This window comes from Platalea leucorodia (genome assembly GCF_965183815.1).
Source record: "Platalea leucorodia genome assembly, chromosome: 16".
Classification (NCBI taxonomy): domain Eukaryota; kingdom Metazoa; phylum Chordata; class Aves; order Pelecaniformes; family Threskiornithidae; genus Platalea; species Platalea leucorodia.
This window is the reverse complement of record NC_138838.1, coordinates 11010789-11297685: the sequence shown is the minus strand read 5'-3', so window position 1 is coordinate 11297685 and position 286897 is coordinate 11010789. Positions and strand designations below refer to the sequence as shown.

Below are 286897 nucleotides of genomic sequence, written 5' to 3'. Positions count from 1 at the left end.
ATGGTCGTGCGGCTTTCAGCTGCGGCTGCACCACTTTCATAGCTTGGAAGGTTCAGTGAAGACTTCTGAGGCTTTGTGTAAGCAGGCAGACAACGTTACCACAAGACAATTACACACCATGCTATATCTTTTGATTACTTGGTTCCAGGATTCCCAAGCCAAATCTTTCAAAACGCAGGACAACTTTGCTACTGTTAATGCTGAAAAGAGTAGGGAGGGAGAGGAGAAGGGAGGGGGAAAGAGTTATTTATTTTTAATTTTTCTTACAAAGCTACAGTCCTATAAAAGGAACTAAAATGGGTTAGATTCTGATCTCGTACAACTTCAGATCACCCAGAAAAGAGGCTTAAGTAATTAAGCAGCAAACACATGAACTTATTCATGCTAACCTCATCAGTGGAAACATACAGCACAAATCTGATCTGCCTCATACTGGAGAAACGGGAGGTTTTCCGAAGTACCTAAGGTGGGTGGAAGCCCTACGCTTGGTTTCAACGGGCGCTTGGTTTCCTTGGAGAGACCGGCCAGGAGCCCGCAGCTCGCGCCACAGCGGCCAACGAGACCCGGGCAGGGCCAGGAGCAGGGGCGGCCGAGCCCCCCCAGGCATGAAAGCCCCCCCTGGGCAGCGCTAGCAGCCAGGAGCACCACCAACGGGGCCTGAAGCTCTGCCAGCTCGACCAGGGAGCCACGGTCTCCACCCGGCAGAAAGCCATGGCCTCTCTACGCTCTGCACCCACCACGATGGATGCAGAGCTCCGGCGGGAACACGCTGCCACCCCGGTGTCGGCTGCGGGGTGTGCCCTGCTCCTACGCCAGTCACCGGCTCAAAGACGAGCCGGCGGGGGAGAAGAGCAGCCTGGCTGAATGGAGAGCTTGGGCTGGAACTCGGGGAAAAAGGAGAGTTTATGGCCTTTGGGAGAAGGGGCCGGCAACTCAGGAGGGCTGCAAGGATGTTGTGAGGTTACGCAGGGAGAAAATTAGAAGGGCCAAAGCCCAATTAAAACTTCATCTGGCTACAGTCATAAAAGACAATAAAAAATGTTTCTACAAATAGATTAGCAACCAAAGGAGAGCTAAGGAGAATCTGCATCCTTTATTGGATGTGGGGGAAAACACAGTGACAAAGGATGAGGAAAAGGCTGAGGTACTTAATGCCTTCTTTGCCTCAGTCTTTAAGAGTCAGAGCAGTTGTTCTGGGGGCACCCAGCCCCCTGAGCTGGAAGGCAGGGACGGGGAGCAGAATGAAGCCCCCATAATCCAAGGGGAAATGGTCAGCGACCTGCTGCACCACCCAGACACACACAAGTCTATGGGGCTGGATGGGATCCACCCAAGGACAGGCCTACTCTTCGCTGGGTAAAACACTGGCTGGATGGCTGGGCCCGAAGAGTGGTGGTGAATGGAGTTAAATCCATCTGGCGGCCGGTCACCAGTGGTGTTCCCCAGGGCTTGGTACTGGGGCCAGTTCTGTTTAATGTCTTTATCAGGGATCTGGACGAGGGGATCGAGGGCACCCTCAGTCAGTTTGCAGGTGACACCAAGCTGGGCGGGAGCGTTGATCTGCTGGAGGGCCCTGGCCAGGCCGGGGCGATGGGCCCAGACCAACAGCATTAGAAGGGAAGGAAAAAATGACTTACAGAAGTTTCTTTTTAAGAGGAAGGGGCGTTGTGACAAGGTACGTCAATTGGTTAAAAAACCCAACAGAACAAACCCAAACCCATTTGCTCCTCTTTATAGGCTGTAGCAAGTACATAAAGATGCCTTTTCCTTCACCCTTAAACTGTTAGCATCGCTAAAACATTTTCACTTCAAAATGCCTTCCTACACACACACACAGGCTCAGGGGACGGCAAGGCAGACAGCCTCCGTATGTGAACTCTTGCAGGAGACCTTCTGAGAGAATGAATATGTGGGTGTGCTCGTCCTCAGTGAAGACAGTAAAAACGTCTCTGGTTCTTGGTGCATATTATCCTCTGTCCCTACCCTCTCCCCTCTGAAACAAGATATTTTTTTCAAAGTCATGAATCAGTAGAGAATGAAAAAAGACCTTTTCTAGAAAGGCACATATTTGCTGTGTTACCTACAATTCTGCAAAGCCCCTAACGTTAAGTCAGACATTTTGCTGAACAGGGGACGTAAACAGAAGCAAATCATAAAATTCAAAGCACTGGATTCGCAAGGGGAGGAGAAGGAAGAACCGAAGGGTGCTCTTGCTTTCCTCCTCTTTACACAGCATTGCAGCTGATCCCAGCTGACCCACGTGGGCCAGTTCTGGACACCACTTGTGGCCTGGTCCCCGGTAGGCTAAGGGACCGCAATCTGCTCCAAGCAGAGCAAGGACCATCCTTCTTTCCACTCAAGAATTGCACCGGCTTCATCCAGCCCCTGACAAAACTGACCCTGCCTTCAATGCTGGCTCTGGTCCCGAGGGAGAACCGGCACAATCTGGCCCTTAACCCTTGTTGGTTCGCAGTGCAAGCGGAGCGTTCAGTCATCAGCTGTGCCTGTGAGAATGTACCTGTTACCTTCAGTCACAAAGCCACAGTCCCGCACTACGGATGACAGGCATAACCTCAGACTGCAGCTAGGAAACTGCACCCCTCTGCCTCCTGAGACTTGTGGCAAGTCCCACCAGTTTGAGGAAAACGCCCAGCCTGCGGGGCAGGACGGGCAGCAGGCGCTGTTGCTTGCACCCGATTAGTTAGAGAGCAGATCACGAGACCCTTTCCAGGAGGAAGTTACAGCCTGCTGAAACGCTTCAGAAGTGAAAGATGGTCACGTTGTTAGACAGTAACTTCTTGCAGACAGGAGTTGTTATTCAAGCTAACAGCCCACACCAAGCGGAAAAAGGCAGAAAAGGAGAATTCGGATAAAGTGTTGATTATGTCCATGGGTTAATTTCGTGGTTTGTTTTTGCTTTTTTTAAATGGAAGGTGATTGTCCAAGTTGCCGGTTAGGATACAACACATGGAAGCATGCAAGGTGGAGCCCATTATTGCACCAGTAGCTATAACCTACAAAGAAATATGGGAGGGAAGGGAAAAAGACACCATGAGAGTTAGTTTTCAGTTATTTAAAGCAAGCCCTTGAGAACTACATATTATAAAGCTTACACCAGAATAAAGCACGGGGTTAGTGCAACGTTTCTCAAAGGATTTGTCAGAGGGGACGTGAACGTGTCTGTAGAGGGTTTTGAATCTGAGCAGGTCTCTGGCTGGCGTGGCTGCAGGGAGCCTCCCAAGTGTGATGTGAATATAACACAGTTTGCAGGGGATGAACAACACCCGAGCTGCCAGCGCTTTCATTTCAACGCGCGCTAATTCAGCTGTCAATGCTGACAATGAATACTGACACTTAAAGTACTTCTCCCCTATTAAATGCTTTGAGCAGAGAAAAAGTAGTAATGTATGCAAACTGACAGGACCCACTTGTGGGGGCGGAGGGGGGTGCCGGTCCGTCTACCCAGGGAAAAATAATTAGGGTAGCTATGGCATAAGACATCATTCTGCAGTTCCGCATGCTGTTCAAGAATAATTCCCTATGGAAACGCTAATCCAAAATAATCACTTGGCAAATTGCTCTGGAGTAGAGCATTCTCATGAACTGACTGCCCAAATGGGAAGCATTACTTCAAATGCATTTCCAATGTGACGTTAGAGGACAGTGCGAGAGTGTGATTGTCTGCAGGGGAGCGAGTAGGCAGCCTGGGCAGGTAGGTGAGATGTCAAATCAGTCATCAGAGTTAATGATCCAACACAAGTAGATCTTATTGTATGGAGAAATGAGGGCATGAAAGTGTTGACGCACAGAACCACAGTGTTGGAGTACAGTGTGTTTCTGTAGAAAGGAAAAAACATTACCAAAGGACACTGCTGTATCATGCAAATCTCCTGGCAAGAGAACTGCTGTCTTTGTAACATAACACGACTTAAATACAATGATCTTTCTTTGAGGCAAGGGAGGATTAGTTTAAAAAAATGGGAAGAAATGTCCCAAGTGACGCTGGATGACTTGAAGGAACGGATAATGGAAAAGCACGTACTCAAGGTAGCTGGGTGTAGATCTGGCCAACGCAAGCTGTGCCTGGAAACACGGTTTGCTATGCTTTAGGCCAGAAGAGGAAAAAAGATTGTTTCTCTTAAATTGTGTCTGAAGGACAGATAAGAAGCAGCAGCTACATGCAGGTCCATTTTTTAGCTCAGATTTTGTTGGTTTCTATTTAAATTTGCATTTTAAAAAAAACTCTAGGCAATTGAAATCACAGGGACTGAAGCGTCGCTGTGCCAGCTCTGCTGGAGTAGCGAGTGCTCGGGGTGCAGGAGGACACCCTGCCTCCCAGCTACGTTCCACAGCACACAGAGGCAGAAACTGATGATGCAAAGAACAGCTGCCAAATGTAAGGCGCTCTCAACCCCTTGCTGTACCTTTTCAAAATGCGTGCTCTGGTATGTATATGTACCTGTCTAGTCTATGGGAAAAATACCAGGCAGTTCTACTTATCCATGAGTGCGTAGTAAGCATTCAATCTTTGCTGATAATAGTGTCCTTTTGCATAAAGATGAGGCCACAGTCTTGGAGCAGTATACCAAATTTTAAAGTTGTTAGACATTGTAATGTATCAGGGATCCAGTACAAATGTTAGGGAAATTGCGTAAGAGACAAATGGCGAAATTTTCAACCAAAACCCCAAACAAGCCGCACCCACCAAAGCACAAAATGCCGTGACAGTCACCAGATAAGCAAACAGAAGCATTTAGGTAGTTATGATAAGGTATTGCAGGAAGATCATGAAGGGTTATGGGAAATAAAGGGGTAGATTAAATATCAAAAAAAGGAGAAAAAGGAGAAAATAAATATTAGGGGGTCAGTAGTTGAAAATAAACGGTGAGCAAAGTATGTGGTAAATGGGCTGCGCGGGGTAACAGCGGTCAGCAGCGGAGATTAGACAACTGACATAAAACTGGTCTGGGGTGGGGGTTTCAGTCTCTTGGCTCCAGAAATTGTATCTGCTTCGCTTCCACTTGGTTTTGGTAGAAGTGGAACTGGGAACCATCCTTCTCTGAGAGGGACAGGTCCCTCAGGAGAAGGGAGGCTGAAAGTTTTAGGCCTTGTGGCTTTATGCTCATCCATTTTATATTCTGGTCTGGTCTGTCATAACAGATGTCGTGGGATGTACAATCAGGTGTTTTGAGGGACCTCTTCCAGTTCTGACAGTTTATGGATGCTTGATTGTATGAGACTTTCTTCCCCAATTGCAACACAGAAAGCGACTTGCCAAGTATCACGATCTGACAAGGATTTATGCTGACTTCTCATGATTTGTCTTTCCTTGGTCCAGATCTTGACATAATTCCAACTTAGAGATTCAGTGCAAACATTGCAATTCGTTCCTAGCTGTCATTTTACTGCATATTCAGGATTTTTAAATCACTCGACACATGATTACCACCTACTTTGTCTTTTTCCCCAGAAGTCAATTATTCTGAGTCAGGACTTATGCTGCATTTCTTTATCTGCCTGTGCAAAGTGGGCGCTCTTCCATAAAGAGGAGGAGGGGGTTGGATTTTTTTCCTCCATGCTCCTTGAGGAAGGCTATGAGCTTAGGACTCTTCCAAAATTGGACAGTTCAGTTTCAAAGGGAAACGGGGGCACAGTCTTTGGTCCTTCCCCTCCCCAGTCAGAACCAGCCACTATAGGGGAAATTCTGACCACTTTGGGGTCAGTGTGGGCCCTTTCCATGCTGGTAGATACTCTCTGAAGCCAAACATAAAGCTGGATAAGTAATCTACCGAAGGAAGGAGGTGAATATGTTAAAGTAGGAAATTCACTGTCTGAAGCACGCAAGCTCAATTGCATAATTTCCTAGTAACTAGAAAAGCAGAACAGCATGGTGTTACTCTCCCAAAGAGGGTTTGACAGCCCTCAGGAAGGCAAAATAAAGCACAGAAATGATCAGTTAGCAAATTCTGAGCGGCATAAATGTTCTTAACAGCAGCAAATACTCACTCAGCAGACTTCCAGAAATGCCCTGGGTGGGAGAGCCGACGATTCAATTTTGGCAGTTTTTCAAGCATATCCATGAGGACAGTGAAGCTAGGTCTCTCACTGAGATCAAATGACCAGCACGCTGAGAGAATTTCCTGCAAAGGATATTTGTGGCTCATTATCTCCACGTAGTTCACAGGTCAATGGTGCAGACCCAGCAACTGACTGAACATTGTGATTTGTGCGAGCCCAGCCAGAGACACTGTTTAACAGAGGTCTTGGACATTCTTAAAATCAAACAGTATCCTGTGTACCGGTGGATGTCCATTCCTATATGACAGTTATGGGCAGAGGCTTAGTAGCTAACCTGGGGTCCCAGGCTAATCTGTTCTCTCTCCTGCTGTTTATCTTTAGAGTTATAATAAGAGTAAAATAAATCTCCTCTTTAAGCAGCTCCCTCTTTTCCTCATAAATAGCTATATGGAAGGATTCCTGCAACTGAGGTACTTACGTTGACTTCTTTCCCCAAACTAACAGTTGCAAGGACTTGCTTCACTCCTTCACCACTTCCAATCTGCCAGATGAGCGCCTCTGCAGGCTGGTTCTTGAAAGGCCATTCTCTTGCTTGCAGCTCATACCACACAGTCCTGCAACATCAACAAATCAAGCCTTTGCCTTCTCTTAGGGGAAAGATACAAAACCCCGACACTGTTCCATTTTCTTCAGATAAGCTCTGGAAGGTGTATCAGGCTGTGCAGCAAATCCCTCCCGCCCAGGACTTTTGTAGTAGGTGAGAAAAATGCGAGTCTGTGAGAAGAGGACCACTGACTCACAAGGCTGAGGCCTGTAACAAATCTCATTAATGAGCTCCCATGGTACTCTTAGGTGTTCCTCTCTTACCCAAAGGCATAGATATCTGCAGCTTTGGAGAAAGGCAGCTTGTCTTCATCTTTCCCAGGGGCCATCTCGCGAACAATCTCAGGGGCCAGGTAGCATAACCAGTCATGTGGCAGCTTCAATTCATTCTCCCTCCTGAGTTCAACAGAAAGAAGTAGTACTGAAACACTACTGCTTCGGTCAAGAAGCAGCGTATGGACCAGACCTGTGCTTCACCTAATGCCTTGATATTATTTACTCCAATGTTTTCACTGACATTTCCTTTCTAATTTTCTTGCCATATTAAAAAATACGTATGTGTCAGCCTGACCCTCCCGCTCATTCTTGGGCTTAAAGTTTTCTTTGTTCTGTGTTCTGAGTCTTACTCCATACATAACTTCCTAGCTCTGTCCTATGGGAATTGTAGAAAGAACTCTGCTAGGAAAAAAAAAAAATAATAAAAAAAAAGAAAACAAAGTGTGTATTCCAAAAAACACGTGTAGGTACTAAAGCAAGTCAACACTCCTCACTCGTACTGTGTAACGCATCAAAATGTTTCCCCATTTGATCATTATTTATCACTCTAGAACTGGACGAAGCACTTACCTTCCTTCCTGAACCACACCCGAAATTCCAAATAATCCGAAGTCAGTGATCACAACCTTCCCATTGTCATAGAACACATTCTTGGATTTCAGATCCTTATGTACAATCCCCTTTGCATGAAGATAGCCCATGCCCTGGGAAATACATGCAGAGACGTAAACTTCTTTTTATTCTTGACAAGCCTCTAACTCTGGGCATGCTTTGCTTTCTAAGACACATTGACTCTCATTTCTCCAGCATAAATGATTAATTGTAAGTGGGGAGCCAGCAGCTGTCTGACTTACGCAGGAAGGGTGCAAGGGAAGTCTGCAAGGGAGCAGACCTTAGTTTAGTGCGCAACCTCTGAATTGTTTTTCATCCTTTGCATAGGAGGGCTGCTGGAAGGGCACTCTTAGTTGAAGCATTAAGTGGCTATGCACTTCACAATTCTGAAGAAGTCTGTATGTCTAAGAACAATGAACAACTGACACAAGTTTGCTCACTCAATTCACAGGATATTTCTGCCAGAAAAACACCCAGCAACTTTAGAAATGCTTCTTTAGTTGAGAAATATTGAAAACAAGCACAGAAAGCACTGTGCAAATCTGGGAGAAAATACCACCTACTTCAGAAGGCATTAACTTAGCTGCAGTTACTAATAAAGAAAAGAGACGGGGAAGGAAACCTCTCCGGCATACCTTTCTTCATTGTTCCCTTTATCTAAATTCTCCCTCCCCAGCCCTTTACTGACAAGCAAAAAGCTCTGTTTCCCTCCTTACAGGCCCTTAGCTTACTGCCCACTAAATCAGCACTTTTTTTTCAGCCAACTTTGAGTATCTCCTGCTGCAACACCCTGTCGGGCTACTGAGACTTACAGAGGCACTGCCCAGAAAGTGGATGTCTCTGTTAGCATAATGTACCCTTACCTTAATGATCTCCTGGGCTATCTGCCTGGTTTTGTTAATATCCAGGGATATCTTGGGGTCCCTTACAAACGAGTGAAGCGTTCTTCCTTTGCAGAAGCTACAGGAAAGAGGAACAACAATCCTGAAAAAGGTCTTTAAATACTGGAGAGAAATAAGAACGTAACGCTGGATGTTCAGTTGGTTTTCGTATCATGTTGACAGAATCCCAGCCCTCTTCCACTGCTGAGAGAAGCCATTTTGAAGGACTTTAAGGACCCAATTGTACAGGAGACCTATTGTTAAAGCATGCTCAAGGATATGCAACAAATGCTTAGGTATTTCTTCAGAGGCCCAGTTGTTGTTATATTGCTCTTATATCTGAAGTCCCATTTTCAAAATCCGAGCACCAGCTTCTGCTGCTGCTGCTACCGGTCACTTAAGCAGGAAACTGCTTTTGGAACTGGCAATTAGAAATGGCTGAGTACCTCCTTGCCAGACTGAGAATGGCATGCCCTTGGCCTTACTTAAATTCAGCCTGCATGTGAACATCCCTAAAAGCTGTTATTTAGGCGCTAACTGATCCTCATCTCAACTAAATACTGAAAACAGAAGAGAGGAGAAAATTAGTAACATTTTTGCCTAATCAGCAAGTGTCCCTAAGAGGAACAGAAAGGAACAGATAACTTGCATTCTCAGCCTCACACATTGGTTTATTGTCGCTTTGCTGAATTGGAACCATCTGGAAGCAGATGACAGGGGCAGATTACGTTCCAGATTTTTTTCTCTCCTGCTTTTTGAATTTTATTATTTAAGAATTCAAAAATAAAAAGAAAATTGCCAAAAAATATTGTATGTTCCCTAAAAGGAGACAACCCTAGTATCTAAAACTTTGAGCAACAGAGACTGCATTCATGTCTGCCACCTCCTGACTGCAGTGAGAGGTTTATTTTTATATATAAAAAATAAATGTTATCTATCGATATAATATATATATTAAAAATAATACTAAGATGCTATATCCTTACCTGGTAATGATTGCTAAATGAGGAGGGTTCATGCATGCTCCCATGAAAAGCACCACGTTCTCATGCCGGGTCTGTCTGTAGTTCATCACCTCCTTTTTAAAGAGCTTGAGATGATCCTGATTGTTCCCGTCTATCTCCAACAGCCTGATGGCCACCTCCCCATGCCATTTTCCCTTGTAAACCTTCCCCCATCGTCCTTGGCCAATAGGATCCCCCAGTTCAATCTGTTCAAAGGGAATGTCCCATTCTTGCAGGTAGACGCTGGTCTGGCTAGGTTTGCGATAAATCATCCCTTGCAAGCGTGGCCGTCTGTTTGGCAAATCTTCCACCTCATCTTCATCATCTTCAGGTTCTGATTTATTAGTCTCTGGTTCTTCCACCTGTTTTCAAAAAGAGAAGGGAAATATATGCTGAGAGTCCCATCTGAGGGGCAGAAGCAGCCCACCAGCCAGCAGCAAAGGCTGCTTTGAGAGACCTTCAGGGGGCTGGATGTACGCATTTGACTACAGTTCTAGAAATACACCTCGCGAGACAGTCATCTCAGAAGGCTACATAAAGACATACATCTTCTGTATGTCAGTGCACACAGGTGAAGACAAGAAAGGCTTTATCCCATATGGAGTTAAATTTGTAGAACCAGCACTAACATCTAGGGACCCAGCATCTCTCGGGATTTGGCCTTCAGTGCGGGGAAAATACTACAAGGCCACTCTAAAAGAAAGGGTCAAGAACCTCTTTGTTCTTCAAATAAATGTGGGTGGGGTTTAGTGGTTTTTTTCCCCCCGACTACTAAAATTCTCTTTTAGGGAGAAATGCTTCAAAAATCAGCAAGCTTGATCCAAATTCCAGTAATTTCTGCTGAAATCATCGATTCTATTTCTACAGGTTTACTCATCCCTACAGAAACCCATCTCAGTGTTCATACTACAAGCTGAACATGTGCTTAGGCACTACCAAAATCAGAGTCTAGTGAATAGATATGGAAAGGCTTTTCTGTGCAAAACATTAGCTCATGGTAGATCCTGCAAAGCAAAGCCTGTAAGCATGGGCTTATGTGACCACAGGTAGCACCTACACGTGCGTTACTTGCAGATTTGAGGTCTGCAAAGCATTTAGACCTCATAACTCCAGCAGCTCTTGTAATGTAAAAACAGCTGTGAGAAACTGAGCGAGCCACAAGTTTGAAAAATATCATCTTAGCTTGATTGGAAAAAGTTAAGTGTTGTTACAAGTACTTAAATGTTTCAGCCTAGCTACAGAAACCATGAATTTTCAGCTGAGATCTTTGCAGTACAAACAGTTCAGTGGAACTGAGGTAAGGCACAGCTAGTCTCCACTTGTAATTCCAGGGCCACAACTTTTTTATTGCACTTTCAACATGGCATTTCTGATTGTACAAAAGGGCAAACCAGAAAACCTACCTCTGCTTCACATTCAACTCCATCTGTGTCTGGCTGTTCATGAGCACTAACGAGAGAAGACAGGTTTACAGTGAAAATAATGTTTGTATATGCACCTGAGTTAGAAAAGTGGGCTGCTACATACACCATTAGTGGAGTGGAAAGAAGCAAATAGAGAACAGATCTTGATAGCATTATAGTAGGTCAGAGAAAAATACAATTACTGCTCCACTTATCAGATAAGGACTTTCTAAGCTTACTTTAGCAAATGAGGGACAAAGACTTTGAAGTGATTTTCAATGATTAAGTGGCAGGAATTGATTTGGCAGTGGCATGGCAGCATTATTACAATGTGTTCCAGTAATGGATACTCCTGTTCCTACTACTGAAACACCTATAGTGGAGAAGCAATTTTGAGTGCTGCCAATGCTGGCTAAAATCTTTTCCATGCCCTACAACTCAGATCCTTAAAAATATGTTTGCTTGCAGCTAAGTGTGTCATGCTCTTTTAATCGTAAAACTCTGTAACTTATATTTCATCGGACCTTTCTGATCTCGGGAATGCATACATAACCATAACTAGATATTAAAGGTGTGGACTTCTTACTCTCCGATTTAAAGTAAATATCGTGTTCAGGTTTATAAAACTGGGAATACCCTTATCACCCTTGCCGATTAAAATTATCCTGTGAGTTCTCAGATGATAAGTTCAGTTTTGGTCATAACATAGCGCTTTCAGACTGATCTGAAGATCATCAGGGGAACACTATGCAAATAAAAGAATTTAAAACTATACTTACTTAGTGTCTGCAGCTGTTTCTGGAGGCTGTGCTATTTGTGCAGGACTGGGAATTTCTGGGAAAGTAGAAACATTTATAATACATCTTTTACACTTTATTCTCTTATAGATTGGAAGTTTTAACATTGCAATAGCAATAATTTGCTTCTTATTCAGGACTTATAAAGTCAACTCAGCCACAGACAAAATGATTTTATACTTCTATTCTTTTAAACCTATGCTCATCTTTCCTCGTACTTACATGCCTGTATATTGACCAAGCCCAGTCTTCTTCCCATTCATCTACTTATCTGTAATGTCTTTCAAGGCCAGCCCTTGTCTGTGAACTGCTCACACAAGTTCAAGTTGCCTTGGACAACCAGAAATATCTAAATCCTCGCAGAACTAGGACATTTGAATTCATCTATACTGCAGGTCATGTGTTCCAACTGCACTTAGTCTGTCCAGTGTCACCAGTGCACAGGAAATTCAGCTTGGGTCGCAAATCCTTCAAAAATTCAGAATAAATACTCTGTACCTGGCATCCTACATCATCAGTTCTCACTTTGGAAACAAGCAAGCTGTTTCTAAGGGTTCACGAACAGCTGACTGAGAAAAGTTTGTATATGCAAATCCACATATGAATATCATTCTTAAATTCCACAGGCAAAAGCCGCAGTTCACAAAGGTGAGCTCAGCGTTCCTGAACTGACAGTATCCATTCCTACTAGCTAATTATACAACCGCAAAAGTGAGCCTTTTTAAAGAAAGAACATGGCTGTGTATAGAATCCCACAGCAGAAAGCTACTGTTTTACAACTGACTATTCAAAGTTTCACCTTAGTACATAAATCACATCACTACCTCATGTTAGGAGAGAGAGGCCTGAATCATATACTGAGATAAGAGAAAGTTTGAATTGTTTTAGATCCTTTTTTTTTTTTTTTAAAGCAGTATTATTGTTCTTGGGCAGCATGCAGAAGTTTACAAACAAGTTACTTTTTGGCAGCAGAAGCTGGTTAGTAGAATGAAAACAATCAACTCACCTGGGAAGATAAATTGTTGTCTATGCTGAATGTAGTAGGCAGCTTTTTTTTTTTAATTTTTGTTTTTTAAAAAAAGGACAGCAAAAAAAAATTACAAGGAGAAAAAGAAAAACACAAACAAGTTAGAGGATCATCAGTAAGTGCCCCATATGCATTCAATGAATTAGTCCCAACTCACTGTTGGGAAACAGATTAGTAGATTATCAGCCTGCTTGAGGGGGTGAATTTCAGCACATGCATTTTTGGAAGACTATGACAGATGGTACTTATCAAATGAAAGCTATGTTACCAATAAGCAAACAGTCTGGGGGGAAAACAGCACATTCAGACTTCAAGTGGCCAAAGCAAATTTAGAGAACCCAGGAATGCTAAAAGGCAGGCCCAGGTAAAAGCTGGTGCTTCAGTGCTCTCTCACATCTTCAGCTTTTCAGAGATGCACCCAGAGAAGCTGAAGCTCCTGAGCCATCTGCAAGCATTTTTTTTCTTTCAGTGAATTTGAGCAGTATGTCCTAATACAAAGTAGTTGCAGTACAATCCTTGTACTAAGCTGGCTCTGCTTTTGCTCCTTTGAGTAGGCTGAAATAACAACTTTCGCTCACAGATCAAAAGCTTGACGCAAAATATAGCAATGTGGAAAGCTACATGTAGCAGCTAGTGAGCAGCATGTGACTTCATTTCCAGATCAAAGGAATTAAATTTATTCTCACTACATAAATCTTTGCTCTTGTCAGAGATCCCTGCCTCTATCAACTTTGGTAAAGACTGCACATTTGGGTCCTTAATCTGTAAAGTATGTAGGGTAAATTCTTCTCCACCGTACGTGTATGTCAGTGGTTTAAAAATGAGTGTTGATTGTTAGTTATCTTTTGGAAGGGACTGGTACAATAGTTCATCCCAGTTCTCATTTTCACATTTTGCTCTAGCAATCAACTCACTCATGATTTAAAGCCAGTGGTGACCAAACACAGCAGGCAGCATGCATTTTACAATACAACGAGAAAAGGGAGGAGAAAGAATACTTTTTTTTTCAGTCCTTTTCAAAAAAGGAGAAAATAGAAAGATCAAATTATTTAAGAAAGGTGCCAGCAGTCCTTAATAATCTGTCTCCTGCAAAGGTATTTTGTTGATACCACTTAAAAACTGTTAAGAACAGACCATTTTCTTTCATCAGGTAACCAGATACACCTTCACACCTCACTTAAGACACAACCATGTATTCAGAAACCTGCAACTACCTATGAAGTCTTGGTCAGCCTCTGCTTGCACAGAGGCCTTTCTGATCTTGGCAGAGGTCTCCTGAAAAAGATAAGTTTACCTGGGAAGTTAAATCGCCCATCCCTCTGGCCCATAGGAGATGGGTTTGGGGGAGGTGTTGCACTGGGAGGGTTGGAAGACTGGAAAGGTGCTGGAGAAGATGGTGTGGATGAGGTTGTAGAAGAAGGATTACTGCTAGAGTCCAGATGATTTATTGCTGGTGGATGCTCCTGCAAAGCAAGGGAAGTAACTCGTGAGGAAACAATAAAAAAAGAATTCCCCTCAGTGTTTACTGAACAACAGAAGAAGGAAAGCTGTCCCTAGCCTCGATCATCGCATAGGTTTTCTAAGTGAATAAGCAGCTGGAGCTGTGCACAACCTATGTTTTACAAGGAGAAAATGTCACATAGCAAAGTCTCCTTGCAAAGCGAAAGCTCAAGGTGCCGTTCTTGCTCCAACCAGCAAGGTACCGCTGCCACCTCTCCTTACCGTAGCTCCTCAGTGACTTACAGACACAAGACTCGCTTCAGTCACCGCGTACCTTTTTAGTTAGTGCTTTGGGAAGAGTTCCAAACTGTGGTTCTGTTGGTCTGTCTACTGGATTATTGATATCGGAAGGGACAGACTCTGTTCTTCTTATTTTTGTTACTGAAAACAGGTTGGAGAAGGGAGGAAAAAAGTTTAATCAGACTTTTTATTCTTGTGATACCATCAATTACATTGAAATGCTAAGAACTTGTAGAAAATTACTTACTGGGAAGGAAGGGTATTCTACAAGCAGGTGCCTCTTTAGTACATTTGTTGTGACATTTTAATCTGAAAGAGAAACATTACATGTTAAATAGCAACTTGTTCTTTCCCAAAAAGAGGAAGCCTACGCTTAATTTGTAATTCTTATGCTAATCTCAGAGGGAGTTCTGGAATGCTCCAGGCCCCAAAGCAGCATGCATTCATATGAAGAATCCTATTATGTGTGTCATTAGGCTAATGAAAGCCATATACATATCTTAGCATCTGATTTATTTTTAAAATACTTACTTTCACCGACACTCATCCTGCGACAGTGAAGCACTAAAATCTCAGCGCTCTGGACTAACAACCCAGACAGACAAGCAAAAACTAAAATCCTCACTCTTATTTAGGTATCCAGCTCCCACTATAAGATTTGCCCATGATCAGGTAGGAAGCCTGTGGCAGGGAAATAAATTTGGTTCATCTATGTTTCAGGCTGCCAACCTAAGTATAAGTTGTGCCAAAGCATCACTTTGCCAGTTCAGAAGCTGACTAAAGAAGTGATCCCACTGTTAAGAGTGCATCATGTCAAGAGATACTTGTCACTGGCAAACTTTAATGAATTGAATGCAAAGTTCTTCTGAAAAAGATCATTACTGTGTGCTCACCTGCAGTACTTACACTTCACCCCAAACATCATGCTCTTCTGACAGACTTGGCAAATCTGAGATAACCAAGACTTTGTAGAGAACCTAAGTGGAGACAAGAAGGGGAAAATTATGTTAACCGGTGTCTAAAGGAAAATGAACATTTGTAGGCAGTTAGGCTGTAATCCTTTAGCCCTTTCTGAAAAGGGCAAGTGGTGTTGTGGAAAAGACCTCTCACTTTTCTGATCAAAAGCAACTGAAAGAAGGCTGGCACCAACTCTGCTGGCCTCTTGCTAGATCTAGTTCTCCACTCTTGGAACAGGGCTGAGAGGTACTCAGAAGAGTCTCTGACAAGCAGACAGGGTGGGCAGGTACACACATCTCTAGAAGGTCCTCAAAGCTGCAGCTCAGCAATTACAGATCTGAAGCCTCATGCAATCAAAGATATCCAAGTGATAGAACATCACTTCTTTTCATAAAAAAAAAAAAAACAAAACAACTCAGACTGGAATTGAGCTTCACCTCATGAACCAAGCAAGTACTCCGAGAGGGAGCAGCCAGCACACACTCCAAGTGCAGATCCAGCCCATGAGCACGTGCTGCCTCTCAGTTGCTGGTGTCCCTCCTCATGTCACATGCTGCTGGGTATGGTCACCTGAACATCTCTGCAGAACTGGGACCCAATTTGTGGTGGGTGGGTGGGTGGTGGTGGTGGGAGTGTTATCCCTTTTACCAGAACATGAAACAGATAGGGTTTTTTGGCATTAGAACTGGCTGGCCCCGTTTTGGTTTGGGTTTGGGAAGGGGGGATGCAGGAAGCTACAAGGGAGGAAAAGGGAAATATATGCTCTTTCCACATAAGGAGGAAGGAGCAGCTTCCCTTTCGTTTGTAGCAGTGGAAGTGTTTTAGAAAAGGCATTGTTACACATTTGGCATGCTTGGTCCTATCAACCCATACACAACATTGCTACTGCTGGTACGCTAGTCATTATGGAATCACGAGTCAATTGGCTTTGTAAAAAGGATTTCAAGTGCATATATTAAAAAGAAATTAAGCTGAAACACATAGTTAAGGCTGCACTTGGCAAATGAGGCACCCGACCCAACTTCAAACCTATCTTAGAGTCGTGACTGCTACAAACGCACTAAAGAGGGTGCTGTCCTGGTCTGACCCCTCAGTTTGTTTCCTCTGTGGCTCCCACGGCATGTGTTGCTTACCTGTGTGTTACAGCCAAGCCAAAGTCTCTTCGTACCGTTTGAGGGGATCCTTGGGAGTGTTCTGATGGAGAACAAAAGGATGTTTTAGGGAAGCATTACTCAGAAGCATGCTTACCAGTCTAGACAGAAACAAAGCGATCACTGTCATAGATAAGGACTAGTAGCCATGGCACTGTTAGGTAGCACAGCTGAGATTGGTTTGCCTTCTGCTGTAATGCCACTACCAGATACTACTCTTTTATTTGCTTTCATATGCAGGCAATGTAAGATTTGGTGGTGGAATCGTAATTCTTCCTTCTTTTTGTTAAATCGTTATGTTTTACGATTAGGGATTACAGAAGTCTCTCCGATTAGGTCTAGGCCATTCTTAAAACAAAGTGGAAAGTCAGACTTTATCTCCAATTGGTTTACCACAAATACCATCACCCAGTTTTCATGCAGTGTCAGTAGACTTCAGAATATTCTTTTACACTGAAAATTCTTATCTCCATTTTATAGACAGGGCCAGTGTGACCCAGAAGAATAAAAAGACTTATGTGAGATCACTTCGCTAGCTGATAAGTGCAGAAAGGGAGACCTAGACTTCACAGTGCCAGTCCAGCACTCCAGTGGTTATACCACATAACTTCCTGAAAACTCTCAAATACTACGATTCTGGCATAATTCCTGAATTAAATCTATAGCCGTATTGCAAGTCTGGAGAAAACTCAAATCTGCAAGTATCAACACAGCTTCAAGGCTGGACACTGTCAATGCTTACGAAAAGCCAGTCTCTTTATTTGACCCTAGATGGCACCAGATTCTTTTTTATCATTATCCCAGTGAACTTTTAAAGGCATTTCTGGTCTTCAGCATCTTAGAATAGGCTGGAAAGACTAGCTGCTTTTCCACAGAATATTGCTGACCTAGTGTGGCCATCCAAATGCACAGTCATCTGAATCAATCATAATACAACAGTTAAGATGGCTGTTAACATCAGTTAAGATGGCTGTTAACATCAGTTAAGATGGCTGTTAACATCAGTTAAGATGGCTAAAGCCTCACTGAAGAGTCCTAATGAATATAAAAATGTTTGGAATTGAATGGGACTTAAAAGAGCCTACAGTATAGATTTTAAAACAGATAATATGACTATATGCATAGAAGCACCAAAATTCTTATTTTCTGTTTGAATTTATTCTAATGCCGTTTTTATTTATTGCAGACATTCTATCACTCTCCACAGAGAAATGCTCCGATTTCTGCTTGCATTTTCATTTTACAATTTTCTTTCCATGGTTTTTCATTTCTGAAAGTAATTCCTGGGATTTTTGTTTTAAAGGGCATTAGATCTACGTGGTGCTATAATGTCCTTATTTGGACTTTTATACTTTACAAAAAGGCGAGACACCTTCCAAGATGCTCATATCCCTCTCCATTAGCTTCCAAGGTTACAGGTTGTGTGAGACAGACACACATAGTCACATCAGGATAGCTAGAACACTAAGTGGCATTGATAAGTTACTGGATGAAAACACAAGTCCTAGTCCTGTGAGCCATGAAACACATGAATAGACTCATCAACATCAGAGGAAGCATTCCACCTTTAAGCACATGCTGAAGCGTTTCTCAGAAGCTTGGACGCAACTGTCTAATTTCATTACAGAGATACTTGGCAATGAATATCCAAAGGTACTAAATGGTTAGATATGAAGTTATTTCTAGTACCAAGAGGCATCAGTAACAGCTGTCTGAAGTCACAGACAAGCAATTACACCCAACCCCCTTGCTTTAACCCTTTGAACATCAGCATTCTTTTCCTTGCATTTGTCATCTGAAGAAATACCAGGTACAAAAAAGCCCATGTAAACATCCTGCAGTTCTCCAGTAGGCCAAGCTCCTGTTAACAGAAACTCTGGGATAGAAGGCCCTATTGAGGGCCTCCAGAGGTTGCACAGGGATGATCAACAGAGAGTTGACAAGGACAGGTTCTTCTCTCAGCAATGAAACGAAGACAGCCCTGTAAAAATCTCTTACCAAACCTACAGAGAGAAAAAAAAAAAAAAAATATTTTTTTTTTAGACACTCGTATTCATGTGACAGGATACACACTTTGCTAGAGCAGAAACTCTTTCCTGCAGCATCTGAGGTCATGTTTACAAACATCTCTGGTTTTGCACAGGCTCCTGAAGTTGCTGCATAGCCAGTATTTTCCTGCCTACAAATGGCAGTCTTTGCTGGGTAAAGCTCCAGCTCCAGCCCGTGAGGAGTGAAGTGTACAAGAGTGCACCTGAATTTTGGCTTGCAGACGAGAAGTGTTAATGGGGCTGCACAACTCAGTCAGCTGGCAGGCTCCATGGAAGTGCCCCAGTCACTGAAGTGCTACATTTTGCAATTCCTATCAGACTTAATCAACAGGACCTAGATCACCGCAGAACCAAGGTCTTACCACTGAATTTCAAAACAAAGCTGTGCCTTGGCCATAGATGCTTACTTGCTGCATTTAGACATTTAGTAATTTGCAGGTTTTAGTGTACACTTCATATGCACTCACAGTGTGGAAGAATACTATGCTGCTTACACGGCTACGCATTTATAATGAACTGTTTCATGTCAATCAGCAGGCAATACAGTACTGCAGCCTCAAAGCACAGCCCTTTGCTGTTAACGCTCACACCCAAAATCTCAATTCCATTCTGAGCTGGGCTAGTTCCCCTTATATAAAAATGTAATTTTGGCAAAAAGGTCCTGAGTAGAACAGGCTCTTTGAACTCTTCCAGGTAGTCAAAGAGTTAGGGTAAGTTGTAATGATCCAGTGCCTGCTACAGAATTTGGATGCTGACCTAAGTCTCTGCGATGTTTAGGGACAGCCAGAGTCTTTCGAAGGCACATTTCTTTCCCAGTTTCAACTATTAGTTAAATGTTAGATTAGCACCTTCCATCCTACCTACACAAAAAAAGCATATCTCAAAGCCTGTTTCAGTCTAAAAAAAGGTGTAGCCTAAGACCAGTTGTCTTGTTATGGAGCTATAGTTGTCTATACTGTAATAAATGTTTTATAGCTCACACTAGCAGCTAAACTACATCTTAAGATAAAAACATAAATGGATACCAGCCACCTGAACCGTAAGGAACATTTAACAAAAGAAGAGAATTCTAGTACGTGGAACTGGCTACTAGATGCTTGAGAAGAACTGGTTGGGGCCCTTTAATAGCAGCAGCCATCCCAACCTCCCCAGCAGGTGCAATTTCAAGTAAATCCAAATAAATTTCAAGTAAAGTGCACTATTAACAAGCAGGTGTTGTGGTTATCTTAGAATATCCCACTGATCCAGATTCTCAGATTACAGTGAAACCATGACGAGGCAACTGGACACCAGCTCTTTGACAGTCAGAACTGGAGCACTGAATGCCCTTTGGTATGAACAGAGCCCACCAGTGCCCCTGGGGAAGGAGTAAGTGTCAGGCTTACTTTACTGGAGAAACTTCATCTATCCTGTTTCCCAACTGTGATTCATGGGACTTGCTCCTTGTGAGGGTTGGAAAGTTAGGTAGCAGCTGAAAAACCTTCCGGCAAGGGGGAGGAGGAGTCCGTGGTGGCTTCAACTTATGCCGTCTCTTGGCTTGAGGAGTGGTTGGTGGAGTGATGGTGATGCTGTGAGGAGTCCTTGGCGTTAACCTTCCGCTGTGTGCGGGGAATGCAAAAGGGTCCAGGAGGTTTTCTGCATAGATAGAAGGTCCGTGACTCGAGGCAAGAGAATCTGAAGATGGGATTGTAGATACTGACACAGAACGTGCCTGCTGGCTGTTGCCCTTGGGAAGATGCAGTGCAGAGGGAGTCCATGTGGGCGCAGAGGAGCAGGGAGATTCGGTCGAGTTTGTAGAGCTGTTCTCTCGGCGTGCCTCAGAAAGATTCATCAGCACATCATCTTTTAACTCCCCACCTGTTCACCAACCGTAGCAATGTTCGTGATTGATTAAAAAGAAAAACCAATGTATATACACATACCCCATCACACTGCTTTAGGCTATAAGGTGGGTTTTTTTTCCCCCCGCTTTGTGCCTAGCCAAAGTGCAAGCCTAGTGTCTCCTCCTCTGACACCCATCTAAGGCATCAGCTAAAGTAACCTTTAAAACACGAATGGCAGTAACTAACCTTCTTTCCTATCTGTAGTTATGTATCTCAAAAGGTAAAATCAGGTCCTATATTCTAAGATCGGCTGAGTTTTAACAGATTGGGGCCCTATTGAAGAGGGTGGGATATACAAAGCTACATAAAACAGGCACCCACATCCCACTGCAAGCCTATGTGGATTTGGTGCCAATCCGTTTAGACAAATCTGTACATCCAACCTGGCACCCTGTCTGCTTTTAGACTGGTCTTTGGTAAAAAGAGGAAACTATTTTCTATTAGCCAACAGAACTGCTAAATACCACTTACATTGAGATTAGATTGGAAATAAGGGGTATCTAGGAGCTCCTGATACTCATTTGGCTACTTTTCTCTCTCTCTGTCATGTAACCAGTGCCTAGAACTCACCTGACACCTGGAGTACTGGGGCACTGCTGTTCAATTACAGGCAGCAGCACTCAGCAGAGTTGCTGTTTGTTCAGACTGTATTAGCTAGAGCTGCACCAGGGACAGACAGCTGGACAAAAAGGAACCACCACATCCTACTGGACTGCTGATGAAGCCCAGCGCTGCCTTCTACAATGCACAGCACTGTAGTTCAGAATGATCCAGTACAGCTTGTAGACCAATTCTGGGCATAAACGGGGAAAAAAATGTGCAAAGGCCTGCAGGCAGCAAAGCAGGAAGGCACAGGTTATTGGGATAATTTCAGAGGCTTAATTCATCAGGATGACTCCCTGTCTTAATTTTAAGTATGTCCTTAATGACTTAAATCAAGGTGAAAAGTCAAAGCTTCAGGCCCTGATGTCCTATTGACCAGTCAGTGGTTGAAAAGAGATGATATACCTGGATTTTAAAAAATGTTATTTCTTTATAATAAGTGAATGCCATGACTTCTGAACAATGGCTGGTTTTGCCACAGTATGGATGGGAAATATTTGACAGCCCAGGACAAGAAAGATTATAAAAAAGGAAATATGAAACTGAGCTGTTTGCTGACTTTTCCATTAACTAATCTTTATGATTTGCCAAAGGTATGAACTGTCATAATACCAACAGGAAACATCACCTTTCAGTGACAGATTGATAATTGCTACAAAGAAAGACCCGATGCACATTAGTACCAGTATGCTGTGAGAAACACTCTTGTACAACAGATTTTTCAATGCCTTTGAAAGTAGCCTGGGGAAGGTGACAGGGGAAGATCGTGAAACAGTGCTCTGGGAGTCTTTGAGTTTGATCTTAAACAGCCTGGTCAGATCCATTTGCATGCTGAACACATGCATTTCTAGTTACACAGTAGCTTTCTTTCCATAATTTCAAGGTAAATCAGGGTTTTTTCTAGCTCTTGAATCTGCTATTGGAATTTGGCTAATGATTCTATCAGTTTTAGCAAAGAAAGACAGCAGGAGGCAAGCGGTTTTAGAGAAGTGAATCAACTGGCACACTACAAGCTAGGGGTGATAAAGGGTTGTCAGAGCAATGTTCTTCTCTTCCAAAGCATCGAGCTGAACAATACTCAGGCTTCTGAGCGCAGTAATGCCAGACAGAATTACACCTTCTCTCTGAGCTTGCCATATTTGGGGAGGGGATTACCTACAAGAAATCTGGTTGTATTCGTTAGGTCAAAGATATGTGTACTGAATGATGGAGGATTAATTGGAGCATTAGACACAACTCTGAACAGAGAGGGAATAAGGATATAGTCTATTGAGTAGAAGAGAATATTTCTACATACATTTATTTCCATTTATTTATTTATTTGACATGCTGTCCAAACCAAATCCAATCCACAGCTCTAGATGCGTTTGATCATTGCAGCTTCATGTACATCCAAGAGCCATACCCTGATACTGCTTACAGAATATACCCAAGGACATTCTCTAGAGGTTTTTGCAGATTGTCTCATATGAAAGGAAGCAGGATGGGGCCCGGATCGCTGAGAAACTAATTCCACAGAACAAGGCAGTCTGTACCTGATTCAGTCACCTTCCGTAAGCAGCTCAGTGCCCCATTGAGTCTGGAGCACTCCTCATCTCTGGCACCACATCTCTTCATTGTTTCTTTCACCTTTGACTCATTCATTTCTAGTAAGGCATCTAAGGTTAGCTCCTCTGGTATTCTCTGCAGAAAAACAAGATGATACATATTTTTCTAAAGATACATACATAAATAAGACTCTCAGCTGTTATTCTGATGTATTTTAAATAGCGCCACTGTCTCACTGCCTGGTCTGACTCAGGATTTACTCATTTTGGTAGTGCATCTCTCAAGGATCACTGGGTCCGTAACGACCGTGCGGCAGATCTCAGCAGTGCTCAACAGCTGCTCCCTCTCCTCCCTGCATCACGAGAGGCCAGGCGTGTGCTCGAGTGTGCTCTGTATCGTTAGGATGTTATGGTCGCCCTCTGGTATTTAAGTTAGGATTAGAGGTGATTGAAATATTCTTCTCCCCTTGTGGCAAGTTTTCACTCAGTATTTTTGAAAAACTACTAATGAAAGCTTAACTTTTTCATCAAAAATAGCTGTCAGAAACAAAACAGGCCTAAAACCTGAGAAAGTGTCAGATAAAGATGTTTGGCTTCTCAGTAGGGAAGTGAAAAGTAAAAACAGTGAGGAAAACTACTTCTTTTGTTAAACAAAAATAAGTGTTTTGACAAAGACATAGCAACCTCCTCCTCAAGCAATTTTGCCTTCATTAGAGAACCAGCCTTACCCGTATCTTGCTCAGAAAGATATTTCTGCAGAACTCCTTGTACGTCTTAATACACCAAAGCCCCCACAGTGATACGGCTTAGATCAGGTAGACACAAAAGATACAAGAGACTGGAAAGCATGCAATGATCTGGTATTTCCTGACACAGAATTGAGCTGTGCCGCCTCTCTCCACCCCCGTTCAAATGTTTCCAGTGTAAGTCTGCAGCAATTGTGGTTAATAAACAAAACCAGGATATTTAGCCCAGATACCCAGGAATTTCCCTGAAAGTTTTGCCTAAACAAACCTCACTGCTGCCTACTCTCACAATGAGATCACAAATTTCACAATATTTGGCTTCTTTCCTAAAGTTTCAACTCCTGGAGTCCAGCTATATAAAAGGGTTTCAACTTTTATTTGAAGGGGAAATTCAAAAGTGTGTCTCACTGTTTGGAGAAACAAAAAGCTTGAAATCCTCTACGTTCTTAAACCCCACTTCCGACTATAAATCAAATTTGAATGTTATTGAATGTCCTTTAACAACCACATCTTTCTTAATCCAGACTCATGCCTTTGAGATCCGACATGTGACTTTTGATTTTAACTGTGACAGTGCTAGAAACACCCCCAACCTTTGGAGCTTTGTAGGTGGTAACACAAAGAGTAATCACATAGTTTCCATTTTTAGTAACTGTTGCATGGAGCAAGGAAAAAGAATAAATTAAGAAAAGGCAGAAGTGTAAGAAATGCATCCTGCATCTTCTGTCACATGCCCTGAACCGGATGAAACAGAAAACACAGCTGACTCAAGGAGAGGCCAAGAATTTAAATGAGCAATAAGCACAAAGCAGGTCCATAGCAGAACCAGAGTTCAATGAAGTTTGGGTAAATTTTCTTGTTCTTCTATAATTAATATTAGCAGAATAACAAAAGCACAGATATCCCACCTGATGCTGGGTATTATTATTCATTTTTCTGCATACCTGCACCACCAAGATGCAGGAGTATAGGCTGCCCCAAAAAGCTCATTCCTCATTGACTTCCACTGGGGTAAAATGCAGTAAGCAAAGACTCCAGTGAAAATGCAGTGCAAAATCTGCTCTGCTGGGATTCCTAACTCGATATTACACTCCAAAGGACAAAAAACCCCAGGGGTTCAGATCATCTGAGTTGAAACTGGAATGGGTTTCCACAACTCAAATATTCCAGCATGAAGCCAGCACAGGTTTGCTCACACAGATCCCCGGCTGAACTGGGCTGATAACAACAGAATTAAACCAAGCCTCTCCCATAGTTAGCTGTTTCCCCAGCACCCCCTGAATTCCTCTCCCCTGCATGCAGACAGGCAGCTCACAGAAGCATCTTTGTTCAGCGGTATCACAAGGGCGGTTCTGCGATGGACGTCAGCCTCGCAGCGACACAAGCAGCTCTACAAGGGACAGTGACTGGGGGCAAACGTGGAGACAGTTTTAGCATAATAAAGTTTTCTACACCGCCACGGGTGCCCCTGTGCTCTGGAGCAGGGAAGCTAACGTTTCCCCATTAAGCATAAGGGAAAGCCAATGCCTCTCACAAAAACATTTATCCCGTGTCATGCTTTTACACGGTCTTATAGTAAGCGGGATTACAGCATTGTCATTCTTGAATTATCTTGAAACATTTCCTCACCCCCACCACACCCCACTAAGAAAACAGCCCAGATTACGTAGCCGCTGTTTTAAGCGGCGGCGTCATTCCAGATCCCGGTGTAAGCTACCAAGTCACGTTACCCGGTATCACCTCGCTTCCCTATCCTTTGCACGACACAAATGTAACCGGTAACTTATTAGAGCTATTAGTAAGTCAATCAGTAAAGTGGAAGAGACTAAGATTTCTGCGGGAAAGCAAAGCTTTTCCACCACGGCCAGTTCCATAGCCCAGGCTTTAAATGGCCAGCACAAGCAGCTGAAATGCAGGCCCAGCTGGGACGGGACTGGTTGCAGCACAGTTAGGGATCTGGTTTCTCCAGTGCCTGCTCTGTGGCAGGACCCAGAGCGGACAAGCACCGCTGAGCTGCAGTGGTAACACTCAGGGTAGCGACGGGCACAGGGGGGTACCACGGCTTGGCAGCAAACAACAACCGGGCTGGCAGAAACACTAGTGAGCCGCAATGCTTCATAAAGCAAGTGTGGCATCAGGTACCGAAAAAGGTTCTCCCTGCCCAGTTTGGAGATCACAGGAAAGTCAGTAAAGGAAATCCCAATAAAATAATAAAAAAAAAAACCCAAACCACAGAGGCTAGAGAAAAAAAGAGGAAATCAGCCTGGTTGGCAAGCCTGTGTCCGCCCCGGTAGCCAGGATGCAGGCAGGTTCCCTTCGGTCTGTGCTCCTTTCAAAAGGAGGGAAAGTACAGCAGTTACCTAGGGCAGATGACACCGCACCTTTGACAAGAGCCTTGTACCCGTACAGTTAGTCCTCAGTGGAGTAAGAAATGGGCTATTAGGCCTTTGGACTGAAAAAAATGAGTATATACACTGAGTGTGTACTTCAATTTGTATCAATAAGGTGGAATTGACTATTTTAACTTACCCCAAATTAGCTTTCCTGGTTGTGCTAGTACAGACAAGGCTTAACTGGGGAATTCCCATTCCCTACTGTAAGAGGTACGTGGAATGGCATCCAGGCTCAGCTCCCGGTTGTAATGGCACACTCACTCACTGCTCCCAAGGCACAACTCACAAGCACAAAGTTGTTGAGCTCACAGCCAGTGCACATGCCCAAGGGTGGCAGGGATGGCGTGCTGCAATATTCATGGAGCGGGCCTGGGTCCTGCACAGTGCTGTTCAGAGCCTCACAGGTCCTTCTCTCATTCCCAGGGGGGAGCACAAGCAAATGTTTACTGGCACAGAGAAATTAGCTGTCATCTTTGTCCCATGGCAGCTTGATGGTTAAACTCCAGGATTGCCTGTTCTTGCAAGTCTGATGGTGTTCAGTGCTTTCCTTTTTTAAAGACCAAACCCCTGCAACCAGGAATCCCCAGCTTTCACTTTTCATTTTTAAGCCTTCCTGGTTGCAGAGAAAAACCTTGAAAACTATTTTTAAAAAATTACAAAACATTCCAAACTATTGAGCTTTTTAAAAGTGTTAGGGCATTTTTTCCTTTGTCTCATTCATTTGCAGGACACAATCACTACGGAGGGCTTGATCACCCCTAAGCTGACTGGTTTCACTTCCTTAAGCAGGTCTGTGCTCTACAACTCGATGTGTGGCCTGCCATGAAAAGCTATAATGGTTCACACAAGGCACAACTGAGCAGCAAAGGGCAGCCCCAGCTCTTCACCGTGAACTTTGCATCCCTAGCACGATCTCACGCAGATGCACACACCCTGACAAAGGGTCCAGCCTGCTGCTAGCTTGCCCCCTTCCTGGGCCCGCATTTAAAGTCCAATCTACTCTTTTGCTCAATAGTTTAATTTTAGAAAGACACAATAGCAAGTTGTAGGAAAGCATAAGTACAGAAAAGGAGATTATATTTAAACAATCCCAGTGACCTTGAGCTGGGAGAGCTCAGACTTTCTGAACCTGCTGCCAGCCCCCGTGACACGCGACAAAAGAAATAAGCCTTAAAAAGGGGGGAGGGAGGGGAAGTAAGAGGCTTTCTTTAAACAGCCACTCATGTGCTGCACATATGTGGTGGCTTAATATAAAATTGGTCAACCTGATCCCTGTAAGACTGGCCTGACATGATTTAGCTCTGTATTAGCCCCCCAGCCAATGTGATAGTGATGAGGGTCACTAGTTCAAGATGGGTCTTAAAACAGGTTCCGTTGCTGCTGATGCTCTGGCTCAGCTGTTGAGCTGGGGGGAAGAATGTCCCCTGTGAAGCACCCTGACAGAGTCCATCCCACAGGAACGCGTGGTAGGCTCCAACCCCCTCAGTGAAAGCGCAATTCTGGGCCCTTGCAAAGGACTTACTCCCAATCTCCAGCACTGAGGGTGAGAAATGTGGGTCCAACAGACCTCTCTACCTGCTGCTTCGTGGGTGCTGTGGCTTTAAAAAAATACAGCTTTAAAAAAATGCAGCTTAAAGGCTTGCATTAGGGCCAAGCTAAGTACCATCTCCCTGGGCACACCTTGCCTTGACTACAGAATGACAGGGGAAGCTGCAAGATATTCAGATACTACTCTAATAATAAGGTCAGATTAAAAAAAAAAAAAAAAAAGAGCAGGAGGAGACAGAGCCTGCTTTCAATCTCTCAGCACTTCAAAACTGCCAGCAAAATCTAAAGCCTTACTCACCACACATTGCTCAGCAGAAGCGATGCTAAAAAGCCCAAACCAGGAAATTATTCCTCTCTACAACAGGCACGGGGACTTTTCTGCAAAGCCCTCCTGCTTATCAGGCATACAGACTGTGCATTTCATAGTACACATGTTTAAAAGAAAGAAAAGTAAACCCCAGTGTATCCAAGAAGCCATCCAAAGGTTAGCCTCAATTAGTCAGGGTGAAGAGTTCACAATAGTGTAAGAAGGTCTTTAATCTTGTCTGGTGTCCAACTTAAATCCCTGAAACATGGCAAAAATGCTGGTACCTACACAGTGGATGGGTTATTTTTGGTAAAGATTCCTCCCTGCAGATAAGCCTACAGAGCTAATGCTGCTGCTAGCACTCTGCAAAATCAGTCTGACCTGCTCCTCGACCTAGTAGACGTGGCTCTTCCTATAAAGCCGGACAGTTGTCAAGGCCCCAGATGCCTACTCTTAAATCAATACATTCCCTCACCAATCACCTTCCCGTAAAGCAGCAGATGCTAGAAGAGAAAGCCCATTACATAAGGTGCTTTAATTCCCACTGATAGCTCTAAGCAAAGCATGTAAGGATGCTCTTAACATCTTGTGCCTGCTAGTTGTTATTTTGCTCTGGTTTTCTGGTGTCCAGGGAAGAAGGTACTGAAAAATTGTTGTATTATTAAGTTTCTGGAGATTTTATGGGCATTCTGGAAAGCCTCTCACATGAAATTTCTAGCTTGCATTAGTGCGTATACACAGGCTATGGTTTCACATAACATCTCCCTCTTCACTGTTTCACCTCTCACACAACAGGTGGGGTGGAGAGGAGCTGACAGTCTCGGGGCATTCCCGTTCAGTTCGCTCTTTGTGGACAGGATAGCTGCTGTCACCTACTACTTTTTTGTGGGCAGACCAATGTAGCAGTTGCAGTGTTTCTCTGCAGATCCTGAGGGGTAGCGTGAGCCTCGTGCTGACCTCAAGCCACGAACGATTCACAGTGAACGAGGCTGTGCAAGGGGCACCTGGGCCCTTTGGCAGGGGAAGGGAACCCTGGCAGTAGTAGAGAATATTTTCCAAGAGCTGTTTACACTGGGGAGGGGCCTTTGGCTGGAACATGGTGATGGAGTTTTAGGTCCAGGAAGCCTGCAGGAGACAGTTAATTTGCATACACACAGTTAGCACATTCAGGATCTCTACTATCTAGCAGTCTAGTCAGCTTCTGCTGCCAGACCCATGGAAATCCCCAGCGAATGGCCAAAGTCCTCATAGTCTGTTCATGTAGATATGCTGACAGAAAAAGATGAGAGGATACAGCTGTGGAAACCCGATAGGCTTGGGCAGATCTGCTTCTTCTGTTCCCTCAACCAAAGTAGGGATGCACACACATAAACCCCCCACTTTTCCTCCAACAACTGATCAGCACGACCTGCTACAAGCTAGATCACAGTCCAAGCAAGCACAACCATCTGCCATGGTCTCCTAGTATCAACCCTATGCCAATGCCTCGTCCTCTACAGATTTTCGCAGGGGCAGCAGGAGATTCCTAACAGACAACTCCTACTCAAGGCACAAGCCTTTCCTGCTCTGCTCCCCAGTGTGCCAAGCACTGCCCCGGCTTGCTCAGGAACAACTCTCGACTACTTAAAAGAAAGTAGGTCTTTGGCATAAATGCTACATGGGGAACGAGACAAGTTTCATAAGCAAAAAGGAGGTATTACAAAAAAATATATACACTGGGAGTCAAATACATTCCCCAAATGCAACAGCCGTAAACCGGACCCAACCACAGTACTGTTTCATCTGCTCCCACATAGTCTCCCTGGTGGCAAAGTTCTGCTCATGGCCAGCAATCACTAGGGCAGGATTTGCCCCTCCCTGTGCCTGACAGTTATCTACTCTAAAAACAGCTTTCCAAACTTGATTGACTGGAACCCCTGCTACATGGTGAGCAGGGCTGGTTCAGACACGTTTCAGAAGATGATAAAGAGATGACTATGTTCTTAAGTTACTTTTGAAGATGGTGACAAGTTATATGTGGGAACAAATATAATAGTGACGTTTCTGGGAAGAACGGTAAAGACAGAGAGGATTTTTTTCTGTGCTGAGGAAAATAAGCCAATAGAGACTTTTTTAAACTCTTCTTCTTTTGATAGACATGCCCCAAGCCCAGAACCTCATAAGAAGCTCTGCAAGAGACTTCTTCCATCAGCCTAAGAGTGGGGACAGCGCTCTGTTTGCATCCTCCTTCCCTCCCACTCCCCCCTCAATTCTCGACTCCAGCTCTCGAGGGGAGCAGGACGATCCAGATCAGTGTATTTTTCTAGGTCCATTTTCAGAGCAACTTTTACTCACTGGACACCACTACATAGCTTAAATCTATCTTCCGTCTGTATGGTTCCTTGTCCTGCCTTTCCTAGTTCTCAGTTCTTTTCCGAGCTTCAGTCCACCATATTTAACCATTTATGCATCATTTATGGTATTAAACTACATGTACACAGTGCTAATCAATCTCTAGGACTCCTAGCCAAAAACAAGGACTCCAGCATTTCCTAGAAAAAATACTTAAAAAGTTACAGAACAGTACTAGCCCAGCTCCAAGGCAGAGCCTGCTGCACACTAGCCACCGTTTTCTATGATAAAAATCTGTCTGGCAACTGATTAGAGGAACGATAACAAAGAAACAGAAATAGCACCAGCTGGGGTAGGGGTTCAAAGTTTCCTTACACCTCAGAATTGTGTATTCACAGCGAGCAAACAGGATCACAAAGTCGAAGCTTGTATTCACCACCTACCTCCAAGTCTGCTAGGTCCACACAGAACAGCCCTTTCACTCTACGCGGCATGACCGGCTGACTGTTATCCATGTTCACAGGAGTTTTAGCTGTTGCCCAATGCCATAAACAGTGCATTGTTATTACTATAATCTCTTTCAGAACTAAAGGATTTTACAAGCAGTCATTATTCTTGTTTTAAATATAGGTTTTCAAAGAAAGAAAGGAGCCCGACAACAAGACAGCAATTATAACAGCAAGAGCTTTCAAGCTTCACATTGTCTAGAGCAAGTCACTGAGCAAAAATAGTCTTCACTCTGGACTAGAGGAGTCAGCAGATATTCTAAATTAGAGCCGGTGCTCTATTTCTGACAAGAGAGCCTGGGAGCTTCTGTGCTTCCCTGCATGGCAGCTTTATTTGGGAGAGGACTGGGCGGGGAGAGAGGGGAGGGGAAGAAAGAGAAAAAGAGCATTGTTTCTCTAACCTCTGAGCTAAAAAACTGCTTGCAATTAGGCTGTTTTTCAAAGGTGTTATGTCACAGATTAGCACAGTCTTGAAATACTCCCTCCAGCCACACTAGAAATGCAAAGGAAATCAGACCCGTTTAAAAAAGCAAAAAACCATGAACAAGCAGTGGGCCACAGGAGAGCCCTTCACCTGCACGCACCTCCTGCGTGGTACCTGCTGTTTCTATTTAGACCTCAGGGGTGGACAGGGAAGGGCTGTGTTGTAGCTGTTCTCCGAGACCCTACAGGTACTTGGCAACTTCTCCAACTGGTTTCAAAGCCTGAAAGTCTCAAGAAGAGAGGGCTATGTGCCGAGCATGAATACACTATCACAGCGTTTGTGGGGTTTTCTTTCTGCAGCACTTTTTGGAAGCATTGAGAAGGAAACCCAGTATGACTATTTCAGTTTTACAGTGAGCTAACAGTATCTTAGAGATGGGAACTCATTCCCGAGCGTATCTTGTACACCAGCAACAGAACCAGGTATGGGACTCAAGCGTCCCCGTTTTCATTGTCTGACCTACTCAGGCATCTCTCTAAAGGTTCCCTAACCACCTCTCCCCAGTCATGTCACAGGCAGTGGGCATAAAGCTAAGGGAAACCATTATATCTTTCTTAATAACTAACCTATTAAAGCTCCTTCTGTCAGTGATTTCCATTTTGAAAGTATTCAGCTGAATTGTGGTTCACATGCTGTATAAAATCTAAGCAACAGCAGGAATGATCCCATGATACCTGTAACGTTTCTGAAAGACAACTCATCACGGAGAAACATCTCCCCTGCACTGCCTGCTGATGTCCATGCCACAAACACCAACAGTGGCTGCATTGCTATTTTCTAAGCAGTGAATTAACAGGGGCGGGGGGGAAATCACTGCAAGAACAGAGCAGTTGGTTTACTAGCCCAGCTATTTCCATTTTACCCAGATTACAGCCTGTTCCAGCATGCCTACTCAAAAATCATTTTAATGACCCAATGGGTGTTGCAGTTCTCCTGTCCAGCTAATACAAATGCTACAGAAGCTGTCTGCAGCTGCATGAAATGGATGCAGAACTTTTAAAAAATAACCATACATTTGCAATCACAGAGGAATTTAAATGCTTTGTACACCTCTTGTATTTCTGTCCCAGGGAACAGAAGGAACAGAGTTCGTTACACTGGTCACTGCTTGGGAGAGGGTACCAAGAGAGCACGAATAAAACTAATAAGCAGTTGGAATATGTTCTCTTCCTGCCTTAGACCGAACCCGAATTTGTTCACCCTTTTTAGTGACCACACAAACGGAAGGGCAGTCTCAACACTGTCTGCTCCCTGAATTAGCAGGATGTGGCAGATTTGAACTGTCCACCTCCCTCCCCCTTCCTCCACCCCTCCTCTTCACCTCTTCCCTTCCCCCAGTTCTGCAGGCATCACAAAGGATTTAAAAAAGAGCTACAAAGACATTCTTCTAGGCTCAGGCAATTCCAGTAACCTTAGAAACCAACAATGGTTGTGAGCCTGGCAGTTTGGCCACAGCAACAGGCTGCTTTTCTGTTCTCTCATTGTCACTGCTGCACCTTCAGCGGCGCTACCCAAACCTCGCTGGGCTGGAAGGCAATATGCAGCATCACATTCAAAATAAATAGCAGTAAATAAAAAGAACAACTCGGTCCTGAACTCACCCTATTTTACCAGAGTCTGCTTAGTTACATTAGGACCAAGCTGGAATAACTTCCATGAAAATTTGCTGAATTTTTCACTCAGGCAGATCCCTGCTGCAGTCAAAGAAAATTTTTGCTTGTGTAAGGATCAAAGGCAACTGAATGAGAACACTGTGATCTGGCCTGCAGAGCCAAAAATGGGAAAAAGAATGGAAAAAGCCTTTTCTCCTTTGTTTAGCCATCAGTGGACTGAGCTCTACTTATATTGCCATTAACGTTACACTGAACTGAACTGTCCCCAGCACAGAACAGCATGGGGAAGCCACGCACAGTGCAGACCCAAGGGAACAATCCGATGGCAGTGCCCTGCAGTCCTGGAGTTCCCAGTAACCACCATAATGCGGCCGGGATTTCAGGCTCCTCTTCCAAAGGGCGGGGGGGGGGGGGAGGTGTCAGAGACAGGAGCTAGGGGCCTTGGCTTATCTGGTCATTTCTGATTCCCGCAGAAGTGTGAGATTATTCTGTGCAGTAAAGAGGCTTCCAGTGATTTGCATGTGAAGAATGAAACTGTATGGTCTGTGAGCATGAACAGCTGATGCCGGCCACCACACAGACCACCACAGGAGAGTTATTCATTCCATTCTTTTACACTGATGCAATGCTCTTTGGTATCAGTTTGAACTGGAAACTTTACTCATGGGGGTGTAGGGGTGTGTATAAAATGAAAAAACCTCTCTGGTTTCTGAGCAAAGACTCCCACCCAGTCAAAATCCAGATGAAAATCCATCTGCCCATTACTGGGTTGCAGTCCACTTGATTTTGTAGTCTGAGTTATCTACACAGTTTCACAACCATCAGTGTGGGACAAACTTGTAAACTCTGACCCCTTTTGCTAGTCTAAGTTTAGAGGGACACAGTGTTACTGGCTATTTTTGGATCTTCACTAATTTATAATTGTGGCATGTATGCTTTTAGAAATAAGAAAACTCTAGGCTGTCACAACTCAACATTTTTGCCCATTTGTTGGTTATGTCAGCGCACAAAATTTTAACTCTTGGTTCTTTTTTGGCTAGTACTGCACACAGAATATAGTATGGTACGGTATTATTATTATCTAGAAAGTTAGTGATTAAGTTATGGCATCATTCTCAGCCCTAGCAGGCAGAAGGAGAGGAGGTCCTGGTAATGCAGGACCTTTGTCTCATACCGAGCAAGGTGTGATGCGTTGCTTCAAATGCTATGATGAGAAGGGAGGAGAACGAAGGGAAGGGAGTATTTCAGCACTCCCGTTGGGTGACCACTGCTTCTGGGAGAGAGCAAGCACGCTTTCCACCAAAGGTCCCTCTGTGTACCCCCATACTCCCACCTTGCCTGAAAGTAAGTTCAGGAAACTAACTAAAACCTAGCAGGCAGCTGGGAACGTCTTGAAAGGGCGGGAAGGTTCTGTGCTGAGGGTTGTCTCCCCCTTACCTGTACAACTTCTTTCCTCACATTGACGATGTCTAACCAGTCATTGAATCTTGGGTAGCTGTTGAGCTCTGCTGTCCTGTCATTCAGGGGCACACTCAGCTTACACTGCCGTTGTCTGTGGATGTAGTCAATCAGTTTCACCTGTTGGGATCCAGAAAATAAAGTTAAGTTCCTTGGGATACATTGTCATCTTCCTGCACAATGTTTGTATAGTACCTAGCCAAAGGGGATGCTGGTTTGTGAGTGGGGCTCTTTCATGATATAAAAATGATGTATTCTTACAAGCACTCAGGGAAATTCATTCAGGGAAGCACTTCCCTCACACCGAGCATCTTTATTCTTCAACATTTCAGCAGAAGGCAGGACCTTGCAGGGCTCACCCCTGCAGGACTCTTCTCTAAACTCGTATCAACAAAAGTTCTGTGCAGAGGCTGGGTGTCATGTCAAAATAGGAAAGGGCATCCAACCCATTTGAAACAATTAATTACATTCAGTTTAAAGGCATTGCACATGTACATGCACCTTCATTCTGGATGCTGTGGATATTGCTGGTCTAACCTACAGGACTATCTGCCCTCTCTTCCACTGCTCCCATGTGTTTATTATATCCTCTTACATCGGGACTCATTTGGGCTAGAAAGTCAGTGAGGCAGGAATAGCCAAAGTACCCAAAAACTCTGAGGCCTGTTATCTGATGGGCATTTCTGTTACAAAATCAACATTAAAAACAATTATCTTAAAAGAACAAAAATTCAGGCAGCTGGACTAGATGATCGTTGTACATCTTGTATTCTATCCTAAAGTTTTATTCCAAAGCTTTTATTACCTGACCATCTCATGCCAAATGCACTACACAGAAACTTTCACTTCAGACACAGAAAAATAAAACAGCAAGGAGGAGGAGTATTTGTGCTTTATGTTTGCTTATCAAAAAGAAAATATTCTCAAAAGATTTCTCACTATGTCACACGTTCCCATGGGGCAGACTTAAGCTTCAAAACCTTCCTAACAAAACAATGCCTCAAAGCAAGTTAGCTGATCCGTGATTTATAAACTAAAACATGTTCTTAGTCAACAAATTTTAGCATTTGGGACAAGATCAGACTACAAATGAACAGGAAAAAACAAACATGGATTCTTTCACCACTATAATATCTCTCCTCTTAAGTTTCTACTCAAAATATTTTTGGCCTATGTATCTGAATGATGCTGTACATGACTTGGATGCACAATCTCAGTTATACATGGGAAAGAGAATTAGATCATCTCCTCCTTCCCCAGATAAAGGATATGTCAGATATTACAGGGAAAATAGATACTGCATTTGATCTCAACTGAACGACCCCCATACGGAGCATAATGCTTTTGGGCTACTCATCAGTTTGGGAGAGCTACTACTTCGTAGTAACTGTCCTAGAACAAATGCAAATTCTTCCTTGGCAATATATGAGAATCACTTGTTTTATTGAAAGGGGGAAATTCTTTCTCCTTCTCATCTTGTTTACTGTGATCCAGTCCTGCAAATGTATAATCGTGAGGCTGATCCATGTGCTCTTACACACAACCCTGTTAAATAAGCAAGGCTCTGCAGGGGATAATAACAGAACATGCACAGAAACACAGTTAACCATGAACAAGCACTGAGCAGGAGGACCTGTACTTGCGCAGAGGAACTACACTCTGCTAAGTTATTACATTGCAAATACTATTTTTTTAAAACGGCTGACGAGACCATGCTTCTAGCTACAGTCACAAGTTCTTGGGACTCAAGCCATTGTGGGCCTCACTTTTTGCATATGGCTAAAGATGGGTAGTCCAGAGTAGGAAAAGCCTGGAAGGCCATCCTTGGGATGGCAAAAGATTGCAGCAACATTTGACTGAAGTGACCCCATCTCAGTGTTGGAGACCAGCATATCCAGCTGGATGTTCGTGGCTGCAACTTCAAAACTAAGCTATTTCCATGTGAATGGAAGAAGCATGCAGATCACTTGCACCGTAGCTGCAGCTGAAGCCAGTGGAAGCCAAGTGGCAGCAGCAGCCCCCAACCAGGACAGTTCACTGGGTGTTTCTTGGAGGTTGGTTGCATTCTAGCAGCAGAACCACCAGTTCTGTGTAATGAAGAAAGCCAGCAGTCGTCGATAAGGCATTTCTAGCTTGTGCTTTCCCGTAAACTTAGCTGAGGGTTTTGTTTTATGAGCAGTCTGAGTCCTCACAACTATCAGGTGTAACACAAAGTTTGTCTCTGCCCACATACATCTGAATTCAGACAGCAGTGTCATGAAGTCTGAATTTTATCAAAAAGTGGGCTTATGCAAACAAAAGTGATTCAAACTCTTCATGCAATGAATACAGAACTGCAAAGCAGTGCCACTCTTAGGAGAGGCAGCTGTGCAATAAAAGGACTGCCATGTCCTAGAAGACTCAGCCATCCCTTTGCATTTACACTCCGACCACCCAGCTGAAACCAGAGGAACCTTTGAACCTTAACTTCCTAACATGGCTTTGGAGCATAAGACCTAAAAGAAATTACCTTGGAAATCCCACTCAATCGTTCTCAGTCTCAGTACCTCTTTTTATAAAAAGGGGATGATAGCACTTCCTTTTTTCCACCCTTTGCTTTCTCTAGTCAGACCCAATGCTGCAGGGCAGGGCAGGGCAGGGCAGCCCCTGCAGGCAGCCACGGTCCTGCCAAAGCCAGCTGGGCTCCAAAGGGGCTGGCGATGGGCTCAGCAGAGGCCTGGGCACCACCGGCAGCCACGTTCCTGTGCCTGTACTCTGCGCCGATTAGAGACAAGTCAGCTTGCTCCCTCAGCACAGTGCCATATGCTAGTGTGACTATGTGACTTTTAAACACTGCTGCAGCTTGTTCTGCCTGTACCCATACTCTTAAACTTGCTGCCAGCTGTACTCTCCTACACAGTTGCACCTTCAGTTGTACCCACCCCTAAATTAAGATGTCTCAGGAGCATGCGTGCTCTGTTCTTCAGAGTTAACTCAGCGCAGGCAAGGGGCACCTGCCAGGTCATTGGCTTAGTCATGACCTTCTGCTGTCTCGCTCTCATACGTGTGTTCCCATAAGAGCCTATCCAGCAAGCTCTCCCGTTCACAGTCAGGTCAGAAATGAGCTTGGAGATGCCGTTCCAAGTATTTTCCTGCTAAGTGCTTGGTTTAAATTTTTTCTGCTTCTCCTTGTACTTTTTCCCCACCTCAGGGCTTGGCTCTGTACCGTATGCATCCTGACACAGTACAGCCAGCTGGCCGACATGAGATGCAGTGCGACTCTGCAGATCTGCCTCGCAGTTACAAATAAGTCTGTGCACAGCTCAGGGGTAACTCCCATGTTAGGGGAAGGAGCTGGAAATACTGTCTCCTACGGTTAAAGCAATTGTTCCACAGTTTAGATTGAATGTTATCATGGCTCTTGACTTTTGCCTATCTGTCCTAAGCCTCCTTTTTTAACAGGAAAGACCTACATTCTCATCATTAGGGCTTCATTCCACTCAAGACACTTGGTTCTGTTTGTATGGCCTCCAAATATATCTCGTTTGCATCCTGGCTCCTGCCCTCAAAAGACACTAGGGAGGAAAATACTAGAATGAGAACGAGCTGACTTTGCTGCAGGTAAAGACAGGAACAGGATAGTCAAAGCCCTGGCAGGAAAAATGAGGGGAGCACATTTTGCCCTTCTCGAAGAAGAGGGGATCTGGGCAACCCATGGGCTAGAAGTGAGGTTAACTAAGAGCATGGAGTGGGAATGGAGGAGATAGGAGCAATGAAGACCTGGTATGAATAGAGGGGGAAGGTCCCCTAACAAGAGGCAGAAAGAGGAGGTTGCAGGAAGTTTGAGGACTACTCAATAGGCCCAATACGCCAAAAATCAGCCTACATAAATCAAAAGTAGTGCAGCTTCCTGGCTGTGCAATAGATATGCTATGGAAAGGGGAAGGAAGACAGAAATCACCCAAGCCTTCTCTTTTTCTGGAGGCCATTCCAAGCAAGGTTCAATGATATGCACTTTGATACACAAACTGCAACCACAAAATCCAACCAAAGGCAAACAAGTCAGCTGCGCATTTGTAAGCTGCGCTATGCAGACTTCCCAGGGCACTGTGGTATGTTACTGCTTCTTCCCCCAGGTCACCTCACCCCTTCCCCATTCCTGGGCATACCTCAAGGCTGCTGAGCACCTAGGGAAAGAAGCAAGATTGTTTGCAAAGTGATTTTGAAACTGGTACAGCCAGCCGTGACAAGCCTATGCGTAAAAGTAGCAGCTCAGCTCCTCAGTCTGATTGTAACCTGTTATTTTAGTGTAGGACATCAGGCAAGATTTGCTTTCCTGGAAGAAGGATGAGATATCAGCATACTCTCTAAAGCTAGAGCTCCACGCTTAGTTATATGTAACACTAATTATATGCAAATGCCTTAAAAGGAGCACATGACCCAGTATAAAGCAGGGAACTGCAAGCACTGATAGTGGCAAGAAAAGGTGTGGGAATCTGTTCCAAAAACCACGGTGGAAGGCAAGAAGGACTTAGCATCTATTTATAAATGAAAAATCACAAATTAAGTAAAAGAAATTATACAAAAAATGTATGGCCCCACATGATCCTGTATCACGAGGACAGCTTGCTGCTTTGAGGAAGGATATTCTTGAGGTACAGGCACTATTCTTGCATTCCCCACAGTTCTCCTCACCAATTCCAATGTCACGCCAGAAGCACCATATTTAATGAGTAAGAGAACGGACCTCAGCTCCAGGGAGCTGGACTCCACTCCTAGCTCTGCTCACTGACTGTGAGCAAATTAAATAATCTGTCTCCTCTTCCACCCTGCATGTGGCTCTGCCTGCTTGTATCACATAAACTCCCTGGAGCAGGCACTGTCTTCAACTATTTTCGTACTGCTTAAAAAAAAATACGGGTTCAAATATTCTCACTTGACAAGTCTCAACCATAGCATAAACTCCTAAAAGGATACTGCTGGACAGTACTCTATGCAGCACAGATTTCAATATCAAACTTTCCTTCTTCATTGGGATATAACAAAAATATAATTCTCAAAAATGGAAAAGTAGTCCGACAGCACAGATCTGAGGATCTTAGATTGCCAAGTCTGGTTTTCCCATGATAACTCCTTCGCATTTACTCTTCAAGTCCAAATTTGTTTTTCCCTAGTCCTATAAATAGTGTATTTGCATTCTCTTCCCACCCTACATGCACCACACTTCTCCCCTAGGATGAATTTTATTTTGTTATTTCCTGCCCAGACTTTTAACTAAACTACATGGTTTGGCTTTAATAGCTGAGCTGTTGCAAAACCCTTTTCTGAGAATATAATAAAACTTCTGGGTTCAGTGACGCACATAAAAACCCACAAACAACATGCAGGTCTCCAACCACAAACTAGACAGAGAGATAAAGCCAATAGTAAGCTATTCACTGCCTGCTTGCCAAACGGCACATCCTACTCATCACAAATGGCAAACCCCACAACTGAAGCAGCGATACTCCAACTGCCTTAAACCCACAGAGATGGGAAAGAACAAGAACAGAGACAGGATATGGAGCAGCTGGAGTAAATCGCTGTTTACAGGGTGTGCTCCATGAGAGCCCTCCTTCTCTGTCTGGTGCAGCTGATGGCCAGGACACCCAGTTCTCATTTGCTCCAAGAACTGCACATGCTGCAAGGTGCAGTCCTGGCCGCACATTTATCTCCTCCTTAGAGCACCTTTTCAATTCATAGCCCTTTACAGCACATGTGAGAATCAGGCCCAAGATGTTTAGGAAAAAACTGCCAAGCTTGTACCTTTTCTTTTTTTTATTTATACAAAATAAACAGCAGATCTCTTGAGATACAAGTTTACCCATATCCATGCCCTCAAGCCAACGTTTGGGAGTTTAAATGACTGTGAACAAAAAAACAAATATCCACAAGTTCTTCAGTTGCACTTCTGCAGACATGGCACAAAAAAGCAATGGCATCTGTAACGCTAGTTCACTGACATCAGGGTGCAAAATTCAGGAGTCCTTGGCAAGCAAGGAGATATCGCAAGGATGAGTTGGAAGAATTCAGTATTCAAACTGCAGCCCAAATATTTCTGACCTCTGGTTACTTGATCAGAAATCACATTCTAACTTAATTTGTCAGAGAATGTTAATAGTTATGGTCCATAACCAGAGAAATTAAGTTTCATGCATTTGGGGTCAACTGTCTCTCAGCTTCTTGTCAATTATGTTTCATTCAGCTTTAGAAAAGTGGCATCTTACTCCAGAAGTCATTAACAGGCAAGCACATTAAACCTATTGCAGCTGTTACACTTGGCCAAAAACCAGTCAGTCTGAATTCAACGCAATTGCTCCAAATAAACAGGGAGAAAGAAGCAGAGGATAGAAGAGTTTGCATTTTTCTTAAGTCTTCCCTAGCTTATTCTCAGGCTTTTAATCCACAGATCTTGGAATACCCTATAAATGCAGCAAGAATAATCATTTTCAACTCACAAAAAAGGGAAACTAAGGCACAGAATGGAAATTAAACAACCTGGGGACAGCCAGAGGAACTCTGATAGGAACTTTGCTTTACCAAAGTGCCAGCTGCAATTCCTGCAGCATATCAACAGTTTGAGACCAAGTTTGATTCAGTGATACATTTCACAAGCAAATGCCATGTTTTCACCTTTTCACAAACCTTTTAATGTTCTGCTCACTGATGCCTACAACTTTCCTTGATGACTTGAAACATATGCAATGTTTAGAAGAGGGGTTTTTGCAATACGCAAAACAAACAATTGTCATTATTTAATCAACAAATCAAGCACATGTTCAAAAGCAGATCTTATTTCTCCTGTCCCAGGAGATGAAATCTCACGGAGTCTGGCAGCACTTGAAACGACGATAAATATGAGCTTACACCAATACTTCCAAGCCTACAAGCACTTACTGCCTTGCAATTTAACAAGCTGGTGGCTGAAGTTTTGAAGGGATTAGATCGATGTATGACCCAGCTCTTACATGTGGCTAAGAGAAACGCAGATCATCTATCTTCCTTCAGACAGGAATTAATCAGGAAGGAACTCCTCTATTAACCTCCTGCCAAGAACAGGACCCAGAGGGCAAGGGTGCGCTCTCCGAAGCATCAGACAATAGCTGCTGCTCTAGCAGGACACTGCGCTAGCTGGACCAGTATCTCATACAGCGAGGGAGGTTCTGCATTTCTGCCTCCTGAAACAGAAGACAAAACTTCTGATCTCAGGGTTTATCTGCATGGGACACTGGGGAAAGTCAGATGAGTCATTTTAAGGCATCCAGTGAAAGTGGATTCACTTCGCACCTTTACTGACTCTTCTCTATTTTCCCCAGTGCCATTACATAGACAAGCCCCAAGTCAGACCAAAAAAAATCTTGAGCAACCTCAGCACTGAAGAGAACATAAAAAGGTCAGAATCTGACTTGCCAAATTTGTCTCTGAAGTCATGCTCGGCAACCATGTGAGAAGCTGATAAAGATCTCAACAACCATTCAGAGACCAGCAGCAATGTGAGTGTACTTCAGGACTTTTTTCAAAGTCAGAGTTAAAAAAGAGAAAAAGGAGCAACTGAGTTGATCCATGCAAAGGAAAGAACTAGTATTTTGTTTTTATAGAGCAAGCTATTCTGTATGCAAGGCTGCTTGCTTTGAGGTACGAAAGCTGAGAGCCAGGGAAAAACCTGTGATCTGAACAAGGGCTCAGAAGGCCCCTGTGCAGATGGCTGGCACAAGGAAACACCACCTTCCTGACCGCGCCGGTGCAAGGCACGCACAGGGGCTCGCTCCTAAGTACAGCCCAGCAATGAGGGTCACTCTTCGGCACTTCTGAGATACGGTTGTCGCTATCCGCTCTGCCTCAGGTTCCCATCTTTGAAACGGCCATAAGAACAGACCTTCTTTCGTGGGTTTTGGAAAGACGATCACAACAGAACTAGTAAGTCACCTGGATACCACAGTAACAGGGAGGGAATACTAATACCAAAGTGGTACAAATGCTGGTTGGTTTCTCCAGTTAGGACTGAAACGCAGCAATGCCAAGTGTGTCCAGAGCAGAACCCTCCCTGGTATGCAGTAATCAAGGCAATCACAGTTTGTGATCAGAGTGCTGTTGAGCCTGAACGCTTATCTGGGGCCAGAGAAGACCCAAAGAAATACACCAGGACGAAGCGCCCAACCAGAGAAGACAAGAGTAAGGCCAAAGAATCATTACGCAGAAATAGTGCTGAGGTTTTCCTCGTCTGTCCTGCAGACTGTGCACAGAGCCAGGAGCAGATGGATGGATGGAGGATCACAAGCCATAGCTTCTAGTCTCAGCTCTACCAGGGACCTGCAGACACAGGGCAAGCCACTTCAGGGCAAGCCACTGTGAGGCCCGCTGTTCAGTCAACCATCCAAAACAGTTCTGATTCAAAGTAACGGTCTGCAATACCCTTCAACTAACAACAAATCAACTGTCTTCGCAAATCCTGTACGCCACACAACCCAACGCTGAGCTGTTCCTTCTGTGAACTGAAGCTTTAAGCAGCTAGCTCATCTGAATGCCCCCCGGCTATCTGAACTGTTATCACCATCTAATCATAGCATCACCAAGCAGCAACCGAAGTCTCGGAAATTCTCATTTCCCCTCTGTGTTCAGAGGAGTAGCTTGTTGCGTGTATAGGTATAAAAATACCTTATAACAATGCGGACTCTTCCCTTGCCAGTATAGGGAGAACTAAGCCAATGCCTGTTTTTGACTGGTTTAAAACCCAATCTGCCTGGTGAAATGGAGAGAGTGGGTCTGTACCCTTTTAACATGACATATGCTCATTTTGCAGTGAAAACTCATCCAAACCTGTTCATAGAACATTTCGTTCAACCACTCAGGAAACCATCCTTCCCATCTGTGCTTTCATTAGGAACACTCGGATGACGCAGGATTTAGCTGGAGAGTCTTACAATCTCACAAACTTCAAGGCTACCTTGAATCCAGCGTGGAATTCAAACAGCTTTTTTCAAGGCAAGCATAAGAGCTGCACAGGAGCAAAATGCACAACCCAAAAAAAGAAGAAAAGATGCAAAAAAACATTTCAAGGAATGATATGTATCCTAAAAAATGAGGTCACTCAATTTCTCACCCACATGGCTTTGCCCTCAAAAACAACTTAACTGAATCCACTAAAGGATGACATTTTGACATGTATCTTCACCAGCCATATATGAGTAAGGCCAAGGTAGCAGATAAAACATTACAAAGGAATATCTGGTAGCAGATTCATTTGTTTATTTGGGATGGTATCTGAGAAAAGGAGCTCGCATACATGCCAGACACTGACCTGCAGTCTGTGGAATTCACATTCACTTACTTGAACCCAGCTGACTCATTCAGCAAGGAAGCGTTGCAGAGTGAGCAGCACTCCTGTCTGAGAGGTGAGGCCTGGCTTCTAGTTCTGGCTCTGCTAAAACAGCAGCCAGAGCACTCTCTTCCTTGGGTCTGTTTCCTATCCACCTCTGCGCTGATGGTACAAGTGCAATCAAAGGCACCAGGTATGCAGGTTACCACTATGCTGGACCACAGGCACAGACCCCTTTGGAAAAGACAGCTTGCAGAACAGTGCCACTACTCTGAATGCCAAAAAACAACTTACGAACATTAACATACTCACAAGACCCCATGTGGTAGCAGCTAATTAAAAATAAAAAAGAGGAAGAAGGTTTAAAAATAATTTGCTCAAAGTCAAGGAGCAGTTCTAAAAACAGGTCACGAAAGACCTAACTTTCAGTCCTCTGATCTAACCACTAGATCATGGCAGCACTGACTGCGATGGAGCTTCTAAAAAGCAAAGGAAATCAGAACGATGACAAGGATGGGAACAAGCACTCTGAGGGACAGCTGCATCGGGGTACCACTGCAGGCTGCAGCATGCCACAGTGAGGGAGCTGAGCTAGCTCACATCGGCTGAGGATCTGTGCGTGGAGTTTCGGTGCCAGCCTTACTTGCAGTGGCTTCTGCACAGCCTGCTACTTCTGCAGAACCTGGGCGTCTGGGCTGACTTAAGGACTTTTGGATTTACTTATAAAAAAAAAAAAAGGAAATAGTTTCTCAATGCATTGCTAAACAAACCCTGCAAAACAAAACCCAGCACAAGTCAGCAGAAAAGTGTACAGACAAGGTATGCTCTGGGGGAGGAGGGGGGGGGGAAAAAGCCTTAAGAGAAATCGGTAAATAACAGGAGAGAGAGGTAGAGGGACAGGGAGAGATGGAACACCAGATGGATGGATTTTCCTTTGAACCTTCAGTCATGCCTGAGGCTGACACAATAGCCACTGCCCAAACACTACAGTATGTTATTTCTGCTTTGTCAGATGATGCAGACAGCATCATTTATGGGTCACTTGGAGGCCACATACCACCCCTTTTCTCTCCCCTCCTTTCTTTTTCACAATCCCAGCAACTGAGAGCTGTAAACACTCAGTTGAGGCCTCCCCAGCTAAGAGTGTGAGTGGAAGGATGAAACTGCGCGATCAAGTGGTTCCCTGTGCCTGATAATATGATTCTCTTCAAGGATTTCATCCCAGGGAGGCATCCGAGCCTAATGCAGTTGCAGGAACAGTCCTCTGCTTAAATATCAAAGATTTCACACCCACTGCACACTAAAAATGAAAGCCCCCCCCCCCCCCCCTTTTTAACCTGAGGACATGCAACTGCAACAGAACGATTGAGAGCGCTCTGCACGACTAAGAGCTGTACTTACCATTTGCTGCGCACAACCCTGCTGCCGCCACATCAGATCCCCAGCTCAACCTTCTCTCAGCTCAGACTTCTCTCCAGCACCCATCTAGCTTCTTTAGCTCAGCCATGCTTCATTAGGCTTAACTGTATTTCCACATGGAGCACAGGAAGACTAATACTTCCTCCTGCACAAAGCGGATACTGAAGGATGTAATTACTCCAAACTGGCCTACAGACCTGTTAAGGTTTCCCATCCACTCATGAAATTAGTGCACGTGCCATTTAGCAGGCTTATGGATTTACCCTGTTATGAAGAATACTTCTATCCAAGCAAGCGCACCTCCTGTTCTCATTCGATTCCTTCCACAGGGTCCCCAGATCCTGTATCTCTTCACATGCAGCCAAATCTCAACCAGCTCAAACCAGGTGACCATCTGGAAGAGTATCACCATCAGTCCAGAGCCTGGTCCTCAACAGCTAAGGCTTCACAAAGCCTAGTTCAACGGAGTCTTGGCCCTCAACCAAGGTCTTTAACAATAAGTTTACAAGCATCTGTCAGAAATGGACTAGGCAGAGCTACTCATGCCTTTGGCAAGACAGCAAAAAGGATCTCCTGAGATCCCTTCCAAGGATTCTACACTGGCCGAGACACTGACTCGCATCATAACAGCACCGAAAGAAATCTGGAGAGCCTCAAGAAATCAAAGGCTTCCACCTCCCTGCCCCAGGCAAAGATCACCCCTGAATAAATCTTTCTTGATAGTTGGGGAAACCTAGGCTCAGATCCTTCTTCTCCTTCCTATTTCTTGCACACTCCTAAGCAAACCACTGCAGGCCAGATCCCCTGCAGCCTGCAATAGCAAGTTAGGAGCTTACATACTTTGATGGTTCCGCATCTTATAGTCTTCAAGGCTCAGTTCCTGGTTTGTTAGAGCGTACCCAGTGCTACCCTGCTTCACCGAGCTGGGGAACAGGGAGGGGTTTATGAGGTGCTCAGATCCTAATACGACACAGGCTTCTCAAAATATTGCAGATAAACAATTACTTGTAAAGTTATACAGAGGTGAATGCAGCCCAAAGATAACACTAATACTATGCTTCTCTCTATAACTATAATTGTTCAGTGTCTTGGCAAATCCATTGTATCTCTCCTCCCACAAAGAAAACAACTACCCCAAATCCCCTGCCAGTTTTACAATGACTGCAGCCAGAAAGCAGCAAGTGACGGGGAGAAAGATTACAAAAGGTTCATAATCTGAAGAGGAAACACCAGGTCATGTTTTTGGGATACGGGTTGTGTTACGACCCAGGGATCTCTCTGTAAAATTCAAAACTTAAAGCGCCTTTAAAGACAATGTCTTCCATCATTTTTATGATTGCACTGATCATTCTCGCATATCTGTAAAAGAACCCTCAAGTATATTTGACTGTATGGTGGGGAGGCAGGAATAAAGAAACCAACAACCTGTGCATGTGTAAACTTGCAGCACAAATAAAGTAGAGTTTACAGCAAAACATATAAAGCCAGACATTTCCTTCAGCAAGGTCAGGAAGGGAATGACTAATTCTAGGTCCTCGTCATATTCTTGCACTTCCCTTTCCTCTTTGTTGCAAGCCTCATTCTGCAAGGTACTGAGCACCCACAGCTCTCATCAGAGACTGCAAGGGACCAGGGGGCAACACCTTGCACGTCTAGCCTGAAAGCTCCCAGTCCTGTCTGAAGGAACTGAGAGGTCTCAAAGAACGGAGCTCCTTTAATGAAGCAGTTTACTGTCCAGGATGCTGTCCCTAATCCTAAAGGGTTTTTTTCACATTTCTCTTCCCCTTGCCTTCCCAACCATCTCCCTTTCATCTTACCCATTTCTATTTCTGAAGCCTCAATCTCTTCCATTCCCTCAGGACCTGGCTGGGGAATGAGACAGATCAGCAGCTTGTTCTCTGCAGCACTTGGACTTATTAGCAGACCAAGGGAAGGAAACAAAACACAACAAAATCAAATCCTCTGCTCGTTTGACTCAATTATTTGAGCACTTCAAGAGTCCCACCTTCCCCTCCTCCCTCTGACACACACACTTCCCCAAACTGCTGCTGGGCTGGACTTTGGGGAAGAGGTTTATACAGAAAAAGTTTAAGTCTATGTAGGAGCAGGTTGCAGGTCTTAGAGCTGAAGACATTATGTCTCTGCACCCTGGGAAATCTTAGCTAAGAAACCTTATTCTGTGAAATGCTCCAAATTATTAGCTTTCTTCTAGAAAGAATGGAGCTATTTTGGAAAGGACTGGGGTCACGTTTCTCTTTTCACAGACACTATGCGAGAAAGCTGCCATGGCTCACTGCTCACATTTTGTTTTCCCAAAAATCTGTTTTCCTGGTTAACGTTTGCCTAGAGCAACCACACGGGGTTTTAAGTACAAATATAGTATTTAGAGAGGAGACACCTGAATCCAGATTCCCACCCCACAAAAGAACATTTTTTCTTTGTGACTGACACTTTCATCTAAACCATGTTGTGGCCACTTAGAAAGTGGAGGAAAATATAGTTGCTGACCTAGTAATAGTTGTATGAGGAAAAATACACAGGAGACTGATAAGCAACAGTTGGCCATACAACCGACAGTACTGAAGCAGCTATTTGGCATCACACAACAGCCTGGAAAGATTTTAATCAACCCTTGAAAAGTGATCACACACACTTGCAAAGACAACAAGCTCCAAGTTTAGCATCTTTAAGCCAGATACAATATCCATTACTTTTGTGAATTTCCACAGAAACTCCGGACAGCACATTTCTCTCTGTGCCTAGTCAGAAAAGGAGGTGGGGTTTTTTGGTTGTTGTTTGTTTGGTTTTGTTCATTTAAGAGAAGCATATTGTAACAAACAGCTTGTTAAACCCAAGCCTTTTCCACGAAAGTGATTTAGGTAAGTTTCTCATTTTCAAAGCGGTCTATGGAAACAAATCAAAGTTCTCAAAATGTATTTTTCTAATAAAAAACTGCATTTAAAAAGACTTCACTTCTGCATTAAATGTATAATGAAAGGAAATGTGCCAGTTCAGGATCAGCATTTAAGCATTTTGCATGTGCATCCAAAAATTATTTTATACAAAATTTGTGAAAAATTTGAGCCTGACTTTTCACTCCAGCTGGGGACTGGAAAAAGGCCTCTGGAGCAGGAAAGTTCTGACATTTGCCATCACTTCCACTCAGAACTCCTGATCACTGCAAGATTCAGAAAAAAATCCCAGAGTATCAGCCTGTAGCAACATTTCTACAAACTGTATTTACACACTTGTTCTCCTTCAATCCCCTCATCTGCTGAGCTTTGCAATTTTTTTTACATCTTGCACTTTTCATGCTATACAGTCTCTGTGGGAAACATTATTCAAAATACTTCTTCATCACCCCTTTTGCGTTACATGGGCTTAGTTATATCCCTTTTGTCTCAAAGTGTCTCCTCTGATTACCCACCGGAGAATAAGTTCAGCAGCCTCTAAGATTCAGGATTTTTGCTCAATCTCTTGCTCAGATGACTGCATCAGAGGACGGACTCTGCTGAGCAACAGCGACCAGAAATGAGAAAAAAAACATGCCTGCTTATGAGAAAATAAAAAGCCATTGTAACAAGCCTCTATGCTATTTTGTAATGGAAATACTCCCCTCCTAAAGAGCAGGGGAAAGACAAAGGGATTCTATGTTGTATTCTTCTGGCTGCGAACTGACAGTTCTGAGTGCTGGATACAAATTCATTCCTTAAGCTTTAAGATTTTTCGCTGCAGCTAGCGAACTCTTCGTAGTTATACAAAGATCACTCATGTTTTTTTCAGACTCTTTTCATTTACAGTATTTCATCTTGATCTTTCCAAAAGGAACATGAATAAGTTGGGCATTACTGAAAAGACTAACTTCCCTAAGATGCTTTTGAAAACTGAAACGCCACACCTGCACAACGGAAGACTCTAAATGCCTACCCTACTACACCTCCTGCTATGTGTGATATAAAACACTGCTGGGAGTAATTCTTCCTACAGCACTCTTCCAGAGTAACAAGGCCAGAAACACAGTGAAGGCCTACAGATGTTTGAAGGATCCAGCAGTGCTGCAGATAGCTTCTTACCCGTCTCACAGGCACAAAGTCAGTGCCCACATATAGCTTTCCTAATATTTGGTTCAGACAGTAGTTGGAAAATAGAGCAAATCAGCTCTCCTTCCAAAGCTCAGCTGTTCTGAGGATCTCCACAGATACAAAACTTAACATCTGCTCAGCCATCACGTGATGAGTGAACAAAATAGCAGGATTCTCTAAGTATCAGCAGTATTTCTTTAGTATCCAGCTTCTGAATCCAAAATGTCTTAAACCAAAAAACTTTCTACCTCCATCCTTTCTTCATAGTCTGTCTTCTCCTTCGTGTATTAGCAAAGGGAATTTATAAATTCAACTAGATTGTTTACAGTATAATCTTGAAAGTGCAAATAATGAGCAGTAGACTATTACTGGCTTTCCAGCTGTGACCTGATTCAAAGAATACTGAAGTTATCTGAAACTGATTTCCCAGATTCACTCATTTGCCAGAATGCTGGATTAGGTCCTGTTCGTGTTGCCTGTTACCCTGACAGTACAGTTGACATAAGAGCCTTGTGCTTGGTTAGGTTAGAAACAGGCATTTCGTAGCTTGATACAAGCAGTTCCGCTGCCCAAGCTGGTCCTCAGCCCGGTGTTCGACGTTCTGGAGTCCATTTCCATAGCCTGCCTGCAAAAAACCCTGTATGTTGAATCTTGTCTCTACAACATTGCCACTGCCAATCATTTTCTTCAATTGATAAGAGAGAGGACTGAGCGCAGTCACGCAAAAATAGGAAGCTACAGCATTACTCACTACCTTGAGGACTTGCCTGCCTGCCTGCCTGCCCTTCTTCCCTTTCAATTACTCAGCAGATGTTCTTAAATCAGTTACTCAGTTTTTAAATGTACCTGCCAAAACCTGATTTCACAGGACACGCATCCACCCACTGAACTCAGCAAGGCAGTTACTGCTCCCCCCTTGCTTCAGTGAGAAAGAGCACAGCATTTTAAGTGAGCCTCACTACTTTAAACTGTACCACTGCATCAGACAGAGCAGTGCTGCTTTATGTGGTTGAACAGCTACCCGTTCATTGCGCTGTCACAAGCTGAAATCTGGACGGGCAGGATTCCCAAAAATTCCATTACTGAGTTGCTTTTGAGGTCTGCTGCAGTAAAAAAAAAGGCAAATCTACCCCCATAAAGGAAAATACTATTTCTAAAAAAGCCACAGTTCTTAAAAATTCAAGTTTGCCATGTATGCTACAGTCACTAGTGCCAAGGCTCCATATTCTGTTGTCATGGTGAGATAAGCAGAGTTTGCTCCAAACTACTGCTACCAGCACTATTCCTGCTGAAACTTCTCAGCAAAAAGCAATGGGTTCTTTGAATACATCTGAATATCCTTGGAGGAGAACAGGTGAGGAGCCATATAAAAGAGGGAAAAAGACAAAAAACCATTCACATAAAAGCTTTTATTTCTTTCTGTCACGATGTTTGTGCTGCCAACAGTTATAAGTCTAAGAATAATTTAGCGTCACGCAGCTGGACAGGCTTCAGCTCCTAGGAGTAGATTCTCTACTGCTGTATGCCTCTTTCATCCATATGCACTTTTTTGTACTAGCATGTAATATGCCAGCAACGTTTCTCCAGAGCAACTAAGAGGTATGCAGCTATAAAAACTTTGAGCTCTGCACTATAACTGGATTCTAAATATGTAACCTATTCAGAAACAAAAAAAGTGTTAAAAGAAAGTATTTTTTATTTCCACCATACTTGATATCAAATATTCCCCACCACTCCGTATTAACATTTGTTTCCAAGAGATCAGATGTTTACAATCAGAAGATCTTTATACTACACAATGAATCAAAACACACAGCATGCCACTGATAGACATTCGCCTTCCATGGTTCCCCAAAGAATACTCACCTCAAATGTAGAAGTATTAATACAGGGGTGGGGGCTTCTGTGTTGTAGGGTTTGGTTTGTTTGGGTTTTTTTGTTTGTTTTTTTGGGTTTTTGTTTGTTTGTTTGGGGTTTTTGTTGTTGTTTTTGGTTTTGTTTTTTTTTTTTTTTTCCTCCTTGCAGTGAAAATGGAGGAGGGAGATGGCTGAGAAAACCACGCATTTTTTAAAAAAATAAAATATGTCAACTATAGGAAATTGCTTAACTGGAATGTGGCAACTTGCCACATTCTCTGAAAGTGCCTTTTAAAATAGCAAAACAGCTTTATTTTAACAACCTGCTATGAGATTGCATTTTGGGATTGTCAGAAAGAACAAAATACATTAAAACCCGCTCTGTTCAAAATGCTCTGAACCTGTAAAGCAAGCTTCCTTATTTCAGATTTTAAGAGGAAAAAAGAAAAACTTTGGTGTGTTCTGCCATACAGTGGGAATCAGAGATCTCCAGTTTGCTCATCAATTTGAGAGAATGCTTCTGGAGCGCCATGTACAATGCACTGAGGCACAAAATACAGGAATGAAAAAAGCTGTGCAAGCGTAGCTGAGATTCAGCTGCCAAGTAGAAAGTGGCTCACCCACAGCTCAGCTCTAGAAAAGACTCCTAAAACAATTCAAAAATAAAACGGAGTCAATGGATTGCATGCGTTTTCTATATCTTTCCTCTAGGGCTGGGTACGTCAGTAGTAAGTGGGAATCATACTGAGCGTGCGTCCCTGGTCAACTCTCTATCCTTCTCAGAAAACAAACACGTAAACCCACACAGCTTATCTTTCCAATTCCCTCTCTTTCTGCAGTCCCGTGTGTCATCAGGTTAGCCTTTCTGCTGTCTCAAAATCAGGAACATTACAGTCTCAGGCAAACTTCTGTGCAGTGTAGTTGACTTACAAGTGGGGAGACAATGTAAGGGAACAGAGAGCCTAGCCCATGAGGTCTCAGACATAGAATCATAGAATGGTTTAGGTTGGAAGGGACCTTAAAGATCATCTGGTTCCAACCCAGGGGGGAAGAGATACCTTCCAGTGGACCAGGTTGCTCAAAGCCCCATGCCTCCCATCAGGCAAGTATCCCCAAACCAACCCTCATGCAACATGGTGAGTAAGCACATCTGACAATTAGGCTAGAGTACAATGAACACAGGAATTCCAATTATGCCTGAGGTATCCTCAGCTGAAGAATCACTTCTCCAAAACACTCCTGATTTCCTAGTGTAGAAGTACTCACACTCCTAGTGCATTCACTTAACTCTGTTGTTTGCAGAAAGCTAAAAATTCATGAAATCTAACACAGTTGGAGAAATTTACTTCTATGCAATTAGGAACAAGGGAGAACAGCATTCTGGACAGCCAATCACCCAAAACCACAGGAGGGACTTCCCTGCAGTGGATTACAGGCAGAAAATCCTCTCTGAATCCCCAGGACCATCTCCCTGAAGGAGTCAGTGTTATTGTAATGAGAATGAAGGACTAGTTGAAGAAGTTTGGGTTTAGCATGAGATGTGGGGAAATGATATAAAGCAGAACGGTGTTGCAGAAAGGCTTTATTTATTGCCTTTTTCCTGATTTTGTTTTGAAGTTACTGAGGTGAGCTATGTGCATAAGCTCTACTCTTTTATTCTGCTATAAAATTGCTGTTCAGTTGCGGGGTTTCTTTGACTGTGTGTTGAATGAGGTTTTGTACTGGACTCGCTCTCCTTCCTTCCTACTCCCCCTGCTATTCTGCAGGGACATGAACAGAAAGAGTGAGGCAACAGGAAGAGTAGGAGTCGCCTCTACAGAGACAAAGCAGGATGTGACCTCTGTTCCCTAAACAGGGCACAAATGGTCGGATCATGATATCCAAGCTGGTGTCTCCCTAAAGGAAAGACTATAGCAAGGACCAAAGTGAAGCTGTTAATCTTGGGTTAGAAACTGTGAATTTAATGACATCAGTGGTGCTTTGTAGGAGGAACTTAATTACTCGCAAAGAACTTAAATTAGTGACTATTCTGACGGACTCTTGCTAAACAAAGCTTAAACAGTCTAGTACTTGATGGAGCCTCAACTCTGCTAAACTTTGATCTTACAAAGTATTGGTGCTGCTCCTACCCGAGAGCATCCAGCTCCTGCAGCTTTGGTGCTCTGCTCGCATAGGACGGAGTGTCTGGAAACCTGTGTGACCTGTTTGTCCAGCTCAGAGGCAACCCTTCCCCACTCGGGCTGTGCTGCCCTATTAAACTTTGCCTTTGAATTTAACAGCCTATGACACTGGTTTGTTTCCACGAGCTGCCTGACCCCCGGTTTCCCGGGGCAGCATACAGATTACTAGCTGGAACAAGGCAATGAGCGTGAGTTACCATAAGGTAGTCTCATCTCCAAGAACAGATACTGAGCTGTACAAAGTGTCTTTTCAGCCTCAAATCTAAAAAACTGCTGTATTACCATGCAGCAAAGTACAGCTGAGGGAGGCTTTACTGCTAGTAGCCAAGCACCTTTAGTAACTCAGTGCTCCCGTGCTGGCTATAGTTACAATTGGATTACTGTTGTTGGGACTGTACAAACACCAAAGATGGTACCCCAATGCTAGAAGTTCATACTTTGAGGGTAGTGATTCACCTAGTTCAGCCTCTTTAATCTCCAGTCTAGCAGACCACGCCAACAACTTCTGAACATGCCTGCCTTCAAAGCCAGGGCCTTGGGTGATCTTGTCTATGAAGGATTTCTAGTAGTATCCTAGATAATAATAATAAAAAAAAAGCACTGCAGTTGGCTAGCTCAGTTAGTGGTAGCTAGGATGACTAAACTCCAGAGTAGCTACCCCCACATGCCATAACAGGGTTGTGACGGCAGGTGTAATTGCTCAGGCCATTAAAGTCAGAATAGCCACATCTCCTAGGGCCACTGAAGCCTCACTCCCAAGCTAGCAAGGTAATTCTGCACATGATTTATTCAGCTATGCCTTAGCTCAGGAGTTCAAACACATACTGAGGCAAAGCTAAGAACTGTACTCAATACATCTCTAGAGACTAAAAAGGGAAGCTTCCACTGCTGTTTTAGAGCTTAGTGCTCCTTGTATATCTCTTCTACTGGAAGGGACCTTACTTAATTTAGTGTGCATGACTGTTGAACCAGCTTCTTGCAGTGCTTCAACTCTAGCTTGCTTTTCCTGTTTAGCTGAAACACTTGTGCATGAAGCTAAGTAAAACTGACCTAGAGCTTGTTTATGCTTTCAAAGGGTATATGTTCTGTGCTGGAAATGAGTACCTCTAACCAGACTGACTCTGTACTACAATAATAACTGGAAATGAACTCTGGACCATCGGCTCCCAGCCACTCTGGGTTAGATCATGTTGCATAAATAATAGCCAAGTCTGGGGGAGGGGAGCACTCTTTCAGTGACACAGAACAACCTGTCTTCTGCTGCAAAGGCAAATACTCTTCTAGCAGCTGCACAAAGCTTCAGAGCAGTGATGATATATATGAAACCAACAAACACAGCAATGGGAGAAAGAGAGAGGAAAAAACTTTTGGGTTGCATAGCAGCTGAAAGGAAGGGACCAGGCTATAAAGCCAACTACTATATAGTTTCACTTGAGCTTGAACCTTGAGACTAGCAGATAACCTGTCAGGAGTTTGCTTCAGATATCTGATCCAGATAAGCAATGCTAAGGCTCCATTTGTCTCAAACATGCCATCTGTAGTAGCCATTCCAATGTGAGAATTACAACTGCACTTTTATTGCACTAAGTCCTGTCTTACCCCAACGTCCACATTGTCCCGTCTCCCAAATGCTCAGTAACATCAGGACTAGGAGCACTTTCTCTGCAATGTGTCTGCCCTGCCTACATGCCAAGAGAGGTTAGAAAAACGGTGACTAGTAGCAATGCTCTCATGAATAACTGGACTGCTTTCAGTTCCTTTCAACTGAGACTGTAACGTGCTCAGCTTTCACTTACAAACATTAAAAACACTCCCTTCTTGTTTTTGGTCATTCTGGAGAATGAGGAAGGATAAAAGAGCATGGGGTGAGTGTAGGCAGTCCTCCCTCTTATTGCAGGGGGGAATGGTAGAGTACACAACTTCTCACCCCAATTGTTCGTTCTGAGGAGCCTTTCAAAACATGCTGACACATCCACTATATCTATACAATAAGACTGTAAATTAGTCTTTTCCTTCACAAAGGGCTCATGACAAATGATGATCTCCAACGAGATACAATGACCTGCTAAATTGTCTATTGGTCTCTTGGGGGGTTTCCAGGACCTCCCTGAACATCATTTCCTAAAGTCCTAAAGTCAAACATCTGCACTTATCCGGTGAAAGAATGCATGGCTTGGGTAATGGTAGAATCACTTTCCTACATGCTATTCTTGATTCCTAACTATACTAATAGTTCATTATCGGCCTCAGAAAAAGTTTCAAGCTCTGAAAAATGCACAGAAAGACCTTAAGAGTAACTGGACTTTAAAGCATTCCTGTAATCATTTCAGCAGCAGAGATTTTAAAGCTAGGTGTGAACAAATGAAATCTTTATACAAACAGTGAATATTATTTAGGTCATGGCTAGCAGTAGTCGCACGTTATGGGGGCACAGATGAGAGAATCATGCAAGAAATTTCTTGCCACATATATGGCTCAAAAGGAAGAAACACTTAAATAAGAGATGGTTCTAGATGCTATGAGGGGACTGAAAGAGCTGGAGCAGCAAAGCTGATATACAAAGAGAGGAACAAGGAAGAAGGTGATAGAGGAGGGTCAAGAGCAAGACACAGGCTTTGAAAGGTGAAACAGCTCTGATGGTATGCTATCACTGTCAAGGTATTATGCCAATTTACTGTGGTATTGGCCCCATATGTGATGCGAGAAAAGTAAGTTAGAAGCTCTTGTCACATGGTCTTGTAATCTTCCTAACAGTTCTTCGTCCTTCTGCAGCGGTGTGGAGAAGTATTAAGTTGTAACTTTTGATCTGGAAGCATCAGCCTTTTGAGTGCAGGACACTTTTTGTATAAATGATTAAAGTTTTTTATAGGTTGGAGACCAGCAATGGCAGAATAGCTGGAAACAGGACTCTGACAATCATTACATACCTCTTTAAGTCCAGTTTTAAATATTGTGCAAGATAACTATATCAAATTTTGTACTTGGTTGTGTAACTGTAAGTCTGGACAATTTCTGCATCAACTTTTATAGATCAGCTGCACAGGGTAAGTCAACTCAGGATTTGTTTCTTTATCATGCGTACGGGAGAGAAAAAATCAGGGTAAAGTCATTGGCCTGATGTCAGGTACAGCCTTCCATCGTGTATCAAATATTATTTCTCCATACACTCAGCTGAGATTTGTGCTTCAAAATGAAGACATATTACTGTCCTCTGTTCTGGATCAGATCACAAAGCTTCAACTGAACTGTATTTCTCTACCTCAGCACTATGAATGCATCAAGTGAAACAAGACACCACCAAGAACTATTCCTTTAAATCCTACACTGGAAGGAATTTGACAGAAGACAGACAGACAAACTCATCTTCAAAAGTACTTAGTAATTTTCCAATCATGAATGGAACTTGAGTTGCATCTACAGCCTGCACACTGAGCGCTAAAAACACACCCAAGCTTATGCTCATTCTGAACACCAAATAAGCGTAATAAATACCTGGAATAAGGTTTCCACAGGTGACAGTTCTGTAATACTGATTATATATCTTCAAACTGCATTTCACTTTAGAGGCTATGTAAACAATGAATGGAAGATGGTTATTGCTGTAAATTTACAAGTACACTTGGGTGGAGGCAGGCTGGTATCCTCCCATGCTGCGGCTTTCTCACGAAAAGAGTGAGCTGAGTGGGAAAAAAAGTACTGTTGCTGAAACAAGCATCCAGTAAGATGAAATAAAAAGGGATATCTTATAGTTGTTGAATTTTCACCACCTTAAGGGTGAAATAAGGCAGAGAAAGAATCCTTCTGTATTCTAAAAATATCCACTTTCTCAGTTTATTGTCCTTTGCTATTTGAGTGTTGTTTTTTAGTACCTTGCTCATTCAAAAAACACTCACTTTACATCAGACCAAGTCTGAAGACAGTACAACAGCACTTTTGTTTAAATAGCTGGAGCTTCAAGTGAGGGTCAAGGCCACACTTTTTTTTTGTTTAAGGTATTCAACCTTGAAAGGCACTTATGAAAGAACTGAGCCAGCAGAGACTAGAGCTAAATTCAGCTCTTACCCTAGTTTTAAACTGCTTCAACTCCTTTGTTTTCAGCACAGTCACATTCAGTTTCTACTACTGAAAAGGAAAGTGGGCTCACATAACCCGACATTCGTCTGATGTCAACTGGATAACCCTAAGGAACACAAGCAGGGTCCTAAGTTAAAGCCAGCTGTACCCTTTGCTACAGATACGTCACTTATGTGATACTTTTAGCAGACCAAGTGTTCCATCAAGTGATAGGGCTGTAAATAATTTATCAGCAACCCCATAACACTTGATTAAAACCTACTGAAAGATCTAATTAAATTATCTCTGAAAGAACAGATAATGATATGACGACTATGTAAAGGGCAGATGGCAAGTAGAAGCTCATCAGAACATGACAAAATAATTTAGAAAAAGGTACCTTTATTGAGCTGTGGTGATCTCCACCTGTCTGAGGCTGGCTGTTCTGGATGTCATTCCTTCATTCTGCCTTTGGGCATCTGAAGTGACAGCAAGAGTACTGGCTGTCCTCATGAGTGGCATTTGGGCACCTGTAGAGCAAGTACCTAATCTCTTAGGCAACCAGGTTAGAAAGCGTTTACTGCATCTTTTAGTGACGAGCAGCAGACAGCAGGTAAAGTTAGGAACTGCCTGAGTCATAGCGCTGGCAGTCTTTTTTTTAAAGGCTGTATAGAGGACTGTTGGTAGCAATCAAGCCACTAATGAGTACGGTACTTGGTGGCCAATACTATAAAACTTTGCAAGGCCATTAGTTTTAAAGCTGTGTATCTGCTGTACTGTGAAATACGTGTCTTATGGATGAAAGAATAGTTGGAAAATACATTATAGGAATATAATAACTACCTTGCTGCAAATCATATGTGCTTTAAGATAAAGGAACGCAGCTCACAGAAGATGTTCTCCATGCCTTTCAGCTTTTGAGGAAGAAAAGAGTTCTATTTCTTACCTCGCGACTAACAACAGACGTATACATAAACCTAACATCAGGGAGTTAAGTATAAATGTACAGTAGCCCCAAAGTTCAAATGCGTATCACCCAGTTCAAGGTTTTGCTTGGAAACCAAGAACTTACTGAAGAAAACAGACTTTTGTACTCTGTAGAATGAAGTACAATTCAAAAGAAGGGCATGAACCACGTGCATGCTGCTTTAACACTATGTTTCCAGTAAGGTAGAGCCAGAAAATAACGCATTTCGTTTCCATCAGCTGAAGGGCAGTCTGGGGTAGAATCAAGGTTCATCTCTTAAAGATGTGCCTCTCCTTCTCATATCTGAATAAGTTTCACTGCTTAGGTCTCTCAGCTGCCATTAAAGAGGACTGATATTATAATCTTAATAAATACAGACTATAGCATGTTACAGACTATTGCAGACTGCACTACTAGTATGTCACAACGCAGGCCCTAAATCCTGTCCCACAAATAGGTCAAACCTGGACAGCCAGGCAGCAGCAGACATGCTGTGGAGTTTCAGAAAAGACAAATACCCTGGCCTAGACGTTGTGCTTATTTCTGGCTGGGATAAATTGATACACACCTCCAGGCTGGGTCCCTGTCACTGGGCACAGTAAAACTGAGCTGATTTTTTGGGAGGCAGAACAAAGTTATGGTAAACATAGGGACTGAGCTGAGTGCAGAAAGTTGAGTGGAAACTGCTCCAATGTAATCCTCAATTCTTTTTAAAAAGTTAGCAATGCAGACACCCAGAAGAATAGCTCCTGCCCATATAAGCCCACATTAGAGGATGCAATACCCAAAATAAATCATCCCTTCCTCATACAGAGTTCATGCCAGCCCTCAGCCACAAATACATATTTATAGCCCAATTTGCCAGCACCTGGAAACAGGTTTCTTTTGAGGATATATTGCTAACTACCTTCCCCATTCCCCAACAGCAAAGGCATAAACAAAAAATGGAAATGAAAGCAACATTAAACGATATTAAAATCAAAATTTGGCAGGTACCCAACCACACCATTTCTAGACAGATTTGGAAGACAGCCCTTCAAATGGACAATAGTCATTAAGGAAATAGATTTTTCCAGTCAGTCACTTGGGAGTTAGCTGCTGCACACGCAACTGCAATGGCAGGGGCACTGTGATCCCCAGATTATCAGAGACCAAACATGAAATGCTTCCTGCTTTGGGGTCAGGCCCTTAGCTAAAGCAAATAGGTCCTACTTCACATGAATCTACGCGAAATCCTCACATGAAAAGGATCTGAACCCTCCTGAGTGAAAGCGTGTGTTGTGTCACCAGTATGATGGGTGAAGGAGGGGTGCTCTCATAGTATTAAGTGCCATTGTTCTCATTTTACAAAAAGTCTTCCCGTACCCCAGCAGTTGCTCAAGTCACTCGGAAAGCTCATGAACCATCCCTCCTGAACGGGAACACTAGCCACTGGATCAACCTGCCTCTTTCTGCCCATCTCCCACTCAGCCTCAGATTTTAAACTGCGAAAGGTCTCCCCATTGTTTTGCAACTTCAGAAGATGACAGACAACAGTAACTCTTCCACTAGTTGCAGAAATGGAGGTTCAGCTTAGTCTCTGATCTTGGCTATCCCAGTTGGGGTAAAAGAATCTATTACTCAGAGACAGGTTCTCAACGTAATTAAACGTGATTCTGGTGCAGCTACATGAGATCAAAGCAAAGCTATGCCATGTTATCCACACTGATCTCACAGAAGCTGCAATCTATTTGCAGTCGATTACATCAGGATTCGGTGCATGCTGGTTTTTGTTAAGGGGGAAATTGTTAGGCTATCTCACACTTCGAAAATAAACACTGCAAAGCTCAACCCTCTCCTTGGTGGTTCTCAAAACTGCTGCTGTGCAGGTTAACTTGTGAAGTACCTTTCTCAGAACTCCTATCATTTAAGGACAGGAAGGTCATGCACTTTAGAAGTCTTATCCTTAGACAACTTGGCAACCATCTGCACAGCAGCATAGAAACCATACCACACTCTCCCGTGAACAGAAGGTGCTTTGGACTACTTAATACGCCAATACTGTAAAAAGAGGTGGTACAAGGACTTCTTAGAGGAAAAACTCTCAAAATAATTTTTCCCAAAGAAATTAGCCTTTCTTACCGATAAATTGCAAAATCCCTCACCCATCAAGGTGGCTCTCCAATTTTCCCCACATCCTCTGCCCCAAAGTTTGAGGCCAGATAAATCTCAGAGCCACAGCGACTTGCATTAAGGGGCTGAAGGCTCAGCATTTAGAACAACTCTAAAGAATTCTAGCAATGCGGAGACTTGCAGTGCTTGCCAATAGTGTTCCAACACCACTGAGGCTTTGTCAGGAAAGCTGACAAAGACCATGCTGCTAACCCACCCTGCAAAATACAGTCTGCATGTGGAGACTTTATTCTTTGCAGTATACAGGGGCCATGCCTGGTATGGATGAGACCTCACACCAGGCTCCTCTTGTCAGGAAGACAGAAAGGGCTGAGCCAGCCTATTTATGTAGAGGATCCATGAGGAGTGAAGGGGAAGGGCAGGGATCAGACCATGCGTTTCCTCATGTGTTTCCCCTTCCCCCCTGCTCCTTGGTTTTACAGCTGCAGGAAAGATCAAGCCAGAACGGTGCAAAATTGCTGAGTCAGGCTATCGCTGTGGGGCCTCAGAGAGGCTGTCCGCAAAGCTTAAGCCAGAGGACAAAGCCTTGTGATAAGGCAGAAAGCTGAGCAGCTGGAAAGACACTGCAGGGTAGAGACAGTCAAGGAGTATGATGCACCCGCTGCAAGCACAAGCAGGATTCCCTAGGCTGAAGGTACACAGTGGAGCCCTGCCAGGGAAAGATAAGAACCAGAAGCATTCTGCATTACAAGAACTGGAAAGAGGATTCAAGTTAACCCTAGTAGAAGATCTAGCTAGTCCTGGCTAAGTTAGCACAACAAAGGCGGCCAAAAATGACCACAGGTGCTTCTGTAAGCTCCCCAGCAGCCTGCTCAAAGCCCTCCTGACCTACAGCAGTAGTCTCTGTCAATGAGAACGATGCCCCAAAGCGCACCTCAGGCAATTAGTAGGACTCTGTTGCCACAGAGCTCAGGCTGCCGCATTGCACACGCTTCCAGCCTATCTGGAAAGGGGCCTGACTTTACCTCTGCAAGGAAGAGCCAGCATTCTGGTCAGAACTTCAGCTGCCTTAATCAGATGTTAAAGTCAGTGAGGTGAGGGGTTAAAAAACCTGGCCTCTGGAGCCAGACAGGTAACAGGCATTTTACATCCCTTCTCCTCCCAAAGAGCTGTACATCAGCAGTGTGTTAACCCTGAACTCTCTGGGCAAGAGCACCCGCAACAGTGGGTGGTCAGCATGTTTTAGAGCCCTTACTGCTCAATTCCTGCAGGACCAGGCATGCCATCAGACACCTCAGCCACCAGCACTGGTTGATGCTTCCTCTTCTCAGTCTTCCTCACCCCCTGTTCCAAACAGCTCCTAGGTGCTCCACTGCATCACAAAGTTGACTACCTCAGCAACGATCAAAGTAATTTCTGTATGCGGCTTTAAGAAGGAATATCTTGTAGTTGTCAGCTCTGCCTTCTCTTCCCTGTGCTGCCACGAAAACCTTGGTGCCTCAAAGCCAGATGTTAAGTGTCTCTCAACTCAGCCTTCTTGGCACAGCAGTTCGAAAGGACACTGAAAAATCTGTTAGTAAAATGCTACAGGCAGGATCTGCCCCTTCACTAAGGAACACGGCAGAAGCCGTTCGGCTCGACTACAGAGAGGAGCTGCAAGGAGCACTGTAACACTACCGTGGACTTCAGCTAAGAGCAGTGCTGCATCACCACTGCATTGCTGCTGCCAAAGTACTCATTTCTCACTCCAGTGAAGGGATAGATGCTACTACCTTCAATTTGAAATCTTACGTTGCGAGGTGTCCATTAACTTCAAAGCTCTTCACCTCAGACCACAAACTAGTTATCCTTGGCAACTGAGGCCATTTGAATAACACAGTAGGAAAAAAATAAGGAAAGAACACATCAGTGGAACTGCAGCATGCCTTGGCAGCAGAACAGTGTTGTAGGTTTAGTTTCCATAAGAATCAAAACCTAAATATTAGTGTCACCCTAGTAAAAGTATTCAGCTAGCTCTTGCTAAGTTAGCTATGCTGCCAGTTATAGATTGGCGGATGACAACTGATAAGGCCCATTTACTTAGATGCAAATAGGTAATTACTGCTACAGAGGTGTGTTCAACATCATTATAAGAAACATCTACAAATGTGCTCTCAGCACAAATCCAGCCAGTGTTTCAGTGCAGTAGCTAATGACCTGGGCTTACAGCAGCTCTCCTTTCTCCCTCCAAACCTTAGTTTCCACAGATTCCACTCAAGTTACTGCCCATGACTGCAAACAGCCCAGGAATTTAGGGTGCACTGAGAGGTGTCCCACAAACTCGGCGTCATTACACCCATACAAAATGCCACCAATACCACAGTGCTTAAATCAGGCCTGTAGCAGTCAGCCAGTGGTTCTACAAATACTACACTTGACCCACAAAGCAAGACGAAACCAGTTGTAACACACATAATATCCTGGCTTAATACAAATGGGGTTGACAAGCCCTTTGATATCTACTCTGGGGTTTCTCTCACCTCAGTTGTGTGAGCAAATAATAAAAGTCTTTGGTGTTTGTGCTCACCTTGGCTTATTTCAACACTATGACCTCCTTCCTCTTCCAGAGCGCTTATAGACACCCTTGTGTTTCAATGGAAAAGGGAAAACAAAAACAACCAACCAAACAAACAAAAAAGAAACCTTTATTTTTCCAAAGGGAGCAGGTTGAAGGCCTATGCAGATCTCCCCAAACGGAGCCGTCTCCTGGTAACAATACCTGTGTATTTTAGTTGTTTCCTTAAAACAAAGGAGAATAGGCAAGGACATAGCTTCCAAAATTTGCTAAGATGAGGGGAAAAAGCACTGCATATGATCTGAACCTGCACTACAAGAGTCTGATACTACTAGCTGGTGCTGTTCTGGGGCACTCAGAACTGTCTCTATAGAAATCATGGGAGAGTTAAAGTTAAAAGTCTTCATAAGAAATGTTTTACTTTGTGGAAAATTTCAGTTTTGGTCAGAAAGACAAAAGGCCCGAAAACTGAAATGTTTTGGTTGGCAGATGAAGAACGCTTTTTAAGAGGGAGATGTCTAAAAAAGTCAGGAAGCTTTAAGCAACAAAAACTTACTACTTCTACTTACTCCAGTGGAGCTATGCAACTGTATCCTAAACCAGGATTTAGTCCTCTAGTTTACTCTAAAGGTAAAAAGAAGAAAAAACTGCTCCAGAAGATGAAAATTGTTGCTAGAAAATCCTCCATGCTTTAAGGATGAGTAGAGAAACAGGTGTGGAGAGGTCCTCCTAGGGCACTATAAGGCAGCCTAAGGGGCACTGATGCACATCTTCCAGTAACTGTACTTACTGTCAGATCCATTTACTTCCCCTATCTAATATCTTTTAGCGGTGATGCCTAGTTGAAGTTCTCAATCTGTAAAACATATTATTTCTTCTTTCCAGTTTATTCATCATCATTAATAACTAAAAATAAAACCTCACACTGGAATCTGCAAGCCTCAACAATAGCCCACACACACAGCAGCAATGAGAAGCTCAAGACTTCCTTTCTAAATTTAGATTGCTTCAAACAGAAGTGAAAGTTCTTTGATAAATCAACAAACCCATGTTTTAGAAGCACATAAGGAAAGTAGAGCTGGGCAGGAAAGTGCTTGCCTGTGCTGTTAAACTTACTTGCCAAAGGCTTCTGAAGATCTTCAGGGACCCAGAGCCGAGGCTCCTGGCTGCATTCTGAAAACTGTGGTCAATCACCTGTTTCGGCAGCGTCAGGTCAGACCAGATCAGAGCCCGGATCTGCTGCATCGCAGCAAGATTCCTCGCTGTCGTGTTAACCACTGCTCTGAAGTGGATCTCACAGCTTCTGCTATTAGAGCTCTTCCGTTTGGGATAACTAATAATCGTCATATCAGAGGCAGTCTGTAGCCCCTGATCAAAGCATGATTCCTTATTCTACTGATCACGTGTCCTGTGATTCTTCTCTGCTTCCCAAGATGCACACAGTACAAATTAGATTTTCTTTCTAGGCAGAAAAGGAATGACAGAGACCTGGCCTCTGTTCACTTTAGAATACATTCCTGAGAGAAAAGACAGCTATCTTTTAACTTTAAATGCAAATTTAAGAGTACCAAAAGCAAGATGGAGGCAGCGGGTCCAATTCTGCCTGCAGAACCCTGAAAGCAGACAGGAATGGCCAACAGGCACGAAGCAGCTTCATTGCAACTGTTCTCTGAGTTATACCAGGGAGGTTCTGCAGAGGATATTTGTAATTCCATTTATACTGACATTAAAAGAATAACTATCGTTCAACTACCTTCTGGACAGTCACTGACCTAACTTAGGGCAAGCTAGCGTTTCCCTGTAGACACATACAAACACGGCGTAGTCCCAGTGGTGAGTCTCAGCAGACTTGGAATTAGTCCTTTAAAACGTAGAGCATCAAGAAAGATTCTCCCTACTGAAATTTAAAACTAGGACATCCTGGTCAGTGGCTTGTTTTGCACTGTGATGGGCCACGGCAGCCTTTATCTCTGTCTAAGGGGAGGGTTCAGAAGACGACATGCTCACAGAAAAAAAAATTCAAGGCAATGACAAGGAGTCACCAAGGATGCCATGGGCCTGCAACAGGGTTCAGCCCCAGCCCTCAACACTGTCCCTCCAACCACCTCCCCAAGGATAACCAGAAGAAACACATGAAACTCCTTGTTTTCTCCTTTTAGGAAAAGCACTGCAAAAAAAAAAAAAAAAAAAGCCCAACACAACAGGAAGCTGTCTCTTTTTTTCCTCTCATTCATTAAAGCATGGAAAGTGTATTTGAGTCACAGCCATCTAAGTACTCATTCTGTATGCACCATCTGTTACACCCCCTTCCCCGATCACTTTTGGCTGACCAAAAGTGTTGATAGCCAAGCTACAAAAGTCATCAGCCCATATTTAGGTGGGGAGAGTTCTATTGAAAAGCTGGCTGCTTTTACCTGCCATTGTGGCTTTATTTTGTAGGAAACAAGTAATTTTAGGTATTTTGAACGATATCCTGACTAACACCTGAAAAGGCTCAAACAGAGCCAAAGCAAGTAAATATTCTGGCTTTGAGTTCTGTTTTAGTCTTTTCCACACTAACACTAATATCCTTCTGCCATCATGTGCTTTGCCCACTATGCTGAACATCACAATCCCTAAACTCGTACACTTCTGCAGCCAGCTGCAAGCTATTTCCATCTAGTGTCTCTCCCTCTGCACTCCCCCTTTTAAAAAACAACAAAAACCCCCAAAACACTCACTTTTTGGAAGCAAAAATACTAGCCAGCTCCTCATCTCCTGTGCACTTGCATAACTACATTGATTTCAACAGCAATTTAAAGCATCACTGTATAGGTCATGTTGCTAGTTGAACAGTCTTGAACTCAGGTGCGCAAATCCAATGAGATTTGCATCTTCCATCTACCTACAGCCCCGATAGCTCAGTCTTCAGATACATGCGCTGCGCTTAGAGAAAGATGAACAAAAGACATCTATTATCTAGGCTGTGATACACACATGCCCAGAGAGATTAGGTCCTAAGCTAAGGTTTGAGTTTTCAGCTCAGGAACACTCCAGGGTTCAGTTTAAATAGCTTGTGCAAAAAGGAGGTTTACAACGTAGACAGTGAACTCAGCCACAGAACCGGTGACTGTGTCAACTAGCACAGGTTCAAGTGAACACTACAGCTGCACCGATGATTACTTCATGTTCCTTGGAGTGTGTACAGTGGGAGTACAGCTGGGCTGGGACATGCCTCTGGGATCTGTAGGTGGCACAGGAGCTCTGTGCAGCTCCAGCTTAAGGCAAAAGACGTATCTGACCACCTATATACTTTGGTGGTTCACAGTTGTCCTCCCACCTTATCAGCATTATAGAGTTTCTCTAGTTTAAACTTGGGACTGATCCTGTCCTAGATTCTGGGGGCAGGGACTACAACCCACCACCCACCCTCACCCGAGCTATGCCAATAACGAATAGCTGCAGTCAAAGCCAAGCCAGATTGCCAAACTGTTTCTTAATTGCATTGAGCTAGTCTTTGACTAGGTTCAGACTCCCGCCAAGAAGGAGGAGTGCTCACGACACTTCTATGCACAACTGCTCACAAGTTATGTCTTGGAAGAACTACCCATTTCTTTTGGAACAGGTGTGTTTCCAGGCTCAAAGAGCCTCTGTTCCCCCGATTTGCTAGCCACGGCAACACTGAGCTGCTGGTAGCATCGACTGTGTGGGATTACTCCACGGGAGCGAGAAATGAGCAGGGAGGGAAGCCTCTAGGAGATGTCTGAGTCAGTATCTCTGGGTGGTGTCATCTATAGATCATTCTGTGCCTTTCACCACAGCAGTAATCTAGCCAATACATTCTCCAACCCCCAAAACAGTGAAGAAATAGCCAGGCTTGCTTTCATTACAATTTTCCTTTTAGAAAAAAAAAAAAAAAAAAAAAAAAAAATCCCCTACAGGCTGAAAATAAGGATAAGAAATTTTAGCCTTAAAGGAAAGGTGAGGGTTTATCCCTCAAGAATCTGAAAGATTACGTAGTCTATGCTGGAAATATAATTTTAAACATAACTATTCCCTAAATAATTTGGTGTGTCACATGACTTCTTTTGTTAAGTGTTCCTATTTATGAACAAGAGCAGGTGATAAATTTGTGTACCACCATGCTGACTCATAGCTGTAAATTTGTCACTAGTTTGCAGCTGTAACACTAATCAGGGTTTTCCTTGTGTAAAATGCAGTTAATAGCTAGCATTTGAACTTGAGTAGCCGACCAAGTTCTGCTCGGGTGGTATCTGTGCAAGCTTGGTTACATCCATGAGTTTAGCTAGATACAGCTGAGATTCAAGTCAGGCTACTTCACTGATTAGATCAATTCTGAACATGCAATAAACATTAGAAATTGTATGTGGAGACTGAGGCTTGTCTGGTACGACAGACCGTGGGTTCCTGTTAGTGTGCGTAGGCACGTACGTACAGAGGTCTCAACTCCAGGCTCTGCTGAAATTCTTTATTGGAATCCAGTTGCTGGAAAGGGTCTCCAAGCTGCCTCTGCATGAAGATAAGCAGGAATAATTCTGTTTTAATGTAATCCAGTGACCACACAAGCGGTTTTAGAGAGACAAAGGCAGCACAAAGCCTTACTCTGATACCTCTTTTCTTGCTTCTCAGTGCATCGTAGAATCCAACCCAAGGCGAGAAGTACATATAGACCTCAACAAAAAAGTGAAGAGAGGCCCCCTTGTCGTATCTTCATCTTGATGATAACCTACTCATCAGAGCTCGTCCTGGAAATTCCAGGTAAGTTAAAACACTGCTGCTCACTTCTTGTGTCAACATTTATACAAAATCAATGGTAGGAGATGAGCTAAATTCCATTATGATGTGCAAATTCTGATCACATACAAAGACACATTGTCACAAAGAAGAGATGATGTCTACAGACTTGATAATAATATATGGTTCTCCCTCTTTCCAAGTCAAAGAGAATCTCTGTTGAAGCCTATATTATACAAACAAGTGCACAAATTTAGGGAAAAAAAGAGTCCCACAAAAAAGAAGACACCTTTAAGAAAAACAAGTGCATTGCATATATGCAAAAAGTAAGATGAAGTAAGAGACTCCTCTTATGTAAGACCTGCTGGAAAAGGAAGTCTTTTCAGCTGAACACAGCTCATAAACGTGTGGCTACAGGTTGCAGTTTGGCCTGAAACATTCACTACTCCCACTACTTCCAATTTACAAACGTGCAGTCCTCCTTTTCTTATGCGTACCACATGCCCAACTTCCAGTCTGCAAGTTTGGACGATTACAATTCCTCTTCCTCTCATGCCTCCCCCCATCTTCAAAGCATTGGTTTCTGCTTAAGAGATTGCTTGGTAAGAGATAAGCCTTTTCGAGCCAAATTGCCAAATGAATTGAGATAATGCCAAAGCAAGTTCAAACATATTTAATCCACAGGTATCATTCATCCAATATGAAAGACTGATTTGTGGAGTCGTAGACTTACTTACTTGTGACACAGCACAGCTGGAGTCAAGCTTTCTGATCTGGTGTTATATTTTCTGGAGGTGCTGCAGAGAAGACAGTCCTGAGAAAGAAGTCAAAGTGATCTCTGCACATGGGGCCAAGAGTGTCTCTATCACAGACGTGGTCCAGCCAAAGGGCAATGAGGACAGTTTTTCTTAAAGAGCAGGCAGATCTTAGCAATGCGTGCTACCGCCCCACCCTGACACTCCCACCATAACCAGTTTGGAGTCAGCTTCCATGCCAGAAACACTGCAGTTAGCTCTTGCGATGTAAGAGCCAAGGTAGAAAGAAAACACATCTGCAATCTAAATACACTCTAGGTCTCAGTTCAGCCTGGTCCTGCCTCATCTTTGCCACAGTCAGAAGTGGGGGGGAGTATCCCACTTAGGCTGGTAATTCCCAAAGTTTATCAAACCAGCTATGCTGTTTCCAGCAGAAGAGATTGAGAAACCATAGGAACCTTCCCTGCAGCCAGCACACAGGACTGTATTCTCCTCCTCACCTCCAACAGCTTGAGCTGCAGTGTTAGAAGTTCCATGTGCTTCACTACAGATGCCAAGTCTAGTCCCACTATCAGCTTCCTAACCAGATAAATGAATCAAGATAGATAATGCTTTTACAAAGGAATACGGCTAACAATAATACGCTTGTAACTTTGCAAAACCAATTTAAGAGTCATGCACGGGATTAGCGCAGGGACAGAGCTAAAGACTGACAGAATCGTTTCTTTGCAAGGATGCTTGGAGCAACTTTGGATGCTCACCACATGGCAAGACATTTTTTGCTCTGTTACGTATGGGTTAAAATTACCATTATTTTCCATTTCAGTCTTGTAGTCGACTTGAGAAGTGAGTAAACCTGTCAGGACAGAACTGAAAGCAAGCCATATACCAAAGCGTTGGGTAAAAAGAAAAACACTCAAGCACTTATTTGGCAGAACACATAAAACTTTTTAAAAAAATACAAGACCTTGTCACATCAGAGAACCTACTCTGCTAATAACCAAACTAACACAATCTACTTTCCACTACAGGGAAACTCCCTGCCCTTCTAAGAAACGGCCTTCCTACATGTGAAACAGGGTCAGCTCACATAACACATCTACACTCAACACATTTGCAAGCAATTCCCATAGCCCTTTCTTCACCCCGCCTTCTTTTGGTATTACAGAAGGTTGTCCCTGTGCTCATTTGAGCTACCGTGAGTGCTTATCTTTACCTGTCAAGGTCCCAGTTTGAAATCCTTATCTACCATGTGCTTTATTTTGAGAAGACTTCATACACAAGAGGAATGAGGAAGGACTTAGAGCATTTCAATAAATTGGGAGGGCAATAAGCAGGCACTCAAATACCTTTAGTTAGGTTGACGTTCTTGACTTTGAAACACACACACACACACACATTATGAAACGTGGTTTACAGGACAGCTATCTAAGCTGTGAACAGGCACAGAGGGAAGTGGTGCCAAAAGGACCAAGCCAGTACATCGAGTGTAAAAAAATAAAATAACACAAGCATTTAGATGAATTTAACTGGTGTTTTAGGCTATTGATTCCATTCACATTACAACTACTTTCAGAACTGTACTTCAGGGCTGTGCTAACCTTGGGATTAGAAATGGCAATGGGCATGCACTGCTGTCTGACCTGCACTGGGATAGAGTTTAGACAGCCACGTCCACCTGACAGCATTCACCCCCATGCATGGATGGTCCGAATGCCTGCGGTTCACGGATATAGAAGATTGTGTTTAATGAGATATCCCTTTACCTGTTAAGTTCACGGTTTTGAGACCAAAACCAGACATTAGAGAACTTTCAGAGATGTATGAGCTATATATAAATCGTATTACGGAAGCTTCCCTGCCTTTTCGTCCCTTTGAATAAAAACAAAAGTGAAATCAATAAACTGATTTTTGACTTAGTATATTGGACTGTCTTCAAATCACACATGTTCAGCCTCGCATTTGGCCTCAAGAGCTACTTCTTTGACTTCCAGAGTCAAGTCCCCTCCCTTCCCAAACCAGTACTTCCTGCTTCCAGTTTGCTGCTTTTATCTATCTCATGTTTTATCATTTCCTTGTGGCTTTGCTACACAGTTTACCAGTTATACTGATGCAGCTAAGTTTTCATAACTCCTTCTCCATGAAAAAGTTTCCGCACAAGAACAGAAGACACGTGTAGATTCAAATCCAAAGTACAGATGAGGCTTGCAGGCCCAGCAACCGTGCCACTAGCAGCCACTAATCATGACCCACAGAGCCATTCGGCGACGCATCAAGGCCACCCAGAGAACCACAGCAGGCACGGGAGATCTCCAAGCTCCTAGCTTCTGGTTAAGCTACTGACTCTTGAGGAGTTGCCTACAGTCTGCACAGAGCCGTGCACCAGTCAAACCATCAGTAACACTGGCTCCCCGTAATATCGGAGCACCTGCCTCTACTGATGCGATCTGATAGGCAAATGCGTATGACCACACATGCATTTCTGACACACTAACCAAGGCACAGTCATGACACCGCGTGATGCCACAGGCAGGCCACCTGGTACTTGAGACAGCACCGCAGCCCACCACCCTCTGGGGCACCATGGGGAAATTACAGCTTAGGGCAGTAAACACAGACCCTCATCTCCTCCAGTCTGGTTCTCTGCTCTGCATCTGCAGACAAACCCACTGCAGACCGGCGCAGAGCTAAGCACAAGACTGGGGCTATGCTTGACAACATGGATTTTGGTACAGGCAACTGAACAGAGCAAAGGGCATGCAGTCTATATCCATGCCCGTAGCTTCACGTGTTGGCAGAGATCCAGTACTTGGTTGAATTCCCAGAGAAATCATATACTGGACCGTGCATCAAAGAGAATTTTTTCAGCTAAGATTTTTTCTGATTGTAAATTTTATGATCATCAGTTAATGCAGCACCCATTTCTTTAAGCAGATAAATGTTTAAGAGGAATGCATGCACACACTCGACAACTATCACTAGAAACGGCTTTTGTTGCTCTAAGAAGAGCCTGAAGGTGATAGCAGGCCTTTATCCTTTGTGAATAAAGGTTTCCTTTTAGAACAGGTCCACCAGCAAAATACTGATGATCATTTTCCAAAATGATGCTGATTGACATTGTTTGAGCATGAAGGCCGTCAGTAGGGTCGCCAAAAGCCTACACAAACATTGTTTTATAAAGAATAGCCTTTTGAATGCTATTTGGAGGTGGCAGGAGGAAAAAGAGCGCTACAAATTTGGAAAGACAAAACAAAACACCCTACAAAACAAATAACCCACAAAAAAGGCAGAGGAAGAGAGAAGGAAGAACGATAGATTTCCAAGAGGTTGTGCCAAAAGCTACCTACCACCTATTGTTTCACAATTTTTTTCCCAACCCTCATTTCTCATGTAATGGATGCAGCATGTATGTTTGTTACAGTCGCACTGTTGCAATGATCTTTCTTCCTAAAGGCCCCTAAAGGCCCCCTAGCCCCACAGCTTCCAGCATCAGGCTAGAGAAAAGGACCATTAGCCTTTACATGAAACTTCTATCAAAGAAGGGAGCAGGGAGGGGGATTGTTTACTCTGCTTAGAGCAACACTACCTGCACACAAGGTAAAAGGAAATGTTATTTAAGTATCTAAAGGTCAAACAACCTAAGCAAAAATAAATCCACATTCCCTTTCTAGATACTTAAGCAGACTCGTGTACAGATTCAGCCCTTCTTTGAAAGCATCACAACAGCACGTTTTGTGCTTAAAGAGTTTCATATAATCTTTCTAAACAGCAAAACATCTCTCCGAGCCGGACCGTGATGCTGTTTGTCAGCCACACCAACGGAGTGAAAAGGAGGATCTGATGAGATCAGTGAAACCGAGCCAGGAATAGAGGGACAGGCCTGGAGTAGAGGGCAGGAGCCATCAGAAGCGAACACCAAAGTCCTGAGGAAAAACGTGAGTCTGTCTCTTCCCGGACAGGCATGTGGCGACCCACCTTCTGCTCGGGAGCCTCAAGTCACCTCTGGTCCCCACCTCAGATCGCATCTACCTTCACAGCGACACCAGGAGCCCAGCTCCAGGCCCCAGGGCCCTGCCCAGCCGTTCCCCCGCACCTGTCCTCCCCCGGCCGCGCCCTCGCCTCTCCTTTAGCACCACGCTCCGCCGGACGCCTTCCTAGCGGCGGGGGGCCCCGCCACGGCCAGCCTGGCCCCACAGGCCAGGGGAGCGGGCCGACCCCCTACTGACAGGGCTGCAGCGGGGTCCTTCCCTCCCGCCTACACCCCCACATCCCCCTGAAGGGAGGCCCCCGGTGCTGAGGGGAAAGGGTGCCGAGGGAGGGGGCAGGCCTCGGCCCCCCGCCGTCAGGAACGGACACCCCGGGGCGGAGGCGATAGCGGGGCTCCCCTCCGGCCCCACCGCGGCTGCCGAGCCCCGTACCTCCAGGGTGCGGATCTCCTGCTGGGTGAGGTCGTTGGACGCGGCGCACTTGGTGCGGAGCCCCCGCAGGTTGGAGAGCGAGATGTCGATGAGGTCCTGCAGCAGCCCGCACTGCTGCAGCGTGCTCCGCACGGCCGGCAAGCCCCGCGCTGCCGCGCCCGCCCGGGGCCCCGCGCCGCCGCCGGCTGCCGCCTCGCCACCGCTCCGCTCCTTCCTCTCCAGCATGCCGGCGGCTCGCAGGGCAGCCGCTCTATCCATTCCTCGGCATCAGGGAGGCCGGGGATGAGAGGAGGAGGCGGCGGCGGGGGGAGCAGCAGGGAGGGAGGGCGGGCAGCCGGCGGTTCGCTCCGCTCCGCCCCGCCTCTCCTCTCCGGGCAATTACCGCGTATTAACATGCACGCCGGCGGGGCACCGCGGCCGCGGCCGGCCCGCGCAGGCGGCGGCTGCTCCGCCCCTCGCCTCAGCCCCTCAGCGCCCGCCTCAGCGCCTCTCTCCGCCCCCCTCCGCCCCCCTCGGCGCCCGCCTCAGCGCCTCTCTCCGCCCCCCTCGGCGCCCGCCTCAGCCTCCCGCCGCCCGCCTCAGCCCCTCAGCGCCTCCCTCCGCTCTCCTCAGCCGGGCAGCGCCCGCCTCAGCGTCCCTGCTGCCGCCTCAGCGCCTCCCTCCGCCCGCCTCAGCCTCTCACCGCCCTCTCAGCCTGCCTCGGCCTCCCCGCAGGTATGTCGGGACTTGTAGCTCGCCGTAGAGGAGCCCCCGGTGCCGGTCCACTGAAGGAAAAAGGGTCGGGGGCAGTCCTGGGCCTGGCCAACCCACCCGGAGGCGTGAGGGCCCAGCTGGCGGGTGCAGCCTGGAATGAGCACTGTGCGCAACACGATGAGGCGAGCCCGTCTGTGTGTCTGCAGACATTAAATGCCATGAGGACCTGAAGGTCTGGAGGTTAAAAACAGCATCAAAATGGCGTTGTGTGTAGTCAGCGCCCTGCCACAGAAGCTCCTTCTGCGTTTCTGGATGGGGTGGTCTGCTGTGGCCATGGCACTGTGGAGCTGTTGGGGCTGGAGTCCATGGTGTGGTGTGAGCCGTTACGGAGTTCGCCGTCACTGGTGACGGCTGTGCCATTACACCAGCACAAACCAAGTACTAGCTATAAACAAGTCACTAGGGCCATAGAGAGTTTTCCTAAAATAGCCTTTCCCAAATGTTCTATAAATCAATCAGTCAGGTGCACAGGTAACTAAACATTTACTTCATAAAGAATAAATGCCGGTCTAGTACATGAAGTGAGCATTATTATAAACATCTTTTAGTGAATATGAACACGAGTGCAATAGTTGTGTGGGTTCATTCATATCATGAGTAGGAGGGAACTTTATTATGGCCTCATGGAACCACTGTGGTTTCAGCTTTCACAGTGGAAAAGCTAGAAAAACGGTACAGGGAACTGCATTACAGGTGCATTTGGTTGCATATCCTAACTGTCTGATGGACTCGCACAGGACTGAGGTGTCTGTGCAGGAACCACGCATCTCACAATTATTAGAAGAATTAGGACTGCTCATCTGACGTGAGGGATCCAGAAAGGCAATTTGGTTGCACCTTGCTGACAGAAGAAGCTGGCCTCCTTAATTTGGACTAGATTGACACCAGGTTTTGAAAGCTAAAATGACGTTTGAGCCACATGTGGCAATACAGAAGAGAGTTTTATGCAAAAAAAAAAAAGGGGGAAACAATATGAATACAGGACATGAGACAGTGGAGCAGGGCAAATCAGCTGACACTGAGCTGTTTTTCTCAGGATTAGATGGATACTGGTATCCACATTAGTTTGTGTGCGTTTGCATCAAGTAGTGTGGCATATGCTGTTTAGTAATTTTCTTAAGAATGTGGGTCAGGTTAAGTATTTGATTTCATTGTCTTTATTCACATGCTGTAAATTTCATACGCACTAAGGGTTTTGCTGGATTAGGGTTTAATTAGTTTGCCATCTGATGAGTCCTGTGGTTTTGGGAAAGTAACTTATTTTGCTTATTACTGCCATATTTCTGACCTTGTGAAAAAGTCTTTATCTACCCACTCTCCTCTTAGGAGCACTGGAAGTTTAGCCCTGGAAATTTTAGTTTGTAGAACTGACAGACTGAAATCCTCAAATACAGGTGACCGTGGAACTGGAAAATACTATTAACAGGGATATTATTGTTGTAGACATTCTCTATATACTCACCTGAGAGCATCCATTTGCTAATGGGCAAGAAACCGAGTGTATTGCATAAGAAAGCAAACTAGGAAGATTGCAGGCTGTGCATCACAAGATACTTGGCATTCTCTGCAAGTGTTTGTGTACAGCGTTGGGAGTGGCGGCCTCATTAACTGGCTACCCTAAGTGGGCAGCATTCCAGTCCCAGCATACAAGACTGCCCTCCGGGCCTGCATGGAAAAATGTGCTGACTAAACACTCCATACGCGCCATGCATTCACGTCCCTGCTCGGCATTGCTCGCTGGCTCGCGTGTTCGTGAGGCTGTCGCATTCACAGGAGAAATGGGGAATCTCCGAGTGCTCTTCTGTGGAAGCAGATTACACGCAAGTGAGCTGCTCTCGTTCTAGCTAGCTGCTTTGGCTCCAGTAGCAAGGCTGAAAGAAGAGGCAGAGCTGAACCACAGGGGAACCATTGTCTTATGCCGAGATGAACCCAGAGCTGTGTTAGCACAGGACTGCAACCTTGGGTGTCCCACAGAGTTGCAGTCTGCGTCATCCAGGGTGACCACTGAACAGATGTGATGCTCAAGTACCAGGAGCAGACATTTGTGAACATGGGGGTGGGGAGGGAGTGTAATTTTTGTGATTTCATGGATCAGGCCAGCAGGATTTCACAGGGAGTGTATCCCTTTTTCCAGATCCACAAAACCAGTCGTGACAGAGCATCCCCGTATACTGTTCTTATGATGGAACACAGATTCTATTAAACTGTCACACACATCTATTTTAGGGTCTTTATTTAATTTCTTAAACACACTGTGTTTCATATGAGGTCTGTATTGAGAATGTATATTGGAGAATGCAGCTCAAAATGGGGGGGGGGGAAATAATTCCAGCTTCATTAGCATTTGTGCCTAGTGAGCAGTATTTCCCAGCATCTTGCATCTTGTACAGACAATTTAAAATTCTACCATGTTGATCCTATTGTGATTTTTTTCACAGTCTGCCTTGAAAACAAAGATACAGAAAGAAATACAGCATGTCAATTGGCAACTAAATTCAGGTTGCTGTTTCACCACAAACTTTGTGTATAATCTTGATAATTTAAGTTGTCTGGAATCACAGCTCTCTGTCTATAAGAAAAGGGGGATAAAAACACTGCTTTATTAGAGGTTTTGAAAAGAGAGATACAGTGCCTGGGCAATGCTAGAAGGGCCATGTGAGCACACTGAATGAGCTGTTTTGCCCAGAGATTCAGGGAAGTAACATTTTTCATGCTGTACATTATACATTTATTGATGCAGTTGTTAGGAGTTTTTCTTGAATGTATAGTGTATGTGTGGTAGACATGAGAACTGCCTTCTATAGAGGAAAACAACCACTTTTTTCTGAATCAGGGGAACCACAGACACATTGTGTACTTCATTCCTGTATGCAGTGTACAGTGGCCTTTTTTGCATATCAAAAAGCAACAGTGGTTTTGAAAACAAAAATAAAATCTGGAATGCCTAAACTGGATCAGAGAAAACTGTTAAGTCCTTGGTTAAGCCACTGACCTAAGAACTGGAAGGATTTCTCTTCCCCGCTGCCCCCCATATCTCTTGCCCACACAGACCAAGTTCTTTGGGATAAGAATTTTCCTTTGCTAACTACCACAAGAAAGCCCTAACCTTGCTAATTGCCTCTAGGAAGTCCTGCCCTATAGACCATATCAAGGGTCTTCAGCTCAGTAACATAAGCTCACTGGAGAAAATCAAAGACCTTTTTCTTTTTTTTTTTTCCTGAAGAAAGAAAAGCACTGGTGCATTTCACATGCTGCTTTTATGAAAAGCTTTTGTTACCTTTTTAGCTAGCTTGCCCCAATTTCATTCAGCTATCACAACACTGAATTTAGATGATGAGACTGAATTACTCTATTTGATGTGTTTAACACATAATAGAAACCTGTTTTAAGAAAATGCAGTGTTGGGATTTGAAGAGCTGAAATGTTAGGTGTTTCAGATAAAAGAAGCCTTTATTATCGATGATTCTTCTCTCAAAGGCTTCCTCCTACACAGACAGTAAGAGTATTCCTTCTCGTTGCAGTGCAGCACAATAGTACACAGTAGTTCTGGCATGCTTGTCTGCTGTGAAGTTGAGAAACTTAAGTCCTATTTTTAGATATGCTGCTGGATATTCTTTTTAGGATACACAGAGAAAGTGAAGATGGTGAGATGGTGGCCATGGGACAAATCCTCACCATTTTCCCCAGTTTAAATGTCTCCATTGCCTGCAACTGAGCCAAACCAGTTCATACCAGTTTAAGATTTGGCCTGCACCTTTAAGAAAATTTTTAGCATGGATCCACTTCTTCTACAGACTTTTTCCTGCTCAGCTGCCCATTTGGTGAGCCTCGTGCACAAATTACAGTAGAAGCCACCTTGGGCAGGCAAAACACCCACTCCTTTCTGTCTGCTTATTTTTTCCTTCTTTTGTATCACCTGTCATCAGAGAACCCAGGAATTTAATAGGAGTCTTCTGGCAGTTAAAATGGCAAGGTCAAAAGCAAGGGATGGAACAGCAAATCCACAGGTTTGACAGTAGTATATACCAGTGAGACATGGATAGATACAGGAAACTGAACTGTATGCTGAGAATAATGGAGGAAGAGATGTGAAAATTAAACATTACCGTTGTTCTTAAAAATCATTTTCATGGGTGGGGAAAAACCATTGTGTTTGGGCAGTCTAAGAGAAACAATTCTTGCTCCGCAAATGGAGGGCACAAGAAGCTAGCTGTGTAGCTACACTCAGTGTTTTCTGTAGGCAGGTCAACAGAAAGGAACTTCGAAATGGGACAGAAAGGAGGATCATTGGAGTGATGTGTGCATCTTGTAAGACCTCACTTCCTGGAGTCACGTGAGTAAGCAAAAATTGCAGCTGTTACAGCAACCAATATGTGAATTTTAATAGCCTATAAAACAAATTAAAAACTTAAAATCTATTTTTAGAAAAATCTCATGGGCTTTGCAGTCTTGCTTTAGCATTAGCTGTGTTGCAATAATGCTGCCTTTTTTCTGCTGTTTATCATCAGTCTCTTCTGTTTAGACGATAAACTGTTTGGGACAGGAAGTGTCTTTTACTCTCTGCTTGCACGGCAATGCCTGAATCTCAGCTAGAAGCCTCTAAGCTCTGCTGTAATGTAAATACTAAATAATGATAGTCACAGAGGACTTAGCCCCCACCCCACTTGGAGGCCTGCCAGTCTGCGGGGTTTGTTCTAGCAGCAGACATGCCAACAGTGAAAAGTGACAAATTTTGTTAGCGAAAGATATTCATAGGTCTAATAAGGATAAGAAACACCCGCCTCTAGAAACAGAGGCTTATGTCTCTCCAAGGATAAACACACCCAGGATTGACTCATGCTGGCATAATCCCCTTGTGCAATTTGTATATTGGCATTAGATGTGTGTGAGGCAAAAAGACAAATATTTGGTTAATAAAACAACACAGGGATAATAAAAAATAATTAGGCAGCTTTACCTCTCAAAACACTGCAGCAGGTGAGCTGCTGCTCTTCCCCTCAGACAGGCATACCCATCCCTGCAAGCAGAGCTTCCTTATGTTTGTTTTATCTGCAGCAAAATAACCAGTTTATTTGGTTAAACGTTAGAAGAGTAAAAATAATAAATAAATAAATAAAGCCCAGTAGCCCACAATCTGGCAAGGGAGGGGGTATATACTGTGGTGGAAAAAGCAGGCTCATATTCCACATGAGAGCTTTGTCGAGTGTATTGCATAAGGAGATTACAGCCCTGAATCTGAAACACTTGAAGGTTTTAGTTGTTTTTGCCGCTGCCTCTGTCATTAGCACACTACTGAACTGCATCACAACAGCCCCTCTTTCATCTGGGTGAAAAAAGTCTCAAGGTCCATCATTACATTTTTCAGAGCTGTTACCCCACATGGCTATTAGCTTCATTCCCCCAAGCCCTTTCTTGTTGTTGTTTTAAATAAAGGGAAAGGAGTTGGACGGGTTAATCAACTGTTCACATTATAACCTGTGCTCTTGGATTCGTTTGATGTGACAGACCTATAGAAAGGACATGCGTCCAGATTCTGCTGTGCACACCCTGTGTAAGGCTTGTCCTGCACTCGGGATTTTGGCAATGTAGTTATGTTGATTAGCAAAATGAGAAAAAACTCCTCGCACCCCTGTGTGCTGTACTTCTGTCAGCAAAACTCTGACTCAATGCCAGTTTTGCTGGCAAAAGGAAAAAAAAACCAGACTTTTCCTGATGCAGCCTCTTCTGTGTGGAGATTTTACCACCAGTTCTCATGCTGTTCTGTGGGAGGCCTCATTTCCAGTTCTGCAACCCTTCTTCCACATCTGTATGTGCAACGCCTCAGAAGCGGGGTGGCCACATACATTTCTCAAGCAATTCATTGTGTCTCTCATCACATACCTAGCCAGAAGGCTGTCCTAGGATCAGCAGGGCCTGCTGGATATTCCACATCCCTTTCCATGGGAGGAGCAGGACCACAGAGACCGCTAGATCCAACATCCGCATTCTTCCCAAGATTCATCTGCACACCTGACGTAGCTGTGTCCCTCCATTGTGCATGGTGGGACCAGGGAAGAGCTATTGCCATCTTCCACTTGTGAAACACTCGTGAAGTCTCTTTCCCTTAAGCATTCTGGTGCACATGTGTTGTAGCTCTCAGTTATGTAGTCGTCTCTGGGGAGAGCCTGGATAGACTAACATCTCTGTTTTAGAAGACCTGCAAGAATCCCATGGTAGATAGAAATAGAAGGAGCTGGCCTTCACAACTTTCTAAAAGTTGAGACACTGTGCAACAGACTGGGCCAAATTATGTTAGTAGAGGATCAGCCCAAATGCATCTGATTGGCATTGCCTGTTGAGCTCCTTCATAGGAGGTGGAATTCTGCAAGCAACTGCCTGTGCGTTCTGGTGTTCCTCCTGGCCTCCCAGCCTGCTTCTGCTCTACTGAGGCAGGCTTTTGGAGACCAGGTCTATGAAAAGCCTGCACATAGTCTAAAGAGAGCTTGCAACATTATTATAAGTATTTAAAATTTCAAACCTGTCCCCTGCAAAAAAATGGCTTAGCTGTAAGTCATTACAGTGATGATAATAGAAAGGACATTTTATTCACCTATCAATCATGCTAGCTCTTGATGAGTTGAGAATTAATCTGCAGAAGGAAAAGCAAACACAGATCTTTTGTTCCTTCCGATTCAAAGTCCTTTGAAATCACTGTCTTCCCAGTCAGTAAGTTTTGGATTAGGCCCTCATTCCGCCTTCCTTTCCCCTGTCCCTACAGTACCATGAAAATTCAGGCTGTTTCTCTTTACTTCCTTCCTCTTCATAAAATGTCTAATAATCAGCCATCTGGTGTCCAAGATGCCTTGAGTATTAGGGCATTTCCTTTATCCAGGGAGGCTTGTGAGAAGAAAGATAAATGTGTTCATGACCCATCCCTGCTGTGTGCTGATTAGGGTCTGGCATTTTTTCTTTGTTCACAATGATTACTGTAGCGCCAAGTTGTTTGGTAGAGAAACATACTTAAAGGGAGAATCTTAGTTTCTGGTCTAGCAGATTTCATGATGTTACTTAACTATTCTTAATTAGAATTCTGTATAACAATATAATACTTGTAATAGATGTTAAAGACAGTGGGATTTTGAAGGGAAGAGGCAAGAAGATCTCTTTTTTAAGGGAGATATATAGAAAATACTTCTATCCTAAAGAACTGCGGTCTGGATTCATTCTCATTTTAATACTGGATCACAGTGGCACCCTCCTTTTCAGAACTAGCTAAAAAACTTAACCCTTTCCTTTCCATCTGTATGGCAGACTAGTAGCCAGAGACCCACAGCTGCAATGTAAACTGTGTGCAGGGCTCTGTTCAGGTCAGTGAAGGTCCCTGGGGAACAAGGGTTCTGCGTACCATGCTGTATAAAATTGGGTCAGGTCTCAAGGTAGCCAATGGATTGAGATTCAAGTTTAAGAAGAAAATATTGAAGGGCACAGAGAAACTGTGACAGAGCATCCACTGGACCATTGCATTTTTTTAAAATAAAGCCTGGAGGGAGAGGGCAAGTCAGACTAAAATGAAAACAAAAGCAGCAGGAAGGATCTGCCATCTTAGCTCTTAAGTAAAAGGCAAAGAAAAGAACTACCCCTTTTATTCTATGATGACTTGTAGGCCAAATTCTTGACATAAAGGAGGTTTGTGTCTTGATTTGTGAGCCCTTGGGAGTTGCAAATTTTTTGTTGCCTTGGCCGTGGTAGCATGAAGAGATGCCAATAAGGTACTGTTCACATTCACAGAATGATACTCCCTTCCCATTAGGGTGTGGACAGCCATTAGACGTTTGTACCAGGAGTCTTCACTTGATGGTATGTTTATAAATAGTAAACGATTTTGGTCAAATGGGAGTTTGTTAGGTGAAAGAAAAGTAAGAAGAAATGTCCTTAAAATACCTTTAGGCTGCTTCTGTACACCTTAGTCTCAGCAAACAAATATTTATAACTTTTTTCTTTTTTCTTCTTTTGAAAGTCACCTTTCAGGGCATGTACTATCCAAATCCCTGCTTGAACTCTGCATACAGTTCAGACTGTGGATTATGGTAGTCATACCATATTTAAGCTATTTAGTGCATCCATGAATTAACCAGCTAATAGCATACATTAGCATGAGTGCAAGAAGTAATAAGACAGGCTAAACTTTCTGTGCAAGACTATGCAAAACTTCCTTTAAATGGCAACATTTGTCTCAGTCAGTGCAAAGAGCCAGGGCTTCATGCATATACTTAACCTCTCACACAGCACATAGTCGCTGCCCAAACTACTCACCAAGCACAAATGTACATGCAGATAAATCTTTTTCTGATGATGCTACAGAAAATAGTGAACCACATATTCTGCAGTCTACTCAAACACAGTAAAAGTCTTTATAAAATCCAATGGGCATAATTTTTACATTAACATTTGACTTAAGTTTCTTATTTTGAAAGCACACCATGGTAGACATGCTCTCCATTTTGGTTCTGTGGTTATAATGTATGATATTCCTAAACATGTAATCATGATAGTCAGAATAACGTCTCATAGAATAGACCACTTCAGACAAATAGAGGCAATTTAAAACCATACACCAAGAAGGCTGATTTTTGACCCCTTTGGTGTCAAAAAGCCTTTGAGCTGTTTGTGCTGGCACTTTTACTGAACTTTTCCTGCAACAGGCACTAGCAGACACTATTAGTCAGTTATATTTATGGTTGATCATTTTAAGTGCTTCATGGTCCTGCTTCAGTGCTATGGAATGTTCTGGGGAGGCAGGATGGATAAGGTCTAGACAATCTGAAATCCTGGGCTGTAAAACTGAGATGCACGGTGTCACATTATAGCTCCTGATACTGGCCCTGACTCAGCCAGGATTTTTAAACACAAGGTGTCGTGCTAAAGTCAGGCTTGGAGATACGTGTCTTGCTGAATCAGGGCACATACATAACAAGGTGATTTAGAAATCCGGCTCTGAACTGATTCTCGTTTTGCAGTGGTCAAGCTTCTATTCCTGAGCTGCATTCTACAGCTTTGGTCTGGTGTGGGCATGCTGCAGTCCCACTGCAATCTCAGTACTGCAGTCCTGCTCTTCTGCCTGCTTCCCAGCAGAGGAGAGCATAGCCTGCTGATGATGGGTGGCATTGCTCTGATTTTAGAAAAATCTCCTTAGACAGAAAGTGCTAGAAAGCACAGCCTGTCTCACTACCCTATTTCTGTCAGTAGCTGCTAGTGTGGTAGGGCTCAGCCGCCCCAGTTCTGCACAAATGCACACTCTAATCTTGCTGATAATGTCTGGAGAGAGAATGGTCATGGCCAGTTCTTGTCAGCATTTGAATTCAGTCTCTTGGTTTTCTGCTAGCTCTTCTTCCTCAGTTTCCATCACAATCATTGACTTTCTCAATAACACCATCTCTGGAAATGGTTTGCACCGGAAGCAAGATAAGCAGAACATGAATGCTAGCAGGAGCTGAGCCAAAGTTTTGAAAATTCTGGCTCTCGCCCCACAGCACCAAATAGGAAGCCCTTTGCATTCATGGCAGACAAATGTACAGGAAAGGACAAAGTAAACTCTTACCACTTTCCCTCATATTTGTGCTTAGTTTTACCTGATCCAGTGCTCACACGTTTCTTTACCTCTGCTCTCACTGCGAAATCGAAGAATTCAGCCAGCTTAGAAATAGTCAGCTGGCCCTGCCTACTGCCTGCTCCTGCAGTTCGCAGGGTAAAAGTCCCCATTGTTTTCTGATGGGGAATATCGCCTGACAAGACCTGAGCACTCGATCACAATAAGGACAGAGGTCTGAAGGCAGGAAAGTGTTTTTATTCAGGACGTTGCATGAGCATAGAGTTAATTTTAAGTCCATACTTAAGTGCTACAGCAGTCAATATGACAGAAACATTGACACTGAAGTCAAGTTAGTATCTGATTTTAATTGCTACTGCACAGGCTTTGCCTAAGTACGCTTTCAGGTGCTGCCTCGGAAAGGAACACAAACCAGCACAAGCGTCAGTATTTGCTAAATGAGAGCTTGTTGTAGTACATTTTCTCATGCTGGACTGTCTCACTCCATGCATGGAAGAAAGGTGGAAGAAACCCAGCTTTTGCCATTGGAATGATCCCTGTGCACCCCAAACTGTAAGTTATTTTCATTAGAAGAAAAGAATGAGTTATAAAAGGTAATACAGAAGACTTCATACTTCCACAAGGCACTGATCTTTTCAGTGTGTTTGTAAGTAGCTGTGTAGGTCCAATTCAAACCAGGGGAGGAACTCCCCTTGACTTCAGTTAGCTCATGGTCAGGTTCTGGGCAGAAGCCACAAGGCTAAATGACCTGCTTATCACAAAATAGCAGATGATTCACGGCTTCTGACTGAGAAGTCAGGAATTCTAACTGCAGGTCCTGAAATTGGTGCCAGTCTATTTTCTGTGCATACCAACAGGGGAGAGGCAAATCTCTCTGAAGGCAAAAATTTGTAAAAAAAACATAGAAAAGTATTATCTTAAGAAAATAAAGCTTTTCCATGTCTCCCACGTGGTATGTCCTATGGGAGCTTGGACACTCATCTGAAGGAAAAGAGAAGGAGAACTTTTAGTCTTAGCTTGATCGTCATGAAGAGGCAGTTGGAAGGTTGGATCTGTCTGTACTTGGGGATGACAACCAGTTTACACAGACCTTTGCGTCTCTGGAATGCTGTCTCTCGTCACACGCACTGATAACAAACCCCCAGTGTCAGGAAATAATACTAACACATCCTCTTTGCAAAGCTATCTAAAAAAACAGGGAGGAATTTGTTTCTGACTGAAGTAGAGTGACACCAGTCCTACAACAGCCATCTGCATGCCTCTCCTGCTTCCTTCCTTGTTTTTATTCTCAACTCTTTTTCTAGCCAATATATTTCCAAATGTGCCACACGAGACTCTTGAGTTGCCAGCTTTTGCAGTTTCTGGTCACTTGCATTAGACTAACGTGACATATTTGCAGCAGGCTTCCTGTATAACTTACCAATACGACTGGAGTGAGCCAAAGCATTACGCTAAGCCATGAGAGGAAAGTGGCAGGCTACAAGGAATCGAATAGGTCAGCTACCTGGACTAAAGAACCAGTGGACTGGCATGGTGTCTCTCACATCTCAGGTGCTCACGTTTCCACCATTTGCTGCAGTTTTCTGTTTGTTCCTTGCTCAAATCAATTCCCCTCTTCCCTATGAATAAAATCGTAGTTATAGGGAAAGGAGATGTTGGCCCAAAGCAGCATGTTGTGTTTCTTTCCCATGGGAAAATCCTGTTCAATAAAAATTAAAAACGGCTTTGAAAAACAACAGATTCATCTTGGTAAATCTGTCTCATCTTCAAGCCAGAATACATTTTTATGCCCTGAAGAACTAAGGGAAATATTCTGAAACTTTTTTTAGGCGGTGCAAGGAAAGAGCCCGTAGCTGTAGCTTGCGGTTTATTGGGAGTACGTATTTCCACTACTTTGGCTTCCAGTCAGTATAATCATGATTTCGGAAACCATTTCAAGGAAGGGAATGATGACCCTGTGGTTGAGACGTTGAGACTGGACCAGTCTGGTTCAGTTCCTGGCTCTTTCAGAAAGTATAGCCATGGGCAAATCATCTAATCTGCCTGCCTTCCCCATGAAGTAGAGATGATAACGTTTCCTCTGTCTGACGTGTCCATTTAAACCATATAGAGCACTTAGGATTTAAAATTACAAGGATGAAAAGGGTAGATGTGATCCACATCTGTGCTTCCCAGAATCCTTTTCAAAAGGTCAGATTTTGCTCATAAAAATAATTCCATTGGTTTACTTGAGTTACTCCACATATTCATTGAGCTAAATGAAGTCAGAACTTACAATACTAGATCTAAGTGCTTCATGTTGTTTTTTCTTTGACAGGGTTGTGTTCATAGCTATTTGAAACTCAATATCTCCAGCTCCCATCCATCCATGAACCTCTTTTCAGTTTCAACCTGTTGGCTCTGTAGTTCTGCACCATCTCTGAGATTTGCGAACTCCTCCAAATTCAAAAGCATGGTTCAGTCATATTGCCTTTTACCAAAAAATGAAACAAAAAAGCTCCCCTGCAACTTAAACACCGTAATTTACTCTAAACTATTCACATTTATAATAGGAAATCTGAAATGTCAAAACCACAGGCATTCACGTGTTTCCATGAAGGATAATCAGGATGTTGGACTTGCTAATAATTTTATGTAGGTGTTCAAGCTGTGAAAGAACCCATATGGTCCTTTTCAGTTCTGTATTTCTGTTAAAAAGTGATAGGTCTGTACAATTTCAGCAGTTGTTGGCTGTCCTAGATGTCTTCAAAATAGCATGTGCTGCTCACCTATGCTGTGAGTCTAGGCATTTTAGCCCAGCCAATGCTCCCTGTACTTTCTGTACATCCTGACCCCTCCATACCCTTCCAACTAGGAGAGTTTCACAGTCAGAAAGGTTGGTTGTTACAGAAATTTGCCCGGCTCCGCTTATCAGCCTTGGCCCATCTGGAAAACAGCAGAACTGGAGCTGCAAATGTCTTTCTGCTCACATCTTTCCCCCTCTCACATGCCCCAGAGCTACACAATGGGAGAGCTGTTCAGAATACCATAGGGGAGTTTTGCCTACAGCTCTATGCTGAGCAGAGACAGCCATCTGCAAAGAATTCACATTTCAAGACATGCTGGTTCCAATGTATCTGAAAATCACAACTAGTCAGCAGGAATGGATGCAGTCTGCGTTGCTAAACGCTTGGGTGCACTCATATAATTGCATAATTCAATGTTGTGAACTCTCTCTTCTCAGACAATGTGTTTTAGATATTGACTGCACAGAAGGTCAGCTTGTGCTAGAAAAACAAACAGGCTGCTTTGCTTAGTACAGCAGTATAGGGAAGGCTGGGAATAGGCTATGACAGGAGACATTTAGCCTTGTTAATTGTTGTTACTGCGATGTGGTCAAAGCATTTCAACCTAGCTTTTAGCAGTCCAGACTTAATGTGCTTTTTTTTTTTTTCATAGTGATGTGTAGAGGGACTAATACAGATGGGCTTCTGATTACATTAGTCATTACACAGACAGTTCTCCGTCCAAACCACTGACTGTCTCAGTGCATGAGACATACGGGTAAGAGGTGGACTGTGCACCAGAACATGGGGCAGGGGCGCACGAACTTCTGTTCCACATGGTATGCTGCCTCTCCTTATGAAAATACCGGGTAGATCAAGGCAGCTTGTGTGACTCCCTAATAAAGTATATTGATTTCAAGCAAATTTCATAGAAGGGTGGAGATATTAGAGATAATTAAATCCCTGCCTGTTCAGGGAAGATAATCTTAATGATGAAAATGCCAAGCTGTAGCATTAACTCATTACTGATTAGACACCAAATAAAAGTTCTCATCAATGTCCTACCCATAAGAAACGCTTTGTTTGGAGCATGCAGTTAACCACAAAATCCAAATTGCTTTTTGCTCACAGAATTACTTGAGACATCTGAAAGCTTACGCACAGGCAGCCCAGCTGATCATATGAGGCCACACAATCATTCAAAGGTCAACTGGAAATGCATGGCTGTCCCCTCTTCTGCTTGTCCCTTGAACCAAGTTGTCCAGGCTCTTGCAGTCAGCACAAGCCGACATCCCCATACAGAGTAGCTTTGCTCCAGAGAAGTGGTTGGGAATTACACAGGGGAAGAAAAAGTAGTTATAGATTAGCAGCTGAGCTGAGGAGAGAACACAGGGTTTTGTCTGCACCTTGAGCAAGTGAAAAATAACCATGTGGATTGCAGTGTATTGGGTAGCTGCATAGATGTTAGGGCCTTGTCTGCCTTATAGAATATTTCCAAGGGTCTAGGGTTCTAAGTATACGTGTTTTTTTTTTCTAAATGGATGCAGTTAGAATGACACAGCCTTCCCTCACTGGGAACACAAGAAGAGCAGGAAAAAAGTGCTTAATTAAGGCATAATTTATTTTTCTCTTCTGCAGGAGCTATCGCTATTCTGTGAGACAGATAAAGCAACACATTAGAAAGGCACATAAACTGTGCTGCCAGGGAAACCCGACTTTTGTTCTTGTTTTGTTGCTTCCTTTAATCCTACATACGGCATTCCTGCTGAGAGCAGACTGGTAGAAGCTTGTGAATAATGGAGAGGCATAACACTTAGCAAAGTCATCGCAATGTGCATCTGCTGCACAGAGTATTTTTATTTAACGCTTTCTTTTTAATAGGTGCTTCGAAGGTACATACATTGAGGCAATTACATGCAGAGAAATAAAAAAGATACCACAACAAGAAGTAATAATACCAGGAGGTGCAGAAATACTGAATACCTGCTAGACTGTTTTTTTTTCCCCAGGGTATCTATTTTCTAGGATGCAGCCACAGTTATAAACATGTTAAGACAACCTTTTTTTTTCCTTTGGAGAGATGAGAAATGTTATTTAACTTGTGTGACGTAGGGAGAACACTGCCTGAGCAGTCCATCACCTCAACCTCCTGTAACACCACCCTTCTAGAAGATACATTTTCTTTACAGGCTTATCAGGAAACACAAATGCCCTGATGAATTAACTTAAAATATTGCAGGCAACAAAAGATGATACACAAATATATTAGGTGTTTCCTTGATGGCAGGTGGGGTGGTGGGGATGAAGAATGGAAAGCAGTATGGAAAAACAGACTGAAAAATAACAGGGCGTGGAGCCCTGTGCACGTGCATCTGTGGAGGAAAGAAAAAAAGCTCAGCAAATGATGAGAATTATCAATTCAGATGCTTACAAACCAGCTGTAATTGATTATTTTCAATGCTCAATTAAAGTGCCTGAATCAGAGGAGATGCAGGGAGAGTTTGTAGTTGGAGGTCAGTCTGATTTGTCATGGTGCTCACTGTAAGCCCTACCGAGGTGCAAGGCAGGTTTAGCAAGTGTTGCAGTTATATGTAGAAGAGGATGGACCCCCCATAGTCAAGTGCAGTTCAAGTACTAGGACTGCCTCTTCCAGCGTGTTTTAAAGAAGCAAAATCGATAATGGAGAAGGGTGAAGAAAAGAGAGAACTCTCTCAAGAGCATGAGGCCCTGATGATAAAGGCTGGTTTTGGATGCAATGCACTCTCTGGAGATTACAGCATGGCATTAGCAGAGGAATGCAGTCCTGGCTTGCCTTCTGGTTTATGTGATATGTAGCTTTGGGCATATCTCACAGGTAATCTTGTGATCTCCTTGTAAACTGGGGCTGATAAAACTTACCTAACTATCTCTTTCACAAGGTTTTTGAAAAGGTTGATTATTTAATTAGGAGTAATTTATCATGATGACTCCTATTTAGAGGAGCTTTTCAGAGATCCTAATGGGCTAGGCCCTGAACTGACTTCAGAGACAAGTGCTGTTCAAAGCCTTGCAGGACCCAGGAAGGAAGGGAAGGAAAGCTAGTTGTCTGTCTTCAGCCGTGGGTTACTGGCAGAGCTGAAAGTGGACTGCAACTGTTTCATCTGGTAGCCTGGGAAGTCCTCTGTAAGCCTGAAGGAACATAAGGAATTGTTGACCCTGAAAATGAGGAAATAGACTGGCCTGGCTCATCCCCCACGTGACTGTGGGCACTCCCTTCTGATTATCACCTGGGACCACGATAGCAGGAACAGGGACGCTCTCAGGGTGTCACGGGAGATTTGTGCTGGATGGTCAGAACACCTCCCTTCTGTTCCTAAGAGCTGTGGAAACTTTGATGAAAAGCAGTGTACAGTGTAGCATGCTACGACTCCGACACAAGCTTTATATGCACATAGAAACAATTGTTTGTAGGTCAGCTCTTTATACCAGTTTTGTGATTTTAACTTATTTGGCAAAGGGGGAAAAAAATGAGTGATTGGACACACATCAAATCCACCTGACCTGGGCTGTGGTATATATGATTCAGTTGAAAAGTTCTAAGCTCTAGAAATAATGGCCATTGGCACTCTGCTAGTGTTCACCGAGTCAGCTGATCCATGTTGGGGCAGGTAAATAAATATCAGCCTGCAGTTCAGAGAGCAGGGAAGTGAGGAGGTGCAGTGACCTCTACACAGCTGAATCACAGGAATCAGAACCTGCTGGATGAATCTTGTATTTCTAGCTAAAACTTTCTCACCAGCTTGCAGTGCGATTCCATTTTTATAACTGAAACTGAATACCTTTTATCTCTGCCAAATCCTAGACTCTCTATTTATTTACTTCAGCAGATAGAAGGTGAAGGACTCTCTTCCCATGTATCTTGCTGTAAGCTCACAAAACCAATGTTTTCCAGGGCTGATACAGAGTTGGATCCATTTTCATCATGTAAGGATCCTGGTTCCCAGATAAGCATCAGCCATTTAAGAATCTGCCCAGCCTTCAACCCTCTCTGCAGGAGTGCTGGGGAAAGGCTGAGTTACTGCAGGAAGGGGGGGTGTGCCAGCTCACACATGGAAGTGAGACTTGCAAATTCAGGCTGGGAGTCCCAAGGGCAGTACAGATTCCACAACCACTTGTGGAAGCCCTTGCGATCACTGTACTTTCCCACGCACACGGAACAACCTCAGAGAACTGTCATATAAAGAGGGGGAGAAACAAAAAGCCACTAGCAAAAAAAGACAACAAAAGCCTCCAGGAGACAGTCATCTTATCTGCAGTTTGCACTCAAGTAACCCAAAATGGCTGCTTATCTGTAGCAACAATGGAGCTATTACTGATTTAAAAGTGAAAAAAACCCAACCCTGAAGAGCTTATCAAGTTATTAGATAAATGTTCTGCAGTGATGTCACAAAGGGAGTAAATGATGAGGTCATAGGGAAAATGCAGTCCTTTTCTGCCACTGGGAATGAAGGATCTTGTCTGCTAAACTCAGATGAAAATTTGAAATATTGACACGTTTGGGATGTTCAGGGCTGGGACCTTAACTGTCTCCCACTTGGAGTTTGCAGTAAAAGCCTCAACAATTTTCACACAAAGTAGGGCTATTTAGAGATGCTGGGATAAGAATGTATAAACACTTCTGTAAGAAGAGTTGCAGAACAGATGCTAGCTATCTATGGAGGCTGCTAAAAGTGAAGCATTGATGTTGCAGATAAGAGTAGTGCTTATTTCCTGTTCCCTATGGGCTTGATCCAGTGTCTCTTGAAGTCTTGAAAAGGCTCCCAGTTGACTTGTGTCTAAACTCTTGCTCTTTCTGCCAAAACCAGACACAGTTCTTTAACCCATTCTCCCTGTATTGCATGAAGAGCATCATCCAGTCAGCAAGGGAGAGACACAAACACACTGAATTTATTAGAATCTAAAGAATATGATCATACCGCAAACTCTCAGCTGTTTTGTAGGGCTGTTTTCCCTCACACCAACCACTTTGTTCCCTGCTGGAGCGAGCACTTGTCAACCAGGAGGAAAACAAGTTAGCTGTGTGATTCATTGTCAGAAAAGTGACTGTGATCTGTCCTGAGAAAGTCTTCTTGGGTGGATTATTTTGCTTCCTAACGTGTTCAGATGCACAGGTAAGGAGAGTAGTCAGGACAGTGTCCCACTTTCACAGGTACTGTAGTACGTATTCTGAAAAGCGGTGAGTATGAGCCCCTAAACCCCTTTTAGATCTCCGCAAATTTTGTGAGAGCTTTTGTTCATTGCTATGGCAAACCCAGGGACAGAAGTGCGTCTGAGTTAAGGTGGGTTACGTATATGTATACGTCAGCGTTAGTGCTGCTGTGGAGGTGACAGCCCTTACTGCAAGCTCAGCTCTGCACACCTGGATTCTGCCTCCCTAGGCACGAAGGCCAGAGCTTACCCGCAGTTGCCGAGGCTTCATCAGCTCCCTCCGAGATAAGCAACATACGCGGCTTTTAGTGACATCCCTGTGCCTTGAGGTGACACAACAGTGAGAAAACAGCTACCCAATAACATTGCGCAATTCTGCATTTTCTCCCAGTCCGGGAAATTACTTAAGAAAGAAATTGAGCTGGTTGGGCCAATGTGTTTATTGCTACTGTTTTTGACGTGCAGGCACTACCCAGATGAACCAAGTCCCTCAGGGCTGTAAATCCTCTCCTCCCTTGCACGGTGGCGTAGGCTCTCTCTGGTACCACAGGCTCTCTATCTAGCACACTAGCAGCAATGCCAGATGGTCCTGAAGCAGCAGGCGTGTTTCATAACAGGATTCAGGGTATCCCCGTAACGCTGCATGGATATAACTGGGAACTATGCAACAGGGGCTGGGCTTTGTCCCTTGCTCCCCTCGCCAACCTCCCTCGCCCCCCACCCCCGGCAGAGAAAGGCGTTTGCCTTGGCTGCAGCGGGATTTCTTCCCAATGCTTTGGTGCCCTCTGCAGCCAGGCGAGCCGGGCCGCTGCCAGGCTGGGAGAGGGCTGCCGAGCACGGCGGGGCTTCGCAGCGCCCCGGCAGCGCCCCAGCAGCGCCCCGGCGCCCCCCGGAGCTGTGCGGGACGCAGCCGCGGCGCAGGGCGGCCCGGCGGGGGTCGGTGCTCCCCGACGGGAACTGCAGACAATCGCAGGAAATGAAAAAATGTAATCCTGCCGGCAGACAGCTATTTTCATTAGATTAACTTAACACGCTGGTGTTCCGGGTGTCTGAGGCCGCCGCCTTCGAGAAAGGGAGTCGTGCAGCCACGGGGAGTTTCCATGCATGTGTGTACACACGGGGATAGAGGCTGAGGGTGGGTGCACTTCTTTCTTCCCCTTATATTCTGTGTTTTCTCTACCCCGTCCATGAATTCTGTAAAATACAACCTAGAGATGCCCCTCTGTGCTTTAACTGAACCGCATGCAGGACAGATAAAGGACCGGCTTTCTTTAAATGTATGTAAATCAAGAGCAGCCCTCTTGCAACCTCTGAAATAGCAGCAGCATAAATAAGCTGAGAGTCGGACTTTCTTCTGCTCCCTGTCTTCTTGCCCCTTGTGTCCAGGTGCTGTTTCACACACAAGGAATACTTACGGTGTGGGCAAATGCAAACTGCTCTCCCCTCGTCCAGTCCCTCTACTTACACAAGCATCTTGCATCTCCTGTGGACCTATTATATATGAACCTAAATATTCTTTTCTTCATCATGCCATGCATTTATTCATGTTTTTGCCCTAGGAGCCTCAGTCAGGGACTGCCTCCCTGCTGTTTGAGTCACTAAGGAATATAGTTAGGGACAGATCTAGAATAAGAAAATGGTGTTTGCTCCAAAACATTTACAATATCTGTGTGTGTGTGTGTTTATAAAATAGCAGATGTGTGTATACTTTTTTATATATATGTATGTATAAACGTCAGGAGCAAGAGACTCCAGGGTGCTTAAAAAGATGTAGTAAATCAGCAGTAGTCTTAACAGATTCACTGCATAAATCATTGTCAAATCTACTTTCTTCTCAGCACTGCTTGTGAGAGCGTAGTTTCTCTTGTTGTGGGCATGATGAAATAAGATGCATTCCAGGTGATTTGGGTCAGTCTGAAGGGAATGGTACCTACCCCTCCACCTGCCCATTCCACCCCTACTGATAGCTGAAATTATAGAATCGTTTCGGTTGGAAAAGACCTTTAAGATCATCAAGTATGTGGAGGTAACTGTGAGGGGTGACTTCAATCATCTCCACTACACAGGAACAACCTCTAAGAGTTACTCACTCTCATGTCCTGATGAAATATTTTTTCAGGTGGCTGTTTTAGTGGTTTAAGTCTTATCACTGGAGTCCCGTGCTGTAGCGTATTCTCTGTTGGAGAACTTTGGTTTCAGATCTTTCCCTTCTTTGTTTCCTGTTGTTGAAGTTGTTATTTTTTTTAAACACAGCTATTCTAAAATCATTGCTAATGTCCTACATAAGCAATATCCCACTTTCCTCAAAGGTACAGTTGCCAATAGAAGTTGACTTTGATGTTCTTGGCACAGGTTTGCCTTCAGCCCCTGATGTGTAGGTCTTAGCATCTCTGGTCAGGAAAAGGAGCTCCTGGCGGTGGCTGTTGCTTAAGCACAGATGCTGTGCGAGCTCAGAGGAAGAGGATGTTGGACCCCTTGGGCCCAGCTCAGAGCTTTGAAGTCATTTTAGGCTGGTGGCCAGCTGTAAGCTCGCTCGTGACTCAATGGGTTCATCATTTTTCTAGCAGGCAGATGTGTCATTCAGCAACCACAATGGACACTTGTCCTGCAGAAAGAGCCCCCCGTCACTTTCAGCATCCCTCCTTCCTTGGAGGGGTAAGGGGTCTGTGGCACCCCAATAGCATCTTGTAGTGTAATACCTTCTGTGTCCATGGTGGGGAATCCTGATGTAAAGATTCTTCCTGAAGTGATCTCTGAACGCTTTCCTTGACTCCATGCCTCTGCTAAGCCTCAGTCTGAGCAAAACGTTCCTACTTCTTCTGTCAGAAGCACGGAGACAATTAAAATAGCTCCTGCTGCTAGTGATGATTTCATAGGAGGGAAAAATAGGGAAAAACAAACAAGACACAGAAAAGGCGCTTTATGATGACAACGTGTCCTAACACAGAGACCCTAAAATCAGGGGTGTTTATGTATGTGTGTTGAGGCAATTTCAGAAAGAGATTTGACTCCCCATGGACGTCACTGGCTCAGCATAACTCTGGATTTGGCCTCGTGTACATTGAGAATTCCCTTACAATTTCTTTGAACACAGATAAGATCTAATCTTTTGCCACAACAGCACAAGTTGGCCACTGTGACCAGAAATGCTGTTGAATCCAAACAGCAGCAGGGAAAGTAACGATGCCAACTTCATTGGGTTTTCCTGCATGCTCCGCTGACCTTTTGGCACCCAAGAAAAAGACACGTTTTCTGTAGGGCTCAGTATCTGGGGGGTGCACAGTATCTGGGGGTCCTGAGCTCAGTGGCTAAGCAGGCATTGAGCTGTGACTGCTGGAATCCTGGGGCTATGTGGAGCACATCCCTTCAGCTAGACCGAGGTCACTAGTCAGTTAAAAGCAAAATAGCGCTTGGCAAGCTCATTGCTGGGAGGGGAACCCAGCAGCCAACAAGAGGCCAGGTATTTCATTGCAAACTACAACTTCAGGGCAATTTTGCCATCCAAGAACACTGACCCTGCTTAGCCATGAGGAGATTTTGTGCCCTGTAATCCCATGTTGATCTGGATTACTTTTTTATTTAAAGAAACTGACCTCCAGCAGCCACACCAGGTCTCTGGCCCAGCAAGTGAGTCCTCAGCATAAGTAAAGAAACAAAAATTATAACTTAAAAAAATGGGGGTGACCAATATTGGGCCTCAATTAAAAGGCCCAGGAAAACAGGAGAGCATTATCTTACATAGATCTTAACATTTTACAAGTAGAGTAAGAAGTTTAACAGGTCTCATTAATTCTGTTTCTCAATTAATAAATTAAGAGTTACCAAATATTCAGCTCATTTGCTAAGAAATAAGGCATCATTAAAATTCTGGCTTCTCATTACTAGCAGCCAGCCCCATTTCTTTTGTTTTTGAAGAGAGAATACAGACCTCCATAATGCAAGTATTAACCAAAGACACAGGAAACCTATGTTTACATCTCTGATGTGACATGACACATCATGTGTGGCTTTGAGTAAGTTCCCCAGCTTCTCCGTGTTTCAAACGTACTCCATAACTTCTCTGCCTCCTAAAGGTATCATGATGTAAAGTAGGTGATGCTTAGATGCCATATTAATGAGGCCATGATAGTTACACTACATGCAGAAGTAAATAAAAGGTAAGAATGTCAAAGGCACAGTAGGTGCTCAGGCATCGTTTGCCCTTACTTGCAGTGCATGTCATGCATGTCACCCAAGGTCCCCTCCCTCTGTAAATACCACTCTCATGCATTTTCCTTAACATTTTCCCATGCCCTTGCTAATTTTAGCCTCTCTACTCCACTGAAAAGGTCTCTTTGGCACGCTTAGGTATTTCACGTGACCATGTAAACTCGGGCAATGCTCAATTAACTATCTTCATCTTTATAACAGAAACAAGTCCTAAAAGACCCACTGTTAAACTTCTAGTTTATGCTTCTTCCTAAAAATAGTCCTTGAATTGCATGTGGGCTAGAGACATGATTTCATACCTGCTATTCCTGGAATGTCTTTCCTCACCATGAGCGCCGCCCGGTTATAACCCTTCCTAAATGTGCTTCCTTAAGGAGACTTCTAAAAGATAAATGATGGGTGTGATGTTGCAAGCCTGAGGTTGCTTTGTCAACAAGGAAGAGGCTCTTTGTCTCTATGTGCGAGTGTGAAAACACAGCATTACTGATATATGTGTTCCAAGAGACCCTGCATTCCTCCCACGCCTATTTTACATTTGCTCCTCACACTGCCAGTGTTTCCTATTACTCCTTTCTTACCAGAGCTGTAACGTAGTAGCCCCATGCCTGTAAGTTTGGGAAACAGCTGTTCACATCCATGCCGCCGTATTAGAAAAAAATACATTTGAAAACATAGTCCTCGTGGTAAATGAGAATAATTCTTCTATTTTATGCTTCTGGGAGTTATAAGCCCACTGAAGTACTTTGTACTAACAGCAAAGATAGGCTGCTTGGGCTGCATTGGAGGGCAGTACCTCTAAGGGGCACAAGGGCTGTGGAGATGTGATAGTTCTGAACAAAAAGATGGTGCTCTGCTCTCTTCCTTGACCTTCTGCCCTACTGCACTGTTGGGGGGTGTCTACCCAATCCTGATTGCATCTGTGTTCAGCATAGACATTTCAGCATTAGGTCAGGTCAGAATAGTGCCATAGTGCCTGCTTTACTTCAGATAAAATGTGAAAGAAGTGGTGACATTAGTGGTTACTGAAAAGAAAAATCTCCTGACTTTTTTTGATAGAAGTAAACATCCTTGCCCCCTGTTACTGGCCAGATTGCCATTGCTCATCCCTGGAAAGTGTTTGATACTGAAACCTAAGTGATGGTATCCTTTAAAAAGCAACAAAACATTATTTCTATAGCACCTATTGGAAAGGTACCTTGATAGTACAGAGAGGGCTGGTGTCTGAATATGAGATATTGTCTTGATCTACAGACCTTGCCTTTGTCACCAGAGTAACTCAGCCCCTCATACTCATCTGCCTGGTCTCATAATCTTACAGTTAGTGTTACAGTCTTTTCACTTAAAAGCCCCACTTCCTGGAGTCACATGGTTTCATGTAAACCTCAGCTTTCACTTTAATAACAAAAAATAAGCAAATTCTTTGACTTCAGGAAAAAGAATAAAAGAAGCTTGCAAGTACGACTGCATGGGTCCCAGAAGAAGGCAATAAAGAACACAATTTTATTTAATTATTTTAAAGTTAGCTTCCTATCACTTTTCAGATGTTTGATTGCATGTATTTAACAGGTCATATATAAAGTAATGGGACAGTATTAGGAACTGAGGCTCCAAGATGTTTAAGCTACATGAAACAGGAAGATTGCTGCAGAGATGGAAGTGGAATTCAGTTACCTGCATCGTAAATCTACCTTTCTCACAGCTGCCTTGCTGGAAAAGGAACTGTTAACTTTATAGCACTGAAAGACGTTATTTGCAAGAGTCAGGTTGGGGATGGTGAGCAAAACAAGACATTAAGATGTCAAAGTTGCAACAAAACCTCAATTCTTTAGCAAAATGTCATCTATGTGTGACAGAGGAACAAAGTCGTCACAAAGCTGGAAGCCTATGAAGTGGTGACTGATGGCTTCATTGTGTTTGGGACAATTTCAGAAAGCAGTTCCTCAATACTTGCTGGAAGAGCAGTTTTTCCACTCTTCCTTAGGCCAGGAGCCAGACTAGTCTTTCCCAGAAGTGATGAAAATAAGCAGCTTTAGCTGGAACTCTCCTGACACTTTCCAGCAAAAGGAGTCTTCCAATACAGCCCCACCAAACAAAAGCATGATTGTTTGCAGGCCCATAAAAATACTGCTTGCAGACATCAAGTGAGCGACTTTAAAAGAGGAAACCAAGTTTTGATAGATGCCAGTCTCTAGCCACCATCAGGCTGCCGTCACGCTCTGATGATTCATACACAAAGCGTATCAAGAAAGACCTAGAAAGCTGTGCATAATGTGTGATTTCCTTCCTCTTCCTCTCCGAGGGCAGCAATTCACATGTGGCCCAACTGACCTTTAGTTTCAGAAGGGGTGAGAGGCTGAAGAGCTGACAGAGGTGTGTATTCAGGAAAAGAAACATTGAAGTCTTACATTTATTTGGTTGTCTGCTTGTGTTTCATGCATTGATTCTTTCCAAATTAAACAGAGGAAACAAAAGAAGTCAGAGGTTCGTCTCCTGGCCTTGGCAGAACTCTTTCATACTCAGTGCTGTTGCTTACAACGTACACAAGCAGCTCGCAACTTACAAGAAGCCAGGACACTTAAGGGACAGAAAATCCCACGCAGCTGATTTTCTTTCTCTAAAGCTGACAAAGCCTATCTGCAGCAGGATGCAAATGGCTGTTATGATGCAGAGCGGAGCTGCTTCAGGAGCCTTACCTCCAAACCCAGGCTAAACTGCAAATCCCTGGGCAAACACACCCTTGTGGTTTTATTACCTGCTAAAGAGCTACTTTCTCCACTCTGACCTCAGAGTCTCTGCTTTCGTGCATAAACATGGGGAGGTCAGCAATGAACATCAGGGCCTTCTCCCAGGAGCCTGTGGAGGTGAGCAAGCACACTTGCTTGGAGGATCAGTTCTGCAGCTGACTTCCCAGTCCCCATCCAGAACTGCACTGCCTCAAATTATAGTTAAAGACAGTAGCGGTACAAAGGAACCACAGGGTCCTGCAACAACATTAATGTTAACAGCTCTGGAGTTACTGAAAAACCACTAGCATGGGAGTTGGTTGCACACTCTCATGCTCCCCCATCGGCCTCCATCCCCACATGTCCTCAGACTGCCTGAGAGGCTGGAAATTTTGCCCCTTCAGCTGGTCTATGTGAGAATCCCTTTGCTGTCAGTACTGCCTCACAATAGCTTTTGAAGAAAGCCAGTATTATAACCATTGCAACTACAGAAAAAGTAAGTTTTACTCCAGCAAATAGAGCTTGTAGGAGTCAGGAATACACTCCAGGATCTGGTCCCATGACAGCTGACACCAAGCACGTCAGATGGAGAGTAGCAGGGATTTGCTAACACCAGGATGCTGTATTTTTGGCCACATTTCTCTTGTCTGCAAACGATTTCTGCAGTTATAGAGCAGGTGGCACCTTGAAGCATGACAACACAGAGTTCACCATTTTTTCAGAACTATGAGCCAAGGAAGGTACTACCTTCTTGGTACTACTTCCCGGTACCTGGAAAGCAGCAGCTCCCTCAGTTTCCATCGAAGAGGCTATTTCCATTTCACACCAGGTGAGCAATAGCCTGTGTCACCCAGCAGAGAGCACTGCAGACCCAGAAAGGTTCTGGTCTGGGGAGAAGACAAATTCTCATAAATTGATCATAACAGTTTTTAACTGGATTTTTTTTTAAGGGGATTTCTTCACCTTTCTTCCTCATGCCTTTTTTTCCTGGCAAATGAATACAGCAACAAGTCAAACCAATCCCAGCTTTTCAGGAGAAGTTGAACAGATCCCAGCCAAGGTCACATGTGAAAGTAAAAACTCATCAGGAAACACACAGGGTCAGAGCTGAGTGTAAGGCTGCCAGCCCCACTCATCTGAAGTGTGAGGATCCATATAAAATGCTGAGCTTATCTTTAAAGAGCACGTGGCCCTAAAAATAATGATCCAGGTACCTTGGTACCTCTTGATTTTGGTACAGAAATAATTAGAGATCATGTTCTCAAACATTTCTCTAGAAAGGTAACAAAATTTACTCCTCTTGCTTTGAGATGAGATTCAGCTCAGATCGTTTTGCTCTGGTGTAAAATTCTCACTTGGTGTAAAATCACAAGATTGGTCTTTTGAAAGAGCAGAGAAAATCAAGCCAGCAGCAAAGCTACATCTGTGATGAATGAAGTAAAATCTCTGGAGTGGTCCCTGTAGACTGACTTTAAAGAACTGTATTTACATGTGATATTTGTTCTGAGGTGCAAGATAGGCATGTGCAAAGGTACTGTCTTACCACGTCAGGGAGGAAAATCAAATTCTGAGGTTGGTCACAGTTTTCCTTGGGCTCCCTTTCTGTGCATCATTTATTTACCTATAAGTCAGGGATTACGCTTTCTGTTCACAGCTTTGTCTCTTGTCTGTTTAACTTAGGAGCTCTTTGGACTAGAGAGACTTGTTTATTAAAGGCTTGGATGCAACTGTATTGCACAAATGAAGATAATTCAAACGTTTAGAGATTTCCATAAGCACTCTGAATGCTATTATCCTTACATTTGTCCATATATGCTACTGACATTTTGATTAAAGTATGATGTGAGATAATTGGTTACTCAAAATACTGGTTTATTTCTGAATAATAAGCAGTTAATAACATCTGCTGTTGAAGCCAAGAACTATTATAGATTCAGGAAAAAAACTAGACTAAAAAAACCCTCAACACTGCATTTGTTATGAATTACTAGGCAGAACTGATACTAAAAAGAGGAAACCATCCTCTACACATCACGTTTCACACAGCCTCCTCCCAGCTGAATATAAGGATCTCTGTTGAGGGGAATGTGGGGTCTGGTGCTGGCTGAGCTTTCTTGGGCAAAGAACTCCATAGGAAGAGGGTAATTTAAGAAGTTCTACATCCACACAGATGGACATCTTGAATTCATTTCTTTTGGAGTCTGTTGCCAAAAGAGCTCATGATCTGGCCTGCGTACCATTCTGTGGACAGTAGCAGTTTTGTTTAAATCAAGCCCTCCAGGTCTGATTATGCAGATTAGCTGCAAAGAGACCCTTCCTCGCCAAGTACAAGGCTGTCTGTGCGATGTGTATTCCACTGCAGCAGCGAGTATTAAGCCAGGGCAGGTTGTTTTCTGATATTTAGTGGCTCAAGCCTTTATCACAAGAGGGTCACATCAGAAGATCCAACACTTGTCTTGGCTGAATGCCCTCCTGGCAGCTCTTCACAAACACAAACCTGCAAGCAGGTCAGTCCATTTCCAGCTTCTCTAATGTCTCATGAGCCAGTGGACCCAGTAAATAAACCTTGTGAAGCCAAGTGGTCTTTGTACCTTCCCCTGGGACGCCACCGTAAATGCCCACACAGTTGCCGCCTCTCCAGAAACAAGATTACCGTGCCAATTACAGCACAAGTACTGAGCTTTTCCCAGGCTCAGGAAATAAACCTCGGTGGTCAGCTGGGCACCACCGTGTTTGAGTTACACACAGACACACACGGATGGAGGCACTCATCCCCACATCAATCCGTGTTACAGCACAATCAATAGAGCAAGCTTCCCTTTCCTTATTGCAAGTCTTTCTTTGCTGTGAATATGACTCATTAGGATCTGGTCATTTGTTGATCAGGTTACTGTCGTGATGTACTCTGTTTAGCAAGATTTTCATTCGTGATGTTGTGTTGGAAGGTAGTCAGGAGAGGGTTTTCTAGGCAGTAGATCAAATGCACCTATGATAGCACTGAGATCAGAGAAATGGCATTAGCAAATTGCAGGCTAGATTTAGTTCTGATTTATAGCAACAACAGAAAAAATGTGCCACCCACCTAATTCTTGTTTGTTCCCCTGAGTGTGCTAATAGTAGCTGCTTCACTTGATGAATAGGACTGAGTGAACAGCGCCCTTGGAATCAGTGTCAAGAAAATCACTTGGCTCATTAGGAACCTGATGCCAGGTGGCCTATAGCCCTTCTAGGATGTCTTGCTGTTTTGCAGAGGTGTTTCTGAGGTCTGTAGGCATGGGGTAGTTTCTCAGCTGCCCCTGTTCCTGGAGGGATCCTTATTTTAGAAATGCCAATGGCCCAACAAAAACCAGAACAGCTCTCCGGGCTGGGACAGCAGCAAACAGATATCTCAGTCTTGTGACATGCCACATCAGGATCAAAGTTCTTCCCAAACTAAGTCTTCTCACTGCTGTTATCTGCAGTGGACCTTGGATTTTTTTTTCTTTCCCCTGATGCAATTAAGATGAAGCAATATTTCTTTTTTAAATCTTTCCTCTGGACGTGTTTCTTCTGCTGTGACCACAAGGAGCTAGTCAATAATTAATAGTACCATCAAAACATACCCTAATGGCTCCTGTGCAGGTGCACAGGAAGATGTGATCTACACTGCTAATAGCGTACACCAATATATTTTTTCCATATAATTTCAGTTTAATTTTTCCATCCTGGCATTTATTCCGGTACAAGATGCTTTTTTGCACCTGATGTTATATCATTTGAAAGCAGATTGAGATAGTCTTCCCAAAGAGGTGCTTGCCTTTTGGAGCAGGAGGTAACAGAGATGGAAGTAGCATCAGTAAAATCTTAGTGGTTTAGTTATTCTGGTACAACTAAAAAGCAAACACGTTTCCACAGGTCATTGACCTGATGAGCTTTTTGTTTTGCCATGTATACATAGCACAATAGGATTTCTGTGGCCTAACATAATTGAAATAATAACAAAAGAGCCATAAAAAGAAGCAGAAAAAAATAGCTTACTCTAATAGGGCAGTAAATGACACCATAAATATACAATTTTATTTTATAATTCACCCTTAAAGCATATGTTTCTAGTTTAGTTGCTGAATTAGTGTTTAGCCATCTATCTCTTAAACTGACATTTATTGACAAAATAAAAAGGAGCTCAACACTTCTGCTGGCTTGCATGACTGTTTCTCTGGTTAACCTTATCTGTAGTGAACTTCTGATCTGAGTAATGAAAACGCAGTTTAGTGAGTGGTGCTTTTGAATTGAATCGTATCCATCAGAGCAGCTATTTCTGCCCTTATGCTTTCAAGAGATTAAGGGTGAATTCAAAGTAGGGACCAGTTGGCATGCCAAAACCACTATGTTTTTCTGCAGGGTGTACAAGATTTGGAAAGATTATAGATGGGAGAAAGCACAGATAAATGGCAGTTCAGCTTTTAAAGGGGTGGAAAGTAAGGAAAAGCTTCCTACGTCTGTCTTTCAGAAAAACACAGTGACAGCTTTCCTCTCCAGCTCTAAATACTCCTAAACTCCTGTCTTTGGTTATAATTTCTAATATGCCTCCTTGAAAATGCTAGTTGGTACCTTGCAATGGGAGCATAGTTCTGTGCAGCGTATCATAATTTATAGCAGTATAATACACATTTGTTCGTGATGATGAATGGGATCCGTAGGGCGCACTTGCGTGACTAATACTATTCATGTCAGCGGGACTCAGGCCAGGCCTGCTCTTTGCCAGCGCAGCCCTCAGTCCGAGTTTCTTCCCAAAGTAACAGTTCATCAGTAACTCTCCCCTTGTACTTTGCAATTTCACAAGTTTCTGAGTACCAGCAATACAGCACTACTTTTTGCCACAGCTCTCCGCACTAACTTCTTCGGCAGTATACAGCTCCTATGTAGCAACTAAACTCGTAGCATCGATGCCTAAATGTCATCCAAGCCTTTGTAACCTTTCTGGGTTTTTTAAAAAAACAGATGTATGCATTTTACCCGTACCAAGTCCCTGCAATTTTTGCCAGACTGAAAATCATGCTTACAGCTTTGCCCGTTCAAAGGACAGACTGCAAAATGCATTTATTTTACATACTTTTTTAGAAAGTGGATTTGAATCCCAGCAGTCCTGTAATCATTCATTTTGAGTAGTCCCAGCCCTGAATGTAAACAGACCTGTTCTTTCCCAATTGAGTTTAGATTTTGAAACCACCACAGCTTTGAAATATTAGTTACTGAAGGCTTTAAATAATTTGTAATCCACAAAAATGCATTCCTTTACTGGAATCTCACTTCATGTGTTACAGCAACAAATCTTTTCTGTTTTGTATTTTAAGAGTTCAATTTTCATAACTTCTTGACAGTAGGAATGTTACTCAATTAGCCAGAAAGCAGATCTCCTTTTCTCTCCTAGGGATAAAATGTGAAACAGGTGCCCCCGTGTCACAACAATCAAGACCTGTTCCATATCTGCATTTACAGTAGAGACGAAGCATCTTTCAGGATGTTATTCACTATTCACTTACACCTTCAGTGGGCTGACTTTAGCGGCTTTTGCTGGAAAATGCTGATGTCAGGGGCGGCTTGGGGAAGATGTTAGCCCAACTTCTAAACTAATTCTAGATTTGTGTTTAGTGCAGTTTCGCTCTCAGAATGACTTTTACCCCGTAGATCTGTGCCTGCTCAGTGTTTTTCTGTTATGATTCGTCTTCCCCACCAAGACACTCAGCAGCAGTTCAGGGAGACTTCACAGGCTTTACAGGAGAATGCAGAGCTTTATTGAATTAAATACCCTGTATTTGACTGTCTATCTCATGATACCCTGTGTTGCTGGATGGCAGGGGAAAGAGGAAGTGTACTTAGGACTCATTTTTGCCTTCAATTCTGTGCATTAGACAGCAAAAATATCCCAGCAGTCTCGTAACTACACACAGTCTTGTGCTTCTTTCTTCCTTAGCTATCATTAGGAAGTCGCTGCCATTCTGTGTTGAGTTTAGAAACACCACGGAAAGCAGATACGCACATACAAAGGGCTGCAATGACATGAATGCACCTGCAGGTTTTTCTGCTTATGTTATCTTCTTTTCCACATGCACAGAGACCTGTAGCTGGTTTTCATGCCAGTGGAAAGCCGTCCTTAACTGCACAGACATAAGCTAAAGTTGTGTTGTCACTTAGACACCCAAAGAAGTGTGACGTATTCTCCAATTAAATGAGAACAAGTTCCTCATCTAGTGTGCAGGGGGCAAACTGAGCTATCTTTAATGTTTGTATAGTTCGCGTAGACTAAAAAGTGAGGTCAGAGAGAGACGGGATTATGATTTCTGTCATGTAATCCCAGCCTAGCAACTCTAATATAAGAGCCCATAAATAAATATTTCTTTCCTTGATGCAAGAAAGAACTCAGCCATCTGGAATAAAAGCGAACATTCAGGATATTCTAATCTCATGTTAGAAATAAATAATGTATGCCCCAGAACTTCTGTCTGGAATTCAACTAGTTATACAAGGCATAACCTTGCTGATAACTAATACTGTTATAATGACTTAAACAAAGTTACTGATTACTTATCTGAAGTTTACATTGGCTTTCTTTTCATTCTAGTACATCAATAATTAAAGCTATTCTGAAATAGCTTATTGCAGCTGGATTTGTGTGCTGTGTGGAGTGGTATTTATAAAACAAATTTATCCTTGTGCAGAAGCCCACATCACACATAAAACCCATTTCCCTTACTCAGGTGGTTCTAGTCTGAAATAATTACTTGGATAAACAGTTTCTGCCTGACACCTTTACCAGATTTCCCATGGGATCTTACATAACCTCTGTCCTTTATGAGAATATTGTAATATGTAAGGAAACGGGGTCATGGGATTCATCCACCCTGTTTCTAAACTGTTCCAATGGAGGACCTCATTCAAGATTAAAAAAATAAATCACGTATAAAATACTTTGCAGTGTTATTCAGTCTCTCCCTAAGTGATTCAACTAAAATGCCGTACATGAATATGGAAAATAAATATTGTTTTCAGAGCATTTCCAGAGAAATAACTTCCTTCTAACTGAAGCTCCAGTTTTCTCCAGGACTTGCTTCTCTCTGGTGCCAAGTTTCAGACGGCCGCTGCAGGCCAGTTTTTTAGGCAGAGGCTAGTCTGTCCCCCGGACTCCCAAGGCAGGCAGTTGCTGGGGACCAGTTTGCAAACTGTCTGTGGATCTTTTGGCATTCCTTCACCCTGCCCCTCACGTGAAGGCAGACAGGATGGCCTTGTGGGGATGGCGCTAGCAGGAAGCTGTGTGGAGCTGGATTCTCAGATGAAAATCTGCTCAGCTCCATGGTATTTACACCGTGAGAATCGAACGTCATAATTTTAGTGCCGGTGTGGAAGAGACTTTGGCAGTTAAAGCACAAACTTTTCCAGGGCAGCAGAATATGGGATTTACTTTGGAAACGAGAAGAGCACATTGTGTGAAATGCTCCTTCCTGCTTCCTCTCCGTAGTTACTCCTGGTCACAGCTGCTTGGGAAGGGCCGGGCTGCAATAGCATCTGTCTGCCCAGCCTGCTGCAGCCCTCACTGCACTGCCCAGGGCTCACCCCCAAAGCCGAGAGCACCCGGCTCAGCACCTCTCCCTTCCTGGAATGTGGGACAGGGGCTTTGTTGTTAGCTTAGATTGCCTTTTTCTTTTTTTTTTTTTTCCCTTTGCCTTTTTTTCCTTCTTCTCCTCCATGACAGCTGTTACTTAAGAACAGCTGGGAGGGAATTGATATCAGCCTGGGATAGGTTTAATTGCATCAAGCCCAAGTTCTGTCCTCCTGAGGAAACTCCTTCCCTACACCTTTAATCCTCCAGTTCCTCTCTCCCAGCCTTCTTTGGGAAGGGGTTTCCTGGGGAATACCCCATTTTGTGTCCTACATGAGTGCAGCTTCTCCTCGGATGCTTCTTCTGCTTTCTCTGCTGACTGCCTGCTGGTACCCAGCGACTCCCTAGACCAGGCTGCCTGCCTGCCACAGCTCCTCTGCCTGTAAGTCATTTGTGGGTTTCTTGTGCTTCTGGAAATGTTAATATCAAAGTTATAACAGCAGCTTCAGTCCTCAGAGTTTGTGCTGCTCAGGTATCCAGGTCTGTCAGAAAGTGCTGCTATGAGCAAATGGAAGGGAGGATAAATAACCACTGTTGAAAAATGGGTCTTTTTCTGTTAGATTCCCAGAAGAGCACTAGGCATCTCTCTGCAAAGTATAACTGGTTATCACCCGAAGGCCCCTGAGTCTTGTGGTGCTACAAAGAACAGGAGCAGCTTCGTAACTCATCTGTCGTGGCACTTCTCGGCCAGGTTTAATGTCCTCAAGTCACAATGTCACACAGCTTCTGTTTCAGTTAGTCTCAGCTAATGAGGAGTGTCGTCCCTGATATACTAGTATGAGTCTCAGGAATATCTTGAGTTAATTGCGTAGTGATAGTCTAGAAAAATCCTCAGGGGTACCTTTCCTTCTCCTACAGCTGCAAAGCGCAGACATAAACATCTCTAACATTTGGGCATATCTGGATCAAGCAGTTAAGCCCCAGCTAAGTTTCTTGGGGTGCAGTGTCCCTCTCCCTGGTTGCCCTATGGAGGAGGTACTGTGCCTTGAGAAGTTATTTCTGTATCTCCAGGAGAAGCTGCATGTCTGGCCTTATTGTTGGGCTCAGGTTTGTACAACAGTCAGAACCGGAAACTCCTGGAGGACGTTGGGGATGAATCAGTTGTGAGCCTTACCTTGTCGTCTCCCACCATAGCAGGCAGAGGCTTGTAAATGTTTTAAATTATTATAAATACCCTCACTAATGAGGTAAGCTTGTGTACGTAGTCTAAAATTATCATTTATGTCCTGGGAAAAAGGTTAGAACAAACAGAATAACTGATGCAGGCTGAGACTTCGTGGAGGCGGCTTCCTTTTGGAATAGCTGGGACGCAGTGTTCGGAGTTGGTGAAGGGAGGGAAGTGGGAATGTTGTTTTCTTCCTCCACTTCGGTAAATCACAGCTTTTGTGAACACAACCTGAGGGGACCTTTCAATAAGCCTCTCATATAAGACTCCACATTTGAGTCATACTTGCTAATTCCAGGACTGGAACTGTGATCTTGCAGAAACAGGCACTTGGCAAGCCTAGCTTTTAGCTTAGTTCATGGAGGTGCTTAAGCAAGCATGTTTCCAGGGCACACATGCTTATAATGCTTTCATGCCTTTTGAGAAAGCTCTGTAAGCGTCTGTCTGGTAGCACAAACTGCGTCTTGAAAGCTTAGCCTCGAATGCTGTGCTGACAAGCGTGGCAAAATGAAAAGCATTACCTGTATGCTGTAGGCAAAGAGCGACAGGTAAATATAAAATAGAGTCAGTAGCAGGCCACCTCTACCAGTGGGACACTTTGTTTATAGAGAAAACAAATAGGATTATAATATTTATTTTCTTTTTTGTACTGTGGCAGCCACAAGAAGTCCTGGTTGTAGACCAAGACTCAAGTGTGCTAGGTGTGATAGGAGCGTGGGGCAGGGAAGAAATCTAGAGACCACACAGCTTGAAAAGCAAAGTGTTCTAAAACCTAAAGTTGGCAACATTTATGAAAGGAAAATTATTCTGGATCATCTTGGACTCCTGATCTTAGTTTTCCTTAATTTTCTTCTTAGTTTTCCTTAATTTTCTTCTTAATTTTCCTGCAACTCTGTGTAGTGCCTATTGCAACAGAACCATCATTCTTGCCTGTGGTTTGGAGGTGCTTCTGTGCTATAAGCAAGCACATAGGAGCCAAATTTGTATTTGGAAACAGATCTGGGCCTTTCCTTCAGCTTGGGGACACCTGAGTCTGCCAGCTCAGGGCCTGAGGCGTAGGTGTCCTAGAAAACGGAGTCAAGTATCGTGGTGATACTGAGGCTTCACTGTGCTCAGGCACAGAGGAATGGAGCAGATCAGTAAATGCTCCATGTAGTACAACATCCTGCCCCCAACAGAAACATCCATTCTATATTGCTGCATGGGATGAATAAACAATACAATAAAAACCAAAACCCCATGCAACCTTTCTAATACAGCCACAGAGTAAATGACCAAATTCCTCCTCAGCGAACTAGAAATTTCCACTTTCCTCTTGCCTATTTTGACTGCCTCTATTGCTTTTGTGTTGTTAACACGCTTTCCTTTTTAAACGAGCTTCTGACCCAATGATTCTCAGTTATTTATTTGTGTCTTTCTATCTTCCCTTGCTTTATATTTCTGCTCCTGTCAGGAAATTTTGCAAGCTGTTGCATCATCCCTTTTTCCTGTTAATTGTCTTTGCTGCCTGCCCTGGTGAGGCTGCGCTTGCGATAGCTGGGTAACGCAACCAGCGGGTCAGCGTGCCGCAGGGCTAGCTCTGCTTCCGGCTCCCTCCGCTCGGTTCCCGTCAACTCTGTTGACTTTAATACCCAGAGCACGCTTCAGCAGAGGATTGCAAAAGGCTTTATAGACATTAATGACACTCGCCACAGAAATACTCACCGTGCAGAATGTGTTTCTAGATGGCTGTGAACAGATCTAAAACCAGTTCTGCTCAGCCCCCACTAAACAGCACACCAACAGAAAGGTGCTACTTTGCTCAGTTCAATTTTTCTCTTTATGAGCTGTTTTTAACTAGGCCAGACTGTTGACAGCATGGTAACAACAGCAAAGCATACTTTATTCTGCAAAACACTTCCACCCATCTTAATAGTGTTCTGGAGGTGCAGTTTATTCCCTTCACTCCTGACTGCACACTCAATGGTAATGGCCCCGGCAAATTTTCTGCACATTGTTCCAAGGTTGTAGAACAATTATTTCCTTCATCAAGCAGAGCTGTTAAGTACAGACTTTAAAATCACAGCTGTCTGCATCCATCTGCTTAATCTTTGCTGATACAGTGATATTGGTAACCACTTGCTTTTTTGTTTGGAGTCTCCGATGGGAAGGGCTACTGCTGCCCTGGGACAAACTTCCCAGCAGAGAGCACGCAGTGCTGGAGTGATCTGAGCGACTGCATTTAGAGGGAGCACATGTTTATGGATTAGGAAGCTCCCTCACAGCAAACATCACGCTTGGTTGCTATTCTTCACTCATATCCGCATTCAGGTTGGGATGAGATGTTCTGCGGGGCACAGGACTCGCCAGTTCTTCCTTCTTCAACTGGACAATGTATGAGAAGCCTTGTCTTAATCATACAGGTATTTAGAACAAACAGAAAGAGGGAAATACTTGCTTTAATTACATGCAAAATTTTCATGAAAAATATTGCGCCAAATGAGTGAGTCTTTAAGTAGCATGGTGACACATACGCTTTCTGTTTCCTCGCAAGCTGGGTTTTAATTCCTGAGGAAGTTTTGTCCCGTTGGCTTTGTCCTGTAGTAGTCCTTGGAAAGTGGAAAGTTGATTTATGGCGTTGGGAAACAGTGTTCAGGGAAATCTTCCTGGAAGGTAGGCCCAAGTGTCTGGGCTGAGCTTTCCAAAGAGAAGATTGCTTGCTTGCTATTGGCGGTTGTCTCTCGTTTTGTTTATGTGCAAATAAAATAAGTTACATTGAAAATAGACTGAAATACCACATTACTTCTCTTTCACTGAATCTCACATGGAAGTGTTGCCACTTGGCAGTGGTGCAGCAATATAGACACAGAGCAGCAGGGATATTTATAGTCTTGTCAGGCTAAGGCCTGCTGGGCTCTGAGTTCTTTCTGCCTTGTCACGGACTTTTTGTACTTCACCCAAGAAAACAAGGACATGATCAGAAAATACATCTGCCAGTGAGACCAGGTTGTTGGGAGCAGAAAAGTGCCTTTGCAATTCCAAGGCATTCTAGGCTCTTAAAATGCTAATAGCATGCCTGAGAATGGAAGAATTTATTTCATTATATTTATTTTATATATTTACAGATTTTATATGTAGCTAAGCTGGTAGAAGTCAGGACGGCATTTAGCATTGTCCATGCAAAAAGTAAAAAGATGTGTTACTTGATCAAATGGGGTTGGATGGAATCTCCTTTTTTTTTTCCTGCTTTATAGGGTCGTAAGATGATTGACTGTGGGCATCAGTAAATTTCCATGCTTGCACACTCTGGGTCGGTAATTACGGGAGTTCTCAGAAACTCCAGTGACGCTGGTACAGATCCACCTGTACCGATCCGCCTGAGTTACGGGCCAGATAAGATATGTTCCAAGGCTGTCGGGGGCGACTGATTATTCCTGGTACGGTCAGTGCTATTCCCACCTTACCCATGCAAGAGTTCCCAGTACGGTCAAGGGACGCTGAACTGCCAAACTCGTTACACAAAGGCCCAGTCTTGACGGGAATTACTGAGATTGTAAAGCGGTCCAGGAGAGGGGGTGGAAAATGCACCACCTCACCCTGAGGGGACCCGCAGCCCTTCTCATACCTGTCACCCGCCCAGGAACTGGGGCAGTTGGCAATTCTGTAGCACAGTGAAAAGAATTTGCGTCTCCCAATTGCAAGTTGCAAAATCCCTACCTGGTACATCGTATGAATTCTGTAATACTTGATATGACAAAGAAGGGGCTTACCAAAACAGTACTCTGGAAGAGCGAGGGAGTAAAATGCTATGATGTTCAGTGTATGCAGTTCTACAGCCTGTGGCCACCATGGATGTGTGTTGCAGTCAGAATTCCGTTTCCTACATTCTGCACCATGCAGGAGCACGGGAACACTTATATCACATTTGCTTTTGAACTTTGCCCATATAAAAGGTTTGAAGATCTTGCTGTAGCTTCCCACAGTAAGAGTCACCAGGATTAGTGTACTGCGGTCCTGAAAAGGAGAACTATAGAGAGTCCTGCAGTAGCAGATCCCCACTAGAACTGTTGCAGGCAGATAGTGTTGATAAATCAGTCACCAGATGCAATATCAGGAAACTTTTGTACAAGTTTTTAATAAAAAAATTCAGCAAAAATATATATATATCAGGCATTTTATGCAATGCACACATTCTTTATATCTGCAGGTACAGATAAATAACAGAAGGCAAAACCAAGTATTTTGCTTATCTTTGGCCATTAACCAATAATCACCCCCAAAGAGATAGTATAGGGTTAAAGAATTATAAACCGAGTCTGTAAATTTCTCTCATTACAGACAAAGTATCAGGCAATAATACAGTAGTTAGATCTTTAGAAATGTAAGGAAATATTTCTTGAACACTGCCCGATATTGAAATTTAACCTGGTTTGCTGCTATGGAACTTAAGGCCTTCTTTAGCTGACACACAGGCAACATTCCGGGGTTTACATGAGAGACACTCCAACCCTTACCTTAACCTACTTCCCTTCACCATACATTGCTCTAAAAAGCCAGGCTGTACCTCTTCATGAAAGAAACTAGCACGAATTCTTATCTGTGGATCAGTTTCCTGAACCCCAACCAATGTACATACATACAGAGCAGTTAAGCTTCCTTAAGTCAATATTTTTTCTAACTCAGTGTCCCAGAATAATAGCTATCCTTCCACTTTACAGCACAGATGCATCTGATGGCTCTACCAAAGCAATATATACATGATACACATTAAAAATCATAAAAGCAATTTTAAAGGTACACTGATAACATGTAGCAGCTTATGTCTATATATGTACATGTTTTCACAGTTATATTTTAGAAAATTGAGAACACGAGGAATACTTCTACTGTGTTTTCCATAAATATTAAAAATTTACCTGTCAGGCATTTTGACACAATGGTATTTAGGTTATCACTTTAAATAGCTCTTGAAAACCTGTAGAGTTTTAAGCTTAAAGGCTGTAAAGTTTGAGGATTCTTTAAAGTGTTTAGCCAGTTTCAGCAGCTGGGCCACCTGCCAGTTTGTTTTTTGTTTTTTAATTCATATCTGGTAACAAAGGAACTCCACCACTTTTGATGGGATAGGCAAGTTCTTGACTTGGCTGGTGGGCATCACTCTTCGAATTGCCATGCGACATAAATGCTGGAGACTGGAAACTTGTCTTGGAGTTGCCCAGAAGTACACGCTGCCATCCTGTGTCCTGCACAAAGAAAACCAAACCAAAATACAACCAACCAGAATTATCCCACCTGAATGATTTCAACTTAGTAGCATCATTAAGGTCTGGGGAATGTGCTCGGGTCTTCCTGTTGCTTAGATCTAGCTTAGTTCTAGCTGTTCTAGACTCATTTACATTAGATGCCAGTTCTTCTTTTAAGCTATGGCAGCACAATAAGCAACTTGCTGATTATCTATGTGACAGGCCTGAGCAGATCTTCCAACTGCTATTGAGTATACCACCTGAAACAGAATAACTGCCCTTGATTACCTAATGGTCTTTTTTTTCAATCCACATGTTTGTGGGTCTGTCTTTTATTTATTCTCAAAGATAAGAAATGAGTTTATCAGCTTCTTGATTTTACTGCTATTCCAGGCATGTTTAAACAAATAGTACCAGAGGTAAAACCAAGTCAGAAGCATCAAGTTGCAAGTCACAACTGAAGATTTTTAGAACACTTAGTCACTGTTTTCAACCTTTTGTATTACCTTAATATTTTAGGAAGAAAATAAAAATATATACTTGCCCTGCAGCTAGAACACTGCCATCAGTAGAAAAAGTACAGCAGAGCCCATTGTTCAGAGGTGCAACTTGTACAGGGTATTCTTCATCAATTCTCCAGAATCTTACCATTCTGAAAAGGGAGGAACAAAGCAGTAAGTTATGAGGCTAGGCATTTAATTCTCCCTGATATTTTCTCTGATGCTGCACAAGAAACCAGTCTGAAGCAGAGCTCAGGGAATTTTTATAGACATTTTAATATGCATACAAGCTGGTTCACATTTGACCTGAAATGCTATGACTTCTTCATTCCTGATATATACCTTGATCGGTACTTCTTCAACCATTTCAACTCTGCCAATTAAAATAAAAGATTGCCTTCAACAGCAGAAAGCAATAACTTGAACGATACATTTAGACCACCTCCCTCCTAAGTGTCAGGTATGCTAGAAAGTCCCAGCAATTCTTGTCTTAATTAAAAAACTAAAACCCTCCCGTAGATAGTTTAATACCCTTGCTGTCATCTTGAGAAAGTATTCTTCATATTCTTAAAATATAGCTCTTCAAAATATTATTTGCAGTGTTAGCAGAAGTTGAATACGAGATCGATCACAGAATACTCTCCTTTTTACTTTGGAATCTACTACTATACAAAAGACTTACCTGCATTATTAACTTCATTTACATTTTTCACTGTTTACAACCCCACTTTTTCCATTTTCAGCTGTTACACACTTAAGTTATTCAGATCATCTACTCTGTACACAACTGATTATTTCTACATTGAGAATGAACATTAACATATACCAGACAACTCATCTACTTTTACCAATACAATTAGAAGTCATCTCTCCGTTAAAAAAAAAAAAAAAGCTGACTTAGTATTTAAAAGTTCATGTCATATGGGAAGAATTAGGAGTCTAACAAACCTTTCCTCATACTTACTTATCATCAGCAAGGCTTGCAATATGTAGTCCGTCATGACTAAAAGATACTGATCTGACCCATCGGTCATTCGCACCTCCAGCAAATATTGGAGTAGGAGGGGGAAACAGATGCCTGGAGATAGAGAGACACTTAGCTAACAGCATCATGAAGGTCTGGGGAAATGTTTCCCTCAGCCCTGACTAGCAAAGCTGAGGAAGAAAAAAAGGACTGAACATTTAACTACGACATCAGGCGTGGAGATTGAACTAGTGTATCTTTTGTGGTACTGAACACTTCAGCTTTGTTGAAGATGCTTAAATTAGCACACATTAAAATATTAGTGCTTTAAATTCTTTCTCAGATAGAAGAATAATCTCCGCTCTTCTGCCACTTCAGCACTTCAATCAGCCACTGCTAAGATTTTTCCCAAGTCTAATTATCAGTTAAATACACAAACCCATTAGTTTTCAGTAGTCATCTTCACTCTAGGATAAAGTTTCCAGATTTGCCTCCTTTACTTACCCAAATTCCATGAGAATAACTCCAACATGGGGATCCCAGACATAGACTCGAGTATCGTAAGATGCAGTAGCCAGTAAAGCTCCATCAGGAGAAAACTCACAAGCTACAACATCATTGTGATGTCCTTCAAGTTTCCGTATCATGGAGTATTTATCCATATCCCAGAGAAAAACCTGCAATTAAATGAACTAATGTTATAGCTCTGCTCAGAGCTGCGATGAAGCATTTACTTTTTTTTTCTTTTTTTAAGTATAGCTGCTAGTCTTATTTAGGATTATACTAAAATCAGGCATTATGAATTACTACAATTAAGAAATATGCTCAGTGTCATACTCAGATTAAAATCAAGTTTTTAAAAAATAATTAAAGCAGACATGCAAGTTCTAACTCAAGTTTGTTAAATGTTATTAACAAAATAAGCCAAAATATAAGATAAAGGCAACACAATTTAACCACGTAGCTTACTGAAATTCATGTATTACAAAACTATTTTATTAAAATATGCAGAAATAAATAGGGTTAAACGCTACAGTCCCCTCTTTTCAGTAACTACCAAAATTAAGAAATATACAGACAGAAAATATAAGGTTAACATATTGTTACTCCAGTGGCATCCCTTTGAGTTTAAGATCACTTGTTTACAATTGGCTTGGATCACCAACGTCAGCCTAGGAAGAGAAACAGATACTGCAAGCAAAGAGAATTTTCACAGCCAAAAGTTATGTCTTTGGCAAAACAACAGGGAAGTCTAACCACATTATTAGAAAGAATTTATGCATTTTAAATCAAGTCAATGGTAAAACACAACATTAAGATTACAATTTACGCGGCTAGTTGCATATTATATTATAAAAACAGATAAAAGATTATACTATTCTGGGATTTTACATGCAGTTGTACATTATATATAATCAAAATAAAGACTGTGCAGAATTACTTAATAGGAACGATCTATGTACTGCAGCATAATCTTACAGAAAATGTAAATCTTTAGCATAAGATGTTATGTCCCTAAAAGAGCTCATTAGGGTCCTTGATTTTTCCCCTGACTCTGTTGAACTGCACAGATTAAGTACTGACATCTTGGATAAATGTATACGTTTGACCAAAGCAAACATAGCCTTAGTGCCTCACATGCTTCCTAAAACGGAACCATTTTACAATCAGTTATAAACACGTATCCAATTTCTCCAAGGAGACCCCAACATTCCATAAAACTGGAAACTAAGTTTTAGGAGTCAGTGTGTTTCACTGCTGTGAAAATTATTTAAAAAAAAAAAAAAAAAGAAAGAAAGAAAGCAGAAAGTGGACATCAACCAGCACCTGCGTACGTACAGTACACCTTGCAGTCGAATGCAAGGTTACTTCGTCCTACGGTAAAGTTCGCCCCCAGCCTGGTAGCCAGAGATGCCACTCTTTCTGCCCAGCTAACACCATTGTGCTCCTGTGTGAGTGGTGCCAGCTTAACCTCAATCACACCAATATTGCTGCCACCACCTGTGACAGGGAAAGCAAGAAGCTTATGGAAAACATACAGCCTAAAGATAGCAATGTATACATCCACATCTGCTCTATTTAAAGAAAAAACAAAACCCAGACCTCAACTATTCTCTATCAAATCTGCACTGATAATTTAAAGTGTAAAATGCATTTGAACAGTCACCCATACAAAGTGGTACCCAATGATCGAATTGTGCTTTTTACTCGGCATCACTAGGCTTCATTAAACCACCTGCAGAGCCCCTGTAACTGGACTGAATTCCCCCTTCTGTTTTATCCTAATTCTTCAGTGCCAAGAAAAGCAGCTTATGGCATACGTGCTTTACCTGCACTGCTTTCAGTTCTCTAGCAGGGCATTAGAATACGGAGGAAAACAAAACCAGGACGCTGTCCTTCGTTCTAGATCTTTTAGACACGAGTGCCATTTGTATTGGAAAACATGTAGAAACATTTTTGTTCATCGGGAGATACCATGACTGGCTCAGACTTTGAAAAGTGCTTTTCATTGAGCAGGAAATAGAAAGGATAAAATCAATAACAAAATAGTTTTATGCATTAATCTAAGTATCTTTTAACACTGGCAGCTTTAGTCTTCTTTGGTTTTATACTATGAACATGTGCAGATGCGTAGAACTATTTCTCAAAGAGTGCTTACAGTTTCTTCAACTAAAAGCAGTGCAAGTTCAATTCATAAATCAGTGTCTCAATGCACCATTTGCTAGTTTAATTTCATGCACTTTTACATCATCATAAAACATTAGAAGTTCATGACACCGAGCACAGGCTTAATGTTACTTAGATTTAAAATGATTATGCACACAATTCAGTAGATTTAATGAACAAGAAACTCTGACACATACTGCTTTACTAGCTCCAACAGAACAGAGAATAGAAGAGTCTGGAGAGAATGCACAACCATATACCCAGTTCTGATGTCCTCTCAACACTTTCATCATATTTCCTAAAAAGAAAGACATTCCTGTAAGAATTGATTAAACATTACAAATTCACAATGAAAAGCTTTTCCAAATTAGTTCTTCCTTTCTAAAATTTTATACTATTTTTCCAGACAATATCTTGCAGAGTCATTCTACACAGAAATAAATTCTGTCATGCAGCCTCTAAATCCCGTGTCCCTATTCAAAAAGGTCACTTCATGCGCTCTTTTAACTTAACCCAATACCAGCTTTTACCTTTAGGGTGCATACAGATAAAGAATTTCAAGAGAGCATACAGAGCGAGTGACGAATAGAACAAAAATTTTTTTTTTTACAAAATCCTGACCTAACTGAGTTTATAGCAATAAAAGAGGAGAGTACATGGATGTTTCTCCTGTGTATTACAGCAGGTAAACTTAAAATGCGTACCATCATCTTTCAGGTCCCACACTCTCAGTGTTTTGTCTCTGGATGCAGACACTAAAATCAGGCTGCCATCTGGGGCAAACGTTAAATCTCTAACAACTTCTGTATGGTCCATCAGGTTAAGGAGGAGTTTTCCTGTTGTGTGAAAACACCACAATTTAAAATAAAGGACTGTACTTTTATTCAGATCAAATGCTTTACGAATACAAAACTACAGCACATCAAGGCAAATTTTCTTTGTAGAAATGCTCCCTACAGTAAGAAGCATGTGTATCCTTTTAGACTCTTCCGGATCAAGAGGCAATTTCCTGAAAAGCTAGTAAATTTATACATTAAAACAACATGCCTCAGAAATAAGGCAAGACTTGTCTTTTGATAGACATCTCTGTTCTAAGCTTACATTTACAAGACAACGACAAATTACTCAATAGCCATTAGTTTCACTGTTTTAACGCCAAGAAGTTCTCTCCCAACCTAGCAGCTGTGCTACCAGCTAAACTGAGATTCCCTCATTTCAGATTCAGTCTCTTATCATTTGAACAATTATTTACTTTAAAAAAAAAAAAAAGTCCTCATCAACATAATCCTTCCCTATGCTCAAGAACAGAGAGCAGCTTCATGTTTGGAAAGTTTCCTTTGTTTGAAAGCATACTGAAACTACAATCCAGCAGAAGATTTTAGAGTAAACAACCAATACACAAAGTCAATCACGTACTTAATCATTTTGCAACAGCAAGGCTTCATCTTCCATCACTTAGATCTCAAAGCATGACCTGAGTCTGTTCCTTCCTCTAGCAGTATTTGAACATTTCTAATTGCAGGAATTCATGCTTTTTTTGGATTACTTAATTCGTATTCAAGGTTCAGTTCCCAATTAAACTTCTGTAAGCCATTCACTCTGTGCATTAATGATGTCGCTACTGCATAAAGTGACAACAAAGTGCCGACTTCCTCTCACATACTCTACCTGTATAGACATCCCAGATCTTGATGCGCCCGTTGTTCAAGCCTGTTGCAAGTAGAAGCTGGTCTTGCCCAAATTTGAAACGGTGCCATTCTATATTCACACAGCGGCTCTGCTTCTCAGGCACTGAAGACCCAAAAGCAAGGCTCCAGACGATATCGCCACAGTCTATTATATGTTCACAAGGCTTATTTTTCTGACCACTGTCACTATTCTGCCTCGGAAGTCTTGTACTGATAGAATTTGCAACATTCTTTGTGCCGTGCAACAAGCTGCAAAACAAACAATACGAAAAATAGCATAAAGCATCTTGCAAAATAAATAGAACAAAAAGGTCTTTAAGATGTAACGAAATCTGTGAGTTGCCATAACATACATTTTGGAGGCCCATAACGATGCATTTTTACTTTCAAATTATAAAAGCGGCTTTTTCTTACAGCTGTCAAAAATACTAACACCTGGAAACCTTCTTACACAATAGAATACTATTATTTTTGTACACATTTTTACCTCTGTAGAGAGCAATGTATTAACCCACTGTGAAAACCAACATTTTTAAAGCATTTACAGAAAAACGAGTTACAAAAATTTCTAAGACTTTCTGCTAAATGAGCAAGAAGTTCCCTGCAGTTCACTTACGTGCATTAAATACGAGGAAGAGATACCGAGGCCAGCATATGATAACCAATTAACCCCCCACCAGAAAGAGGAAAAGAAAGGGGAGGCAGGATTTGCTGGGAGGGGAAATGTAACCGGCTACAAAAATGCAACTGCTGGTTACTAACTACATTAAAATGCAACCTGCAAGTAAAAATAAAATTGTGTCTTTGGGAACTTAATTTGCATTCTGATAAGAATGATAAAGGACGTTCGCCTTTAAGTAAATCCCTAGAAGGTAAAACCAGATAGCTTTCTGATAGGAAATTTAAAAGTTCAGATCTGCCAAAGTCTCTAAATTTCCCTTTCATTCTAACTTCTTCTTATTTTAAAGCATCTGAATCAATTAATAAATCACTTCTCAGTAGTCTTTGTGAGATTGCAATACAGTTGTTTCTCTCGCTGGCCACAGAGGAAGAGTTAAAACAACAGCTGTTACTTTTTCCCAAAGATGTGAAAGCCTAAAAAGCCAATACATGCGTTTTAATCTCTTAAAAGCTATGTCCCATTTTGAAATTCCTAAGTTTTTCAGGTGAATTAAAAGCCATATGGTTTTGTCTTACAAGTTATTAAGGCACTGAGACCAGGGGACCAGCTTCACTATGCGATGCCCTTGTGACCAAGCAAAGTAAGATCCATCGGGAGCAAATGCAACAGTCCAGTTTTCACGTCCACACTTCTTGTCAAAAGGAGAAGTTGGGGCTAAGAGTTCTCCTACAGTGCGCGATCGTGCTAAAAAGAAAACAAAGAGGAAATTCCATTAAAAAAAAAAAGCCAGCATATTTTAAAAGGTTACAAGGGAACCAGGCAATATGTTAATTATTTTGCTTTTATTTCATGACATTTAAAGTAATCGGGGAAGGGGTCTGATTGTCACTGTATAACCCATCAGAAGACTATGCCTCAGCTGCAAAAGAGATTGAGTCACCAAAGAGAAACAGCTTAGTGTTACAACGTCCTGGTTGGCACGTACGTAATATCACATCTCGATATCAGAACTCAAAAATTTACTGAAACCAGCTATTAGTTCAACTATTCTAACTATAGCTCTAGAGACAACAGTAGAACCATGCTCCAACTTGACCTAATACTTGAGCGTTTAGCAAATAAGATGCCCAGTAATGATTTTTTTTTTCTACCTTTAAAGAAAACTGTGAGTACACTTGCACGCTGTAATATCCTGCCTTCCTTCAGAAACAGTAAGCTAAGCAACAACCATAGGAAACAAGTTAGCGCTGTGCGATCAGGTTAGTTGGTTTTCCCGCCGCTGTACAACGTAAGGGGAGGTACCACGCTGCCCTTCTGCCACCCGGCTGCGGGTGCGGGTCCACGGCTTCACAGAGACCCTACCGACGGCCTGCACCACCCCCGCTTCTAGAACGCGGACACAGTGACAGCAGTCAGTCCGCAGCGGGCAGCCGCCCAGGAGAGAGCGAAGGCGGGCGCAGCGAGCGGGCCGGGCCGGGCCGGGCCGGGCCGGGCGGCCCCTTCCTCCCCTTCCCTCCCCTCGCAGGCCGCGGGGACCCGCCACGGCGGCCCGGGGCTGCCCCGCAGGCGGGGCCGGCCGCCGCCCCGCGCCTTCAGCCCGCTGACTTCTTACCGCTGGGAAGAACGGGTCAGTGGCTGTGGAAGGAAGAATGTCACCTACGTGCTATTTAACCAGGTTTTGCCCGCTGATGGAAGGAAGCCGCTTCAGCCCAAGGAAGCCTCTTCGAGTAACGCATTTCGGTTAGTCTGAAACGGGCTGTGGAACCGACAGCCATCCCGCCCTAAAATCCAGAGGACCGCGGCGGTTTTCTCCCCCCAGCGAAAGCTGCTGCCGCGTAGAGTGAAGCGGGAAAGGGAGCGGGCGAGGGGAAGGCACTTGGCGCCCGCGGCCCCCGCCGCTCCCCGCCCGCGGAGCCGGTGGCTCCCGCAGCCACCCCCGCCACCGCGAAGGGCCGAGCGCGGATCCGGCCCCGGTCACGGAGCCGCTGAACCCGGTCACGGACTGCGCTAACCCCGCAGCGGCCGCCCTCCCGGCCCGGCCCGGCCCGGCCGCCCCAGGCCCGACCCGAGCCAGCCCCGCTGCCCCGGCCGCGCCCGCCCCTCACCGATGAGCTTCTCGTTAACACTCGGGGGAAAGCTGGCCATCTACGGGGCCGCCCTTCGGATCGGCTCGGGAACCTGCAACGGAGCGAGAGCGACCGCCGCTCGCCGGAGAGGCAGGGACTGGGACAAAATGGCGGCGGCGGCGCGGGGTGTAGCGCGGGGCGGGGAGGCGGCGGCCTCGCCCCGCTGCCGGGGGCGGGCGGGGGACGCGGCCTCCCTCGCTCCTCCCGCGGGCGGACGGGGCCTCCGGGCGCGGGGGGCCGCTGGCAAAGCCGCTCTGCCCCGCACCTCCCCAGGGAGCCGATCTGCTCACCCTGCCCTTCCTCCTAGCCTGCCCTTCCGTGCTCTCACCGTTCGTTTGATTTCCGTCCCTCGGCCGTACCCTTGGCCTCGTCCCGTTTGGCAGCCCTACGCCTCTTCGCTGAGCGACAGCGCTCTGGCCCTCGACTCCCGACAGCGTGGCCCCGCTGCCTCGTCCTTTCCGCCCACGCTGGCTGGGCACCTCCTGGCTTCCCACATCGCTTTGGCTCTCCCTGCCCTGTGGAGCTTGGCCCCATCCACCCTCCAAAATGCAGCGTTATGCTCCTAGAGATGGTCAAAGCACGCAGTCCGATAAGAACCCAGCCTTTGCTGTAAAATACCCTCCAGGACATGCTTAAAATACACCCTGTTCAGGTTGAGTCTGGGGGAAAAATGGTACGTGGCAATGCGGTAGCAAAACTGGGCTGCGGTGCCGTCCTGGCAGGGTCTGCAGTTACAGGTTGTGTTGGCAACATCTTTCAATCCCATCCATGCCAAAAGACGAGTCACATTTTAACTATACTGAGGGACTAAATCTGTAATAACCTGGGTCACTCAAAACATGGGGGTTTACAGTACAGAGGAGAACCGTAGTGACTCCCCCAATATTGCAATCAAAAGGCTTTTTATAGCTGCTGTTGTGGGGATGTACTGATGAGGTTGTGTCGATAAACTGCAGAGTCCTCAAATGGGATAAGAAATGTTCTTATGTTGCTTAAATGCCCAGCCAGCAGCAGTTAACATTCCTGCCGCAGTGAGTTAGATAGAGGTTGTCTTCATTATCTCTTAAGCCAGGTTGTGACATCCTTGATGTCTGTTTGACCGTGGGACTGCAAGGCAACACGTAAACCAAAAAATATGCGAAAGCTTATATGACTGCATTGCGGAATGTGTGTAGGATGGTGACGTGCGCACTTGATTTCATCTTCCCTAAGCAGGGGCTGGAAAACGCTTGGGAGTTTCCTGCTTTTCGATGTTTCTTTCTAAACATGTATAGTTCGGCATCTAAATCCATCAAGATCTAGTTTATGATAAAGTTTTGAATTTACTGTTAAAGATAATGGAGTTGTCCATAAACAACTTGGAGAAAGAGACCCCCAGGCCACCTCATTCTCTGCGTGATTTTGTATTAACATCTGCATATCCCCCTGTCCCTTTTCCTCTTTCTTTCTCCTTTTGCATATCTAAGTTCTGCCCCTCTTCTAAGACTAGGCGACTCCTTCCTTGCTCTCTCTTTGGACTTCAGAAGAGCACGTATCAGGATAATTAACTGCAGATAGAAACTATGCTTTCATTCCAAAGTAGTGGCCTCACTGGTAGATGCACTGAAATAGCTGTATGGATTAGCTGTTCTGCTGTAGCAACATCCAGAAATTACCCTTATGTAAGCAAGGCCAGCAAAGCATTTTTTAAATCATGTAGTGAGACAACATCAAAGAAAAGAACAGGAAGAAGTTTTGAATATGTTTGGTGGTCCAAACACTAGCTGGTTTGTATAAACGCTCTTAGCACATCATAGCACTAATTTGACACAGTACTCTTTAGCAGCATGATCCTGTTCCTGCTCTATCAATCCTCTGCTGCCTGCAGATGGAAAAGTCCTAAGCAGCTATCTTCACTTAATCCCTCAACAACTTCTTATAACAAGGCAAATTTGTAGCCAGTGAATATTGTGAAATGCTGCTTTGGAGTTACTCATAAGTTGTGAATGTTTGAACCAGGCCATCTCATAGCTGAGATGACTCACTTTGTAAGATTTCTCCTGAGGGTCTGAGCCTCACGTACAGCCAGAATAAGGCTGGGTTCTGTTTGCTTACCTTGGGGGGCTGGTATAGCCAAGGAAAGATAGCAGTCGAGTTACGCAGCTTTGTAGGAGTGTTACCATGTTGCTGGCTTTCTTGCTAGTTTTTTTCAAAAGTAGCAAAGTATTTGGCAATTTATTATTTCTTTAAGTCTCCGTATTTCTGTAAGTACTGCTCCAATAGTTGGTGTTTCTTCCTCAGTGTGCTTTCTGTTCATTAATGTAATAGATTTGAGGGCCAGAAGAGATGATTAGCTCATTTAGTCTGGTCTTTATATAACAGAGGAATATATAATTTAATCTAATTTAACACACCTTCAAACAGTGAAGAATTCCAGCAGTTACACTGTTGTTCAGCCTTTATGACACTGGAGTCCAAATGCCAATCTTTGAACTTCCCAGTCCACGTTTTGTGTCTTATGGACACAAAGGCAAATTGTGATATGTAAATTCCCAGGGTTTTGCAAGCTTATTAGAAATTGTTCAGTGTCCCAGGCTGTCCTGCAGACATTACTAGCACCTTCTCTTTTCATGCCTGGCTGGAAGGGCTGTTGTCTCGTGTCTGAAGCCAGAGTAGAAGAGGTGGAAAGCTGGGTTCTGTCTGCAGGTTACCAGCTCAACCATTCTGGTCAGTAAAATGTATGTTTCTAAAACTCAGTCAAAACTGGAGGAGATAAAGAATCCACGCTTTCCTTTCTCGGCGCCCTTGTCATCTGTATTTTCCTTGTAAGTGAACCAAACCAGATGATTTTTCAGATGATTTTTACTGTGCTTCACTGGTGAGGCATAGCTGTGGAATCAAGGGTGGCACCAGGCTGCATACCCCACACAGTCACATGCTGCAAGGGCCTGCAAGGCTGTGCCAATGACTCAAGGCTGATTTATGTGTTTTCCATTATCTTCCTTTATGGATGCAGCTGCCAAGTCTGCACAGTGCTGTTCAGCTGGGAAGCTAATAAACTCAGTGCCATCTTTCTCTATCAAGACTTTACACACTGCAATAAGCTTTCACAAATGAAAGGACTTTTGTTGTCTGCCCGTCTTGAAAATACTTTCCAAGATCCAGGTTACAGAGCTTTTCCCCAGGCTGCTGAAGCACCAGGATCTGCTTATTTAACATTCTTGTATTCTGACACAGCAAATCTAGTTATACCCATTTCATTTGGTTTTGCTTCTCTGATTTTTTTAACTGATTTGTGATTGTATGTTTCTTAATCAGCTTTGTTGAAGTCTTTTTGACTCAGTCAGTCATTAGACTGGACTAGGAAAGCCATCTGAAATTAGTGCGTATCCCAAATAAGGGACTGTCCTGCTTTTGTAGAAATTGGTTTGGGTGCTGCTTTCTCTTTGTATCCCTTTGCGATATTATCTGGGGTCTGTAAAATGAGCCTAGGTGTTTGCCGCATGCATTTCTTGTCTGCTAGCTACTTGCAAGACTCTCAGCAGCGTGCTTGCTGTGCTTCATTTCCATTGCTATGGCTTCGTGCTGGAAGGCTTCCACCACTGAAAGGCTGTTCGTTCCGATTTATGAATCCTCGTACAGATCCGCAGTGAATTTAGAGCACGGTTTCTGTCCAAGTTCTGCTTATTGTGCAGTTCCCCGTTCAGCTTGCGCAAGCCATCCCAACAAGGTTCTTCTGTTCAGGGACCACTGAGACTATCGGTTTCTGTTAGTTGTGGTTGGCTGGGTTGTACAGACAGACCTCTGGAAGTCAGATCAGCACAGAAATGTAAAATACATAGCAAAGTACTAAAAAAGCCCATGGTGCTTTTTCAGGCCCACAGGTTATGTCCTCCCTCTTCACAGTTGTCATTCTATAAAGCCCTCCTGACAGATGATAGGTAAGGGAACAATTCAGGGCAGTCACACTAAGACCAAGGTAGCTGTTCTTTGCAATAGTGCATGCATCTTGGTGGTTTGGCTATCATTAAAAATTATGCTATTTATAGCCTACACTGTTAATAATTCACAAGCTCCTGTTTGTTTTGAGTAGCCTTCTTGGGACAGAGAAAGTTCAGCCTGAGTTTGTGGAGACAAAAGAGAAGGTGAAAGGAAAAAGCAAAGTTGGAAGAAGCGAAAGCTTGAACCTCTCTCTTGAGAGGCCGAGTAAGTGTAGCCCTTACAGATAGCACTGGGAACTGCATCTGCCAGCTGCAATCTTGACGGAAGAGTTACCCTATAGGTACGGACGTGCACTGGGAGAATTGCAGCCTATCCTACCTGACTTTCCGTTTGGCCCTTCTTGCAGCAATTGTCACTGCCAGGTCCCATCTCTGTCCTCGGCAGAGTACAGGAGCTAGGACTGCAGTGAGCTCTTACGTGGCTGTGAGAGGAAGGTGCCTTGTGCTTGGCATGTGCAGGCCTTAGTGGTAATCTTCCTTAAGAGGAAAAAATGTAAAGAAGGATGGATTATTGACCTGTGAGAGAATGTTAACAAAGGTCCGACTCAAACAAAAAGATATTTTCAAAAGCACTGAGAGTTGTGTGCTGAGTGCTTATTGAATTACTGTGGGAACTGAGTGAAAAAATGCCTTTTTCTCTTTGAAAAGCTTTAGGTCAAAATAGCAGGTTAATGGGCTTTCCAAGCAGTGATCAAATAGCACTAAAGTCCAGTAGAAGGTGAAGGTGGTCGAAGTGACAGCCCCACAAGTTGAAGGGTTAAAAAAACTTGACGTACAAGTAAAGCAACACCCCAGCCCTGCGAGAAACTGTTAAGAGTGTATGAGACCTTGTGTACTAGGCTTTGCAATTTCATACGCTGTAAATATTTTTTTAAAACTCTAAGCAGTCTTTGCCCCTCTCCATCTCTCCCTGCCACCCTTGCTCTAGTGTATTCCTTGCCGTGAAGTGCTGCTGTGACTGGCACGGTTTTAGCTGTTACTTCATTTCATGTACATCTTGTTATTTGCCTGGTGACTGCAAGTAATATTGGCACAGTTCAGCTGTTTAGTATGGGACTTCTGGCCCTGAGGAGTTTGCAGTCTAAATAGACGAGACAAACAGTGGTTGGGAGGGGAAGCAGGGAGATGAGGCCACTTTCTCAGGGTCATCATGGAGCAGCCAAGAGCATAATCTTCTGGTTTTCCCACAGGCACCTCACACACTAGATGAGACTGCCTCCCTTCTTGTAATTCTGAGCTGTCATTTCTCTGTCCCCTTCTCCCCCATTGCTCTGTAGCTTATTCACCATTGCTTATCATGAAAATTAGAATTAGTTTTCTGTAGATGGTCATAAATTAATGCACGTTTGGTACCTAAGGGGTTAATCTGTAAAGGTATCCTAAAAGAGTATGGTCTGGAAAAGTTGCACAGATGGAACACCAGAGATAGACTACAGTAATATTTTCTCTGCATTCTTTTGGTCTCTTTGGGATTTTATAATTTTTGAACCACATCTTTGGGTATAATAAGTAGAGCAGATGGCTTAGTGTGTGTGGTGAATTCAGCGCTTTTGTGATGAGTAGCTGCACTGGAATAAGGGAGACAGAGGTTCCGGTTTGTTCCTTTTAGGTTCAAAAGCATTCCTTCTTTGTAAGCTAGCCGTGGGTACCTTGTAAGGGAGCTGCTTTCAGAAACATCTCTGCTAAATTTACCCACTGAAGTTACAAGAGCTGTTACCTCAGATGGCTGAAGGTCATGCCGAGAGTTTTGAACTTGAACTGTCCTAAACAAGGATAGTAGAAAAGGGTCGCTGTATTATAGAGAAAGCAAGTCAGCCTCGCTGGAGTGCACTCTGTCCACGCCCTGATATATCTCAGCATAATCTCAAATATCACTGACCTCTACCACACAGCTATTTCACTTCTTTAAAAAACCCCATCCAAAACATACTAGTTTCATGTGTTCCTCTTCAGCCTGTGTTTTCTCTGAACTGAGCTGCCAATAGCTTATTTGTTTGAAGGCGTTTGGGCTCCTTGCAGGAGGAGTGTGATGCCTGGCAGGCGCAGGCGCTCAGTCTGCAGTGTTTCCGTGTGATTCGAAATGACGTTCTTTTCCACTGGGCAGTGAAAAATGTTACTGAGCTGCTTTGTATTCCTTTGGCTTCAATTCCCTCACTCTTCTCTGTAATTACATCTGATTATTTACAATGGTGCGAAACACCAAGTCTCATTATAACCAGGGTTAAAAACGTTATTCTAATTGGTTCATTAAAATCAGAGAGGATACAAGGCCTCGTGTCCAAAGCACAGGATGTCGAATCAGAAGAGCTATCTTCTCTTCCTAACTTTGCTACCTGCTTCCTAGGTGAATTTGGATAAGTCATTAAGCCCAGACTTAAACCAAACTTAAATATAACCAACTCAGTTCAGGAATGGTAACATAGTGCTGTGAGACAGAGATGCTAAGCCTTATGAGAACTGCAAAATATTACAATTGAATACTGAATTATTTTGTGGATCAGTTTCTTTTCCACCCTGTAGATTTAGAAGCCTCCTACATCCAAGGAAAAAGGACCTTGAGGGTATAATATAAATTAAGGCAGAGGTGTTAAACAATTGAAAATCAGGCCTGGTGACATACTGGTATTCATGCAGGGTGAGGATGGGGACAGTGCCCTTCAGCAATCACTATGTGCCATTTGACTGGATACAGAGCCACTCCTTGACACGAATTCCTGCCAGTGCTCGATCGGGTTTGAGCAAAGGTCCAGTCCTGGCCTGCTTGCTGTTGAATGCACATAATAGAAATCCAAAGCTTCAGCAGAGGCGTCTTCTCTCCTGCTGTCTCCTCCCGCCACAAAGCAGCGTAGGCAGGCAGCCCAGAAGCTGTTTGGGAGATGATGCCTCTTGGCCCCCTCGCCTTTGCCAGCACAGCTGCAGGCTCCAGGCAGATGTGGCTTAGCTCTTGTTTGGCTGCTGAGGGCTATACTTCAGTCCCCTCTATTTTTTGTTTGTTTTGCAAACTTGCTCCCCTTCCTTCCCCAAGACGCCAGATTCCTAATTTGACTTTAATCTTCCGGGCACCAAGATCTGGCTGGCAGGGCTGATCAAACAGCTCTCAGCACAGCAGTGCTGTCAGGTGAGACACCAGACACGTCTGACCTTGTGAGAACATTCATTTCACTTTGATACGGAGGCGGAAGAGCTATCCTGCTGATGTTCTGGTCTGCAATAAGCCCTGTCTGCCAGATTTAAAATAACCTTTCTTGGACTGCTTATGCTTCTGTCCTGCTTTTCGTTCCCTGCTCCTGATAAGTACAGCGCAGTTAAATAGTCCAGCCAGAGCCTGCTGGGGAGGAGAAGCTGGGGCAGAGGCCCTGGGCGGGCAGGCAAGGCAAGGCACGGCGATGAGGAGGCAGAGCGTGTCTCTGCAGCCCTTGCTTCAGCGCTTGGCGTTGACTCTGAGGCAGAGACTGTTCTCCTCCGGGCTCCTCAGCAGCATGCATCGGCCCGAAGGGAAAGCACCCAGGAGTATTTGGGACATAAAGCTAGAGGAGCTGAGTGTCCCAGTGGGTAAAAAGCTGCACCTTTCAAAGCAAGAGTGCTGCCTCCGCAAGTGCTAAGGGGATGCGTACTCTCTTCTGCCTGGTGCGATCACGCATTAGCTGAAAAGGGCCAGCATTGGGAAGCTGATGTGAGACCAGAGGAATGTCAAAGGAGTCGCATAACAAGTCAGAATAAGGGCTATGTCCTGGCCAACTCTGAGTTTAACAGATAACAAGATAGCAGGGAATATTCTGAATCATTCCAGACCCGTACACTTTTGTGTAAATATGAAATAGCCTTCCTTTTTCTTTTTTTAATATCTGATCCAAGGCAGAAACGTCCAGTGATTTATGCTAAGCTAGGATGTAGTCAGTAATAAACTGCCGAATATGTTTGCAATAGGAAGAATATTTTTTGCTTTTTATGAAATCTGTGTTTTGGCATTGGACTAGCAGGATTCTGCAAACAGAGGGAAAATCAATTACATGAAGGGTGTCGTAAATTTCAGTAAATTGTCTACAAATTCAATTTCTAGAAAAGCAAGTTGAGTTTAGTAGGAAAAATGAAAGGGATAGACTACCTACATTCTGTAAAGCAGATCAATAAAATAATAAGAACAGAAAAAGTCAGCATGTTGGGGAGTTACAGGGTTGTGTCCGACAGCTTCTGCCTGGAAACAGACGCGGCTGCATTCCTGCTGCAGGGGAGTTGGGAAAGAGCAGGTTGCTTATAGATAAAGAGTGTTTGCTTACAGATCAGAGATGGGCCTGAGCTGATGTGGAACTGAGCTTGGAAATATTTGGGTGGTTTGTATCCAGGCCTGGTGCTACAGGGAACATATGCAGAGGGCTACAGAAAAGGTGAAGAATTTGAGAGAAATTGAGGTTCTTTGAAGCTGAAAGTCAGACAAGATAATTTCTTAAGACCTCTTCTAGCCCTCATTTTTCATAGGTTGTAAAAATGTTGGAAATAGCCATAAGAGTAAAAGGAGAAAATGAGAACTCTCTTATTTGCAATGCAGCCTTTTACGTTACAGTTAGAACGTGCACCTGTGTTTGCCCAGTGTATACGGAGTAAGAGTGATGTAAAGGAGTCTTAAAGTAAATATTAGAACACGAATTTGAATAAATAGTAGTGTAAAGGCAGATATCAAGGCAATCAAAAGTAACGCCCTAAGACCAAATTTTTTTGTTAGGAAACATGTATACCTCTCATGGCTTTTAGGAAGATGCCCATAAACACATCTGAAGCTTAGAGAGCAGAATTTCTCCAGGCAGGCATATTCAGAATAAAATACAGGTGAGGTTAGTAAAGGTAACTAGTGACATTTGAGTAAAAGTGAGTGTTCTTGGTTATCACTGACTTAGAGCTCACATTACTGATAGACATTCATAATCTTGAATCAAAGCATGACAGGGGAAGGAGAAGGGAAAAGAGGTTAGGGGAACGGGAATTGGGCAAGATTAGAAAAACACGATTTTGTATAAAATCTGGCAATGATTTGGAAGAGTTTATTACCAAACATGACCCTGGTATCTTACTGTAACTTTTTTGCAAGAGGTTGTTACTCATTTTCACAGTAGCAGGAGTGTCCAGCAGTGCAATCTCTCGTTGTCTTTGCAGTTTGAAGAGAAAGCCATAAGGAAAGGTGTATTGAAGATCTGGGGTAACATTTAAAAGCTGAAGAAAAAAGAAAGAAGGAGATATAAGCAGCAAAGATTTCAAGCAAATGAGCAAAGGTCTGTTAATAGCCAGAGGTAGAAACAGTGTTTAGAAAGTGTTTAGAAAACGTTTGCCTAGTTCCTTTCATAGGAGTGGGTTAACAGAGCTTCCATCTCGCTGTATGTTTTATCCTTTCTTGCAAACATTGCATTCTGCAGGCTACCTAAGGAGCTCTTGGCCTAGAAAAAGTGAAAATGTGGTCACGCCACTTCTACAGACACACAGTAATGTAGTTTTAAGAAAAGCTAGCCATGTCGAGCCTTGTAGTAACGTCACCTTCTCCAGTTCTGGCTCCCCCCGCCAGGTTTCTGTTCAGTTTATCCAAATTTCTGTAACGTGGCAGTTGAGCAGTGTCATTTGACATCTTGGCTAGGTCTCTGCAGATCTGAGTGCTAGTCTGCAGGCAGTTTTCTATGATTGTAAGTAAAACAATCGGGGAAGTAGACATAGTTAAAACACTACAGACTCGTACTGCGAGCAGAGCTGTAATCATGTAAAAGTGCCTCACGTGAGCGCAGCCCATTCCTGTAAATTAAAGGAACAAGCTATAGCGACACAGACACAGCTACCCAGTTTAACTGCCTCCACGCTGAAGGCTTCGTTTCATTATATGTATTTCTAAACAGACCTGGATACAGAGGCACCAGAACTGTGACTGTTGTAATTTACCTCCCGCATTACTTTTTTTTCCACTGAAGCGTGGTGTCTGGCTCTGTGAGCGGCCGGATGGGCTCACTCCAGTGAATCTGATAGCTTTTAAGGGGAGGACCCGCTCTCTGCATTAATGTAATTGCAGGTTATTTGTGAGATTCCTTCCATGTCTTACTTCCTGAAGGCCTGGCACAGAAATCTGGTTTTGTAATTTGAGTACTGAAGAGTGGCTGGATGTAATTATGTGCTCCATTATTCCAGCAGCCTCTGTAGCACGAAAAGTAAAAGCTCAGTGTTGCTGTTAGTACTGAAAATACACGAGTTGGTACATAATAACTATCTTGTGCAAGCAGTGTAGTGGGCAGTGTATACACAGGTATGACTTCAAGTTTAACTAGGGTCTATTTTGTACTGTTTATAAATGTTTCCTGGAAGAGACTGATGAGATTTCTAACCATACGCTCATTACATCTCTCTTGAAGTCACAGATTGTACAGAAAGCGTATAATAAATAAGCCTTGACAGTAGCAATAGGTTCCCCACTAAAGCAAAGCAGGATTTTGGGGGAGCATAATTTACCTTTTTGTCAGATGTCATTTTGCGGACCATAAGCAGGGGAATGAGATGTACGTGCTCAGACCTGCAGACGGATCGGTCGGCTGCAGAACAAATGTAATTGCGGCTGAACATTTTGTCTCGCAGCAGCTGCATGATGCCTCTTCGGCTCTGTGAATGGTCTGGTCACTGGAGTTTTGAACAGGAAAAGGCTGCTGTTAAATAAAGACACAGGAAAGAGAGAGTATTCTTGCAAGACCTGAAATTTCAGCCTATATCCAGACATGAACAGGAAGTACCTATCCTAATTCAGTAACACACGGTACGTTAAAAATATGCATTGCAGAATTTGGGCTATAAATCTGCTTTTCAGTCAGACATCCTGTGCTATGATGGTAACAACACTTTTTATGCCCGCAAACAGAAAATTATTACGTTAAAGATTTAAAGTTCACAACGGCTTTGACTACTGGTTGTTATTATTAGCATTGTTTCATAGGTGAATACACAAATTCAGACTGAAGATCAAGGATTTACCAAAGTTCGTATGAAATAGTCTATAGAAGAACTGAAACTCCTCCAGAGCCAGAGTCCAGTACTTCACCCTCAGTAGATCTCCTTAGCCGGTGCTTCACTTCAGGCCAGAATCCGTGTGTCGGGCACGCTGCTGTAGGTAAACTGGCTGTGAAACAGTAACTCTGTCATGACGGCAGCAAACATCAGTAATGTTCCTGCAAAAAAGCCCTGCATGGGGCCAGCTGTAAGCATCAGCGCTGCATGTTGTTGGCCAGGGCAATGCAGATGGAAGAGGACTGGCTTTCCTCTGCCTTCTTTGCTAATGCCCAAGTTTCTGAAAGCCAGGTTGGCTCCTGGCCCTCCTGCTGGGGGGGGGCAGGGGGGATGTGGCAGCGGCTGTTCTGGGAGGTGGCCTTTCTGGGCAGCTGCCGTCATCTCCCCAGGTCTTCCCTTCTCAGCTGAGACCTTTCTGTCTACTGCAGGGGCACCTGTTTGGTCAGGCAAAACCTGTGCTATGTGACAGGCCAAATGTCACTCGAGAAATGGCGCATCATCAGCTGCAGATGTGCAGAAGAGCAGCCCCTGCAAGAGGAGGGGACTCCGTCATACGCTGCTGCTTCACTGGACACAGAAACCTGGGCTTTGGGTGAGCGGTTGGTGCCGCAGCTGGTGCGGTGGAATCGATGCAGGACGTAATGCCGTGGCATCATGTGACAGCGCCTCGTCAGGCACCGAGGCAATCTCGTGCGATATAAACATCCTGCGCCACCAACCACAGTTCACAGTGCAATTAGAAGGCTGATAGCAGTGTTCGTAGGAATACACAAGGCAGTGTTGTCAAGTAATACGGCAATATGAGGGTAGATCTTAATGATATAGTACCTTCCATTGCTATAGTAGTAAATAAAAAATGGGTGAACTCACTTTTCGTTGCTACAGTGTCCAACTCAGAAGCTAGCTGCTAATTAGTGTTTATCCTCACTTATGCTGCTAAGCTCCAAGCCTACATTCTTCCAGAGAGACTGATCTGCGAGCCAGGAGACTGGCATTGTACTCGTGGCTGTGTTACTGGCTTGCTGCATGACCACTGAGTCAGTCCTACCAGCTTGCCATGCTTCTGTTTGCCCTCTTGACTTTTGCCTGTTTCATCTTTTAAGGTTGCAAGGAAGGGATTTCTTTTTAATCTGTATTTGTACAGCACCTAATATAAAGGGATCTAGGTTTCAGTGGGAGTCCTGACAAGTTACTGCAATGCAAACACCACATTGTATAGTAAAGAGCTGTGTTACACAACGTCGGTGTAAGGGTGATAAAGCCGCCACGTGGAGGCCGGGCAGACTTACTCATGCTCAGTTTATGTCTGTGCAGCTTCTTATCTTTAAACTGCAATTAGAATCTCTTCCATACTAGGGTGATACAGCCTTCAGTCTCACAAGACAGCTCAATCAATGCCCTTTTGGTCTATATTTGAAGGTAGTACTACCATGATTGTGTCAAGAAAGGATGTAATTTTTTTTTTTTTAAACTTACATCAATGTGCCAGTGAAAGTTCTGATAAAGATACAGCTACACAACCGTAACAGTGCACAGGACTGCATAATATTTTTGCCTTTCAGAACAGAAATAGACTTCTGTAGCAGTGTAACTATTTCTGTATATGGAAGGAAAAGATGAATTGACCACTTCAACTCTGCCAGTCTAACACAGCAAAATATTTTAAGTGCAATTCCATTACAGGATTAAGCTGGGGGAAGCTCGTGTGCTTCACAGGTGTAACCTTGTCTTTTCCTTTCCTTCCTTACTGAGCTAGGAAGTATTTTTCCCTCTTGCCTTCTCCCTCCTTTCGTTTGGAGCTGGCTTTTCCTGTCATACTACATACTCTCGAAAGAGCTTGGCATTTTTCCCTGCCCTTTGCAGCTTTGGAATGCCTTCTTCCTGTTTCTCAATCCCTGTTACGACTGCAAGTAAGGCAGAGGTGGTGTCTTTATTTCACTGCTGCTTTTAAGTCACATGATGATATTTAGGAAATCTGTGGACCTGCAGTACTGCAAGATTACACGCATAATGAAAAAAGATTACAAAAATGCAAAATGGGTTAATGAGTGCCCAGATCCTTAAAGGGTCAGGTTCAAGTTTAGGGCAACAATAGCTACTAGTGGCCAGCAGTTTGATTCTCCAACATTTTCATTGCCCATGTGGCCAGGTAATTAAAAAAATAATAAAAAAAGAAAGACAGGACCTATGTTTGGATACCAGCCAAGAGTTCACCAGGAAAGTGCAAATGTAAACATGGTGTTCACAAGAGGGCCATGGCTCTGGGGTCCTTCTCAGTGCCAGGTATGCTGTTGCTTTAAGGATTAAAAATAATTAGATTCCCACTGTTCTCAGAAACAAGAAACGCTCCTCAAGATGTCCAACACATCCTTCCTACTATGCTCTTTCTTTGTGGCTTTTTCTATACAAAAGAAAAGATGGTAGCAGGCGATAACAGAGGCCTCTGCGTTGCTTCCCAGAGTTTATGTAGGACTTTACTGTGAGGTAGCAGGCAGGCAGTTAATTATTACTTTAGACTGAGGTCTTGACATTAGTGCCAGTCAGGTCACGATTTGCCATTGACAAAAGCATTGTGCAATGCCAAGTACAGCAATGCTTCAAAGACAGTAGCAAAAATAGAACCCCTGGTTGCTTAGCAAGTATCTGTAAATTTAGCAAATACCTATCTATCTATCTATCTATCTATCTATCTATCTATAACCCAGGTAAAGGATGACCCTCAAGTCTAATTAATTTCAGTGGGGTCAAAATTTACCTTCCTGTGTTTCTCCTTATGGATTTTCAAATAGTAGTGCTGTTACTTTTCTGTCCTAGGTAAGCTTCATTCTCAATTTTCTGCTCCATTTAACCGCAGCTCTAAGACACTGCAACTGAGGACTCCATGCTGTTCAGCATTATTTGGAAGCCCAGCAAACCAGCACGTATTGTATCCACAGGGCAGTGCCATATACCATCCATTCAAACCACTTGATGTCTATTTCAAATAAGCTTTTTTTTAAAATTTTATTTTAGAACAGCTTGTGTGGGCTTAAGCAGCAGTTGAAATTAAATAGGGCAGCATAAGCTAATAGCATGACTCATGGGAAGCAAATAGAGCAGCAGTTGGTAAAAACTGTTCGGTAACAAAGAGTCTTTATATTCATAAATTCATACAGGCTAATATGAGGCTTACAAAAAGGTTGTTTAAGAAGCAGAAAACGAAATTCCGGTCTTGAGATTCTCCCAGTTCTTAAAGACTTATCTTTCCACCAGATACCTTCCTTTCCCTTCCCTTTTCAGTCCCTTTTGTACACCTGCTTACTTAAGAAGAGAGAGGAGGAAAAGGCGGCAGTCTTTGGTGAATAGGCTGGTCCAGTGGCATTTCTGCATGCTGCACAAGTACCTGTGTTTAAAGTAAGTTAAAATAACAGCACAGATACACCAGCTGTGAATGTATGCAGACCTTTGCTAAACCATTGACTCGTACCTGTAGAAGTAAATCATATGTTTCTAATACTAGCCATTTTGTCATTCCTGAATTGAGCAGGAGTGCGGTATGAATGCTATTGTGTCAGCAGAGCTTAGACCTTGGACGCTGCAACAAAAGACATACTTTATCGATGTGCTGATGTTACTGAATCCAGATCCTGGCTCTGAGACTATGTGATGATAATCTAAAATCAGCTGATCTAACTGAGAGAGAATTCCACTGAAGTTAATGGATATTACACAGGGTTTTATATAGTGTCAGGGAAAAAAAGTATCAGGCCCGGTCTTTTATTGTGCAAGTTGAGACTGGTTTTAATTTCATCTGAGTTCATCTGAGTGATGGGCATTCATCTGTGACTGGTTGGGTAGGTTTGTTTGGGTATGAGTAGCCTTTGACACAGCTGATCACGAGGCACTAGCAAGCTTTATGAAGAAGACAAGTGCTCAAGCAAATATAATATGAGTTTATGAAGAATCCTGCCTGGTGAAGTAAGGATAAGGCATTACCCAGAAGCAGCATTGCTTACGGTGGAAACACTGTGCAGGCTACACCCTGCAGAATGCAGAGTAGACAGAGATTGTAAGCAAACTGAAAGGAGAGCGAATGTCTATCGTCCAGCAGAAAACAGACAGGAATTGCTTACATGTTCCCAGGTGGACCATGCTGCCGGAGGAGGTACCCTTAGCAGGTTAGCTGGCTTTGCTACCAAGTGAGAGAGGTGTGCAAATGTAACAGATTTTGCTTAAAAGGCATCAGACAATAATGCTGACAGATTAAGAGGGATGTTCTTAGATGGATACGCACAGAATGCTTGAGAATAGGAACACGCCTTCCATGAGCCAGTGGGTGAATTTACTAAACATGTAGGAATATTCCGTTTCTGGGAAGGGCTGGAAGGATGCTGGATGCTCTGGCAAGAGCAATGGTCAGAAGAAGTCTTTATGTGAGGTCTACCATATCTTACAATCTGCATTCAGGTAATAAGACCTAGTGCATTGCTGCAGAATTCAGAGAATTCGCTCTAAATGGGAATGGAGCATAAGATGTCCTTAGGGATACTCACAAACAACAGGAGGGCAGTGAAGAGCAAAGGCAAAAGGCTGCTGGAAAAAAGCAAAACAGATAAGAAGGAACACATACCATTTAGTGTTTCCTAATGAAACAGCGTCAGGGCCCCAAACAGAAATTCACAGACTGGAAAACCAAGACTGCCTTCCCTGGGGAGCAGTTTGTGGGAGCAGTTAAAGGGTTCCAGGCCGCAGACACGGTAATAACAAAGGTAACAAGTGTCGTTGGTCATTACACACAGGTGGCCATATGCTATAGCCACCCAAAGCTTTGGCTAGAGGCAGCCGTCCCACATTGCAGTAGCACACAGCAATATGAGGTACAGGTAAAGATTAAAAACGTAAAAAACAATCGCAGCACAACCAAGAGAAGGAGGTAAAAGTTTGTGCTATTTATAGTAGCATCCACTATAGGCACTTAATGGGGAGTTAATCTGCACCTTCCCAGTAACAGAGCTGCGATACCTGCAATATTCTTGATTTGTTATGAAGGAGAAAAACAATACTGAAGTGTTTCAGTGCCATTAGGAAGTGAAGTACAATCACTTCACCTGGAGACTGAATGTAATGACAAGACCTGACAGTGAAAGAGCACGGGAGGTTCATGACGGGCCTGCAGCTCTTAGCCCTTTTTTGTCTCTCCTGGTCTCATCCCAGTGACGCTCCAGACCTCCAGCTTGCTTTCTGTGATGAAAACTCCTGCCCTTTCTGTGAGATCACCCAGAAAAGAAGCCAGAAAATATCAGTCAGTACTGAAGTCACAAGGTCTATCCGGTCTTCCTCTCCTGTGAAATCTCTGCTCTTTGTCACCCCTGGTGTATGATAAATGAGTAAGGAAACAGAATTTCAGGGAGAGGAAGTGATAACCTTGAATTATCCTCTGGGGCAACGTGATAATCTAGGCTGAGCTGATTAGTCATCCAGAACAATTAAAATATTGCTGTATAACATTTAAGTAACTTAACCTCTGCAAATGACTGTAATATCTGGGAGAGGCATTTCTTGCTAGAGGAAGAAGAAAGTAGATACACAAAATGCTCCTATTCCTCTGAAGTTTTTAGAACCTAAACACGTACACTGGGAGAGACTGGGATCAAACAAACTTCAACTAGGATTTGACACAGAGCTTGTTTATACCTCTAAGGCAAAATGGCAGACACTAACTTAGTATGTCTTTATCCATTTCCAGTGCGTGGCATAAGCCTCAGTTTCAGAAAATATTCTGTTCCATTAAGTTCCTTTAGAATATCTGAGCTCTTGTGATGTCTTGATAATGGACTATTTATTTGTATCAGCTCAAGCATCGGGGATTAAAGGCCTGGTGTTTTGCATCCAAATGGGATTTCTACTGGAACAGAAATATTTGCATTTAGAAACTGATTGTGTGAAACAATGTGCTACAATTTTAATTATCCTTTGCTGATTAGACTTTCCGGGATAAAAGTTCCAGTGTGAATATTTTGTATAGAATCTCTAAGTTCTCTAAAGTATAATCCATCACTCGGTGATTGCTGTTAATCTAGTCAGACCATTTGCTTCCTCTGCTCACATTTATCAGATCCTATTGCAGTTAGGCAGGAATTGGGAAGCAGAGAGAATACAAAAGAAAATCCATGGCTTAATCTTTCAGAAAAAGTTTCTTCACATTTTGAAATCTACCCAGCACGTGTCAGATAAGTCAATAAGAAACATGGCATGGAAAGAATCAAAACCACCACTTATTTATCAAACAAAAAGAAACACGGGCTGTTTTCCTCTCCTCTAGGTCAAACTTCAGGGATTTTAGTGGCCTCTAATGCCCTCTAATGGACAACTCTGTTGGAGCAATGTCCTGATGGAGACGGAGCAGAGGGGGTGAAACCAGCAGGCGTCTCAATGGAGAAGGAGCTGTAGCCCTGCCAGTGGGGCTGCACAGCTTTCCTTGGGAGCCCGCCAGCTCTTAGATCGAAACCCATGTTTAAGGGGTTTGCAGCTTAGAAATATTAAGTCACCTCTTACCCAAAACTTGGCAGATCCTTTCCTTCCTCCCTTCCTTCCGCATTTACTTAAGTTTGTTTGTTTAGCTTCACTTAAGAACAGTAGGAAAATATTTTTGATGCTGATCCCAGATTTGGCACGTTTCCTCCAGAATGATACCCTGTCCATCAGGAACTGAAACCAAACATGTGCCTTCCAGAGGAATGCCTCCGTAAGTGATGGTAGGTTTCTGGACCAAAGCTGATAAATAGAAATTAAAAACTATCACGTGGCATATTTGAGCCGCTGCTGGAGTGTTTGACAAATGCTGGTGAAAACAAGAAAGCGGGATGGGAGGAATGAAGAGAAGAAATCGACGTATGAAACAGAGACTTCAGTGAGTAGGAGAAGAAAAAGATAGGTTAATAAATAAATAATTTGAGTTTAAAATACAAAGTAGAGAAAAGCAAAAGATAAAGATGTGGGAGGGGAAAAATCCATATTCTCTGGCAAGAAGCCAAGAGAAGTGTCACCTCCAAGAGCCAATTCAGGCATAAAAAAAAAGAGGCCCAGATCTCCTGAGTAAATTGTAGGTGATATCTAGAAATTAGCTGAATCTTAAAGGGTAAAACATATCAGGAAGAAAGGAAATGCTTGAGGGCTTCTAGCTTTAAAGGGAACTTTATTGGAAGTTGTGTTGTTAAATGATGCTTCTAACAACATAGGATCAACACCTTTACTCTGGAGTAAAGGACAAAGCGAGTGAGTTGAGAATTAGCGTGGATTTTCCTACAGATCTGGTCCGGTCATTTTCTCTGTGTGCCTCAACTTTCTCATCTGGTTCCCCATCCTCTTACTCAGGCAAAAAGCAGAAGTGCCAGAATACCTCCAAGGAAGTGATTCAAGTGGCATTTTTTGGCTTGACTAGAAACATCGGTGTCCGGAAATTTCATGAGAGGGACTGTTCCCATGTAGATAAATTTCCAACTTGTACTTCTAGTGGCTTGGCTCTTCAGTTTTAGTAGGTCTAAACCTATGCTGAGAGGGAAGAGAGGACATAGCAGGGACTTTCCTCTTACGTCTACCACTAATGCCACTTTTGACAGCCACAATGGGAAATTTTTAGTGAGGAAAACCCACTGGCATTCACACTAAAGCCTGACAAGACTTTGTGGATGCCTTAGGCTGTAATTTCTTTTTTTAGTTTACATATAAGCTTAAGGAAGTGCACTAAGAAGCTCTTGCTAAAGTGTCTTTTAAGAAAATCCACCAAACTAACCAAGAAGCATGAGATTGTCAAGAGCTGCTCAAGAAATGGTACCACAACTCACAAGTTACCTGGAGCTAGGGAACTTGGAATGATTTATCTTCAAATAATATCTAACCAGCAGGTGTAAACTGTCATGTGTCTGCCTGGTGGAGGACAAAATCATGTGGGTTTTCATGTATCCAACAGACAGGGTCTAGCACAAAAATTAATAGTAGTTTATTGATGTGTTAATTTCTAGGACAGTAGATCACATCTAGGATAGTGGGTCTCGGGGCACTTTGTACTGAACCTAGGAAGAAGAGGAAACAATTAAAAGGAAGCAGAGAGCCTTGGGAAAGAACGAACTTGACCAAATACTGGCTGGAATTTTCCAAAGAGTTTGGGGGACCACTATGGGAATTCCCAACATCGCCGTTCAACCGCTGAAGTGTCCCCTCGTCTAAAATGTAGGAATACCACAGCAAGTCATGGTTGCTTTTAGGGAACAGATTTGCTTTGGGAAAAACACTATGAGAAACAGGAAGAAGCACTGTTTGTTTTGTTTAGTAAATTTTGAAGGGAAGAAATAGCCTGTCTTTTTCTCCCTAAGTCGAGAGTTCCCAAGATGCTTCTCTCTCAGCTAATCTTATCACCCCTGATTTCTTTCTGGCTTTTTGAGACATGTTTTTCAGAAGCATATCAGTAAGCTGAAGCCCTTTCCTGCCCCCTGCGTGAATTATTATTGTTTAGATTTTGGCAGAATGTAGAGATCCCTGTGAAGATTGTGGCTGTTTTGCCTTAAGTGGATATTATCCTGCCTGATTGCTGTGGGATATTTAGCGGTCAAATACATAAACAGTTGAAAAAGGAGATTTGACAAACTGATGGAGGAAGGGCCCAGCAGGAGTGGTTCGGCTTCCAGCAATCCCAGAACTGCCGTCTGCTGGGAATTTGAAAGGTATGTCCGCAGAGGGAGTGCTCTGCTGCGTAGGCACTGTCCGTAAGCACAGCAACAGGCTCGCTGGGAAAAATGGCTAACTGTTGGGAGGCATGCCGTCTTACCTACCATCAGCACAGTGAGCCAACCTAGTCCGAGCCAGTGAGGAAGGTGAGGATGAGATCAAGCTGCTTGACTTTGCCTGCATGTTCGTGCAATCCCTCCCGGTGGCAGGTGCTGGTCAAGGACAAGCAGCCATCCCATCCCCAGCCAGGACAGCGTACGTCTGTGGCCCGAGCAAGGCCTCACTCCATACAGTTTTAGACTGGTTTTAAGGCTGATGTTTCAAACAGTGAGACCCCTTCCAGACAGAGCAGAGCTGGCCGCAGGTGTTACAATTTCCAGCTGTTTGTCACCGCCTCTCTGCCAAATGCTACTGCTCTGCCAGCCCAAGGGACCGCTGGAGGAGTTACTGAATATGAGAAGGGATGAGACCTAGCCCTCAGGGGTTTTTTAATTGTAAGTTAACAATTCTAGGCAAGATCTTTGCTCCACTGAATCCATTGGGTGTTTTGTGTTCGTTTCTGCTTTTGCACTCTTTGTGACAAAGCTTTTTCCATCAGTCCAAACAGTTCCTGGGTGCGTAGCGGAGGGAATCAGACTCCGTAACCTCAGGGAGCTCGGTGTTGGCCCTGCTCCCAGATACACTGCGCACCTGTACGGGGCAGAAGGCCCACAGGAGCTGGAAGCCTTGGAGAACAGCCCCTTAGCCTGATCCCATTTTCCAGCGTTCGAAGTACCCATTTACCTGTTCAAGGGGAATGTTGGGGGGAATAACAAATGCTTCTAAAAGGATGCAGTAATGCAAACTGCTCTTTTGCTGGTGTGGTTGTTGGCTGCACCTTTCTTTGTGCTCAGCCATACAAATATGATTAGAAAAGGTTCCAGGGACCAGCTTCATTCGCCATCCAACTCAGTTCAGATTTTGATAATTAAGCAAATATCTACATATACCGTGTAGGTTTGATTTGGATGTGAGTATATATAACCAATACATTAGAAGTCCTCTCTAAAACATAAGGCAACATTTAGTTTTAAAAATCTTTTAGAAACACATTAATGCTGACCATTATAATGCACTCTAATGCAAAGGAATCAATAGCCTTTACACCACAGCTAGTTTATTGTACACAGCAAATGAATAATACAAAATCCAGTGCACTTAACAGCCCAATATTAGACTTCATAATTTGTATAAATCAGAATGCTTTTTGCATTTCCTGAAAGATGGTACCACAAGTTGTACAGACAGAAAACTACTATTTATTCTTCAACCAATTAATTGGTTTCTTAAATAAAATATTTGCAATCGATTTTCATGTTTTTATAAAACAACCGCCTCTTCATATATTTGCTGTGAACCAAGTTCCTGAATTTGTTGCTAGAATGCAATGGAATTGTTCATACTGTAAATCTTAATTACAGGAATTCCGTTGTTCGTTATTTACAGGGAAAGTTACCTCAGAATATATTTCATATTGCTATTGCTGGTAATAATTAATGTGTTAACGATAATAGCAGGAGTCTCCAAGTCAAATCAAGGCCCCTGCTGGGTGGAGTAACAGAAAGTCAGTCAGTCCGTTTTATTCTCCAGTTCTGCACTATGCATTTGACAATTTTAAATCCTACGTTCAAGAGGTCTTACCTCAAGTTGCATCTTTATTTATATTATCAGAATTTTAACTTGACTCTAGCACGAGAGGACATTCTTTTGTGCTTCTGTCTACCCAGAAGGAAAATGAATTCACATTCCCAAGAAGGAAATTGGAAGTGGATGTTTATTTGTCTTGTTATCCGTGTATCCTACTTTTCTGAGTCACAAAGAATAAACAATTGGCTGGGTACTGTGTAACTAGGCTGGGGAAGAATTTGTGTGTGCTACATTCCATATTTTTAGTTACTGCTGGAGTTCTGCAGTGAAGCCTTGAGATGTAACAGAAGCCGTTAAACTGAAATAAACTCATTTATAAAAAGAATAACCCTTTTTTATTTAAAAGGTAAAATACAGCTATACATTCCGGTCTGCGTATAACATCAGAATTGTAGATAACCTGTCACGCACCGTGGCTATGAAATGGCCACCGCAATTGGAACAAAGTAAGCGTCTGCCAACTGTCTTGTCTTTCTGCCAAGAGAAGGTGTAAAACATCATGTAAAATCCCAACAGTCGTAAAAAAATCCTAAATCATATAAAACTTTAGACCAAGACACACCTCAACGTTTGGAGAGGTGAAACATTCCCTTATAACCAGTGGTCAAAGGATAGAAATTTGGTTTACAGTAATTTATTGAAGGAATAATTTCAAGGGAGACTTTTAAAACGACCTTCTATTTTGAAGAGTAGCTTACGCTATTTCAGTTCATTTAACTTGTGAGGGTTTTTGGCCTTTCTCTCCAGGGTAGGCCACGGTAAATACCGGCACAGGGCAGGGCCAGGGGAACTGTCCCTCCCCAGCTTCCCCACGGGCAGCCTCACGCACCTTCCCTTTCTGTGCGAGGGCGGACGAGCGCCCGGTCGGGCCCTCCTGGCTCTACCCGAGGGACAGCTCCCGAAAGCCCCCGACCCCGCACCGCTCTGGCAGCCGGAGGATCGGACACAGCCCCGAGCTCGCGCTCGGCCCCGGCTCCGCGGGCAGCGCTGCTCCATCCCCGCCGCTGCCAGGCCCGGGGGGGGGGGGGGGGCGGCGAGCGGCTGCCGGCCGGGCCGGCGGCGCCGAGGCTCGGGGGAAGGACCGCAAGCGGCCGCGGCAGCCCCAGCTGCCTCCCGGGCCCCCCGCCGCAGGCCAGGCTGCTCGGGGACAACCGCCCAGCCGCCCCTCGCCGGGACCGTGACACACTCCCGGGCCAGAGACGAGACCCGCTGCCCTGGCGGGTCCCCGGCCCGTGCCCCCGGGGGCAGAGCGGGGCGCCGCCACGCCTGCGGGCCGCCGGGCTCCCACGGCGGCGGGGAGCGGACGGAAGGGAAGGGGCCGCGCCGGGCCCGGGCTGCCCGCAGGGGCCGGGCCCCGGCCCTCACAAAGCCGCGCCCCCGGCGGGCGGCGCATGCGCCGCGGCCGCCTCCCGCCTGCCGCCGGGCCGCGCGGGCGCAGGCGCGGGGCGGGCAGGGCCGGGCGCAGGCGCGTCGCGTCCCCGCCGCCGCGCAGGCGCCGCCCGCCGCCGCCCGTGTCTCGGCGCTCCCCCTGGCGCTGCTGCTCGGGCGGGCGGGGGCGGCCTGGGCTCCCGCTTCCGGTGTGGTGTCATGGCGGGCCCTGGGCGCTGATGGCTGCGGGCAGCTGAGGGCCCCGGCTGCGCCAGGGATCCGGAGACCCTCCCCTCGCCCGGCGCCTCTGCTGCCGCCCGCCCTGCGGGGATCCGCCCCCCTCCCTGGCCGGGCAGGCGGGGGGACATGGCGGCCCACAAGCCGGTGGAGTGGGTGCAGGCCGTGGTGAACCGCTTCGATGAGCAGGTAGCGGGGGCGGCCGTGAGGAGGGGCGGCGGCGCGGCCGCCCCCGCCGCGCTGGGTCGGGGCCGGCGGGGGAGCAGGGGCGGCGCGGGGGGTGCCGGCGCCGCGGGGAGGGCCGGGGCGGGCCGCCGCCGGGGGCGAGGGGCCTCTGCGGGCCGGGGGACGGGGCCGCGGCGGGCGGGGAGGGGGCGAGCGGCGGGGGAGGCTGCCCCGCTCCCCGCGGCGGAGGCGGCGGGCGGGAGCGCTGCCTTCTGCCCTCTCCCCCGCCGCCGGCTTCCTGGCCGTGCCGGGGGGCCGAGGCAGCCGGGCCTCCCCCCCGCCGGCGCCCGGCTCGGCGGCGGGTCCCCGCTCGGCCCCGGCCGGGGGGCGGCGGCTCGCTGCGCCCATTGTGCAGGGCAGGGCGGCTGGGTGGGGCCGGGTGCTGCCTGCCGCGCTGTTATCCCTTGCAGCCAACCTGATGCTTCCCACCTATTTCTGGAGGGGGGGATCCCGGTCTCGGTGGCGGAGTGGCCTCCCCTCTGCCAGCCTGCTCGAGATGCAGTGGCGTATCAGTCAGTTCTGTCCAGGGAGGGGGGCGAGGTGCCTGGTTCCTCTTCGCTTCTGCTCCCCCACCTCTTCCCAAAGTGTGTTTGCTTTTCGTAGACGTTCCTGTGAAATTTCCTTCTTTGCTTTACATCGTCTTGTTCATCAGAAAGGAGGTAAAGCCTCAAGAATGAGTTTAAGGAGGACTACGTGAAACGGCTCAGGCGATTCTGCCTTGTTCCCCATAGCATAACGGTGGATGTCAGTGGGAAATTTCATCCACGTCGCTGGGAGCACAGTTGTGTGGGATGAAGAGGGCTCTCTAGCCAATGTTGTTATAGCGATAGATATTTACTTCTCTTTACAAAAGTCAGTGCTAGTAGTTTGGAGAAGGATTTTCTGAATGGAAGGAAGAGGGATTTGTTGGCCTTAGACTTTGTATTTCTCTGATCCACACGCAGAAACTGCTTACTGGGATTAGGTGGCATGACTTTCTCAGTGGGGCTAAGCTTAGTGCTTAGACTCCGCATTTTTACTCCCAAGATGCTTTCCTGACGTGCGAGCGTGAGCTCAGTTTAGGCTGAATGATCAGTTTCTGTGCTGTCTGTCTCATTTTGCTGTGCTGTGAGTACAGCCTTTGTGTCACACAGGACACAGCTCTGTAAGACCCTGTTCAGTATAACATCTATTAGAAACATAAAGCTGGTTCTATAGGTTGAATTTTGTTCGCTTGCCTTAAAATCATACATCCCTCTCGGTGATGCTTGGCTTTAACAACCTGCAGAAAGATTGTGGCCTGGTTGAATAAAAATAAGCTGTTCCTTTTTACATTTATATTAAAGCTGCTGTAAATGAAGTTTATTTAAAAAAGGAAAACATGAAACTTTGTCTTTCAACATGAAAATGATGCAGACTTTTCCAATACATTTTAGGCATATTTGCATAGTTAACTTATTCCCCCCCCCTCTTATCTTGAGTCATAGATCATTTTTTCCATAAACTTAAAAAGCATGGTACTGATTATGCTCCCAATAATGCAAGAAAATGTTTCTTTGTGTACTGGTGTTAAAAGGCCCTAGGCTTTGTCGTTTGCTTTGTTATGTATATTGTGGAATTGGGCTAGCCAACATCTGTTAGGAATTAAGAACTTCAGCTTTTTAAACAGAATTATTTTTCTATACGTTTTATGGGATAATTACAGATAGGTGTATGGGAGGAATCCTGTCCTGATAGGAAGAAAGCTGTTCTGATTTTTGAAATGCTAAAATATTGGAGTTGTAGGGATAATATACATCAAATATGGTATTGACTGTTGTAGTCATAGTGTAGCTTGCGTGATAGGTGCTATTTACAAAATTTTGATTAGTTTATTGCATATTTTTTGTTTAACCAGTGCATTTTTTTTAAATGTTGTATCATCAAGTGAATGAAGCAATGAAGCAAGGATGAGACATTAATCTCCACTTTTTTGTGAGAAGTCTTCTCTCCCATTTATTAATTACAACTCAAAGTTCTCAATTTTGTTTTTTGCTTTTAAAACATCATTTCCTCTGCCTTGCCTGGTCTGACAGTGATCTTCATGGTGGAAAGGTGACCGTTCTTAACTTGAATACCCAAATGCCAGATTACTGTGACACCATCGCTACTGCTAAATGCATTGTCAATCAGTGGGGGTATATATTGCGTCTTGTAACTCCTTACATTTGTGTCGTTATTGGGTACTCATGTGGTTATTAATTTACCTACTTGTTACATTTTAGACTGCTCATTGGAGCATCGAGTTCATACTTCATAAAAATATACTGAATGTATGCACGTTATTTTAGCGGTGATAATGCATTTTTGAGTTTTTGCATACTATGTCTGCCCTTCTAAATGCAGGACCTCTCGATTCAGCACTGGGGGAGCCGCTGCTGCTTGTGTCATTGGTGCGTTTGGATAAGGAAAGGGTGCTCATCTTTGTGGGTTGTTTAGTTTTGGGGTTTTTTTTTCTGCGGGGGAGAAGACAACTTTTCAAGGTTTCTTCCTTCCTTTACAAAGGAGGAAAATGTAACCATCTTTCACCAAAATTTATAGATGTAGACAGGCTTTTCATTCATTTGCTAAGTGCTTGAATTCATTTTAAGACAGATGAAACAACAAACTGAGGGAATGCTAATCTGTATTGAAAACAAGAAAAATCAGTGCAAACCAGTCTGTTCTTGTCTACTCTTGTTTATTGTTATAAACACTGCTTTAACCAAAATCTGCTTTTGTGTGTACAATTCTGTGGGCCTAAAATGACTGGCAAGCATAGTTTTATGAATTAACCAATGACTGGCTCACTGAATAAATTTTTCAAGTACGTTGCCAGTCTTGCCCAGCTGCGCTCACTTCTGAGGCTACAACTGCTGCAGTGCACTCTTCTTTGAGCTACCCTTGAAGGCTGCGTGAAGGTTTCAGCTGGTGCAGAAAGAAGCTATCGATGGTACATGTGAGGCTAGATGACGTTTCTTATATAGCACATATGAAATCTCTTGACTGATTTTGTATGTAGTAGTTAATATATTTTTCAGAACTTTCAGTGATCAGGATAGAATTAGGCTGCAGGAGCACAAAGAGGCTAGGCTATGTTTTAGTAAAATTCTCTGTGATTTCAGACATAATCAGGTCTTTGTAAAATAAAATTATCTCTTTTTTTCCTATGGAAATGTTCACTTATGATTTTATGTACTGTATTTTTAGAGTATTTTTAAATGTGTTAAAAGCTGAAATCAGGGGAAGGCTGATACAGTAGTGAAATAGTTCTAAGCATAGTCAGAAGAGCCTTACTGCCTAAACCATTTAAATCTAGACTGTTTTAAAACTATCAGATATAATAAAAGCTATTAATCCTGTATAAACTTGTGGCGACTTAAGTGATAATGATATGCTTTAAAGAAAGAAGCCCTTTATTATGTGGATTATGGTTTAGGCTCCCCATTTGTAGTTTATGAGATATGATTGCTTTCAGTTAAGAAAGCTTTTGTAAAAACTGAAAGCCAGTAGGAAAGTTCCATTCTTACTTTCATTAAAAGGTGTTAAATTAAAGCAAATATTCCCTCCTCCTGTTCATTCTCTCTGCAGCATTTGAAATCTATACAGAGTCAGAGACCTGAGAAAGCACTGGCTGCAAGTACCAGCTTTGTGTTTTTCATTGCTGTTTTTCATCTTGGCTTGTTAAAAATCACTAGGACTAATAAGATTATTTTAAAGTATTTCACGTGAGGTCTGCTGACTGTGCTTCCCAAGTGCAAGGGTATCTTTTGCCGTAAGGTAAGGCCGGTCTCCGCAGAAGATGGAACTTTCTTCCACAACTGCTCTGTCTGGAACAGATTTCCACAGGAGCTGAGAACCGAGACAGACTCTAACACTGCTCTTAAGCACAAGGTGTGCTATTTCATCTTTCTCTAACATAAACCTGAAGCAGCTTTGATCTTATTTTTCTAAAACACTGTGTGTAATGTATTTCAAAATGAAGTGCTATACTGCACACACGTGGTGTCCTAAAGAATAGATAAAGGAATGGCCCACATGCAACAGATGTTACCTGAGTCCATTAATGAGCTGCTGAAAAGCATCGAGATGATTTGATGATCCTTCCTTATTTAACGCAGCAGTTTGTGTTAACAGTATGGGTAAATACACGTTTGCTTATAGTACCAACTTTTAGCTAACCTTTTGAAAATATTAGAGCAGCCTATATAAAATACTTTCAGAGTTCCATGCTCTTCTGAAGGCTTAGTTGTGAGGTTCTTTTACTAAATAATGCCTCTTTAGAAGGTGATGCAGTGCATGTTTATAGTTGGGAGGAAGATGCCTGTTGATTTTTAGAGATTTGCATCTGGTCCTGACAGTACTGATGCTGAGGAAAGAGCGCTGCTGTGTATATTTTCTGTCTCTCACCAGTACATCTGTGTTACAGTCTACTGAAGAAGTTCCAAGAAGTTATTTGAAAGGGAAAAGCTAGGTAGATTTCTGTGCTGTTAAGGATAGAACTACAGATTTTTTTTCTAGATGTTATGTTTCTTGCTTTCTCCTGAATCTGAATCAAAGGCACAAGGCTCAGATGCATTCAGGCATCTGAAACTGCTTACTGAAGATGATGAGTCCATTATAGGTAAGCGGAGAATTTCCTTCCATGAGGTGGCTCCCCTGGAACGGCCTCCCACCTTCCCTTCTCCGAAGGTGATTTAGACCACTGTGCTTTTCGTGAGGGAGAGGCAGTGGAGGCAGCGGGAGGGCTCTGCAGTCTGCCACCACCGTGAAGTTGCATCTTCAGAGTGCTGAATTGCGGAGTACCTGTGCGTGGTTGGGTAGTGACTGCTGTCTGTATTAAAAGGTTTGTCAGGCTCGTGATTTCAAGAGCTGTCATTCTGAATCTTGTGGCACACTAGGTTTATCTGTCAGGTTTTGAATTCTTAATGTTCTGTAAAGTTGTATCTTGCACAAAAAAGTTGAAATAGTGGCTTTGTTTGCAGTGATAAAGCACTTACACTTGCTCCCTGACCTCTGAAAATAGGAACATTAAATACAGTCTTTTACTAAATAGAGGTGATTAAACTTTGTGTTCATTAATTACAGGTGGTAAAGAAAAATCCATGGCTTAATGTTAGCCTTTGTCAACAGACTGAGTGGAATATCTTACAGACCTTCAAGCCCATTAGTGGTGTTAGTTTCAAACTAATGTCCATGTACCTTTAGCAAAAGATTGTACCTTATTGCATCAGACTAGAGGATGCCTGGAACAGGTGCTAATCTCTTCTACAGACATGGAAAACACCCATTTTTCTTAATAATTAACATCTATGATCAAAGAGGGATTCCTTAACTGAACATTTTCGGATAAAAGTACATCCGTCTCTGAACTGTGGCCATTTCCAAAGATATGGCAGTCTTGCATGCTATCAGATACCACAGCACTTTCTACTTCTTAAACAGCTATGCAATTCTGTAGTAGCACTTACTTTTAAGTTTCAAAGCCAGTTTTTATAATTTGACCATTAAGATCTTGTTAAGAATGCACATTAAATCATTTTTTCTTTTTTCTCTGGAATAGCCAAGTAATTGCCAGCTTTTTTTTTTTTTTTTTTTAAATTTTAAATTGGCAAAGTTATTGTCTCACAAGTCTGAAGAGACTGAAATGCTTTTATCTCCAGAAACAGATAGGTAGGAGTGATTAAGCATAGGAAAACCTTTGCATTTTCTCTCTTCAGCAGGATTACAGACCTCCTGCACATCACTGTAGACAGAAAATTGACCAGATGACTTGTGGCTGCCAGACACCATTGTAGAATGGTTAATAACGTATGCCATATTAATGCTTAGGGGCAGTAATTTTTCAGATGCCAAACCTGTGTGTTGAAAAGGCTTTTGAAGCGCTGTTTTAGTATTATGTTCTAAGATCATAGAATCGTTTAGGTTGGAAAAGACCCTTAAGATCATCGAGTCCAACCGTTAACCTCTCGCTGCCAAGCCCACCACTAAACCATGTCCTCGAGCACCACGTCTCCATGGCTTTTAAATATCCCCAGGGATGGGGACTCAGCCCCTGCCCTGGGCAGCCTGGGCCAGGGCCCGACAGTGCTTTCAGGGAAGAAATTCTTCCTCATACCCAACCCAACCCTGCCCTGGCGCAGCTTGAGGCCGTTCCCTCTCGTCCCATCGCTCGTTCCTGGGGAGCAGAGACCGACCCCCCCGGCTCCAGCCTCCTTTCAGGCCGTTGCAGAGAGCGATGAGGGCTCCCCTCAGCCTCCTCTTCTCCAGGCTGAGCCCCCCCAGCTCCCCCAGCCGCTCCTCCCCAGCCTTGTGCTCCAGCCCCTGCCCCAGCCTCGCTGCCCTGCTCTGGCCACGCTCCAGCCCCTCCATGGCCGCCTTGGGGTGCGGGGCCCAGCGCTGAGCACAGCGTTCGAGGGGCGGCCTCACCAGTGCCCAGCGCAGGGGCACCATCACCTCCCTGCTCCTGCTGGCCACACTGTTCCTGACACAAGCCAGGGTGCCACTGGCCCTCTTGGCCACCTGGGCACCCTGCTGGCTCATGTTCAGTGGCTGTTGACCAGCACCCCCAGGCCCTTTCCCGCCGGGCAGCTCCCAGCCGCTCCTCCCCACGCCTGCAGCGGTGCCTGGGGTTGTTGTGCCCCAAGTGCAGGACCTGGCCCTGAGCCTTGTTGAACGTCATGCAGTTGGCCTGGGCCCATCGCCCCAGCCTGGCTGGATCCTTCTGCAGAGCCTTCCTGCCCTGCAGCGGATCAACGCTCCCGCCCAACTTGGTGTCATCTGCAAACTGACTGAGGGTGCCCTCGATCCCCTCATCCAGATCCTTGATAAAGATATTAAACAGGATCATCCCCAAAACCAAGCCCTGGGGAACACCACTGGTGACCGGCCACCAGATGGATTTAACTCCATTCACCACCACTCTTCGGGCCCAGCCATCCAGCCAGTGTTTTACCCAGCGAAGAGTAGGCCTGTCCAAGCCATGAGCACCCAGTTACTCCAGGAGAATGCTATGGGAAATGGTGTCAAAGGCTTTCAAGGCAGACAACATCCACAGCCTTACCCTCATCCACTAAGGGTCACCTTGTTGTAGAAGGAGATCAGGTCAGTCAAGCAGGACCTTTCCTTCGTGAACCCATGCTGACTGGGCCCGATCCCCTGGTTGTCCCCTATTTGCCGCGTGATGGCACTCAGGATGATCTGCTCCATAACCTTCCCCAGCACCAAGGTGCTAGCAGCTGACCATGTGCTATGATTCTGTGTATCTATGAGTTGGCCTAGTCACATTTTTTTCCTTAAATGATATTATTTTTTAATAATATCTGTGATTAGTGATTTAATTTACGTTTTTCATGAAGATGGAAGAATTTAATTTTACGTTGGCAAGTAGAGAGAGGAATTTGCATGTTTCGGGTGATAAATACTGATTTTAAAAAAATAAATATCTTTTAGTAGCCACTAATTCAGCTGGATCAGTCTTATCAATCCTGTCTTCCTGAGGGCATGTGGTTCAGATCTCTATTTCTAAGGTTTATCTGTTGTTGTATGCCTTTTGGAAATATAAAGAGAATAATAATCTCGTATCATCTGTGTTGTTTTTTCTCCTACTAATAGTGCTTTGTTATCTTTTGGCATTTAGTAAACCTTGTGAGAATGGTTCAGTTTCAGTATTGTATCAGTAGCAGATTTGGGAGAAGCTGTAGGTAGGTCGGCAGGGCTTCTTGAAGTGAAGTCAGAAATGCATTTCTAGAAATGAAGTTTGACTTAAACTATCTATGTGGCCAAAAGAGGTGTTTTAACAACTAAGGAGCTTGCATCACTGGTGTAAACTGGTAGATACTTCAATGCTTCATCTTACAGATTAGCTTTTCTAGTTGTTTCAGCGATACCTGATATACAAGATGACTTGTATCCTGAATTCAGGATACACTGGGTTTTGTACTGGATTATTGCAACTGTCAGGCTCAGCTACTTAATGGCTTTTCCTTGTCTTTTGCAGCAATGTTCTTTTTTTAATTGATCTTAAAAGATTTAAAATCTGGTAGTTGGAAAGATTCCAGATTTCATCTACCTATTTTGTCTTTGTCCACTGCTTAAGATAAGGCAAATTATAGACCAAAATGCCATTGTTCCCTGTCCTCTGTAGCTTATTTGACACCTTAACGAGACGTAGTCAAACTGGATTAGAGAGAGAGGGTATACGGCAGCGCGCCTCAGTGTGGGTTGGACGTGCACCAATGTAGTTATAAGGTTGTTGACTATTGCTTCCTATTTCAACGGTGAAAATAGCTGAATTAGAGTAGTGGACTACCCCTTTGCTAAACTGAGATGAGTTCAAAATGGTGCATGTGTTCATAGTTTGAAGTTCCAGTTATATTTAAGCTTTGTGTTTTAATTTCTGTTTCTAATTCAAATAAGCTATACAGGAAACCATTTGTGTCAGTCGTTCTTTTTTCTAAAATAAAATCAAAGGCAATGAAAGTGAAATGTCAACTTTTTTTTTTCTTTTTTTCTTCTTTTTTTCTTGTAATGTTTAGATTGATGGATATTTGTATAGCAGTTAAATAGTTTCTTTTTGGTCACTCAGCACTGGCACTGCATTCCGTTAGGGGACGTATAATGCTCCAGCATGTCAGAATGCACAAAGGAAATAGCTCAGAAATAAAAAAACCCAAACCAACAGTGCTGATATTTCCTTTTTATATAGTTTCCTATTTTAAATGGTAGTATAAAAAGCAGTTTTACTTCTAGGTGACCTTGTTGCAGTGGCTGTTGTGGCAGGAAGCTCCAGAAGTGTGTAACACGATGTTTCCTTAGTGTGGAAGCATACAGAAGTGGATCTATGACACAATTTCTTTGAGAGGCACTTCTGAAGTGTTTTATCACTCAGTGGTACTGAGCTTTTCTGCTGTTGTCAGCACAGAGACTTGAAAACTCAAAGAAAAGTACTAGTAATGGTGAAATTTTTAATTAAACGTATCTATCTTCCACTAATGACTTCCGAAAATATATTGTAAAAATAACATCCAACACTGAAAACAAAGCTTGAGTCATAAATGCTGTTTGTTCTGCTTTTTCTAGTTTTAAAATGAGCACATTGAAATGCATCGCCCTGTTTTAAAGCATTACAATCTGAACACTTGCAAGAGAATTTCCACCTCATTTTGTAATTACCTTGATTGCCCTGTGGAGCTTGGTGCTGTAGGAGGTCGTGCAGGCGAAAAGCATCGGATATGGCGGGGTGGTCCCTTAGGGTGGTTCCCTGGATGCAGCCCTTGGTGCCACAGATCCCTAAGCCACTGTCTGAATCAAAAGCAAGCATTCATTCCTCATGGACCTTTCTGGTGCCGTTGGGTCTTTGGTGTGATCTAGCATGGCAGTTCAGTCCTTTTTTTAAATTAAGAGTCAACCATTCTCTTAGGAAAAAAACAGCCAGGTTCCGTTGTGGTCCTAGTCTGTGGTACCAAAAGAACAGATACTTCAAACCCAGACCAAACCACAGTTTATATGGGGAGGAAATTACACTTGGGCATAAAAACTAGATAGTATATTGAAGAGGTCCATTTCCCTACAAATGGAAGATGTCAGTGTTAAGTAGACCGCATTTAATGATGCAGTCAAAGCTGCTGGAAAAAAAAAAAGTAACAGCCTTGGGGTTCTTTAATACAATTCATCTAACATTTTAAATATAGGCTTTAAACGTTTATCAACAAAGAGAGTAATGTTAACTGGTCGGCAGAGATGTTGATGACTGCTGGCAGCAGTTTAAGTGGGTGACAGCATGGCAAGTGCCCTCCCCAGGTCTGCCGAGGCCCCCAGCCTGGGAGGCTGCTCTTCAAGCATTTTGCAGCTGTGAAGCTGGTTGTAATTCCTTGGAATGCTTCTTTTAACCTCTCTTCAACACTCTTGCTCTCTCAATCTCCCCCCTTTCTAATGCAAAAATATTACATCCTGGCATTTACTTTGAGCTATCAGTGTCTTTCAGAGTACGTGTTTATCAAGAATTCTAGTCAAAATTAGTTAAAACTTGCATTAGTAATTAAAGTTTCTATAGATAGGGAATTCCTAGGTCACGCTTTAAAATACAAATGGCATGTGTGAATTATAGAAAGAGGTGATAATAATGATTCCATTTTTGTTCCCACATTTGTTTGCCTTTTAAAAATACAAATCCTCAGTAAAATGAACTTTTCCAAAGAATCGCTTCTCACATTTTTGCGTGGTGGTTCGTAGCGGGCCGACTCCAGTGAGGAGCGTGCAGGGGAAGCAAGTGCGTGCTTGGGAAGTGACTCGTTTGTGACCCTTGAAGAATTTGGGTACAGCATGAAACAAAGTGCCTAGTGTTCCCACAGGAGGAGCAACATCTCAGTTTTGTGCAGTCACTCTGAACCGTATCTTTTCTGGAAAAGATGCGTTTCAAGTCGAGTTTTTACCACTGGGTGTTGGGCAAGGGTAGGTAATGTGGGGCTCACAAGCTGTGTTTGGCTCGCAGGTGCTTGAGGCGTGTTTGAGGCTGAGACTTCGTCACCTGGCTAGCAGTGGGGCCCGTTTGTGTGGGGGCCCCTCCGTAACCCAAGTCCTTAGGGCCTGCGGAGGCCGTTGGTCGTAGTTCCTCCCGGGCCTCGGTTGTACCTCTTGGCCAGTTCTGTCCTGCGAAGGAGCAGAGGACACGCGTGGAACCACTGTTACCGCCTTCCAGCTCACCTCCTTTGTGAGCTGCTGTGATTTTACCGCCTCTCAGGTTTCAAGATGCAGTTTTATTTCTTGCAGGTATTAGCCTTGTGAAGGTTTTGGGTATTTAACAAGCCAATTTTTGAAATAAAGAAACTTTTCTTCTCAGAATTCTATCGTACTCGTGTTTTTCTGCTCCTTTTGATTGCTTTGACATTTGGTTTGTAGAAAATTTATCACAAAATAGAGGTTTAGTTTCAATTGAGAAAAAGGAATAGGTGAACTTCAGTATTTTGTTTTATAGATAAATAATAGAAAGATGAAAGTAGAGAAAATGAAATTATGTGTTTGTAGTTGTCTCTTGTAGAATGTTTTTCAAGGTTGTTTCTGGTGTCTCAAGAATTTTTAACCTATCTTTAAAGATGTAACTTTCAATTTAAAAAAAGCTTATAATGCTTATCTTTCTTTGTAGCTTCCCATAAAGGCTGGCCAGCAGAATACCCACACCAAAGTCAGTACGGAGCACAACAAGGAATGTCTCATAAACATTTCCAAGTACAAGTTTTCCCTGGTCATCAGTGGTCTCACTAATATCTTAAAAAATGTTAATAACATGGTAAGTTTTCTAATTTTGGATTGTTCGGTGATTTTTCAAAATGGTTGTTATTTATTTGTATTATACAATCCGTAGAGAGTCACTTGAAATTTAGTCAAGTTGTTGCTTGCCTTTTACACTTAATTTTTTTTCTTTTCATCTTCGATGTGCTGAAGTTCACCAACAGCACTGAGCTCTGTTATATATGAAGGCGATGAGATAGTTGTGGCAGAGAAATCTAGAGGAAGGTGGTGATGGAGGGGAACCTTCTGTTGGTCATGGGAAGGGTCTGTAGCTGGGAAGGTGTGTGGCTAGCGAAGGAGTGGGTACATACTACCCTGGGTCTCTGAGCAATGTTTAGATACCAGTAGAATGTGCTACTTGTTAGAAGGTGGGGGAGGATGTTTTCCATTGCATGGAAAGGTGCTTCAGTTAGCTAGGGAAGCAATGCTAGCGAAGCCTATAGAGGAGGAATGCAGCAGGGCCAAGGAGCTGCTGAGCAGCAGCACCGGGAGGTTTTTTTTTTCCCCTCATCTGTCCTGCCAGAGCATGACCTGCCAGGAATCATTCTGGGCAAGGAAGAAGGGAAAAGGATTTAAAACTTAGGCTATTTGGATTTTCCAGGCTGTTTGGATGTTTTAGCATTTGTGTGTGTATATATATAAAATATATATGTATTTTAACAACCAGATGAATTTCAGTTAGAGCGTTGTAAGAAAAATGTTTGAAAACAATCTCTTGTCTAATAGTGCTGCTCTAGACTCATGCCTCCAAAGGGATACCTTACTGGTCAGTAAGAAAAGTGAATGAAAAATATGTGGGAGTGATACACAACTCTTCCATTTACTGTTTGATATGGAATTCAGCCTCTCATTAAACTACTTAATGTTGATACTTGAGGGCAGTACACTGGTGTGAAGGGATGAGATTAAAGGTGATTTTTCTATGAGTTCCCAAAGAGAAATCTTTAGAGCCAGGTGTCTAGTAGATGGTTTCCTTCTGCATACTGTTTTTTTTGTTCTGCCTCCAAGGGAACCATAAAATGATTCCTGAAATCCATCAAAATATGTGACTGCTCAGCATCACTAGAGCTGTCTTTTTAAATAGATCTCAGTGGAACCAAAGAGAAGAGAAACCTAGAAAGAAAAAAAAAAAAGAACGTGGATGCCCATAGTGCGTTGACTCTAGAAAAATAACTATTACCATCAAGTTGGGTAAATGGAAAGTTTAGGAAGCCTTTATGAGGAGAAAGATTGGGTTTTTTTTCATGAAGGTCTGGTTTTGGATTTGTCATGAGAAAAGTTTAGTTCATTGAGTTTTGAAGCCATCTGACTTGTGATCATGTGGAATCTCCACAAACAGGTAACAGAACTGGACAAACTCTAGCAGTACTGTTTTTTTAATGGTTTTAGTAAGATAGTTTGCAGTGAGCTCTTTTGCATGTCAGTTGTAGAGAGATGCGCATCTGCTAAAACACTACAAAAGATTGATAAAATCAGAAAATACATTGCCCTACTGCTAGGGATTTTAGGCTGCTGAAAGTTACCTGTAATCCCTTTTGAGAGAGAATTTATTTTAATTAAACTTTACAGGCATGAAGGAATGTGTTGATGTGCAAGATGATTGTCTGATAAATGAGAAAACTAAACAGTTAAAACAAGTTTCTGTATATGATATACAGATTTTGAGAGGAAAGACATAGCTAAAAGTGTCAATTAAAAAAGTCAACATTTGCTTTGCACCGAGGAGCAAGACTTAACGTTTTTTGTTTGATGGACTGAGCTACTGTATGAATCGGCAGTATTTTTGAAGGATTTCTATAGCTGAAACAAAACGGACCGAGAGACTGTCATAATGGTCTTACGTTTAGAAAAAAGTCTTGAGAGTTTGTGCTCTGCTGAAACTTAGGTTTAGTTGAGCTAACCTCTCACGCGGTTTAAAATACAGCTTCCTTTGGGTGACTTCTATGTGTGTTCCATGTGTAGGCAGTAGTACCAACATATTTTTGGCTAAATCTTTTCTGCTTTATTTTGCTGTCTTACTATTGCTGGAACTAGTCGCTACTGTTGGCAATAAAATTGGGTGCTAGCTTAAACACCCGATGGAATTCTGCCTTTGTTCTCTATCTGAAGTGTGGCATCTTTTTGGAGGGTCTCATGTTCCTTCCTGTGGTCTGTGCTAAATTTTGCAACGGTCCTAATAAGCTTGTCAATATGGATTTGTTGTAACATCAGTTCTATTAAGACGTTGGCAATGAAATACATAATTGGAAAAGAGTCAGCAGTAATTGATGCCAAAATAATTTCTGAAAAGGTAGAACCTTAATTTCTGAATAAATTATAGGCCTGATGAAGTTAAGGGGCTGCAATGTACCTCCAGTCTTACTTTGTGGTAACTGTTTGTTCCTTATTAGATTTGGCACTGCATTCTGGATAAAGAGATTTTTTCAGCAATAAGGTTTTAATTCCTATTTTAATCTAATTTTTGCTGGCTTTATTTCTGAACTCAAAACCAGAGCAGTAAACGAGCCATAACTTACTGTGCCACTTTGCCACGTTACTTTAATGCATTACAAGTCAAATTTCTGTGTCTCAGATGAATCCCTATCCTTTCTACTTCTAGAGAATATTTGGAGAAACTGCTGAAAAGAATTTATATCTATCTCAGCTGATTATCTTGGATACACTGGAAAAATGTCTGGCAGGGGTGAGTAGGCTTGCATAAGCAATTGCTAAGTTGGAATCAAATGAGTTAGAGAGTGCAAGTCAAATGCTTGTGTGTCTATTATTGCTGGTACTAAAGTTAAAATTCAACTGATTTAGAGCGAAGTAGGATGAATGCCATTTAAAAAATACTAAAACTTCCTATAAATGCAAGTAGTTGATGCAATTGATACGTTAAGGATTTGTGGGGTGCTTTTTTCTCGGCTAGAATCAGTGATTTTTTTTTCAGCTAAATAGATTCAAGTAAACTTTTGAATTTGTCCTTCCCACTGCTCAACTAATTTGTGGAGTTACAAATGATTATTTTCTTTTAATAATTTGTTAAAAAGAATTGCAGACAACTGTACTCGGAGACGTGTGAACTGGAGTAAGGGAAGACACAAACCCAAATGAAGAGTTAGATGTGGTTATGAAGCTTCGCTAGATTTTTATAAGCTGTGAATGCTTGTGGCATATTCTGCTCAGTACTTTTTGAATAGATGCATGAAAACATTTTCATCCCACAATTTAAACCAAAAAAATAATGGGATAGTAAATAATTTTGAAGGTAGCAGATAATTCAGTACAAGTATTTTAAGTTGTATGCTAGTAATTTTTCTGCACACAGTGTTGATTTTTCTTTAAATTTCTTAAAACTTTCATTTGGTGAAGTGATTTTTTCATGTACTTCATATGCAGCAGAAACTTTGCTATCACTATTCTAAAGATTACTTTTGCAGGTGTTTCCTAGATTACATTAGTTAACCATGTCCAAACTTCCACTGGGAGTCGAGTCCTGAGGTTTCCAATCAGAGCTGTGCTGCAAGGCAGTTTGCTATTACCTTTGGGATGTAAACGGTTGTATGACTTACTGTGCTAAACTGTATAATTGCAAAGCCAAACTTCACTGTGAGCAAAATTTGCAATGGTTTATTCCTTTAACAAGAAAGGAATTTTTTTTTTAAAGCTGTATTCCTGGATGAATGTCATGAAATCATCTAAGCTCTTTGCTGTTTCCCTGCAACAGTTTTTGAAGGTTCTTTCTTTATAAGGTAATGACCTTATTATGGTTAGATTTGTCAAGCGGCATATCTTATATTACAGTACTAAAACAGTCTGAATAATTGTGGACCCTTCTAAATTCACAGAAGATCCAGGTAAATACATTTTCCAGAATACTTTTCAGCTTTTACAGCTGAAGTAAATACCTCTTTTTGGCACTTTTTGTGTCTCTGATGCAGTGAGTCAAAAAAACCTGTTTTAACTTTGGAAATTAATTCTTTTCAAATATTTCTTATATGCATATTGTTTGAAACATTAGTGGTTTTTTCCTGATAGATGATGATATTTGAACAGCCTAAAATTGTGCTGAATACTTCTTGCTTTGTCAATTCAAATGAGAGCAAGTTGAGCCAGTATATGTTTAATAAGACTGAGCCAAAGTTCTATACAAAGAGCGTTGTGTTCTGTGATATCTTCAGACGTATTTCTTGCTCGCTGTTCTTGCTCAATGTTTCATCGAGTTCTCATGGCAACAGGACTCAGGTCAACTAAGTGGGAGTCTCTGAAACTTCCCAATTCCCTATGGTAAATTCATTGGTAGAATTTTAGAAAGCTTTAATGCTGACCCTTCTGGTAAAACTTGCTCTTAGTAGAGCAAAGTTTCACTTTGAATTCTTTCATAAATAGTTTCCTTATGTCTCATGCTGTGCAAACTGGCAAAAATTAGATTTTTCTTTTGCAGGAAAGTTAAGCCATTTTTGACTCGTATAGAGCAATCCCAGGCAAGAGCAAGGGAGAAGCACCTCTTTTTTGGTTCATTTTTTTTTATATAAAATATTTGCTGTCAAAATGTGGTGGTTAGAATACTACCCAAAAGAGAAGGAAGGGTGAGTCTTTGCCTTTTGAGCTTCTATTCAAAGCTGAGATAGTAATGCTCTACTGCGAATACTTTACACAGATCAACAGGGTGCATTCATCAAAACAGAAACGTGTTTTACTTCAAAAACTAGTTCGATATTTTGCTTGCTCCTTGATGACATTGATCAGCTTGGTGCCCTACGTATTTTGGAGACTTAACTGAAAATGTAAGATGGTTTGAATGATACGGGTTATTGTTCAAATGGGAAGAAGCCTTTTCTGTGTCGACTACTTACACTATGGTCAGTGGTAGCCTGCAGGCAGAATTAGAAGTTCAGATTCAGGTCCTGTGCCTACCAGTGGCAGATGCTCCATTTTTTTGCCTCCAAACCCACAAAACGGAATTTCATGAAATACTGAATGTTTATTTTTAGCAACCAAAGGATACCATGCGACTAGACGAGACTATGCTGGTAAAACAGTTGCTGCCAGAAATCTGCCACTTCATCCACACTTACCGTGAAGGGAACCAGCATGCAGCTGAACTACGAAATTCTGCCTCTGGGGTTCTTTTTTCTCTTAGCTGCAATAACTTTAATGCTGTGTTCAGCCGCATTTCCACCAGGTAGGTGTTTTTCAGTAGCCTGACTTAGTGTATTAGAAGATCTACTAAACACTGGTGTCTAGAACATCTGTCATGAATTGTAGTCTTTCTAATTTCAGAAAAGTTAGCTGTTTAAATGATATTTAACAAGATAGTTCTTAAATGAAACTCCCTCTACCTTTCAAAATTTTACTCGTTTCAGGTTACAAAACAAACCTGTTTCGTATCCATTCTAGGTTACTGCCAGCGTATTTTCTGTGAGCTGCATTTATCGCTTTTTTTAATCTGCTTTGATAAGTGCAAGTCAAATGCAGTTGTAGAGTGAAACTAATGATAACTCGGCCGAATTAGTTGAATAAGTTCTTGTGGGTGCAAGGTGTTTCAGGAAAAAAAAGGATACTGAAGGTAATGGGTTGTATCCATTTACTTATGAGTTTAGAATGCAAAATTTCTGATTGTCCACAGCTCTCTTGGAGCCCCAAGGCTGTTTTCCTTCCTAATTTTTCCTGCTTGAAGGCTTTTATGTTAAATCTGTCTTGTGCCTGAAGGGGACAAAACAGCTGGACTGTTTGTTAGTTGTTGGAAAAGACCCATTTGTCTTCTGACTGACTTGAATTTCACAGCACATTTACTGTAAAAATAGCTGTCTTTTCTGCTATTGTAAGTGAGAAGAGCTTCCATCTCTTCTTTGCTCTTTTTGCCCTGTTCCAGGTCGTTCTGATGCTTCAGCATTTGCCAAGCCACTAGAGTTGTATAGTAAGCTTTTTAGTACTGAAATACTTTGATGTTTTTTGAAAGTTGCTTGAAGTAGCTTAGCTCTTATCACACATTGTTACAGCTGACATCATCCTTGATTTATTAGAAGTGGAGCTTGGGCAGCCTTGTGTGGTCGCATAGCAATGGGTGTGCCAATGTAATTGAAACAAAGATTTATATATTCCTTATAATGTAAAAACAATTCCATTCCAACATTTTGGAAAATATTTGCATTTCAGAAATCAGTCTAAAATGATTTAATGATGTGAAATTTTAAGTATTTTAAAAACTTTTACAGAGCCTTTAGTAACTTCTGTTTCAAGAACATGGACTTGGCAGCTAGTGTGGAGGATGTGGTTTTACTCAATAGGTTGATTATGTTTTGTTGCTTATGGAAATGGAAACAATTTCTTTTGCTCCTTCTATAGGATTTTTCAGCTGAAATTTTTTGACAGCCTTTGAATCTAGTCCGTGGATCTGTGCTTATTCATATGGCTGTAGCACAGTTTAGTTCTCAAGGTCCAAAGCCCTTCTTACCATCCATTCGAGCTGGAACATAGTGCTTTTTCCCTAACCCGTTTTTCACTTCGAGATGGCTCGTACATAAATAGTTAAATATTTGACCAGTTGTTGCTGATCTCCACAGGGGTCAGCTTGCCGACAGTTAGCATTGCTGCTCCTTTGACCTGTGCTTCCTGTTTAGGCATATTTCTAGGCCTTGTACAGCAGCTGGGGGATTTTTGGCACAAAAAGCACGGCAGTGGGGACCTTCTCATTCCCAGCGAGGGCTGTTAAGTTTCCCTGGCGTTGAAGAAATGAAGAACTGCTTTTGTGTGTAGTACTCGAAATCACATTCCATGTCTAAAACACATCTGTAGCTTTGGAACAAGACATGGCAATCTTTAGTTTGTGAGAACATATGATTTAGTTATTAGTGGCTTAGTATCTGGTGAGATGTTTAGTAAATCATCTAATACAAAAGTGTGAAAAGATGCCATTGTGTTTAAAATGCTGTGATTAAACTTCATCCTGTTTCTTTAGGCCAGAAAAACATGGACCTTCTTTAGCTTACAAAGAGTGGTTGCAGCTCACTTCAGCGGTATTAAGTACCGTCAGTCACTGCTTTACTCTTGAGAAATTAGCTAGGGCAAGACTTGCTGTTAAGGAGCAGTAGTCTAAAGGTGTCGTGATTCCACAAACTTAATATTTAGATGAAAAGATGACAAGATTACTGCTACGGTATGGTAGATAACAGAAGGATTTAGGCAAATCTTGGGCACAAACAGACTATCACCAGATGGTATTGGTATCTTGTAAGACTCATCACTAGTATTTCTGGATCCATTTTTCAGGATGAGTATGGAATAAGACTATAATATTAAATCTTAATCATGCAAGGTCTGTCTTTCATTTCTAACCCTGGAAGAGTTTATCTGAGGAGATCGTATAATATTCCTCTGCTATTCAAGTGTGTAGAATCATAGGTATGTGTTCATACCTGTCTGATATAATCTGATAGAGAAGTTAGTTTACTTTGCGTGTTTTTAGGTTACAGGAACTGACTGTTTGTTCAGAAGATAATGCTGATGTTCATGATATTGAACTTTTACAGTACATCAGTGTGGATTGCTCGAAACTAAAACGACTCTTGCAAGGTATGATTTGAGCTTGTGTTTTGAAATATTGTTACCTGCATGTGGCTAGTTAGAGATGACACAACGGTATTGATATGTATATCTTTTTATTGCTGTGTTTTACTCCAAATAGTCATATATTTACCAAAATACTTTAAAATACTTAAGTAGCATAAAGACATGGGTTTAAAAATTGCTTTGCACTTCAAATGTCTTTTATAATCTGTGTTGCTTTTTAGAACCAAGGTTATTCTCTAAATGCGGAAATGTTTTACCTTTACAGAGACTGTATTCAAGTTTAAAGCCCTTAAGAAAGTAGCTCAGTTAGCTGTTATCAACAGTCTTGAAAAGGTAAGTATTTTAATATTTATTTTCTGTTTCATTGCTTATTTGCAGACTTTATCTAGTTTAGGAATAGTTGCATTTCAGTAATTTACTATAAAATATATGCTGGTGCATCCCTTCGATACATACCTATTTTGCAAGAAATGTCGAGTGATTAGAACTAAGAGTAAAATCTCTCTTCATTTAAATACATAATTCTGAAAAAATATTTTCAAGCTCTGGAATGTAAAGATGTTTTGCATTATCTACAGGCGTTTTGGAACTGGGTGGAAAACTATCCTGATGAATTCACAAAGCTGTATCAAACACCACAGACTGATATGGCTGGTAAGGCATAACAAATGTCATAGTGTTTAAAAGTTGGTTTCTCAGACATCCCCACATTCGCTTGCACTTTGTGCCCTCTCTGCTTCTTGTGCAGGCTGCAAATAAGAAACAAATTTCTGTCAACCTTTGTCAGGGCAGGCAAGGATATATTGCCGTCTCTTTTCTCTCCTGACTCACCTTCTAAAGAGATGCATTTTGTGGTTCACAACACAAAGCAATAAAACCTAAAAGATGGAAACTCTTTAAATATATATTTTTCATCTTGATACTGGGAAAAAAAAAAAACTTAAGAGAACATCAGCTGTATTTGTCTCTAGTCAAAAAGAGAGGAAAATTTATATTTTCAGGTAAACCATGTCTTTAACTGGGTCGAGACCATTTTATCCCTAGTAATGTTCAAAACAGAACTTTCTTCTGTGTAGGTGGAGCCATCCCTCTGCTCTTTTATACCTCTTCTTTACGTTGTCATAATGAAAATGGGTATTGAACTTGGGGTTATATTTTATGCAGATTGTGCAGAGAAGTTGTTTGACTTAGTGGATGGCTTTGCTGAAAGCACGAAACGTAAAGCAGCAGTTTGGCCACTGCAAATCATACTCCTGGTCCTGTGTCCAGAGATAATCCAAGATATAGCAAAGGATGTGGTAGAGGAAACTAAAATGAACAAGGTAAGAGAAGAAAAGTATCTGAATTCTGGTTCTGATTTCTAGAGGATACTTGTCTTTGCTTTTTCTATATTTCAAGTATATTTTATTTTGTCTTTCCTGCTTAAAAAGCACGTTACAATTCCATATGTAAATTTCTGCACTCTTTTTAAGTTCTCACCTAACATATGTTGTTTCACTGTCAATAATTCATCCAGATAGTATGTCCCAAACAATATTATTTCAGAACTTTTACATCTCCTTGGAGATTTGAATCCTAGCGTTGTGATTTCCCCTGCCTCCACCAGTAGCAAACTTAGCCTTGCTTCTCGCTGGCCTATGTTGTACTGATCGAGGTTTCTGCGGTGTGTGTACTGCGTGTTCCATAACTGCAGTACCTGTAGCAGATGGCGAATTTGATGTGGCTGCAAACATTATGGTTAAGAGTAAACAACCATCTATCTTTGTGCCATTCTGATTGCCCTAGACATTCAAAATTAATGTGTTTAATAAACATAACGTTTCTCCAGAATGCTGCATCAAGTTGTTTTTTGCAGTCCCGATATCCATGATTTCTGATCAGAAAATGCAGTGTTGTTTTGGTTTTAATATTTAAGGATCTAAAAACCCTGACCGCAGATTACCAAAGCTCTGCTTATAACTATTCCTGATTTGAATTCTGCAGAAACTGTTCCTGGACAATCTCAGGAAAGCACTTGCAGGCCACAGTGGGAGCAGACAGCTGACTGAAAGTGCTGCTATTGCTTGTGTTAAACTGTGCAAAGCATCTACCTACATCAACTGGGAAGATAATTCCGTCATTTTCCTACTAGTGCAGTCCATGGTAGTAGATCTTAAGGTAAAAATGTCTGTTTCCTAATTGCAATGAAGAAATTTGAATTTTAAAATACTGAAATAAACTTTGAATTTCTCCTTAATTGAATACCATAATGGAAAGTTTTGTATTGAAAGCAGACAAGAATAATCTTGGTATCTGATTTATATATATATTTTTTTAAATATATAGAATTTGCTGTTTAATCCAAGCAAACCTTTTTCAAGAGGCAATCAAAATGCAGATGTAGACCTTATGATTGACTGCCTAGTTTCCTGCTTCCGCATAAACCCTCATAATAACCAACACTTCAAGGTGAGAACACTACTTACTGGTAAGTCATTCTCCTCATACTATTGATGAGCTGTCAATTATAAAAGATATGCTACCAGCAGCTGGAAGCTCATAAATAAGTTCAACTGTATAAATATCCCTTAGTAATAAATCCCTGCATGTTTTTATAAATCTTTTCTTAGCTGGTTAGACTTTTTCAAGTTTAGATTTGACAGCTTTGTCAGTTTAATAAAAAGGCTTCAGTATGTTATTCAGTGTGATAAGAAAGATGGCAGAGAAAAAGATGTTCCTAAGTGGCTTTTATGTATTTTTATTGTAGATCTGCTTGGCACAGAATTCCCCATCAACATTTCATTATGTACTGGTAAATTCTCTCCACCGAATCATCACAAATGTAAGTTCTGAAAGTATTTAATCAGCCCAGCAATCTGTGGCTTCTACTCAGATCAATATCTGCTTATTAAATACAATTTGAATAGTAGACCAAATCTTGTTGCCTGTATCCATGCAGCAAGAGTTGCTTGCTAATAAGGAAGGATGTACAAATCTTAGTTCATGCTGTCCACCAGTTGGATTCCCAGTTTAAGAGCTTGTATTCCAGTATAACATTTCAATACAATTATGGTTTAATACCCTCTCATGTAGGATGACAAATGAATCTTATGTTCTCTGGCTTTATAACAGGTAGTGCTTTACTGATACATGAAAAACACTCTCGGGACATTCATCGTTACACCACCTTCTACTGCTTCTAGTATATTGACATGGGAACTTAGGGGAAGAGCTGGTCTCGTGGCTTTGCTCAGGGATTTGACCAGTATGAATTTAAATAGTGTAAAATTGTAGTAAATGCTGAGTGCCAAACATATTTTGAAAGTTTGTGCAGTTGTTCGTCTTCAATGTGTTATTGTACTTCAAGTCACTCAAATGCAACTTTAATTTTTATACTGTTCAGAAGTACTTTCCTGATCAGTATGAAAATAGAATCAGTGTTGAGCAACCAGCCTTACTTAATTTACGTAACACTTTCTATTTCATTTATCCCAACATTGTAATGAAAACACAATATTATTAAAAAAGAAAGTATTAGGCACTTTGACAAATAGGGGTGAAAATGCTACTGTGGATGTGGTGGTGTATCTGTGGTGGAGTAATACAGCTTTTCAGTTATTATCAAGCACTTAAAATACCAATTTTCAGGTTTTTTTAGTGTATCACAATAAATTGAGTGCACATTGTTTGTTTTGAAGTATTACTTACTCACATTCAGTATCCTGAAATCTGCCATGGTTTCATGCATTCATGGTTTCAGGGTTTGGACCCGTTCAGAAAGGAGAGTAATACAGTAAGCAGCCAAGTTGGAAGTATTGCTTCTGTTACAACTCATTTAAATATTATGAGTTTTATGGTGAGAATGCAAAATTAACATACTGGTAATACCATGTAAAATACTCATGTGTAAAGGTTAGTTATTCTGCAGCTTTTGTAACTTTTAGAGGTATAAAACAAATCGTAATCTAACTCATATTTACCAGTTTACCATTTGAGCTTTTCTGTGTTTTCGTTCTAGTCTGCGTTGGACTGGTGGCCCAAGATCGATGCTGTGTACTGCCATTCCATGGAGCTTCGCAGCATGTTCAGTGAGACACTTCATAAAGCTATTCAAGGCTGTGGGGCACATCAAGCAATTCGCATGACTCCGGTAAGACTTGTAAAGAAGCTATTGAAACACAAACCCGTTGTTTTTCCTGTGTCTCCATTCCATTCCAGCTTTTTTATTCATTAACTTTAGACTGGAAACTAGAGGGGGGAAGGACATTGCAATCCAGAAAGCAACAGAGAGCCATACATGCTCTGTAAACCTTGCAGGTTTTAGTCTGTTGACTAACTGTTTCTAGTCAGTGATGTATGTTTCTCAGTTTTCATGCTGCTCTTAAACTGGCAACATAGGAGTATTTCTTCTGTAACTGTCCTCTGTGGCTAACTGTTCATTTTAAGCTTTCTTGCTGTGTGAATAGCTAGGTAATATGTCCATTCTTGTTTAATCTGAAAAACAAAAGCATTCTGGATGTGAAAATAATTTCCGAAAACTGCAATGCTTTTACCATGATTGGCATGAGTATCTCTTCATTTGTCTTGCTTGCTTTCTGTTGAGCAAGTTGACTGTTTGGTCTTGGTGACAGCAACAAAGTAAAAGATTTTTCAACCATTATGAAATAAAGTCAATATTCTTGGTTGTCTTGGAAAAAAATCTTGAGTAAATTCAAATTTGTAGTTCATCCAGATTTTTTTAATAAGTTCACATGCAGCTGCATTGCCTTTCTTCTGAACTTTCCATTTAGGACTTTTGATGTGTCGAGTGAATTTGGTTGGTTGTTTTAGAAGGCCTAAAATGATACATGAAAATATTCCTATTGGGCTTCTCAAATGAAAGCAAATGATCAAAATAATCTTTAGTTGAAAGCTACAACCTGTTTAACTTGCTTTTTTACATGTATATATTCATCTGTTGAGAAAATAGCAGGGGTGTTGTAATGGCAACTCTGACATTGATTGGTGGTGCTTTGTCTTCTGCTTCTTATTTTCCGTTCTTATTGGCTGCTGTCGCTCACATGGTCAGATGCCAACCAGTCACTGTTTTGCATGGCAGTGGGCCTCTGTTGCTGTAAGTATGACCCATTGTAACTACCGCAGAAAAGCCCTTCCTTGCTCTGACTTTTCTGTGCATAGTTACCACTGCAGTCACTCCGGCTGGGATCCAAGAGGTAGCATGTTTTACATAAGACGCAGGACTGGAGGAGACCTCTTCAGCACTCTGCTTGGCAATTGCAAGGCAATCCCTTTCACAACCAGTCGAGCTCCTTCCTAGAAGGAATGGCTTTTTGTTGGTTCTGTTCTTTTCCTTCTGCCCCCTACTTCTCCATCACGATGCTCTTCCAGAATCTCCCCGCTCTGGTGGTTAGAACTGTTTTCTAATTTCCAGCCTAAACTTATTTCTGTCTAACTTATCCCCATTTGTTCTTGTTCCAGTGTTGTCTGTTAGCTTCAAACCGGTGTTTATCCCCTTGGTGTATTTGTAGAGGGTGGTCATGTCCCTGTCTTTGTTTATTGATAGTCCTTAGTTTTGATTGTGTGAAGTTAATAAATTGCTTCACAGAAAGGAATCAGCTTCTTTTGCCCTGTGGCTCTTCTCAGAATTCCCTTAACTGTAGCAAACTAAGATTTAAAACAGAATTAGTTTCCTCCACCAGTGTGGTATCAATTTCTTGATCAGGTGCTTTTTTTATGTGGTAGATTTAATTCTCTATATTTTTACACTAACTACTTAGCAAAATAGCATGAGGTTCTAATGCCTTCTAGAATTTAATTATACAATGCCATATCTCTTCTGCAGTTACCTTGAGGATGATTTCAAGCTACCTATTTTTTTTGTCCAAAACTTGTAAGTTTAGTAAAAATGAAAACCAAGTTCATGTTATTGTTTGAGATCTTTGCAAGTAATAAATGAGACGAAATAGTTTAAAAAGCTGAGTTCCTAAAGAGTGTTGTGTTCTGTCTTGTGTTGAATATCCACAATGGCAGATTTTTTTGTCCAAGTTACTGTCTCATAACTATTTTGGTAGCTGTAAGCAAAAATACTAGTTCAATCCCTGCTTATGTAAGATTAAAATTAATGAAAAGATAAATTCTGTAAACTTACTGGAGAGAGATGAAGATCTTTTGTCTTTGGACATACTGGGGACCAATTAACGCAAGGTCACTTTTTTTTAATATATGTATGTATATGTGTGTGTGTATATGAACACACACACATGTATATATGGTATTTTTCATAGACTTTAGTATGCATCCAAATTATTTTTGTTGAGATGAAGAAACTGCAGTTGATTGCCATACAACAGGGTGATTTGCTTTGGAGGGCTGCGCACACTATAGGATTGAAGTATAAACGCAATTTTTTAAATCCTTACAACTGGTACAATCCATATATACTTATTTCACAGCCAACGCTATGTATGACTATTTGTTAAATGTATTGGTCATATCGCTACCTGGATTCTGTTGTGTGAACAGCAGTGGTAGAGTATGATACAGTCCAGACCGGAGTCAAACCAGAATACCTCATGTGAGCTCTCAATACATGCCTTAAACTGTCCTCCGCTTCACATGAGGAACTTGACTGGTACAGAAGTAGTTTACAGACTTTTTCAGATGAAGCTAGATTTTTTTTTTATTTTTTTTTTTTTAAGCAATGCACTGTGTACCTTGTGAAAACTGAAAGGTGCATTTTTCAGAGGCTGTACAGATGAAAGTGCTATTATGTGGACTGTGATTACGGCAGAAAATAAAGAAAATACTTTGTCTTTGGAAAAAAATTCCCTACCCTCTCATGTATTCAAGCTTACTCGGAAACATTTGTTTTTCTTTCTTTCTCAGACCAGAGAAAATCTCTCTGAATTCTTACTAGTCCTTTTATCCATTTTTCTTTTGCCACAGTTTGCCTTATGCAAACACTTTTTTTATGTCCACATGCAGCTCGCTAAAACAATTCCTAAGTAAACTTTAAAGACATAATAAAGTGATAACATGTGCATGTGTAAAAGGGGATTTTTAAGTAGAAGGCTATGTGACTATACTTGAGTGAATTTAATACACTTTTAAACTTTTTCATGAATTATAGTTTATAAAAGCAATGCACTTCACAAGATGTTTAATTATAACTACTATGTCGACTACCTTACTGACAATGACTGTGATTTTTCCTTCCATCAGAGTCTTACATTTAAGGAGAAAATGACAAGCCTTAAATTCAAAGAAAAACCTACTGATTTGGAAACCAGAAGCTACAAGTTCTTGCTGTTATCCTTGGTAAAACTGATCCATGCTGATCCAAAGCTTTTGCTGTGTGTAAGTATATCATACTATCTGTTCATAGTAAAACTTACTTGTGAAGCTACTAAATGAATAAAAATTAAAAACATAAACCTGGTATCCAGGATACTTCCCTGCTCATTCTTTTCTCTGGTTATAATGCTTCTGTTTTTTCAAAGGAAAAAGGCAAAACCAAAAAGAAACTGTAAGAAATTTTACAGAACCAGAGCAACACGATGAAAGGGAGCATAAAGCTCTGTAGCTCTGAAGGGGGTGTGGGGGGAAGGAGAGGGGAATAGAACAAGAAGAAAACTAAAATAAGGGGGGGGGAAATTAGTCATGATTTCAATGAGTAGAAAGACAGATGCGCTCTTAAATTTTCTCAGGTCTGTGTATTATTTAATTTAAAAATATTTCAATTCTGTCAAAGATACGATATGCAAGGGGTATCATAGCTTAAAAAGAAATGAGGTAGTCTCTTAAAGATCCAGAAATCCCCCTACTTTAATTACAGGAATGCCACTGTAGCAGTCAGTAACACCGTCAGTCATTAAAAAGTTTTACAAACTTGCTTTCCTTTTTGCTATTTAGAATCCAAGGAAGCAAGGGCCTGAGACACAAGGTAGCACGGCTGAATTAATTACAGGCCTTGTACAACTTGTTCCTCAATCCAGCATGCCAGATATAGCACAAGAAGCCATGGAGGTAAGGGGTAAATGTTCTCTACGCCAGATAATTAGTACACAGACAATCAAGGCTTTTGTAGAAGCTCTAAAGTATCGATTAGCTACAAAGTTCCGTGTCTTAGAGTTTGGTCTCTATGGATCTTTTTCTAAATGTCTCCTGCACTGAAAGTTTTACAGGAGAGGCCCATAAGAAAATTTAAAAAAGCAATTCGTACTGTCTCTTGTGACTGCCCTGCACCTCTCAATATGGTTTGTTCATCCCTGGTGTTGATCAAATACAGTTTGACACTTCCTCTGTTCCATCTTTGCGGAGAGCACCATTACGCTTGCCCTTTCTCTTCTATGTTTTCTGAATGGCTGTGAGAAAAATGCCTGATGCAGGGGCTGGTTCTGTGTTCTGTTGTGAGTCGGAGGAGGTTTTATGTGTGGGAGGGATGGATTGGATACTTCCAGGCTACTGAAATCTTCTTCCCGCCAGCTTTGACTGATGAAGCTAACAAATCACCAAAGTTACTGCTGATTTTTAGCCTTGCCATGCAAAGTTGCTGACTCTGTGACTTTGCCAGTTCAGTTGTAACGTTTGTGTGGTTTTCACTATGGTGGGTCTCCAGAGCGCTTCATGTACGATGAAAGCAGGCTGCAGCTTCTCCTTGTGCATAATGGAACAGAAAGGTTTTTTGGTTTTTTGTTTTTTTAAATCCATGGTGCCAGTTATATTATTCTGCGTTCTTTAGATTCCCATTCTAAAAAGTGCACTGTAGAGTGTGCGCTTCATTGACATCTTTCATGTTTTAGGTTTTCACAGGTAGACTGAAAAAAGGATTAACTATACCTATATGCTATTAAAGCTTTACATAAAGAGTTGAATTTTAGCAGGTAAACTAAGGCTTTTTTGCTAAACCTTGCCTCAACAAGAATTACTACAAATAGTGTCAACATACTACTACCTATCAATATAGGAAATACATATTTCTTCATAGTTTAATAGTAGAATTCAAGAATATTTCTTGTATAAGAATAATCCTTTTCAGTGTGAAAGTCTCTAGGGAAGTTTGTGTTGGATGGTAACATCCTTACGGTCATTTACAGGAACTTGGAGATTGAAAAGTTTTGGCTGTTCTGTAATTTAATTTCAGTATACTGTTCAATCTTGATTCTTTATTGATCTTAGTCCCTAATCTACCTGATTATTGGCTTAACTAGCTGAGGATCGGCCTCTCATGTCTGTTTTTGACTAGTAGGTTACTAAAGAAGTTCTAGAATATTTGTTTAAAATAGGAAGCAATTTGAAATAACTGCTTAAACATTGTTGGAGACCACTATGGGTTGGTTTTTTTTAAATGCCATTTTTAATAACAATCCCTGTGTTGCAAACTTTATTTTTTTAATTTACGAGAAAAAATAGCGAAGACTTTCCTCCTTTCTGTCTTTAACTTGTATTTTCACCAAAGTGGAAGTCTATTTGCCTGCATATCAGACCCCAAGTAGTAGGTGACTGAAGAGGAGAGATTTTGTTTGCTGTAGTTGTTTGGTAGAATTAAGGATAAACAACTTCTAATCAATAATTTTCTGTTTGTTTATAACCTTTGACCAGTTTAATTTTTATTAGATACATATTTCTTCTGAAAATTGTCTTCAGCTGATTTATAAGTAGTGGATTTTTGAGATTTTTGTAGTTAATCTGACTAAATCAAAAGCGGAGATTAAAGTTTTGGCCACAGTTCACCAGTATGTTCTTAGACGTTGACAGAACCTAGTCTTATCTAAGTTTTTGCTTGTGCAGGGGATGGTTACAAAGTATTTGCCTGTCCTGACTTGGCAAAGAGCTTGAACTACAGGAATTTTGTTGTTGCCACTAGAAGTTTATATCCGTAGGATTGGTTGCATTAATTTTTTTGCAGCTGGACATTAAATAAAAAAGCCAAAACCTATTTTTTAGAAACATTGTGTTTCTAGTATGGATTTGTATGGAAATAGAAGGTAAAAACTCTAGGTTTGGATTATAAATATGTAATAAAGACGGAAATGAAATACTTTTGACACGGGCTAACAATGAACTCTCGATCTTCTATATAAAACACTTTTTATATCTTTTGTTGTTTTTAAAACAATGTAATTACTGTGTGATTGCACCTCTTTCTCTGCCTGTGCTGATTACTTTGTAAATGTCTGCCTTTAAGTGCAACTACTTTGTTTTGAATTTAGGCCTTGCTAGTTCTTCACCAGTTAGACAGCATTGACTTGTGGAATCCTGACGCACCTATAGAAACATTCTGGGAAATTAGGTATGTAAGCTAACTTCTGTAACTTAGGGAAATAGCTGGTTTGATTTGTCTTGCCTTTTGAAATAGCTGTGACTGTTTGGGGATACCTATGCAGCATTGGCATGAATCTGCAGTCAAAATTGTTATGTGTGTTCATGAAAACATTTTATCTTCCTTATACTATAGAAATTAAACAAAAATACAACAGGTGTTTTGCTGGCTTTCTTAATGACTCTCTTCAGCCTGCTGTTAAGGTGTAGAAATGATTATTAGTTTGAAAAGTCAGAGACTTTTCCACCTCATTCAAATTTTTACTACTTGTTTAAATTCTGTTTTATCTTTTTGGGGCTGAGGGAGGGTAATGCTAAGCAATTCTAGAAGTGTGGATTTGCTAATCTTGACTCTGAAGCCCTCACCTAAAGAAGGTAGTAGTTTGCCCTGACCTGTGATCTCCATTTGTTTCCTGTGTAATAAAGACTTTTTATTCATTAAAGTCATCTTGCTTTTTATAACTTCACAGCAGCTGTTGCGGTTGATTTCTTGGAGAATATTAAGGGAAATGACGTTCTAAAAAAGTCAGAATTGCACAAAATGCTAAACAAAAAAAAAAAAAAGAATCTGTAAACTCAGATTTCTAAGAATTGCATGAGCTAAACAATTTTAAACAGCAATATTTGGTGATCTAATCTGAATTGGTGGAGATGCTTGTTTTAGAAGAAAGGGGACGACAGCCTAGGAGGAACACTCTTAGCAGCATCAACAAATCGGCCTGCATGACTGCTAAATATGGCTCAAGGGGCTTGTTATGGGACAGGTTTGGGGCTGACCCTACCTAGATGGGCAATAACTGAAACTCATTACTGTAATTTCTAGTAGTAGAAATGAGTTTGTGGTCTGTTCGGGCTGGGGGAAAAACCCATTAAAATTGACACTAATTTGGACCCTTTGGCAGTTTTAACAGAGAGTGTGAGGCCTGAATGGATATGAAGAAGGAACATCCCTAGATGTGTTCCTTCCAGAACAGAGTTGAGACACGTTATCAGAGCAGTGTAGGTAAACTTGTACTGCCACTGTCTGTGCTGTATCTGTTCTGTGGATAAATGGAGGACTTCTGAATCGACAGCCCTGGAGTCTGGACTTCTAACAAGTACCCAAATTGCTTAACTTCCTCTAGGGAACTGAAAAGGCCAGGGTGGTGGGAAGGGTCAGAGGGGAGCTTGTCATGTAAAGTACACACCTATATTATATCTATTATACATTTTAAAAGATGATGCTAGTATATGTATAGGATATTCATGCTAATTGCCTATTCCTATGTAAAATGTAGTAATATCTTCAAAAATTTTGTTACTAGATTGTAAAGCTAATGCCAAATTTCATTTTGCTGCAGTTCACAAATGCTTTTTTATATCTGCAAGAAACTAACTAGTCATCAGATGCTCAGCAGTACAGAAATCCTCAAGTGGCTGCGAGAGATTCTCATCTGTAGGAATAAATTTCTTCTAAAAAACAAAGTAAGTAAATGTTAACATCTGTCTGTTAGGATCATTAAAATTCATTGCTCTCTGTTTCGTCACTCCCTTTATTTACCAGGTTATTTTTATGATTGGAAGAGGTTTAATAACTACACCTACACTTTCTGGTTTCTGATTTCCTCTCTGCTGAGAGACGGTGTTTTGTGAGGCACCTTTGATTAGAATTGTTAACCCAAGTTAGGTTTAGGATTTTTTTTTTTTTTTTTACTTCAGCTACACAGGTTGTCGTACTTGCCTGGAAAATGTGTGTTTCGCAGAAACCTGGTGCCCGATACCTATTTGCCTAATACAAAGGGAAATAGTCCACAAGGTGAGGAAAAGGGAAAATTAGTTATGATAAAATATTCTTCTTCATGGATGAAATAAAAATTTCTTTTTGGATCTCATGTTCATATGAGTCCTAGAATTCTGACTAGCTTCTTTCCAATAATCTCAAGAGACTTTTTCCAAGCCAAACACACATTGTAATGCTACGCTTGCTAGACTTAAAACCAGACTCGCTATATTACCTTTTGAATTAAAGATCTATTAGAAAAAATAAAGGGTTTCCTTTTGTTTCTATCTGACCTGACAGTAGCTGTGCTAACATGAGGAGGATACTATCTTATGTGTAGTATATGGCATGCTTAAAAAGTCCTCTTTCAGCAAGAGGATTTTTACCTTTAAATTACTTTCTTTTCTTCTCTTTTCAACTTTGGTAGCTCTGTTGCTGATGGACACTACTTTTTTTCTGTGTTGATGCTGAGTAGTAGGCTTTTTCCTTTGGTATCTCCAGTTTAACATATATTTGTAAAATATAATCTCACGTATTGCAGCTGAAGACCTTAGGCATTCTGCCTTTCTCTGAATTCAGGAAGACTTTTACATTTGGCCTCTAAGTGGAAATTAACTGTCCTTCAAATAGAGAGTACGCCTAATATTATCATTCTCCTTCCAGTTAAGAAGTAATTAGTTGTTTATAAAATCTCTTTCCTCTTAGCGCTTAGAGGATGTTCATTAATATCAGGATCAGGAAAAGATAATAGTTGTTATTAGAGCTCTGCTTCACAATCTCAGTTCCTGCTTTTCTGATCTAATATAAATTATATAGAATGAAAGGTACAGTACTCCTGAGCTTGGCTTCTTTAGACTTAATTACATGTAAATTATAATTACATGTATGTTAGTTTGTATTCTCTGGAGTTAAACCAAGAAGCCTATAGGGCTTTCAGGCGGCTCCAGAAAGGGAGGGAAAGGCATCGTTTTGTGCTTACCTCAGGGTGATGTGTTTTTGAAGATGACTCTCCAGGTAATTTCTTAAGGGGAAATATCATTCTAAGATACCATTAATATGGGTAACTTTATAAAGCCCTGAGAGCACCAGTGTGAAAAGTATTGTGTAAATGTTGAAGAGCTTTTTACCTTCCTGAAATCTATCCTTTTTACCTTTTTAAAAAAATAGGTTGATTTATTTTTCTTCCCTCTCTTTATAGCAATCAGATAGGAGTTCCTGCCACTTTCTCTTCCTTTATGATGTCTCTGGAGGTGGAACTAGTCAAATTTCTCTTGACCATGAAGAGATGATACGCTGTGCTCCAGGAGCTACCCTCAGGAAAGGGAAAGGGAATTCTTCCATGGTAAGAAATATATGATAATAATTCTTTTTAACACCTGGGGAGAAAAAACCTGTGTGCAAGTAGAAATTAAATTACTTTGAGAGGTAATACCCTTTGACAGACAAGTTTCTCAAGCCTAATTTTAATGCTAGTTCTAGCTGCAGGAAAAAAATGAAGAGGATATTTATGAGCCAAAACTTTAGTTTTGTTTATGTACGCTTTTCCAGTATCAATAAGATTTTCCTAAGTACATGGTTATCCTTATGAAAGGAGCAGGTTCATAGCCACTGTGTTCATGCAACAGCATATAAGAACTCTGATCTTGTTTAGGAATGCTTATTCCTACTGGAATAAAAGCAGTTTTAAAGAATAATTTGGATAAGGCTGAATTTTAATAAAATTGCCGTATTTGTAAGCAATATTACCAAATTCGGAATTCTCTATTTTCCAAGGAAAGTACAGCAGGATGCAGCGGAACACCGATTTGTCGCCAAGCCCAAACAAAATTGGAAGTCGCCTTATACATGTTTTTGTGGAGCCCAGATATTGAGGCAGTCCTTGTTGCAATGTCCTGTTTCCGTCATCTCTGTGAGGAAGCGGATATCAGATGTGGAGTAGATGAAGTCTCAGTGCATAATTTTTTGCCAAACTACAATACTTTTATGGAGTTTGCGTCTGTTAGCAATATGATGTCAACAGGTAAGAATCATGAATCTGTAAAATACTTTTCTACCTGTATAATACTATTATTTGTGTTTGAGTTCTTTAAACGGGTTGAGATTCTTGATTTGATTGCTACTCCTGCTTTCACTGAAATATCTTAATTGTCAGAATTGCTAGAAAGCGTAGAGAACTTGGGTGACTGAGTTCATGAGGATTTTGAAGTGTAACAAGAAGAATCCTTTTCTAAACACTTTAAGGGGATATGTTTCTCTGTTAATTCAATAATTACTTTTAAAGATCTCGTATTTTGATATAGGTGGGTTTTCAAAAAACTTGGTTAAATGTTCTGTGCTCCTTTGTAGGGAGAGCAGCTCTTCAGAAAAGAGTGATGGCGTTGTTAAGACGCATTGAACATCCAACTGCAGGCAACACAGAGGTAAACGTTGTTCTGAATTTGTATACTCTTTGCACGCATATTTTTTTGAAAACAGAAAATACTGTTGCTACAAGTGGTTTTGAAATTAAATCTTGATATATCTTATTTTAGGCCTGGGAGGATACACATGCAAAATGGGAACAAGCTACAAAACTAATCCTTAACTATCCAAAGACCAAAATGGAAGATGGGCAGGTGACTATGAATTTTTCCATAGGTTCAACCCTTACAAAATCGAAATAACTATTTAAGCTTATTTATTTTAAGGAATTGAATTTTAATCTAGAAAATGAGTTTTGTAGGCAGACTTAAGCTCCATGAAAGTAATCCAGAAAAATAATGGTAATCAGTTGTCTGCTATGCTTACTAAGAGACCAAGAAGTAATTTGACTTAAATTGCTGTAAGGGAGATGGAAGCTGAGCTTAAAAATTAAAAAGAAATTGAAAAAAAGAATAGTGAAAACTCTGGAATACTACTAGAGCAATTATGAAATCCCTTTCACTGAAAGTTTTTAGACAAGCTGCTGGCTATCATTATTTTAAATGTGCTTTATTCTGGTGCAGAGCAGGGAGCTGACTAGGCAACCCCCTTCAGTCCTTTTTAGCCTTGCTTTTTCAACTTTTCTAAAAACAGTGCCTCTGTATAGATTTCTGTTCATACTACCACAATAAACTATGGATGGTAAATCTTAGAAAATTCTTGAGACTGGAATTGTAAATGGCAGGATGTGTTGCAGAGTACTTCAGAATTCTGATCTCTCTCCATTAGTTACATTTAATTGAAGAGATTTCATCTTCAGACATTCTTTTTCAGGTTACTGAAAGTCTTCATAAGACAATTGTTAAGAGACGAATGTCGCACGTTAGCGGGGGAGGCTCCATAGATTTGTCTGACACAGATTCTCTTCAGGAGTGGATCAACATGACGGGGTTCTTATGTGCCCTCGGAGGAGTGTGCCTGCAGCATCGTAGCAATGCAGGATTAGCAACCTACAGCCCACCCATGGGCCCTGTCAATGAGCGTAAGGGCTCCATGATATCTATGGTGTCCACTGAGGGAAATGCAGAGACTCCCGTTAGCAAATTCATCGATCGATTATTGACTCTGATGGTCTGTAACCATGAGAAAGTGGGACTTCAGATACGGACTAATATTAAAGATCTGGTGGGTTTGGAGTTGAGTCCAGCACTTTATCCAATGCTGTTTAACAAATTGAAGAATACCATCAGCAAGTTTTTTGATTCTCAAGGACAGGTAAAGTGTTGATATATTCCTTCACATTTGTGTCTTAATCAAAAGCATTTGTCTTGTCTTTCACATAGGTAATTGAAATTGATACCTGTTCATGTTTTGTACAGAAAAACCTGCAAACATTGTGATTGTATTTGACAACGTGCATTAATAATTATTGTATTTGTGATTCCAGGCTATATGTAACATGAAGTAATTGAAAACATTCTTGAATTCTTAGTGAACTCTGAGTACAGAATCTGTGAGAATGTTCTCAGAATCATTATGGCTGGTAGTATTGACATACTTAATCTTGACATATTGGAAGTCTTTTGGCTAGGTGATACTAGAAAAATGCTTGTCCATTAGATTTTTGAAACGCTGCCGTATGTTTGATAAATACCCTTTTTTGGTTTTGTGTGCAAAGAATTAAGACCACCGACTTTCTTCCTGTAGGTTTTGTTGACTGAGACCAACACACAATTTGTAGAGCAAACCATTGCTATAATGAAGAATTTGCTTGACAATCATACAGAAGGGAGCTCAGAGCATCTTGGACAAGCTAGTATTGAGACAATGATGCTAAATCTGGTTAGGTAAGAAATCGTGTTGACCTTCCTGTACATAGTAATACGTTTAAGAAGCGAGGTAGATCCTTCTAGTTTATACCTTTTCTGCTTGCATCCATGGAGAAGCAGCAGCTGATTTTCTGATCCTCCTCCTTATGGTTCTGACAACTTCAGTAATCGTGGAGATCATTTATACTGTAGCATAAAATATGCTGATGGAGGGTGACTTTTTTTTTTTTTTAAAGAACTAATCATTCCATAGCTTGGCCTCATTCTTGTAAGTATTCCTGGTTTCTTTTCTGTACAATGGTGTTAGTGGTTAAAAACGAGCTGTAGGGCAGATTTCTGTTCAATTTTATACTAATAGAAAACTTCTTTGGCCAGAAGAAATTTGGTGCTGGTCTTCAGCTGATATAGGGGCTGGCTTGCTCACTTGGAAAACAAAAAAAGGGAGCCCCAACACTTGCTAACCTATTACGCAAGTCTGCTGGGTCAGCCAGCGTGTAGGTTCCAGCATGGAGCTGAAAAGATTTGTCAGATGTATGGGCCTTGTAGTATGAAGGATTTAATCAATCTTTTTGCTTTTTTCTTCAGATACGTGCGTGTGCTTGGAAATTTGGTACATGCAATTCAAATAAAAACTAAGCTATGTCAGTTAGTAGAAGTAATGATGGAGAGGAGAGATGACCTTTCATTTTGCCAAGAAATGAAATTTAGGTAAGTATTGCATTATATAACTCCTAGGGTAGCGTAATGTGGACAAGTGTAATTTTGTTTGGTTACGTGTTTAAAAAAATAAACCAAAAACTGTCTCGCACCAGTATTCCTGGTATAGGGATAGCACTCCTGTCTTTGTCTTCAGAATAATTTAGAGCCTGGTGCTGCATTAAAATTTTATTTTGATTGTGGGGATACTAAACACATGTAAAAATGTTGTGTGTGATACAGACCGGAGTGTTACGTAGTATAATAAAATTAGTTCAGTTCATCTTGAGCGTGTGGTGGTTCAAATATTTCTTACACTGAATTTGTAATAATTAAGCATGATGCCAACAGTAGTAAGTGTGTTTGGGGGAGGGGTTGTTAAAGAAAGAAAAACAAAGCTAAAGCAATATATCTGTATGTAACAGGAACAAAATGGTAGAATATTTGACAGACTGGGTTATGGGAACATCTAATCAAGCAACAGATGAGGATGTGAAATGCTTGACAAGGTAAGAAAGAATACTATCAAACTGTTGCTAACAGCGTTCCAGGTGGCATTTGGTATCCACAGCTGAGCTGGCTCCTGTGGACTTCCTGCAGTGGTAGAAATTTTAAGGAAAAAAAAAAACCAAAAATTGAAACTTCAGTTTTGGTGAGCAACAACAGAATTATATTTAATGCATAGTCTTAACTAACATGGCTCTTGAGGTGTTTGTTTGTTTTGGTGGGTTGTGTTTTGTTTTTTTTTTTTTTTTAAATCTACCAAATTTATTTAATTCCTTTTAATACCTTTTCTGATTTAGCATTAGGATTGAACATTTTATTTGCTAGAGCTGCATCTTCATATGCTGCATTCTGAAGAACAAAATCATGAAACATTATAGTGTTGAATTTATACTTAACTGTTTTTATAGTGACAAATTTGGTTTGCAGCTGTTGTCCTTAGTAGATATATTGCTTGATCCTGTACCACAGGATGTAGTAGCTTTTTTCCTGATGGACAGAACTTCACTAGGATAACTTTTTTTTAAAAGATCCTTTTCACCTGCAGTTAGATATATAAGGAAAAGGGATGTGGTACTGGATGGGAAAATTGTCAAGGGGAAGGAGAGACTAATTCTGCTGAACTGATTCACAGCCGCTTAAAACTTTATTTTTCAGAGATTTGGACCAAGCGAGTATGGAAGCAGTGGTCTCTCTTCTTGCTGGACTTCCACTACAGCCTGAAGAAGGAGATGGTGTTGAGTTGATGGAAGCGAAATCTCAGTTATTTCTTAAGTAAATAGTGACTTTTAACTATTTTTCTATACAAGGACTCTAGCTGCACTGTATGACTTTTATTACAAACTATGTTTTTTCTCGTTGCAGAAATAATTTTATTATCCAAACAGAAATTGCCTCTTATCCCATTTCACAAATCTCAACCTCCTAGGTTTACGGAAACATTTTTGTTTAGAAAATAATTACAAAATTTTACTTTGTTTCTGCTTAATGCAGATGTGTGCTTAATTCACGAGAGTGATTGGCTTGCTTTGGTATTTTATTTTTATCTATGAAACTTAAAATCTCTTTCAAGACATCTGTTTGTAAAGGCACACCTGTGAAATTCACTTGCTGGTTTGAGAAAATTTGCATACAAATTTTAGGACAGTGCTTTCTGGTTGTTACGATGCATTTGAAAGTTTGGATTATGCCACAAGAAAGATTACATGGGGCAGTTACAAGATTTTTTGGGAGGCTTATTGTCTATTTGCTACTGTATGCAAATCTTTTCAGATGGTTGCCTTTGCAGAACCTGTTTTACTTATCCAAGTCTTTTTCTTTAGGTACTTCACACTGTTTATGAACCTTCTAAACGACTGTAGTGAAGTTGAAGATGAAAGTGCACAAACAGGCGGCAGGAAACGTGGAATGTCTCGAAGACTAGCTTCGCTCCGGCACTGCACTGTTCTTGCTATGTCAAATTTACTCAACGCCAATGTGGACAGTGGTCTTATGCACTCAATAGGTAAAGTAGTTAGAGATAACTGTGCATAAATGAATACAAAATGAAGACATTGGTATTTAATTTATTTTTACATCTTCCTTAGTAGTTCTGGGTTTTTTTAATCAGGCTTGGGCTATCATAAAGACCTCCAAACAAGAGCTACGTTTATGGAAGTCCTCACCAAAATTCTGCAGCAGGGAACAGAATTTGATACGTTAGCAGAAACAGTGCTAGCAGATCGGTTTGAGAGATTGGTGGAGTTGGTTACAATGATGGGTGATCAGGGGGAGCTTCCTATTGCTATGGCTTTAGCCAATGTGGTGCCTTGTTCTCAGTGGGTAAGTTGATTCATGCATTTTATTTCCTACATTTTTGAAAAAATTAAGACTTGAACTAAAAACCAGTGCAAACATTAAGGGTGTAACAACAGTCTGCTGAAGAGAGATTAGGCCTACCGTTCATGATAGCTGGCCTATCCTAGTATATTCTTGAAAAGTATACTGAATCTAATTGTCAGAGATCTTGATTATAAACTGCATTTTTATAGTAAATTTTTAGTTAATGTCTACGAATAATTTTATATACAGTTATTGTAATAAGTGTATCTGTTTTGGCTGGTTATTTATTACAGATTGCGTGTGCTGTAATGCAGACAAACAGAACTGTATTTGCTCCCCTAGATTTTAGCAAGATGAATTGGGCTTTGTTACACAGCAGAATAACTGCTTATCTGTCTGGACTAAGCATTATGAATTTGTATGACTGGATATCATGAGGTAGATTTTTTAGACAAGCAATAGCATAGGAAAGATGTAAAGAGAGATTGTGTATGCTTAATTTGATATTTACGTGCCAGATTCCATAGCAAATTTAAAGCATTAGCACAAATTGCTCGGTGGTTATTTCATGATTCTTTTTTTCCGTACTTGCTTTGGCTCACTGCTAGTCAGATTAACATTTCATTGCTTCTTTTAAGGATGAGCTAGCTCGTGTCCTGGTCACGCTCTTTGATTCCCGGCACTTGCTCTACCAGCTACTCTGGAATATGTTTTCAAAGGAAGTTGAACTAGCAGATTCCATGCAGACACTCTTCCGAGGAAACAGCTTAGCCAGTAAAATAATGACTTTCTGTTTTAAGGTATATCATCTAATCTTTCTCTCTGCTACAGATCATTTCAATAACGGGAAAAGTTTAGCAATATAAAAATACAAAACTACCGGTCTATGGTGTTACGCACTTGAGTGACTGGATTAGATGAAAATAGTGCAGAGTTGCCTTTGGGTCTCAGTTTAAGTCAGTCTCAGCTCTCACATCTGTTAAGTTCAGGGAGTTTTGCTTTTAATGTTTCAGCGTTTGACGAACTAATTCTGGTAGATCTCTTATGCTCAGGCCCAAGTAAAAAATACAAATCCTCCTGGAACTAACCTTTTGCCAAGACTTCACGACTCAGCCAGTTAGGCTTAAGCTTACAGTTAGTCCTCCTGAAAGTTACCATGGCAATGAATGTTTCATCTTGCCCAGCCTGTATATTCTGCATTGTAAAGAAGAAAACTGGTCGCAGTAACAAAAACATTTGCAAGATTTGTAGATTTCCACAGATTGCTAGTTATTTAGAAAACAGAACTTATTTGATACAAACAGCTAAATATTTGTAAAAGTTTTAGTTATCTTGAAGTTCTTTCCTAAATAATCTTCAGTCATAGTAGGGCTCTTCAAACTTCTGACTAGTTTGGTTATATGAGTGATTCTGGGGCTAGTACCAGCTTGAAGACTATTCCTGATGGTCTTTCTGTAACGGGAAATTTAAAGATGGGGAGACAAACTCTGAAGTCTTGTTTATGATTCCATTTCAATTTAAAAAGTTGTGTAGTACTGTACAAACAGAGATGGGCTGTTGAGTCACTGTGCTCTAAGAAAGAATCCCATCTGGTTATTGTGGTTATTAAAGTGTCCTATAGTTTTCTCTAAATTGGAAATCAATTAAAATACTTCTAGAAATTGATCACCGACATGTTTCAGAAGTGGGACTATAATACAGAAACACCAATTTTACAGAAATCTGGCTTGTGCCAAAACAAAACAAATGTTTTCTGGCTCTTTTAGCACAGAGTTTTGGAGTGTTCCTGTGAATTGCCATGTTAATCTGGCCACCTCTTCTGCTTTCCTTTCTACCCAGGTATATGGTGCTACGTATTTGCAGAAGCTTTTGGAACCTTTATTAAGGACTGTGATCACATCCTCTGAATGGCAGCATGTTAGCTTTGAGGTGGATCCAACAAGGTTTGAGATTCAAGGGGGGAGGAAATGTATTTATTTGTAAACGTGATTCCCAGTCATTGTAAATATGGTAGGATTCCTTTTTCCTTGTTGCGAATATTTTTCTCATACTTTCATACTTTTCCCCTCCTCACTTTACCAGGTACATTAATTGTATCTGCAGTCCTTACACCCAGGGAGAGCTGTACAGAGCTGTCCAACACAGCGAGATGGGTTTTGCTGCATGTCCTCTAAGCCCTGAGAGAGTAAGGAAGATAGAGAGCTCTTGCAGGACCTCTTCTCCTACTTGCTACTTCAGACTTTTATGTAGGCCACTAATGTGGGGATTTCCAGTAGTACCAGAAAGCATCTGCTTTAGGTCATTGAATTAATTACAGAAGCAAGATGGAATGCGTGCATGTTGTGTGTAATTTTGTTGCTTTAATTTCTCTTGTATCAAGACTTGGATTTAGTAGCTGTTGTTCTATTGCTTTGAATACCTCTAACTCTTAGAAAAACTTTAAGTATTCGTCTTTTAAGTAGCTTACCAAAAGATAGGCCTTCTTTTTCATAGTTAACTCTCAAATATCTGTGTCTACGTCAAAAATTCCTTTCAGAGAAACCATCAAATTGATAATGCAGTTATCGGTTGGAATTACATATGCATGTCTTTGTATGGAATGGTGTGAGAGAATCCCACTTACAACTGCCTGTTTATTACTGAGTATTAAATGACCATATATATGTAGCTTACATGGTTTAAAATATTGACGGAAACTTTTCTGTGAAAGATCATAAATATTTCTGTAAGATTTCTCTTTACCCTGTGAAATAAGGTTACTACCAAACATACAAGTACAGCTAGTATCATTTATTTGATTGCTGGCCATACATTTATGGGTCTGTTGCAGGCTGGAGCCTACAGAAAGCCTTGAAGAGAACCAGCGGAGTCTCTTGCAAATGACAGAAAAATTTTTTCATGCAATCATTAATTCTTCTTCGGAGTTCCCACCACAGCTTCGCAGTGTGTGCCATTGTTTATACCAGGTATGCCTGCAATGGTTGCCTGCCCCTAAACTTCGGGTTTTGTTTTTATAATTCTAGCAGTTTGGAGCTTGGTCCAGTAGTGGGTGCACAGTGGGCGTTTCTTAAAGACTGTTTTCAGACGTTTGCTAAACAACAGGAATCTAAACATAGGGACTGAACGGTGGTTTAAGACTTGGGTTGGCAATCAGGAGGTGTCCCGATCGAATGTCGGGGGAGGTTTCGATACGACCCCAAGGACGAGATTAAGACGCTGGAATCGGTCAGATGTCGTACAACCTTTCACTTTTACTGGAGGGGAGAAGAGAATGGAGGGAGGAGGGAGGGCAAGGGAGGAGAGGAAAAGAGTAGGAGGGAGGGAGAGAGAGAGAGAAGGAGGAGTTTATCAGCACCACTTCGAGTCCGAGGATCTTCCGCTGGGTCTTCGGCGGCCTCAGGCGTCGTCGGGGACCGAAGCGGGGGGGGCCTTGAGGGTGCAGGAACGGAAGGAGCGGTCTCGCGTGCGCCGCCCCCGCCAAGGAGCACATGTGCCCCTCACGTAGGGGCTCTCGCGCATGCGCGGATCGCAAACGTGTACGTGCGCTTTGTCACGTGCTGCTCCCGTGCCTCTGTTCGCGCCTTTCGTCCCCGCCTCTGCTCTCCTCGCGCCTTCAGCCCCCGCACAGGCGCACGAGGTCGTTTCCCTCAAAACTGTGGCGAAGCGGGTTTTCTCGAAGCGCGACGCTGGATGGCGCCACAGCGGCCGTGTCGAGACAAAACCGCATTTTCTGTCGGTCCTTTACACCACCCCGTGGCTCGACATTGCAGCTTGGTGGCATAAGGGAGAGAGAAAGAGAGAAAAAAAGGGAGGAAGAAAGAAAACACGGAGTTGAGAGAGTTGGGGATAAGGGTGGAGGAAAATTGTGGGGAGGAAAAAGGGAACAACATGGTTTCGGGTGAAGGAATGCCTTAACATAGATTAACTGAGGTATTGCTCAATGCAAGCTCATTCTCGAGCGACTTTAACAATTCTTCAACTTTGAAGGGTAAACATTAGAAATGGGGTTAACAACAACTGGCAATATGCAATTTCTTCCTTCAGAAGGAATTGGGAACGGGTTTAAATGATGGGTACTGAGGTTGGTTGTGGCTGATGGATGGTACAGATTTTTGTTACACCATCAGGTGGAGCGCTAGGAACAAATTGCATATTTGACACGTGTCGAATTAATTGAATAAAACATGGAATTATACAGGGTAGGAACAGTAAGATGGCAGTTGCACATAGCAAATACAATATTAACTGTTTGACCCATGGTGCTCCTGGTAACCAGGACCACAAATCGCCGTTCCAACCACTCCAGGTTTGAACAGGGACGTGGGCTATTATCCTGATTTCTTGGGTCAACTGGAGAAGTACTTCTCCCACATCATCTATTTCTAGGCAGCAGTTAGAGATATTTGATTTTCCGCACACCCCTCCCTCCTCGGCCAATAAATAGTGTGAAACCATGCGGTGTTGAAGGATTGCCGTGTGCATTTGTTGAGATTGTCAAGTTAAGAGGTCTATGGCGTCAGCGGTTTTGTTGGTGATAATTTCTAGGGCCGCTTGTAGTCTGATTATTCGATTTAGATTACAGATTGGTTCTCTTGCCCCTGCAATGGGTTCATTAGGATTCCAGGTTGCTGGCCCATAATGTTGAATTATTCGCTCGCGGGGCCATTCGTCACTTCCCCATTTTTGTGTCCCACCTAAATTTACATTGGTAGACCACATCTTACGGGCAATACTTCTATCCCTGAGGTTATCATACAGTTTTACGCCTAGTTAGGGTCCACCAGTTTCCGGCAAGAGTTAAAAATAGGGGCCTTATGATCCCTGTATGACAAACTCCCGACCACCCCACGGGTAAGAATTTATATGCCGTGTTCCCACAGATCCAATAATGCCCTTTTTTGGCTTTATTTCCCTGAGTGAATGGCCCGTCTTTCCCTGGTGGAAACTGAAAGTAAGTTGTGTCTTTGTCGCCCAGAGGGCTGAAAAAGGTGGTTGCCCCATCCCTTATTCGGCCGGTACAATACCAAGCCCCATAAGTAACGAATATTTAATATTTACTTTTTGCAACGAAAACTAAACAATTACATTTTCTAAGCAAGTACAACATTTCATTTTACTTTGCTATTAAGTTTTCCCATACACAGGACTATTTAATGATGAAAACAGAGGAAGATCAAAAAGGTATACAGTAAATCATAAGTTGAAATTCTTGAAATGTCTAACATACACAGTAACTTTCCAATGATGCCTGTTTATATTTTCTTAAATAAGCACACACACATATATATGCTTAAATATGCACCAGATAATGAGATCTTTGTACTGTTGCATAAAGACTGTAGTGCACTGAAATATCTAATATTTAGCCTGTTTGCCATAAATATTAAATCTTGATTTATTCATAGAGCTGCAATGAAGTACGAACATGTATGCACACATATGTACCACCAATTATAAAAACTGATATACACAGTGGAATATTCTAATGGGTTGGTGTCCCTGAGTTAAAATGATCCAAAGTAGCAGGTGCATCGTGGTCATATCGCCACCCTTAAAAAACAGAAACAGGAACAAAACTCGCTCCTTAGGTTAGAAGGAAGGAATAATCCATTTGGTGTGGATTTTGTGCGTTCTCCCCCTGGTATCTTTTGCTTTCCGTGTATATTTGTTTAGGGGGGTATCTAATATGAGAAGCACAGTTCCCACAGTGGGAAGCTTGACCAGAACCAGCTGGCCAGGAGAGTAAGAAGATGCACCGGGGAAATTGGTGTTTCGAGAGACAGGTACCATGGTTGGGGCTTATGGACAAAATGCTGCAATTTTCAGGCACCTGTCTGTACCCCAGCAATTATTGACATTGGCCACTGCCTCCCCCACCCGCTCGGCCCATCCCGGTTGGTGGGGTTTAGTACATCTCCTTTATTAGTGCAGGTGAGTTATCTGATAAACATCCTCCCTCCTTACCCTGGGGGGGGGGAGGTTTTAGTTTCCCGCCACTCTTTTCATCCTTCTTAAACCCTTCCTCCCTGTCCAATGCCAGCGCAGAAGGCAGGTTTGGTTTGGGAGGGGGTCCTTGTCCGGACCACCTCCACACCAGGAGCTTTAACTTTTTGGTGGGGAGCCCATCCATCAAGTCTTGGGGCACACCCTTTTGCAGTCCCTTTTGCCACAATCTTTGTCGGAATGGGGGTTTCTCCCTTTTTGTTAGGTCGGGGCTTCCCCCTGAAGAAGCCAGTGATTTATTTGCTGGCTCCGCTGCCCGCACGGCCCTAGTTTCTACCTTTGGTAAGTCCTGCCTACTGGCCTGTATTTCCTCCCCTAGTTTATCAGTTCCTGAGCTATGTTCCCCCAGGTCCACACCTTCCTCCCCCGCTGCCGCTGTTCAGGGGTTACCGTTCCCTCCAGGGCAGCTGCGATTCGCTCTTTGCGAGGCACATTTTGAATTCTCCCCTGTAATTGGATCCCGAGAGGTTTTAGCGAGTCGGGGAGTCCTCTTATTAGTGGTGTGAGTCGCTCGTGGTCTACCGGTAGTAACATTGGAGAGCTTAGATTTGGTTTAAGTTCCCGGTCATACATCATTTGCAGGCATGCCGCCTTCTGTACGTTTTCTAATAGTTGATCGATGGAACCAGTTATAGCTAGGGGATCCCCCCTCTCTAATAGGTTCAGCCCCCCCACCCAATATGCAGCCCTCTGGGTCAGAGACCACGGGGCTCGGCGATCGCCCGTTGTGAGGAAGACGCCAGGGCCCCAATACCCCTCTGCTTCCTTTTCCGATAGCGTGATCCCGTCCCCCCCTGACAGGGATACCCTCCACACATATTCGGTTTCGGACTCCCTTGCCGTCCTAGCAAAATCCTTTTGGAGTTTAGCCAATTCGGTGGCGGTAAAAGGGATTTCTTTGGTTACAACTTGGGGATGGTTGTTGCTATTGTCCTCATATATGTATTCTGTCTTTACCAGCGGGCACATATGGGGGGGGTTATCCACAGTCTCTCTTAATCGCTTTAAATCTTTCTGGGGATAAATTTGGCGTACCCCTTTCTCCTCCAGCATTACCTCCGCCTCAGCGGGGGTGTCTGCCTCCCTCAGGAGCTGAACCCTCAGCTCCTCCTTCAAAATCATATTTTGGCGCTTCTCCTCCTCCAGCGCCCGTTTGGTCTCTAGTAGTTGCTCTCGCAGCGGCGCTATCGCTGCTTGCACTGAAGCAGCCACAGCCTCTGATTGGCAGGGTGCTCGTTTCTTGTCCTCCACTGCCGCTGCCAGACACGCTCCTAACACCGCACAAACGATGGCTTTCCCTTTCCCCTTCTTCACTCTAGTTTCTTTATGCAAGACCGCTAGTCGGTCCGTAACACTTTGCAGTTGGAACCAGTGGTCCCGTGCCCAATCTCGTCCCGGGGGTGAGGGGCGAGAGCGGTATGTTTCTAAAAACTCATATGATTTCTCTGTCTCTTCACAAGAATCGCCTGCCTTTTGGGCGGCCGTGTCCTACAAGGGGGAGTTCGTCCCGGGAGGGTCAAACCTTAGAAAAATCAAGTTTCCCCTATGCACTCCCAGGAGGCCAAAACACAAACTAATACCAAAAAGTTCCTACAAAGGGGGGTGTCGTCCCAAGAGGGTCACGCTTCAGTATTCAGGTTCCCCCTCTACGCTCCCAGGAGGCCAAACCATACACTACTACAAGACAGAGGAGGGCCTACAAAGGGGATATGATATCATCCTGAGGGGCTCACACTGCAAAATTCAAGTCTCCCCTATACTCCCTCAGGAGGCCAAATCACAAACTGCTACGCGAGTTTCAGTGCAAAGGTTTCAACACCCGCTCCTTCCTCGCGCTTCGTTCGTCTCCGGCTGCTTCCCTCGCGGGAGAGCAGAACCGCGGATCGGAACCCCGCGCTCGCTTCGTACTTATTTGTACGTCTCGTTCACACGCAATCGCTCACCACACCGTAAGGTTGGTATGACACTCTCGTCTCAAGGGATCCTGTCCGTGATGCCAATTAAATGTCCCGATCGAATGTCGGGGGAGGTTTCGATACGACCCCAAGGACGAGATTAAGACGGTGGAATCGGTCAGATGTCGTACAACCTTTCACTTTTACTGGAGGGGAGAAGAGAATGGAGGGAGGAGGGAGGGCAAGGGAGGAGAGGAAAAGAGTAGGAGGGAGGGAGAGAGAGAGAGAAGGAGGAGTTTATCAGCACCACTTCGAGTCCGAGGATCTTCCGCTGGGTCTTCGGCGGCCTCAGGCGTCGTCGGGGACCGAAGCGGGGGGGGGGGGGGGGGGGGGGGGGAGCCTTGAGGGTGCAGGAACGGAAGGAGCGGTCTCGCGCACGCCGCCCCCGCCGAGGAGCACGTGTGCCCCTCACGTAGGGGCTCTCGCGCATGCGCGGATCGCAAACGTGTACGTGCGCTTTGTCACGTGCTGCCCCCGCGCCTCTGTTCGCGCCTTTCGTCCCCGCCTCTGCTCTCCTCGCGCCTTCAGCCCCCGCGCAGGCGCACGAGGTCGTTTCCCTCAAAACTGTGGCGAAGCGGGTTTTCTCGAAGCGCGACGCTGGATGGCGCCACAGCGGCCGTGTCGAGACAAAACCGCATTTTCTGTCGGTCCTTTACAGGAGGCGACTCAATGTTATTTTTTTAAGGTGTTGAATCACAGCTAAGAACTCAAACCTAATAAGGCAGCAATAACCTCTGCTTTAGCATCTCTATGGGAGACTAAAGATTAACTAGGAAGGTAATGGTTATACTTGCTTTTATCAGTTTATCCTATGGGCCATCTATAGGGAAGGGGGGGAAAAAAAGCACTGCTGGGTTGAGAGAATGCAAAACTGTGTTTTGAATACAGAAACAGTGTACTTGTTTACTTTTTATACAGGACTAATTAACTTTATTTCTGATTTAATTAAATATCTAAGTGTCTTATTGATCATGCCTTTGATAAACCTTAACTTGGGGAATGAAATAGCTATTTCTGCAGTTACTGACTCTAGATAGTTGTTCTCTGCATAAAAATGGAGGCAGTTTCTTCAAGAGCATTTTTCTATGAAGTAAATTTCCAAAAATTGTCTATGTATTATTCAGGTCATTGCTCCAGGAATATTATTTAGCTGTCCATTACAGGTGAGCACAATCTTATACTTTCTGCCTTTGATAGAAAATCAGGTTAAAAAGGGTGTAAGATGCTCAGAAGAAAAAACCTGTGTGGTCTTCAGTGGGACCACAGTAGTTACAAGTCCTAAATTTTAGAAACTGTGGATTGAAGCTGAGTGTAATGGAAGGAATTAGATGTATAAAATGCTGTTGGCTGTATTTGGTAGAGAATTGTTTGTGGTTATATGTGCTTCCCTAAGGATCGTTTGCAGGTGAGGTCAAGACACTGCATCATTCAGGCTTTATGCTGATCACACTCAGTGTCATGTCTCGTAATCATCTTCTGAAAGCAGGAGTCTCTAGATTGCTGTGGACAACTGTAAGGAAAGCCATTAACTTGTACTGGGAAGGAGGTCCACTGACATCGTTTGGTAAATATCATTAGCCTTGTACCTAGGATGCTGCAGATGCTCTGTACTTTTGAGGATGAAGGGTTCTTGTATTTGAGAGGTAGAATGCCAACAGGAATACGTTTTGGTCTATGAAGTAAAATATCTTCCGTCCGCTATGGGCAGTGCATGCTGATGGAGGTACGGCTGCCTGTCAGAGGCCTGGAGTAAGTTATTGTATGCAAAGGGCTGCTGTGCTTTGATTAAGCTGCTGACCAAACATTTTGCAAACACAGAGTATTGAGAAATTCAGCAGGTAAATAGGAGGAAGAAAACCTGGAAGAGACAGATAAATGTGTTTATAGAGTTCTTTTAATGAGGCAAATGATAGACTGACTTCTATTTGTAGCCAAAACTTTAGTGCTGTCACAGAAACCTTGGAATGTGACCAAGCTGGGAGCACCCTCATCGTGCTTGTTTCTGGTGTCATTTATAGATGATGCTTAAAGAGAAGAAACCTTCCTGAGTGGTGCCCTGTCATCTGTAGAGTAAGTTCTTCTATAGCGGTACCCTCCTGGCCGCCTCCTGCTCACGTGCCTGCGTTCCCCAGCCTCCGTCCCCGACTCCTCTGCTCTGTCCCGTTTCTGCTGCTCTCTAGCAGCTCAGCAGGAGATGCTGAGCCCAGTATGCTTACAGGTCTCTCTTGCTCCTTGTGTTTTTCTGATGGATTTAGCTGCTGTTAAAAATTCCGGCGGGGGATACTCCTGCCACCCTCAGGGCTCATAGGAAATACGATTTCCAGTCCTGTGGGAGGACTGTCACAGCAGAGCTGTGCATGGCAGAATATTTGACCTGCGGTCTCAGTTAAGTGGTCTGGACAAGCTATTTTTGGCCTTTCGACCATGGAGCCTGTATCTCAGGTCTAAAGTAAAGCAAGGAAGATAGATTTTCTGAGCTGTGCAAACTAATTACGAGTAATAACAAGTTCTACGCAGTGTAGTCTAGTTGTATTTTTACAGTGAATGCTGCATTATTAAATGCAACTACTGCGATTCTCAGAACTTGGAAGTGAGAAACAGTGAATTGTGTATTGTGACTGTTGTGCATCTTGGGTTGTTATTGTGAGCTGTTGGTATGAACTAGGCGTGCAAATGACGTGCCTTTCCTTTGTTTCTGCTGTAACAGCTTGTATAAATGGCTTCTAAAGTCATCAGTTCCTCTTTCCCACAGTGGTTGTGTTCAGGTTGGCGGGGGGGGGGGGGGCATTGGGGTTTTTCTTTGGTTTGGTTTTTTAAATTGGGAAATGAGGGGGGCAGGTTGGTTTCCTTCAGGTTCAAATGGCCGCAGTCTCGGACATTGACTGGGAGTATATTCGAGTGTTACTGAAAATGTCACACACAATCTTGACTGTTGCTTCCATTATTTGACGTTACATTGTCCCACATCTTTTCCTAGAATTGCTTTGATATGCCGTTACTAGGATGGATCAGGTTTATTTCCATTTCAGTGATACGTTGCTAGAAATTATTTCTACGCAAACCATTTTTAATTCCTACATGAAATGGAATTACTAAAACATACCCACCAGTGGGCAGTGCCAGAGATTCTTCGGTGGAAGCATATCAAGTCTATTGGCTTTATTCTTGCCTTTACATTTTTTTGGTAACAGGGGTGATTTGTTCCTGAAAGAGATGATTTACTGGCAAATATACAAGTGGTATTAACTGATACTCAGCTTCAACGTTTACTGTTTTAACTGGTAACGTGCATATTTGTGTACAAATGTTTGTTCATCACAAATAGTGTAATAATTCATTCTGTACTTTCAAATTCCAGAGAGTTTTTAAGAGACTGGCCTCTATCTGAAAGAAAGTACAAATAAAAATCTGAATTTTTTTATATTAATTCATTTTTATCATAAGAACCAAATAGGTGATTTTTACAAGGTAACTTTGTTTTTCATAAGGTGAATGTGTTTCATCCCAAGCGATAGTGTAGTAGTAAATGAGACTGAATTTTGCAGTGTCTTTTTATGCTTTAAAGTTTTTTTTTTAAGTTTTTTTTTAAAGTTTTTTTTTTTAGAGTTTTAAAGTAAATGTGTGTGCAAAAACTACTCATCAGGTGTGTTCTGTAAATGATTTGTAGCTAATTTTAATCAATGTAGCAACATTATGGAAACGGTGTATTTAGTTGGATATTGGGGTCTAGGCTTGCTGGCGTTTCTGTTACCAGAACGGAGCCCTAATAAGTGTTTTCATCTGGAAATGTAACTGGTTACCCTGACAGATTCACCCTTGCTCATTTTCAGGTAATGTATGTTCAGGGGCGTTACGTGGTCACGGACAAGCCTGATCGAAGTAACTCATACAAAGAATTTGTGCTGGCTATTTCATAAAAAACACACAAACATATGTGATTTTTCTTAATAAAGAGAGATGGGAATTTTACTTGCTTTAAATGCAATAGGCTGATGCATGGGGTATGTATATGACTGCTTCGGGAGCTAACTCCGTAGAAATTACACAAAGTCAGAAATTTGGCAGAGGCACCATTGGTTAAATGTTAATAGGTCCTGCACAAATTTGAACTATTTAAATTTAGCTTGGTTAGCAGAATAGTTTTTACTGACTGGGGTTTTTTGTTTGGGTTTTTGGTTTGGTTTTGGTTTTTTTTTCTTTTTACTCTGTCACATTCTTAAGTTGTAGAAATTCTCTTGTAGTTCCAGTTTGTGCGATACTCTAAAGATTATTTAAACTGTTCGTGCACACTTGCTCTCAAACTGCTAAATATTGCTAGCTTTCTGTTGATACTGCTCCAGGTGTTGCTCGCTGTAGGGCGTCTCAGTGATGCTAATTTACTGTTACAGCTAATCTAATCTAAAGGAGGTAGGAATGAACTCCAAGACCAAAATTTACCTCTGTACAGGGGAGCAGTGCACAAGGCTGATGTACTATAGCTTTGCTCAAATCCTGACGGGAAATACAAGAGAATGCGATGCTTCTTGGTGGGTCCCTTTGCATTTAAATGAAACGCTGAAATAAGCGCAATCAAGTCAGATATCTTGATTTGGAAATCTATAATAAATCAACATAGACCTGCTGGCTTTTTTCTTCCTCTTTCCACAGAGTGTTTTATGGCAGTGTTTAGCTAATAAAGTAGTAATAACCACGATGATTCACAGATCTAACTAAATTGAAGGACACACAGAGAAACATTGGGAAGATTTAAAACTCTAAATTTATTTTAAAAGTATTATGTATTTCAAAGGTATAACACTTTACTATTTTTACTATTAAAATTATTTGGGGATGGTGAAATACATTTGAAAGCTGAATATACCATTTAATGCCCAATATTGTGTATCATGAGCACATTAATGTGGTTTGACGTTTAATCTAGCCAGAAATAGTAGAAATGATTGAAATGCAACATTTGCTTGTTTTGTATTTAGTGCTTTGTAAATAAGATATAATAAAATTGTGGAATAAAAACTCCATCATCAGTCTTTAGTTTATATATTTCATTTTCTGTTGGTTATGTTTGTTACATTTTACTGTGTAATTTATGTACAAGTCAACATTGGTTTTTTGTTGCTGTATGTAGTTGGTGCTGTGACTTGTTTGTGCTCATCTCTGTTCTGTAGGCAACTTGCCACTCTCTACTGAATAAAGCTACCGTAAAAGAAAAAAAGGAAAACAAAAAATCAGTAAGTTTGGAGACCTTTTTATTAGCCATTTCTTTCAAAGCACAACAGAAATCTTTTGCTGTTTGTTCAAAACATCTTCACTTCAGTCTATTTGACCTCACTGTAAAATCATTCTACTAATTCTGGCACAAAATAGCTTTCATTTCAATTAACACTGGAATTAAGTTATATTTAAAATATTCTCTGTGTGCCTATTTGAGTCAACAAAAGACATTTTTAACATTACTGCTTAGTATTTAATACTCTGATTCTTCTACCCTTGCCACCATCTTCAAATTAAAAAAAATGTGGAAGAAAAATGTTTTCTTCGGTGTTGGGGAAAATCTGAGCCTGTTTAGTTATTTTAACACTCTGGTTGATAACTTGACTTCAGCTTGCATCCTGGGAGAAGAAAAATTAATATATATGGGTTACTGAAAAGAAAAGGCGCTTACATGACTTGTTTCTGCTACATTTTCTTTTGTTTGCCTTGTGACTAAGCAAGAAAATTTAGCGCTTGTATTGATTTACTGAGAAAAGCAGATTTCCCATTTTAAGTAACTTGCTGTGTTAGAGTTTAGATATGTATATTGTGATAGAGTGGTGTCGTTAAAAGTTAAGACTCATCATTTTCTTTGACAGTGACCTCAAAATATAGAGTATGAATAAAACAGAGGCAGAATGGAAATTTAGACTTTTATTAAATACTCCCTTAATTTTTTTGTTGTAACTGAGCAGAATAGTAATCATGTTTAAATGCAAAATCTGCGTGCAAACTAGTATTTTACAAGAAAATACTATGAGTAATTCCATCACAAGGTAACTGAATTAAGTTGATACTGAACCAAAGTGATTCTTGATATATTATGTATGTACTAATGGCTTTATCTGTTTTAAGAAGCATGATTTGAGATTGCACTAGTTAACGTTTTGAAGTATTTTAGTAAAATGGGGTTTGTTTGGGTTTTATTTATTTTAAACAATATAACTTAAAGTATGAAGCTTGCTAATTTTATTCTGTGAAAAGGTAGAATCTGACTTGTTTTGATTAACTGCTGTTACTCATAAGAAAACATACATACGCATACCAAATCCTTATAGAACCACGTCGCATATTTAACAACTTTGTTTTTGTCAGGGAGCTTTAACTTTTCGAAGTCAAATGAAAGGTATCTAGAGAGTAGACTATCCTTTTACTGATACATAATTGATTTCCTAAAAAGAAAGGAGATTTCTTTTTTCTTACAACATTTTCAGAATTTTTTTTTTTTTTCCTAGATAGCAATATTTTAAATCTGTAGTTCTTCTAGCAAATTCCTGCTAAGTGATTTTGGACAGTGTATGTAGAGGCAGGGAAGTACCCGGGCCACTCAGCTCTGGCTCATCCTGTCTTTCCTCCTTTGGCAAATCTGTTGAGATGTGATGGTTCTGAAGAGTATTTCTACAAATATCTCCTTCCCACAAATTTAAAATTACTCCTGAAACTTACAGCATAGGTCTTATTGCTGGAGAGGCTCTCGTGATCAATAGTGAAATTATAAATACATGGATAAAAGACCCACTCATTTAAAAAGAATTACCTGTATTTGATGGGAAGACTGTGCACACCTGAGTACAAACATACTGCCTTTGTCTGCTTTACTGTCAGCGGCAGGGTCCTGGAATTAAGTGGTCAGTAACTCTGAAGTATACCTTCTTATCTTTGTCCGATAGCTGTTGTAGCGATTCCACCCTAGCAGGAAAGTTTGTACAAAAGCTGAAGTAAAGCTGGCTAGTGTCTGGTAGCCCCCTCGCCCCGACTCGTTTCCCTCTCATTCCTGGTTGTCCTATGATGCAAGACCTGTCAAGGCAAGAGAGTCCTACTCAAAAGTATTGAGCTTGACTGATATGGAAAGAATGTAGAGCTGGATTACCAAACAAGGCTTTTCTCAGCTTGCTTTCCCTTTTCTTTAATGCAAAAATATTCTTTATAATTCTCAACTTCATAGGTTGTTAGTCAGCGATTTCCTCAGAACAGCATTGGAGCAGTTGGAAGTGCGATGTTCCTTCGGTTCATCAATCCTGCGATCGTCTCCCCTTATGAGGCAGGGATTTTAGATAAAAAGCCTCCACCAAGAATTGAAAGGGGATTGAAACTGATGTCAAAGGTGAATCAATAAATATTTTTATTCGGCCACATTGTATGTTCTCCCTGATTTAGTTCTGCTTTTTGACTAGCATGAGAAAATTTAGATAAACTTGTAGTTTTTTGTAGCAACCGTCATGTTTATTGAAAGTGCAGTTTCCATGCTATGTTTCTGCATCATGACGTTGATGTTATAGCTCACAACAATGTAAGTATGGGGAATGGTCTGCGTGGGGAAAAAAAAACACTTTGCCAAAATGATGTATAAGATAACAGAGTGCCTTCTGGCTCTTCAGTTGAACTTCTACCCTTATTTGAAAACAAACAAAGAAACCAACGTTACTTTGAGCACGGTGAGAATAATGGCAGCCAGACATTGATTAAATTCATACTAGTGCTAAAGAAGTGATTTTTCCTATCTTTAATCTCATTTGGTATTACTTCCTGTAAAAATTAAAAAAAAGGTTTGATGATGGCGTACAAATTCTGTGGCCTGTGCATATTTTCCGTTTTAAACGTTGACAAATTATGGTTTTCTTTAAATAGGCATATATGGTATTGCTTTTACATGTCTGTATAATTTCCAGAAGAAATAGTTAACATTTAATAAATGGTGGTTTTGAAAGGTGATTTATTTTCTTGGTCTAAACCCGAATAAAGTTCATAAATAAGGGAAGTCGTTTTCTAGCATTTAAAAGTATGTGAAAGAAAATATTGTGAAAGTGAACATATTTTTGAATTAGTTGGCTTGTTGGCCTTTTTGTGTCTTGAAGCTTCACAAAAAGTTAAAATTAATATTTGTGACAGTGAAGTTACACTGACTACCGTAACAGTTAATGCATTAAACCATTATGTGTCTTTACCATCTTTTTATTATTTAGATACTTCAGAGTATTGCCAACCATGTCCTGTTTACAAAAGAAGAACATATGCGGCCTTTTAATGATTTTGTAAAAAGCAATTTTGATGCAGCACGCAGGTAGGCCTTTTGGAAACTTGCACAAAGAATCAGTGTCGTGTGTAAAGAGTAAGCGGAGAATGTTCTTAGGGCCTTTTAATTTGCATTGAGTCTGCTTGGCAGGTTTCCTTTACCCGCTTATGGTTATTACTGGTTTTGAACTCTAGGTTCTTCCTTGATATTGCGTCTGATTGCCCAGCTAGCGACACTGTCAATCACAGCCTGTCTTTCATCAGTGATGGCAATGTGCTTGCTTTGCACCGGTTGCTGTGGAACAATCAGGAGAAGATTGGCCAGTACCTTTCCAGCAACAGGTAAGACTGCAGAAATATTACGAAGAAGGGAGTTGCTGATGGGAAATGAATATTTGGAAATACTTTCAGATGCTTTTGTTATTATTACTGAGAAGAATATCATGGCTGAAAAATCTTACATTTGGAAACGTGTGTGTTACTGACAAACCATTACTGGGAACATGCCTAACATCTTTGCTGCCCGCTTTACTGCCAGCCTTTTGTGCAAGTGTATAGTTGTCTTATCTTTTGTTAAAATTGTTCTATGTGTAAAAAACATTTTTTCTTATTTCTGCGTTGAACCTCTTTTTTTTTTTTTTTTTTTTTTTTTTAATTTTAAAAAAGAAAATCCAGCCTGTTCAAGGATAAGGAAGGGTAGTAGGCAAAAAAATAGGAATTGCTGAGTAAAGAAGGACTTTTCTTTTAAGTAATGTGCTGTTTCTAGGGACCACAAGGCTGTTGGAAGACGACCTTTTGACAAGATGGCTACTCTTCTTGCCTATCTGGGTCCTCCTGAGCACAAACCCGTGGCAGATACCCATTGGTCCAGTTTAAATCTCACTAGTTCCAAATTTGAAGAATTTATGACAAGGTAATGAGATGATCGTGGAGGGGACACACATTGTGGGTTTCTAGACTTTAGCATGTAAGGCAATATAAATAGCTATTAAGACTAGCTTGTTTTGAAGGGGAGTTTAAAAAGCTGGGTCTACATATACCTTTTAGGTTTCTGAGTAGATTTTAATTTCAAAAATTAAATTGAGAACCGGAGACAGCAGTAACATTTGTGATTTAACAAAGGTTCAAGATTGTGTGAACTTAATACTTTTGTTTAAAGATGCAAATAAAGAGGGTTTAGGATTTTTTTTTTTTTTTTTTTTTTTTTGAAAGGCAGTTTTGAAAAGTTGATGTCAATGTACTATTTTTTAGGCATCAGGTACATGAAAAAGAGGAGTTCAAAGCACTGAAAACATTAAATATTTTCTACCAAGCTGGGACATCAAAAGCTGGCAATCCTGTTTTCTACTACATTGCTCGGCGGTAAGGAATCTTTCACTTTCCCTGTCTGAAATAAGCATGTAAAATCAAAGGATCAATGTATATAAGAAAGCGACACCAACTTTGTAACAAACAAGAATCTGAAAATAGCTTATTTGTCAAATTTGGTGACAGTATTTTATAACTGAGTTGTTTCCAAAGTCAGAATTAGTTTTTCCACCCAGGAATATGTGAGTATCTGTGGAAAAATACCTAAAATTTTAAATACATTTTATTAATTTTTCACTGTCTCAAGTAAACTACATCCACACCACGTTACTGTTAACTCTTTATCAGTGATTTTAGCATCTTCATTTTCTGAAGTGTAAAATGAGTAACAAGCTAAAACATGGGATAAAATTTCTCAAAACATTCCCTGTATCCCAGTTTAAATATTAATGCAAGTATTTAGAAGTTTCACACATAGTCAAGACCACAATGTTGCTTCAGTTTCACCGTTATGTTCTAAGTGACAATAATACCATGTTTTTTGAAATGGCTGACATCTGTGGAAATATCACTAAAGTAATAAGAAAAGCAGATGTTGATGTGTGAACTTTGCAGAAGGCTGTGTTTTTCCAAAAGGCAAAATTTTGAAAGTGTTAAGTCTTCCCTACTCTGGAAGATAGTGATTCAGAACAACGAATATCATATGCTGCAGCATTGAAGAATTTGGGAAGAATATCCCAAGATCAATATTAGTCAGTTTATGGTCAAATAAGTCACAATTCTCTCTCTTAAAAAAAAAAAATTAAAAAAAATTGTATTTAAATTAATGTCTGCAGTCATAAAACTGCAATTAAAGTAAGAAAATATCTGAACTTGATATTTCAATCTAGTTATTAAGTAACTGCACTATGAAATTGATGGAGGACAGCACATTCGAAACAGTTACCGTAGTAATTGCACTCATTACTAAAAGTCATTCTTAGTCTTTTTAAGAAAAGGAAAATCGTTGTGCTCACAACCAAGTGCAATCAATGACAGAACTGTAAAGATAAGATTAGAGCTGTTGTACCTTTTTTCTGTGCTGCGTTGTTGGTGCCTTTGCTTTTGGTAATGGTGTTGCTGGTGAGGTGTGGGCTGGCAGCAGTGGTTTTGGCACTGGTTTTGGCACTGGCGGGGTGCGTGGTGGCGCTGCCGAGCTCTGTGAAGTTCTCACCAGCGCTGGTCTTGGTAGTGAGAGCCCTGATACCAGTGTGGCATTTACGGATGCTGGCAGATCCTGTATGGATGTTCATGGTCGGATTATTGCCGATGCATTTTGTGCCAGCAGGGCTCTTGGTTTTGCTTCTGCTGCTATTGCCAATATGGTTTTTGCTGGTGCTGCTGGTGGTAGCTGAGTTCATGCTGGTGGAGCTGCCTGTGGCACCAATGCTGTAGAGTTCATGTGGTTGCTTTGGCTCTTCCTGGTGCTGCTGGTGCTGGTGAGGCGCTTGTTTGTGATGCCAGTGGGGTGGCTGCTGCACCACTGGGGTGCTTGCTTGTTAGTACCCTTGCTGCTGATATGCTTATGCGTGGCATGATTAGGAACGGTTGTGGTCCCTGGGGAGCTCTTGCTTGAGCTGCTTGTTGGGGTGAGGCTGGGAAAGAGAGCTTTTGATGGTGGTGCCAACGCTGCTGTCCGTGGTGTGCTCCTTGCTGGTAGCGGCCCTGCTACTCAGGGTGCTCGTGGTGGCAGTTTCATTGATGGTGCCACTTCTGGCACAAAGTATTGTCGTGATCTGAGGAGATGTCATCAGTGGTGAACCTTCAGCAGACCCTTTGAGTTCATGTAAGAACATGAAAATAAACAGAGGAAACCACTTCTTTAGCAGTGTTTTCTGTTTGTAGTCAACAATTTAAATAAATAGCCAATACACGTTTGCAATCAACGCATTCTTCGAATTTACGTATGTCTAATGAAAATCATACCCAACAGGCATGTAAGATTTTTTCAATTAATTTTCATAGTTTTTCACTGTTTTCATTAGTGCTTTTTACTCTGTAGATTGAGTTACAAACTTGACTTTCCTAGAAAATCTGTTCTCTGTTGTACCATGTGACTGTTGTCATTTCCCCTCAGAAATTTTCAAAATTTCCAAATTTTCAAATAAGGAACAATTTTGATGATTGGAAGATTTTACTGTTTTACCACTGGATAATAAACATACCTTATTCCAAATTCAAGTTGGAGGCTAAAGTAATGAGCAAGCTTCGAAGAACGTTTCCAAATATAACCTCTAACTTGGTAGTTGAATTCTGCTACTTAAATATGGTTTCCTAGCCAACTTGCAGTTAGAGATCCAACAAATGAATATTTCTGTTCACATTTCTTTTATTATGTTTTTGATTTTCAGAGCAACAAACAAACAAAACTTCTGTTCAGTATCAATGTGGAAGGTAAAATAAATTTCAAAACTGTTTCCTTCTTCTGGAATTTTGTACAGGCATGCCAAAGGGTTTTTTCATGCTTTAAAAAAAACCAACACAAAACACTTGCTTTCAGGCTGGTAATGTAGGGAAGAAATGCTTACATTCTCTTAAATTTGTTGCTGTGAAAGTTCTCAAACACTTGCTTCATTGCTAGCTCTTAGGAAGACTTTTACGTGTAAGGCAGTCCAAGGGTGGAAGAAAAAAGAAAGTGTAATACAGCTGGTACCATTTGGAGATAACATTCATGTGAAGGAGAGTCAAGTGCCCGTGCTTTTTGTCAGTTCTATGCTTAACGAATCTGTAAGCTCATGCTAATCTAAATATGTAACACTAATGTAATAACACTAAATAACACAAAGAAAGTCTCATTACATAGAAGTAGGTAAGAAAACAAAATTTGTCTGAACTATTTTCCAATGATTTATAGCTCTGAAGTAGAACCTATGTGAGAGAACATTTATCTCAGTCAGCCTTTAGCTTTCCCATCCTTTTCCTGGGGAAAATGCCTTCCTTTAACTTGACCCCTTTTCTGCATTTTCAACACCCTCGACTCTTTGTATGGAGTGGAAGAAAGCAAGATGAGTAGTACCACTTCCCTTCCATCCTAATTTTCTGTCTCCAAAAGTCGTACCACACTTCTCTGCCCTCTTTAAGGACTTTGAGTCACCTTTGAGCCTGTTGTGTTGGCTGAAGTGGGCCTGTATAAAATCCTCTATGAAACTTCAGTTTGCAGTATCAATGGCCGTGTAAGTTTCTAACAGTAATTAACTAGTATTAAATTAGGTTATCGTGTGTATCTTTCATGTTTTACAACAAAATGGTTAAGGAGAGGGATAGCTGCTGGAAATTTTCCTTTTTGGATATTAGTGATCGTTGTTGAAACAAACCCAACATCATTTTGTTTTCAGTGAAACATGTATCTGCATATCTAGCGTCTAATGCTGTTTTCTGCTTTTCAGAAAACTTTGAACAGCATGTGACTTGTAGAGTAGCTTTACTGGGATATCCAAATGTTGCATGTAATTCTGTACTAGGAGTAGATTTATTGAATCTCACGTTTGAGCGTTGCATTTATGCTAGGCAGTAGAAAAAACATGAGTGGTGCCTTAAAGATTCAACGGGGTTGCAGAGTTGGCAGCAGAATGAGTGATACAGTACTGAAACTGAAATTAGTTTGCCTGTCCTCCATTTGTTTATAAGCTCATTTTTTCCTAGAGATTCCTGACACTAAATCTGCACACAAAGTTTCAAAAGTTTAACTAAGGACACATTTTAAAATGCCGTATTGTGTGGGAGACTAACTCATTGTGAACACTTGAGAATACATATCCTTGGATTATGATTTTTGCTAAAGTTGATTTCTGCATAGGCTTAAAAAAGGATATGTATTCATGAACAGCATGTATCAGCTTAAATAAATGTTTTTTAAAAAGCATGCTGATTGTTTTAGTCAACATGACTTTATGCAGTTGAATGTCAGTAGATTTTTTTTGAAAAATATATAATGTGTTATGTTCAGACCCCTTCTAAACTAGTTGTACTGCTGTCACAAGAGAAGACTGATCGTGAAAATTTGGGAATAAAAATGGATGTTTGGAAACTTAGTTTTTCTCCCAGTTGTTTTTATTCGCTGTTGTAATGGAGTAAGTGTGAAAAGTTGTCAGACTACTGCAAATTAGAAGGATCAGCTGGAGTCATTTTGTCTGCCCGCTCCCACCTGCATTTCCCTCCTCCCCTCAATTCTGTGAAAGTAATTTCAGAAACTGTTTTTCTGAGACTCATGCAAGTATATATCACGAGACAAAATATCTTCTCTTTAGGATAAAAAAAAAGTAGAATATGTACTTTTAGGAATACTTCAACTTTGTAAGACACCTCATCCTTTTCTAAGGCAAACATTGGGGTGGTGGTGTTCCCCCCACATCTTTCATGAGTTATGTTGAATGTACAACAACAAAAATATTAATATATTAATATTAAAAGTGCTGTTGTATCTTTGCGTGGTTAATTTTAGTATGAGCGAGCCTGTTTCAATGAGATGGCTTCTCCCTTTCTTCAGGTGAGGTGTGCAGTGGACACAAGTAGGTATTTGAAGGGAACTTGGAATGCTTGGTAGCTTAATTTGGGGTAGGCGGATGGTATTTCAGTGTCCGCTTCAGTAAGCGTGGTATCTTTTGCATGCTCAACAGAAGGACTTAGTGGCAGTTTAATGAGAAAAGGGATGTTGAGTAGTTCTCTTCAGAAGTAAACTGGTGTTTCTCACTCTGATCTGGATTGTTTTCCTGTGTCAGCCACTTAGACAACAGCATTAGGAAGCCTTATGGGAAAGGATTATTTGAAGCAGCTGTGCTAAAGTGAACTCGTGCTCTAGGCAAAAGGCATTCAGCATCGAAGGTGCCACTGCTCCTGTAAGGAGGCGTTTGCTGTGGTTAGAGTGGGGGCCCGATGGGATCGTAGAGGCGCAGCCATCTGCTCCTGCTTGGAGCTTGGAGCGGGGCTAACAGTTCATGAACCTGCAGGGCGAACAGACAGAGAGGGGTGGCCTCGAGGGAAGCCTGTGCCCTTTCTTCCTTTTTTTTTTTTTAAATAAGCAAGATCCCAGATGTTTAAGCCCCTTCCATACACAAAGTTAGAAGAGAAGGTAGTCTTTTGAATTCTCTTTAAAAAATTCTCTGTGTTTGCTCGCCACGTTTTTCTCCACCAGTTTTTTCCATTAGACACTATCAGATTTCATGTCAAGTAAAATAAAATGCCTGCATTGTTATCCTGTCCTGTTCAGACAAGAAACTGGGTATACAAATGCCAAGGATAGTGATAACCCATCTTCAAAAAGTTTACTGTGTCTGGCAGTGATCAAAGGCACCCTTCTGCATTCTGTAAAGTCTTGACATGCAGTGTTCTCTTCATTTGCAGAGCAAGAAATGGTAATTTCATTTGTAAAGAAAGAATTTCTGGAAATACATTGATACAAAAGTGTACAACACGTGCTTGCTAGGCCAAGATCACTTACCTACCTTTGCTTTAAAAGCAGAAAAATAAAATTATCCTCAGCTGGATAACTTAATAGCAGTGTTGTATCTGTATGGAACTTAACAGGCATAGTGGCTATGACTTACTGACGAGTTCATGTGGAAGTGATCTGAGCAAAAATATGTTGTTGTTTAAATGCTACAAACTACCTCAGTGTTTTTAAGCTGAGCCCTACAAACTGTTTATATATGAATCTGTCATAAATGAAAATGACCTAGTGGTTATTTTGTGCTTATTTCAGTATTTGAAATCTTGACATTTTACTGTTAGCTGGTCAAGGTGCAGTGATATTTTACGTGCTGTTAGAATGTTGGTGAGCAGAAGGAAAGTAAGTAGTGGTGCGTGTTTTTACAGGCGTTTGGAAGGTATTATCGATACATCATTATCCTGTCCCTTCAGCTCTGCGTGGTTTGCATCTCAGATTCTGTGCAGCAGAGTACCTGAAAAGGAGGCGGGAGAGAGCTTAAGCCTTAAGTAGTTGCTCAGAATTCTTTCTTGTTTACTGAGGTTGAGATAGGTTGAAGTTAACGTTTCATATCTGTCTAAGATACCTATAAATATTTCTTGGGACTACATATAGTTAGGAAATATATAATTCTCACACAATCAAACACTGAGATCAGCAGAAGGGCTGAGGAATTGATAAACCACTTCTTGGAACTTGATTATACACATCCAAGAATGAAGCTGGTGACATGTTTACAGAAAGATATAATCTGACATTGAAATGGGCTACACTATCATTCACTTTTAAGTATATGTACTACTTATCACTTGTCATGAGTGAAGCATACTGTAAGCTAAAAGAATAGTGATAATAACTGTTCGTTATGGGGCTGAATTCTGCAGAATGTCTAATCAAGTGCGGGTGAATCTGCTTTTCATAATCATGTATAAGGGCTGTTGATGAGAACTATGAGATTTTATGACCGATACCTTCATGCCCTTTACTTGCAAATAATTCAACTTCTTCTGCTTGCCTCTTTATCTGAGAAAGTATACGATCATCAGCATCATTAAATGCTGCTTGTGATTTGGGTATGCGATATTCCTTGGAGAAGGGTGCCAGCTCAGTGGGTGACTGTTTGTACACAGATGTTTGAGAGTAAACCTTTCCAAGTCTGGGCAAGCCAGTGATGGGCCCTAATAAAGCTAGTACATAAATAATAAAGGAGGATGCCGCTTGTTTATTGTGTCAGCAGCTACTAAGTATAACTGTAGTAATCACAGTATTGTTCTGTTTTGGATGTATATTGAAATTTGGGTGTGAAACATGTCCACAACAGAATTTGCCTGTTGAGACAATAGATGCAAAAATTGAAAAAGGAGAACATTAAATAGAAGGCACTGCAAAGTACTTTTTAAGTATCACCTTACTAGTAGCTGATCACACACTGAGATAACACAACTTTAGAAAAAAATAATAGACAACTATTTCATCTTCTGACTTGCCCAAAATAAGTTATGTCATCTTCATCTTTGTGAACCTTCTTGCATTAACTAGTAGCTGTTAAGACAGTATAAAATTCCTAGAATGGGAAGTCTTTAGTTCTAGGTATCTCACTACTCTTTCTAATTCTGTTTACATCACTATGAAACTTTAAAATACCTATTCTGTGTGTAACTCTGCATTTTAAGTTGTTTTACTTGGCAAAGCAGTATGGATATCCATGACCTTTTATTTAGTAACTGATGTTTAAGGATTGTTGAATTCAGCAGAAAGGAGTGGGTGACTAAAAATAAAGCTTGAACATCAGACACTAGTGGAAGTGAATCCTCTTTCTTCACTGGCCATCTGCAAGATATTTGGAGGCAAGTGTTTGTGAAAGTTTGCCCTGGTGTTTTTCCAGTGCTGCTCCATGACCTGTGTGCCTCACCCAGCTGGTGGGTCCCACAGTCAGCAAACCGCTCGGGAATCGTGCTCTGGGGGTGAAAAGAGATGGTAAACAGAAATGAGCTCCAGAATGGCCTCTGATCTCTTGCAGATCTACTGTTCTTCAGTCCTGCAAGAATAGAGATGATTTCCTTAGCTTTGTCATACTGAACTCTACAGAAATTCTGAACTTCTAATCATTGACCAAGTTACCTGGCAGTTTAACAATCTGAAAAGTTGTCTTCAATAAAATAGCTTTATATACTGTGCCCCAGGGATTTTTGAATGAACACAAACCTCAGTTCCTCAAAGGAAGATGAAAAATCACTGCTGAACCATAGTGATCATGGTACAAGTCAGATATGCGTTCCTGCGTTGCATAAAGGGGTGGTAAGGAGCAGATTTCTGTACATTTTATCCAGATACAGGATACTTAATGACAATATTGTTATACTTTGACATAAGCCTTGCTACTAGGTGGAATTTTGCTTGCCTTTACCTCCCTTTTTATTACTTACTTTCTCTTCAGCAGCTGTGTAATTCCTCAGTTTTTCTCCATGACGCTGCCTTTTCAAACCTAGCAGGGAGGGCTTTTGCTCTGGAATGGTGCTCTGACATCTTTTCTGCTAAGAGGGATGTGGCTCAGTGGTGCGTGTTTGGGGTGTTTGTCTTGTGGTTCTGAGCCAGATATCATTTTTTAAGGTGTGAAATGTGGAAAGACTGTTTAGATTGTAGCTGCCAGGATGTTTGAGGGCTTGCAGCAAGCCGGGGCGGGGGGGGAGGTTGGGTGGTTTTGGGGGGGGCAGTTTGAGATCTTGTTGCTAGGGCATTGTTGAGTCATTTTACTGATATATCTGGATCAGTTTATATCCTTCTTGTGCTGTGAAATTTAATTCCTTCTGTCATTTTTCTTCGCATTTTGTTTCCTGGGCAACAACCTGACTTCTGAAGCCAGTGCTCTTCTGCTTTTAATCCCTACACTGTTACTAAAATGATCAATAAATCCATATTGATCCTGAAGTACTGCCATTAAGTTTTAAAGCTGATCGCAAACTAATTAATAGGAATACAAACCTCTGAGTTATTGCTTCAGACCGCAGCTATCCCTACGGCAATTTTGACCTTTCAAAAGCAAGCATATTGCTATTACAAGCTGTGCTAGACCTTTTTTTGGTATTTTGAAAATTGTCCTGAAATGCTAAAGAGTTATTTTGGAAGAAAGTATTTCTCTGAGAGTAGATTATTTTATATTTATCATGAACTGAATGACCAGCTTGTTTAAAACAACACAGACCGATGCTGTCGTGTTCACATCCGTGCCTATCAGTTTTATTTCAATTTGACTGCACTGTTGCCAAGCAACAAGTGCATGACTCCCACATTTGCCTGCCTACTCGCTGCTCCGTTATCAACTAATTTGTATTCCAGAAAAATACAAGGAAACCTAAATTTCAGTCTGCTTTACTGAAAGCAGTCTGATGAAGAAGCCCTCTTGCATCTACCACAGGCAAGGCATCGGTAGAGAGCATAGCCCTAGAATTTGGGAGTGCCATTTTACTTCCATACCCATCTGCGATTTTTTTGTATCCTAGCTTCCCAATCCTGTACACGTATTTGGAAAACCCTACAACCCCATTTCCACTTCCAGGCTTTTATCAGCATGCTTAAGACTTTGAAGTTTGAGTAGCAAGGCATTCAGTATGGGGGCTTGCAATTTGCCCCAAACAACTTGTGGAAAACAGTATTTTTTACAGAGTTGCTGTTCACTGAATAGTCTCATTATGGGTTAAACATTCTCAGAGCATTTAAAGTTGATTCCATGTAGGTTTTTTGCAGGCAATAGAATTTGGCATCTTGTATTGTATTGTTCAGCAAAGACACGTTTAGTATTTCATGTAATTTCCTCAACTGGAGGCATTTTTGTTATAGCACCTCATTTTGTGATCCCTGTCCTACCTTGCAAGCTAAGCTGCTTTAAACTGTGTGGGATGAAACCATAAGAATGAGAGAATTCTAGGAAATACCTAGTTCTGAACATAAGTAGGTTGATACTGTTTTATAGTCAAGTCAGTACTTAGCAAACACATTGGCTGTCCAAAGAGAGCAGCAGGCAGTGACTTCTTTTTTTAGTACTGACCCTAGTTAGTGAAATTTAGCAGTTCATGCCAGATTATTTAAACTGAGGAAAATATATGTGCAAGTAGGCAACTCTTTCAAACTGCTGGTAGCCACTTTATATAATGAGACACCTCTGCTGGCCACTGAAGGTACCATGCACATATTGCTTGTGGTCTGGGTTGTCCAAACTTTGACTTGGATAACTAGTTCTTGTCTACCTAAAATGTATATGAAATGTCAGCCTTTGTTTTGGTTTTGGTTTTTAAGTTTTCTGTCCTATTGAACATGGAGAGTCTTTTTTTTGAGAGGGAGAAAGATAGAGATATGCCTTAGGTGTTTGCAAGTTCTAAAGGGTAGGAAGGGGAAAGGTAGACCCTACGTAACTATTATCTCATCACCTTATTGACAAACAAAATTAGGGACACGGCAGTATCAAAATAACGTGATTTGATTTAACTATGATTTTCCCCCATAAGACATGAAGATTGAGCCAAATGTCTGCTTGAAATGGGTTTGTATAATAAAATATTATCTAATCAGTGATATTACTATGCTTATTTGAAAAGAAGCACTGTCACTAATTCAGTTCAATACAAACGTAACTTTATTTTTACTTAAATGCCAATGAAATAACTGTACAAATTCATTGTGTAACATTTACTGTTAGAAATTAAAACACATTTCTGGTTATAGAAATACTGTTCACAATTGGAAAGTTGTGATTTCTCTGATACCAGTAGTTGTAAATGGTCTACAGCCCTCATTGCCACCTAGGAGAAATAGGTAGAGGACTCCAGTCTCAGTAGTGAGGTTTTCTGGGTTTTGCAGCACCTTCATGCTACAATAACTGGAAATTAAATGGCCTGAAATGAATGGAAAACATTGTATGAAGATTTGTAATATTACGTGAATAATACTTTTCAATGAACTTGTTCTTCAGTTTTCATTTCATGCTGTTTGCAAAACTTCATCTGTAGTATATCAAGTACCTTTGCCACATAATTTAAATTATTTTCCTAGAGTGGACAGAACCATGCGTGCTACTATTTCTACTCACTGATGGTGCAGATGTCAAGGAGAATAGCATTCATGCTCATCCTTATAAAGCAAAGATTTGGGCATGTTCAATGCCATGGACTGAATTAATTTTTTTTTTAAGTCACAAGATTCAAGGATTGTTTCAATGACAGCTTGACAACTAATTGTTTAATTGATTTGTTACATAACTTGAATTAGAAATTGGCTGATACTTAATTTTACTGATCAGAAAGTAGTATTTTGATACAGGCTGATTTGCAGTATTCTTTTAAGCATGATATATTAACATTTCAGATTTTTGGATGTCACTTGAAATAAAGTTAAGAAGTTCCATTTCATTAATTTGTGTAGATAACTCCTTGTTGTTGGAGAGTGTCATGGCATTGAACATCTTGTGTTGTCCTCTATTTTTATCTTTTTTTTATTATTATTTTTTTAATATGGAGAGTGAGAAATAACTTGCCTGCAGTCTCTAAGTCAAGACATAGCAAAAAGAGATATCAGCCCCTACCACTTTTCCCATGCTGAAGTTGGACCCTCTTAGTAGACATCATGGCATTGTCATATTTAATTCCTAAATTCAAAACTGTTGTTCTTCATATTTAAAATATCTTAATACATATGAAGCAAACATAGATATACATGCTAGCAATTTTTCTCAGGAATAACTTCTGATTAGTGAAACAGCTACGTTTAGTTCCTTTATTTTTTCCCTTCCTTTTGCATGTCGTCATAACTTACAGAGAATCTGTGCTGCTATATTACAAGAATTGCTCACTGGCAAGTCAAGCAAGACAATGCAGATATGATACAGGCCTTCTATTTTTTTCCAGTTGTTTAATGACAAAATCATACATAAAATCAGTACTTAAAATTCTGATGTTTTATTCTGTGCAAGTAAAATTAAAAATTTAAATACAAAATAAGCACATTTTTAAAAACAAAACCATAGGTTAGTTTTACTCAATTAAGACATTTTAAAATAAGTAGCAGCTTAGTACCAAGACATTAGTGTGCACTTCTTTGATTAAGAACTGTTATTTTCTTTAGATCAGAGCCAGAACTTTGAATTTCTTGTATTTTGATTCATTGTTTGACCTGGATGTCTTAACTCCAGCTATGTATCACAGGAATAAACTCAATCATTTTCACAAGATACAAGCCCTTAGCCAATAAACATTGCCACTGCATTAAGCATTACAACATAAAACAAATATATCTCACAGATACTTGCTTTGGAGGGGACGTGAGTATTCAAAATACTTGTAGTGGATTCCTCTTTCCTTAAGGTAGCCGTTGTGCTTTGAGGCATTTTGGAGTAGTTTGTTGGCATTCCACTGGTGATACTTAAAGTCATAGGAGTAGTGGATGATCCTGTTGAACGAGTCAGGCTTGAGTTCAGCTCAGTTGAACCTTTGATGTAGATTGTGTGTGTGGCTGCTGCTTCTTGAGAACTGACCTTCCTAGTTGTCAGATCTTCTGGATAGAGCAGTAGTGGTCGGTCTGTGCTCGTAAACAGTACAGTTTGGCTTAAGGTTGCCAAGGTAGAAACTTCCTTAGCTTTAAATTGTTTATGCATTTTTGTCATTTTGGTTGGTTCAGTTGCCACTGGAGAAGTAGCTTTGTCTGCTGCCTTCATTCCTTTAATCATGAGGCTAGAGTCTGTAACGGTGGGAGCCGCTGGAGTTGGCGTGGCATTCAGCCAAAGCACAGATTGATTGGCACAGGGAGCCCCTCTAACGCTGGCAGCTGTTCCCTGCACCCATTTGAGCAAATACGCGATATTTTGTTCATCGCTGCAGGACCAGGGGTTGTTATACAGCGTTACTACTTGCAGCTGAAAGAGCTGGTCGAAAGCTTTGTCAGGAATGTACGTGAACTTGTTGTTGTGCAGGTAGAGGCTTGTAAGGTGTTGTAGTCTCACCAGTGTTCCTGGAAGTATCTGGGACAAGAAGTTATTGGATAGATCCACCGTCTCGATGTTGTAGGGCATATTGGTTGGAACTGTCCAAAGTTTGTTGCTACTGAGATTCAGCAACTTGAGACTGCTCAGTGTGTTGTTGATCAGAACAGCTCTTTCCACCATATTCCTGGAAACATCGAGCACTTTAAGATTCCACTGGTAAGCTGTATCAAGTTTCTGAAGAACTTTAATGTTGTTGTTCATGGCATATAATTCCCATAAGGACTTGGGCAGATGAGCAGGAACGTTCTTGAGCCAGTTATTTGAAATATCAAGGGTCCTCAAATTGGTGAATCTCGTTAGCTGATGATCGAGATCTACGAACTGGTTAAAGGACAAATTTAAATATGTAATGTTGTCTTGAAGTCCATGTGGCAGTATAGTTAAGTTTCTGCCTGAACAGTCCACATTCCTGTCATTTCCTGAGCATGTACAGTTAGAAGGACAGATACCCAAAGCAGTGGGTATGAAAAACAGAAGGACCAGCAGACAGGTAGATGTATTCAGTATCTGGTATTCCATCGTTGCCTGGAAATAAATACACCAAAATGACACCCTTTAAATCCATGTAATATATTTTATTTCTTTATAAGGGTTGTCTTTGCAATGACCACTTGCAGGAGAAATTAAGTAAAAATATCAATAAACCCCTTTGTGGCACGGTCCTTTTTAGAATTGTTCAAGAGAGACTTTACAAAGCATCCCTTCATAGACTGTCATGTTGTCTGGCAGAATGAGACTTGTTTTTTCATCTCCCTTTCCCCCTCAAGCTCAAATGAGGGCTTTCTTCCGAAAATGCAAGTCTCTTCCAAATGTTATACAATGTCTGCTTCTTGTTTTTAGTGATTTCAAGCCTATATTATGTTTGGGATAATGTGTTCTTTTATACAGGATGAAAAAATGGCTGTCAACTGGATCTGCTTTACAAATCTCTGCAGCAATGTAGCAGTCCCCCCCATACATCCATGCTATTTGCTTAAGTAGAATTGGTTAAAATACATCTTAAATTGTTAGGAATTTAGTTTGAAACCCAAATTCCATGTTCATGCTAACATGCACATTATTATTTTTCTTTATTATAGTGTTAATTACATTCTCAAAGCTGGTAACACATGTTTGAAAGCTGAGTTAATGTTAGTAAGAAATCTCTGACACTGCAGCAAATTTCTGGTGCAAGCATCTGTCATCAACTAAGAATTTCGTTCTTTTTTCTGTCTCTAATTTTGTAGTAGGTTTTTGTGATTAAAAACAAAAAACACAAACTTACCGTAATCTCTTCTGCAATATCAGCACGTCATTTCTGTGAAAGATTTAAGCTTAGAGGTCGTCCTGTTCTAGAGAGTAGCTACAGTTGCTGTCTGTGGATTGTGCTTGCCTCTTCAGCTGCATCGTATTGCTGCTAGCTGGGGCTCTGCAACCACCTGATCTGCACTACATTGGAGGACTGCAGAGCTGTCGTTGGTGCTGACTCAAATTTATTGCAAAGCGAGGATATTCAATAAAGTAGTTGGTTTTTATAATTTGAATCAGTTATCTTCTCCATATCTATATTTTATGCTCTGTTAATGCATCAAAACATAACATGTAAGATTGCCTACAGAAACAGTACCAAAGGAAATTTCTGTAGGCTGTTTCAGCTTAAGCTATGATTCCATTTAAATGTTCCTATTTAAAAAGTCATGTTAAGTTGTGTTCTCTTTTACCTTCGATTAACCTCTCCTCCTGTAATAAAGGTTAATGTTAATTTAGGTTTCCTATCTTAAGCTTTTTTAAGCTACGCTGCCAGAATATCTTTTCATAATTTTAAAATGTTCAGTTTCTACTCCTCAGATCAGGCTGTCACTATATTGTCAAGTATAATACAGCTCAGCTTGTAGAATTTTACAGATTTCTATAGGAAATCTTTATCTGAATTTCTCCAGACAATATGGTAAGAGTGGATATAGTTTATAATGCTGTTAATTTTAACATGGTATAATGCAACAAGCCTTAAAAAAAATCTTTGCGTAACTGGAATGCTATTCTTAGGCATACACAATCATACAGCTTATATAAATGGTAAGAAAAAATTGTAAATATCTTTTCCTATGTCCATTGTATGCACAGCAGCCTAGAATTGCATTTGCATTAACTTATTACTTTAATTTTTAGTGGCAATTTAAAGATTTTGAAGTTTATTCTTATAATATGTGCAAACATGTGCTCTGTGCAACATCCACAAATATATTCCCTCCCAAGCAAACTCAAAGCTACAAGCTCTTTGCCATTTTGCAGAGATGTCATAGAAAGTTAGCTTCAGCATCTAGCAGCTTCTTTCTATAAATCTAAACATTCAATACTGGTAAAAAAAAAAAAAAAAATTAATTCACCTCTGAGACCACCCTCCCACATCCCACCAAAAAGTTAGCTTAGCAAAATGCATGGTTTTAGGCAGGACGGTGAGCTCTGCTTCTACTCAGGGCCCGGAAAAGAACACTTAGTCACCTTGAGTTAAAAGGGATCTGTCATCCACGCAACATTAAATTAATTTTTGAAGTTTATATTAATAATATTGAGTGCACTCTGAAAATACTGCCTCAGAGGAAGAAATCGGTGAATGCGCACAACTATTTCTGGTAATAATTTTCCTGGGTGTTCTGCAAACTGTTTCTATTTTATCCATAAAAATCAAAAGTATTGAGGTAAAAGAAAACCTTTTTGTACTTGTTCTCCAAGTGTCTGGAGCCATTTCAGCTTTTTGGTGACCACTATATTGACTGTTTACTCTCACTGTTCTCTGCTGTACTAAACAACAGTGTGAAGTGACTGGAGGTTTTACAGCAGTAAACTTTTCGGCAATATTTGATCTAAAGGAAATCTTATTATTGTTAGTAAAGAACAGCTGATGGCTGTTAGGAGGATTTGGTTCGGATACCTGTAATCCATTGTTGCCAGGTTGTTACCCGGTCATACGCAGAAAATGGGCCTTTGTATGAAGGACGATATGTACGCGTGTTGAGGCATTTAGACTTGGTTCTGAATTCGAAGCTTTGTATCTAAGCAAATACTCAGTTGTGCTTTACGTGACCAAAACATCTTTGAATTAGAAAGCTTTATTAAAATTAACTTGAATTCATTGCATTTGCTTATACAGCCTTGGAGAACAATTTTTAGAAGTACCTCTGCATACCTCTAAAGCTGTACCATTTCTTGAAAGCTCCATGTCTACGTTACATATATGTATTTCCCGACACACAAAGGTATGCATACTCTGTTTTCTGTAGTCTCCAAAATCTGGGCTCACTAGTTACGGATGACTAGTGGGCACAATCTGTATTGCATTTTGAAATCACTTGCTTCAGGCAGAAGCAGGTTGTTCCCTTTTGTGAAAGCTGAAGTGAAGAAACCCTGGGGAAATGCCAGTGCTGTGGTCTCACTGTTCTTGCCTGTGTCAACTTCTCCATTTTTTCAGTTATTTGAAGAATATTTCATTTAAGAAAAATGAGAAATATGCTGGAAATCAATTTTGGCAGTCTACAAAGGGTGTTCTGGCTGTGGCAGCTGGGGCAGTGGTTCCTGAATCTCTTGAATGAGTAACTCAGGTGGTGGGGGCAGTTGTTCCTCTGTTTCTGAGTGAAATTCCTGGTCTTTGCTGGGATCTGAACTGTGCTCCTCTGTTGGTTCCCTGAGCCAGTCAGGCGGCGGCGGCAGATCTGGGGATTCGGGTAAAGCAGCTGGGTGAGGACAGGAGTCGTGGGCACAGCTTGCCGCTTCTGAGGCGGGAGAGGCGTCTGTGTTGGAAACCGAAATACTGGCTCCAGAGCAGTCTGCTACTGGTGGAGGCGACTGGCTGTTTTCATTACTGGTAGTGCAGTTGGATGGTTTCTCTGATGCCATGGGATCATTCTGTAAGTTTGTGTCTTGTTTCAGTTTCCAAGGCAACATAAATAAAACCGATGAACGTTTGGTAGCCTGGTCAGAGTCCATAAAGACGTCTGGTGTGTCTCCATCTGCAAATGGAGAACGACCTGCCCAATTTGAATCAACTAGAACTGGCCTCTTGCAGCATTTCCACAGAAGAATTATAATAATAGCCGTTATCATACTAACCAAAATGATGCCAATTATCAGTGCTGCTATCCAGCTGCCATCACTAGGTTCTGCGTATGCTTTGGGGAGCTGAGGTGGTATCGTAACAGTCAGTGCTCGTCCAGATTTGTGTAAACTAGGTCCAGTTGCTTGCAACTGATATAGAGGAGCTTTGTCTTCTATCAGACTCCTGATACTGGTGTATGCATTTCTTTTATTCATGGAAATGTTTTGAGATATTGCTGTAGAAAGTGATTTCCAGATTTGTCCGTAGAAGAGAAACAGTATTACCTGGTTGCTGGCCATTTTCCTGCAGCCTCTTTACGTCCTCTCCTATAGCAGGGATGAAATAGAACATTTTAACTTGAAAACTGCGTTCGTTGTATAGTTACGCTTTACTGACACCAGACAATTTTATGTTAATACTATAGTAGTGAAAATAATATTAGACTCTATGTTTAAAATTTCATGTCTATTCCCATTTGCATACTCAGCAGGTTTGTCACTGACTTTACAAACAACAGGCAGATGTTCAACATTATCGATCATTCTAATTAAGTGACTTTGAAGAGAACGTCTTGGTTGTTATTACCTTTTTTCACCTTATCAGAAGAAGGCATCAGCAGAGAAGTCCTAAGTGTGTTTCAAAATAACATTTATCAATCATGTAAATCACTGTGGACCTGGAACAAAATATGAAACACTCGCAGCAGTATTGACAAACAGGATTGTCATGAGCAAAGAACATTGTCTTGTTTTGCTGGGCATAAGCCAAGACATAAGTAAAAGGCTCTTTACAGTTCTCTTCAACTTTTATTTCCTGTTCTTGCCTCTCTTCAGCAGTTAAGGGTAGAGCGTAATCGTTTTTTAAAAGTTTCCAAATACTGATGCTGTAACAGAACGGCATTCTAATGTTAAACTGTTTTTATAAATAAATTCCTGCATGTGGAACACTCTTTGTAATGCAGGAGATTGTGTTAATGTTCAGTTGTTGGCATGAAACAGATTTCCCCCACCCTGCACCATTTAGAGTTCATGTCTCCATATGAAACAAATCGTAAAATACATCCACTACATAGCGTTTTTATATCTGAAGCTACTTTGATGCAATTTGAGATAGTTTATTAGTTTCTATAATGCTAGTCATGTAAAGTTGTTCCTGGCAAATGAATACGCATAAATCTGTGGGTTTATAAATATGCAAAATTAAATTTCAGATGCAACAGTGTAAACACCTATGAGTAGTAAATTAATGCTTCTTGAGAACATTACAATCTAAATTCTGTAAGGTTTATAACAGGGAAAAATACAATTTAATACACAGGTACAATTTCATTTTATTCTGCTCCCCTCTTTTCAAAATATAGTCAAATAATACTTACACGTAGAGTTCATGATAGTTCATAGTAACAACATCAAACAACATGTGTTTGAAACCCTAATACTTTTAAGATACAGACATTCAACAAGAGCTTTGAATACACCCTGAAGTCAGGACATGCACAGGGCTGTACACAGTGCAGTTCCATTTCAAACCAAATAATACAAATATTAAGCCTTTCCATCTCGAAGTTGATTCTTACCTGCACATTGATCTTCTATCAAGCAAGCATCGTCTTACTTTTTTTGTTGGAAGCCTTAGGAAGATGGACCGTGTGCTGAAAGTCAAGCAGCTTAAAATGGCTCGTTTCACGTTGAAGCCGGGCTCTGCGGCTGAAGAGGAAGTTTACCAACGCTTGCTGCAGGAAGTGTCAAGAGTAGGCAGATTACGAAGAGCCTTATCTCAGAGTTTGCATGCTTCATGAGCAAACTTTTCAGCTCTGTAGTTTTTATAAAACTCAAAATATTTCAATGTTTGTGGCTTTTGTCAGGTATGTGCCTATTATGTAGAAATTCATTAATACTTGTTCGCCTGTCTCTGTTGAAAATAGTTACAGTTACTTCTGTGTGAGTCAAAAATTACAGAAGTTTGGATTGGATTTGAATCTTACTGATTTAATTTCAGGGGATGGGTTTGGTGTGCTGTCATGATTATTAGTGGAAAAGCAACTTTAGGTTCATTACCATGAGTCATAGAAAGCTATCTGATCACAGGATGCTGGCTTGCTTACCCATCTTCATTAGTTGCATTAAAAGGCAGATAACTACAGATTTCACCCTGCTCCTGGCCCTACTCTCCATGTTACTTTTGTGTCTGGACAACTTTGGTACCTGCTGCCATCATTGATGGGGGGCTGTGCTTTCTGAGCAGCTGTTTTCCCACGCTCTGTCCGTACCATTTAGTGTAACCCAAACTACTTTCTTCTGTCTCCTTGAGCATTTTTTGCCTAGAAAGGCTGCCTGGCAAAAAGAAACCCGCACAAATACGTCCTCGTGACATTTCGCAAGCGTGTTCTGCCAGTGCCAAGTGGCTACTGCCAGATGCTTCTGCAGCTTCTTCATCTCCTCCTGCTTTTCCTGTTGCGCCTCCCTTCTGATTGCACTAGTTCTCTTTTTCAGACTCTCCCTGCTCCTGCAGCAAACACAAATCCTGATCCCGTACTCACATCATAACTCATAGTTTCTTGTCCGATTCCTTCATCTCATCCCCATTCTCTTCAAGGCTCAGTCACCACCTATCTATTGCCACAGTTCCCACCTCATTTCTTTTTTCTTCCTGTTTTTCCTTCCACTGATATGATTGTGGGGTTTTTTTCCTTTTTTGCTTGCTTTTTTCATGACACTGCTGGTTTATCCCTTTAATCTGCTGCCTGCTAAAAACTTACTGTGTTCCTGTATGCAGGCTGGCTAACTCTCTTACAGATTCATTCTCCTGTTTTAGTTCTGTTACCTTCCTAGCTGCGAGCAGTTTTACACCGGGTTAGATTCCAACGTTTGCTATCTCGGATTCTTTTTTTAGTGCTTGCACAGCCTCTGCTGTTGCCTCATGTGCTCATGGTCATTTTGGGGAAGGAGAAGGTAACTGCAATGCAGCATCCCCCAACCCTGCCCTTCAGCTCTCTTTCTGTCACCAATGTGAGATGTTCTCGGTTCATCTCCTCTGAGTACTGGGTTGTCACCGCCGACCTGTCACAGTTTGCCCTTATGCTTCTGGCCTTTCTCCCCGTGTTTTAGAAATGCCTGACATAATCCCCTGTCGTCCCATTCTAATTGTGTGTTGTGTTGTGCCTCCTCCCTTTGAGCTCTGAGGTCTGAATATGTGGGTTATGGCAGATTCATTGGATTTTGCCCTGTAGTTGTGGGTTTTGGTTGGTTTGGTTTTTTTTTTTTTTTCCCCCATCTCCGACGAACTTGCTTTCTCATGACTCCCAGTTCTGGGCCAAGCCTGCAAACTCCTTCCAACTTTATCTTCCTTACTACACAAACCACCTTTGACACAGGTAGTTGCATTTTTTTGCAATTTTGCAGTCTCTTGGCTTGCATGGTACTGTCATCTTGCTTCGCTGCTGCTTCTTCACCTGCCCTTTCAGGTAAGTTTGTGGGTGATGTAGTGGAAGGTGAATTGGGGATTCAGTCTTACGTCCTGATTCTCTCAAGCTCATACAACCATCTCTTGTGTCAAAAATGTTTATTACAGATGCACAGGATGTTTAGAGCTTTGTCGTTACGCAGTTTTAGCACTGGTAACCATGGTGCAACAGATCTTCTTTAACCCAAGAAGTAGCCTGTGAATAGATTCTCATGTTTCCTTAAAATAACAAAGCTCTGCTGTAGGGAGACCAGGCACAGACATCTCCCCAGAAATATGGGAAAATCAGGTCTCTATGAGAATAAAGAAACTAAAAGTTGTGGTTTTGAAGCAATTTTTGGCATGTTCTAACTGGCTGTATTAGGACAAAGTGGCGTGTATTTCTGTGATGCAAGAAATCACAGCTAGTTGTCAGAGAAGACCTTTACTGACCTTCAGCAAATGTTATAGGAATATAATATTCCAAAATGCCTTGTTTAATATTTTTTGTCATATTTTGACTTAGAGAAATAGTATCACATATGTCAAGTTATTTAACCACTGATGTTGCTAGTTTATTGGAGATAACAAATTGAAACAGTTCTCATATTCTAACATATAATACAAACTTCATATATTCATACACAAAGTCGAAACACAATAAATACGATTCAAATCTCAATCTGGTTTAAAAGCAATTAAGCTGGTTAAGAAGTTCTTGATGGAAAAACCTGAAAGGGTATTTTGAGAGGGAGTAGTTCCTGATTCAGTAATTGCATCAACATTGTGACTGAATTACGGTTTTCTTTAAAAAGCAACTTGGCTATACCTGCGTAGCACCTTATGGTATGGTATATTTATTAGACTGACAGTCCTTTCCTTTTTTTTTCCCCGTAATGATCATTGAGAATGGGCAGACTTCTGTTCTTTTGCTTTATCCTGTTCAGCTCCTATCACCACAATTTCTGGTCAAAGGAGTAAAACCAGTCTTGACACTATTTACAGAAAGCTATTTAGTACAATCTTATTCCCTTCCATGAGTTGCTACAGCATTCCCACTGTCACAAAAGGAAAAACTCGTAAGATCTGAATTTAGCTTTCCTGTGTTAAAATTCATGTTGTTTCTTGAAAGCTAAGTTTTTGCCTTGTATTAATGATGTAAAAAAGGCAAAAGATGAGTTTTTACCTGAATATGAATTAAATCTCAACTACAAAATTGGTTAAAATGGGTTTGTGTGACTTTGATGCTTCTTTGTTTTCCTGTTCGTTATCTGTTTCCTTAGTGAGTTTCTCAGGAGTTTCATCTTCCATTTTCCTTTGGATCGCAGCATCTCTCCCTGATATTAAGTCTTGCATTATCAAGTCGGTTCCAGATGTCTCCTTAGGCATCCTCTGCCATGTTCCTGCTGCAGTTGGCCATAAACTGTTAGCCGCCAGAATATCACCATTGCTCCTGGGCCAACGTTTTTGTTTTCTTTGCTTAGTTTTTTTGAGATATGACATTCTGTTTGCTATTATGACTGTCGACAGACATAAGAAGGTGCAGATAAGCACAAGTACTGCTATTATAATGAAGCAAATCAGTATAAGAGACTTACTGTCTTCACACGTTTCTTTTGTCATTGTGCTCTTGGGTTTGCTGGTATTCCTTGGTCCTCCAGTGGCAGAAACAGCACTTCTGGCGGGGGAAGATGTTGAATTTTGGGCCGTTGTTGAAGATAAGGCTTGCAGGGTACTTGTCTGCATTTCAAAAGTAGTCGTTTTGCTGTTGAAAGTGATGCTTAGGGGAGAATTTGTATTGGCTTCTGTTATGTTCTGGCTTCCACTTTGGTTTTGGCTGATATGATTCCAGGTTTCATTTATGACCCTAGGATAATCGGTATGGTTTGCACTTGTTTGCAAACATAAAGAAGAGATTATCACCACAGGGAAGGCGAAGTATGGTTTACTATGTCTCTTTGTCTTCATCTTCCTATTTAGACACCTGCGAAAGTACAAATCATGGTATTAGTTTAGCAAATGCTAGTTCTTAGAGGTTTGAATCAGACTTCTTGGGGAATACTAGGCAGCAGCTTTTTGATGGAAAAAAAATGTAACTTGACCTCATTTTTAGTGGATGTAGGAGGAAGAGTTCAAGTACTTGGAATTCTGAAAGAATAGGTTGTCTCGAACTTCTGACAGTTTGAGGTTTATAGAAAATATATGAAGATTAAAAAAGAAGATGGAGCAAAGAGAGAAAGGAAGGTGTTTCCTACTAACTACTCAGTGATGCGGAGGCAGACTCTGTGGTAGTTCCTCCTCTTTAAAGCTGGCCATATTACAACTTTAGGTTCACCGCTTCTGCTTTTACACAGTGAAAGGAGAAACCCATGTAAAGTTTACAGATCACTGCTTCTTACTTTCCTGTATTCCCCTGAATGTGGGAAATGTAACCATGCTTGTAAAGACTGTCAAGTGAAAAACTTTAATCTAAAATGTTCCTGTAAGTGACAGCAATAGCTCATTTTAATTGTTTATGTTTCTTAGCACAGCTGTCTGGAGTATTTCATAAATGCCCAGGAAAATTTTTGTTCACTAATTTTTCTGCTTTATTGTACAAAAGGCTATTTATCACAAATGTACTTCTCAAATTTTTGTCACAAACATGCTGCAGATTGTGGCATTTTCTTTAAAACGCTTGAGATAATTATGCAAATGATATTGCCATTAGCATGTTCTGTTTCACATTTGTGTAGTATTCAAATTTGTACCTGTTGAATTTGTCTGGAAGGCAGGAAACTGATCTTTAGGTCGGTCTGATACTAAGATAATAACCTCAAAATAATAGTGACAAGTCGGACGAGCAGTGAACCACTTCACTGCTGTTGCTTCATCCAGTTTGCGTGTGTGAGACACATTCAGATTTTAAGGCTTATTAACCAAGCCAATGTCTCTCACCTGTCTCTATTACAGAACAAAATGTTTCCTTGGAATGTTACAGACTACATTTGGTTCAAATATAAATACTATACAGAATAGCCAAAATAACAGTGCTATTTTTATAAATACATTTGGTTTTGAAGCTATTACTTTAAAGGTAACAAAGCATATCTGTATCTTTGTCAGATTAGGTAATATTCCAACAATGTTTACTTTTATCATAGTCAAAAGTTAGCATGCCTACCAAAGAAGTTAATACATTCACTCCCAAAAAGCAGAGGGGTGAACTTGCCTATCTTGCAAAATCCAAACGGCAGCCCTTCGTATTGCTGAAGTCCTCCAGGAGAATGAAAGAAGTGATATGCCTGGTATGTAAGCAGGGAACAAACTATGGGTGTCTCTCCTTAAATGACAAAGGAGCAGCAAAAGATATATGTATCTTTGACTTTGCAGTTCACCCGTAACATGAAATTAGACTCCATTCTGAGACGAATCCTTATTGTTAAGTTTGAACTAGAAACCATGTTAGCAATCAACTACGGCTCAGGTAGAATTTTTATCTTTATATGGTAAAGACTGCCTGGAAGATGCCTTGTAGCAAACTTTAAAAAGGAAAAAAAGCAAAACCAGCAAAGCCTTTTTTTTTTTGGAAACAAAACAACATTTCACATAATGTTTCTGCATGTCATGCAGAACTGAGACATGTTTGCCGGTACAGATATATTCCAACATTTAATGTTACTGTCGGAGACTTGCAACTCTCTTTCTGCCTGCTCCCTCCAAGAATACAATAAGTCCAGTGTTAATTGTAGCATTCTAGACCAGATGTGCTTTTCTTAAAAATAAACAAACTAATGTTGTTAAGGGCTTCACTGAAAATCATGAGAGCAAAGGAACTGATCATTAAAGAGCTGGTTTCATCTTTTTAGTTCAACCCTTTGTGCCTAGGTATTGATAGGGTCTTCTATCAGTACACAATAAGATCTGCAATAGATAGGAACAACAGAGCTAAGTAGCGACTGTCACTGTTAATTCTTTGGAGTCTGATTATGAATAACCTTTAACATTACTAGAAATACAGTTATATTGGCTTCCTTAATTCAGTTGGAGATAATATTTTTACAGATTACTATTTTTTAATTACTTGAACTTCTTTAAAAATACTTTTGCATATAACTTTCTACAAAATCTAAGAAACTTTGAAGTGGAACTTAGGATAGGAGAAGGAAAATGTGTACTTACCTTGACAAGATGCAGTCAAAAGAAAATCGGTGTTTCAGATACTTAGTCCTTTCACAATAAAATTTCTTTGTGCATATATTTGCTCTTAGGTTGCAAACAACCATTAACATAAAGCACGTAGATTTAGACTATGCTGGTATTTTTTAAGCAAATCTGTAACTGAAATTATACGTCGTTTACTCTAAGTGGAGAACTAAAACCACAGAGATGACACACTTCCTTTTTGTAACAACTATACCATGACATGTTAGAGGGGGAAAAACACCGACTTGCCCAAATTAGCTCTCAGAACAACAGGAAGTAACATGGGGGAAGTATCTTCGGTGGAGAAATATTCTACGTTCATGAAATTTATCTTCTCAGTTATCCTACACTCAGGTGGTCTACCTCAAATGTTATCAACAGCAGTGTCCCAATACACTCAAAACTACATACGTGCTGACAGTATGTATTAGCTCTTTCCGTAGCCTGTTGGTTTGCCTGGAAAGAGTTGAGTTAATGTTGGCTTGAAACAGAGATAGGTATTTAAAAGTACTTTAGATGTTCACGACCTACTGTTGAGTTTGATTTTTAATTAATCTAGTAGAATTTTGTCTGCTATGCTATCTTCGGAGACTTGGTTTAGGCAGATGTGCTGCCCAGTCTCATAAAATTCAGAAAATGATTAAACGAGGAAAAAAGGTTCTTAATATTTATATATTACCTGAGTGTTTTTCTGGAAAGAGTTATTTTCTAGACAAATCCTCTGTACTACTCAGAGGGCTGACCATTCTTAGAAATGGTCCACCAAGCGTTAAGAGTGTGCTGCAGTATATAGCAAATGAAATGAGTTTGAGACCTTTTGGAAAAGTTGGTATGTGGAGGCTTAATTAGTCTTAGTTACGACTTCTGAAATAAATGTATTTTTCCAAGTATAAAAGTAGATACAATTTGGATCTCTAGAGATGTTGAAAAGTTAGTTTGAGGGACTTACACTTTACTTTTATTTTTAAAGAAACTCTGAGCTCTTTTCATGTCATCCAGTTCTGATCCAATTGATGTGCTGTTGCTCTCCAGCATGGATTGTATTATTCCGCTTTGTGAATAAACCTCCTGTCTGTCTGGAGGCTCCTGGCTGCGGTAGGTTGCGCGGCACTTCAAAATGAAGTTGAGTTAAATCCCAAGTCAGGCTTCATCATACTGGGCACTAAGCTTGTTTGGAGTGTGAGCCATGACAGAATAGTAACAGATACCTTTAGGCTGTAGCTGCCAGTCCAGTGTCATTGCTTTGGACTGACGGTATTCTTAGAACTATGTGAAAGATCAGTCTGGTTTAGTGTAGTAGTAGTACGTGTAATACACCACTCAAATGTTTGTAACGTGGATCTAAAAAGCAAACCCAACAATGTCTGTCTTGTTTTCTTCCAGATTCAAGACTGGTCAGATCAACGGAGATTTACTGATATACCATGTACTGCTAACTCTGAAGCCATACTATGCAAAGCCATATGAAATTGTAGTGGACCTCACGCATGCTGGCCCCAGTAATCGCTTTAAAACAGACTTTCTTTCTAAATGGTTTGTAGTTTTTCCAGGCTTTGCTTATGAAAATGTCTCAGCAGTTTTTATTTATAACTGTAACTCTTGGGTCAGAGAATACACCAAATACCATGAAAGGCTCTTGACAGGTTTGAAAGGAAGCAAAAGGCTTATTTTCATAGACTCTCCAGGGAAACTGGCAGAGCACATTGAACACGACCAGCAGAAACTCCCAGCGGCTACCTTGGCTTTGGAGGAGGACTTGAAAGTGTTTCACAATGCTCTCAAACTGGCTCATAAAGACACCAAAGTTTCTATTAAAGTAAGTCCTTTCAACGCTCTTCCTAGTGAATTGTTATATTTTCATAAGGTTTTGAATACAGTTTTGCTGTCTCTTAATTCTCCTAGCCTGTCTTGAGGAGAAATCACAACTTATTAGTATGCCTCTTTAGGAAGTATAAAATGTCATGCATTTATCTTTATAAAATCAGAAGTGTCAGACTTTTCTCTCTTTTTATTGTTAACGGTAGGTGCTGAACCATTTTTCTATCCTCTTTCTAAGGTTGGGTCAACAGCTGTGCAGGTGACGTCAGCAGAACGAACAAGAGTCCTGGGACAAACAGTGTTTTTAAATGATATATACTATGCCTCCGAAATTGAGGAAATATGTCTTGTTGATGAGAACCAGTTTACCTTAACCATTGCCAACCAAGGCACACCACTCACCTTCATGCATCAGGAGTGTGAAGCCATCGTTAGGTCCATCATTCATATACGGACACGGTGGGAGCTGTCACAACCAGACTCCATCCCACAGCATACTAAAATTCGTCCTAAGGATGTCCCTGGAACACTACTGAACATAGCGCTGCTCAACCTGGGAAGCTCAGACCCCAGTTTGCGGTACAGATCTTTTAAATTAATATCAACTTTGGTCAAAAATGTGAATTCTTTCCAAGGTTTTCTTAGTGTTAGCAAATCTCTTTTGAATAAAACAATTTTTCTTTCACCACACCTCAATAAAATGTAGTTTTTAATATAAAGAAAGATTGCGTTTTCTATAGGTGAAGAAAGGCATACATACTGTCAGGGTAACTGAAGGCATATAGGAAGCTTAATTTCTCTTTATAAGGAGAAATATATGCAATGTATGTTTATTAGGCACATTTGATTTTCATGGTGTTGAGCTTCTCGTTGAATGGCCTGGGAGCTGTACCTCTTAGAGCAGGCGCTCGGATCTCGGCAGAAGGCACTGCCTCGGACCGGGTTCTGGCGCAGCGGCAGCCCCTGGGGCCCTGGGCGGTCTCTCTCCCAGCAGCTCAGGTGCACCTGGAAATATTTAGAATTTCCTGGAACTGAAAGTCGCTCTGAGAAGTCCAGTACAAAGTCCCTCAAGCATACTTTTTAAGTGGAGAAGTAATTTCTTTCATTTCTCCGAGGCAAATGTTGTTGTCTCTGAATGTTAACTGGTGCAGGGAAAAAGTTCAGGATTTAAATGTAATCTCTTATATAGCAGTATTGATTTGATTTTTAAAATGTCAGTAGTACTACTGTGATGCCTTGGTGTAATGCGTATATTTTAAAATGTACAAGAAAACTACTACAAGTCACGTTGCTTGCTTTGTTACAGGTCTGCTGCCTATAATCTTCTATGTGCCTTAACCTGTACCTTTAATTTAAAGATTGAGGGCCAGTTACTGGAAACTTCAGGTCTGTGTATTCCTGCCAACAACACGCTATTTATTGTATCTATTAGTAAGACTCTTGCAGCTAATGAACCACACCTTACCTTAGAGTTCTTGGAAGAGTGTATTTCTGGATTTAGCAAATCTAGTAAGTAACACTAGTATCCTTAATGCTAACCGTGAATTTGAAAAGATTTAAGTTGGTAGCTATCTAGCTTAGTCAATTAAGCTTCCTCCTGTTACTAAGTCACAGTAAGTTTAAATTGCAAATGCTTCTTAGAGCCGTTTTAGCTGTTCTCAAGATTATCCATTTATACCTGTTTCTTAATAGTCAAGTTGTGTAATACGCTGAAGCCAGGCGGTTTCACAAACTGGAATGGCATCTGTTGGAGCAAAAACATTACTTTTCACACTTGAATGTGCCCTTTCCTTTCTCATGAAGTAGATTTAAAAATAAAAAAGGCAACTGCCTTTTCAACTTTGAAATTAATGGTAAAACAAGTTTTACTAGACATCTCATTTGTTTAGAGGATTAAGTTCATTCAGAGAGATCACAATACAAATTATTTGTTTCATACCACTGTTGATAGTTTTGTACAGCGAGTACTTTGGATAGATCTCTGTCAGGCTGTTATTAATTCACCAGAAATAGAGAATATTGCAGAACAAAAATCAAAATTCGACGTCCACGATAGTGAAAGTTTGACCTCTAGAATATACATACACAGAAGAGTTACAGGCTTCTTTAGTCATATCAAAATTAATCTTTTCAGACTGATTATATCTCTTGATTGTAAATCTGGTTCTGTTGCACTACTTTTGTCATCCTTTTTATCCAGGCATAATACAGCTCTGACTTTACTGTTGAAAGCTGTTTAGAACACATTTTCAAGATTAAAAAGAAATTATCTTAAGTAGTCCCGCCTAATACTAAGTGTACACATCTTTGTCATATCTCTTAATAAGATATTAAAATGTCAACATCTCCTTGCCAGATTCCTACAGACATTTCTTGGATGTCATTATCAGAGTATGTTTCTTTTTGAAATCTGTCTGTTTGCCCAGTATTATTTGCTCAGCTCTGATAGTAATTGTTTTAGACGATAAAGCTGAAAGGAAAAGTGCTCACAAATAACTATTTACTTATAAATAGAGACCAGTGCTGATTCTGTGTTACAAAGTGAATTTTTATTTCAGGTATTGAACTGAAACATCTTTGTCTGGAGTATATGACTCCCTGGCTGTCCAATCTGGTCCGATTCTGTAAACACAATGATGATGCTAAGCGCCAGCGAGTCACTGCTATTCTTGATAAGCTTATAACAATGACAATAAATGAAAAACAGATGTATCCTTCCATTCAAGCTAAGATATGGGGAAGTCTTGGACAGGTACAAATTCTGCATAATTTATTGCAATTTGTTTATAAGCAGATTATAGGGTTTTTAACCACTTTAATGCAGAAAGATAAAATGGATCTTGACATGACCTGAATATATTAGCTGCTTGAAGAGTAGTATGCAAGTTCTTCTGAAGTTTCCATTCTATAAAATACTTCATAAAATCATTAATGAACTCTGGCTTCTAGGAATGTGTTGCTGGCCCCCACTGAGAATTGAAAATTGAAAGTCTTTGGTATTAGTAGTAATTATTTCAATTACTAGTAATTATTTCATTTCAAACCCCTGAATGTACGGGTGCTGAATGGGAAGGACAAGGTACTAGCGTTCAGAGATGTATTAGGCACGTGGCATTGAAAGAACTCTTATTTTGTTTGCACTTTTGAAACAGGCACATTTTGATTACAATTAACAGAATAGCGATCCTCTTGTTGGTCCTTAGCTTAACACTTAGTCAAATTCTGTCATCATCCTCCCCGCAAAGCAAAGAAAATGAAAAAAATAAAGCTGACGTCATCTATGCCGTTCATGAAGGAGGTGTCTAGACAAGCGAGCCCAGCTTTACTCGCTGTGACCAGGCTTGCTCACAAGCTTTGTATCAACTTCCTCGTTGTTAAACTATTTTTATTTTTTTTTAACTGTCATCCAAACTGATGCAGCCCAGCATCACAAAGCCACTCTTGGAGAATGCGGGAGAACTGTCAAATGGATGTATGAGTGCATTTTCTTGCTTGCTCCAATTGGCCAAAACCAAACACAAACAAAAAAAAAAAAAAACCCAATGTATTTTGAAAGCTTAAATCACATTGAGAGCAATTTGAGTCCAGTATGAAAGTCTGTTAACAGGTAAATATGGACAACACAAAATTAAAAGATTAAGTATTCCACAGCAGCCAGTGGAAACTTTAGTATTGACTTAGTTGACCCAGAATTTCAACCAATTTTCATAATATAATGAGAGCTGAATTTGAACCAATACAGAAATAGCATTAATCTTAGCCTGTGTGTTACTTTTAGAGTTCTCTGTGCACTTGGACAGATTTTATTCTTACCTGCCTATATTAAATGTGGGTTTGGTTTTTTTTTGTACATGAGAAGAAACTTGTTTTACTTGTAGCTGTATTCACGTGTGGCTAGTGCGCTAAGCAAAATCTTTGACAGACGAAATCTTGCTTATTTTCTTGGAAGTATGTTTTTTGCCCCACTTCAAATCCAGTTTCTTCTTACTAGGTTCAGCATTTTATGAATAGTTATACTTTAAAATGGAAAAATAAAAATAATACAAACTAAATTATAATTTCTCCGCAGTTCTGAAGCACTTTGATCTGGAATAAAACCTGATCGAATTAATCTTTATACTTCTAATATTTACATTAGACTTTTTTCCAAAAGAATAACAAATCACGAAAACTGATGCTTCAATTTACGGTAGTTATGCATCTTCAACTAGAAAAAAAAAATGAATGATTGCTTATTTAAAAGGTGGGTTGCAGTGGAAAAATAAAGTTAATCTGACTGATAAAAAAGAATTTTTTTTTCTCTAACAGATAACAGATCTCCTTGATGTAGTGCTGGACAGTTTCATCAAAACTAGTGCCACAGGGGGCTTAGGATCCATAAAAGCTGAGGTTATGGCAGACACAGCTGTAGCGCTTGCTTCTGGAAATGTGAAATTGGTTTCAAGCAAAGTGAGTTCCCTCTTTGCCTTAATTTCCTTTTATATAATAATTTCAACTTGTATAATAATGTGCCACTGAGATGCTTTCTGATAACTCAGTACAGGCAATAATGCAAAAAACATGATAAAATAGGTTCCAAGCAATAGAATAATTCCAATGTTAAATTGTAATGTTTTTTTACTGAAATTTTGAGCTGCGCTCTTTGTTTGAGTGAAACAAAATGGTTGCTCTCTTTTCAGGTGATTGGAAGGATGTGTAAAATAATCGACAAGACTTGTCTGTCTCCAACTCCTACACTGGAACAGCACCTGATGTGGGATGATATTGCTATTCTAGCACGCTACATGCTGATGCTCTCCTTTAACAATTCTCTAGATGTGGCAGCACATCTCCCCTACCTCTTTCATGTGGTTACTTTATTGGTGGCTACTGGTCCCCTTTCTCTCAGAGCTTCCACTCATGGTCTCGTCATCAACATCATTCATTCTCTTTGCACTTGTTCACAGCTTCACTTTAGTGGTAAGTTTTTGTTCAGATTTTCAATTAAGCTGATTGCTCCTTAGTTGGTTTAAGAAATATTTGAGTTGTCTTTCTTCAAACTGTTCTGAGAGTTTGAAAATACTGTGTTGTAATTCAGCTTGCATACAAATGGGAATGAGAATATGATCTACAACAAATGAGCACGGAATTAAAAAATGACTATCTGTTTTAGAGCAGGTGCATAATGTAAATTGTTTGTATAATAGGTTTTAGAAAAAGAGAAGAAAGTACCAGTAAGTTCCTGTAATGCAGAGAAAGGAGAAAATACGTCTGTGCTAAAACTGGCTGATGTGCATCTTTTGAATGGTTGCATAATGTGGTAACAAAAATATCAATTACATAAGGGAATTGTGAAACTATACTGTTAAAACAGGTATTTTGCATACTGCTGTATTTTAGCAGTCCTAAAATAATTGGTATTAGCAAATATGTAGGTGTCACTTCTTACCACAGAAATACAGTATAAAACCAGGCTAGATTTTATGCAGAAAAAAATTAGAAGTTTATATAATCTTGTCCATTTTTTTAAGTATCTGAAAGCTCATTTTATATCTATATCGACAGAGCGAATGTGTGAATACACACACAGATACATATATATGTATAAAGAAAAGCTTTGCTTCAACGCACAGAGAGAAAGGCAAGCCTTCCTGTTTAAACAATGAATTTAAAGTACACTGAAATGACATGAAAGTTCAGAATTGTAAAAATATTCAGTGCTAGTAGCAGGGCTGTCATTTTCTTCTGATTTAAGTGGCTTTCTTCATTTTAGTGCCAGAGCCAAAAGCAGAATTTGATTGCAGTTTGAACTTACAGTACTGTTGGTATTTCAAAGCAGGAACTCCGCAGGTTTCCATTTTCTGAACCCATGTGAGGAAAAGTCTCACAGAACGACATCTTTAAACAAATTTCTTTCTACCTGTTTTTAGAATACATCTTCCTGGTGACTGGTTTCAACAGTCTGTGCAACAGACCACAGTTCTTGTGGCGTATTCTGGGAGAAGTAGCAAAGAAAACAGTACTGGAATGTGCAAAGTGACATATAGGATGATTATCTCCTTTTGTATTCATGGGAGGGTGAGCCTAAGAGTGTTGAAAAGATGGAGTGGATTTCAGTGGTTTAAATTTAATATGTAAAAATTTTTCAACAGAGGAGACCAAGCAAGTTTTAAGGCTGAGCTTGACTGAGTTCTCTCTGCCCAAATTTTATTTGCTGTTTGGAATCAGCAAAGTGAAATCAGCCGCAGTCATAGCATTCCGATCCAGCTATCGAGACAGGTCGTTTTCACCTGGTTCCTATGAAAGGGAGACTTTTGCACTGACTTCGTTGGAAACTGTTACTGAAGCTTTGCTGGAGATCATGGAGGTATGTGCTTCAAAACAAATTATCCCAAAGGGAAAATGGCACTGCTGACACTTTCTGCAGGCAAGCAGTGTAGTGAGATGTACCTCCTGTGATGTGGTAATAAACAGTTAAGCAGCTGACTTCTGAGAACTAAAATAACTGCGCATTCTGAATTTTAAAAATACATTTTCTTAATGTTACATGTATTCAAACAATGTAATTTTTTTTAGGCTTGTATGAGGGATATTCCAACGTGCAAGTGGCTGGACCAGTGGACTGAACTAGCTCAAAAGTATGTCATAGATCTCAAAACATAACCCCTGCCTGCCTGTGTAGTATATTGAGAATTCTCAGCTTCTCGTTATACAGCCTATTTGTTGTATATTTGTTTAACATAGTGTACTCTTGTTTCTTCACAGGTTTGCATTCCAATATAACCCGTCCCTGCAGCCAAGAGCACTTGTTGTCTTTGGCTGTATAAGTAAACGTGTGTCTCATGGACAAATAAAACAAATAATCCGAATTCTTAGCAAGGTAATAGACCCATATACCTTCAATTGATTTGGTGGCAGTAAGTTTCATCAGTGCTGCGACTTCTAGAGTAACAGTAGTTTTCAGTATTGAGTTTAAAGTCTAAGACACTGAGATTGATCCAGAAGTCAGTATTTAAATAAATGCGAAATTTTCTGTTAAGGCATTTAGCTGCCTGCACATGATTCACAACTTCCTTTTTTTTTAAAGGAAGTTAATAATCTAATGTGTTATAAGTAGATACAATAAAGAGCAGGGCATTCGTATAAGAAAACTTTGAAACGGACTGCCTAGCTTGGTAACGACATTCCTTATCTTCTAAAGAAGGTTGTGTTCCAGAGCAAGTAAACAGTGTGCTAAATGTTTCCTTTAAGCTTTTTATTAGAGTTCTATGGACATAAACTTCAGTTGAACAGCATCTGAATTGTAAAAGATTCTCTAATTCTTGCACCCTGTCCTCCACCCTTACTTTTTTAATACGCATTGCGCAATTGCTTTCAGCAATACATATATCACTTCTGTGTAAATCTCCATTTGTAAAAGTCCTCAAGAATTGGTTTAAAATGAGCTCAAGCTTTGTAAACTAACTGAGAGCAACAATTATTGTTTAGAGCTTTGATCTTCTTTTTACAAAGCAAAATCTAATTATGGTTGGTTTTTAATTATTCTCTTTTTCCTACAAACAGGGACTTGAGAGCTGTTTAAAAGGCCCTGATAATTACAATAGCCAAGTTCTCATCGAAGCTACAGTTATAGCACTCACCAAGCTGCAGCCTCTTCTTAATAAGGTAGACAACTGGATTTTTAGAGTAAACAGAGAACATATTTTGTAAATGAAAATTGTAGTTACGGGTATAATCTCAAAAATATAACTAAGTGTTGTGGTATCTGAAGTTCACTCTTCACTGCTGTGACTCATGCTCGAAAGTACTGCATATGGGAAATATGTCACAGATGTTTGTATGTGGGACCTGTGCAAAGGCTTTAAAAATGCTTTAGAATGTACTGTTCTGCTTCATCAAACTGGGCCGTAGCAATAAGGCAAAGACCGTGCTACAGGCTGTCTTAATTCTTTCCAAAAGATTTTTGGTCTTGGCTTTCGTATGTTTGATTGCTAATTCATGCTTTTCAGGTCACGGCTTGTAATAAATGCTAGCCTCATCTGATTTGCCATTAAGGTAGCATGTTACTTCCATGTTCGATATTTGATCAGCATACCAATGGGGATTCTGTTAATGAAGAGCATTACTGTAAATAAAACTTGTTCCTAGAAAAATCTGCTGCTTAAGAGACCCAGAGTCTATTGAATGCGAATTCTTCCTGCATGCTTCTTTGATTTGGAGAAGAAATTGCCTGGCCAGTTCTGTGTGCAGAATTGCAGAATTGCAATCCATTTTCAACGTGTGCTCTCAAATTGATAACAAAAGACACGTTTCTGTTCAGTCTGGTGTAAGGCAATACGCGTCTGACATTTTTGTGAGCAAGGGAAGGAATATAAGAGAGAAGGAATGGCTTCAGGGGCGGTGAAAGGCTTGAAATTCATTTGCTTTCTACTGTTCGCCCATGAATTGCATTAAGACTGCAGGTTCCTAGGTACATCTATATTGATGGATGTGGTTGAGGACAGCATCTGCTGCAGGAAGGACAGTAATGCATCCACAAAATCTTGTGTCAGTCTGATTTGGCTTTGACTTACAAAAACTGACTTGAAAGTGAAATCGTAGCTTTTTCTTTTTCCTTCTAGGACTCTCCTATGCACAAGGCCCTCTTTTGGGTAGCTATGGCAGTACTGCAGCTAGATGAAGTGAACTTGTACTCGGCAGGTACAGCACTACTTGAACAGAATCTGCATACCTTGGATAGCCTTCGAGTATTCAATGATAAGGTAAGCTCTTAGCAATCAGCTGTGACTAACCCTTAGTTTATGTAAGTAGTTAGATCTGTTAAAAAAGAAAAAAAAAATTCCTTGTGTTCAGGGACAGTAGTTAAGCAACTAAAACTGAAATCAGCGTTAGAAATTGTTTCACTTGCTTAATGTCAACAGTAAAACTAAGATGTAGAGATGAAGCTGTTATTATTCTGTTCTAAGCTGGAACAGAAATGTATAGATGTGTTCTAATGAAGACTATGTTTGCTATTGTCACGTAAGCTCTTAAAATTACTGTTTTGTCACTTCTTAAAAAAACCAACAACTTGTGATATGTTGAGTAACTTTTGATGAGGTGCTCCTGTATTGTATTTTTGCTGGGTCAGAGCCCAGAAGAGGTGTTCATGGAGATCAGGAGGCCACTCGAATGGCACTGCAAGCAGATGGATCATTTTGTTGGGCTAAATTTCAACTCCAACTTTAACTTCGCACTAGTGGGACACCTCCTGAAAGGTAAGAATACATATTGTTCTTCATTTTAGATGAACACTCTTAATTCAGAAATAAAAACAACTCCAAAGATAAAGGGGAAAAAATGGGTGGTGGTTTTTAAGTAACTTGGATCACAGAATAGATATAGAATTAAATGTTCTTTGACTAAAGGACTTTTCCAGGTTTCCCATAGACATGTTCTTTAATACTTCCTCCAAGAATGCTGTCTTTCTCTGTGTGTTTGCCTGTGCTCAGGCTCACTGTTTCTTTTAGAAGATTGATTTGTGAGATAATAGATATAATATATGCACAGACATTTGAAATGATGGGATTTTGGGGGGGAGGGACAGAAAAAAATTAGTCTTGAGTGTGCAATTTCTGTTAGCATTGTGTTTCCTTACCCTTTACACGAAGTCTCCTGAGAACATGCTGAAAAATATTTATAAATATTTTCAAAATATTAATGCTTCATAAATATGTATTAAAATTAAATACAATATTTCGTTTCTTAACCTCATTTCTTAGGGTACAGGCATCCTTCTCCTACCACTGTAGCAAGAACAGTAAGGATTTTACATACACTACTAGCTCTGGTTAACAAACATAGGAACTGTGACAAGTTTGAGGTGAACACGCAGAGTGTGGCTTATCTAGCAGGTAAAATTAAGCAAACAAACATTCTTTTAAATTTGTGCTAACTGAAAAGGAATGGATTATTGTGGGAATTCTTGTGGGTTTAGGTTGATAAAATTGTACCAACGTAAAGAAAACTTGTAACTGGAGATGGACAAGAGTCTGGGCTAGGCTGGGGTACATCAATTAAAGCTTTCTGTGGACTGAAGGCTTGCCAGCGTGGGGCCCACTGTGCAACTGAAAATACTTCAGGGAGGCTGAAGGTTTCTTGGTTTAAGTGTGTGCCTTAGAACATTCAAACTTCTGGTGGTCTAGAAATAGAAATTGTGACCACATGAGGGCAAATGTTTAAATCATGTAATTGTAACTGGATGGGGAATATAATTCTTTTTAAATGACCTACTTTTAATCTGTACATTTCAGTAAGGTGTAATTACATCGTAATGGTCGTCTTTATACTAAGTAAAAAAAAAAAAAAAAAAAAAAAAAAAAACAAAAAACTGATGGAATATTGCTTACAATCTTCAATGTGTTCCTACTGTGGAAAACTTATGTTAGCTTTCTTTGAATTTTTAGCTTTGCTGACAGTATCTGAGGAAGTTCGAAGTCGCTGCAGCCTAAAACATAGGAAGTCTCTCTTGTTGACAGACGTTTCAATGGAAAATGTTCCTATGGATACATATCCCATACATCACAGTGACACTAGCTATAGGTTGGTTGTCTAACTTTTAGATAAGTTATCCAAATTTCGATGTCTGTTTACTTTAGTAATTATCTAAAGGTAACCTGTGGTATATTGAAAACTGAAACCCACGTTCATGAAGCTAAGTTAATGTTCTGTTATTGGTTCCAGACCAATATGCTACTTATACGGTGATCCTGTGATCAAGAGTCACAGGGAAATTTGGGTATCAAATTCCTATACATTTAATTTTGAGATCTGTAAGGCTATTTCAGAGCTTAACTGCTTTGGAGGTTCTTAAACTCTTTGCTAACCTCTTTCTACAAGACCTAATTTCACCTCTTTTCATTTACATTTTAGAAGAAAGTTTAGTTTGTTCTTCTAAGAGCTTCAAGGCACGTACTAAGTAATCAACTTGGTCCTTGTCATTGAAAAATCTTGACACCTTATAGCCTGTCTATAAGCAGCCACAGAGATAAGCTAAGAAATCAACCTAAAGTGACACAGAGAGCAAGTTTCTCTCAATGGGGAGCCCTTCACTCAGTATCTCTCTTTTTAGCATCCAGTATGTAGTAGCTGATTATTAAATATCTTTCATCTTGCCTCATAGGCTGATTTGCTTGTGTTCTTTTCATTGCTTTATTTTTTATCTCTGGATCATTACATTCATATCAGATTGTTAGTTATCATTAGCTCAGACATTTTTGCAAGCAAAGTAATTACTGTTTCTTAATTTGTATTTTTGGGAGAGTAACCTCTTAGGAAAGATGGGTTGAATAAAGGATAGTTTGGCTAGTTGAAAAAATTATGCCTAAATGTGCACAGTTTTAAAGATTTTCTTAATTTAATTTCTCTGCACTTTCAGGACACTAAAGGAAAATCAACCATGGTCATCACCAAAGGGGTCAGACAGACATCTGGCTGCCAGTTACCCGACAGTGGGACAGATAAGCCCTCGAACACGAAAATCCATGAGTTTGGATATGGGGCAGCCTTCACAAGCGAACACTAAAAAGCTTCTAGGTTATTAAGATAACTAATTTGCTAATTTGTCTACAGAATACCTCAGGAAGTGTTACTGGACAAAAATTATTCTTGTATTTATTCTGACTCTTAAGTGCTTATTCCTGATTCAGAGGAATATATGCAGTTTCTACAAAATACACATTAGAGAACGCTGTACAGTTAAAGAGGACTAACTCAGTTCTTTTGATCACGAAGGGGGGGAAGCAAGAAGGACACTCAAAATGTGCATGTTGAAGTGGAGAAAAAAGAAAAAAAGGGGAGGGAGAACAAAGATATTCTACATGCTAAAGAGTCATAGTGCCAATTTTCTGCCACCAGCCCTCTTTCAACAAAACCAAGAAGCTGAATACCTTAGCTTAGCTAGTATATTGACTACTCTTCTCTTATGCTAGAAGAGATGGTCCCAAAACATTTTAAATGTTTTGGAAGCAATCTGATTTTTATTCATGGCTTCTCAGTGCATCATGTTTACAAGCAAAGTCTTAATATCAGAGAAACAAGATGAGTTGCTTTGCATAACTTGTGGTTACCCTTTTACGTTATACGGTATATATGGAAGGAGAGGGGCATTTCTTTCATTACAATCCTATTACTGCTTCCTTTTCAGTAATCACATTTTGGCATGTTTATTCGATGTGACGTGTTGACCAGGAAACCATAGCATGCCCACAGCTTACATATTTGAGTAAATTGCATGCTTTCCTCATATGTATTGTGAAGCATTTTGGAAACTGTGATGGAGAGCGGCATGGTGTGATCGTATTTTCTCTACCATCCCTGAAAATGGTGAAAATGTCCCCAGATTCCTATCAATACGTTGTAGATAGGAGAGTAGCTTGGCCAGAAAATCAGAAATAGTTAGAATATGGATTTAGGTTTAATGTTTTTAATTGCCTGATAAATTGTTTTTAGGTACAAGGAAAAGTTTTGACCATTTGATATCGGACACAAAGGCTCCTAAAAGGCAAGACATGGAATCTGGAATCACAACGCCTCCCAAAATGAGGAGAGTAGCCGAAAATGATTATGAAATGGGTGAGAAACAGGACTAACATTTTAAGAATAATACTAATTATAAATGCTTTGTATATATATACAAAGGATTATTTCTAAATTCAATGTTTATTTGCCTAGGTTACTACAAGGTAAGGGAGACATATCTTTCTTAACAGTGGCTTCTGGAGAGTACAGCCTTCCATATCACTGGCAACTGAGGTTTGAATCAGAGTTGCTCAGTTTGCAGGTGCAGAATAAGGGGCAGCTATGAAGTACTGCATACAGGAGTGAAATGAAATAAATAAAATTTTGGCTTGTTATAAGTCAATAAGTCCTAGCTGCAAATTTCTGCAGGAGATGGAACATGACCTAATGCCTAGAATGCCTCTCTTCATCTTCTCCCACATCTGCTTCCTGTGCCCCCATCCCCAATTGCAATGCAAGACCAGGGTTCTTCTGTTGTATCTGATGTCAGTCTGCTGCCTGACCCTGAATATGGTACTTACCACCCCTGGGCCTGTATTTCACTGAATAGGAAATTGGGGTTATTGTTTACCATTTGATAATACATCCCATGTAATGGTCTAGCGCTGCTAAGTATTACAGCGTAGCTGTTGCTTTTATACTTTATGAAAAGGCTGGTGAACTCTGAAGTTTGCATACGACTGAATTTGTTGTGCAAGAGCTAATTCTGTTTTGGTTTGGGTTTATCTTGCTTTGGATGAGTTGCTCTTTTTTACCCGGCAGAAACCCAGAGAATATCACCGCAGCAACACCCACATCTTCGAAAAGTTTCTGTTTCTGAGTCAAATGTCCTCCTAGATGAAGAAGTTCTGACTGACCCAAAAATTCAAGCACTGCTGCTTACAGTTCTTGTAAGCCTTCTTTCTGTGTATTGTCTATTATTTTCTGATACTCTTTCATCTTCCAAAGAAGCATACATGTTCCTTGCAGCGTTTCTGAATTCATATGGATCAGAATCACTGTGATTCTGATTGCAAGTCTATTCTTCTGTTGCCATTCTTCAAACTTTCTAGGAATCACTTTTAGAAAAGTATTTCTTTGAGAGCAAATACTGAATTTTCATTATTCTGTATTGTTTTGTAGAACACGTCCAACAATTGTCCCTTTTTCCTAGCAGATTTTTATCACAAACTAATTTTATGTAATAAAAGGATATTAATATATTATACTTAAAAAGTTAAGAAGTGAAAATTGTTGGAATCCCAGCATAATTCATTTTAAAAATGATTAACTAGTAATATAGGTACAGTATGATAATGCTTTCTTCAGATGTACCAATACAGTTACCATTCCTGATACAATTGTTGAAAGACACAGTTGCCCACTTTTGTCAAAAACTGCCTAGCTAAATTTTTTGCCAAAATAGAAGCTATTGCCAACTGGGTTTATTGCTTCCCACATACACATAAAATAACTCGATTCCCTGTCCAGAGAGGACATAAATTAATCTTTTGTAATGCTGCTTTCTGCTATTCAGAAATCTTAGAACCTTAAAACTACAACAACAACAAAAGCCCGTAACTACTCAAATTAAATCAGAAGCATGCTAATTTAATCCTTTTTGTTATGACAGGCAACATTAGTGAAGTACACTACTGATGAGTTTGACCAGCGGATTCTGTATGAGTATTTAGCAGAAGCCAGTGTTGTCTTCCCAAAGGTCTTTCCTGTTGTGTAAGTATCTAAAACTCGGTGTATGACAACTCTGTCCTTTAAAAGGTCTCTGGACCAGGGCGAGCATGTGTGAGATACTTACCCATTGGTAGGTGACTAGGTGCAGTCTGTCCATGGCCTGTTGAGACAAATGCCCATAGCAATTTGAGAATAGGCAACCTCAGATACCGCTGCTACAGATGGTCCTCAAAAGCACTCTTCAGCGTCAGCTTTTCAGGCAGGTTGGCAGAGCGTGGGAGAGCTCTGTGGCGCCGTTGCTAGGGAGCCTGTCTGTGCAGCCATCGGCTTCTTCCAGAAGCTTTCAGCATCCGTGCTGTCCAGTGACTTAGCATGGCTTCATCGCTGATTTGATGCTGCAGAGAACCAAATTACGTTTCAGTATGTTCATGTAGCTTTCTATACGAGTCAATATCTGCTGTCTCTTAAGTATTATTTTCACCCCAGTCAGACTCAGGTTTTTTAATTAGTACCCCAAGTGCATATCTAAACTGATTTAAAGCATAGCTCGAGATACTTTATGGGTGTATTTCTTTAAATATCATTTAAAAGTAGTATTCGCTGGAGTCAGTATCTGTAAGGGAAACCCAGCTATCAGAAATTAACGTGAGCAGACTTTCAAAACTGACCTCTGCATGATTCAGAAATAATGCTACCTTTTTCTGGCTTTATAAAGTAGTGGTCAAAGTACGGACAAGTTCTGTGAACTATTGAAACCGCAATTGTAAGTAACTGGCATTTGTATTAAAGCCAAGCCACAGATGAGTTCTGCAAGGGAGTTCATATGAGACAAGTTTAAAAGACTGCTTTGAAATTCCAGCTCTGACATGTACACAAATCCAGTGAATAATTTTTTGGTTGAAAAGAATTTAAATATTTGCAATTTAAAGTGCTGGGTAGATGCTTTAATGGTCTGTATTGTTAGTACAATTTTTTGAAAGTGTTACACATCGTAAGAGTCCTCACTGAACATATATAGGAACTGAGATTTTGAAAATCCCACCTTAACTGCTGTTTGCTAAAGTCAGCTGAGAACTGCAGAACTATTTTATTTAATGAACAAAAAATAAGCCACTTCTCTTTTCTTCAGGCATAATTTATTGGATTCCAAGATCAATACCCTTTTATCGCTGTGCCAGGATCCAAATTTGTTGAATCCAATTCATGGGATTGTTCAGAGTGTTGTCTACCATGAAGAGTCTCCACCCCAATACCAAACTTCTTACCTACAGAGTAAATATTTTTCCGTTTTTTTTTAAAAACTGCTCTATTTTAAGTTATATTTACTACTGAAAACGTTTCAGAATTATTGCAACCCTAATAGAATAGTATGTCAGTCCTGTGTGGCATCTCTCCAACTTCATATATCCTAGTAAAAATAAGAGTTTGCATATTAAAAAAAAAAAACAACCCTGATGACATGAATATTAAAACTTCTTGCTGCAGTTGCGCACCAGATATTAAAAGTATTACACCATCTACATGAGTAAAAAGAAGTTGAAACTCAGTATCCTGTTTCCACTAACCAATTTAAAGAAATACAAAGCATGAATGATGGTGATAAATGATGAGGTTTAAGTTAACCTTGTAAGTTAAGGGTTGATTTAATTATGTAATAAGTAATGTTTGGTTTTCAGTGCCCAAGCTCACTTTCATGTCACACTTGAACACTTAAAACCTAAATATTTTTTTATGGTCCTTAATCAAAAACTTTCCAGGAAGATCCATAAGAAGCAGACGACAGTTGAGAAAAACTTAAATGTTGACATAGTTTTTTAAATGAGATGGGTATTTACCTGCTAAATTTATCTTTTAAAGTACCATTAAGAATTTCTTGACAGTTCTGAGACTTCGAGGTTTGTACAGCTGATGTAATTCATATACAAATTAAAATGCCATAATTTTATTTTATACATGGTTTGGACAACATTTAGTATTGCATCTCCAAATCGAAATATTTCAGTTCCATGCCTAAGTAAATCCAAGTGATGCACTATGTGTACTTTCTAGTTGTTTTCTGTCAATCCAGAACTGTGTTTTTGTGGTAACATTCAATTTGTTGTTGTAGGTTTTGGATTTAATGGGTTATGGAGGTTTGCTGGCCCATTTTCGAAGGTAAGAACAGTACGCTATCTGTAAGTTCATGAGTGTTTTGCCTTCATTTTCTGCGTAAAGCACGTTGGTGCTCCAGGAAAGATGCAGGTAAATGACAAGTCACAGAATTTGTATGAGCAAGTTAGTAATATAAGGCTCACTTCTATAGCTAAAACAGTTTTCGAGCCTGCGTCGGATATTTTGACAGACTCAGTAAGGTCAAATTACCAAAGTTGGGTAAAAGCAGTCAGGTGTGTAAATGCACCTTTTTACTGCTCCCAGGTTCACTAAGGGGCCTTGGACGTGCAGTATCGTTCAGAAAGTTTATTACGTGTGTCTTACAGTGTAAGGGATTAATTTGATAAGAATGATAATTCCGTAAGGATAAATTTTATGTTACAACAGAACAAATACATCGAGCACTGACCATCTGTACTGCCATTTGTTCCCTCTAGTCATCGTAGCAAGAACTAGATGAGCAGAGTAGGCAGCGTTCTGGGTGTTGGGCTCTGGGGGCAGAGGCAGTGCTTTTAATAACACGTTAGGTTCGGCTGTCTGTGGCAGTTCCCCTCGTGAATGAAACCACCCCTCTTTTCTGACTTTGTGCTTCCACGCACTACTGAAATTACACCTACAAATGTCTTTAATGTGTGCCTTTAGATTAATCTGGAAAAGACCACAAATTAGTTTTTACAGATACTTACATCAAATGCATTTTAAAATTTTCAGGCAAAACCAGTGTGCTATTAGAGTGAGTTCTGGGGCAAAGCTCATATTGACAGAAAAGTAAGAAGAAAAGAACCAATCCTTTTTTTTTTTTTTTTCCCCCCATCACCCACAGCAAACACAAATCCCAGACTATGCTGAGCTCATAGTGAAGTTTCTTGATGCCTTGATTGACACGTATTTGCCTGGAATTGATGAGGAAACCAGTGAAGAATCTCTCCTGACACCCACGTCTCCGTATCCTCCCGCAGTGCAGAGCCAGCTTAGCATTACTGCTAACCTTAACCTTTCCAATTCCATGACCTCGCTCGCAACTTCCCAGCACTCCCCAGGTCAGTAGCTGTTCTGGTACTACATAGGTAAGGGAAATTTATTGAATTTACTGGTTTTGTAGCTAAGCACTCCATCTCGTTGTCTCTTCGGATGTTTTTATGCATCAAATATCATTGCATTCTTGAGTCAAATGAATATTAAACTGTTTACTAAGCTATTACACTGGTATTTCAGATGTTGGATTTTGTCCAGCACAAAAGCTGTCTTCCAAGCCATTATACATGAAGAAAATAGCATTAAGTACATCAGAACAATTAACAGCTGCATCTTAATATGGAATATATGCAGCAGTAGAGCCTTGAAAACTAATAAATATAAGTATATAATCATGGTAATTTGCAAGGAGAATAATACCTGTCTGGGCACTACGAGGTAGCACATACTAGGAAAAATAATCCAGAACTGTGCCGTGGAGAAGTGCGTCTGGGCTGACTCAGTTTCAGTTGACGGCATGATTTAAGGGCAGTGCTCATACAGGCAGCATCGTACCGAGGTCATGCTCTCCCTTGAAGAAAAAAAGTATTCACGGAGATACGTATGGGACACTGGGTCAGTTCAGACTATTGTATTGCCAGAAATACGCTGATGGTAAACTGAAGGCGTTCCAGAAAAGAACAGTCATGAAAGGTGTTAAATGGATAAAAACACTAAAATCCGTCTGGCTTGGGGAGAGGGGAATTACAGGGAGACGCAGAGGTTAAATTTAACAGCATAGGCTTTCAGGGTGAAAAATGAAAAAAGAGAGTAAAAATTATTCAGTATAGCAGATGAAGCATAAGCTAGAGGAAATTAAATATAGGAAGAAAATGGAATTTCTGTCAAAGAAATCTGCATGAAGACTCTTCCTGAAGTGATTTTGGATTAGTGTCTCGTATATTGAGGAAATTCTTTACTCTTCTTTGTCATAAAAATTATACCGTGTGATATTTCTTAAATGTTGATTTAACTATTGCAGTTCTGAACACTGAAGTCAATCAACCTTTTATTTCTGCTTTGTTTCTAACCTTGATGGAAGGCTAGAAACTACTTGAATTTAGGTGTAATATTTACAGAGGTGGTTTGGGTTTTGTGTTGGTTTGGGGTTTTTTTTGTTGTTTTTTTTGTTTTTTTTTTTACTCTCCTGTTGTTTACTGGTTTCTGCTAGCCCTGAAATAAGCTGTACTTAGTTGTGCTTAGCTCTATGCAAGAAATCTGGTCTTCCAGATTATCAGTTTGCTCACAGATGCTATGCATGTTTTTTGTTGACTATGATGAGTATTGCAGAGGTGAGGCATGTGCAGAGGTGCAGCAGAGGTAACACAGTGCTCTGTGTTTGAATAATTTGGGAATAGTGATTTATTTCTTTTTATTTCATGCAGTGAAAAGTGATTACAACTTGCTTTTTGCCAGTATGAGAAGCCAACTTAAATTGTTTACATTTGGGGAGATCACCTTCTTGATACGCTGATGCTGTGTTCTAGAATTAATATTTTAAGATGCCCGTCAGTCTAAATAGCCTCAAAACAGGATTTGCTTTCCAGTTTCCTGCCAATTCAAGATGATTTATTACATTAAATAATGTTATCCCAAGTGAGGAGAGAAAGTGTGAAGCATATTTTCCCCAGTTGTTACCTCTTTCTCTGCCGCTTCGTTAATAGCACGTCTTAGCCTGCAAGAGACACTTGCTGCCGTTGTTCCCTTGTTCTGCATTCCTGCCCAAGAACAAGTAAAAGAGCCTCGGCCTGGAAGGGACTCCCTGGTGCCACCCTGGAATCCCATTTGATTTGAGTAATAAGAATGGGTAAAAGTCGAGTTTGAGGAAGTTTTAGAGACTGCTGTTTTACTTAACATCTTACAATGTCCATTATACGGTGTGAATATATAACGCAGCCACTGCACTATACTGTCATGCAGTTCATCCTGTGTATAGAAATATTGCCGTATAAAAATTCCTAACAGAGTGCAGGTACAGATAACAACCAAGATTATGGAAAAGGAAAGTGGTTCCCCAGAAACTTTCTTATTTAACATACAGCTAAGAACGACCTGTAATATTAGAACAGGGAGAAGGATAAAATTAAAGGGGAAAAAAAAGGAGGCCTTGCTGTCAGTGTGAAAATAAATACGTTATGGGCAGCATCTTTCCATTGAGAATGTAGAATTGGTAGCAACTCCAGCAGTTCTTTTTGCAAGGATGAAGTGATGATGCAGGATTAGGCCCTCTACTAGCGAAAAAAGCGTTTTGCTGTGTAAACGTCTTCCTTCCTTATGCCTCACTTTCTATTCCTTCTTCCTTTCTTAGCTAAGAGGAAGGAATTAATCCAGCTCTTCAAAAGTTTCTTTCAAGTGTTCTGCAAACAGATGGCTTTTATCAGACGCTGGTTGAGAGCCCATCCCCACAAATGGAGTTAGGAGCTAGTGAGCTGGGTACATGATTGAGGATGCTAGTGAGCCTGTAATCATGCATTTATGACACTCTGTGCGTGGTTTGCTTGGAAATTAAATTTTAAAAGACCGATAGGAAGGCGAAGACGATTAGTATCAGGAGGTTACCAATGGTTCCCTTTTTGTGTAACCAGGCTGAAGGCATCTTTATAAAGAATCGTCCTTTATAGGTGTTTCCCGCTTTATTCTAGCAATTTGAATACAAAGACTTGGGGTTTGATCAGGGGATCTCCAGCTTTCTCAAACTGTGGCCCAGGTCACTTCATTTTGCTCCTTCATCGCACGTTTATTACATTGCTCCGCTTTAATCAACATACAATTTCACTAGTTTAAACTGGTGTGTTAACCAGTGCAACTTTGCATAAAGCATGCTTTGCTTTTTAAGCTGTTTAATTGTATTAAAAATGTAATTAGTCTTCTGGCACCTTATCCAGCTCCCTAGCTGCATACATGGATTTTGCATTCTCCTTAGCTGTGCCTGGTGGTGTGTGATGGCGTTGTCATTGCTGTGCACGTTTACGCTGTAGAGACAAGAGCGAGGGAGCAAGCAGTGAAAGACCTAATATCTGCCAAGATAAAAATCATTGGTGAAAGAATTGTAGAATATGGAGGTGGGCCACAGGATTTCATGAAACAGCAAGGCAACTATGGGATGAATAGGGGATGCAGATCTATGGTCCACTTACTCTGATTTGAGAACTACTGAACAAGAAAATCAAGTATTTAGCAGTGCTGAGTTACTTCTTCACACTGAGTTGAAGAAACCGTTTCAGCCAAGTCAGTTGTTTATTATGGTTACAAATATATTAAGTGGAAACAACTAGGCGAGATCATTGTTTATAAATGTTTTGTCTGTCATCATCTCCTCTCCTTTCCCTTCCCTTCCCCTTGTCATGGACATTATTCACTTACGTTTTTTCTTTCATTCTGTGTCTGTGAAGCTTCTCTGCCTTGCTCTAAATCTGCAGTTTTCATGCAGCTTCCTCATCAAGGTACATTCTACTTTCATCGTATTTGCACGAAATGCTGCTTGGTCTGCTTTAGGGTTGGGCTTGGGGCATGAGAAGTGGTTTACTGATCCTTTTGACACGGGAATGGCTTCAGTGTAAGTGCTAAGCTGTTGCTTTTCTTGTGTGCTGCTAATAATATCTGATGATAGAGCAGGCAAAGAGAGTCAATCACATCCTTAAGATAAATTTGGTAATAGAGAAGCGGATGCTTGGTATGTGAAATGACTCTGCTCAGGTATTAAGCTAAAATGAAGAACCATTTCATGTGAGCTCTTCAGATTCATGGGAAGTCAGCTTTAACTTGAATTACACACCGCCGGGAAACAGGCACGAGTTCTTTGGACTAAATTGCAGCAGACAGCAGCTCAGTAAAATGGGCACTCAACACCATTTCACTTCTGCTTCTATATGGAGAAATAAGAAGAAGCTGCAGAAGAGGTATTTTGCTCACACCCGTGGGTTGCCTCCTATTCTTATCGTAGTTTGTGGGTTTTGTGAGCTCGCACCCACACAAGGAGAGGAAGGATGATGTAGCCTGCAGCCAGCTTTGGCTGGAGTTTGGAAGTTGTCCCTATACATGTGTGAAATGTGGAGCGTATCCTTTATTCCTGCTAATGCCAGTGAGAATCAATTTCTTATAGGAATGAGACATAACTGTGGGAGATGTCATTTACAGTAATAGGATTTTGTTCTAACCTTTTTATTCACTGTCAGACATCCTGCTTTTTGCTGCTGATTGTACTTTTAGCCTCTTGCATAAAAACACCCTTCCTGCTATTCATTCCAATGCTGCTCGTGTACCGTAAGTGTCGAGAGTGTTGCTAAACACACGTCAAACACGCTCAGTTTGTTGCAGAAATACTGTGACAGCTACACTAAGATATTGCTACAGGAATGATTAACTCATAGTAGCATCAGCATAAAAGTAATAATTGATTGGAAGCATGTCTGCATTAAAAGAAGTCTCAGCTTTTATATCTTCGAGTTACTGTGTCCAAAGCTGTTAGAGGAACGGCTCGTAACCCAAGGCTTTCATGTGCTGCCATCGTGTCAGCATGAAGTTTACACTAAAGCAGTTCATTTTTGAGGTTTGTTTGATGTTATTCTTCTAGCAAAACATAAGAGAGTTACCTTGTCCTGCGGAGAACATCCAAAGCTGCTCAGAAAAGCATATGCACTTGGGTATAAAGCCTGTCTGGCTGCATCCTCATCTTGTGCTCCATCAGCCGCCTCCTGCCTTCGGTGGAGCTGAGCTTTACACAACAGCAGTTCTTGTAAAGGTTTCCAGGCTCACCTGGTCTGTGTCTCCTGTTAATACCCTGCTTAGAAAATGGTTTCTTTAGTTCTCCTTGTTAAAAGTTAATTGTTGATGTGGTTTGGTTTTTTTTTTTACTCTCGATTTGCCAGGGTTTAAATCATTGCAATTGCTGTCTACACTTTGACACTGAACTCTTCAAGTGAATACCTGCATCGGTTCTCTTTCTGCTGTATGCAGAATAAGCCACTAAGCCTTTCATTCCTCCTGGCAATGAGACAGAGTCCTCCAGACATCGATTTGTACGTTAAGGGTTTTTACTGATCTTTATTTGTGAGCCAAGATTCAGTGTTGAGGGGAATTCTAGGGACTTGAATACACACGAATCTTCTCTGGTAGCAAGAACCAGCCTCTGCCACTGCCGCAGAATCTGCAGGTTCAGAAATGAACCTTCCTCGCTCCGCCGTTCCCCTGTGTAATAGCGGTCATTGATTCTTGGCTGGAAGAAGCCCACAGATTTGACAGGCTGTCAGTTCTCCCTCCTGGAGAATGCAAAGGCCAGAAGAGACTCGAGTCAGACTCTTTCATTTGCTCAGTCTTCTCAAAAGGAGAGCCAGAACGGGCTTTGTGGCCTGGAAGACTTCAGTGTTTTCAGGGGTACGGGTGCTGGTACGAATGCTTTGAGGATGTAGGGAAACCCTTCATCTGCCGTGTGAACGTTTTTGTATGCTACTTCCCATAGTAAATAAAATTCCTATTTCTGTTTTAACAGCTCACTAGGTGAAGTCGGTGAACAGTTCATACCCGTCTGTTTTCATGTTGTTATAGGAAAGTAGCACGGATTGAAACAGATCAGCCAGTGCCCATCGGCCAACGTATTTGGTCTTTTATTGTTGGAGGCAGATTAAAGGAACAGCAAATTCAACCTGCAGATGTCGGGGGGGGGGGCAGGTTATCTGAACGAGGCACGTTGAACTGTGATAAGCTGCGTGTAGGTGAGTGCCTAGGTCGGTGTCAGCAGGCATCGCGCTTTAGCACGTGGAGGTGTTTGATCTGGTGGGAGTCCGGGCTCCCGCTGCACACGGGGTCATACGTCTGATCCTGAAAAAATTATTTTTCATCCTACTGTACTGCAGTGAAATAGCTGTATCCAATTTGTCGTTTGTGAGACACCACCGGCAGTAAGATTGTGTTCCATCCGGCTAAAACGCTGTCCTGGGCCTGGCTGGGGGGGAGCTGGTTTTCTTTGTAGCAGCTGGCGCGGGGCCGTGGTTTGGATTTGTGAGCAAACGGTGCTGAGCCGCGTTTGCGCGGGCAGGGCCTGCGCTGATCCTCGCTCGGACCCCGGCGAAGAGCCGGGGGTGGGCTGGGGGCCGGGGGCACCTGTCCGGGCGGCCCCAGCGCCCCGAAGGGGCTTTCGTCCCGTGCCGGGCAGCGCTGGGGAGGCGAGCCGGAGCTGGGCGCTGGCGCTGCGAGGTGAGCCGTCCTGCCTGGGGCCTGGCTGGGCACTGCTCTGCGATGCAGAGGCAATCGCTCCGTTTGTTTTGCTTGCTTTCTTCTTCCACAAACCCCTCACTTCACTCAACTTTGTATTTTCATCAGGACACCCAAGTTTCCGTGCTTCTGCTCTTCCTTTCCTCCGCCCCTGTCGCACTGGGGTGGAGGGGAATGAGCCAGCGGCTGCGTGCTGCCTACCCGGGGTTAAGCCACCACAAAGAATAATATTTTATCCTTTTTTTGTAACACATCACGACCGGGTTCTGCAGCGCTCTCCCAGGCAGGCGACCCCGCTGCTGCTCTGTGTTGCCAAACGCTGTTTTGAACGAACGGCCGCTCGTCAGCACGGCCGAATCCGGCGGGATTTGGAGCGGGGCCGTCCCCGCATCCTCCAGGCTCTCGACCCCCGCCCGGGCGGGTCCCCTGCGGCTCGCCCGGCCCCGGGGCCCGGCCGCTCGCCCCCGGCCCCTCCGCCCTCGCCCCCGGCCCGGAGCCGCGCTGGGGCCCGGCGCTGCCGGAGGGCGCCCCCTGGCGCTCGGCGGGCGCGGCGCTCCCCGGGCCCGGCGGCACCGGTTGCCCGGCGGTCGGTGAAGCGGCGGGCGCGGCGGCGAGGTTAACCTCGGCCCTTGTGTTTCCCCAGGCATCGACAAGGAGAACGTGGAGCTCTCGCCCACCGCCGGACACTCCAACAGCGGGAGGATGCGCCACGGCTCCGCCAGCCAAGTGCAGAAGCAGCGAAGCGCTGGCAGTTTCAAACGTCACAGCATCAAAAAGATTGTGTGACTGTTTCCTTCTAATTCCTTGTTCTTTTGTCCTTTTTTTTTTTTTTTTTGGAAACTGACTGACACCCGCGGGCCTCTCGCGAAGGGCCCTCCACCGGTTGCGATGCTGCACTTAATTTTTAAAGCTCCCATCCTGTCAGCCGTGTTGCCAGATGATCAACTCTTGAAACATTGCCTGACTTTTAATGCCTTCATTTCTTTCCTTCTGTTTTTGATTTAAGCCAGTGTTTCAGAACCGCTCATATAGATCCTGACGGACTTTGCAGCCGAAGGAGGCGTGGAGTTCTCTAACACTGCGGAACCGTGTCTTGTCCAAACACGAAAGCCATTTCCCACAGACAGCCCTGCCTTGCTTCTGTCGCCGGCCTCGGTTCCTTCGCCTCCAAAGGAAAGTGTTCATCCGTAATCCCGTTTGCACACTTTTCAGGGTGGTGGCTTTACGAGCCGGGGGAAGTTACTGTAATCCTGGTGTTAATTCAAACCTGTAAGATTTTTAGCTGTGGACTTTTTTTTACCATACTTAAAAGAAACTTATGATAGCCGCAGTACAGTGAGCTTACCCAGAAGTGGTGGATTAGATTAGATTTCTAGTAATTAGCAATAAATTTGAGAGGACAAGGAGGCTGCAGGAGTCTCTCATTCCCCAGACCATAGCTTCACATACTTGGACTGTATGCGGACCAGACTGGACAAACTGGCTTTTTTCCAAAGCAAATTTTTTTTTTTTTTGCTGTACTTTAACTGCACTAAAAAGGTTGTATAGTGGAAGGAAAACCATCGAGAACTGACCGTTATGCTGTCGTTGTAGCAGTGTTGACAATTCATTGCTTCTTTCTTCCATTTAGCGTATGCTTTAGTTTTGCCCTTCCCAACGATACGCACCTTCGAGAAATTCCTGGCAGAACAACCAGCGGGGTATGGAGGGGAAAATCTCATGAATTAACTTCCCGCTCTGGGAGATGGCGCTTGGCAAAGCTGCTTTTGTGCTGCCCAAGCAGTGACATAAAAACAGCAATGTTTGCTGAAGGTACATGAATTTAAAAATAACTGACACTGTGTCAAATCCAGGTTACGTCCGAACGTTTGCGGTGCAATTCCTGGGATCCGTACAGCCGTCTGCAGTCAAACCTGTCTTGCAGAACTTCCAGGGGGTCTGAGTTTGTAAGGGTTCGTGCTTGGGGGTTACACAAAACTGAAATTGCTGTCACTGTGAAAGACTTGTCAGCTACAGTCGTGTATCCGCGACGGACGACTGTGAGAACATGCTGCTATGTCGATGACGTGTAAAGGCGCGGCGCTGGGTGCTGCGGGCGCTGCCCGGCGTCGTGCAGAGCGTTTGATGCGGGAGGCGAGCGGAGGTTGTGAGAGAGGGGCCGGGCGCCTGGGTGCTGCTGGAGGGCCGAGCGCGTCTCCTGCTGAAGAAGAGTTAAAACTTCCCGGTTTCAGATCCCTGGTGTATGTTAGAAATTAACAAGCTAGAAGTGGCTTTAAAGGAAAAAAAAGTATATCCACTATATAAAGTAAAATCCTCTAGTGCAATTTTGTTAGTGGCTTTCAGTAAATCAAACTCCACAGCTAAATTATTAGAGAATGGTACAATTAAGTGTTCAGATTTTATCGATATAGCTCATAATTCACATGTATCCACGCAGTAACAATGTAACATTTATGTAAATAAAAATACCTTTATTGTATTGATTCATAAAATAACAATTTAATTTCTTTAATTTGTTTACAGTCCTGGAAAAACTATGAACACAAACTTAATATGCAAATAGTTTGCCAAAACAAGAGGAAAACGTAGAATTAGCAGTCTTGAAATAGATAGGTTGGAAAATACGAAGACTTGTGCAATTACCAGATTTGTTTATTCTTGGCTGCGTAGGAGCCGCAGCAGAAGTGCGGTTACGGAAGCGGTGCAGAGCTAGGGGAGGCATCGCGAGGCCGGAGCCGGGGCAGGAACAGAGCAGTGGCTGGCGCCGGGGCCGGAGCTGCTTTGCACGTCAGACTTGGGGAGGCGCGGGGTTAAAAACCGTTCTCATCTCATAATACGTCAGATTGCTGAGAGCCACCGGCAGCATCGCTGCCAGTTGGCGCTTGGTTCCACTGAATCAAGCTGATTCCAGCCCCTTCCGTGCTGCTGAGGACAATGACTTACATTTGTAGGTAGGAGGAAAAAAGAATCTCTTGCAAAGGTAATTTGCTGTTAGGAAAAGACAGCTTTCGGTTGTTTCTCCTACGAGCAGGTTGTCGTTAAACAGAAACAGTCATTCCAAAATCACTACTCAAGCTACCAAATCAGTTTTGTTTGGACTGGGTGCATTTGAGAGCAACTCTTTCAATATTTTGCATTGCCTATAGAAAGAAAAGCGTCCCCAAATTAGAATTAATGCAGTCTTTGAAATCCATATAGTCTGAAATCCAAATGGACAGTGATTAAAATTACCTTTCACGTGAGAACTAGAACTACTCCAGGCTCTCAGTCCCAGCTGAAAAAAACTGATATCGTCATTAAGTAAGTCGACGGAATTTAATTTATTCTGTCTGCTGGAAGGAGGGGGAGTCATTTCATGTTTTCACTGCACGGTTCAGCGAGAGGACCTGAACAGCAGGGGTGTCAAACACGTCAGGTAATGGGGGCTGAGCTTGGGTTAGTTACAGTCGACGGCCAGGGTTTAATTCAGGATCCCGTGCGCCCCGATACGCAGGGAGGGGATCTCCCGGTACCGGTGCTTGGATCGAGGGGAAAACATGGCCTTTCCTTAACGGTTAAACTTCTGTTAGTCATTAGTTGTTCAGTGCCTTACTGTCACAGTCATCGCTTAGCCTGCTCCCCGTAACAGCCACCGCTGTCATTTTGCCTTTTTGTTTTCTTTCTCCCACCCCCCTCGATTTGGTCTCCTCTCCCGTTTTGAATATTCCCCATCCCGCTCCGTTCCCAGTCCGGCCCGCTTCCGTTCTCTCCCCGTCCCGTGCTCCCCTCGCGCTCGTAGCGATCAGCAGGTAGGTGCCGGGGGCGTGGGGGCTTGACACCTGGTCTCACGAGCGGGAGGCAGGTCTCGGAGTTCCGACCTGGAGTCGCTGTGTCAGGCAGCCTGCAGGCTACCGGGCAGCCGCCGCTGCAGCCGCCGAGTCTGTGCACTTTGACGTGGAAACTTAGATTCAGAAAAATCTGATTTTAACATGCGGACCATCTAACTACATCACGGGGACTGTATGTTCGACACCCCTGTTTTAGAACACGTTACCCATTACGCACTAACTACAGTTAAGTACTGTAAAGACGATTAACATTTTGTTTGTGTTTGTATTTTCCCTGACTTAAAGATAACTCCGTAGTATTTGAATAGTGCATAACCTTCCTGTTAATTATGCCAATGTTTCTGCTTTAATGTGCATGAGGTTTCCAAGACCAGGAAACGTTTCAAATAAGTATTGTGGACTGAGCACCTGGGAGCGTTCCCGTGCTCTATTCCTAACCGGGTTGTAGGTTTTAGGGCTTTTTCTGTTTCATTCTAAGGTTAATTTTTTTTTTTCCAAATGTAATGAAGCACGTCTTATTGTTATGCAACGAACTTACCACAGAAAGTCACTTTTAGTGTTGGTCCCACGATTTTTTTTTAATGCAGTATATTCACCTGTAAATAGTTTTTGTGTAAAATTTGACAGAAAAGTATATTTACTACACTGTAAATACATGTGACAATATATTGTATTATTTTGCTTTTTTTGTAAAGCAGTTAGTTGCTGTATATGTATAACATACAAATTTGATTATTCTAGTGTTAGTAACCGTTAACTACTACTACTCCTTCCTGCTGTTGCGTTACGTCATTTAAAAAAAAATGCTGTGTACTATAAACTTACACTGTGTATGATATCTTACTATGTCCATTCGGGCCTCAACTTTGAAAATGTTTCCTTGCTCCACAATCCTGTTCATCTTGTAAGCAAGCGTGCGACAGCTGGCAAGAGCCCCGCTGACGCGCGCGCGGTTGGTAACTGTAGGTAAAATGGTAGAAACCTGGTTTCGGATCATTGTTGTTCACCCCCCGCCCCCCTCATGTATGTACTTTCCCTTTTTTTTGAAGTAAAATGTAAATTCAACCTGCTTCAAGTTGTTGGGAGGTCATTCGCTTGTGCGGCGGGGCGCAGCCGGTGCGTCCGGAAACCCTTCTTCCTCTTCGTCCGGCAGCGAGGTTCGGAGGCGTCCTCTGGGTCTGACCCGAGGGCCTCGCTGCAGCGGGCGCTGGAGCCAGCCCAGGCCCCGGACCCGAAACCCCCCCTTCTCTGGGGAAAATCAGAGTCAGGTTGAAGTCCAGTGGCTCGGGTTCGTCCTTCCAGCCCGGTGCTTCCCTGCGTGCGCGGTCTTGCGCAGTTCTAAGGGCAAAACTGATGGCCTGTGGATAACCGAGGACAGAATTTGGACAGAATAAAGCCCGTTGTCGTGAATTTCATGTCACTTCAATGGGATTATCACAACTGAATAATAAATCCGAATAGTTCTTTTTAAAATGTAAATTTAATATTTTAATAAAACAGCTGCTTGGTCTTTAAAGAACAGTTCAGTATAATTTGTCTATTTGAGCTTTTCTAGCTTAGAAGCTTGAAGTTTCAACTGTCAGGCAACTTTTATGACACATGATTAATCAAACCTATTTTTCTTTTAGGGAAATATATTACTTTCCTATTAAAAACGTGTAAGTACTTCTGTTCTGGCTTTGTGATTCGTAAAAGGATGTAAAAGCGCATTAAAGCGTGACTGCATTGACTTCTTCTGAGACATCTTATTGTTCCTGCATATGAACATATCATTAGGCCTGCTCGGTTGCAGACAGACAGACGGACGGACAGACAGCCGTGCGGGTGTAGGGAGCAGGTGACTCACTGCAGAGCTCCTGGCGCCAGCAGGGATTGCACGGCTGGAAGAGCCGCAGCCTCCGAACTGTTAAATTTCAGGAGCGCGGTTTCTTTACCTTAGAGGAAATGTTCGTTAATGCCGCACCGGGAGCGGCCGCGCTGACGAGCGGGGAGCCACGCAGGAGACGTTCCCTCCACGCCAGGTGCTAAACCACTGCTGCGAAAAACAGCTTTGAAGTTCTTCTTTCGGACAGTTGAGCGCCTCTGCTACTTGAGATCAGAAAACAGACTGTAGCCACAGTGAGGGAATGAAAGGAGGAGGAATTTTATTTATGTCTTTATGCAGTTGGAAAAACTATATTTAGGGGGAAAATTGCACCCTTGGAGCAAGCAGTTCTGTCTTAGGAAATAGCTTCAAAGTCCCTGCCCAGCTGGTGCTGGTGCTGCTAGAATAGTTTACAAAGGAAAAAAAATAAGCAAAGTAAAAATTCAGAACTTTCTTGATGCAGGGGTATAAATTCTGTTCTAGAGTTAAGTAGGGCAAAACGGTCAAGGAGGAGGAGAAAGGAAGTCGTTACTCACGGCAACACAAGTGACCCAAGATGTGAGTGGCTAATCCCGAAATACTAAACTGTCTCTCTGACTGGCACAAATACTCCCAAATACCTCCCACTTGGAAGAACAAGTCTTCACAACATTCATATTTTGGATATCCCAAAAGTTTCATACTAAACTTGCAATTCCCTTAATAGCAGACTTTCTTAAGCATGCTGAAAAACTAACCTGCACAAACACTACAGCTAAAAGCCCTTTCCCAAGGCCGGGGGGACGCTGCCCCGGGGAAGCCCTGGCATCAGTCTTGCGATGATGTGATACCCCTGAACGTCAGCGTCGCTGCTGGGAGCTGCCTCCTCTCGGCTGCCTCGCAGCTCCGGGCAGCTTCAGCAAACGAAGGGACGTAGCTGCCGCGTCTGCCGCAGCGAGCTGCCGCGAGGCTGGGGCGAGGGCTGCGCGTCCCGCGCGCTGCTGCAGCTGCCGGACCCCGGAACGGCGCGGAGCCGCTGTGCGGGTGACCAAGCGCTGCCAGGGCTTCGCTGCTGCTACGGCTACGCAAACCCACGCGCGCGAGGCGGGGCGAGATCTGGTCCCTGACGTCCTACCACAGGACTGAATTCTACAGCAAGTTCGTCACTTCGGTGAGTGTCGGATGCTTTTTATTTTTCTATCCTCCCCTTAGGCCCATCTGTACAGGAAAGGCGGACAGAGAACACGTGAACCAAAATAGATATAATGCGATTGGTCGCTGGGTGTCACAGAACTAAAAACTAAAGCCAACCTCTTGTAGCGTTGAAGAGCGCTACCGACCTTTCCCACTACTAAAGTTCACGATTTATAGGTGTGAATCCTTCGTGTCTTGGAACGCTGGTTTCTTCAGTTGACTGCTGCTATGTTTAACAAGCTCTCAAATGAAAATAAATCCCAGGGTTGTGTGGGTGGAGAATGTAGAATAACATCTCCCATGATGTGACTTGTTAAAACAAGTACGGGTTTGTTCTTCAAAGCAGTAATGAAAAAAAGTCTGATGACTGCATCTTTAGGGATATTCAAACGATAGCGCTATAAATAGCGATGAGTAACTAACTATATGATGTTCAAGAAAATCCCCCTGAACTATTAAATTGTATTTTAATTTTTTTTTCCTCCTAGCATTCTGTCCTTCAGAAAAACTGGAAATATCTGTTCTGTGAAGACACAGGTAAATGAAACGGCCGGGTCCAGAAGAGGTGGATCGGGGACAGGCCTGACTGGGAGCGAGCTTTCCAAGCTCTAGGTTATCAACTCTGCTTCCTGAGGCTGCTTCTGTTTAAGATACAAGATGCCGGGCCGGGGGCAGAGGGTGCCTCTGCCTCACCTGCTCGGGGCTCTGCTCCCTTCCCCCTGATTTGCTTTCTGTGGAGTTCCTCCACTTGCTGGCTGTGCTCCCCAGCTCCTCGCAGTATCAGCCACAGGTTTTTGTCCCCTTCTTGGGGATTCCCTTTCCCTTTACGAACTGCCCCCTACCCCTCCTTGAGCTCGCTGCGAGGCAGCCGTTCTCATTCCTGCGAGGTCTGGGGCGCATTTAGTGCCGATTCAGGCAAGCAGAAGAGGAGGCTTTGGGCTCTCCTCGCAGCGGTAGCACATGCAGAGAGGGCGCAATGACAAGTTCTGCGCAGTGTGAGAGAGACCCACCCAAGTGTCTGTACACAGGCACGACCGAGCACGGGCCAGAGACAGCCCAGAAACAGCGGCTCGGAGCCAAAGAGGCTGGTTCAGAGCAAGGCAAAACATAAAAAGGCTTAAAGGCCCCACAGTACAAACACAAGTGAGGCCACTGGGGCGGCTGAGGCAGCACAACAAAACAAGGGAAGGAATTTCTGCATTTACCCAAACCGCTTAGCATCTAAGTCTCCGTGCAGTAGGGATCAAAGAGCAAAGGCTGCCTCCGTGCTGCTGAATCCCGCTGTATGCCCAATTCCTCACGTGAAGTGAGGCTCACGGAAAGGGGAGAAGAGGCCACCACCACTCCGTGTACTCTGTCCTTCCGAAGGCTGTGCTGGATCTTGTTCTCCAGGGCCGATTCTCCTCTGCTCTCCCTCCAGCCAGGCCCGTCCTTGTTTTTAACTCCTGGTCTCATGCAGTTCCTGAAAGAGGGAAAAATTACTGCTGCTCCCTCCATCAGCTGCAGTGCAGCCAGAGCCACGCTGCTCTGAGGAAGCCCTGCAGAGAGGCAGGTATGGCTCTCGGCAGCTCCCTACCTGCTGTTGGGAGAGGAGGGCTCTGCCGCGGCTGCGGAGCGGGACGCCAGCAGCACCGTAGCGTTTGGCACGACGACGCACCCCTTGCTGCTGACAAAAGCAAGAGAAGAGAGCAGGTACAGACGGATGAAACCAGGCTCGCGCCGAGCGCAAGGAGCCTGCTGTAGCAGCGAGGACTGGATCAAACACCCTGCAAAGCAAGTCAGCCGGTACACCTCTGCTGGCCTTAATTTCCCAGTTCTGTTTGAGATGTTAATGGGTATGCCTGTAATTTACAACAAAGGCACAGATTAAAAAAAGGCAAGAATAAATTGGCCTCGAGGATCCTGACATACCTTACCTGTTCTTTTCTTGTTTTCAGTAATCCTTTTACTTTCATAGAATCATAGAATCGTTAAGGTTGGAAAAGACCCTTAAGATCATCGAGTCCAACCGTTAACCTCTCGCTGCCAAGCCCACCACTAAACCATGTCCTCGAGCACCACGTCTCCATGGCTTTTAAATATCCCCAGGGATGGGGACTCAGCCCCTGCCCTGGGCAGCCTGGGCCAGGGCCCGACAGTGCTTTCAGGGAAGAAATTCTTCCTCATACCCAACCCAACCCTGCCCTGGCGCAGCTTGAGGCCGTTCCCTCTCGTCCCATCGCTCGTTCCTGGGGAGCAGAGACCGACCCCCCCGGCTCCAGCCTCCTTTCAGGCCGTTGCAGAGAGCGATGAGGGCTCCCCTCAGCCTCCTCTTCTCCAGGCTGAGCCCCCCCAGCTCCCCCAGCCGCTCCTCCCCAGCCTTGTGCTCCAGCCCCTGCCCCAGCCTCGCTGCCCTGCTCTGGCCACGCTCCAGCCCCTCCATGGCCGCCTTGGGGTGCGGGGCCCAGCGCTGAGCACAGCGTTCGAGGGGCGGCCTCACCAGTGCCCAGCGCAGGGGCACCATCACCTCCCTGCTCCTGCTGGCCACACTGTTCCTGACACAAGCCAGGGTGCCACTGGCCCTCTTGGCCACCTGGGCACCCTGCTGGCTCATGTCCAGCGGCTGTTGACCAGCACCCCCAGGCCCTTTCCCGCCGGGCAGCTCCCAGCCGCTCCTCCCCACGCCTGCAGCGGTGCCTGGGGTTGCTGTGCCCCCAGGGCAGGACCTGGCCCTGAGCCGTGCTGACCCTCACCCCGGGGCCTGGGCCCATCGCCCCGGCCTGGCCAGGGCCCTCTGCAGAGCCTCCTGCCCCCCAGCAGATCAACACTCCCGCCCGACTGGGTGTCATCTGCAAACTGACTGAGGGTGCCCTCGATCCCCTCGTCCAGATCATCAACGAAGATATTGAACACGAATTTGTATGGTGCAAATTTTTCTTGCTGGGAACATTTGTTTGTTTTTTTAAATCACCATGAAAATTGAACTAGCAGGACAGAAAACTGTTTCCCACTCATGAAAAATTCAGAGACACGAACTGCTTCCGTAAGAAGAACGTGACTTGTCAGACACGGAAGCAGTTGCTCGCTCTGTTAGCAGTGTTTGTTTTATTCGACATCAGTATAATTTTATTATTACTCGACAGAATGTATTTTTCTTTTCACTATAGTAAAGCTTATGGGCTTTGACCGCTGTAAGAGCTCAGCTACGCTCTGCGCACTGAGCAAGATTCTGGTTTCGTCCAGAGAGCTTGAAGTGTTTATAGTCGCCATGTGTCTGAGACAGGCTGTCGTTGTGACCTTGGACAAATCTCTTAACATCTTACGATCAGGCATCATAAACGCCTGAATTGCCCAACTGTAACAGCCGAGGACGGCCGCCAGTTGGCGGAATTCTTAACAGACAAACTTCGAGGTCTTCAGATTAAAGACATTAAAAGGGCAAAGTCTTAGCATTGTTGTATTTTTTCCACTTCACATGTGGTGCAATTTGTAGTCTTTAAGCAGATATTTATTATTAATTCCTGACTGCGCTAAACAAAAATAATGAGGCAAATCAGGAACCTTTCACAGAAAAACACTTTCACAAATTAGTACTTTAGGAAGGGCAATCCCGCTCAAACACAATTCTGTGATTTTTCTAAGTTACTCATTTACACTCTCTAATGTACTGACTGCTTGCTGCATACATGTGTAAATAAACAACCGAGCAGGTTTAACTCCGGCCAGCCTGGTTAGTTAGGCCAATAAAACTACCCTGGTGTCCTGCTGTTAAGGTGTTTACAACAGGAGGTTTCCTGCATCATTACCTAGCGTGCAGCATGCTGTTTACGGCCAGGCACGCTCACAGGAACGGAAAAGGCTCTGCAGAATGAAAGACTTGGTTACTGGAAAAAGGAAGGAGACTAATTTTGGAGTAATCTATTACTTCTAGATGAAAAGGAAGATCAGTCTTTCACAGGTACGCAGGCTGCAAGGAGACGGATGCTTTCCTACACTGCTGCAGCTCCCACTGGGTACCACCAGGAATTACTCTGGTTTATAGTCTCACTTCTCCTTGCTCTGCTCTTCCCTGCCACCTCTTCTTGCCCCAAAGCACACCTGCATGAGCCATCTCTCCCTGCCCTATTTCTTCCCTCTGACTTTGCCTCTGAGTTTCCAAATGATAAAAAAGGAGCCCAAGTTGTTCTGTTGGGCAATCCAGAGCCGTCGCTGTTACCACAAAGACGGGCCCAGTGACAAACCAAGAAGTTTCCTCTCCGTTGCACACAACGCAGAACCAAATCCTGAAAAAACCTGCAGGTACAGCAGTGTCCCGGGGGCCACCCCAGTGCCCAGATGCAGCAGGTACCCTCTGATTTGCAGCAGAAGTGAATACAGCGCCAGGCTGCACGGGAAGAAGGACCCAGAAAAACCTGACTCCTGTGACTCCGTGCCTTTGCACGCAACCGTGCTGGATTATCTGGAGAGGGAATACGCGACTCCCAAACTGCTCTTCCCACACAGACCCAGCGCGGAGGCCAAACTCCTCCCCTCCCGGGTGTTACGGTGTCATTAACACAGACGTTAACAACGATCCCCCATAAGGGTCAGCGCAGAACTTTTCCCAAGGCATGGCTGCTCCTCAGATTGCTCCGGCCACACCCCAAATCCTTTTCCTCTTTCATACCAGGCTGCTGTGCAAACTCCCAAGCTCCTTAGAATAACTACGAGTATTTCCCACAGTCTCCTCCAAGTGACTTGCCCAGAGCTGTCCTGAAAACTACCGTCAAACAAGCCCCTATGTCCCAAAGAGCGCTCCAGCAATGACAAGCCCTGCTTTTCTACTGTGTACCCCCCCCCACAAAGCCTCAGCGATTCCTTGGGACACAGAAGTCATGTACACACCTTATTTTCTTTAAGGATGAATAAAAGCTCTGGGGAGAAATGTCACAAGTATTTAACAATAAAATGAAAACAAAAGTCTCCATTAATTCCACCTTTGTGCTACTGCAGCTAAACAGTAACCGTGCCTGAACAGCTTTTCATTTCTCATTCTGGTTCGGCCTTGGCAGACGGCAGCTCCGATCCCGCGCTGCCGCGGCTGCTAGCTAATACGTTTGCTTACTGCCTAACGTTTCATCACCAGCTACGCGTTTGCAGCATCTGTCTAAAACTTTGTCTAAAGCACAGATTCACCTGTGTTTACGTGTTTGAACAGCACGGGGGAAGCCAGCAGTGCCTGGCTGTGTTAGGAGACAAGCTTTGGCTCCGGGGCCGAGGTGAGCCTGGCGATCCCAGCAGAGAACAGGCCGAGCAGTCGGAGCGGACGAGGGTGCTCAGATGCAGCCTTTGGGAACTGTGAGAGGAAAGAGGCGCAGGGAGCCTTTCCGAGCCCTTTGAAGAGGTGAATCAGGCACCCAAGGACTGGCCGAAGCAGCAGACGAGGCAGGTCCTGCCGGTAGGAGCAGGCAGCAGCCGCGGGGCAAAGCGCCGCGCCGGGGCGGGCGGCTGCGGGAGGGCAGGCAGCGCTCGCCGGGCCGGAGGGGGACCCGCGGGGCCGCGCCAGGCCAGCAAGTGGGAAACCCTCCATTACAGCAGCTGCCGGGCTGCCGGCAGCGGCCCGGGCCGCCGCCTGGGGATGAGGGGCACCACAGGAGCCGGCCCAGCCGCCGCCAGGGCTGAGGGGGCTCTGGGCGGCACCTCTCTGCGCTAAGTCCCCGCGAGTACCGGGCGCGGAAGGGGCGGGGAGGCCGCACTCGCTCCCTCAGCCGCGGCAACGAGAGCAAACGCAAACGCCGAGGGCCGCCGCGCCGCGCCGCTGCCCTGAGGTAACGGCGGCGGGGGAGGCGGGCGGGCGCGCAGGCGCGGCGGCGGCGGGGGCCGGGTCTCGCGGGACGCGGCGCTCTCGCGAGAGGGGCGTGGCGGGCGGGCGTGGCGGCGGGAGCCGCTGCAAGTCCCAGCCCGGCGGCCCGGCCGGGCTGCACGTGGGCTCGGCGCGGCCGCGGCGGGCGGCACCGGCACCGGGACCTGCTCCTGCTGCGGGCAGCGGCGCCGCGCCGCGCCATCCGTAAGTACCGCCGCGGGCCGTCGTCCGGCCCCTCGGGGAGCGGCGGGGCCCCGCTGCTCCGGGCTGTCAGCCGGCCGGTTCCCCGCAGCGCAGCGCCGCGGGGCCGCCGCTCCCGGCCGGGGCGGGGGGTGCTGCCCGCCGCGCCGTCCTCCCCGCCGGCTGCCGCTCGTTAGGCCGCGGCACGGTCCCGCACAGCCCCGCTGCGCCCAAGGTCGGCGCCGCCGCGCTCGGACCCCGGCCCGGCCCCGAGGTCACCCCCGGCGGGGCGGAGCGGAGGGTGCGGGGCCGCCCCCGCCCGGGCTGCCCGCAGGCACGGCGGGGGCTCCGCCGGCAGCGCCGCTCCGGGCCCGAGTGCGCCGCGCCGCGCCGTGCCGCGCCGCGCCGTGCCGTGCCGTGCCGTGCCGCGCCGCGCCGTGCCGTGCCGGCTCTGTCAGCCAAGCAAGCGGCGGCTCCCGGTCTTTCCGCGGTTGCATGTGTGTTTTACTCCTTATTTCCCCCTCGACGGCAGCGAAGGCGATTAGTGCAGCTGGGCAGGCCAAAGCAGCCGTGCGAGCTGGCATTGAGCGTGATTCACGCCCGCTGCAAACCGTGCTGCAGCTACTTCGAAATGAAAGCGAGAGATGACATAAGTGTTGCGGACTGGGTAGTAAAGATGAAGGATGCCGTGTGTTGTCTCTCGTATGTCTGGTATGGCAAGGCTTGCTTGTGTTATGGTAATAGCCGATAAAAACTGTTATTAGCAAACTCTTCAGATATTGCAGTGACTTCTGTTTGTTTGTAAGCCAGCATGGAATATAGTCAGGAGCAAAGGAATTAAATTATATTGCTACTGAGGAAGTGATGTTTCAGGAGCCTTGCTTTCCTGAAAGAGTCCTTGTTTGACTTTTTTCTTCTTTTGTGTTCGTTTGTTTTTTCTTCTCTCCCCTCCTTGAAGCAAGGAAGATCTAAGTTACTCGCGTTGCAGAACGGGGCAACTTGATCTCTGCCTGGCCAGGTTCTTCATCGCAGCCTAGTAAGTTATACCACGAAGCAGGGAACACAAAATGAACAGGCACCTCAGTAAGGGCATCCTTTTCATGAAAGCTACCTGTAATAGTAGGAACCGGCACCAAAAGCTGCATTTGACCGCAGTCCGTCTGTTATGGAGAAGTAAGGGGCTGCGGAACGGCGGTAACTGTGCCTTTCTGTGTTTCCAGGCTGGTGTGCTGCCTCGGGCAGGTCGCAGTTGTGCTGGCACGTGCTGGCTGTTATCAGAGCCCCGTGGACTTTGTCTCAGGTGAAAGGAAGTGGCTGGTTGCTGCGGAAGGTAGTAGCAGGAGATGGTAACTTCGCTTTTCTCCTGTTTGCTTTGTGCCTGTGAATGATCTACCGAGTTACAGCCCTACGTGTGTGCGCGGTACGGCCGAGGAAGAGCACGTGGCGTGCTAGAGCGCGGCACAACTGCTCGCGAGGGAGGAGTGGCTTTTGGTAGCGCGTGGACCAGAGCTGCGGGAGCAACTGAGCCGAGCTTGCTCCTCTGCCGGGGGTCACTGTGTGACCCAGTTCAAGTCACTTAGCCTCTTCTTTAATGAGCTTCCTGCGTAAAGGGTGAAATACTGGGCAGGCGTCTGCTGAGCTACTGTACCTGTCATCTAGTAATCTCGGTGTACCTGTGACTCTGAAAAAGGATAGTACGGCTTTGCTGCGTGTATCTTGATGGCACAGTTCTTGATTAATTCGTTTGCTTGCATGTGCTGCCTAGAGCACTGAAGGAAATTACAGCCTTTTAGTAAGTTAAAAGGAGCAAGAAGCCTGTAGAACTTGAGCTGCGCTTGAAGCTTGCAAGAATCCACCTTCTTATTGCATCGCGTGCTGTCCTGGTAGCACTCATCTGACAGTCCCTCAGCTTCTGTTTCAGCGTTTGATTGAGCTCTTGAAGGACTTTTAAAAGCTCTCATGGGACACCAGTGCTGGGGGATTTAGGCAGATGACTCTCGCCGTGATTGTAACACTGTCCTGTACAACAGGGCTACAGGCTCTTTGCTCTCAGGCACGAAACAAATGATATCGGTAGGCTTGGAGGGTCTGCATGGACGGTGCTGCAGGAACCCGGTTGTCATCTGTTCTGGTAGCTGCCTCTCACTTAGGTGTCCTCTCCTTAGCCGCACCGAGTTTGAATACCCGTCCTAGGAACCAGATTCCTCCTTAAAGATCTCTGGAGATGCTTTGAGACACTAACACTGAAAATCATCGACTGCCTAGAAAGCCTTGGCTTTACCCTAGGCATTCCACAGTGCCTGAAATTAGACAACAGGAATTTCCCTCGCCACCCAGGGTGTGAGATGAAGGTACCTGCAGTTCAGATCCACCACGGTACGTCGGTTCCCAGTTCTGGCAGGTTCTCTTGAGAGTCATACTGTGACAGGAGTTGGTTGGTTTGAGGATTGCAGCCAAAGCTGTCAGAGCCAGCAGCAGTTGATTTGCTACTCTGAGACTTGTGTTCATTTTGAAAACATTGCAGGCTGAGTTCAGGGGTGTTTGAGAGCAAGTGTACTTCTGCAGTAGTAGAGTTATCTGAAGAGCATAAAGCAGCATATCCCACTTATCCAAGGCTCTCATCTTTCACGTGCACTTAACTGATGTGAAAAAATTATTCAAGGTATTTCTAGTGTCCAGGGAGATGGTAATAAGATCAGGGCTGGTATCCTAGGTGCCCTTAGCAACATCTAGAAGTAATGAAGAACATCAATTAAAACATTAATTACTTTTAATTGTTTAATGTTTCAGATCTAATGACTAGCCTTTTTTAAATCCTGATTTCTAACTGCAGTGCTTCTGTGGAACTCTTAATGCAAATGGCTGGTTAAACTTCGTGAAGTGATGATTAACTTTGGGCAGCCACTTTCAGATACTTGGAAGAAGCCATTTTATTCAGCAGGTGCTTAATATTTCCTAGAAATTAGGGCTGTTGAGTTTGCTTCTCATGGGGATTGCTGAAGGTGATATGTTTGCATGTCACTCGCTGCTTTTGCAAATGAGCTGTCTTCAGCTGGTTTACTGTGGCTTTTTTTTATTGTCCACTAAAAGCATTCTGATTACTTTGCTGCTTCTGCATTTTTTACCCTGGCTGGAAGCCGACTCTGAATATATGGGCCCTGCACATTGCTATTAGCAGAGTTGAATATTTCATAAAAGATCATTTAAAACCATTCTTCAGCAAACAAATCACTGCTTGCAGACCTGAAGAGGTCCCGATTGCCTTTGACCTCTGCTGCCACCTGGCAACGAGGATGAGAAAGTTACCATGTGCTATAGCTGGGTTTGACTCCCTGCGTATAAATAGCAGCGGTTCCTGGCAAAAGCTCATGATCTGCATGTGCCTCTTGTGTCGGGGACACTCGCTTTGCATAAGGATAAATCTCTGAATTGGGAACTTGAAGTCTCTGGAACAAGGATTGGAGTGTGTGTCCCATAAACCTTAGGGCTGTGACCCTACAGTTGCCCCTTCCTTAAAGAGTTGCTTCTTTTGTTATGAGCTGGGACTTGTATGCCATTTCTTCTTGAAATGCAAGCTTAGGAAGATTTTTTTTGTTGGTGTTCAGGAGTGCGGGAAATAATTTTGCACATTACTTCCCTAAAATATTTCAAGTTGAATGGAGTATAGTGTTCTGTTTGCTGCCTGGTTAGGAGAACGGGCTCTCGCCTCTCGCGCTGGAGCGCCTATTTTCTATTCCCTGTGTTTCCGCCAAGACAGTGTGACTGTAGGAAGGTCACTTAATCTGCATCTTGGCTTTGCTTTTGAAAAAAAAAAGACTGCCAAAGCTGAGGAAAGGATGCAGCCTGCAATCTTTGGGGAAGCCTTTCTGCGCAGGAGAACAGCCCCTAGCGTAATTTGGGCAAGGGCTTGTAGGTGCTACTGTGCTGCAGATCAAAGTGAAGCAGGTCTCTCTGATTAGGGCTCAAGTATGTTGTGTAACTTCTCGTAGCAAGCTTGTTAACGCGTACACGTTCGCTAAGAGTCATTTAGACTGAACGAGCAGGAAGAGAAACTTCTGCCGTTCCTTCCTAGCGCAGATGAATATCGAGTGCCTTTTTCACAAATGTTTGATATTCTTCCTCTCCGTGTGCTTCTGCGACTTATTCTCAGCCAGGCAAGCCCTGGGCAGAAGGCTTCCAAGTGAACACCACCGCTTTTTGCTTTTCTGTTTAAGTCTAGTCCAGCTTTTGTTTTGAGAAGCTGTTTATCAAGGTCTCGTTGCTGTGCGTGGTAAACCTCCGAAGTGAGCAGGTCTTGATGCTGTTCTCCAGATGCGTGTTTGGTCTCGGTGCTGCCTCTCTTCTCGCTGTCTCTTGCAGCGGTATCAGTGTGTTGTGATGTAAACCTCACCATTCGGTCTCCTTGAAAATTCAAGCCTGTTTTTTGTCTTGTGTGCAGAGTACATTGGAAGCCTTTGGTTAGTTTAGCTCCTGAGTATTGTGCATGCCTGTTTTGTGGAAGCTGATACAGATGCCAGGCATCTGATTTAGCTGGTTGCTTTTAAATTTTAATTTATAAGCTGTACCTGTAGTGGACACTACACTGTGTTGCCCACAGCAAGGGCTGCGTTAGCCTCATTGGCGTAGAAGCAAACACAAAATGCTAAGTAGTGGATGTATTTTTTTCTGAAATTCTGGAAAATAATTTTTTCTGTTCTCCAGCCTGAGTGAAAATGCAGAAAGAATGAAAGATGATAAAATCTGGATTTGGCAAAATGTTTTGTAATGTGTTGGTAGATTAGAAAGGTAATAAAAGCTGCTTTGTCTGTACCACGGAGGACTGATTCTCTTTAGTCTTCTGTGAAAAATGCTTTTAAAAGAGTTGAGTCTGGACTGGGAGGTGTGTCGAGGAGGTAGCTGTTCGGAAGGAATCCCAACAACCGATGTCTTAGCCTCTTGGCTGTAAAAGTGGTGTTCATTCCCCGGTCAGGGGTGCCTGTGTGCAGAGCGGGTTAGTCCGAATCGGAGGACTTTCTCTGCAGTTTAAAGCCGGGTGATTACAGAAAGGTCGTGTGGCCTCTGCCTTATGTGCTAAACTCTTTTGGCCAGCTTGAAGAAGCAGAACATTTGGTCTGGCTCTGTTTCTGGAGGGGACTCCAAAACTGGCCAAAAAAAGCCTCCACCAAATTTTGAGGAATAGCCAAGAAAGATAAAGGTGGTGTTGGTAAAGTGGTGCCTGAAGTTTGCTTCTGTGGCTGAGACACCTTTCTGGCAAAGCAGTGAAAAATTGATCCTGCCTTCCTCTGTAATAGAGGATTCACAGGGAGATGCTAGCTTGGTTGAGAAAATGATAAATAATGAAATGATTGGAGCAGGAAGGTAATAAGATACAAAGAGCAGTAAGGAGCTTGATAATCTGATAGGGTTAATGTTAATTACAAAGTGTAACCTGTGGCTCATTGCATAGCAGGAGCCATCGGCTCGGGGCCTTGCGTTGAGCCATTAGGCGGTGCAGGTGGTGAGGGCTGCTGGTGGTCGGGGCTCGTGTGTGTGTGAGCTGCGGTGGTTCCCAAAACGTTTGTAAAAACACCCTACAGTTTGGCTGGGCTGATACTTTTATTGTAAACCTCTGCTTTTGAGTGCATAAATAGAAACTGTTCCGAGTCCTGCTTTGGCCTAGAAGTGATGCTGCTGGAGCGGTGCTGGGACACTGTTTGGCTCCCGAGTGGGAGAAAATACACAGAAGCGGTGGCTGTAAAATGAAATATTAATAAAGCCCGGGCCGTCAGTGTAGCAGCTTCAGCTGCGAAGGAGGGGAGTGAGCTCGTGAAGGAACATCAGTGAAGCTGATTACGCTGAAAGCGGTTTTTATCTTAGAGATAAAGGACAGCCTGGTGTTGGTGGTGTTTCTTGTTCCAGAGCTCTAGTTTAGCTCTACAACAACCAACTTTTTCAGCCTTTTACTTATATTATAATTTATCCCTCTGCAAATAGGACTGTTGGTTCTTAAATATTTTAAGGCTGTGGAGGGGCTTCATGAATAGTTCTCATTCGGAGAGGAGCCTGTTTCTCGAGCTCTGTAGCTCATGTTAACTGGGCTGTGAAAAGGTGGTATTGCTTAAGGGGTATCTCTTGCTGTTCTTGTCTTTCAGACTGGTGTTTGAAGCAGAAATTGCTGCAGAACCTATACTTATTTAAGTATAGAGAAACTTACCTGTTCACTTAAGTGCCATCCCATTTGAGATCTCGCTTGCCTGGCTCCTACCTGTCTTTGGATGTTTGTAGCTGCCGAGTCGTGTCTTCCGAGCTCTCACCTCTGGGTGACGTTGGGTTTGATGGCAGCACACCAGGCTGGCCTGGGAGAAGAGTGGGGAAAGGCTGCAAAGTCCTGCGGCCGATTGCCCCCCTGGTGATCGGGAGCGTGTGATGCCGGGGCACGCAGCTCCGTCCCGTAGGGTCAGCCTCTGTGCTGCTGACCCCTGTGGGCAGAAAGCCTCTTTGCTTTCCAGTTTGAACCCCTTTCCAGCAGGACCTGGAAGAAGCAGGCGATCCCTCTGTTGTGGACTGTCTGCCTCCTTTACCTTCGTATGCAAAACAAAGAAGCTGCAGTTTAGATATTGCAATGCCACATGCCAGTTCAGCTTTGATGCAAGTACTTAGGCCAAGTGTAGGTCAAGTTAGTCTTTCTACGTATGTTTCTGGGCAGTAATTTCTCTTATTTTAATCTTAATGGTGGGGCCTCCAGTTCTTTAGGTTTTTGTCAACTCCTGTTCTTATGCCTCCTGTAAGGCAGAGCATGTGCTACTGGTTATTTTTAGCATGGAAAATTTTAAGAGCCCACGTGGTCCTATGTAGTTTTAACTGTGCCAGCCTTGTCCAGTTCTCTGTCACCCGGATAGTATTTATTTCCCGAGTGCTGTATCGCTAACGATAGGGTTTGTAGGGAGGCATCCTGGCCTTGCTGTTGAAGCTACATTTCCAATTGAGCTGCCTGCTTGCTTCCTCTGTGATCCTTCAGGACGGTCTTTAATTCCAGCATTGATTTCCACTGCTTTCGGGGTCTGGAAGTGTAACCTCTCAAGTGCTGGGGCAGGAGGGAAGCGGAGGAGGCAGGGACCGGCAGCGCTGTAGGGTACGTCCCTGCGAAGCATGGGGGCTCAGTCACTTGGGATTTGTCCTTGTCTCTCTTCTGGTAGAGACTTGAAGCCGCTTGCCCCCAGAACAGACCTGCTTCTGCGTAGGAAGCCCTGAAGATCTGGAGCGAGTGCTTGCTGAACTTTCCTCTTGGACCTTGAGAATGAATTATCTGGCTTCTCTATGAACCTCGTGCTGCAAACATTTCTAACCTTATAAGGCTGTGTGTACTGAAGGGTTGTTTGTCCTGGCTGGGGAGAAGCAAGGTGGCTTAAAACTGCTCCGGGACTCTAATGCAAACAAGTAGAATAAGTTGACTGTCCTTGGCTTTTTTTTTTTTTTTTTAAGGTAGGTGAGTGTGTGCGGTCATTCTTGTCCTCATCTCCCTGATCTTTACCAGGAGCTTTCCATAAATCAAGTCAGGATACAGATTTGGAGAGCCGCCTGACCCCTGCTCTCCCCTTGGTGTCTTAATCCCGTCCTGACCTACTGTGGGTATTATTTAGCAAGTTGGAAAAGTCTCGTGTCCTAGCTGCAGCTCTCCGGCCGTGCCTTGATACAAGGTGTGACATTTAGACCGGATTCCTGACGTGCCAGAAGGAACTGGAAGTGGCTGGTGGCGCGGGGCGAGCGCGTACAGTGTGTGAGCTCTGCGCTAGCTTAGCTCTATTTTTGGTGCGGGGCCGCATGGGGCCCTGCATGTTGGGAAACGGCACTGGGGCATCCAGCGCTTCATACTGGTTCTGGCCTCTGCAAGCTGATCATCTCCGGTCCGAAGCCTCTGGAGCTGCTGCGCTTCCCCAGCTGGCTCCTCCTGCCTGGGGAGTGCAGGGGCTGTTGGGCCGGGCTCCCACCAGTTTGGCAGTGTTTAAGGCCATGTGATTTGACAAGTTGCCATTTTCTGCTCTGCTGCTGGCAGGAAAATCCCAGGCTTTCTTCCCCCTCTGTGTTTAAATGATCCCATTGCCCCTGCAGTCCTGAACTGGCTGTCAAATTGGCAATAGAGAGAGGGTTTTGTCGCTCTTAAACGTGTTGGAAAACACACGTGGGCTTTAGGAGCAGTCCTGTGGAAGAAAGTAAAGAGAAGGGAGTGCTGCATCTTGCAGCCATTCAGTTGAGCAGGTTAAAAATCAGCCATCTTCTAGGCATCACATAAAAAGCGACGTTGTGACCAGCATAGCAAAATCAGGCCACCAAAGTCTTCCTATCGTGGTTGTGTAGGGAGATGTTTGTTGGCGTTGGCTGTCCCCTAGCCAGCCCAGTGCTTTAGGATGTCTGCGGGCATCTTGTGCGGAGCCGCTGCCTCTTATCCCTTCCTAGTTGATGGAAGGATGTGGAATTCCCATGTAACGCAATCACTGGTAGCAGAATGCAGCTCTTGCTAAAACTAGTGAAAAACATGAAACTAAAAGAGCTTCACAAGGAGCAGTAGGCTAATCTACCAGTCCCCACTCATCTAAAGATCACAGAAGAGTGACCATCTTTATCCTAAATGATATTGATGTTTAAAATGACCCTTGGAACTGTTTTGTCTGCCAGGCTTCGGGACGGGCCTGTCCTTTGTGGGGCACCCTGCCGCCGTCTTCCTGCGCTGCAGAATTGTGTGGGGCTGTGGTTTGTACGGTGGGTGCAACTTAATAGGGAATCCGATAATAATAGGGCTGTCTGTTTAATCAGGAAAGCTTGCTGGGGATGGACTTATGTGAGCTACTTTAATTTGAGTTTGCGGTATGCCTGTGAGACAGCTTGTAGGGTGGTTCTGCCTTCATTATAACAACTTCAGCGGACAGCAGATGAGCGCTCCCAGTGTGCCACTGTGCTGCAGAGCATAAATGTGAACCTTTTGTCTTAGGAAGGTACAGATTTCATCCTTTCCATTCACCAAGTTCCAAAAACCAAGCATCCAAATTATTGCATAGGTTTGGGTTTTTAATTCCAAGTCTCAGATGTTGCCATTAACTGAAAGTGCATCCTCAGCAGTGAGCCCTGCTACCTGACTGTATAAAGCCGGCTGGGAGTAACTTGGATTTAGAAGATATCAGATATGAATGTCCAGTGAACACAGACTCAAGTTGCCTGTGAAGAACAACATAAATACCTCATTCATGTCGTACTGGAGATGTTACTGGATTTCTTAAATCGTGTCTGCAGCTGACCTTTGATTTGGGGTTGAGCAAGAAATTTTCTAATCCCTGTTTTTGCCATTCATTTATTTGCTTGCCCCAGTTGTTAGGACTCCGCGGTAAACAGTACAGAAGCAAGGCTGGCGTCCGAGCCAGCTTGGATAAAGTTGTCTGCCTGCTCCTGTGGGATGGGAGGGTGTGGCTGGAGGAGGTGAGAAATCTGGAGTGAATATTAAATTATCTGAGGCTCGGATGCTGGGTTTGAGCCTGAGGGAGGCATGTTTTTGTCCCCCAGCTAGAATGTAATCGTGAAAATTGGGGCCCCGAAGGAGAGTTGTATTTGGAAGCCGTGGTCAGAATGCTTGCTCTGATAACAAAAGTTTTGTTTTGTTTTTTTTTTTTCCGGTTGAGACAGACTAAGCATTGTCGACAAACGGGCTTGGTTGTCTTCTCTTGTCTAAGAAATATTGTGCTTCTAAAGAGGAACTAGATAATACTCTTTTCCAGTGGGTGGTTCCCATTTCTAGGACTTTGCTGTCTCCTGAAAACAATCTTTATTTTTGTTGCTCATTGGCAAAAGTCTTGAGTCCTGTTTGAAGAAGTCTGTCGTGTGTAAGCATTGTCAGACGTGGAGTTTTGCTTTAATTCCCGCTCAGTGAAAATATGAACTGTAAGTGCTTTGCAGCGAGGCTGATCTGGGGACGCGGGTAACAGTTTAGCTTTGTGTCCCAGCTGTAGGCTTCTCTGAAGGAAAAGGACAGGCGCGTCAGCCCTGCCTGCTGTAACCAGGTGAGGGTTGTAACTGGAGGGGCACGACTGGGACGGGAGCCTCAGCGGTGTCCAGGCGGGGAAGGGTTCACAGACTTCAGGAGTAAAAGAGACAGCTTTCAGCTCTCAAAAGTCAGAGGAGTAGCAGCTGTCAATGCAGTAAATTCAGATGTAGAACAAACTTTGGAGCTGGCTTGCTAAGTAGTAGTGTCTCTGTCCAGGCTCCTTTTGCTAGACAAATACCGCTTTTATAAGGGCGTTATAGCGTATTTCCCATCTTCACTGCTGCAAAATCTTGTAGAGGGACTTCTGTTTATTGGGAGACGCTCGCTTCATCAGGCTGTAGTTGCTCTGTTGAACAATTCCTACACTGTGCATGCAAAAGTCAACAGAGTAGCTGCGTGTTGCTGTTCAGCTCCTACTTAACTGCAGACTTCAGCCGTGCGCCTGCACGCCAGCCCCTTGCAATGCTGCGGGTGAGAACGTTTGCAAAGCCTTTGCCTTCAGTGGGTTGTTACGTTTTAGAGAAGTGTGCGGTGTCGACCTATGAAACTCTGGGGAATGCGATGCTGCCTGTCACGCGGAGAGCTGGGGAGACCTGCAGCGTATCCCGTCTGTGTCTTGGACTGCTTGTGGTACGGCCGCGCTGTGAACCCAGCCTGATGCTGGAGACGCTCGCGGTGCTGGATGCTGTCCTTGTGTGCAGGACTGACCTGCGAAGGTGAGACAGGAGAAAGAAGGTGAAATTGTTTTAAGTGTAAAGGTGAGGGAAGGTGAAACCGATGAGTATGATGGTGAGAAATGTGCAGATAACCCTAGTCTGAGGTAAGGATCTTGTTCTGTGGTCTGCCGGTGGAGCAGAGACGGGAATTTAAACAGCGGCTGGCAAACAAGCCTGTTCACGCTAATAGAAATACCTCAGGGCATTTATGAAACTTTAGCCTTCCCGTTACCTTCCCTATGACTATTTTAACATGGTTTCTGTTTCTCCTTCTAGATATAATTGCTGAGGCCCTGTAAAATGGCTTTACGCTTCCGCAATGTCATCCCATATGCCATACCTGGAGTGCTGGCGCTTCTTGGCTGTTGGTGGATCTATTCCCATAGAAAAAAGCATGCAAGCTATCACGACAAACAAGCACTAGCCGTTGAAGAAGAGCAGCAGGAAGAAGTGCCGGAGGATGATTCATCACCCAAAACAGAAGCACGTGTTCCTCGAAGACTGCCTCTCTCCTCGGTAGAGGAACGCTCAGAGAATGAAACCTCGACCTCGCTGCTGTCAGCAGGGTCGACGACGCCCTCTCTTCTGTGTCAAACTCCTGAGAGGCCAGATCTCTCACAGGACCTTCCAGACCTGTCAGTAACGACAGTTCAGCCCAGCACCCTTGAGGACGACAGTGAAAAACTAGAAACAACAGGATCTCAAGATGAAAGCAGCGTCCCTGCTTGTGTTTCTCCCTCTCTGATCTCAAAGAGCGCAGAGTGTCGCAGCAGCGCTGCAGTGAGCCTTACACAGGATTCAGGCTCTAGTGCAAGCCAAGATCAGCGGCCATCGGCATCGGTGACACTGACGCAAAAGTCTTTGGGAATCACGGAGATTAGCAATGCAGAGCAGTCAGATGATTCTTCATTTAAGCCCCCTAAGGAAAGCCAGATGCCAGAAATTGTGCTATCGGATACTGGCTCTGTGACAGCCCTTTGCTTGGGATTGGAGAAGGAAGCCAATACCCCACGAGCCTTTCTCAATAACGAAGTTGAAGTTGTATCAAGTCACAAAGATTCTGCAGTGAGCGTGTTACCGGATAGTTTGGAGTGTGCTTGTTTGGAGCAGTCCAGGGAAGAAGAGATGTCCGAGTCAATAGCCAGTACTGTACCTGTGTGTCAGGAGGAGGACGCACAGCCAAAAGGAGATGAATTGGAAAGAGAGAAGATTGGAGGAGTGAGTTTGGACAAGGAAGAAGTTGAGAAAATTGAGCAAGTAGCAATACAGATCATTTCCAAGGTCATTTTGGCAGCAACTGAGGAAGTGCTGTCTGGTGCTGCAGGTGATGTGTCCGCTCAGATCTGCCAGGCTGCTGCCGGCCGAGGTGACAGACCTCTGGAGACGGCAAGCGTTGTTTCCCCCGCTCGGATGCTTGCGGAGGAAGCTACGGTAGCCGATGAGAACACTGCTGCGAAGGGCGATGCTGCGGTACAGACATCCCCGCAGACAGAGGAACAGGATCAGAGTGTGGCGGATTCCAGCCGTTTAACACACAGCCGTTTATCCGGCCCTGTTCAGGGAGACACAACAGACTGTCGCATGAAGAACCGTGTGTGCAGTGAGTCCCAAGGAGTTGATCGGACTCCTGTGGAAAAGCATGGAGGGTCACTGGAAAAGTCGCCTTTGGTTATGGAGGACTCTGGGTGCAGCACATACATGTCTGAAGGTGGGACAAGTGTGGAGGACTCGTTGCAGAACACAATGCTGTCTGTGGCATCAGGCCAGCATTCGGACTCACTGAGCATATCTGCAACCCAAGACACATCTGAGCAGAGCTCAGTACCAAGTGGAAAACCTCCTACTTTGAAGCTACCTGGAGACAGCGGAGTGCCATACAGTAACGGGATACTGAAAGAGGATGGTCCAGACTTGCGTCATGAGTGTGGCAGGGCAGCAGGGATGGATGGAGATCCCTCAGGAGGTAAGGGATTTGAAAATCATCCTACAAAAATGTGGTGAACAGGCATTTTATGTGCTTCAGAACATGTTCAGGTAAATCCTCTTCATGTTTAACTTCCCCAGTAGATGAATATTTAGCCCTCATGTGCAGGTGGGTACACATTTGCTCTCAGCATTCCCATCTCTGTAGGATCCCGTGTTAGCTGGGTGATCTTCAGGGTATGCTGCAAAGGGGTGAACAGGCTGGTCCCCTTTCAGCACAAAGCTTATTGTGCTTGTGCTTGAGTAGCCCAGTGATATGGACCATGTCTGGATGTAGGCCAGACTGTTGAACATGTTGCTGGTTTGAGACCTGTTGATACAAATGGCTTCTGCTTCAGTTCAGGCAGCCTCTAGTAAGCACTGGGTTCTTATCTGTGTTTATGGGCTGCTGCTGAAAGGAAGCTGTAAGGCAGGTTTCTGAAGTGCTGCTGGATGAACCAGGGGAGTTCTGATGAATTGTGATAAAATCAGTTGGTTGCAGACCAATTACCCTGAAGCCTTTCTGCTTGGAAGGGTAGGTGCACGCCAAGAAATCCCAACAGGGAGCAATGTTCAAGGAGTTCCTCCATCTGTCTCTGTGTTGCTTTTGCCTTCTAGATCCTGGATGGTGTGTGCCTGGCAGAATACAAAGCTGTCTGAGCAAATGTTAACCTGTGTGACCTTGGGGATGGATGTTAAAATCCTTTATAAGACCCTGTGGTGCCAACAGCCCTTAATGACAGGATGGCTTTTGTAATTGCTACAAAGCAGTTGGAACGCTGCTTGTTGCAAGACGTGGGGATTGAGTTTGCCAACAACTCAGGATTAAACCCACAAAACATTGTCACTAGTGAGAGTAACCATAGGAAGAAAATGGGTTTGCCTCGTTGTGACCGCTGGTGTGACAAGAAGCTACGGGAGTGTGTTGTGGAGCCTGGTGATGACAAGGGCTGAAAGCTCTGCGCTGAGATAGCTGGAGGGTAGGGAGAGGGGATGTGGCAGGTAAAGCTGATAATGTGGCTGTGTTGGCTAAGAGGTCCTACAGCTGACCTTCACACCCAGGCTGTGAGACTTAAGTCCTCATCCTTGTCTAGGAAGGCCGTGGCAAACAGCTGCACTGTTTGCTTTTGATTTTCTAGGCATCTGTGCTGTGTTACTAGTTAAGATGTGGCAAATGTGAAGCAGATGTTGGGTTTCTTTTTCTCTGGTCTTGCACTGGATGGTCTGAATACTTGCAAACAAGTGAGGATCTTCGTGCTTCTGCTTGTTAATCTGGAGGAAGGATCAACCGTGTGTTACACTGATTGTATCTGGGATCTGACCAGGAGGAAGCTGTTTGAGTTTGTCCCCTTCCCAAGGAGAAGTGTTCCTGGTATTGGCTGATGGCTTGGGAACAAAACATAGCTCTAGGATCTTGTTTCTTCAAGCATATGACAAACTTGGGCAAGAGGCGATCCCCTACCAGAGCTAGTAGTGGGCACACCTGGCACTCAGGTCACTGTGCAACCCCACTTGGGGTGGGAATGCAATGTCAGTGCAAAGAGCAGAAGAATAGGTTGCACGTCCCTCCCTGCATGCTGAACTCCCTGTGAAGAGCCCTATTTAAGCCATGGGGAAAATGCAGAATACCTTGCGGCAGGAGCAGCTCAGTGTTGATGCTCGCATAGCTCTCATTCAGCTGGTAACTTCGACTCAGTGTCTTGTCTCTGCTGCTGTGTAAGGTGTCACCGTATTTGAAGGACACGTGCTGAACTTGGGCCTCCTTCTGTTGCATTCCCAGAGGTGTGCAGGTTTTTCTCCCGGAGTAAAAGGAAACTTTCAGTAGGTTATGCGTGACGGGACTTTACCCTTTCTGAAATGCTGGAGAACCTGATACAGGAACATCCCAACTGCATGCACGGGAAGAGCTCAGTGTAAGCTCTCTATGAAATGATGTATTTTCATGGCCTTGTGTCTGGTAGCTGGATTGTGTGGTTTGTCCGAATGCTGACACGTGTGCCTGTCTCGTAGGTTCGGATGTAAATAGCGTGGATTTCGTGGACAGTGGCTGTGCCATGAGGAAGACAGTGACTCGCCAGAACTCTAAGCTAGGAGGAGAATCCAGCAAGTCCGACTTCATTATCTGGGAAATAGAGGTCCCAAAGGTAACCAGCCGCTGGCCTGCTCGCGCATCCTGCCCTGCCCTACATAGCCATCTTCTGGCCCTTCCAGTCTGGCACTGGCTGAATGCCATCCCAGGGAGATCAACAACAAATCAAGGAGGATTTAAGCATTTACCTCCCATTAGGACTCAAGAGGAGTGAAGAGCCAGTACACAAGTGTAAACGAGAGGCATGTCAGGGCTACGCCCAGGGTAATGCTGGTTGTTGGACGTGTTATTCCCCATTATCTTCCACCCCAATCTGTTAGTCTGATGCTTTGAAAGCATTCAGAAGGCTTTGAGGGTACACAGTTATTAAGAGCAGGTGATGAATTTTTTCCTTTCCACTGTGTAGGAGGGTTATGTTTCAACTGCCTGTCCAAACCCTTCCTCACAACCTGAATGCTCATCTGAGCTCTTTTGTGGAGCTGCTGTGTCTCTGTCTTTATAGCGAGCTTTCTTTTGGGTTGAATGAGAGATTGTGTTTTTTAGGACTACGTTCATACCTTCTTCCCTGCTTTGTATATGCAAAATCACCTGTGGCTCTCCTGCACGGCATTGCTCTTGCAGTTGTGCTTCTTGGCAGACCTGAATACTGGTGGCCAGTAAAGTGAGAGAGCAGCTCCCGGCAGGATAAGCACGCCGCCTTGAGCGCTTGGATGCTGTGGGCCCAGCTAAGACATGTAACACGCATTTTAATGGATCAGTAAAATGCAGGCTAAGGAAGCAGTTCTGCAGCAAAAAAATACGTTTCAGTGGTTAGTGAAGGCTGTCACTTTTCTTAAAGCAGCTAACTTTACATTGTATAGGATTCTCCATACTGAGTCGGGCCCAACACGTCTGGTCCCTGACCGTGAGTGGTGGCAGATGTCAGTGGAAGAGTAGAAGCGACAGGGCTTGCACAGACATCTCTCCATCACCCCGCGCTGCTCTCCAAGGACTCTGTAGTCTAATGGGCGTCATGCCTGGTTTACTCTCCTGTGAATTTGTCTACTCCCTTTCTAATCTAATTAGCTTGTTTAAAAATTGCTAAAACTTAGTATTTCGTATCTGAATGAAAAATGCATGTAGCATGCTTTTTTTAAAAAAAAAAAAAAGTGGTGGGAGATTGGGAGAGGATACGACTTTACTTGACTGTAGGAAGATGGTAGCCTTTACCAGGCCTGGTTTTGTCCCATCATGTCTTTGTGTTGTTCTTTGAGACACGAAGGTGGATCTATCAAAATGAGCTGTATCTACCTTGACTTCTCACAGACCAGCTGAACTCGGCGCTGGTCCAGCATTGCCTTGTATTTATCCTCCTTGGCCCTGTGCTACAAGAACTAGGAACGTGGGTGAAATAAGCCACAGAAAACAGTGTTGTTTGATCCAAGTTTCTCTTCCTGACTGTTGCTTTCTTGTCGCTTTCGTAAAGGAATTAGTCGGCCGCTTGATCGGCAAACAAGGAAGATATATGAGCTTCTTGAGGCAAGCGTCTGGTGCCAAAATTTATGTCTCAACACTACCTTATTTCCGTGACTCCCAAGTCTGTCACATTGAAGGTACGTGGAATGTCTCTTTATTCATGGTCTAATATGTAGCTTAGGGGTCTTAATTAGATGGGCAAAAAATTTAAACAGATTTAGTGGCTTCGTGAGTCCAGTGCTTTACAAAACTTTTCTGCTCAGTGCTGTTACAGTAGAGGTATATGCCAAGTCGCCTGTGCCTTGGCACGCGAACCCTCTGTCGTAGAGGTGAGAATGCATTTTAACATCTCTGGCTGCTGTGGTTTAACCAACACCTTTTGCAGGATCACTTCAGGCTTGAAGGAGGAGCTACGGGATGTGTATCAGCAAACGCAGTCTTGACTGTGAAGGATGTTAGACTAATTGTGGCTGAAAAATATCTGCCAGTGAATTGGGTTCATACTGGAGGCTAAAGCTCTTGAAACTGGGGCCTGGCAGTCTGAGTCGCTCATGTTGGTCTGATACCAGGTTATGAGGCCGATCTATTAAAACTTAAGTTGTTGATGCAGCACAGAAGGCTTCTGGTCGCTATATTGCGTCACAGGGCGGAGATGTCCTCAGCGTATCTGTGCTACAGACTTTCTGTGGGATTTTTGTCTTCCAGGCTCCCCGCATCAAGTAGAAACAGTACTGAGCCTGATTGGCAAGAAGTTCAAAGAGCTGTGTCTCACCAACATCTACGCTCTACCTCCACCAACACCGTTGACGCTTCATTCCCTCCTTATGACTGCCTGGGTAAGTCCCAGCTTGCTGGCTGTGCTGATGACAGGGTGGAAGGCTGTTGCTGGTCACTGCTGTCGTAGTAGGCTATATCCATGTGGCTGGTTCACAGACGCCCTCAAAAGCCATCTGGTTTTGTGTGGCTATCTGTTGTCCAGCATGTGTAACTGTTACAGATCAGGTTTATCGACCTGTTCTTCCACTACTGTTTCCATTCTGCTTGAGCTGAGAAATGTAGAATCATAGAATCATTTAGGTTGGAAAAGACCTTTACGATCGTCAGGTCCAACTGTTAACCCAGCACTGCCAAGTCCACCACTAAACCATGTCCCTAAGCACCACATCTACACGTCTTTTAGATACCTCCAGGGATGGGGACTCAACCACTGCCCTGGGCAGCCTCTTCCAGTGCCTGACCACCCTTTTGGTGAAGAAATTTTTCCTAATATCCAATCTAAACCTCCCCTGGTGCAACTCGAGGCTGTTTCCTCTCATTAAGGACCTGCCCTTCGTAAACCCACTCTGACTGGGCCTGATCCCCTGGTTGCCCTGTACGTGCTGTGTGATGGCACTCAGGATGATCTCCTCCATAACCTTCCCTGGCACTGAGGTCGGGCTGACAGGCCTGTAGTTCCCTGGATCCTCCTTTCTGCCCTTCTTGTAGATGGGCATCACATTTGCCAACCTCCAGTTGACTGGGACCTCCCCGGTTAGCCAGGACTGCTGACAGATGATGGAAAGTGGCTTGGTGAGCACCTTTGCCAGCTCCCTCAGTACCCTTGGGTGGATCCCATCCAGCCCCATAGGCTTGTGTGTGTCTGGGTGGTGCAGCAGGTCGCTGACCATCTCCCCTTGGATTATGGGGGCTTCATTCTGCTCCCCGTCCCTGCCTTCCAGCTCAGGGGGCTGGGTGCCCCCAGAACAACTGCTCTGACTCTTAAAGACTGAGGCAAAGAAGGCATTAAGTAAGCCCAACACAATGGCTCTCTAGCAGCCAGGGCAAATCACTTCGAAAATGAGACCTCTGTGCCAAATCTTGGACAATCCTTGCGAAGATTACCTTGATGTTTAAAACAAGGGAATCCTTGCAAGTTGCACTGTGTTGATAGTGCAGCGTGACCTGACCTGCGTCGTTTCTGACTCTGCTCGCTGATCTCTTGGGTAAATAAGTCTCACAGCTGCTCTGTGCTGATAGTCTGTTTGTGTACAAGGTGGGCCCCACCCCAGGTCTGATTTCCTTTAGAACAACATGGAGTAAGTGAGTAGTTTTCTGCTCCTGATCCGAAGCAGCCTGTGGAAGTGGAATACCAGAGTGGCAGGGCTTTTCCACCCATGGCTCTAAGCCTCAGGAGTTGCTGGTGGAACATGAAGCTGCTGTGAATGAAGCTTGTGTTGCAGTGAACACTGATGAGAATTTCTTTCCTCCACGTGACAGCTGTTCCTCCCAGATGGAGTCACTGTAGAGGTGGTCGTGGCAAACCAAGTCGATGCAGGGCACATGTTTCTACAGCAGCATACACACCCCACCTTCCATGTCCTGCGTAGCCTGGACCAGCAGATGTACGCCTGCTATTCTCAACCTGAAATTCCAACCCTCCCAACTCCAGTAGAAGGCAAGTAACTTGGTTGCTCACAAATGGTTCAGTTGAGAAACAACTTCTAGGGTCATGCAAAAGCCTGAGGCCCCTGAGTTAGGCTTGGGAAGTTTCCCAGTGGATGAGAATGTGAGAGTTCACTTGTCACTTCATCTTTTTTTTTTTAAGCTGCTGCCAGAGTACAGATGTTGCTCTACTCTTCACACCACTCATCCCTGGAGTACCTCCCCAGCCACTTAGTTGCATGTTGAAATTCAGGATGAGATAAAGTCTGTTTCAGATTATTTCTGATCGACTTGACATCTGGTGTATTTTTGCTGACAAAGTGTGGAACTACTCCCAGATCTTGATAGCGTCACTGTCTGCACGTGGTGTAAAGTGGAGGGCGCATCACATAGCGCTTACTTTCCTTTTTGGAGACAGACCTCACTGTTAGTGACCACAGGCTGCGAGGGAACTGGATACCTGGGTAGAACAGCGTGGTAGTGGCAGACAGACTTGGGAGTAAAACCCACCGCTCCTGTGTCGCAGCTGCAGGCCTTGTCTGATGGGGTATGGGTGGTGGTGAAAGAAGATGGAAGCAGCATGAGAAATGCTGTTGATTCTCGGTAGATAACGCTGCAGCCCTGCTAATGCCTGAAGTGCTGATTTCTGGAAATCCACTTACACTGAGCCTTTTTTATTCTGTACTCTTATGTTTTGCAGTTGGTATTATATGCGCGGCTCCAGGCCTGGATGGGGCATGGTTACGGGCTCAAGTTATTAGCTACTTCGAAGAGACCAGTGAAGTGGAGCTCAGATACGTGGACTATGGAGGATATGACAAAGTGAAGATTGACACACTCAGACAAATCAGGTCTCTAGCTCCTCTTCCATATCTGGCTTGAATCTTCAGCAGAGGCATCCATATCGTTTGAATTGCTTATAGGTTTTTCCACAGCTGAAGCGGGAAATGGTAGAAAGGTTTGTCTCAGCAGCGGGTGTGGATTCCTTGGGAGCACAGCAAGCTCTTGCAAGGCTTTTTTGAAGGGGAGAGGAGAAGAAATTGCCACTTCTGCCACTTTAGCGTGGAAGCTGAGCAAAAGGATGCCTTCAGGAGGGCCCAAAGTGTAGTTTATTGACGAGCTAGGAATAAGATTCAGATTCTCTATGTCCCAGCCCTGTTGGCTGGGAGAGCCGTGTGGGATGAGGGCTGTCTTACACAAGCCCATTAAATACTTGATTGTGTCCCAGAGGTGGGAGAGAAGCAGTACAGCCTCCCTTGTGGAGGTGCTTTTTGCTGGGAGCCCAATCCAACTTGGCATGCTAATCAGACAATTTATTGCTGCTGCTTAGATTGCTAAGAGAATAGTCTGATTTTTTTTTTTTGACTGTCATCAATTTTAAACTGAATTCCTATTAGAGCAATTGATTAATCAATGTCACCTTAAAGAATACAAGAGTAACTTAAAGCCGTGTTCTTATTCTGACTGATTCCCTTTTCTTTAAGGTCTGACTTTTTATCACTACCTTTCCAAGGAGCAGAAGTTTTACTAGACAACGTGGTGCCACTTCCAGGTAATGGAGCTCTCAAGACGTACCGCTGCTGCTCCTCCTGCGGGTTTAAATGGATGCCAGCTGTGTACAAGCGATGATTCTGTCTAAACTTTCTCCCCGCTATTGCAAGCGCAGCCTCTGATGTGACTAGGGCAAGGATTGGAAAAATTGTATTTTATTCTTCTAAATGTGCCAGCATAGCATAACCTGTCAGACTCCAGGGGAAAGATGATAAATGTCCAGGCTTTTTCCTGCATGGAGGAGAGAATGAATTACTTTGCTAAACAGCAATTTGGCAGGCCTGGCAGGGTATAGGTGAAGTAGCTGTAACTCCCCTGCCTTCTTCTGTCATAGAGTAGCTGTAAATGCAAATTCAGTTTTTAATCTTCGAGACAAATCTCTGACACTTTCCTACTAAAATGACTGATGTGTAGTTTTGTGTTCAAGACCACCCTCCAAGCACTGGAAAAATGTCAGTCACTGCCTAGAAATGCTTTGTTTTTCTTTTTTCTTCCCCCCCCCCTCCCTTTTCTAGTGGTGTTAGAGATACATGCTGTACTGGTGTCTAAAAAGCTGCCCTTCTGGGTGCGGAAGGGGTGGCTGTAGGAGCCGGGGGTCAGGCCAGGTTTCACCCCTGGGGTTTGTGGCTGGCAGACTCCAGGAGGTAGAGGCCCTGCCGAGGCTGTGGATGGATGGCAAGGTTTAAGCTGCTTCTAGCAGAAGTCAGTGATTTGCATGTTCCCTGAGGCAATCGACCCCCTTCAGTATTCGTGGGGATGCAAGGAGTTCGCTTGCTGCTTGAGATGGTCTCAAGGTGGGGAGCACGAAGGAGAAAAACTATTTTGCAGCAGTTTGGTAGGAAATAAGCAACTTTCCTCCAAAATGAAAACGCTTATGTCTGGCCTACAGCGTAGGTTGTAACTGTATTGCCTGGGACGCAGGGATTTCTGCTGCGTTACAGGTGCGCAGTTAGCAACAGCGCCCACGTAAGCTGTGCGGGCTGAGAGACTTGAGCGGCCGGTGCTTGCAAAGAGCGCGTTCGGCGCTGTTCGGCTGGCGGTCCAAAGGCCATCAGCCCCTTATGTTCACGTTAACTTAGCTAGTGGCTTTAGAAAGCACTTCATCCTTCCCTTCAGCAACACAGCGGGCATAATACTTGTATGCTCTCCAGCTTAATAGACTGGTTTCAGCAAATGCCTACAGCAACAGTAGGTGAGGATTCTCTGGCCTACGTTGTGTAGGAGGTCAGACAAGATTAGCTTAATAGTCCCTTCTGGCCTTTAAAGCCTGTGAATCTCTCATTTGTTTTCTCCTGTTCTTTTCTTTCCCAAGACGAGGATCACTTTTCATCCGAAGCTGACGCTGCCGTTAGTGAGATGACCAGAGGCGCGGTCCTAGTGGCGCAGGTACACGAGAGCTGTCTGGAAAAGTCTTGTTGCCGATTTGGCTGCTGCTGTTATCCTCTGTCCCCTAGCATACTGTGTGTGTGAAAATCAAAAACAAAGCCAGAGCCTGTAAGCCTGGCTGCTGGGCAGGGTTCTTGTTGAGAAATCTTGGCGCTGAGAACTTCCTTGTGTAGCATCAGCACCGCTCAGGGCTGCGTGGCTGGGAAGGGATGCGCATTCCCTCGTTACCCACGCGGGCAGGGAGGGAGGGCACCGGAATGAGTTTACAGCGCACGAAGTGGCCCGTCGTCCAGCAGATCAAGCATTCACCTGGGTCTGCGCTGCTTTGCCAGTCTCAGCTGTCTTTGCAACGCTGACATCTGGGATCTGGCCTCTGGCTGGCCAGCGGGAGAAGTAAGGCTTCTGGCAGCGTCCCAAAGGCTTCTGCGTGCAGTGCCTGATCTCGACGAAGAGGCGCTTACCTCTTCTGAAGCGCCTCTAACAGCAGCTGTAGCTATCCGCGTAAGTTAATTGGGACGAGTGGGAAGCTGATAGCGTTTGTGACGCTCAGTCTCGTAGCTTCCTTTGGTTTAATGCAGTGCTCAAATGCATCACTAATTCTAGCAAGGATTTGAGTGCCTGGAGCGAACTTGCCAGCGGGGCGTCCCAGCTGCCTGGTGGCAGTCGCTGCGTTTCCTCCCGCCTGCACAGGAGTTTGAGTACCCGCGCTGCAGTGAATGCTGCTAGCCTTGCATCCTCCGTGCCTCAGACCAGAATTGCTGCGCACTGATGTTTTTCTGTGTTTCCAGGTCACAAATTATGACAGTGCCACAGGTCTGCCGCTGATACAGCTGTGGAACTTGATGGGAGAGGAGGTGCGTATGTTGACATAACTATTTGTTCAACGCTGTTAGAGTTTGAAGACTTTTTATTGTTGATTAGGAACTTGCTGATGCATCTTGCTACTGGTTTGTTCACCTTTCTACTGTTTTTTTTATCTGCCTTTAGGTGGTGTCAATAAACAGAACTCTGGTGGAAAGAGGATTTGCTCAGTGGCTTGACTACTAGCAACGTCCTAGATGCCTCGACAACTCTTTCTGCAGAGAAAAACAAACGAAGAAATCTTGTTTTGCACTTGTTACAATTTGGTTTGGCAACCACTCATAAGAAGACATGTTTACACCTGTGTGCGGAGTTTTGTGGTCCATTGAAACTCGTTTTGCTCAACTGTTACCATTTCGCTAGAAACACATACCTCATCTAAGTGAAAGGCGGGGTGTTAAAAGCCATAATGACAGGTACTGTAGCTTTAAAGCAAAAAATCCTCCCTGGCCTCTACTCAAAAGTTGAATGGAAAAAACCTTAAAACCTTGGGGCTTGCTCGAAGCTAGCAAATGCCCCTGACACATTAACTGTGGTTGCATTTTTGTTCAAGATGCATAATGCCCCATGAACTTGGTGTCTGCTTTTCCTAAAAGTTGCATCGGTTGTCCTCTTTTAACAGGCTCTGCCTATGAAATTAATGAATGTTATTAAGGAATTTAATGTTCGGTTATGGATTTTTCTATATCGTGCCACTAACCTGCACAAACAACATTCATCTTGTGTCTTCCTTATGCGAGAAGGTAGACGGATTGCATTCGTTGCACTTACTGTGGCACATGTCTCACTGCAGTCGTGGTTTTTAGGCTTGATACGCTTAAGGAAGAAAGCTGCTCTGTGCGGATGCTTCAAGTGCAGGATATGTTACCACTACAATTTTTGCTCTGAAATGTCATGTATTTAAAGCAAAGAACTGATTGCCAAGCCCAATTGTAGTTTATATTTTTCTAGCTGTGCAAGTCTGTAAATATATATAAAAAGAATTGTAATATTTTGTACAAGAAAAACACTGGAAACAAAGGGAACTTTACAGAAACTTTTTCACACCAAAATGTCCTATGTAGGTAGAACTGGTTTGGAGTGCGTTAGGGTAGCCGACATATTTGGAGCATCTGAATGCTGGGAGTGTTTCAGCTCTGCTGTATACAGGATTAGTATTCCCTTAGATTGCTGTCTGGTTTGAATTGTGATCACTGCATTCTTTGCTATGTTGCTGTACAGATCTGTTTAAAAAAAAAAAAGTAACAACTTGGCATTAATATTGCAGTGGTGTTCTCTCTCAATTTTTTTTCCCTCCTTTTTAGATTTCTATTACATGTTTAAAATTTTGCTCAAAAGTAATTGAAGCTGACTTAATACTCTTAAACACATGCCCTCTAATGTATATCATTTTAGATATGTATTGAGCTGGGATTTATCGCTGGCAGAGAAGATACTTGCCAGGAAAATGTTGATGTAGTCAGTCCTGGGAAGTTTTTTCAGGTGGATTCAAGGATGTCCGTACATCCCGTGAGCTAACATGTCAGTGCATCACACATTTGGATAGTTGCCTACAAAAGCATTTGGTCCAATCTCTTCTGATATGGTATGGTTATATCTTTTTTTTTTTTTGAGTTCTCTCCGATTCGGCACTTATGATTTAATGTTCATGTTTGCAATAACATCCAATGAAAAGTAAATTTGGTAACTCGGTTAAATCTATAAAACATATATACTCTTGGAATGTTTCTTTCCGTTTCAATTAAAGCTCAAATTTTAAGCCGTCCTAATCAAACTGTGATGACTAAGAGCCTTCATTTCCCGACCTCTTGCGCTGTAGGGTTGGGAAGGGGGCTCCACGGGATAAGCAGGTGAGAACAGATCCTGATGGCTTTTCAACAGGTGCAGAACGGTGAAGCTTCAAATCTCCTGGGTTTCCTTTTCCTTCCAGCTGAAAACTGGGTTTATTTTTATGGTGAATTACTTACTAGAAAGCCTTAGTCTGAGCACTGGTACTCAAGGCTGTTGAAACTGTTACGTATTTGTGGAATTAACTTACTCTGGACTCGGGACATTGCTTTTGTCACACTTGTGTGTCGAAAAGTGAAACTTGGGAGTCTGTTTCTATTGTGCAGGCTATAAAATCCCCTCTTGAAAATGTCGCCGGGTTTCTTGTTGAAGCCAAGCAGTGCGAGGGTGTGAATTGGTGTCCCAGTGAACAGTTTCTCCTTACCCCCCGGCACTGCAGCACCTTGCAACCGGGAAAGTCTGTTCTTGTGGTAGGATGCATTCACACTCCGCATGGAAAAGAAGCGCAGGCATGGGCTGGACTGACTAAGCTAGGGCTGCAGCGAGCAAAGCGTGTTAAACTGCAGGCACTGCCTTTGCGGTCTGTAGATGCGTATGTGCGCACACAGTTGTCCGGGGTTCCAGATACCGGTCTGATCTCGGGGATTAAAACCAATCCGTTGGGTTCATTGTGGAATATACACGCAACCTGTAGATGCTCTGGGCTGCAACTCACTGCTGCTTAGGTAAGTGATAGGTGAAGAATAAAACATTGGGATTTTTGGTGGAGGAGTAGTGGGGTTGGAAGTTAGCAAAGTTCAACAATGTCCTTCTTGCTTCTCGCCCTGGGACGAGGACTTCACAGGGTTTCTCAATCCTTGCTAGCCTTCGGTATGTGCTGAGGGATGGCTTTCACCATCAGGCATGAGCTCCCAGTTAGAAATGTGGTAGCTGGCTTCTTGGGCTGCGGATGGTTAACACGTTAGCGATACCCGGAGCACGGTGCGTGGCGTGCCGAGCGTGCGTGCCCAGCAGCTCTGCCGCTGTTGCAGGCAGTCTCAGTGAACTTGCTGTTCCAAATCGCCTGCCGGTTGTCTCTTTCCCTGGACAGTTTTTGGCT

The 286897-nt window shown here is 42.8% G+C and overlaps 6 protein-coding genes and 1 long non-coding RNA gene across 31 annotated transcripts in view; 2 read left to right on the top strand and 5 right to left on the bottom strand.

The window, feature by feature from the left end:
* KSR1 (kinase suppressor of ras 1) overlaps nt 1–72658 on the bottom strand; it is a gene marked incomplete at its 5' end in the record, with an annotated part of 75759 nt that extends 3101 nt beyond the window's left edge. Inside the window, 20 exons of the mRNA XM_082328427.1 lie at nt 1–200; nt 6007–6140; nt 6497–6632; nt 6886–7017; nt 7468–7601; nt 8373–8469; nt 9377–9756; nt 10798–10843; nt 11577–11631; nt 12601–12642; nt 13916–14084; nt 14396–14502; nt 14609–14670; nt 15255–15338; nt 16452–16512; nt 18468–18472; nt 19903–20374; nt 22539–22686; nt 33916–34056; nt 72401–72658. The exon at nt 1–200 is cut by the window's left edge and continues 3101 nt beyond it. Coding sequence (XP_082184553.1) covers nt 122–200; nt 6007–6140; nt 6497–6632; nt 6886–7017; nt 7468–7601; nt 8373–8469; nt 9377–9756; nt 10798–10843; nt 11577–11631; nt 12601–12642; nt 13916–14084; nt 14396–14502; nt 14609–14670; nt 15255–15338; nt 16452–16512; nt 18468–18472; nt 19903–20374; nt 22539–22686; nt 33916–34056; nt 72401–72658 — 2742 coding nt within the window. The 3' untranslated portion in view covers nt 1–121. The remainder of the gene's footprint in view (nt 201–6006; nt 6141–6496; nt 6633–6885; nt 7018–7467; nt 7602–8372; nt 8470–9376; nt 9757–10797; nt 10844–11576; nt 11632–12600; nt 12643–13915; nt 14085–14395; nt 14503–14608; nt 14671–15254; nt 15339–16451; nt 16513–18467; nt 18473–19902; nt 20375–22538; nt 22687–33915; nt 34057–72400) is intronic.
* A 37855-nt stretch (nt 72659–110513) lies between these two features.
* Nucleotides 110514–120343, bottom strand: WSB1 (WD repeat and SOCS box containing 1). 4 transcript variants are annotated; one of them, XM_082328189.1, is made up of 9 exons: nt 120190–120343; nt 118660–118828; nt 117443–117711; nt 116479–116610; nt 115972–116090; nt 113612–113784; nt 113108–113221; nt 112188–112295; nt 110514–111643 (listed from the first exon to the last, which is right to left on the bottom strand). In XM_082328189.1, the coding sequence occupies exons 1-9, from the start codon at nt 120227–120229 to the stop codon at nt 111484–111486; spliced, it is 1284 nt and encodes a 427-aa protein (XP_082184315.1). In that variant the 5' UTR covers nt 120230–120343; the 3' UTR covers nt 110514–111483. The 4 variants fall into 4 exon arrangements, with proteins under 4 accessions (XP_082184315.1, XP_082184317.1, XP_082184316.1 ...); XM_082328191.1 differs by having other exon boundaries at nt 116035–116090; XM_082328190.1 differs by having other exon boundaries at nt 115972–116072.
* A 22771-nt stretch (nt 120344–143114) lies between these two features.
* Nucleotides 143115–253533, top strand: NF1 (neurofibromin 1). 14 transcript variants are annotated; one of them, XM_082328202.1, is made up of 58 exons: nt 143115–143396; nt 154573–154716; nt 157318–157401; nt 159692–159882; nt 162166–162272; nt 162535–162602; nt 162848–162923; nt 163434–163591; nt 164253–164426; nt 164595–164717; nt 165016–165090; nt 166267–166398; nt 169470–169604; nt 170160–170273; nt 172460–172539; nt 173909–174032; nt 175526–175669; nt 176101–176347; nt 176674–176747; nt 176859–176942; nt 177562–178002; nt 178435–178574; nt 179142–179264; nt 179678–179761; nt 180414–180530; nt 181079–181260; nt 181366–181577; nt 182216–182377; nt 183417–183520; nt 184408–184543; nt 194701–194763; nt 196731–196889; nt 197749–197846; nt 197993–198139; nt 198564–198710; nt 199049–199159; nt 224678–225110; nt 225351–225691; nt 226419–226621; nt 227671–227864; nt 229421–229561; nt 229792–230071; nt 231244–231458; nt 231668–231729; nt 231857–231971; nt 232655–232756; nt 233713–233853; nt 234222–234348; nt 234853–234984; nt 235537–235672; nt 236508–236665; nt 237581–237703; nt 238412–238539; nt 239262–239362; nt 240450–240592; nt 241428–241474; nt 242295–242511; nt 249339–253532. In XM_082328202.1, the coding sequence occupies exons 1-58, from the start codon at nt 143337–143339 to the stop codon at nt 249479–249481; spliced, it is 8502 nt and encodes a 2833-aa protein (XP_082184328.1). In that variant the 5' UTR covers nt 143115–143336; the 3' UTR covers nt 249482–253532. The 14 variants fall into 14 exon arrangements, 9 of the variants coding, with proteins under 9 accessions (XP_082184328.1, XP_082184331.1, XP_082184332.1 ...); XM_082328207.1 differs by lacking the exon at nt 143115–143396 and adding an exon at nt 158365–158449 and having other exon boundaries at nt 154697–154716; nt 249339–253533; XM_082328205.1 differs by lacking the exon at nt 194701–194763 and having other exon boundaries at nt 249339–253531.
* Nucleotides 209276–215091, bottom strand: OMG (oligodendrocyte myelin glycoprotein). Of its 2 annotated transcripts, none has more exons than XM_082328211.1 (2): nt 212861–215091; nt 209276–212121 (listed from the first exon to the last, which is right to left on the bottom strand). In XM_082328211.1, the coding sequence occupies exon 2, from the start codon at nt 212113–212115 to the stop codon at nt 210796–210798; it is 1320 nt and encodes a 439-aa protein (XP_082184337.1). In that variant the 5' UTR covers nt 212116–212121; nt 212861–215091; the 3' UTR covers nt 209276–210795. The 2 variants fall into 2 exon arrangements, with proteins under 2 accessions (XP_082184337.1, XP_082184338.1); XM_082328212.1 differs by having other exon boundaries at nt 214508–215091.
* Nucleotides 219817–223441, bottom strand: EVI2A (ecotropic viral integration site 2A). Its single transcript, XM_082328156.1, has 2 exons — nt 223271–223441; nt 219817–221093 (listed from the first exon to the last, which is right to left on the bottom strand). Exons 1-2 carry the CDS (start codon nt 223378–223380, stop codon nt 220307–220309), a joined length of 897 nt encoding a protein of 298 aa, XP_082184282.1. The 5' UTR covers nt 223381–223441; the 3' UTR covers nt 219817–220306.
* LOC309598082 lies at nt 249500–261351 on the bottom strand. 8 transcript variants are annotated; one of them, XR_014229929.1, is made up of 5 exons: nt 260714–261351; nt 257136–257225; nt 254457–257021; nt 251927–253880; nt 249500–251835 (listed from the first exon to the last, which is right to left on the bottom strand). It is a non-coding gene; the product is annotated as an uncharacterized lncRNA (long non-coding RNA). The 8 variants fall into 8 exon arrangements; XR_014229930.1 differs by having other exon boundaries at nt 249500–252621; nt 253061–253880; XR_014229931.1 differs by having other exon boundaries at nt 249500–253118; nt 253348–253880.
* A 103-nt stretch (nt 261352–261454) lies between these two features.
* Nucleotides 261455–285772, top strand: AKAP1 (A-kinase anchoring protein 1). Its single transcript, XM_082328152.1, has 11 exons — nt 261455–261584; nt 272562–274248; nt 276258–276391; nt 277802–277928; nt 278497–278627; nt 280048–280225; nt 280913–281063; nt 281697–281764; nt 283076–283149; nt 283938–284003; nt 284137–285772. Exons 2-11 carry the CDS (start codon nt 272586–272588, stop codon nt 284194–284196), a joined length of 2652 nt encoding a protein of 883 aa, XP_082184278.1. The 5' UTR covers nt 261455–261584; nt 272562–272585; the 3' UTR covers nt 284197–285772.
* Nucleotides 285773–286897: the final 1125 nt, after the last annotated feature.

Excerpts from the sequence above, each read along its gene's own strand:
- WSB1 (XM_082328189.1), bottom strand. The coding sequence starts at position 120,229 with ATGGCCAGCTTTCCCCCGAGTGTTAACGAGAAGCTCATCG. Across the intron at positions 117,712-118,659 it reads TCTCAGTGCCTTAATAACTT|CTTGTTGCACGGCACAAAGA; the intron begins GTAAGACAAAAC and ends TTTGTTTTGCAG. Across the intron at positions 112,296-113,107 it reads GCAAGCCTTGCTGATGATAA|AATGGTAAGATTCTGGAGAA; the intron begins GTAAGTATGAGG and ends CTCCCTTTTCAG.
- NF1 (XM_082328202.1), top strand. The coding sequence starts at position 143,337 with ATGGCGGCCCACAAGCCGGTGGAGTGGGTGCAGGCCGTGGTGAACCGC. Across the intron at positions 172,540-173,908 it reads GAAACATTCTGGGAAATTAG|TTCACAAATGCTTTTTTATA; the intron begins GTATGTAAGCTA and ends ATTTTGCTGCAG. Across the intron at positions 180,531-181,078 it reads AAATCTCAGTTATTTCTTAA|GTACTTCACACTGTTTATGA; the intron begins GTAAATAGTGAC and ends CTTTTTCTTTAG.
- OMG (XM_082328211.1), bottom strand. The coding sequence starts at position 212,115 with ATGGAATACCAGATACTGAATACATCTACCTGTCTGCTGGTCCTTCTG.
- EVI2A (XM_082328156.1), bottom strand. The coding sequence starts at position 223,380 with ATGTTAATGGTTGTTTGCAACCTAAGAGCAAATATATGCACAAAGAAA. Across the intron at positions 221,094-223,270 it reads TTTGACTGCATCTTGTCAAG|GTGTCTAAATAGGAAGATGA; the intron begins GTAAGTACACAT and ends GTACTTTCGCAG.
- AKAP1 (XM_082328152.1), top strand. The coding sequence starts at position 272,586 with ATGGCTTTACGCTTCCGCAATGTCATCCCATATGCCATACCTGGAGTG. Across the intron at positions 276,392-277,801 it reads GGGAAATAGAGGTCCCAAAG|GAATTAGTCGGCCGCTTGAT; the intron begins GTAACCAGCCGC and ends GCTTTCGTAAAG. Across the intron at positions 284,004-284,136 it reads GGAACTTGATGGGAGAGGAG|GTGGTGTCAATAAACAGAAC; the intron begins GTGCGTATGTTG and ends ATCTGCCTTTAG.